Below are 288,358 nucleotides of genomic sequence, written 5' to 3'. Positions count from 1 at the left end.
GTGTTTGAACACAATATTATCATTTACATAGGGTTTGTTGTACTTACCACCTTCGCCTTGGGTCCCGGCTCATGCCTCTGTCGTCCCAACCCCCTTAAAGCCCTCCATGTGCAGGATGGAAATGCATATCTCTTCCAAGGGCATGAGGTGGAGGGGTGCATGTGAGGAATTTGACCATCCACAGAGTGGGTTTGTGCTCGCATGGGATTAAAAATGTTTAAATTAAATTGAATGATGGTAGATCAATCTCTGGAAAATGCGTGGAGCTTATCCACATGCATTTTCCTATGCTTACTGCACAACATATGCATAACCCTGTTGTTGGAATTGAAATGATATTATGCCTCCTATCGCAGTATTTGAATGTTTATTGGCCTACGCCAAGTTGTCTAAAATATCATGTAAATAGACTCCGCGGCAAGGTCTTGACCTTAACGAAAAGTTATGTAAGTCGCCATCTTGGATTTAGCCGCCATTTTAGGTTCTCTTGTAAAGTGGAAGTCACCCTGAACATCAAAATGGAGGCCGAATAACATTCTGAGTGAGATCCTGGCCGTTGTGACCTCCGCACACACGATAACATGCCTGCAGGCCACTTGTCGGGGTCGCGAACTGAGACCTTGTCCTATCCCTGACCTATGTGTAAATGAACAACTGTATCAGCGGAACTGATCAAAATGCATACATTATAGGATTGACCTGGCAAGGAACCCTAGGCCTGGTCCCAAGAATGGTTAACCCGTGAGGGGGTTGGCCAAGGGCTGGATAAAGGTTATAAAAGCCCAAGTATTCCAATGTACGGTCTCTCTGCTAATGCATCGAACCCTCGTTGAAGTTCGTTACGTTACTCTGAGAGCCGAATAGCTATCCGTTTGTCAATTGACTTTTGGTAACTGTTGTAGCTTTTAAATAAAGCACTTGTATGTCCTTTGTAACCTGTGTTGGTGTGTTTCCTTTGGGCTCCCAGCCTCATATGAATTTTTATGTTTTCACACTATGTACCCTTTATGTACACAGCCTACAGGTGAAGTGCCCCCTGTCATATTTAGTTTGGATATGCCAGGATGAGTATACAATTCATCTCCAGAAGGGGGTGGGCAAAACCTTCCCCCTGCCATGGCAAGCCTAATTAACTAACAAAGGCTCCATTGATCGGGCATGTCCTTTTTTTGGGCTGGTTGAAGCAATTTGCATACTAATCAGAAAACAATTCAAGCAAGCCCACATGGGGCCTGGCTACAGGGGCTAACAAAGGAGACAGAAAACCCCAACAACATTTCAAATGCAACTGTGTCAACCTGATGCCAACTCCCGCTCTCAGTATCGATTGACAGTGAAATGTCACATATGGGACTGCGTGTTTACAGTAGTCATCCCCACAGGTGGACCCCATTCAGAAGGTACGAGCATGTGATTTGACGGAGTCAGACATTCGGGTCTCGCCGCAGTTTCAAGGGGGACCTGCCACTTTAATCAGGAACCACAGAGAGCTCAAGGAAGATGGGTGGGACATAGTATTATGTGTTTTCACCCTTTACCTTTTCTGTTGCAAAACACTCTGGTTATGACCTCATGCATACAGGAGATTGTTGGTGGGGACCCAGGATTGGTTCATTAAGGTAGGCTTAGCCTACAGCAATCCCTGTGGTTCATTGGGCTTTAAAAGAGGGCAGAGCCCCTCTTTTTCGCACATAATCTGAAGGCTTCACCAGAAGCAGAAGGAAGACATCATCATTGGAGCCTGGCTGATGGTGTAGTCTGCCTTACATTTTCTGATATTGAAGGAAGGCCATGATCTCCAAGAGGGAAGCAAGATACTTCACCTAAACATCTCCAAGGGAACAGAGGGAGATACCAAATCCAGAGGACCCTCCATCACCTCCAGAATTGGTACCCAACCAGCAGCCAGAGTGCCCTGCTAGATTCTGCAGCAAGCTTCCTATGTGGGTAGTGCCAGAGAGTCTCTGAACCAAACCAAGGACAAGGCAGCTGCCTTCATCACTCTCCTCAGCATTGGGACATCCACCTGAATGGATGACACGTTCCCAGTGAAGAAGCTAGGAGAGGTGCCTCGACGAGCATCTACCAACATCCTCCTTAAAAGACATTTTCGAGCAAGTCAAGCCCCTCGAGCTACAATCAACTGTACCACTAACTTTTGTTATGCTGCAGTCACTAAGCCATCCGAGACACTTCGACCAGTGTTTCAGAAATGCTGACCAGCACTGAAAAAAACGATTCCTGACCCAGAGGAATTTAGTAGTGATTTTGTCGAATTGAAAATAACTAATTGAATTTTTAACGAACCCAAAATGTCTAAAAAAATAAATTACTAATTTGTTAAACCTATATATGTATTTATTTATATATTTATTTATTGTTAGCTTGTTAAGGCGCTTATGCAGCAAGAAAATTCTATTTCAAAGCACCCGCAGGGCAACAGTAAGTGGACATCCGGATAAAAAACATTAAAATACATTACAGTGGGGGGAAAAGAGGGAGGACACTACTATACCTTGTGAATGTTCAAAACGTGCAAGTGCAGAAGGGAGGGGGAATGGAGCAGGTGCTGGGGTGCTCATGGGTGAGCAACAGGTGAAGTGCATTGTCTGGTAAGTGCGAGCCTCCAGGATGGAGGGTGTGCCAAGGCAAGTGCTGAGGATAGAGAGAAGCTGGGGGCGATGTGGTGTGGGAGGTCAGGGCCCGAAGAATGCATAAGGGCGGTGGAAACTGAACAAGCAACTGTGAGATTAGCAGAGGAGAGAAGGGGGAAGGAGGAGGTAAACAGGAAAGTCTTGAGGAGCTTCTAGAATTTAAGAAAGTTCTGTTCAAGACCAAGAGGGAGGGAGAGGCTGTTCCAAAGAACTGTGTCAGTTGAGGAAAGCGATTGACCTCCTGCCCTCTGTTTAGAGAAACGCTTTACACACAAAGAGTTGGTGCCAGAGGATCGCAGAGGTCTAGAGGGGGAATATTTAGTGAGAGAGAGTTACAGATAGTGTGGTCCCTGGCCCAGACAGCTTGTGGAGTATACAGATGGATTTGAATTTAATCCGTGAAGCAACCGGGAGACAGTGAACACATTTGAGGGCAGGAGAGATACAGTCCCTGGGCTTGAGGACAAGGAAAAGTCTCACTGTGCTATTTTGGATTATCTGGAGTTTGCGAATGGGAATAATAGTTTTGGGGTGGTGGAAAAGTATTAATACATTTTTAAAAAACACGAGGCTTGGGGGGACATTGCCCCCAAAAACAACAGAAAAAAAATCATTTTTTTATAGATATTTTGGGTTAAAAATTCATTTGTTGTTTTGTGATTTGTTAAAATCACATGTAATTGACCCAGAGTCGCAGTGTAGGCCAGCCTGCAGCTGACCATCCAGCTTTGCTCACCAAACTGCCTGCCTCCTAATACCCACAGCTGTTTCCCGTCATGAACTCTGTCGCAGAAGCTGCAAAGCACCCTGAAACCGACTCCACCCCGTCGGGCACCAAGAATTTCTACAGCACAAGGTACATTGTGGTTCTATCCCCCGGTCCTTCTCCGAAGGCCCATAGTGACATTGTATGACCTATTGCTCCCTTCGTGTTGAAAATAAGTATCTTGAACTATTGTGATTCATTTCTTTACCGACTACCCTCCTGTCAGCATCCAGAGTGCATCCATTTTCCTTCTTTGAAATGGTCTTTCCTCTCCATTCCCTTAAAGGGTGGGTTGTATTCCATAGGCTACTCGAACTTTCTGTTGTGATAATAATAAAGTAGATATTTGTATACAACCTTAACTGGACAGTCCCTTTTATCTTTGGGTAATAATTATATTTTCTGCTGTGTTTCAACTAAACTACAATCTTTCGGAGATAGGTCTGCTGTTATGTCCACATTACTAAAGTTGGACAAGGAGGTTTATAATTTGCTTGCATTTCCAATCTGTTTCGGATCCCTTATGATGTACTAGAGGTGTGGGGATGATTGATGATGTAGAAACCGATATTCATCCCTGTACCACTGATGCCCCGGAAGTTGATTTGTCACAGTGCCACTGTCCCTCCTCCTGTGGCAGCCATTTCGTACTGGGAAATGAGGTTCAGCAGATCATCCCAGCACTTCCGGCAGTCTCTCTCTGCTTGCTGGGTACAGTCCCTGCAGCCGTCACCCTCTCACCTACCTCCTGCCACATGGCAGTCTTTCTTTGCTGGCTGGCCTTTCTGTGGCCAGCCCCAAAGAGTGCCTCTGAGTGCTGCACCACAGTGTCAACCAGTGCAGTCAGCTCGGCCTCAGTGAATTTGGGTTAGCGCAGGCAGAAGTCATGGACTCGTGTCTTTCGGCTTCCCTACTTCCTTGGTACATCATGCAGCAGTGGATTGCAGTTGGAAGTCAGAAATTCAAAGTGGATTACGTTTTAAAGATGGTCACCAATGAGCTTCCGTTCCAGCGTTGATGCTAATTCCTGTGCTGTTAATTCCGGTGCCAGTAATTCCGGCACCAGTAATACTGGCAGTTTGGGTACCAATATCAGTATTACTGGCACATTTCTGCTGGCAGTTCTGGTGGATTGATGCTAACACGGGTAATACCATCATGCCGGTATTACCGTTTCTGGCAGGGTGAAGTGCGCGTGCCCGAGTACTTGTAATGTGCCGGTATTTCCGGTGGGCACTCTGCTGTTGACGGTAATACTGGCACACCGGAATTAACAATGTTTTACCAGCAAACTTGTAATGAGCCCCGTTGTCTCTCTGCTGGGCCTCAAGCATCTAACAGCAACGTTTCTCCTAAAATCCACTCATCTCTAGCTGGTGAACGGGCTGGTCATTAAACTGCACCTTAGGTTAATGTAGCAGCTCAATAAAGAGTTACGTTTGTAAATTACACCGCCAAAGACTGCCCGAGAATCATATTGTTTCAATCAAACGCCTTCTCTCTCCTCACCCATCAGTTTGGCATGAACTAACTTTTTATGTTAGAAAGTTTTTTCAGCTTCCGTGTTTTAATGGGTATGGTTTTGGAATGATTTTAAATGAAAGAAGCACTTCTGCTTTTCCCCAGATCCAGGGTTTGCAACCTTTGGCTCTCCAGATGTTTTGCATTGCAATTCTTATCAGCCCCAGCAAGCAAAGCCAATGATGAGGGACCAGAGGAATTGTAGTCCCAAAACAATAGTGAGCTGCAGGTTGCAGACCACAGCCCTATAGTAACACAAATACACATGTTCTTGCTTGTTCTTGATAAGGCGCCAGCTCACCTGGAGGCCTCAGGGTACACACAAAACAGACAAGACAGTATACAGGAGATCAGGGACAGGTGCAATGGAAACTAGATAGGGAGCGCATTGAAGAGAAAGGTTTTCAACTTCTTCTTGAATTCAGCAAGAGAAGGGATCTTTTCCAATTCAAGCAGGATGGCGTTCCAAGTGGCAGGGACCAAGGCATTAAAGTTTGTCTTCCCGTATTTGGATAGACGGAATCTAGGTTGGGTAAGTTTGGCCTGGTCTAGTGACCTAAAGGAGTGTGAGAGCCCATTGCGCTTCAGACGCTCAGTGAGATAAACAGGAGGAATGAAGGCCAGGCACTTAAAGGTAAGGGTCAGAATCTTAATTGAGACACAGTGTCTCATGGGCAACCAGTGCAAATTTCTTCTAGCTAGCTTAAGTGAAGGATTGCCATCTGGGAATGCCTAGAACAGCTATCACGGCACCATTCTGTGTGACCTGGATGGCAGCGAAGTTGGACTGGGCAGTGCTGGCCAAAAGACTATTGCAACAGTGGAGCCAGGAGTTGGCCAAGGTGGACGCTAGGATGGACATATTTTTTGTAGACAAAAAGGGCCACATGTGGCAAGGAAGTTTGTTAATCAGGCCACTTGATGCACAGATCTTAGCTACATGCTGCCTCACAGAAAGTTCGGTGTCAAGGTTGACACCCAGCGTTATGACGCTCTTGGCCACAGGAATGGTGGTATTAGCGATGGTAAAGTTGGCATACTCAGGCGCCTGGTTTTTCAGCATGTGGCTGGAGGCAGCAAAGAGAATCTCTTCTCAATGTTGAGGGCCATAGAATTTGCTACCATTCAGGAATTGTATGTAATGATTGGTTATTTATAATGCGCTTAATACCTAGAGGTTTCTTAGCGTGGACCCGGGATCGAACCTGTGTTGCTCCATGCCGTCTTGCCTCCAAGGCAAGCATGCTGTCCCTGAGCTATCCTCTCGAGACTCCTGGTGGAACAGATAGAAGTAATGGCCTGAGAGTCCTGCGCATAGGAGCCTGACAGTTCAAGGGTGTTGTCAGCGTAATTAGTATACGAGACACCCAGGTCATTGAGAATCTGCAGAAGGAGAATAATATAAATGTTAAACAGAGTGGGCAAGAGTGAAGAGCCCTGAGGAATACCATGAGTAAGTGAGGTCGGGGAGGAGCAGGCGTCATTAATGATGACCTTAGCGTTGGGAGGACCCAGGAAAGAGGCAAGTCATTGTGTGGCTCTGCTAGAACAACCCACCAATGATTGCGACCTGGTCGCCAGTAGTTCGATGTCGACCAGGTTGAAGGCGGCCAACAAGTCGAGCAATAGAAGGAGAGCTGGGTGACCTTAATCGATAATGGCAGACAGATTGGACTTCCGATCGAGCATAGCAGTCTCTGTGCCATGTCAAGCACAGAAGCCGGATTGACACCAACCTAGATTGGCATTTTTCTGTATGAATCTCTGTAGCTGTAGGTATGCAAACCGATCCATAACCTTGAGGAAGAATGGAACGTTGGTTAAAGGACGGTAGTTTTTTGGCTGAAGAGGGTCGAGGTTGTCTTTTTTTACAGAAGGGGTGATCCAGGCCTCTTTGAGATCCATGGGAACCTGACCCTCAAGAAATGACTTGGCTGGTAAGTTTGGTGACCCAAGGCAGACGTTATCAAGGCAGCTAACCAGGAACTTAGAGGGACAAGAATCACCCATGCAAGTGGTGGGTTTAATGTTGACAATGATCTGGGTAATTTCCGCCAAAGTACATGGGGTGAAAGTGAATATGGGTTTGGACATGGCAAGAAGGTTAGTGGGGGCTGTGCATAATGGAGAAGACTTGGGTGTGGGTGTGGGGGTGAGAACATTGCTAGAGATACTGGGCCTCATCACAACCCAGGCGTTAAGGGGTTAACGGCGCCGTAAAAGGTGTTGGCGCCAATAAACCCTTAATGCCTGATTACGAGGTCCCTTTGCGGGTTGCACTTTAACGCCTGCTTTAAAAAACCAACCCGCAAAGGGACCTAGGAGCTAATTACGGCACCGTAATTTACGGTGCCGTGATTAGCGCCTTCCCCATTCCCATTGAGCCCGATGGGCCAAAAATGGGAATGGGGAAGGGGCCATGGTGAATGGGGAATTACCGCCCCGCCAACCTTGGAATGGGGTGGTAATTCCGCCATTCACTATGGCGGAGTTGGTAATTTACCGGCGTCAACCATGGCGCTAATAGCGTCATGGTTAACGCCAGGGTCATAATGAGGCCCACTGTAATGCAGATGGGAGGCAACTTTGGCTGTGAAAGTGTCATGAATTGTTTGGCACCACGCCGGATCCTGGGGTGGGCCGATTTTAGTGTGGGATTTCTTGTTAAAGTCCCTTAAAATAGCAAAACTTCCTTGGTACTTGACTTGGCCTATAGAATTCTATTGTTATAAAAGGCGGATTTGGGTTGAATTACGGCAGCCTGGAGCTTTTTCACTGCCAGTTTGTATAGGGATAAAGTAACTGGTTTCGGCTGTTTCCACCATGCACATTCTGTTGCGCTCCTGCGATGCCTGGGGGCGAGAATGTCATAATTGAGTCAGTGGTGGGACAGAGGTTTTGAGCTTAACACACCTGGTGGTAATTGGGGGCAAGGTCATCCTTGACTGAATCCATGGTGTTTGTGATATGAGCAGTGAAGTCAAGCAACCTATTGTAGTCTTCTTTGTGACCCAATTTACGATTCAATTCCTGGGAAAGTTTTTCGGGGGTGAGATTTTTAAAGCTTCTGGTCTTAATGAACTGTCTTGGAATGAAATCCACTCTACGGGGAGATATGGGTGGATTAACGGAGAGAGTGAGAAGAAAATGATCTGACCAGGGACACAAAGAAATAGATGGAGTAGAGGCCGGGACTTGGTGTAGTAAGATTCCGTCAATGATATGGCCCCCTACATGGGTGGGCTCACTAACTTGTTGGGTGAAACCGATGGAGGCAAGTGCATCTAACAGTGACCGGGCGGCTTTATAAATTGGCACATTGGCCCAGGGATTGAAGTCGCCCAGGAGAGCAACTGGTTTATTTATGTTAGCGGTCTTATTAAGGAGATGTAACAGTTGTTGGATAGTGGCAAGTGCAGCTAGCAGTGACTGGGCGGCTTTATAAATTGACACATTGGCTCAGAGATTGAAGTCACCTAGGAGAACAACTGGTGTGTTTATATTAGCGGTCTTACTAAGGAGATGTAACAGTTGTTGGATAGTGGCAACTGCAGCTAACAGTGACTGGGCGGCTTTATAAATTGACACATTGGCTCAGAGATTGAAGTCGACTAGGAGAAAAACGGGTGTGTTTATGTTAGCGGTCTTACTAAGGAGATGCAACAGTTGTTCCTCAAACAATGGAAGGGGTCTAGGCGGCTGGTAGATGGCGATGATAGTGAGTGTAGTATTTTCATCGAGTTTTAGTTTGGCCACTAGTGATTTGCAGTCGTCGGGGGGTCATGGGGTGAGAGATGGCACTGTAATGTGTCCTTAAAGAGCAAAGCAACACCCCTCCCCTGGCATCTTCACGGTCACCCCGTAGGATCTTGCAGTCAGGGGGAGCAGCTAATGTGGCTTCAGTTGGAATGGCGTCACTGAGCCAAGACTCAGCGATGGCTAAAAAGTCACAACAAGACTGTGCGAGGAGATCTTCCACCTCCACTGCATGGGACATCAGAGAACATGTGTTGAGAAGGGAGAAAACAAGTGGGGGATCAGGAGGGCCGTTTTTAACTGGTGAAAACCGTGTGGAGGTGGTTTTAGCAACATTGTGGGTGTTCAGAGAGCCGGTTTTGGTTCTGGTGCACATGTCAGGACATACAATGAAAGCAGCGTTTGAATGTACCTGAGAGGAAAAAAAACAGAAGGGCTGCCCTGGACCTACCCACGTGCAAAGTAGAAAGTGGAGGGCGCACATGAGGCAAGCCGGACACAAACCGGTTACAACCAGCCTCAGCAAATGTGCCAGCGCTGATGCACCACCGGCAGGAATTTGAGGTCTGGGAGAGCTGGGGAATGTAGTTCAGTAGAACTACAATTCAGTCCTGCATGCCATGTGGAGAAGTTCCATCGTGCACTAGATGAAGTGCTAAGGGAGATAAAGTAAATTAACTGAATGACTAACGGCAGTCCTTACTGCCTGGAAGCTGAGAAAATCACAACAATTCACTATCAAATGCAATGCGGACAGACAGCACACACAAAGCCAGACAGCTGTGACACACACAGACAAGCTGAGGCAATGCTGCTGAGGAAAGTAAGGCAAAGAATGTATATTCATACACAGGGTGTCGGGCACACTGGGAGACACTTATACCTGGTGATAACCGGCCTCAGCAAATGCCCTGGCGCTGACATGCCGCAGGTGGGATTTTAAGGTCCGGGAGAACTGGGGAATGTAGTTCAGTAGAACTACAATTCAGTCCTGCACGCCGCATTGGTGACCTAACTTTGTGACTGTGTTATGGATACACACTGTTTGCCATAGTCTTATTGTAAAAAAAATTAAAAAAAATGATTGCAATCAATAGCCTTATTTGCAGAGATAAGCAGTCAATTTGAGCTCTGTGCACTTTTTCACTAGTGAAGGAAGTGTTCAATGGAATATTGTAGTTGGGTGTAGCCCTTACTATGTTTTCAGCGTGGCTAATTTAAAAATGGGAATTGTCACTGTGATGTTTTCAACGTGGCCAATTTGACGATTTTTTTTTAAATTTTATGATATCTGTGTTGAGAGTTTGGAGTAGGGAATTGGGACGGTTGGTGGCACAGTGAGGTGTGAATGTGTGTTAAATGGGAGAGATTGAGTGGGGAACCCCCCATTAAAAAAATGGCCACAGTGAACATTCAAATGTTTAAATAGCTGTGGTGAAAACACATGAACGAAATGATTGCCAGAACCATTTTTCAAATTTTAGGATGGACTTTTAGTTGTTTTACTTATTTTTTTAGGTATTGATTTTAGGACATGTAGAAGTTTGATCGAAATCTTCTGAGTAATTTTGAGTGATGATGATAAGAATTTAAAAATAAGAAAACAAATGTTTTAACTAATGACTTCAAAAGACACCACACACACCCATCTAATAAACTCAATGAAAGTCTCAATTTATATAAAACATTTCCATTAGTCCCTGGTGGGGGCGTGGCTTAGGCCTCTACCCAATTAGAAGGCTCAGAACGGGGGCTTTACCAGACGGTATAGCCCTCACCCCAATCCTCCTCAGAGGGGTAAGCCTCCATCTTCCACCACCGGATCACTGGTAAGTGCGTGGTCCTCTGTGTCCCCTTCCCCTGCCCTTACCGCCAGCCCCCATTTCCACACCTCCTCTCTCCCCACCCCCAGCCCACTTACCTGTGCTTCTCTGTCCTTGTCCTGCACTGGGAAAACTAATGCTCAAGTGTCACGACCCTCGCCCAAAACCCCCTCTGGCAAAATCATTGGCCAGGTGGAGTCAGGACTCGGGCCTCTAAAGACTGGCATCCTCTTCAAAAGCCCTCATGGGGCCAGTCCTGGCGCCTATGGCACCAGGCTCATACCCCATGAACAACAATGTGCTTGGGAACTACTTTATTGTATTGTCAGCCAACATGGAGGCATCCACATAGCTTGGTTCTTAAGAATCAAGTTATGCGGTCTAGTGTTTTGGGTGTGGCAGGCCTGGCACTACTTTCCGTGGTACTACTTTACCTGGGCTATATAAACCACACCCTGACTGCAGAACATGCTTGGTGTTACTTTGCAGCTTGCAAAGTGACGCTCACCGTGTCCAGCTATTCTCTTGAACCTCGGAGTAGCAGAACCTGCAAGGAGACAAAAGGAACATCATTAGCAGCAGCATCTTACCTGCAGTCTTCATCTTTAAACACTTGCAGCTACTGAGAACAGCTTCCTCGAATCTGCACGCCTCCCTGACAGAAGGACCTGAAAGAGGAAGATAGTGGCAACATAAAAGAAAGCTGTAGAGACACTTACAAATTACGAACTGCTCAAAAGGCTTACCTGGCTGGTCGCCTCTCGGCTGGCACCACTCCGGCCATTCCACTCTCGCTGAAGAACACCGCGACCTACAAGGAAGGAAAACACAGGTTAGCAAAGGCAAGATTTTGCAGCGCTGCGCTTAGCACTTACTTACCGCATCATAGCGCTCTTAATGCACCATCATTTACCAGTGCGGCTCAACCAAGCCTGTTCGCCGCGCTGAAGCTCTGCATACCTAAGGGAGAAAAAAAGAGACATTTTAAACAAAGAAAGGCATGCAGGATAGCAACAAAACTAAAGAACAGCAATGAGACCTACCTGAACAATATCAAACAGGCCGGCGTCAGTGAAGTAACTGGACTGCACTCGCCCATGAAAGACAACGCGCCCCTGCAAAGAAGCTAGGACTGAGAGCACGCCTAATTCTACCACAAGGCATAACCTTCCCCGCAGACCACATCAGGGCAAAGCTGAGAAGCATACCAGCGAGTAACCCAGCTGGGTGGCGTCCCTGTGGATACCAGGTGAGCGTAACATCACGCCAGTCACTAGCATTGGTCGCCATGGAAAGAGAGAAGGGGTCACATGCATCCTCCGCCATCGGCATCCCCCAAATAGCGGTACCAATATTAACACAGTGGGATTAAGGGGTCCGTTATTACCGGCACCGGAAGCAACGTCATCGCGCCGGAACGGGAAATGCTCCAGCGGCCATCTTCAAAAACACAATCATTGCCATCCTCTACAGACTGGACCTGTGCAGGCAAAATCCCTAACAAACCTTGGAGAAGATGTCGGAAACAACCCAGAAATGCACAGCCCGCTTGCGCAAACCCAGATTCAGTGATGAGTAGCTCAACATGTTAGCTGACACGCTAGTGGAGCATGCAGACGTGGTCTTCTGTGCTGACCTGAGGTGTCCAGCACAGCTGAGGATGAAGCAGATATGGGAGAATTTAGAGAGGAAGGTGAGTGTGTTTGGCACCACTGCACACACCGTGAAGGACTGTAAAAAGTGGTGGGATGGCCTGCGCCTGCGAGTATGCAACATTCTCTTGGCCAATTGCAGCCAGAGGCTGGCAACAGGTGGCAGTCGCCACTCACACATAAAATTGGCAAGGTGGGAAGAGACCTGCAGCACAATAATTGATGTGGTGTCCATTGAAGCAGTTGGTGGAGCGGAGTTCGGAATCCCATCATCGGCAGATGAAGGTGAGTGTCCCCACAAACACCTGACATACAATGATCATAGTTGTCCAACAAATGTGATTGTGATGCGAGCCAATACATGGCCCATCATACACAAGTTCACACTTCACTGTCCATATGCTGGCCCCACAACTGTCACATGAAAATGCATGCTGCATGGTGCTCCCATACCCACATTTACCTCCGATAGACAGATGAACGGCACTTGTCACACAGCACGCAAGACACAACACACCCATAGGCCCCACAGCAGACACCATGGTGAACATGTCAACACCTGAGGAATGCCAATACCCCCCCCCCAATTCTTGCACGCACCCTCTCCGCCACAACAACAAGCATGCAACGATCCACATGGCACTAACGGCACAAAGACCAATGCAAGCATGATGCAAGTACTACCATCACTCATGTCCTGCCTCTCTCTCAGTCCCCCACAGGCACTGATAAAGACAGCGATGAACACGATGCAAGCGCACAGGCCAGGACACCTGCCAAAAGGCCCAGGGGTCGGGATGATGGCACCATGCCATACACGTCGAGGGGAACAAGGATGGTCCAAGTGCCACACATGGCACTCACCAGTGCCCAACCAGCTCCGCAGCCACCAACACAGGACCAGCAGTCACCTGCCCCTGCACCCCTGGAGACACAATCCACACAGGGTGTGGCCACATCTGTGGAAATGAGCATGACAGCAACAGTCCGCCGCCACAAGCTTGGTAGGGGAGGCAGCTGAATCCACACCTCATAGTTGCGATGAGGAAGAGGGCCATGATGACTACACCCATGTAGGAGGCATCTTGTCTGAGGATGTTGGACAAACCCCAAGCCCCCAGGACACCCCACAGGTCACCCTACAGGACACCCCACAGGGCACCCCTCATCATGATTCTGAAGGACAGGGCAGACATGGAGAGTGGTCTCCAATAGAGGACAGCCCCGTTTTGGCCACAGCCACACCAGCAAACCAACTGTCCACCTCCACCACCGCAATACTGGACGTCGAGGGACGTCTGTCAAGGATGTAGGGCTGGCAAGAGCGGATGCACGGATTAGTTAAATAATATGTTGCAGATGGTGAGGCATCACGCCGTGCAATGCGGGAGGACACTGTAGCCATCATCAAGGCCATCAACAGGAATTCTAAGCAGGTCCATGATGGATTTGCAGCTGTGGCCCAGATCCTCACGAGAATAGCCAACACTATGGAGCAGCGGCATACAGCGGCATCCAAGACACAACCATCGACATCATCATCTACCACGCCTGCCAGTTCTACTCAGACCAGCCCTGTGCGCAGGTCTCTGAGATGCAACCCCTTCCTCCAAAGGGGTGGCGCAGTAGCAGGGGCACCCTTCATATGTTGACTGGCAGTGCATCCGGACACCTGTTGTGCCATTGATGTTTTGGTGTGTTGGGGGTGAGGTGGGAGGAGTGTGTGTGGGTGTTGGGGGTGAGTGGGGGTGGGAGCAGTGTGCGGGAGTCTTGGTTGGGAAGGGGAGGGGTGTGTGGGGGTGTTGGGGTGGAGGGACAGAGGGACGTGTGGGGGTGTTGAGGGGAAGAGGTGTGTGAGGGTGTTGTGGGGGAAGGGGAGGTGTTGAGGGTGTGTGTGGGGTGGAGGGTTCATTCACGTTGTGAATACCATCTGTGCAATACAACCGTTGTGTAAAAAAAAACACATGACTGGACATTGCTTCTTCGGTGTATGTCAATTTATTGCATGACAGTGCACAGTGCCCATGTACCCTCACACCCAGTGCCCAGAGTCCCACATTCATAGCACCCTTTGCATCCCAGTGCATCAGAAAGAATGGTCTATGACTGTTTGGTGCACAGCACGTCCCTCGTGTGTATCGCGACCTGGCCGATGTGCAACATCTACTCCTTCCTCATTTTCAACTTCACCTGGTAGTGGGTGGTCCATCTCAGGTGGCAGAGGTACGTTTCGCCGGATGCACATGTTGTGCAGCATGGCACATACCATGATGATCTTGCCCACCTTCTCAGGCCCGTAAATGAGGGTGCCACCCGACCTGCTGAGGCAGCAAAACCGTGCCTTCAACGGCCAAAGGTCTGCTCTATGACCACACGAGTGCGTGTATGGGCATGATTGAAGTCCTCTTCATGCCTGTTCTGCAGATTCCTGATGTGTGAGGGTATTTCTCAATTTCCATTTGTGCTCGGCTGTACATTGTTCATACTCAGATGCAGTATTTTGTCAATGGCAGCTATTGACTTCACATCTGCACAACTATCTGCCCTGTACACAACTTGGCAATCCATGGTGCTGGTCTTGGGTGATGTACACGACTTAGGGGCCTTCACATTGGAATCACCAGCCACCCAGATGGAGTGACAAGGTCCATGATCTACACACATGTGAGGGTTGTGTGGCAGGGTATGAGACCAAATGCATGTTGGGCATTGTTTGATGCATTAGGCTGATGGACTACATGATACTGCTTGTTTAGACAATCATGCATATGGATTATTGTAGACGGCATGCACGTGTCCCTCGACATCTTCACATTAGTCACAATGGCACAATGTGATTGTTGGTAGTGTCCGCCAGTGTAGGGAAGAGTACCTTAGATGATGCAGGGTGTCGACTTGCATGCTGGAACTCATGTGCTGTGGCAGATTCCTGCAACAATCGCACCCATGAAGGTGTTGCTCACTACTTGATGATGTGTTCAATTTGAAGCACCCTTGTCCCATGTGTTCTCACATTTGTATTCATCTGCACATGTTGACATGGTGTTATGTAGTGTTACTGTCGGGGAGAGGCAGTGACAGCGGAATTGCCTGAGGTGGAATTCATACTGCGCACCCATGGATGCGAGTTGCTTCGATGCAGTCATGTGTATTCAGCTTTATGACCATCTGATGTTGCATTGTGGTGCTGAGGGTATGGTCAGGGGATGTACAGTGGACATGTTCAAGGGTGTGCACTGATAGTGAGTCTGACATTTACACATTGGTGTGCGGCCAGAGTGTGTCAGCCTCCATTGTCTGTGTCATGCATCATATTTGGTTGATTATGGACATGGTGTTTGGCAGCATGGACAGTGTCCAGACACCCCATTGAGGACACTCCCAGCCCCAGATAGCAGACTGCTTGTGTATGCATGTACACCCCCCGAAACACTCTGCCATGGCCCAGTGTGCAGACTGCTTACGTATGCATGTACGCCCCCCAAAACACTCTCCCATGGCCCAGAGAGCAGACTGCTTGTGTATGCATGTACACCCCCACCCCTAAAACACTCTCCCAATGGCCCAGAGAGCAGACTCACCCAGCAGCCAGCCACGTCGTACAGCATCTCCTTCCATATAGCGGGGTAGCAAGGAGTTCCATAGCACCAATGCATCATGCATGGATCCTGGGTATCAGGCACAGCAATGTGTTATCATCTCGCTGGCATCACACACCATCTGCATATTGATGGAGTGGTATAGCTTTTGATTGCGTAACACCACCTCCACGGCATGTGGGACTACCATCTCCACGTGGATGCAGTTGAGGGCACCAATGACATTGGGCATGCCTGCCAGTGCATGAAATGCTATTTTGGTGTCATTCGCCTCCTGTACTGTCCGTGGTAGGGATATGTAGGCCCTTGCATGCTTTAGGAATGCATCCAGCTCTTGGTTTAGCACACCGGAGAAACATGGTTGCGAGATGCCATGCAGCTGGCCCACTGTGTGCTGGTAGGTGCCTGTGGCGAGGAAGTGGAGCACAGATGCCACCTTCAGCAGAGGGGGATGGCGGTGCAGATGTTGATCAGGCTGACCAACTCTTCATGTATTAGTTCCACTATGGTGGCGATGGTATCCCTGTCGAGGCGGTACAGGGTGTGGATCTGTGCTGGGGTTAAGTTGAATGGATTGGCCCTTATACGAAAGATTGGTGGCTGCCTGTGGAGAACCACTGCCTGCACTTGTGGAATTTGCTGGGCCAGTCTCGCCCTCCTTCTCCTCCTGTGTCTCCTCTGTGTTGCCTGTTGTACTGCCTGCTCAAAGAGTAGCAGTGCAGGTATGTCCTCCAGCTCCAGTTTGGCGACTGCAAGCGGTATCATTTTGCTCTTGGAAGGGGCGTGGGGGGTGCTCCTTTTGTGCAGGGCCAGGCTCCATTGCCTCCACCTGTGCTGATTGTGTGCACCTGTGGCAGGTGGGAACACAGCAGTTTCCTATTAACGGGAGATCCGCGATGCCGGTTTTGCCAGCATCATGGTGGCCCTTCTTACCGCATCTGGATGCCGGTATGTGCATGTCCGTGTGACTCGTAATGTCCTCTTTCTAGCAGCATGCCAGAATTATGGGCATGGCACCCACACGCATGCCGGTACGGTGGTGCATGGCCACAGCGGGTCCCTGTCGATGGCGGAAGGAGGACCAGCATTGCAGGTTGTGATGGGCAGGTCCTGTAAACGATGCCGGTAATGCCTTACCGGTATCGCTATTACCGGACCGCCAACCTTGTAATGAGGCCCTATGTGTAGTCCCATCTCCCTATTCCATGTCGGCCATCTTCTTTGTTTATTTTTTTTCCACTTTTGAATGGCAGTCATGGAAAGGGATAAGGTCCCTTCTCCAGATCCATTTTTCTTAAAGGTTTTTTTTTTCTTCTTAAAGTTTAGAAATTACTGCATCCTTGTGCCGGATTCTCATAGCAATATTACCCTCACAGGGGTGAGGGTGGGGGGGGGGCATTACCGGAACTGCTAAAATGTTTGGATTCATTACTGAATCCAAGGTTCCTCTTGACATGTGAACACCTTGGCTTAAAATTGTTCTTTTCGCGATTCCTTCTCTAATCATAAATAACCTTACATTACAAACCACTTATACCCATTGCCATTCTTCCTTTAACCCATTACAATGAATAACTGTAATTTCATCTGTCATCCCTGAAATCAATACCATGAGTTCTAAACTCAAGAATAAAAACAGTAGTTTTTCAAATGTCTTGATTGGTATTTTTATTGCATGGTCATTTTCTTATATCAGTTAAAATAAAAGTGCTCTCAGACAGTTAGTAAAGTGAGTAGTGCAGCGTTCACAATGTTAACTGTCTTAATTTACAATAAATAAACTATTAATGTGTGAGAAGATACACCAGTAGTTCAGAACACCTAATCACCTTTGAGTTCCGCTAGCTTACACTGGTTACTTCTAGAGCACTTTCCACCACTCTTAAGGCCAAGCCAAAACACCAACTGTGAGGAGAAGAACAGAAAGTAGGGAAAGAGAGGGAGTGAAGTAGTAGCGAGAAGGCAGTAGGTGCCTTCCACAGATGATCATGGCACCGACTGAGCAGACTTTGGATTTTAAAGTACTGTTTCCAGATGGCAGCAGAGGGTAGCAGGATGTGACTACTGTCGTTCCAACATCAAAATATACCCGAGATGTGACAACAAGATGAGACTGTAAACGTATTGGGGTGGCGACATAGGTATCGATAGTTGTGTTATGGACCCAATCTGCTGTTGGTCCATCATCATAATGTGTTGGCTTGTTCTGGCAGGCCCTGGGTGCAGTACATTTCGGGTGAGGCACGCAATTGTCAAGGTGTGGGAATGAGATGTGCCCAAAAGAACAAGTATATGAAGTTGTGGATCATGATAGTCCATGACTTGCCTAGGATTGTGTTGCGGTGTAGTGTCAGGCATGTGTAGGAGAGCGAAATGTCAGTTGCAGTAACATCTCTAGTCATGTGTGTCAGGTGCAAATGTGGTTGCAACCAGTAGTATTTAGTGGCCGGTAATCCCAGGACAACCGCCTTAGGCATCCCTAAAAATCCTAATATTGCAGACTCAAGGCACAGTGTTGTGGGGCAGGTAGTCAATTATGCTTGGAAGGAAAAACAGCTTGTCTAGGTTCCTCCTATTATGTGTGCTTTTTAGAAAGCCTGTGGCTTTCAGTGTTCACTGCAAGGTTGAGGGAAAAGGACGAGACAGCTTTTCAGGGCTTTCCTAAATGTGAGACGTGCTTTAAACAAATGACTGCATCCTGCAGTCTTTCTGTGTCAGAGCGCACACAAATTATTTGAAGACACAAAATACATTTCAATACCTTTATTGATTAGTTTTTATCAGTTTGGCTTCATGTCTATCTCTATCATCTTCCCACTTTGCTTACGATCTCAAATTCTAGATGTTCCTTAGAATTCTCAGTTCCCCATTCAGGTTCTAGGCACTTTTGTGATCCTCAGCAGCCTTCTCAGTTACTATGCAATTTTCACGAATCAGCCTGCTGCTGTTACCATTTGTTGAATGGAGGTTTCACTGTAGCAGACATTGTCTCAGTTTGGCCTGTTTGAACTCTGGAGCCATATCAAACAAAACTAGGTGGAATCTGGCAAGTGCCTTGAAGATGAGGTGTTGGAAGTATCAACGCAAATCAAAAGGACTCTGTAGTCTTCTTGGAAATTGACAAAGCAAGATGCCCTTTATTACTGGTTTGCAAACCATATAAATAGACAGCACCCCACTAACCCATCACCCGAACTAATCTAACCTGACTCTTGTCATCACGTGATCCTGTGCTTCTGGGTCGGTCTCTTTGTTCTGACAATATCCAGTGTCCACCTTCTCAGGTGAGAGGCATCCACCACCCCCTGTTGCACTTCCGGGCGGAAATAAGGTTCCATTATCCTGTTATATGCTGGTGAAATCAGAAAATGTTGGCTAGGCTTCCTTCACGCAGTTATCCCGAGGGCTCCCGAAAGCACTGTCCCAGCATTCCCATTGCTCTAGAGAGCCCTTGGGACAAACATTGCCACAAGTCAATAAAGGGAAATTTCCAGTAGGATTTAAAGAACAATAATAAACACTCAGGTGTATATATAAAGAGAGTGACACTTCAGGCATTCAAATATATTCGCAAAACTCATCCCATATCATTGTTTACCTTCATTTGTAATCACTGTCATAAAATGCCTTTATGGCGTCATTACAACATACGTCTTGTCCCCCAGCTCTCCCCCACTTGGGGGCATTATCAATGCTCACAGGAGTCAGGTAACCTGTAGGGAACAGAGTGCATCAGGTGGTTGTTGCCTTGTGGGTCTAGGTGGAGCTGAATCATGCTTCTTCATTCTGGACATGCTTGAATCCACCGATCCAGCATGCAGGGGCTGCAACACACATTCCAGTCTCATGGTAGAATCGGGTGAGTACTAGTACCATAGTACCTTAGACTCATCATGGGAAAGTGAGGCAAGAAAAGCTTCATGAAGTAGAATAAACAAAGACACCCAGATTGTCTTACAAACTTGATGGGAGTGAAGGAGAACCATACTCTGATTGCCATTGGAGTTGAACTATTAGGGATATGTGTGACTAGTGGGGACATGTGTGACTAGTGCAGGGTCCTCGAGAGACGTCATACATTTAATCTAGTTTCAGGGTTGCAATTTGTCTTGGCCATCTCTTATCAAGAGTGTGGGCAGCAAGAGTGTGGGCACAAGGCCAAGAAAGAATGTTACCCTGGAACGAAAACAAGACCAGAGGTGTGGCCCAGCATAGGTGGGAGCTCTGCAGAAACCTTAGTGCTGTGACCCTTCAAAGCATTCATCGAAACTAGTGAGGATAAAAATCCCCCTGCTAATCAGGACTTCCTCTCACTCAAAGGCAGTGGCTGTTTATAATGCATTTGGATGGTATACTAATTTCTACTATTGTGTGGACTGGGCTTCAGCCGCACCATATGCTCTTACTGAAAGTTGACTTTAAACACTGTATTCTAGAACTGTCTGCCAGAAACCTCACTCCACCCCCTTTGTTCCAAACTTTCAGTTCACCAAACTCAATATGGGTCTATCATGTCCCACCCAACTTTATGGTCAACATTATCCCTCACTATCCTCTATCTGGTCTATAATGAACCATGCTGGCTTCAGCTGAACACCAGGAGACACTGTATAGGCACTTGTATGGCCCAGAGATGGAAGTGTAATATAAATCACTGATCATTTTTGTTATTTGTTAAGTGTGCACCATTAGTTCAAAGGCTTTCGAAAGACTTCCTGGACCGATTTTAATTCTCTGCAGCCAAATATAGAATCAGCACCGCTCAAAGAACAAGCACTGCCCATTTCCCAAGTTACGACCAGGCTGAGACACACAGTCTATGGCTTTGCAGCCAACACCTTAAAGAGCTCAGGTAACACATTCCTTTGTTATCAGCAGGTGAGCCTTCCTTTTGTGCCAAGGGTAATTTCCAACTGAAGACCCGCACAAAGCACCAGTTACCTCACGGATCTGGACAGTTAAGTAAGATACGCAATACGCTCCCGTTTTAAGATTCATTTATATCCATGTATACAGGCTTGAAATGCAAAAAAAGAAGTTTGATTTTATGTCCATATTCAGATGTTCTTAGCATTGTGCATACAAACGAGCTGGAAGTTTGTGAGTTTGTGACAAGTAATCGTATTGTTTTTTGTGTCTTAAAGCACTGAAAGTACACCAGTATTAATAGGAGATTTTTCAGGCGTCCTTTATTTTGCATTCTGGATCTTGTAGTTTTCCATTCAGGGTGTGGTCAGTAAAGCAACAATGATAATCATTTGTCTCAACACGTTTCTATAAGGATTTACATATTGTCATGTCGTTTGACCATGCCGTAAGTCAATTTTACAAGTAAACACTTTAAGCCTGGATAATTGCAGTCCTTGAAATCCAAGACTTGTACCAACAAAATCTCAGAATAAATGTGGTCAGGTGCCTAAATTGCAGAATTGGTTACAATCCCTTCTTTGCTGTTTAGCCAAAGTTTGTGATGTTGAGCAAATAATGTATGCTCACTCTGATTTAAACTGCACACATTGGAGTCCTTCATTCATAAGTGATTAAGTTCACACTATTTGAAAAAGACATCCTTACAATGGTGCAGATGTAATAGTTTTATGGACAAAATGGGGTACACTTCTACTCCTATGTTAGCCTCCAAGCCCACCATCTAGAATTGCATTATTGCTGCACTGACTCTCCCTCTTGCTCTGATAAAGAGATATACAGTCTCATCATTCATTCAGGGAACCAACATTAAATGAAATTATTCTGCTGTTGCTTCCAGTTACCGAAGTTGCTTGAGCCAACCTAAATGTTGCCCCATAGGAGAATGAGTGAAATTCTTTGCATTGCCCTCGTATGCTATGTTATTGTGTTTTAGAGCACGTTTTAGATATTTTGTGAAAAGATGAAAAGATAGGGCTTCCAGTGCAGTGAACGTTTGAGCTACTTAGTTAAAAGATAGTGCTCTTGGTGCAGAGTACAATTTTGATATTTCGTGAAAAGATAAAAAGATAGGCCCCTGGTGCAGTGTATATTTTGGTATTTTGTGAAAGGATAAAAAGATAGGGCTCCCAGTGCAGTGTACGTTTTTGATATTTTGTGAAAAGATAAAAAGATAGGGCTCCTGGTGCAGTGTACGTTTTACATATTTTGTGAAAATATAAAAAGATAGAGCTCCCTGTTGAGTTTACTTTTTTCGATATTTTGTGAAAAGATAGGTCTCCCCGTGCAGTGTACGTCTGAGCTATTTAGTGAAAAAATAGGGCTCCTGGTGCAGTGTGCGTTTCATATATTGTTTTGAAAAGAAAAAAAGGTGGGGCTCCCAGTGCAGTGTACGTTTGAGCTATTTAGTGAAAAGATAAAAAGATAGAGCTCCCAGTGCAGTGTACGTTTGGGCTATTTGGTGAAAAGATAGGGCTCCTTGTTAGGAAAGATTTCGTAATTGTAGGTAATTTTCCTTCCATGTGGCAACCCCTAAACTTTTTGCTGTTGTTTTTCACCTTGTTCTTGACTTTGCCAGAGAAGTGCAGCCTTCTGCCGCACTCCTCTGGGCTTTCGCTCCTTTCTTACGGGGAAACTGACATGCCCTTAAGACAGTCAGTACCGGGGAACGCTGTTTCCCGTAGTTTCTTCCATCATGTTGCGGCTTTCGCGCAACATGACACAAGAGGGCACTGTAAGCTAAGTTACAGCTCTCTTGGGTCTCTAGCCTTCTACAGGCCCTAGATACTCTTTTAGGATGGTATTTTGATCGGTGCAAGTCATTCAGGGACTGGAATGGTGGCAGCGATCGTTTTGTTTATTTTGAGCTCCTTTTGGCGTTCTGAGCACGTTTTTCGCACTGAACCCAAAATGGTGGCCTGGCTCCCAAAATGGCCAGACCACAAGGTTCCTTTGTCCTGTCCACTGACCGTCTTGCTCCCTTCACCTTCCCCAGGTCGAGCGACCCGGGGCCTTCCTTATTTGGGCATGTACTTTCCCGCGAAACGTGGTTGCTTTCGCGGGCTTCTACATGTCGTTTGTGTGCCTCCAGGGTGTGGGCTGGGATATCTGGTCCCAATACACATCCTGGGTGCCAGAGAGTCTAGGGTGGTGTGAATGCCTGGGACCACCGTGGTCCGTGATTGGTCCACGTATGGTATGTGTGTTGATGAGCGGATCTCCCATTGGCTCCCCTCCGTTTTGGCGCGAAGGGAACCGTGGATAAGAGGGGGCTGGAAACACCACTACCATGTCGATCTCCTGAGTTCTCACGAACGAAGGAATACAGGAGCCAAGTATCCTGCAACCACGAGGCTGGACCGAGGAATCGCTGGTGACCCGCTGAAGGAATCCTCCTTTGCACTGCTGTCGTCCTGTGAAACCCTTTCCTCCTTTGATCGAACCAGAAGGCCTGTACTGGTGCTTCGACCTTTGGAATAGCAGGAACAGCTATTCCCGGCGACTTCATCATCTCCTGCCAAGTAAGCCTTCGGAAGTGTCTCTGGGCCATCCAGTTGACTGACCAGCTTACAAGGGAGTCCTGCTCTGTAACCGCCGCCAGGTTGTGTTGTATTCCGAGTCCTTGTCACTCTCCCATGCTTCGTACACTTGGCGTTCCCAAGTCTGAAGGGAGGAGTGTACATTTGGCTCGAATACACACGGCCGCTCCGTTGCCCTGCGGTGGTGACAAAACTGTGAAGGTTTCTTCGATTGGGACGTCTTTTTGCTCTACACGACGACGAGGCATTTCCCGACTCTTCTGAACCTGCCAGCTGCTGAAACTAACGTGGAGAAGCCTGGGTCTGCTTGCTTCGGGGACCGGTGAGTAGTATAGCTAGGATCTGGTCGCCCTCCTGCAGTAGCCCATTGCTTTTCCCCGCTGTGTAAAAACAGCACCCTTTTGTCCGTACTCGCGCTCTGCTTCTGCTCGCTGTGGAGGCTGCGCTTGAGTCGTGGAACCTGTTCTCCTTCTGTTGTGCACTAACCCGAACTGCCTGACCTCCTCCGAAGAGCTTCTCCTTTTGGCCGTTGGCACCGGCGTGGCAGGTACTTTGAGCCCAAGGCTCCACTCTTCGCAGGGCTCGGACTTCCATCTAGTTAGGTGCCTCTGAAGGCGAACTGAGTCTAAAGCGTTATCGCACTGCCTGTTTTCCTTCCCTTTCAGGTGGACTACACATTTCGTGCTTATAACGCTAGCGACTGTTGTATTTGTATATATATTGTGTTGATATGGTATGTGTTGGTTTAGTATTGTGATATTGTGATTTTCTCGCTACGGTCATTGTTTTAAAGGCCTTAAAATAAATGTGTATCTATTTTTGATATAACAACTGTTTGGAGTAGTTTGTAAGCGCTCTTGCTTTGTGTGCTCATTGCGGGCTTTCAGTCACCCTCACCCCTCTTGAGACCTAGTCTTGACCGCCGCGATCGCTACCTTGATTGGTCTGGCTTGTCCAGAGGTTACCCTGTTCCAAGTAATTAGGTTGGCCTTCTGAACTTCTGCGCCACCAGGACAGAGTTCAGAAATCCGTCTTAACAAATTGGTGTACAGCGGTGGGATACGACTGAAGGTATCCAGTGTTGCGCTCGAACTAAGGCATTTCAGGTTATTCCAACCAGTACACGTAGTGAATTGTTGTAGTATAAATTTAAAAAGGCCATAGTCCTATCAAACAGTATGGAAACAAATACCTTGTTAACTTTAAATGCTTCCAAATCAGAAACGCTGAAAAAGATGTGTGCGGAGAGAGGTGTTTCCTCTCAAGGCACGAAATTGGAAATGATCCAAAGAATCGTGGCGTGGCAAGAAGCGCAGCTTGACGCTATAACCTCTGAGGACAGTGCGGAAGGTGGTGGGGCTGCTCTCACTGGTAGAACCGACGGTTCTGCCGCTGCACTGATCCATCGCGACCACAAGGACAGGGAGGATGTGATGTCTAATGTTTCCTCTGCCAGTGCTGATGGGGAGGCTATGCTTGAATTCAAGAAGCAAGAGCTGCGGTTTAGGCAGCAGGAGCTTGAATTCAGCATAGCCAAACTAAAAATCGAACAGGCAGAAAAACAAAAAGACAGGGATCACCAGTTGGAACTGGCCAAGCTTCAGGTTGCAAATGGGTCCAAGGGTCCTGAACATGGGTCTGGGGCTTCCTCTCATCCACGGTTTCCGAAAGATCTGCTCAGTGTGTATGAAGAAAGGAATGACATTATGGACTGGCTGAATGCGTTTGAGTATGCATGCGAAGTTCAAGAAGTTGACAATGCTGATAAGATTGCGTGGTTGCTCAGTAGACTGCCCCATTCTGGCTGTAGTGCCATCATGGAAATGTCGAAGGCTGAGCGAGCTGATTTCGCAATGTTAAAGCAAACTCTCATTTTAAAGTTTGGGAAGACTCCGGCCCAATATTTAAAGCGTTTTCGAGAGTATAAGAAAAAGGAAGGTGGTACTTGGGTATCTTATGTCGCTGAATCTTTGAAAAACTTAACTGGCTGGGTCGAAGGTTATAAGGTTTCTACCTTCGAAGGCATGATAAATCTTGTCATGCTGGAACATATTTTTGCTTCTTCTTCCCCGGAGCTTAAGCAGCATTTGGCCGATTCGAAGGAGATAGATCCTAAGAAGCTGGCTGAGCGAGCAGATTTCGCAATGTTAAAGCAAACTCTCATTTTAAAGTTTGGGAAGACTCCGGCCCAATATTAAAAGCGTTTTCGAGAGTATAAGAAAAAGGAAGGTGGTACTTGGGTATCTTATGTCGCTGAATCTTTGAAAAACTTAACTGGCTGGGTCGAAGGTTATAAGGTTTCTACCTTCGAAGGCATGATAAATCTTGTCATGCTGGAACATATTTTTGCTTCTTCTTCCCCGGAGCTTAAGCAGCATTTGGCCGATTCGAAGGAGATAGATCCTAAGAAGCTGGCCATTGCAGCAGACTTATGGGTGTCACATCGAGTGTCCCATAAGGACAAAACTCATCCTGGTAAGCAGGAGGAAGGGAAAAAGTCCAAAGATAGGGAGGGTGGGGAATCTGCTAAATCTTCTTCCCATAAGGGCCACAAAAAGAAAAACAAGGGTAAGACACAAGAGAACTCACAGGGCAGTGGAGGTCCGCCTCCGAAACAGAACTCTGGTTACAATAAGCCTCCCTACATAAACAGACCCACTGGGGCTTGTTTTTCTTGTGGAGCAACTGACCACGTGAAGGGGGATCCCCGTTGTAAGGTTAGACCTTTGGGGGTCCACTCCGCTAATCTGGCCTTTTCCTCCTACGAGGAAGAAGAGATTACAGGAGCATCCTTCTCCTCAGACTCATTTCCCAGCGGGATAGAGGCTGAGGTAGTTTTAGTGTCCCTGGGTTCCTGGGAGCCTAAAGTCGCAGAGGCTTATGCTAGGATTCCGGATAATACCAAGCACTACTTTAAAGACAGTGTGCTGATCAATGGAGTGGATACTCCAGCTCTTAGGGATAGTGGGTGCAGTCGCACTGTAGTGGATTCTACCTTGGTAGACTCAGAGGAAGTTGCCAGAGCTACTCTGATGCCCCCTAAGTTGGCTGACGGCCCCCTCCGTATGTTTCCCGTAATACCTGTAAATCTTACTTTAAATGGTACAGCAGTCAGGATTCCAGTGAGCATTCAGAGAAACGTCCCGGGAAAGGTCTTGTTAGGTAATGATCTCAGAGCTTTAGGGCTTGTAGGAGACACTGCCGAAAGACCCTACACACGGTCTCAAGCACGGGCAGCATTGGCCAAGTCCAATACGCCGCCCCAGCCAAAGGGGAAACCCAAGGCGAAAGGAGTCTACAAGTCAAAACGAGGGAAAGAGAATATTCCCCCGAGCTCGCCTACCACTGCGGTGGAGGAAGTTGGTCAATCGCCCGGGCCTGACGAGGAGGTGTCGATGCCTGAAGTATTCGACCCCAACGATCATCCTGAACTAAAAGACTTGTTAGTTGAAGAAGGTCCTGATAGGGACGAATTCAGTAAAGGCCAACGTGAGTGCCCATCTCTGGAAGGCCTAAGGAGACAGGCCTGCTCCCAGCTTGAGGGTGAACCTCCTGGGAAGCATAGGATTTATTGGGAAGGTGGACTCCTGTATAGTGAGCCCACAGAGTCTACAGAAGGAGACCATAGGAGGTTGGTGGTTCCCCTTGCTGTTAGGCCCTTCCTCCTGCAGTTGGCGCATGAAGTTCCCCTTGCTGGTCACCTTGGTATGAAGAGGACCAAGCAAAGGTTATCCATGCACTTCTACTGGCCCAAGATGGGGGTGCAAGTAGAAAGTCACTGCAGGAGTTGTGCCTCCTGCCAGTTGTCTGGTAAGGTTGGCGCGACAATCCAAGCTCCGTTGGTACCGCTCCCAGTTGTGGGGGTACCATTTGAAAGGGTAGGGATCGACATCATTGGTCCCCTTGACCCGCAAACATCCTCGGGCAATAGGTTTATCCTGGTGCTGGTCGACCATGCAACCAGGTATCCTGAGGCCATCCCATTGAAAACTGTAACTGCCAAGTCAGTTGCAAAAGCTTTACTCGGCATATTTACTAGGGTTGGCTTCCCTAAAGAAGTTGTGTCGGATCGTGGCAGCAACTTTATGTCGAAGTATATGCAGGCTATGTGGAAAGAATGTGGGGTCACCTACAAGTTCTTTTCTGCATACCACCCCCAGACCAATGGTCTGGTGGAACGTTTCAACAGAACGTTAAAGAGCATGATTGGGGCTCTGGAGGAGCCTCAGAGAAGAAAATGGGATCTTCTGTTACCATGCTTACTGTTTGCCTACCGAGAGGTACCACAGGAGGGTGTTGGCTTCAGCCCCTTCGAACTTCTGTTCGGTCATCCCGTACGGGGACCCTTAGCCATCGTCAAAGAGGGATGGGAGATGCCCACTCCCCCTGTTACTACCAATGTAGTTGATTATGTGCTAGGGCTCAGAAAACGGATGGTACTTCTGATGGGCTTGGCTAGTGATAAATTGAAGGCAGGGCAAGCGCTGGTGAAACATTGGTACGACCAGAAAGCTTCCCTCATCAACTTTACACCTGGTCAGCAAGTCCTGATCATGAATCCAATAAGGCCTCGCGCTTTACAGGACAAATGGTCAGGCCCTTACACAGTGGTGGAGCCCCTGGGTGAGGTTAACTATTTAGTGGACCTTGGAAGGCCTGGACAGGCTCCAAAAGTGTTTCACGTGAATAGGCTGAAGGCTTTCGTCCCAAGAGTCGAAATCGCAGCACTGCTACTGGCTTCAGACGTTGAGGAAGAGGAGTCTGAACCTCTTCCCGACCTGTTCCAAAGCGGTACTTCAGATAGCTCCTTTGAGGGTGTCCGAGTGGCCCCTCACCTGACTTCTGATCAGCAGGCTGAGGTGAAAAGTTTGCTTAGGCAGTTTTCCCCCCTGTTTTCACAGTCCCCTGGTTTGACACCTTGGTGCAAACATAACATTGACACAGGAGACAGTGTACCTACCAAAAGTAGGGGATACAGGATGTCAGACAAAGTACGGTCTTATATTAAGACTGAGGTCAACAAGATGTTAGATCTTGGGGTGATTGAACCCTCTAGTAGTCCTTGGTCCAGCCCAGTGGTGTTGGTTCCAAAAGCAGGCACTTCTGAATTGAGGTTCTGCGTGGATTACAGGGCTCTGAATGCTGTCACCAAGACAGATGCACACCCCTTGCCTCGAACAGATGAGCTGGTGGATACTTTGGGTGCCTCCAAGTACCTCAGCACGTTTGACCTCACTGCTGGCTATTGGCAAATAGCTTTAGCAGAACATGCCAAGGAGAAGACAGCATTTTCTACTCCAGACGGCCTTTACCAATTCCGGGTAATGCCGTTCGGGTTGAAGAATGCACCTGCCACTTTCCAGAGGCTTGTGAATCATGTGTTGAATGGGTTGGACGAATTCTGTCTTGCATATCTGGATGATATAGCAGTTTTCAGTGCCACCTGGGAAGACCATGTGAAACACCTCGGGATTGTGCTCCAGGCTCTTCAGAAAGCCCACTTGACCATAAAGGCTAGTAAATGCCAGATTGGACAAGGCTCAGTGGTTTACCTTGGACATGAAGTAGGTGGAGGGAGGATACAGCCTCTACCCAGTAAAGTACAAGCAGTACGAGACTGGCCTACCCCCACTACGCAAACCCAAGTGAGAGCCTTCTTAGGACTCACGGGGTATTACCGCAATTTTGTGGCAGACTATGGCACCATAGCTGCTCCTCTGACTGCCCTCACAACTCCAAAGAAACCCAAGAAGGTAACTTGGACCGACGAGTGTGAGAAGGTCTTCAATGGCTTAAAAGACTCCTTGTGCCAGGCCCCTGTCCTCAGGGCCCCGGATTATCAAAGACCTTTTATCGTGCAGACGGACGCCTCTGACACTGGGATAGGAGCTGTACTATCACAAGTAGATGAGAAGGGTAAGGAACACCCTATCGGTTTTATTAGTCGCCAGCTTAAGGACAGAGAGCTTAGATGGTCCACAGTAGAGAAAGAATGTTTCTCTGTTGTGTGGGCCCTAAGGAAGCTGAGGCCCTACCTCTATGGGACCCACTTCACTGTGCAAACGGACCATAAGCCGTTAAAGTGGCTAATGAACATGAAGGGGGAGAATCCAAAGTTGCTTAGGTGGTCCATAAGTCTACAAGGCTTCGACTTCACTATTGAGCATAGGCCAGGTGTCCAACATAGCAATGCTGATGGGTTGTCCAGAATGTTTAACCGACCTGAACAAGAGACTCATCCAGGGGTGGATTAGTTCCCCCTGTCCATAGTCTGGGAGGGGCGAGTGTTAGGAAAGATTTCGTAATTGTAGGTAATTTTCCTTCCATGTGGCAACCCCTAAACTTTTTGCTGTTGTTTTTCAACTTGTTCTTGACTTTGCCAGAGAAGTGCAGCCTTCTGCCGCACTCCTCTGGGCTTTCGCTCCTTTCTTACGGGGAAACTGACATGCCCTTAAGACAGTCAGTACCGGGGAACGCTGTTTCCCGTAATTTCTTCTATCATGTTGCGGCTTTCGCGCAACATGACACAAGAGGGCACTGTAAGCTAAGTTACAGCTCTCTTGGGTCTCTAGCCTTCTACAGGCCCTAGATACTCTTTTAGGATGGTATTTTGATCGGTGCAAGTCATTCAGGGACTGGAATGGTGGCAGCGATCGTTTTGTTTATTTTGAGCTCCTTTTGGCGTTCTGAGCACGTTTTTCGCACTGAACCCAAAATGGTGGCCTGGCTCCCAAAATGGCCAGACCACGAGGCTCCTTTGTCCTGTCCACTGACCGTCTTGCTCCCTTCACCTTCCCCAGGTCGAGCGACCCGGGGCCTTCCTTATTTGGGCATGTACTTTCCCGCGAAACATGGTTGCTTTCGCGGGCTTCTACATGTCGTTTATGTGCCTCCAGGGTGTGGGCTGGGATGTCTGGTCCCAATACACATCCTGGGTGCCAGAGAGTCTAGGGTGGTGTGAATGCCTGGGACCACCGTGGTCCGTGATTGGTCCACGTATGGTATGTGTGTTGATGAGCGGATCTCCCATTGGTTCCCCTCCGTTTTGGCGCGAAGGGAACCGTGGATAAGAGGGGGCTGGAAACACCACTACCATGTCGATCTCCTGAGTTCTCACGAACGAAGGAATACAGGAGCCAAGTATCCTGCAACCACGAGGCTGGACCGAGGAATCGCTGGTGACCCGCTGAAGGAATCCTCCTTTGCACTGCTGTCGTCCTGTGAAACCCTTTCCTCCTTTGATCGAACCAGAAGGCCTGTACTGGTGCTTCGACCTTTGGAATAGCAGGAACAGCTATTCCCGGCGACTTCATCATCTCCTGTCAAGTAAGCCTTCGGAAGTGTCTCTGGGCCATCCAGTTGACTGACCAGCTTACAAGGGAGTCCTGCTCTGTAACCGCCGCCAGGTTGTGTTGTATTCCGAGTCCTTGTCACTCTCCCACGCTTCGTACACTTGGCGTTCCCAAGTCTGAAGGGAGGAGTGTACATTTGGCTCGAATACACACGGCCGCTCCGTTGCCCTGCGGTGGTGACAAAACTGTGCAGGTTTCTTCGATTGGGACGTCTTTTTGCTCTACACAACGACGAGGCATTTCCCGACTCTTCTGAACCTGCCAGCTGCTGAAACTAACGTGGAGAAGCCTGGGTCTGCTTGCTTCGGGGACTGGTGAGTAGTATAGCTAGGATCTGGTCGCCCTCCTGCAGTAGCCCATTGCTTTTCCCCGCTGTGTAAAAACAGCACCCTTTTGTCCGTACTCGCGCTCTGCTTCTGCTCGCTGTGGAGGCTGCGCTTGAGTCGCGGAACCTGTTCTCCTTCTGTTGTGCACTAACCCGAACTGCCTGACCTCCTCCGAAGAGCTTCTCCTTTTGCCCGTTGGCACCGGCGTGGCAGGAACTTTGAGCACAAGGCTCCACTCTTCGCAGGGCTCGGACTTCCATCTAGTTAGGTGCCTCTGAAGGCGAACTGAGTCTAAAGCGTTATCGCACTGCCTGTTTTCCTTCCCTTTCAGGTGGACTACACATTTCGTGCTTATAACGCTAGCGACTGTTGTATTTGTATATATATTGTGTTGATATGGTATGTGTTGGTTTAGTATTGTGATATTGTGATTTTCTCGCTACGGTCATTGTTTTAAAGGCCTTAAAATAAATGTGTATCTATTTTTGATATAACAACTGTTTGGAGTAGTTTGTAAGCGCTCTTGCTTTGTGTGCTCATTGCGGGCTTTCAGTCACCCTCACCCCTCTTGAGACCTAGTCTTGACCGCCGCGATCGCTACCTTGATTGGTCTGGCTTGTCCAGAGGTTACCCTGTTCCAAGTAATTAGGTTGGCCTTCTGAACTTCTGCGCCACCAGGACAGAGTTCAGAAATCCGTCTTAACACTCCTGGTGCAGTGTATGTGTGAGCTATTTAGTGAAAAGATAAAAAAGTGCATGTTTTAGCTATTGTGTGAAAAGATAGGCCTCGTCGTTCAGTGTACATTTTAGATGTGTTGTACGCTGTCAGTACTATTGGCTCATGTGTGCTCCAGGTTGCTAAGGTCATTTTGGGATTGTCTGTGGTTGTGTCAGAAGAATAGTGCCTAAGGAGTGTCAAGAGTTGTGTTGGTGTATCTTTGGTGGGTTACTTTGTTGTTTGGTCAAATGTTTGCAAACATGTACCTTCGATGGTGCATGCTCCCTTGTGTAAATTGTTCTGTTTTGATGGACGAGTTGTGTGTCACCATGTAGTTTCATTAAGCGTAGCATATCTTTCTCCAAATAGTGCTGGTTTTGGGTGTTTGTACACACCATGCAAGCATTGTAATTTGGGGATTTTAAAATGCACTTTGTGCAGCAACAGCACACAGAAAAAGGAAGTGTTTTCCTTCTGTTTTTGTCAGTGACTCACCAGGAAGCCAAGAACCAAAGTAGCTAAGGGCCAGAGGAGCAACTCACAAGGGATCCAAGGACCACAGGAGAGTGGGTCATCAGTGCAGGCAAATATCAGATGGGCAATAGACTAGCCCAGCAAAGGACCAGTGTGGCATTTGGCCAGGGAACTTTGCTTGTACCTTAGTTTTAATTCAGTCCATTTTTAGTTGTGTCTATTAGGTGGTGATTAAGTGCTTTCTATGAGCCAACATTAATAAACTGGAGTACGTCTACAAAGAAGCTGACATGTATGAGGAGGAAACCACAGCTTGAGGGTGTTGTTTGGTTATTTACCCACCCACAGACCTCCATGGCCATGTTACTACCTATGGCCATTCACACCCATTACTTGACCCTCCACACCCAAACCACATCCTTCTGGGATCTCTGTGAGCCCGTTATACCAAGCAGGCATATCAAACCATGGTCTCACAGTGTCATTTCTAAGTCGTCTGTTGAGATTTAATGGCCTAATTGCTGGTGAAAATGAGTTATTGGTGTATTCATGTGCCTTCCTCCACATGTGTTATCTTTTCCTTGCACTGAGGTCCTGTTTAAACAAGCATTTCAATGTCTTTATTTTAATTTATTGTTTAAACTGTGGACCTAGCTCCAGAGTAGTGGAGCGTTGCACATCGAGTGGGTAGCCAGAGTATTGGCTGGCATCTTTTAATAGTACTGCAATACTGTGAGTTATGGTCTGTGCCCTTGTCTGTACATCCATTGGGATTAGTCTTCAGTCAGGTGTTGTTGAAACACCCACTTTTTGAGAGATTTGCAAAATTGGAGAATTGTGGCGGCATTCCTTGCCCATACGGAGATCGAGTTCCAAAGGGTGGGTGCGTGACAAGAGCATTGACAAAGTTTGGGAAATGATTTGCGTCTGGAAGTATCTCAAGATCAAACTTAACGCGGTGAAGACTCGACAAGTTATGGGGGCCTGGCAAACAATCCCTTGAATAGAGAGAGTATGGCCGCTATGTGGTGGCCCTACCATGAGACAGCGAAACATCTCCTGACAGAGTGTGCACATCTTGAGAGGCACAGACACCAAGCACTTAGATCTGCTTGCACTGATGGGAATTCCACTGCAGAAGAATTGTGGTCCAGATTCATGAGTGGAAATCATGCTGCTTGTATCTTATATATCATTGTCTTCTGGAAACGGATTCTACCAATGTAACTGAATTCAGGGCCTTACATTTTTCTTACTTTGGGGGATTGTCCAATGAATTCACAGATGTTGTATGCTATTTAGGAATTTTTGAATGCATGAATTGTTATTTTCTCTTTCTTTTTTTAGTGTTATGTGGCATGTATTAAAAATTGTATCACCAACTGATCAATACGACATTTCTGGCTCATGTATAGGCATTAGATAAGCATGCTTCAGGCCCTCCTATCAAATGTCTAGATAACAAGACCATGTTCCAGCCGTTGTCATTTTATGGGTAGTTGGTTTTATTCTGGAAGAGCCTGGCAAATGTCTACACCATACCATCACACAATACCAAAACTGTTGTCTTTCCAAATAGTTGTATGAAAAGTGACTGCAGCAAGATGATGATTGGCAACTACAAAGTGCATTGCGTTTAACGTACAGGTATGAGTTTTCCATAATTATTGAATTTCTGTTTTGCTCACTTACTGTTATTTATAAAATCATGTATTAAGAATAATACAGTCATAAAATAAAAGAACAAGAAAGCATAACTTCGCATGGCTGGATTGACTTCCTTTACTGTGCATGTAGGAAAATAACATGTTTTCATCAGGGGTGGACTGGCCTATAGGGAATTCTGAAGGTTTCCCGTTAGGCCTCTGAACCCTGGGCCTCTTTTATGTTGTATTTCCAAATTTTCCCATAGGATAAGGGTTGGGTTTGCTGAAAATGTGTAATATGATGCCACTTTGAAAAGTATTTCTGGGGCCTCTTTTGGCTCCCAGTCCATCCCTGTTTTTAATTATCCCTACTGCCGCTGTTTAGAGCCCTAGGCAGTTTTAATTAAATGCCAATCACAATATGTTTAAGCTGTGTATGCATTTGTGTTTTTTAGTGGAAATGATGACTCACACATGACACTAATAAACATGCTCCAAAGAGATAAGTGTTGCTACCTTATTTAATTTGCATGCACAATTGAATCAAAGATTTCTATTTAAGCAATATGCCCCTAGCGGCGGGGGCATTACCGAGTCAGGTAATGCCCCGGGGGCCCATAGTTATAGGCCCGAGCGAAGCGGCCCACAAAATCTGTGTGACCGGGGCACTAAAGCATTTTTTTCTGTCCTGAAACGCTGCAGTGCAGAAAAAAAAGCAAGAAAATGGCCGCCGGGAAAGGGAAAACTGAGTCCGTTTTCCCTTTCCATGGTAGCCATCGGGAGCGGACGCGCTGGGAACAAAAGTGTTCCCAGCGCGTCCACTCCCGGAAAAAAAAGAAAAGAAGGTAAGTGGGGTTGGGAGGGCCGAAGGGAGAGCAGGGGAAAAAAAAAGAACGTACCTGGGTCCCTGGCGGGGGACGAAGGAAGCCTCCAGCCGTGTGGAGGCTCAGCGCGTGGATGGTCCCGCTCTGAGTCTCCACACGGCTGGAGGCTGCCATCGTCCCCCACCAGGGACAAAGCAGGCTGAAGGTAAGTGGATATGGGAGGGTGAGGAGGGCGAGGGAGGACAAAAAAAAAAAACATACCTGAATCACTGCAGAGGGACGAAGGTGGCCTCCAGCCAGCCGTGTAGAGGTTCGGAGCGGGGATGGCCCCACTTCGAGCCTCCTCATTGGCTGAGGGGCTGCCACGCCCCCGCCGGGGACAAAGGTGTGGAATCCGAGGAATTCCCATCCGGGTAATGCCCGGCGAGGGCCAATCAGAATGATTCTTTCATTCTGATTCTCCCTCGCCGGGTACTAATTATTAATATATTGTTTGATGTTTCCGTCAGGGAGGTAAATATCTGTTCTACTCACAATGCAACAAGAGTCAAAGAAGACTGCACACCAAAGGTCAAACCCCGCCCTACCCCTCCCATGGATGCAGCCAGAGTACCCAGAGTTCCACTTCTCTATTTCCATCACTAGTTTGGCTCGATGCCAGGACTGGGCTTCAAGCCCTCAACAATAACAACCCAAACCTTCATGTGTGAGGGCTGGAAGATGCGCAGCGCGTGCAATGCCCACCCTCCTTTCCCCTCTTGGAGTAATTACACCACCCGAGATGTAACGGGAACATTAATGGAACTCAAGTAGCAGTTAAAGCTTATCTATTGGCAATTACAGGAGAAGTGCGGAGGGAAGAGCAGAAGACACGAAATAAAGGGGGCGTTCAGAAGATATTTATAGACCAGAGACAGAACAGAGGAGCCAGGTCAAGTGAGAACACTATAGCCACAGTAGAAGCAAACTAGTACAGTGAGAGCTGTAGGAGAAGAATGCTAATTGAAGCAGTTAAAGCCTAACGAACGTCATATAATGAGATGATGGAGAATGTAAAGTCAATGCATTAAAACAGGGCTTACAAAATGGTGCTTTGATAGAGTGGCAGCTTGCAAACAGTGCCTTGATGCAGACCATTATAACAGCACTGTGCAGTTACACTTCAACAACACATATACACAGATCCCTGTGAAGAAGCATCCCTTTACCATATGTAGCAGATGGATGTTCCTGGATTGGGAACCCAGGACTAGCCTTTACCCAAAAGCTTTCTGGCTGAAACAATATGTGGCGCCCTCGCACCCCCCCATAGGACAACACATCTTCGCATCCGTATCTGTAAGCTACACTATATGTCAGCATTGCAAACCATGGCTTGCCTTAATTGTTATGCTGCATGTTATACAAACAAAACTGCGAAACTCAACTTAAAGACTGTAAGTCAAAAACATGTATTAAACAAGCATTGGCAATGCCAACAGTTTGGGCTTTTGTGGATGCATGGGAAAGACACTTTCCAGACACGACCATTGTGCTAATTACTGAACATTGATGGTAGCAGGTGCAACATGGTGCAAGTACGTTGGCATCCAAGAGCAGTGCCTGTCAAATGCCCAATACCTATACACAAAGCCAAAATTGTTGTCTTTGCCAATGTTTTTTTTTAAAAAAATGTTTTTAACAGGACTTCAGAGAAGGGCACTCATAGTGATTATAAATCGAAGGCAGCCCTGGTTGAGACATTTTTATTACACCGTGCTCCAGTTAGGTCATTAACTCTGAGAAGACTGCTCTGAAAAACACTGGCACGCCCTTAAATTGCAAAGTATGACGGCAAGGTTTGAGTAAACACAGCTGTAAAAGTTTCCAAGAGGGGGTATTTTGGGTGGGGAGGGGCAGGAAGTGGGTGGGAATGATGTCAATAAAGATTGGCATGGCCATGGGTAGTCAATAGGTGGACAAATACCCAAGCAACACCTACAAGCCGTGTTTCCCTCCTCATGTGCCATGTCTCCATATCTGTGCTCAAGTGCAATAGTTTCGCTTATAGGTCAAAGTACCACCAAATAGCCCAAACAAAATCGGAACTGTAAGACAGAATGATATGCAGTACCCTTTGGGAACACCACACACAATTAGGACTACAAGTGACAGTACAAATTCACCTTTGGTACAAGCCTGTACTACAAAGTAAAGTGGTAGCGATGGCTGAGCAACCAGACTTATCTCAAGAGTAAAGTGAGCAGTATCAATAGTTACACATAGGACAGCAATTACTATGATTCAAACAAACACTGACTCAAGGTTTCTGAGTAAAACAATATACATTTATTTACACATCAGTTATTAAACAGTTCAATATTATCAAGCAGTTGAAAAATCACGATCCTAATACACTACACATTACCCAAGTTAGACAAGTTAGGCTCAAAATGAAGTGTGAGCAAAATGGCACTCCAGTAATAAAAAGGGAGGGAAAGTCAAAGTTAGACAAAAGTTGAGCAGAACCAACAAATAAGTAAGCAGGGCAATCTAGAAAAAGGAACTACAGTGAGAAAATCAAATCAAGAGGCCAGGGCCAAAGTCAATGGACCAAGGTCTTTGCAGAGGATCACACAGTTCAGGGTAGTTTGCGGTTAAGTCTTTGCCAAGAGTTTAGAGCAGAAGAATGCTGTAGCTGAGGCAGACGTTCCTTGCAGGTCTCCAAGCTCAGGTTTCCTGAAGCGACTATTGGACTGACAGGAAGGAGGAAGACTGGAGGGTCCCGCACTGCCCAAGCAAGAAACCAGCAGCGGAGCAAAGCAACAAATAAAAGGTGCACTCCTTAAAACCCAAGCAGGGTCCGTTCCTCCTGGCTATCCGGTTCACTGTAACGGTGCATAGCAAATTCGTCCAGAGGAGGGAGGTCTGGCTTGCAGTTTAGCAAACTGGTTGTTCCCACCAGCTCAAGGGGAGAAGATTCCTTGCAGATCTTCCCTGTCGTCGAAGTTTGGCGATTCGGACCCGCAGCAGGGCTTCACCGGGAGGTTCAGTCGTGGTAGAGGTCCTCTTCTGTCAGCTTCTCATTGGTTCTCTTGACCCAGTGGCGACCCTGCCTTTCCAGTCCCTGAGACCTGCTTTTTATGCAGTTTTCCCCCATTCACACAGCCTGGCTGTCAATCACACAGCAGGGCGGCTGTACCGCCGTGACAGTCACCACAGCCAATCATACCAGAGTGCGACATGGGTCTCCAAGGAGACCCTGTGCAGGGAGTCTCAAACCCCTCCCTCACATCCTGTCCCACTCGGAAATTCAGGTGCCTAAGGAGGGATTCAGGGCAGAAGCCCACCAAAAGTCGGCGAACAAAGGAATCAAGATAGTTGGTACTGGGTCTGTGAGTTTAAAAAAACAAATAAAGTTAATGACAACTTTACATGTTCTAGGAGACAGTAGTCAGCCCCAGAAAATGGAGTCTGAGTTGGGAAGTCTGAAAAAGACAACCCTTTGTCACTGCACTGAAGGTGCTGTGTAACACACAGTAAAAAGATGATGCCTATGGAGTAGGTGAGGCTCCACAGTCTATGAACACACAAATGTTAAACACACACAGGAAAACACATGTAAGAGTGGGAAAAAAGTCTAACACTCTTACCATGTGAAAGAAAATAATCCCAGAAATCCTGCAAAGCTGCTGAGGGACTCAGTAGGTAAGGGAAATTAGCTATTTTGGCGAATTCTCCCTAACACTCGCCCACCTCCCCCCAGACTAATTGACAGGAGGATTTAATCCACTCCTGGATGAATCTCTTCACTCTAGTCGGTTAAAAACATCCTAGAGAGACCATCAGCATTTTGGTGATGACATCCTGTTCTGTGCTCAATGGTGAAATCAAACCCTTGCAGGCAGATTGACCATCTTACAAGTTGTAGGTTCTTCCCTTTCATTTGCATGAACCATCTCAAGTGTTGGTGGTCAGTTTGAATCACAAAAGTAGATCCATATAGGTATGGTCTAAACGTCTTCAAAGACCACACAATGGCAACGCATTCATGCACTGTGGTTGCCCACCTTGTTTCTGGTTCCTTCTGTTTCCTACTGATGAAGCAAATGGGGTGCTCCCTACCTTTCTCATCCAGTTGACTAAGGACTGCACCTACACCTGTATGGGATGCATCTGTCTGCACAATGAAGTGTTGGTGATAATCAGGAGCTCTTAGGACTGGCCCTTGGCAAAGGGCTTTCTTCAGATTTTCAAAGGCTTGAGTGCAATCCTCATTCCATCTAACCTTTTTAAGGAATTTTGGAGAGGAGATCACATTCAAGGGAGAAGCTATGGTCCCATAGTTCTCTATGAAATGTCTGTAGTAACCAGTGAGCAATATAAACGAAGGTCAGGCCAGCGGAACAAATTATAGACACTCAAAAGGTCGCAATCAGACCACCAAAACGGGAAAGGACCCCCAAGGGTGACAACGCAGATCAATCCACTAATAACAAAACAGTCATTAAAAATACTGTATTTATTAGAATTTGTACTTGTTAAAATAAGTATTAAATCATCTGAAATTCTATACAAAATGTGCAAGATAACAACATTAATATATCAATATTAAAGTGCATCGTGTAAAGTGACTAAATACTAATTTCACTGTTGGCTGTTAAATTGAGGATTTCAGAGCACAGGTCCCGCATTAGAATGCATAACTTGTCTTCGGCCTTAGTGGGTCATTTTATTGAGTACCAACACAGTTGCAAGGACTTACAATGGTGGTGCCTAGAACGTGTCTCAGAGCCTGACCTATATGCTGAGGCCAATAGACTTGCCTCACGTGAACACTGGTGGATATATAATACTCAAAGTCATATATCCGGATTAAACGCTCAGGAGGAATGGCAATCAGTGTTTAACAGGACTCCCAGATACTAATGTTGACAGGGGAATTTGTCTCGGTTGGGAGATTATGAACAGCGATCACGTATACTTATTCAGAAGGTAATTCTATTTGTCTAGATATAATGAGCCTTTTATGAAGCGAGATAGGGTTTCCTTGTATCATTATGTCTACTGTCAACTTGCTTGGTTTGGTTGCCATCACGCTTAGTCTTGAGTCTTTCTGGGAACGTCCTATTAGTTGACAGCCTGCACCCCTGGGTCGTTACCTCATTCTGTTTTGTATCGGTTTTGAAAATGGGAATTCATCCCATTCCTCAAATGGTACACTTTACAATGGCTTTTGCTGTTGCCACGGAATGTTGTTTTTCATAAGCACATGACGTTTAGTGCCGTGAGCAGTCTAGTTCCATTTTTTCTTACGGAACGCTTGACTGGATACGCCCTACACGCTTGACGTGCTTTTAAATGCTAGAATGGGCGTCACACGGCAGCTTGTCATTTCCGGGCCTGTTTCCGCTTGTGTACGTTGGAATTTTTTTCAAGGTAAGGCTGAGGACATTTGTAGATGTATGCTTTGAGTTAGCCTCTGCTTCAAGTACGGTTAATTCATTTTACTATCTTCCTCCATTCCGCGTTGCAGTCTTGACTTGTCGGCGTTAATGAGGTCACTTATGCCATTCATTCTTTCCACCGCAGTCTGTACTAAAAGCCGCCGCGTCCCACGCCGACTTTTTACACGCCGTTTTCAGGTCAGGGCTCTCAGCGGAGCAGATTTTTGTTCCGCTTCGATTTCTCGTTTGTTCTGGGGATCTGTGTTAGCAATTAAGATTCCGTGTGTGCACGTTCAAGTTCTTTTTGGAACGTTTTATCCGGTAGACACTTCGACCGTATGCTATGGGCAACTGGAGGCGGCTATTTGCTTTTAATGCATTATTGTCAACTTTACAATTAATTAGTGCATTTTAACTACAGCACCGTGTGAACATTTGCTTCACAGCCCTCCAATGGACTTATCCCTACACAGCTGGAATATTGAGGCCTAACTAAGTTGGCCTCCACTGTAACAGCAGAAACAGCTACATTGGTGGCACTTCTTCGGATGCTACTCAAACCACACTATTTCTTCTGATCCATAGAAAATCGTTCATTTTGGAACCAACTTGACTCTATGGACTTTATCCAGCGGTACATTGGTGAGTTTAATATTCGGATTAATATGCATTTTTTAAATATGGCATTCTAATTGGGAGGGGCCTCTCTTCCCACTGTGCCTTTAGGACAAAAATGGTTCTACACAAAATCCCTTCCCTCTTTCTCTTTTTTCCTTTTCTCTTCTTTTTTGCTTCTTTGAATCCATTTTTCTTATATATCCATTTTTATATGTAGCTGAACTTACCATTTTGGATACTTCTGCTTCCTTGTATAATAACCATTGGAGATATACTCATGTGTGATTTTACACCCTTGCTTCTAGGTCTAATTTACAGAGATCTAGGGCCTCATTACACGGAAGGCGGTAATGGTTAACGGCCACCGTTAATGGTAACGGTGACCGTTAACCATTACCGCCTTACTACGAGGTCCCTTAGCGGGTTGGTGCTTTAACGCCTGCTTTTTGCAGGCGTTAAAAACCAACCCACTAAGGGACCTCAGAGCTAATTACAGCACCACAAAATTGCGGTGCCGTAATTAGCGCCTTCCCCATTCCCATAGAGCCCTATGGGGCAGAAATGGGAATGGGGAAGGGCAATGGCGGAAGGGGGATTTACCGCCCCTCCAACCTTGTAATGGGGCGGTAAATCCCCTTTCCGCCAAGGCGGTGCCGGTCTTTTACCGGCATGAGCCATGGCGCTAATAGCGCCATGGCTCACCGCCTTCCGTGTAATGAGGCCCTTAGTCTTTGGCACGGCCCGATTAATACTTCCTGGACTTATCGACAGGATCCCGGGACCAGCCTAACTGGTTGAGACTATGGTAAATACATTTTCTCCCATATTATTTTTTAGACCTCATGACGCATTTGAGCTATGGGGAACGGGTTAGGCCCTTTCGGTTTCATTCACAGATCATCCACTTTTATATGCTTACTTCCTATATTGTTGATGCAACTGTTCGAATTTTCTGACTTTTTTCTTTTTTCCTTTTGTGTTTATATTTTAGGTGTATTTTATATATTGCTAAGTGTTTAGTCTTGTTTCTTAGATATATTGTGTAAATAAAGACACAGATGAAGTTCAAAGAATTATGACGCCTATGGGAATGCCACGTCCTGATGAAGATGGATATCATCTGCTTTCTAGTTAGATGTGTTTTCTCCATCGAAACTACCACCTAATTGTGCCAGGTCTATTTTACTGTATGTTACATTGTTCTTGTCCTGACACAAGAGTAGTCGACGCACAGCATCCCTTGGCTAATTTTAGCGTTTTTTTCAATGATGATGTGTTCATTATATTGTGCAGTGGTGTAACTAATTATTACGGTTGGCTGCATGATCTATTAGTGACCAGATTGCCCTCTGCTGATTTACTGTTTGGCCCTTTTGCCTTTAAATCTGAACAGGCAATTGTGGTTTCCCTTATTGAGTGATTTTCCTCGCTCGTACGGGAAACCCCCTTTTTGGGATCAACTTAGTAGCATCTAGGTCTACTGTGATTTATTTCGCTGACTTTTTCACTTACAGCCAACAGTGAAATTAGTACTTAGTCACTTTACACAATGCACTTTAATATTGATATATTAATGTTGTTATCTTGCACATTTTGTATAGAATTTCAGATGATTTAATACTTATTTTAACAAGTACAAATTCTAATAAATACAGTATTGTTAATTACTGTTTTGTTCTTAGTGGATTGATCTGCGTTGTCACCCTTGGGGGTCCTTCCCTGTTTTGGTGGTCTGATTGCGAGCTTTTGAGTGTCTATAATTTGTTCCACTGGCCTGACCTTTGTTTATATTGATTGCTGCTTCCCCTCTGCCAGCGAAGTAGGGGAAACCCACCCTTTTGTTTTGTAGTAACCAGTGAGACCTAGGAAGGCTCTCACCTGAGTTTGAGTAGTAGGGGTGTCCCAGTTTTGTACAGCTTGTACTTTGCTAGGCAATGGCCTTATTTCACCTCCACCTACCTCATGAGCAAGGTAGACCACTTGGCTCTGACCAATTTGACATTTGCTTGCCTTTTTGGTCAGATGGGCCTGCTCAAGAGCCTGCAAAACATATCCTAGGTGATCAACATGTTCTTTCCAGGTAGCGCTGAACACTGCAATGCCATTCAAGTATGCCATGCAGAAATCCTCCATCACATTCAGAACTTGATTGACCATTCTTCTGAATGAAGCAGGTGCATTCCTTAATCCAAAAGGCATAACCTTAAACTGGTAGAGGCCTGCTGGGTTTGAGAATGCAGTTTTTTCCTTGGCATGGTCTGTCAGGGCTATTTGCCAATAGCCTGACGCCAGATCAAATGTACTGAGGTACTTGGCTGCACCAAGTCTATCCACCAGTTCATCTGTCCTTGGCAAAGTATGGGCATCATTCTTAGTGACTGCATTTAGAGCTCTATAGTCCACAAAGAATCTCAACTCCTTGGATCCTGCCTTTGATACTAGAACAACAGGACTAGACCATGGACTTGTAGATGGCTCTATAACCCCGAGATCAAGTATCTTGTTGACCTCTCCTTTGATGGGGGATCTAACATGTTCTGACATTCTGTAACCTTTGCTTTTCACAGGTAAACAGTCACCAGTGAGAATATCATGCTGGCCCCAAGGAGTCAAGCCTGGTGAAAGTGAAAACAGGGAGGCAAACTAGTTCAACAGAACTATGCACTCCTCCTGTTGTTCAGATGTCAGTTAAGAAGGGAGATTGACTCATTCTATGTTCCCATCTAAAGGTTGGCCTCTAAGAAGGTCAGGTAGAGGTTCACTCTCCTCCTCCTCCTCAGCTGAAGCTAGAAGCATAGCTCACACTTCGGGTCTCGAGACATATGCCTTTAAACGGTTGGTTTGAAAGTCTCTGGAAGCCTCCTTAGGTCTGCCTAAGTCCACCAAATAGTTCACCTCTCCAAGTTTGCCCACAACCTTGAAGTGTCCTATCCACTTGTCCTGCAAGGCCCTCTGCCTTGTTGGCACCATTACTAATACATGCTGGTCTTGAGTAAACTCAACCATGCTGGCCTTCTGGTCATGCCAATGTTTGACCAGAGCCTGACCTGCTTTACAGTCACTCTGACTGGCTTGGGGGAAGGAGCATTTTCCAACCCCTCCTTAATCAGGGCCAGGGGCTTCTGACTGGATGGCCTTTGAGAAGTTCAAAGGGAGTGTAGCCAACACCCTCCTGAGGGACTTCTCTATAAGCAAAGAGAAGGCATGGCAGTAGAAGGTCCCACTTTCTTTTAAGGGGTTCCTCTAAAGCTCCTATAATGCTCTTCATAGTATGATTACACCTCTCTACCAGTCCATTTTTCTGTGGATGGTAGGCTGTAGAGAACTTGTAAGTGACACCACAGTTTTTCCTCATGGCTTGCATGTACTGGGACATAAAATTGGATCCCCTGTCGGATCCCCTGTCAGAGATCACTTCCTTAGGAAACCCTACTCCTGGTCGTGGCCTCGACCACTCAACTCCACCTTCTCAGAGGTTTCAATATCCACCTGGATGCCTCCTGTCCTTCCTCTGTACTCTTTCGTGACCTCTGCAACTCTCTCTCACTCACCATTCTCCCCTCTGGCCCAACTCACTCTGCAGGGCACACTCTTAATGTTCTGATCTCCTCAGACCTTCCCCTCACTCATCATCTCTCCACTCCTCTCTCCTGGAGTGATCACTATCTCCTCTCCTCCCACCTCACCCTCCCTACCCCTCAGGCAAAGCCAACTCCATCACTGCCACCTACCTTCACGGTTATCCGAACCATGAACATCATGTCAGCAGAGGGGTTTGCCACCACCTTCTCACCCTCCCTCCCCCTTTGGCTGACTCTCACCCTAACACAGCCATCTCCAAGCTCCACTCTGCTATCTCCAATACTCTTGATATCCTTGCCCCTGTCATGAGAATCTGCCTGAAACCCAAAGCCAAGTGCAACTCCTGGTATGACTCAGATCTTGTCACCCTATAACGTAAGTGCAGGGTGGCCAAGAGGAAATGGCGTGCTTCATGTACATCCTCTGACAAACTGGTCTGCCATCTGCTGCAAAGGCAATACCGGCTCTCAGCCTTAACCAAGAAGAGAGCTCATATCCAAGCCCGCGTCTCTGCGGCATCTAACAACTTGGCTGAACTCTTTAAAATCTGCAAGGAACTGGCCAATCCTTCTGCAGTCTCTACCTCTCCTGTCCCTTCCCAGGCCCTCTGCGCGGCATTGGCCTCTCATTTTGTCTCAAAAACTCAGGACATCCTGTCCTCACTCTCCTACTATCCCCTCCCTCCCCCTACTCCCTGCTCCTCCTCTGGTCACTCTGCAGCCACCCCTCCTACCTCCTTCTCTTCCTTTCCCCTTTTCTCCGCAGACAAGGCTTCTAGACAAGTCCGATATATGAAAGTCTTGTCGAAACAGGTTCACCCCTGTTCCTCCAAAACTATCAAGGACCTCATTGACTCCATGGCTCCTGCCCTGGCTGATTTCTGCAATCATTCCTTCATCACTGGAATCTTCCCATTCCCCCTGAAGCACTCTCTTGTGCACCCCCTCCTTAAGAAACCCTCTGCCGACCCCACATGCCTGGCTAACTATCACCCAATCTCTATCACTCCCTTCCTGGGTAAGCCCCTGGAGAAACTGCCCGTCTCCCAGCTGAATCTCCACACTGAATCTGTTGGTTGTCTTCATGACCATCAGTCGGGCTTCAGAGCTGCCAGAAGCATGGAAACTGCTCTCCTGAACATCCATGAAGACCTGCTCTCCAACCTCAATTCTAACACCCCTTCCGTCCTCATTCTGCTTGATCGCTCTTCTGCCTTTGATACTGTCAACCATGCCATCCTGCTCAACCGTCTCAGTGATAACCTGGGTATCACTGATCAGGCTCTGGTGTGGCTGACCTCTTTCCTCTCTGACCGACCCTCCCAGGTCCAACTTGGGTCCTTCCTCTCCACTGTCTTTTACTCTATCTGTGGTGTCCCCGAGGGATCTAACCTCTCTCCCTGGGTTTTCAACCAATACCTGGCACTCCTTGCCCACTGCATCGCCACTCTCTGCCCCTACTTCCAGTGCTAAGCGGATGAAACACAGCTCATTTTCAGGCTACCCTCTGCTCCTCCTCCCCGTCCCTCATCTCTGACTGTCTGTCTGCTATCCAGAAGTGGTGTGCCACCAATGACCTCTGCCTTAATGCCAGCAATACTGAGATTCTCCTCATCGGCACACCCGCTCCCTCCTTTCCTGTAGCTATCTGGCGGGCCTCTCTTGGCCCTCCTCCTGCTCCCACCTTTGAGGCTAAAAACCTTGGGGTCATCTTCGACTTCACACTCTCCTTCTCTCCTCACATCTCTGACGTCTGTAAGAAGCCACACTACCAACTGCACCTCCTCAGAGGTATTCTTCCTTTCCTCTCCTTCCCCAGAAGCTCACTGTCTCCAGAGCTCTGGTTCTCTCTAGGACTATTGCAACAGCCTCTTTCTAAATCTGCCTGCTTCTACTCTCCGCCCTCTGCAACTTATCCAGAACAGGACTGCAAGACTTGTCCTTGGTCTCAAGCCCAGGGATCGTTTCTCTCCAGGACTGAAATCTCTGCACTGGCTCCCAGTGCTGTGAGGATTAAGTTCAAAACCCTCTGCATCATCCACAAGGCCTTCTGGGGCCTGGGGCCTCAATACCTTTAACTCTCTCTTCCTAAATATCTTCCTTCTCGAGTTCTCCGCTCATCCACCTCCAACTCGTTCAGGGTCAGTCGCTTCTCCAAGCAATCAGTTGGGGGTAGATCTCTTTCTTCGGATGGGGCCTCCCTCTGGAACAGCCTCCCTGCCTCCCTCAAACTCGAGGAGAACCAACTCTGATTCCAGAAGAACCTCAATACCTTTCGCTTCGCTTCCGCCTTTTCTCCATCTCTCCTCTGCTGACCTCCTGGCTGTTGCCTGAACTTCACTGGCGATCTGGAAACCATCTGATCTCGGACCCTGGTTCCCCCCCGCCAGTGTCACACACATGCACTGCCCACCTGGCAACCCCCACACTAGGGGACTGTTTCTGTATCCCTATAGTGCCCCTTACAGACTTGACACCTGATTTATGCACTTACCATTGACACTTGTTGGCCGTATTTTGTATTGTTATCATCTTCTCATGTGCTGCACTGTCCCTGCCCATTCCCACGCACTTGCACGATCTGAATGACACCTGCCCTAGTAGGATCGTTGTCTGTCCTCCCTTTGTTCCCCTCCCTTGCCTCTTCGCGCCTTGAAACACTTGTGTATAGGCACGTTATAAATGCCATACCATATCATATCATATCATACTCTTTTAAAAATACCAAGTAGAGCCTTAGCCACAGCCTGAGCCGTAACAGTCCTCATAGGTATTGCTTCAGGATATCTAGTAGCATGGTCTACTACAACCAGGAGAAACCTGTTTTCTGAAGATGTGGGAGGGTCAAGGGAACCAACAATGTAGATGCCCCCCCTCTCAAAAGAAACTCTCACCACTGGGATAGGCACCATGGGTGCAACATTCTTGGCTCCACTATTGCCAGAAGTTTGGCAAGTGTGACAGCTCCTACAGAATTTGTCAACTTCTGAGCCCATCTTAGGCCAGAAGAAGTATAGGGAGAGACTTTCCTTGGTCTTTTTGAAACTCAAATGACCAGCCAAAGGTTTCTCATGGGCCAACTGTAGGAACTGGAGTCTGTTTGCAAGGGGCACTACAATTCTTTTGCAGTCCCCAGGGATAGACTCAGTCGGTTCATTGTAGAAGAGGCCATCTTCCCAGCTCAACCTATGCTTTCCAACTTCTTGCCCATCAAGTTGAGAAGCAGCTGTTGTCGAAGACCTTCGAGAGTTGGACACTCTCTTTGTCCTTTGCTGAAGTCTGCCCTGTTGGGTCCACCTTCTGCCAGTAAAGACTTGTAAGTGACTTCAATCCGGCACTTCACCTAAGTCAACGCCTAGCGTGTAATGCACAAGTGAAATCTTTATTTATTTATTTGTGTCTAAAAGTTCTTTTATTCCGAACGATGTACCACTTATATCACCCCCCTCTCTTGGAACCCCCCCCGGTCACACTGAACCAGGAATCAGGCTGGTTGGCAAAGTTAAATTATGTATTTATATGTTCACAATATAATCACACTTTTTTAATGGGGATACAATAATCACCAATGTTGTGTTGTCACACTAAGCAATCTCTTTAATCACAGGGAGTAATGATGAGCAAAAACAATGCAGCACAGCAATAATACTTTTGTGGCTGTGGCTTAAAATCAAATAGCAATTTGGTTACTCTTTCCCCCTGCACGCCCCTCAACCCCGCAATATGCAATGTAGAGAGATAGAATGAGAGAGAACATGTTTCAGGAATGCAGAATTCAAATACAAGGTCGATCCCAATTTCCCCCCAGCAAAAACAAGAGAGAAACAGAGTTGATTGACAAACTGTCAAACTGGTTTTTAAAGTTGTCTGAGAATAGATTGGGTAAAACACTAAATATGGCTTAAATCACTGAAATTGCTTAAATTCTAATGGGAGCCACTTTATATGGTTGCAGACAACCACTAGCAATGATTTGACACCAATAAGCAATGTGCAAACTGAAATTTGAGGTCGGTTGCAATGAAAAGCTAATTTACACATGTAATATTTTGCCAAAACGAAAATTCGCGGCAAACATTTCTGTGCGTGGTAATCGCGATTGCGGGAAGAATATAGGGATTTGAGATGCGTTTTATTTTTTCGGAAAGCTGAGGATGTTAGCTACAAGCAGACATTTAAATTTTGTTTCTAGCATAACATTTGAAGAAGTTATGGACGTTTTCGTTGACGTCGTTTTTCTGAGATATGTGCAACAATGAGAAACAGGGATGCGCTTTTAAAAGACAAACAGGATTTCTTTACACTAGGGAATGACTAGGAAGAAGCAAATACTACACGGGAGCACAGCCACTAGACCAGGACGCCTCTGGATTAAGTTTTTGCCTGCCGAGGAGCTTGCCTTCTTCAGATGAAATATATCAGCGCAAAGATATGTTTAACAATACTATTACAGAAGGAAGGTAGTAGGGATAAGATAAAGAGTTCAGGCAATTCAAAAACATTTCTAACAATATCAGGTTCTAAATACAAGAGAGGATGGGTTTGAGATAGGGATTACTATGGACAGTACATAGGCTAGTGACAGTCCTATACTATGGATACTCACTATATACGGTTGAAAAGAACCATCAGGAATTCTGGTCAGTCAAGATTTCTGGATAGGAATTCTGCTGGGCACACTGGACTGGGAAAGGCTGCTGGGCACAGCGGACTGGACCACAAGGCGCTCTGGTCTGCACGGCACAGCTCGACTGGACTGGATCTGCAATGGCTCTCTGGTCACAGCACAGGACGGCACAGGAGTGGGTTTAATCTGCCCTGGTACTGCAGATAATTATTTGGCAGGCAAGCAGTTGCTGCACAGCCCGGCTGTTTTCTTTGATGTTCCCCTTTGGTGGTGGGATTCTAGTTCTGGAGACTTTGGCTAGTTGAAAATTGGTTCAACTAATGGAATGGGCCTTTCTGCTTTGCCAAGTTTCTGGAGTCTGGAGCAAGGAATATGGGTGGATCTCCTTCAGGTGCTTCACCAGGATCAGGATAGTGGGTGGATCAGTATGTGTTTCTAAGCCCTCAGCTTTCTCTATTTATGCATTTGGTAAAGGGGTGTGTATGCTGGATTATCCTAAGCGCGCCCCCTTGGCTGGCTATAGGCTAGAGTCTCCCCTCTCCCTTGATTGGAAGAGAAAACAGGGTGTCAAAACAGGGTGTCACCATGATGATGTGGGTTTATGAGTCAGGGGCATCTCCCCTTGGCTTTTGAACATGAAATCTACTTTTAGTATACTACATATTTACAATTTTACAAACTTTATAACAATAACATATCTAGATCATATATTTTGTGGAGCAATGCTCTTCCATGCCCCGTCATTGTAGGATCTTGTGTCGGCTTTTGACAGAATTCTGCCCTTTTTTGGGCTGGAACACAATATCTAGGTAATCCAAAAATGTGTACAACTGTGCGCATTGCATATGGGCATAAGCGTGTGAAGTTTCATGCTTTTGACATAAATACATTTGGTATAAAACCACAATTTCTACAGTTACTTCCCAGAACATGGTACAGAGTTGTGGCTTCTCTTAAAATGTGCATCCAAAAATTAGGTTCAGAAGTCCGGGGTTTACATATTTTTTACAATTGTACACAGTAAATTATCAGTCTTTTTAGAAATATGCTTTTTGTCCATTGTGAATCAACAAAAGGCTGTCTGTCCCCGCCTCCTTCTCCTTCTTGAAGCTCAGAAGCAATCTCTGCCCCCTTCCATCTGGCAGAGGCCATTTACAATCCTTCCTGATTAGCATCTCCTTGCCTTGGGGGAAGTCCATTGTGCTCTTCCTACAGCAGCCAAAGTTACCCTCCCTTATTAGTCAACACAAGGGTGTGAGTTCCTGGTCTAGAGATCAGAAGGGAGGTGCTTGACCCAGTGGGGGAAGTTGTTTGTGCTTTGGTTTGGAGTCAGGCTTAAATTTAAATGTCATTTTGTTGCAATTTTCTTTATTTAAATAAACTTGTAATTGTAAAGCAAGCAGCTAGAACACTGATTCCAGACTCTAAACCATGAAGTTTAAATAGTTACAACCTAGGTTACACTTGATAACAGGTCACTTAGATTTCAGACATTAGATCTTAATGGTACAAGTTTACAGTTTTAATGCAGGCTTTTGAAAACAGTCATTCAGGCGGCTGCTGGTACTGCACCCAAATTTTGACAGATCCCACAGGCAGGCCCTCTTGTGCTGTGGGTGTTCTGCTGACCAATTCAGCTTTCCAGGATATTTCAATTTCACAATGATTTCTTAAATTCAGTAACATGTGACACTCAGCAAGAAGATTGGATGTGTGTGGGTGTTTTGGACCAGCATTCTATATTTTCAGCAACCAAGAAAAGATTTAAAATGCAAGATTTTGGATTTCTTTCAGCAAGCACTGATTTTCATGCAGGCTCCATTTTTACTTGTCGGGCAGCCCACTGACATGTTTCAGGAGTGCGATCTCCGTTCCACCACTGACAACATGCATTGTGGATTTGGCAGCCATCTTTCTGTACTTTGTAGAGTGCAGATTCCATAGGTTTTGGCACGCATAGGGGTTTTGCGGCCATTTTGATGATTCTGGTTCCATCTGGACACAGTGATGCCGCAGGGCAGGGCATAAGTGGGTTAATACATCCCGCAAGGCCCTACCTCGCGACTTGACTTTTGACCGCCCATCAAGGGGAAGTCGGGAGATTGGGATGTTCAATTTTTCTTTTTGGTCCAAGTGGAAAAATTCACCCGCTTCTCCCATCAGTGCTGGATTGACAGGTTCTACTCGCCGGTTCCGAATGAGAGTATGAAGCGATACCCCGGGCCCCTTGGGTCTTTCCTTCCGGTCCCCGAGTGGTCCTCTTTGGTGCTTAGCATCCCTGGTTTCAGTCCTATGATGACAAAACAGAGCATATTTGTGGACATTTCCCCACCTCTATTCATGTAGTGGGGCAGACGCGTACATTAGACATATAAATGACAATCTTTCCTGCTTATATTTATTATGGATTATAACAGATGGAATGATTTTTACAGTCTGAATTTTCTAGGGAGCTGGAATGTCCCCCTCTGGGTTTCCAGATGAAACCTCTATTTGCTGAAGAGTATGCCTAGGATGGCAACACTTCAGCTGGTTGATGTGGACCCACTTATCTTCCCTTTCTGCCAAACTGCCTTTGGGGATACGGTTTTTGTAGGTGACTGGTGAGATTCTGTCTACAATTTCAAAAGGACCCCGCCAGCTAGGAAGAAACTTGCACTGTTTGGCCTGGTTCATTTGGAAATTGTACAAGTAGTCCCGGTCTCGTACTTGGCATTCTTTTCTAGTTGTCTTAAGGTCATAGTGGGTCTTCATACTGTCTGCAGATCTTTCTAGATTCCGCTGACCATAGGTAAAAGCATGTTGAAGGTGTTTTCTCAGATTCTCAACTAACTCATGAGTTGTGGAGGCATTTATCAAGGTCTGCTCTTGTGTTCTGTAGAGCAGATGCTGGGGAAGCACCATCCTTCATCCAGTAATCAGCTCAAATGGCGACATTTTTGTTGCAGAAGAAGGGGTAAATCTGATGGCCATCAGGACAGAGGTAATCAAATGTCCCAACTTGGCACAGAATCTACCACAAACTTTTTTAATATGCTCACAATTGTCTTTTTGTATCTCCCAACTCCACCACTAGAGGATTACCGGTAGGCAATGTGTAGTTTCCTTTTGACCCCACCTCGGTCTGACTCGATCCTTTGGGGGAGTCCAAAACGTGACAACATGTGGTTGATCATCAGGAAAGCTGCTGTTTTTGCCTTGCAATTTGGGGCCGGGAGACATTCCACCCATTTAGTGAACAAGCATGTGACTGTCAACATGTACCTGTTCCCCCTAGAAGAGTGAATCTCAGGCCTGATAAAATCGACTTATAAATCTGACCAAGGCAGTGTCATCCCCCCTCTTTTCAAGAGGTGCACGGTGTGTGAGTGATGTTGGCTGAAATTGTGCACACACAAGACACCCCTTCAAGTATTGGTTGAGGTCCTGCCCCATGTGTGGCCAGTATGCAACCTCTCTTAAAATTTCTAGTGTTGTATGAAACCCCCGATGACCGGCTGTGGCCGCATCATGGGCGTGATTTAGCATGAGGCTTCGGAATGAGGTAGGGACAACCCACTGGTCATGGCCAGCTATGAATCTCTTTACCAACAAACCGTCTTGGATTCTGAACATTTTTGGACATTTCATCAACACTCTGAGGTCCTCTTTCCCTGTGTAATCAGTATCCATCAGGGGAAAGTTCTCAGGGTCCTCAATGTGTTGATAAAACGTACCACTTATTGGATCCCCTTTTTGAGCCATAATCATATCAGCATCTGGGGTCTCCTTACTCCATTGTGCAGTTCAGAGTTCATTGTGAGCATTTGTCTGGGACCTAGTGATAGCAGTGACCTGGATTTCCCCCAATGGGTACTTGATCTCAAGTAGATCCCATTGATTGGCTCCGGTTTTGGCCAGCTGATCAGCTAGGTCATGTCCAGTTTTGTCTGGTCCCTCTACTTTAGAATGACCCTTTATCTTTTTCCAGTAGATGGTCATCCCATTCTAGGTGACCAGATCATCAATATTTTGGATACATTTTCCATGTTTCAGTGGTTTGTTACTAGCGCATAGCATGCCTCTTGTTTTCCAGTTAACCAGGTGCTCCACGAACACGTTCCGTACATAATGCGAATCTGTGATTAAGACCAGTTCGTGGAGTTGGTGTTGGACAGCAGTGAGGATGGCTTGATGCACAGCCATCAACTCTGCCACTTGACTACTTCGGGGACTGATTTCGTACCCAGCGGAGGGTTCTGGGGCATCATTCACCCATGCTTTCCCTAGGCCGGCCACAAGTTCTTTTTCCCCGTTGTTGTCAACATGGTAGGAGCACCCATCCACATAGACAGTGGGCATTCCGTCACACTGGTCTTCTTCATAGACTTTGTGTGGGGAATTAAGGTATGCCTCCATTTTGGCCTTGATTTTAAGACTTTCGTCCTCGAGACAGTTTTCTCTAGCACAATCAATCAAGTCAGCCAGACCTTGCGCGAGGGCACTCTTCTTGTTTTGGCTATATCTGACCTCCACAGGAAAGCCTTAGATAGACAGAATCCAGGAAGTAATTCAGGAATTAATCACATTTCTGGACCGGATTCTTTCACTTTGGAGATATTGCAGAGGCTTGTGTGGAGTCTCCTCTATGATGTGTTCCCCCTGGATAAACAGGCGAAAATTCTTCAATGCCCACACCTTTGCCAGGAGCGCCTTCTCACAATCGTTGAACTTTTTCTCCACAGAGGATAAAGTTTTAGTCGCATAGGAGATTACTTTATTGACCTTGTCATGCTGTTGATATAATACTGCAGTCAAGCATGTATTTGAGAACCCTGTCTCCAAGAAGAACTCCTTATTTTTGACAGAGTAAGCAAGGCAAGGCGCTTGTGAGAGGCTCCTTTTGAGTTGTCTTACTGTGTGAAAACAAAAAGAAGATATCGATGCTGAGTACCCCAAAAGGAAATACACCAAACACGGGTTACAAAGGAACATACAAAGATCTTTATTTTATACTGAACAGTTTCAAAGGACAAAGCAACAGATAGCTATCGACCCTCAGTACAACACAGTAAACTCCAGCGTGGTTCGGTGCGCTCAGTGAGTGGGACTGTACATTAGAATAGTCGCACTCAATATACCCTCGATATCACGATGTTCAACCCATTTCCCAGTTAATATTGGTTATCTAGGGTTCGTGTCGAGTTAATACATCTGTACATTTAGGGTTTACCTTTAATGTATTCACTAAGAAGCCTTAATGGCAACAGTATATCTTAGGATTTCATGTTAAACCTTCTTAGACAATTTTATACAATGTAGTCAAGCAAGTGTTCACATTTCAGTATTTGAATACATTGTGTTTAACATATGCTCGTGGATTAGCTTTGTTGGTGCAAGTTATCCTCTCCATACAGGTCAGCGAAGGACAAGTTCTCAGTTCTTGACCGCAACATGTAGCCTGCAGGCAAGTTATACATTAGTTTGTACACAGAGGTCAAGACGGCCATGTTGCATTCAGAACGACATTGTCCACCATTTTAGAACACAGGGTGACTTCAGAGGGAGAGCCTAAAATGGCAGATAGATCTAAAATGGTGGCTTACACTGATCTAAGATCAAGACCTTGCAACGCGGATTTCCTCGCAAGTGGCTTATAAACAGCTTGGCGTAGACCAATATACATATATTCATTCAGTATAGGAGGCACGATATAATTTTCCGTTCGACAAACCCTCCTTTTGGCCTATGCCAAGCGCTAACTACTTCTGGTCACTTTACAAACAACTCCACATTTCAACATCCATAGACCCTGAATCACTGTCAGAAATATCTATTGCTATTAGATCGTCTATCGAAATCTCTTCCAGCACATACTGTTTGGAACTCTTATCTGGGACGTATACCTTGTGTCCTATTGTACCTATCGCTTGTGTGCAACATCCCCCTAGCATCGAACATATGCTAGGTAAACACTGTATACAGCAACAAAGAAACAACAGAATTCCCAAAAAGATCAGCAAGACCAAAAGCACCTTCCAACCCCAAGATCGCAAGAAGTCCCAGAACTAAGCGCTAAGATCCCAGTTTCCCTCGGGAACATGCACTTCTGAACTAAGGATGTGCAGATTCTGTATTGCCTTGAAGATAGTTGGGGAGGAATCTGGCATGAAAACACAGCAAGCGGACCCCACTAATTTATACACTCCACCACGTTCAGCCAGAATGACATCTAATGCCATCCGGTTCTGAAGTGCTACTAATCTTATTGCTTTCTGTACTAATGTCATATTATAGAGTATGTCCGTGGTCCGGTTGATGGTTCTCTCCAGTACTCTCGCTAGTCTCCTGATGTCTTCAGAGTTCGCAATTTGTCCCCAAAATGACACAAGGGATTTCGCTACTTCTCCCAGAACCTGTACTGGAGTGTCACCATTCGCGTCCCGCCGTAGACGAGCCGTTGAAACCTCTACAGTACTGGATATGAATACCCCGGGTAACAAGATGCCTAAATAACAAGTTCCCTACCAATCCCTGGGTAACCATGGAAATGCTATATCACCACAAACAAAGTAGACAGGTTTGCCTACATACAAAGGTATGTCTTCCCCAGTCAAATTTGCTAGTCTCCTGATGTCTTCAGAGTTCGCAATTTGTCCCCAAAATGACACAAGGGATTTCGCTACGTCTCCCAGAACCAGTACTGGAGTGTCACCATTCTCGTCCCGCCGTGGACGAGCCTTTGAAACCTCTACAGTACTGGCTATGAATAGCCCGGGTAACAAGATGCCTAAATAACAAGTTCCCATCCAATCCCTGGGTAACCATGGAAATGCTATATTACCGCAAACAAAGTAGACAGGTTTGCCTACATACAAAGGTCTGTCTTCCCCAGTCAAATTTGCAACATTGGCACAACCTTTAACATTTCCCATTAACTGAGTACCATTCCTCAGTATGCAGAAAGAAACTGAATTGGGGCTATGGTTAACAGTGTACGAAGGAGGCATGGCATCCTTATTGCCTATAGAGAAATAAAAGATTGAAAAGGACGAGACAGTCTATCAAAAGGCCTAATAGAAGCAACGTTGAGCTTGCTCCTATTTGCGAAAAGCGAGCTTCCCAAAGACGTAAGAACACGTTTCTCAAAATTATTCCAATTAGTACCATCAAAGTTCCCTGAGATGCTATTGTTCCATCGGCCAAAGAATAGTGCTCTAAGAGAAGCATAACAAGCAGTTGTCAAAGGTAAATGATGAATATTCCAACCTAGCCACTTATCTCTGTGTTGCGGTAAATGTGAACAGACCCAACAGTTGGAACTATTAAAAATGGCATGTTTAGCATTCATGATAAATAACAAGGTATTTTTTAATATCTTTGTCTATGCTGGGAGTCACTAGGAGACAGAGTATGCAAATGCACAAAAGGAGTAGGGACAGTGGGTACATTTTCAGTCGATAACAAGGTTTCAAATGGATGCACTTCTTCCAGGTACCAAAAACTTAGCACAGTTACTATTATAAAACCAATTGACATTATAAAAAGACAGCAGTACGTTTTTGGGGCCAACACAATTTGTCCATTCTCACTGCTGGTTACACGATCATTTATCAGTCCTGTACGAGATGTAGCGGTTGCAGGCATTGCAGTCTTCAAACGAAAAACCCCAATGTTATTTGCTGGCGACCTCCCGGCCGAGCGACTTCTTAGTCCTTCCACAACCCTAGCCAACAGAATCTCCTTTTCCCAAACAATTACTTGGGCAAAAAGCAAGCTCTTGGTGATTTTCCTTTCTTCTTCAAATGCACAGCCAAACCGTGCCATTAGTCTATTTTCTTGGACGCAAATTGTACCTCTTTCCCCCCGGTACTGATTGATCCGAGAGCAATGTGTCATCACTTCCCGTTGGAAGCGACGTATCAAGAGCAAATTAAGATGCAAGATCCGCAACAACAGTTTTCAGAAACAAAACTTTTGGAGAGTGTGGAGAAAAAATAGCTAATTCCCCAGGCCTCACAGGCTCAAAGAAAGACTCTGATGCACTCTTGTTGCTGTTTACTGCTTCAGGATCGTTGGTTGCAGTATTGGTGAGGGGTTCTGTTTCTCCTGTATCGTGTGGCACCGGGTGTGGAAGTCTCTTGACATGCGTTGCGTGGATCCAATGTTTTCTGCCTGCGACACGCACCGCAGTCTCTGTGACCAGCAGGACCTGGAAGGGCCCCGCCACCCAAGTGCAAGACAAGAAGATCGTTCAAATGCCTTTGTTAATACCCAATCTCCAGGCCGTATGCTATGCCCTGGCCCTCGTATCGTACAGGTAAGGCCTCTCGTGATAAATCAAATACAGGTTTTTAGTCAACTGGCTACAATAATCGGAAAGAAGTACATTTTCAACATTCTTTAAAGATCGACATTTCGGAAGGTTCCAGATATTCGCAGGTCTCCCCATTACCACCTCAAAGGGAGACAGCCCAGTCTTAGTTTGAGGGGTTGTACGCATAGCTAGTAACACGATCGGTAAGGCGTCCGGCCATTTTAGTTTGGTGCCGGCACACGTCTTAGGGAGCTTGTTCTTGATGATGCTGTTGTGTCTTTCTACAAGTCCGGCACTCTGAGCGTGTCTGGCCGAATGGAACCGTTTGTTGATTTGTAATGCCGCACATATCTTCAGAATTACAGCAGTGACAAAATGTGGACCATTGTCCGACCAGATGACTCTTGGTAGCCCAAACCTAGGAAAATACTCTTTTAACATGGTCTTTGCAGTAGTCATAGCTGTAGCGTCTTTAACAGGAAAAGCCTCAACCCATTTGCTAAAAGCACAGATGACAACTAACACATATTTCAAGTTATTACACCGTTCCATTTCGATAAAGTCAAAGTGGATAACCTCAAAGGGGACAGAAGGTGGACCAAAACTTCCCCTGGGAGTTGATGTTCCCTTTCCCATATTGAAGATCGCTTCTCCACGGGACACGGACTCATCCGCCGAATCGGCACCAAAACTGGCTATCCAGCCATACTGGCACCCTGACTCGGGAAGACCAGCCATCAGCTCTATCCAGAGCCACATACTACACGATTAGACCTTAAAAAGACTTAGGTCGAAACGCGCGTCGGCTGTGTGCACTCACCTATGTTGAAAAACTGGCATCTTTGGCCACGTCAATGTTTATCAATTGCTCTGGTATTCTTGTTGAAAACAATAATAAAGCAACAGTTTACAAACACCAACATGACTCTTCTGACCTGATGATGAACCGAAACTATAAGCATATCAGCAAAATTCTTGGATTATTGAATCCCCCCAGCGCCCAACATCATCCACAGGTATGCCATCCCACCTACCATTTCCCACATTATGCTGTAAACAGATCATGCAGTTTTGAACATAGCGCTGAGCTATTTTAGAGATTTTGTCATTTGCCCAAACTTTCTCCAACATTTTTGTAAGCTTCTGGGCACATATATGGGTAGGGCCATGAGCCATGATGACCATCATCATCACGTATACATCAGGAAGTAGCCATTTCCCTTTGACTATGTCTACCCAACACCCATCATCATCAAGTTTCCCCAAGCCTTCAGCCCATTTATTGGACTCTTCTAATGTGGCATTGGCTTGGATATCCCTTACGGAATCAACACCCTCATCCATTGCATAGGGATTTACAGCCTCCCTTATAACATACATATCCATAAACAGATTGGTGGCAGTCTGTTTAGCTATTTGATCAGTGAAAGCATTCCCTTTTCCTATCTCATCTACAATCTTTCGATGTGCTGCACATTTCACAACAGCTAACTGAGTAGGGAGCGCAAGCGCTGAGAGCTGTTGTACTATTAGGGTGCCATGCTGAATCTTTGTACCGTGTGAAGTTAAGAACCCTCTTTCTGACCACAGTCTACCAAAGTTGTGAACCACCCCAAAGGCATACTGACTATCAGTATATATGTTTACTGTAAGCCCTTTGGAAAGTTCACAAGCTCGGGTCAATGCTACAATCTCTGCGCCCACGCAGAGTTATGCGTAATTCTCTTGGTTTCCACGACCGTGCTTAATGTGGTGATTGCATAAGCAGCTGTGGACGTACCATCTGGAAGTTTGAAGCAGGAGACATTGCAAAACAGCTCCCCTTGTGGATTATTCAAAGGAGTGTCCTTTAGATCAATTCTACCCTTTGTCTCTTGTTCGGTAGTGTACAGACAGTTATGTGACTCTTCGTCACTGCAAGCAGTATCTTGCGGGAAAGGTAAGAGTTCAGCCGGATTAAGAACACAACACCTGCTAATTTGTATGTGGGGAGCAAACAAGATCAATTCATATCTCGTCAACCGTGCGGAAGTGAGGTGTTGTGTTTGAGCTCTGTTCAATAGAACATTTACAGAGTGAGGCACCATCAGGGTTAGAGGATGGCCTAGGACCATTCCCTCACTCTGTTTTACAGACGCAGCAGCAGCAGCGACAGCTCGCAAACATCTTGGCAAAGCGCATGCTACAGGATCAAGGGCAGAAGAAAAGTAACCGCATGGCCTATTCTTCCCTCCATGTTCCTGCGTTAATACAGCCAAAGCACATCCATCACATTCATGCACAAACAACACAAAGGCCTTTTCATAATTTGGTGTGCCCAAAACCGGTGCCGAGCACAATGCAGTCTTGAGCAGATCAAATGCTTGCTAGTGCTCCATGTTCCACGGCAATGGCGAAGAAATGCCCTTCTTCATCAAAGCCAACATCGGCTTAATCACTAGTAAGAAGTTCGGGATCCATAACCTACAGTAAGAAGTCATACCTATCAAGGCTCTAACTTCTTTCTGCGTATTTGGGACAGACATGCCAGAAATGTGTTTTATTCGTTCAGGTGTCAATCTTCTTCCCTCCTTTGACAGGAGATAGCCTAAATAGATGACCTCCTGACAACAATATTGAAACTTTTTAAGCAAAGCTTTGTGTCCATATTTAGCCAGATGTATAAGTAATAACACAGTGCCCTCTTTATACGCGCTCTCAGAGTCTGCAGCTAAAAGCAAGTCATCAACATACTGAAGCAATGTACAAGTAGAGGGCAATTCAAGGGTATCAAGCTGTTCTTTCAAAGCCCTACTATAAATGCTAGGACTTTCCGTGTAACCTTGCGGTGCATGGGTAAAGGTGAACGAGCGCCCCCCTAAGGTGAACGCGAACAAGTATCTACTGTCCTTGTGTATAGGAATACTAAAGAAAGCATTCTTCAGATCCACAACACTAAAGTAAGTAGCTGAAGCCGGAATCATAGTTAATATCATCGTCACATCAGGCACAATTGGAAATTGTGGAGCGACAACCTTATTGATGGCATGTAGATCAATTATGAAACGAAATGGAATTGCATTATCGCCTTTTTTGTACGCGGGCAAAATTGGACTATTGCACAAACTACCTGCTGTTTCCTCAATCACCCCTCGATGCACAAAATCGGAAACAATGCATTTCAATGCTTGCTCACCCTCAACTGAAATCTTATATTGTGGAATACGTGGCAGCTTTATTCCATGTTTCAAGACTATTTTAACAGGCTCGATCTGTAAAACACCGACATCATTGTCGTCAATTGCCCATAAACTCTCTGGTACATCACTGAATTCTGGCGGTAAAGGTCTGGTTAAGAATTGATAGGCAGAAAGTTGCTGTGGTGAAATCGTCAAACGCATTCCATCAGAAGAACAATGAATTACTGCATTTAATTCCTTCAACAGATTCAACCCCAGCAAATTCTCTCCCTAATTCGAAGTCAAAAGGAATGGACAGTGGTCCGCAAAGGGACTCAAAGATATAGGTGCCGGCGAAGAAACTGGACAAACAACTGGTGTGCCAGAAAACCCTACAGAAACATTGGTTTGCCCTGACAGTGGAATGTTTGGAACCCGAGAATGATCAATGGAACACTTCTGTGCCCCTGTATCTACCAAGAATAGATGTTTCCTATTTCCCACTATCATCTCAACGTACGGACCTTTCTGATTAACGGGAATAGGTGTCGGTTCCAAACCCTGCTTTGGGCAATCCTAACGAAACATAATGTCATCAAAAGGAAGTTCTTCAGAGAGGTAAGCAGCAGAAGGATGGTCGAATATGTTTCTAGTATCCACACTTGGTACCTGATTATCCTGCGAAAAAGGTTGCTCTGGATCCTGTGCAAACTGGCTTCTACCAGGGCCCTCTACACCCGGGCAACCTCTGGATCATTTACCCATGTTTCCGAATGCATTATTCGACCTTTGTCGGAGGATCGGGCATTGTGCACGCCAATGACCCTCTTGCCTACAATAGGCACACTGGTTAATGGTTACAGGACCCAAGGGCATACTTCCTTGCGGAACATACTGACCTCTAACTTCCTTGCGGAACATACTGATCCTGCGTCTCCCCGACCCTGTACAATATTTTCACGAAGCCCCTTTTCGATGATCTAGATGGTCTGGGTATCACCTACACTAACTATGCCGATGATACCCAGATCCTCATCCCGTTGACGGGGGATTATGACAAGGATTTGGCCTTCGTCAATAAAGTCTACCTCATCATCCAGGCATGGATGGCCTTACATGGTCTATGCCTGAATGATGACAAAACAGAACTCCTCATTCTAGGGTCATCAGACAACCTCAACAAACTAGACCCAAGCTACTCCTCTCTCGTAATTGATAATAATAAGATCACAGTAGCCAAGGAAGTCAAAACCCTTGTCTTTTACCTAGATTCCGCTCTCACCTTCAAAAAGCAAGTCAATGCTATGGCCTCCGCCACATCTTACACTTGCAAACTTATCAGAGCAGCCAAACCATGCCTCTCACCATCTAACTGTATCACCCTAGCCAGGGCTTTGATCCTGTCCAAACTGGACTATTGCAATGCGTTATATGTAGGTTGCAACAAATATATCACAAACAAAATCCAAATCCTACACAATAATGCCCTAAGAGCAGCCCTTAGCACACCTAAGAAAGCCCACATTTCCGAGACCAGAAGATCTGTCAATTGGTTATCTACGAAAGATAAAATCTTCCTCAAATCTGTCTCTTTGACCCACAAATGCCTCCACCAAGCAGCCCCTCAATACCTCATAACTAAATTCAACAGACCAGCTCCTTCCCGCCCCACTAGATTGATTAACTCCAATCTCCTCCATGTGCCCAGATTTAAACGTACAATGTCGGGTGGGAATAGCTTTCCTGTAAAAGCAGCACAATTTTGGAATTCCCTACCACCTACCTGCAGGGAGGACCTCCCTTACCACCAATTCAGATCGAAGACCATTCAGTGGCTCAAGGATCATGATATATAACGCCTGCCTGTTGCACCACACTACTATGGGCCTCATTACGACCCTGGCGGAAGACCATGGTGCTACTAGCACCATGGTCCATGCCGGTAAGTTACCGACTCCGCCATGGAGAAAGGGGGAATTACCACCCCATTACAAGGTTGGCCGGGCGGTAATTCCCCCTTCCTCCATGGCCCTTCCCCATTCCCATTTTTGCCCCATAGGGCTCAATGGGAATGGGGAAGGCGCTAAGTACGGTGCCGCAAATTGCGGCACCGTAATTAGCACCAAGGTCCCTTTGCGGGTCCCTACTTTAACGGCTGGTCTACACCAGCCATTAAGGTCGGGTTCCGCAAAGGGACCTCGTAATTAGGCGCTAATAGGTTAATGGTACCGCAGCCTTTTACGGCGCTGTTAACCCATTAGCGCCTGGGTAGTAATGAGGCCCAATGACTGTAAACTTGTACACATTGGTGTTCAACTGACCTGTGTAGTTACAATTCATGATATAACCTGCATTTTGTATCTGTATATTTATCTGTAACTTATGCCTCTCTGGCTTCAATTGTCTATGATGCTCCAGCAATGTAACCTCAGCTGGATTTCATCCCTCTGTATGTAACAAGCTTCGCAATCCTCGTAATGTCTCTGTGCCTTGCTACCCCCGGGTTAGGTGCGCACTATAAATAAATAAATACTAAATACTAAATACTAATCTGCGAACTACCACCTCTCGGGCCCCCAACAATTTGCTGCAATAATACTTTTGTCTTCAAATCACCTTTCCTTTTTTTGACTCTTTCTTTTTCATTATTGACCTGATTCTCATAGTACTGAGCCATGTGCAGTACTTCTGATTGAGACCTCGCTTGCCAAGCGCTCTCAGAAGACATCATTTGCGACTGGATTTCAGGCAACAATCCATGAACAAATTTGTCTACAAATTATCTTTTCCCAGACTCTGTGCCTAAGTCTTGTCCACTGAAATCCAAGAATAGCTGTCCGAACCGATTAATGAACTCGGTAGCACCCTCAGACTTCCCTTGGACACAGGCCGTAAGCTTGTCCCAAATAATTCTCTTTTCGGGAATTATGGTTTTCAATTTAGCAATAATTCTATCAGGTAAAGTTAGTATCACCTGAGGCGGTCTCTCGCCAGCTGGCCTTTCTCCATCGACTCTAATTATGTTAGCCCATGTATCTCCTAACCCTGCTACATCATCTATAGTCCTAACTTGCTTCCACAAATCTACGGGCAGGAGTACAGGAAATAACAGATCAATATCACCTAAGGTGAATACTGAGGACTGCAAGACAGACTCTATTTTTTTATAGAATCCTGTCGGATTTTTCCTAATGTCGGGAATAGTTTGTCGAATGATATTCACTTCCTGCCTTGAGAACGGGACGTGAACAAACTGCGACACATAATGTGCAGGAATTTCTCGAGCAGGTGTACCTGCTACAGCATCAGCCGCAATCACAGCTCTCGGAAAATATGTTGCAGGGATCTCTCTCATAGGCAACTGAGAAGTAGGCAACTCCGAACGCTTACTAAGCAACAGAGCCGAATCGAGCGCTAAAGCAGTCGAAGAAGTGTCAAGTGAAAAAGCTCTCTTATAAATACTCAATAACTCTGTGGGACAACAAATCTTTCTTTTCACACAATCATCCTGCAGGTACTCTCCCATTACCTGTATCACCTTTCTCTGCATTTCTACCGTATACTGACTATACGCGTCATATACTTCAACTGGAGTTATCGATATGTCTGAAATCCATCTAATCGCATATTTCGTACAAATTCGTGTTTCTTCGGACATCGATTTGCGACAAGGAAGGAACCGTTTCTGTACATACATACTATCCTCATCATCATCCTCATTCTGTAACCTTTCCAACTCCTTTCTATACTCAAATATCCTCTCAACATGCTCTTGTACTTTCTCCACAGTGTCTCTAGAAAGCGCTAAGGTGTTCAGATCCCTCAACCCTTGTGGGAGATCTGTATTGTTTAGTCTGCCCCACATTACACATAAGTGTATCCCTAATCCCTCAATAAAAACATGTTTTTCAGGAAAATTGTCCATATTCGAAAGTGTGGCAAAAACATTAGCTCAATCATCTCTCTCCATACAATGCTTAGCCCATGCAATCTAGTTCCGTTTTGTCTCTGGAGGTACAGTATTACGAGTAACAATCCTCGATTCCACTCCCTGATCGACTACAAGCGGTGCAGGACCACTTGGAAGAGGGAGAGCAGGTACATTCAATGGAGGTACTGCCATTGGTGCAATAGGAAGAGGCGGAGGAACAGGAGGAGGAACAACGACTGGAGGAAGAGGAACAACAGGAAGAGCAGAGACAACAGGCACAACAGCAGGAAGAGCAGGAATAACAGCAGGAAGAGGCAAAGCAGCAGGAAGAACAACATATGGAGGTGGCACAGAGACACCAGGCCTTTGTTCATTTAACAATTTGTTGATAAATTCGTCAGAAACATGAACGTTTTTAGAAAGATAGATTTTCTGGATGCCAAGTGAGAAAGCCCTATCCATATTCCTAGCCGATTCAGACTGTTTATCTTGGTCATATAACAACGTCTTTTTGGCGTTCGTCTTATGACGGCGAGCATGTTTTTCTCTACTCTTAAGCTGTGACAAATCTTTTTTCTTCCAATTCTGTAAAACATCGAATGCTGCAGGTCTAGCCTATTTCTTTAATAAAATGGATTCTAAATACTCAATGCGAGGTATTTCAAAACTACCATTGATCGGACACTGAAGTTCGGAAGCATGTCTGGATTGTCTGTGCCAAATATCATTAAACACTATACTACCAATTCCATGCTTACAGTACATAGTACAAGCCGGCGACCCCTCCTGTGGTGCCGGAAGGCTAAATTCCAAAGATTGCCTATCACTGCGGAATAACGCCCTGAAGCAGGTACACAATTTCCTAGGCATATCAAAATATTGGTGTTACCTGGTCAATAATTGTATTTGCAGATACAATGCGCCCAAACAAATTATCAGGATACTTAAGAATCGGGTCATGACTCACCTGATCAATCCTAAGGAGGTCCGATCGGATTACAAAGATTCTTTTCCAACTAATCTTACCTCGTGTTTGGTGATTTCGGCAAATCTGCCCGCCTCGATAAGTGGACTTTCGTCAAGATGCCGTCTCAGACCACAAGCTAATCGTCCAGGGATCGGGTCGTGCAGCGCTGCTGAGGTGTCACATCTGTTTCAGAAAGGGGCCCCTTTATTTTGTCACACCGTCCGATCCCGGTCCGATAGCGTGTGTCAACCTTCGACAATCCGGCATCAATCTTGAGGGTCCCTATTCGGGCGCCAACTGTGAAAACAAAAAGAAGATATCAAGGCTGAGTTTCCCAAAAGGAAATACACCAAACACGGGTTACAAAGGAACATACAAAGATCTTTATTTTATACTGAACAGTTTCAAATGACAAAGCAACAGATAGCTATCGACCCTCAGTACAACACAACAAACTCCAGTGTGTTTGGGTGTGCTCAGTGAATGGGACTGTACATGAGAATAGTCGCACTCTTTATACCCTCGAAATCACGATGTTCAACCCATTTCCCAGTTAATATTGGTTAATACATTACGGATCTAGGGTTTGTGCTGAGTTCGTACATCTGTACATTTAGGGTTTACCTTTAATGTATTCACTAACAAGCCTTAATGGCAACGGTATATCTTAGGATTTCATGTTAAACCTTCTTAGACAGTTTTATACAATGTAGTCAAGCAAGTGTTCACATTTCAGTATTTGAATACATTGTGCCTCATTACGACCCTGGCGGTACGGAGTGAACAGCGCTGTAAAAGGTGCCGGCGCCGTTCACTCCGTACCACCGTATTGCGAGTTCCCCTCGCCTGACACGGTAAGCACGCCTGGGAAAACCAGGCGTGCTTACCGGGTCCCGCGAGGGGAAGAGGGAGCAAACAACGGCTATCTCGTAATGGCCCGTTGTTTGCTCCCTCTCCCATTCCCATTCAGCCCTATTGGGGCTGAAATGGGAATGGGGAAGGACCATGTCCGGGTCTTCGGAGGGAGGAATTACCGGGCCTTCCGAACTCGGAATGGCCCGGTAAGTCCTCATTCCGAGGACCCGGACCCGATGCGATTTCGGCGGCAGCCATGCCGCCAATAGATTCATGGTTACCGCCGAACTCGTAATGAGGGCCATTGTGTTTAACATATGCGTGTGGATTAGCTTAGTTGGTGCAAGTAATCCTCGACATACAGGTCAGCGAAGGACAAGGTCTCAGTTCATGACCCCAACATGTAGCCTGCAGGCAAGTTATACATTAGTTTATACACAGAGGTCAAGACGGCCATGTTGCATTCAGAATGACATTGTCCACCATCTTAGAACACAGGGTGACTTTAGAGGGAGAGCCTAAAATGGCAGATAGATCTAAAATGGCGGCTTACACTGATCTAAGGTCAAGAACTTGTGGGTTATAAACAGCTTGGCATAGGCCAATCTACATCAATTCATTCAGTATAGAAGGCACGATATAATTTTCCGTTTGACAACTGCCTCGGCTTGTTCTGGACTCCACTTCCACTTGACCTCCTCTTCAAAAGATGGATCGGGGGTCTTGTGATCTCTGCGTAGTCCTCAATGAACTTTCGACCGTAATTAGTTAGTCCAAGGAGGCTCCTTAGTTCCATCAGAGTTGTGGGTTCTTTTAATTTCTGGAGTGCTTCCACTTTCTTTTCCTGGAGACAGAGACCCTGAGGAGTAATCTCATGCCCCAAGAAATTGACACAGGTTCTACACTACTGTGCCTTTTGAAAGGAGAGTTTTGCTCCGGCAGCCCTCAACTGTGTCACAACATAACAGATCTCTGCTATGTGTTCCTCCACAGTTGAGCTTTTGACTAGAACATCATCTACATAGGACAGTTTACCACTTTCACCCAGGTCGGGCATGGCCTTATGTATAAAAATGTTAAATTAATTGCCAGAGTTGATGTATCCGAAGGGGGTCCGGGTCCATTTGTACTGCTGCCCCCCAAAGGTGAAAGCCAGCTTGTATTGGTCTTCCCTACTGACAAGTACTGTCCAGTACCCATTGGTCAGGTCAATGGCAGTGAATACCTTTGACCCCTGGATCTGGGCCAGCTCTTGGTCAATGTAGCGAAGAGGCCATCGGGAAGTATGGGCCTGTTTTTTGAGCTCCCTAAGGTCAGCACAGAGTCTCCACTGGCCGTTTGTTTTCAAAATCCCCAGCACCGGATTATTGAAGGTGTTGTGGACTGGACGAATTATCCCACGGGACTCAAGGTTTTTAATTATTTCAGTAAGGGACTCCATTGATGCGAGAGGCAAGCAATATTGCTTCACAAACACTGGAGTCATGCCAGGGTCCGTGGGAATTGTTGTGTGGATGTCGTTGCGACCACAGCATTATGAGTCCACCGCAAAGAGATCTTGAAAATCTAAGAAAACTTGTTTCAATTTTTGCTTTTGCTCCAGAGTCTCACAGGCATCAGCTAGAAATGATTCTCTCTTCAAACATCTGCCTGAAGCCTGGAAATACTTCCGGTTTTGCTATCTCAGTGGCCTCCTCCAGCTGGGTGGAGAAGTCCCTGGTCAAAGTGCTGATTTGGACTGGTGGCTTCAGGTGGGAAAGACAGTCCTTGCAGACCTGGAAGATCCCCTCATCCCTCCTGAAGTCACAGGTCACATCTTCCTTACCATAAGGGCAGAAAGTATACACCAGGAAATTCCCCCCATGCCGGGTGAAGATCCTGTCTGGTGTTGCATCATCATCACTATCACTGTCAAAACAGTCCTTGGGGATGGGTCCTAACAGTTCATTACCTAAATCTATGGAAAAATGTCGGTCATCAACCACTATTCCAATAATGGTGCCTGCGGCCACAGTGATACCCTTTAGGTTGCTGTTATCCACCTCTATTGGAATTCTGTCATGTTCTTTGTTGACTAGTGGTGTTGGGTTTACCTCCAACCCTTGCTGTTGGAAGTGAGCATTAAGATGAATATAGGCATCAGCGTTTTTCAGTTTCTGTCCTCTTTGAATTTTTACTTCCAGTGAGGATTGTCCGGTCCATTCTGGGATGGTGACTTCCTCTCCAATCTGAATTTCAACTGCTTAAGGCAGCAATTGAGCTGACCTAAATGCTTTCTCTGGCTCATCAAAGTCCATGGGATTACCCGCTAATCGGGACCAAGCTTTGAAGTTTATTAGGTCCAAACTAATGGCAAAGCGATTGAGAAGGTCACTGTCTAAGTAAAATGTAGCAGGGACATCTCGCACGACCCAACAATTATGGACTATGCTCTTGTTGCCTATAGAATTTTTGAGCATACACATGCTAGGCAGGAGATGTTTGCAATGGGGTGTTTCAAGTTCCATTTCCCATTTGTCTATCAGTTTAAATGTGGGAATGGCTGGATCTTTTGGGAGTTTGCAGAACATGGCTTCGCTGATGAAGCTCTTAGCGTTGCTCACATACACTCGGGCGAGAACAGAGTCCTTTCCTTCATTTAACTGAATAGGGATGAACAACTGCTATCCAATTTTCTGAATATCAGCCAAGCTTTGAGCTGATTTCTCATCTTTCTGGACTATAGGAGTGGGATTTTATGATTGTGAATTTGTAAAGAGTTTCTGAGTGGAAGGAAGGTTGATTTTCAGGAATAAACAGGACTCCCCATCACCAGTTTGTTGTCCTACTGTAATTACTGTCACGTCTGGAATTTGATTATTCTGGAAGTGAAATTCTATTTGGTCAGGTTTTTTGTTCAACCATGTGGCATGTGCTGTTTAAACTAACATGGTTGACACTATGTTTCAATTTTATTGGTCGGTTAGTCTGGGTCCAGGGGACCTTGTTTACACAATCTATGAGGGGTGACAACTTAGGCAGGATGTAATTCCCTAGTAAACAAGGGGTGCCCTCTGGAGTCACAACTATGACCGGGTGCTTCACCTTTTGTCGCCCAAATTTAATGTCCAAATCCGGAGTCCCCTCGATGTGAATTTCCTTCCCGTTGAAGTTCTGAAGTTGTCCAGGAAGAGGGGTGAGAGGAATTTGGTATTTCTCCCCGCTCCCCGAACTTCAGTTGATCAAAGGCCCTTTTTGACAGAAGGGTAGCTTGGGATCCAGTGTCCACCAGTGCCAAAATTGTTCATTGCCCCTGTATTTGGACCGAGGCATAGAAGCTTCCCTCCTCCTCAAGGGGGCAAAGACAATGTACATTTCTGGACAACTAGTGGGTTAGTTTCTTGGTTTTGGATACTGACAGAAAAATTATTTGGGCAGGATTCTGTTTCGTGTCTTGGGAATCTGAAAGAAAAAGGTGACAACTAGATATGGGGGAAGTTTTGTGTTCCCCTCGTTCTGATTCTGCCCCCCCCTTTTGGAGGCAGCCACCAGCATGGGTTTGAGCCCAGGGATTTTCGTGTTGGTGATTCTGGGGTTTGATGATGGGCGGTGCTAACTCAGTCCCCACATCTACCCAGTCTGGATTTGGATCCCTTTGGACCCATTTTTCTTTGGGAGGACTTCCCCCATCTCCGAAGGAGAAGATCCTTTCCCCAGGATCCTCTGAGGATCCCTCCCCTTCAAAGTGGAAGACTTGTACCTCCTCCTCAAAATGGGTCTTTTTGAGGTCTTTAATTCTCCTACCCACTCTCTGCTCCTTGGGTTGCAGACTTTCGGGGGCAGGAGATGTTGGTTCTGGTTCCTGGGTTTGTAGGGGCTTTTTTACAAGTGGGGAAGGAAGCTTCCTCCAAGGCTTTTCACCCCCCATCCCTTTGTGCCTCCTCCCTGGGAACCGGTGGGTTGTCGGGGTTCTTTCCCCGTCATTGCTCTGGAGCAGAAGGTCCTGGATTTGAGGCATTCTGCCCTGCCATGCTCATCTGAGGGTTCTGTTGAGCCCTCGGCATGCAACCCAGATCCTGTGCCATGTTCTGGACCTGGCTCTCTAGTTGGGACACCTGCTCTTGTTGGTACGGGGTCCTCATGTCTCCGCTGGGCTGATCCCAGGAAGGGTAGCTATCCCTTCTCCCAAAATACCCCTGGGTTTGGAAAGTTTGGGTACCCCTCCACCCTTGGCCTCCCCTCTCCCAGATTGGGCTGTCTCGGCTCAGGAAAGTAGGGAAAGAAGGATGGATTGTTTTAGGGGTTAAAGTTTGGCTGGTACCTAGCAAAGAAATACTGTCCGGTATTTGGGTGATTACGGCCCTCCTGGGGAAGTGAGGAGGGAAGTTCCCTGGGTTAGCTGCTGTCTGATTGGATCCCCCCCCTTGGGCTGGAGGAGTCTACACATAACCCAGGATGCCCTTGTAGCATGGGCTCATGTAGTCAGGGGAGTTAGTGGTCCCATTTGTGGGATTACCTCTTTGACTCCCTGTTTGTGATTGGCCCAAGGGCCTTCTGGGCTTGGGGTTGTTTTGATTCTGTGTGGGCAGGTTTTCAGGCCCTCCTAACTCTAAGCCTAAAATGGGGGCAACCTTCACCTCCGCCACTTTAGCAGCAGCAGGGGTGTTGGTTGTTTTGGGGCTTTTGCTATTGTTTTTATTTTCCACTGGCTTTTGCACCTCATAAATGCACGTTGCTTGTTCAATGACCCAGTCTAGTGATATTTTCTCGTGAAAGTCCCTCACTAGCTGGGTCATGATATACTTAGGGAGAGCATGAAAGAAAGTGTTTACAAATTCTTTGCTGTCAGTGCGCACCCTTCTAGTGGTCTCCTCAAAGGCACGATTTAACTCTTGAACAAATTCTTGTGGGGCCTGATCTTCCCCACATTGTAAGTTGTAGGCTGCCTTGCGAGCCTCCTGAGGATTCCTGTGAATAGAAAAATGTTTCAGGATGGCCGCCCTATAGGTGGACCATCTGGCATGATTCTGATCCTCCAGCCCCGCAAAGAAGCTGGAGTACTCGGGAGAAAATGTCTTCTTTACATATTGAATACAGCTTTGGCTGTCCTTCAAATGGAAAGTTTCCATCATTTGTTCAAATAACTTAAGGTGCTCCCAAACTGAATATTTTGCATTCTTATGATAGGGCGTGATGACTCTCCTAATGGCTTTCATTTGTTTTAGGGGATCCTTGAGCAAGGCCCTCCTGACCTTGTTGGATTTCTTAGTTCGGGTGACCCTGGTCCACTCATCCTCTGACTCAGAGGCACTGCTACCAGAGGTGCCTGTCTGGTCTTCTAAGCTCTCACAGAATCTGCAAGCTTTGGAATGGCTGGCAGAATGGGGGGGCTTAGTTTCTTGAGTCCTGTGGCGCTCAGAAGATTCCTCTGATTCTTCCTTGCTCCCTGGATTGGCTGAGTACCCCTCCCCCCACTGTCCTAGCTGGGAAGAGGTTTTCAGGATGCCCTTAGTGGGCCTACTCTCATGGAGTTCCCCACCAAATTTTACCATCTGATCTCTGGGTTAGTTATACTTTTGAGGATCCATTTCTCTGATCCTCCCCTCATTGGAGTCTCCCTGATCAGAGAAGATGGCCCTAGCACTTGGGATCCCATACACAGATGCCCGCCCATCCATTCCTGGGAGGTGGTGATCTATGAGCCCCATATTCCCCATTGGCTTGAAGTCTGCCATCCCCGTGGCCCTTGGCTCATGTGCGCCAGTGGACATGAGGGTGGCAGAGTCCATGGAATTGAAGAGATGAAAGTCTCTGGTACCTGGGTTCCTATATGCTCAGGTCTTTCCCTCTCCCAGTGGACCTCATCTCTCTGAGCCCCTGCTCCCTGTTGATATGCAAGAACTTGACCCTTTTGTTCTTCTATCAAGGCCTTACTAGTCTCTATTAGTCGTTCCTGCATATCTACCTGTCTGTGGAGCCTGTCATTTCTCTCACAGAGACCTCATTGTCTCTCGGTGCTTCCTGTGTAATTTTGGAGTATTGGGCCAATTTTTTCTGCCGGAGGGTTACCTCCTGAGTCCTGTCCTTACTGGCCTGGTCATTCTTTGCCAGAGCATCTTCCTTCCTCCTGGCGTGCACCAACAGTTTTTCATAGTCTTTCTGGAGCTCACCCAGTCCCTGAAGGGCCAGGTGATTTTCTTCTATTTTAGTTTTTAAATAACTGACCTCCTGGCCTAAGGTGTCCCTTTCCTGAATTAGAGTACCCCTCTGTGCAGCCAGGTCGTCCCTTTGTTTTTTGAGTACACCAGCTTTCTGGCGCTCTTCATCAAATTCAGTTTGGGAGTCAAGGTCTTTCAGGATTAATTTATTATTTTCTTCTTTTGCTTGGTCTAGGCGGTTTTGCAGGGTGACTACCTTCTCTGCGCAGGCTCTATTAAAATGTAATTGCTGTTTCAGCTTTTGTTGGCTCTGTCGTAGAGAGTCCAAACTTTCTTGTCACTCTTTTTGCAGCGCCAGTACTTTGGTATCTTGCTCTATCTTCTCCTGCTGCAGGATAACCAGATCTCCTTTTACTTTTATCAGGTACTGCCTGGTTTCATTCTCTGATTCTTTGCTCTTGTGTAGCCTTTGCTCTGCAGAGTCCAGATCAGTTTGGGCTTTTTCTAGTGATTGTATTCGCCAGATCTAGGTTTTTGGCATATTTCTACTGTATTGGTCCAATGTGGAGGTACAGATATGCCGCTATTTTGGCAATTTTACTTTGCTCTTCGTTTACCTTAGGGGCCATGTACAATTCAATAAGTGCCATGTGAAATGGACCCTGATCCTGTCATATATCCAATCCTGTGGCAGTGGCTTGTTCTTTGATTTCCTGAAACCAAACATTCTGATCCTGCTCTGTCCATTCACCCCTGACAAATAATGTGTGCAGTTGGTGTTCTTTTGCCATATTAATTTCCACTAGGATCGCCATTCCGGAAATATTAATTTCCTTTCTGACTTACAGGAGTTATTTTACTTTTGCAAAAAAGACCAAATTCCTTAGAGAGTTTCTATTGAAGGGTGCTTTTTACAGTGTAACGCAGTGTGGTAGCCCAAAAGGGTTTATGTACCCTGCCAGTTAGCACGCTGTATTAGACTGTCACAAGTGGTTGTCTAATTCAGAAATCTCGTGATGAGCCCCCAATCCTGTTAGTGATTTCAATCCGGCACTTCACCTAAGTCAATGCCTAGCGTGTAATGCACAACTGAAATCCTTATTTATTTATTTGCGTCTAAAAGTTATTTTATTCCAAACGATGTACCACTTATATCACGCCCCTCTCTTGGAACCTCCCCCCCCGGTCACACTGAACCAGGAATCAGGCTGATTTGCAAAGTTCAAATATTTATTTATATATTCACAATATAATCACACTATTTTTGATGGGGATACAATAATCACCAATGGGGTTATGTCACACTTAGCAATCTCTTTAATCACAGGGAGTAATGATGAGCAAAAACAATGCAGCACAGCAATAATACTTTTGTGGGTGTGGGCTCAAATCAAATATCAATGTGGTTACTCTTTCCCCTGAACGCCCCTCAACCCCCCATTATGCAATGTAGAGAGATAGGAGGAGAGAGAACAGCTTTCAGGAATGCAGAATTCAAATACAAGGTCAATCACAATTTCCCCCCAGCAACACAAGAGAGAAACAGAGTTGATTGACAAACTGTCAAACTGGTTTTTAAAGTTGTCTGAGAATGGATTGGGTAAAACACTAAAAATGGCTTAAATCACTGAAATTGTTAAAATTCTAATGGGAGCCACTTTATATGATTGCAGACAAACACTAGCAATGATTTGACACCAATAAGCAATGTGCAAACTGAAATTTGAGGTGGTTGCAATGAAAAGCTAATTTACACGAGTAATATTTTGCCAAAACGAACATTTGCGGCAAACATTTGCGATTGTGGGAAAACTATAGGGATTTCAGATGATCGAAAGCTGTCGATGTTAGCTTCAAGCAGACATTTAAATTTTGTTTCTAGCATAACATTTCAAGAAGTTATGGACGTTTTTGTGGAGGTCATTTTTTCTGAGTTATGTGCAACAATGAGAACAAGGGATGCGCTTTTAAAAGACAAACAGGATTTCTTACACTAAGGAATGACTAGGAAGAAGCAAATACTACACAGGAGCACAGGCGCACAGCCACTAGACCAGAACGCCTCTGGATCTGCCGAGGAGCTTGCCGTCTTCAGATGAAATATATCAGCGCAAAGATATGTTTAACAATACTATTACAGAAGAAAGGAAGTAGGGATAAGATAAAGAGTTCAGGCAATTCAAAAATATTTCTAACAATATCAGGTTCTAAATACAAGAGAGGATGGGTTTGAGATAGGGATTACTATGGACGGTACATAGGCTAGTGATAGTCCTATACTATAGATACTCACTATATATGTTTGAACAGAATCATCAGGAATTCGGGTCAGTCAAGATTTTGGACAGGAATTCTGCTGGGCACACCAGACTGGGACAGGCTGCTGGGCACACCGGACTGGACCGCAAGGCGCTCTGGTCTGCACGGCACAGCACAACTGGACTGCATCTGCAATGGCTCTATGGTCACAGCACGGCACAGGATTGGGTTTAATCTGCCCTGATTCTGCAGATAATTATTTGGCAGGCAAGCAGTTACAGCACAGCCCGGCTGTTTTCTTTGATGTTCCCCTTTGGTGGTGGGATTCTAGTTCTGGAGATTCAAGGCCTAGTTGAAAATGTTTCAACTAATGGAATGGGCCTTTCTGCTTTGCCAAGTTTCTGGAGTCTGGAGCAAGGAATATGGTGGATCTCCTTTAGTCATTAGATCTTAATGGTACAAGTTTACATTTTTAATGCAGGCTTTTGTAAACAGTCATTGAGGCGGCCGCTGGTACTGCACCCAGATTTTGATAGATACCACAGGCAGGCAAACTTGTGCTGTGGGTGTTCTGCTGACCAATTCAGCTTTCCAGGATATTGCAATTTCACAATGATTTCTTGAATTCAGTAAAATGTGACACTCAGCAAGAAGATTGGATGTGCGTTGGTGTTTTGGACCAGCATTCTGTATTTTCAGCAACCAAGAAAAGATTTAAAATGCAAGATTTCAGAATTCTTTCAGCAAACACTGCTTTTCATGCAGGCTCCACTTTTACTTGTCGGGCAGCCCAGTGACATGTTTCAGGAGTGCTTTCTCCGTTCCATCACTGACAACATGCATTGTGGATTTGGCAGCCATCTTTCTGTACTTTGTAGAGCGCAAAGTCCATAGGTTTTGGCGTGTATAGGGATTATGCGGCCATTTTGGTGATTTTGTTACCACCAGGACAAAGTGATGCTGCAGGGCAGAGCATGAGTGGGTTAATACATCCCACAGACTGCAGCTCAGGATGTTAAACAGGGTCAAGATCTCCAATCAAAACAGTGTCTTCCTCCAGATCTGATTCTTCAGAAACTGGATCAACAACACAGGGTTGTAGCTCACACTCTGCCTCAGCAGGTAGAGGAGTCACAGGTGTGACCTTGGACAGTCTTGGGGATGTCCTTGTGAGTAGCACAGGGGTTCCATCTGTCTTCTTCTTGGAGGTATTGGGGTTCCCCTTTGCCACTTTCTTTCCAGAAAAAGCAGTGAGCAACTCCTGTGGAGTGGGAGTGATAGTTCCCTCTATCAACTCCTCTGGAGAGCCTCTCAAGGTCCTCTCCCTTGCAGGCCTAGTGAGCTCCTGTCTCCTCTTACTGGGAGTCCTGGGGGTACTGGACAGAACTCCAAGAGTTTTCAGGTCATTACCCAACAGGACTCTCCCAGGCACTTCACTCTGCACACTAACGGGTATTTTGACAGTCATATCATTGCAATGAATGAGAGCTGGTAACTGGGAAGCATTTTCACACGGCCTCCAGCTAACTTGGTGAGGTGTTTGGATGCCTTAACAACATCCTCCACCTTGAAAAATGATTCATCCACCACAGTTATGCTGGCTCCAGTGTCTCTGATGGCAGGGGTCTCCTGGCCATTCACAAGAACACTATCTTTATAATACACTTTAGTATTATCTGGGATGGAATCATAGACATCTAGGTTTTGTGTTCCCACAAGCCCAGGGACACTAAAAAAAACACTAGCTGAGACTCTCATGGGTTCATTAGCCAGTAGGTGAAAGTTTCCACTTGCCATAGGTACTTGTTCCTCTGGGGAGAAGGCTAAGGAGACAGTGTGGACCCCTGAAGGTTTACCCTTACATCTGGGATCCCCTTTCACATGGCCAGTTGACCCACAAACATAACATTTCCCAAATGTCTTGATGAATGGAGTTTTTTTCTGACCTCCATCTGATTTTGGTTCAGATGGTGCACTAGCCTGATTCGGTTTCCCTTGTGATCTACCCTTATTTTGCTGTTTGTGGCCCTTTTTTAGATTGGAGATAATTGAATTCTCCTTGTTGTCTTTCTTTGGTTGTTTTCCCTCATCCTTCTTCTGAGTTGCCCCAGAATCCTTGTGAGTAGCCCTGTTGGCAACCCACAAGTCAGCAGCCTTAGCTAACTTCTTTGGATCTATCTCCTTAGAATCAGCCAAGTGCTGTCTGAGCTCAGGAGAGCAGGCATCATAATTTTACTCCAAAATAACAAGATTTCTCATAGCTTCATAAGTGTTCACTCTGTAATCCTTAACACAACCATCTAAGTTTTTCAAACAGTCACACACCCAGGTAGCACAAGGGGTACTATCATGCTTTTTGAGGGTCCAAAACCTCTTAAGGTACTATGGAGGCGTCTTCCCAAATCTAGCAATTAAAGCTAGCTTCACCCAATCATAATCCATCCTATCCACCTCCCCCAACTCCATCACAATATCAGATGCAACAGTGGGTAGCCTAGAGAAGATCCAAGGAAGCAACTGATTCCCTGTAATGTCTTGAATCCCATGGTTATATTCAAACATTGCCAACCAATCCAGAATATCAAGCTTAAACTTATACATACCCACAATTTCTTTAGGCATACAGGGTCTCTTAGGAATGGAAGACCTAGAAGATTCTGGGAGAGAAGCATTTGCAATAGACAACTGTTTCGTTTCTAAGGTATGGTTCATCTCCCTTTCTCTGAGCTTAATTTCTTGATGCTTTTATTCAGTTTGAGCATCTAAACATTTAAATTCCAATTCAAGCCTCATCTTTTCTAGAGCAATGAATTCAGGACTGAGTGTAGGACCTGTAGGGGTCCCAGTGGACAAAGGTTGAGGTTGCTGAGCAGGTAAAGGAGCAGTGAGGCCTACATTGTGTGACACATCTGTTTAATCTAACTCATCAATAATAGACACATTATCATCCTCATCATTTTCCACATTTGCTGAGAGGTTAGGTGTTTCAGAGCCACCCTCCAGACTTTGTTTCTCTAGCAACCTTTCAATCAATTCAGACTGTTTGCCTTTAACAGAGAGATTCCTTTCTCTACACAGATTATTAAAATAATCCACAGTGTAACTAAGGAGGGTCTCCTGACTGTAGCTTTCTATATCACACATGATTAATATTGCTTTTTAGTGATGTTTAGCCTTGTGGTTAGTTGATCCAAGGTAATAGCAGCATTCTAAGTGTAATCATTATAATTGATCTGACCACTGCCACCAGTGTTAGGCAGAATTATATGCAGTACCCTTTAGGAACACCACACACAATAAGGACTACAAGTGACAGTACACATTCACCTTTGGTACAAGCCTGTACTACACGGTAAAGTGGTAGTGATGGCTGAGCAGCCAGACTTATCTCAAGAGTAAAGTGAGCAGTATCAATATTTACACAAATGACAGCAATTACTATGATCCAAACAAAGAATATACATTTACATTTATTTACACATCAGTTATTAAACATTTCACTATTATCAAGCAGTTGAAAAATAACGATTCTAATACACTACACCACACCCAATAGATTCTGGACAAGTTAGGCTCAAAATTAAGTGTGAGCAAAATAGCACCCCAGCAATAAAAAAGGAGGGAAAGACAAAGTTAGACAAAGGTTGAGCAGCACCAACAAGTAAGTAAGCAGGGAAATCTAGAAAATGGTACTACAGTGAGGAAATCAAATCAAGAGGCTAGGGCCAAAGTCAATGTACCAAAGTCTTTGCAGAGGATCACACGGTTCAGGGTAGTTTACGGTTAAGTCTTTGCCAAGAGTTCAGAGCGAAGTTGGTCGGATGAAAAGTTACTTTAAAGAATAGAGAAGGATAAGCCCTCGGATTGGCAAAATATTTCACACACTTTCACTGCGGCTGGACGAAATGAACAACCGGGTTAGCACAGTACCTTTAGAGCAGAAGAATACTGTAGCTGAGGCAGACGTTACTGGCAGGTCCTGCAGGCTCACGGTTCCTGAAACAACTGTCGGACTGACAAGAAGGAGGAAGACTGGAGGGTCCTGCACTGCCCAGGGAAGAAACCAGCAGCGGAGCAAAGCGACGAATAAACGGTGCACTCCTTAAAACCCAAGCAGTGTCCACTCCTTCTGGCTATCCAGTTTGTTGTAACGGTGCACAGCAAATTCGACCAGAGGAGGAAGGCCTGGCTTGCAGTTTGGCAAACTGGTTGTTCCCACCGGCTCAAGGGGAGAAGATTCCTTGCAGATCTTCCCTGTCGTCGAAGTTTGGAGATTCGGACCCGCAGCAGGGTTTCACTTGGAGGTTTAGTTGTGGTAGAGGTCCTCTTCTGTCAGCTTCTCATCGGTTCTCTTGATCCAGTGGCGACCCTGCCTTTCCAGTCCCTGAGACCTGCTTTTTATGCAGTTTTCCCCCATTCACACAGCCTGGCTGTCAATCACACAGCAGGGCGGCTGTCCCTCTGGGACAGTCTCCACAGCCAATCATACCAGAGTGCGACAACGGTCTCCAAGGAGACCCTGTGCAGGGAGTCTCAAACCCCTCCCTCGCATCCTGTCCCACTCAGAAATTCAGGCACCTAAGGAGGGCTTCTGGGCAGAAGCCCACCAAAGGTCGGCAAACAAAGGAATGAAACCTGGTTTTGCGCGCAGAGTAAAACACGAGAAATACATTTACAAAAAGAAATGGCGAATAAACCTAGCCAGAACCGTATAAAAACGTATATGGTCAGCGGGTTTAAAATTCGAGGCTACTAAGATAGCCTAAAACAATACCAAGGCTATTTAAAATAACCATGGTAGGAAAAATAGGGTAGTTACCACTGCCACCAGCCATATCTTAATGAAAAGGGAATCAAACAATGTTCCATGAGAAACAGACAAAAAGGGATAAGTATTAACCCTTTCCAGAACTCTATGTAAGATAGTTTGTACTGGGTCTGTGAGTTTAAAAAACTAATAAAGTTAATGGCAACTTTACATGTTCTGGGAGACAGTAGTCAGCCCCAGAAAATGGAGTCTGAGTTGGGAAGTCTAAAAAAGACAACCCTGTGTGACTAGACTGAAGGTGTTGTGTAACACACTGTAAAAAGATGATGCCTATCGAGTAGGTGAAGCTCCACAGTCTATGAACACAAACATGTTTAACACACACAGCAACACACATGTAAGAGTGGTAAAAAAGGCTCACACTTTTACCAGGTGAAAAAAATAAATCCCAGAAATCCAGCAAAGCTGCTGAGGGACTCACTAGGTAAGGGAAATTAGCCATTTTGGAGAATTCTCCCTAACAAGAACACATCTTGAAACATGTTCACAAAGTACACATAGGCAACATACACTATATTTTATCAAATACATTTTGAAGGTACATGGAAAGAAAACGTATTTATATTTAGGAAATAAACAGAATAGTGTTTGTATGAAAGTGCGTTAACAAATATGACCATGTTTGTGATTCTCGTTAATTGAACAAGGTGGGAATGTAACGTATTGCATAACATTCTGTTGTGAAGGTGCATGAAAGAGATTTTCTCTCATTCCAATGGGATACCGGATTGTCAAAAATAGTGTATGTCAGCACCTGGTTCCTGTTGACCCCAGCTGAGATTTCCCACCCTTGCTTTAATTAGCCTCAGCTGTCTCATGCTTTTCACCTGTAGGCAGGCTGCGTGTGAATAAATGCCAGCGGACTATTTCCAAATGGTCTCTACTGGATCCAATTGCTCACAGACAGATTTCTGTGCCTCTCCTGAATTCATATCAAGAATGGTCCAGAGGGGATTTTATGTTATTGGTTGTATTAAAACCTATATGTTACACTGGATCCAGTAACAACATGTCTTAGTTGTCAATTGGCAGTTTTACTTGAATGAGCTAGTCAAAGCTGGCATGCAATCACTTGTGATCTTCCACCCCTGCTGTGACCAGACTTTGCTATAATATAAACTGTATTTGTTTCACCCTTGTAGTAATTACTACAGCAAGCTCATAAGTTCACATTTGTATTGAGATGTTTTGGATGTTTCATGTTCATGGCAATCATATTTTATGGATGTAGATTCTTCACAATTTCTTAGGTGGCAGGACATATTGACAATGCATTTCGGACCCAGTGTCCTTCATCAGGGTAGACTCTGCAATCAGATGACACTATTGTGATGATCACCTCTCCTTGTCCTTTGATATCACATCAGATTTAGAGAAAGGCGTGTATTTTGAAGAAACAAAATCTTCAACAAACAGTGTTTCCCTCAAGAAAGGCTAAGTGCTTGCTAGCATTTTTTGGGGTAAACACTGCTTACTTGGCTATAGATGTTTTTATTGGCCATAGGTTCTGTGTTAAGAGTAAACAAGGGTGACCCAAATCTGACTCTTGTCGAACTCCATACTGGTTAACTTAGAAGAAGAACATTACCATCTCATCATAGAAACAAATAATCATTAAAAGTACAATCCAGAATTGGGGTGCACTTCAGATACTGATTCTAAATACACTTCCAAAAAGATGAGGTGGGGGAAGGGGACTAGCTGCAAAATCTGGTGAACATAGGTATTGCCCTAACCCATTCCATAATAATTATTTTACAAATTGATCATACCAGAAAAATTGCGCTTATCCAATAATTTAACATCTATTTTCAGATACTAATTCTGTAAACTGGCTTCAATATAAGCCACTATTACATATGCACAATGGTTGATGTATTTGAGACAACTGTCATTAGATTTGAACAAATCAAAGAGGGATTTCTCACAAGCCGCCGTGGCTGGTCCCCCTTTATCTACGGGGTATGATCATTTCTCCCTGGGCATCCATCTGCAGCGTGTAATGAAACATTAAAGTAAATATATCACTGCATTCTATCATAGGAGACCATCATTACTGTTTGCTTTTTAATTTTGCGACGTGTCACATGTATTATAGTGATATGCTGTAGGGAAATAACTGCATTATAGCACAGTCGAGATTGTGCTCATACTGTTTTGCAGTGTAATCCAATGGTTGAAAACATATGTACACAATTATACAAAAGTGGTTAGGTCTCCTACTGTACATAATCAATTTCCCACCTCAAAATAAGGACAGAAATGGTTCAAATACTTTTTTGATAATGGATGCAGATTTAGTGAATTACTGACAGCAGTAAATCTGTACCTGTTTCTTCCGTACAGGCAGTATTCTTATAATTAGGAGTAACCAACCACACGTGTAATCGCCAGTGTTAACCTTTATTACGCCAGTATCAATTGAGACAAAAAAAACAATATAATGCGGTCGAAAGTAAACAGTCTTCAACTGCACCATACACATGCAATGTCAGTGCGTGCATGTGGCTATAGAGCACACCAAATCCGTCACTCCATTTAAAACTAGTTGAAGTAAATTGCACGTTATTGCAAAATTGTTAGTAATGAAACTGCATGACATATGGCTGATATGAAACAAGGTTCTGGATTAGTTACACTACAAAGCAGCAAAGTCTCAATTTATAGAACTTCCCAAAATGTCAATCAATTATAGTAATATTTTAAAAGTACATCCCCATGCCTCACACCTTATTGTGTACAACAAATAGCGTAATTTGGTATTGCATTCAACCCAGATGCTATCAGAGTGTGTGGGCTGTTTTGATTTGTAGCCAGCAGTGCCTTGTAATTCTGGACAGATCATATGTTCAGACCATGTGCCAAGGAACGGTAGGCAATCATCATCGGGAGATAGAGGGATTCATAGCTTAGTAGTCTTGTGATCCTGGGCAACCAGCCCAGACACTTACCTCTTGTGCTCCATGAGTAAAAAAGGAGAGCAATCAGTACCAGAAGATAGGGAAGCTTATTACAGTGCCATGAGGAGGCGAGAAAAGAAAGCAGCGCATGCAGCTGAAGGGATTCGATGTAGTGCCACCTGTGTATTCTGAGCACTCTTGTTCCAGTTATGAGCAAGAAAGTTATTAGCATAGCAGTGTGTACTGCGGTTGGGGGCATTCATTCAGGTACACCCTTGCAATCACAGGCCAACAGTGGCAGAGCATCCTACGGATGTTAGGGAAACAGTATATCCATTGATCCTGTGTGACAGACTAGGGGAGGAATTGAAGTAATGAGCACTTGGAAGTGAATTAATTATCTCAGAGCAGCTTTGTAATGTTGGGGAAACAGTACACTCAGAAATCATGAGGTCCATTAAGAAACATGCAACACTGAAGCCTTTCTTCATGTGACGTGAGTCCTCCCTAACCTCACCCACAGTTGCACCGAGTCAGGTGCTGTCATTTGATCTACCCCTGCTGCCTAGTCAGATTGTAACTTCAAATGTCCCAGCATGCACCTCCTAGCCCTCTGTGGCCTGTGCACCCTTTGCATACTTGCAGACTTTGAATTTGCAATTACTTGCCAGTGGTTAATTGTTGGCTTGGGAGTTGTGTCAGTAGGATTTATTTCTGTCGACTATAGGAATTTAATAATCTTGTGTACAATACTGTCAATTAGCTTCATGTTTCAAGGAAACATTTGTGTATGACATAATTTGTGAGCACCCATTTGGACGGAAGAAGTGATTATGGACAGCGGTTGGCAAGGAACGTGATGTAAACGGAGTCACCTTCTTACACAAAGCCATGAACCACAATGTACGTTTACATGCACGTTTATTCTCTAGTTACAAAGTAGAGAAGAGCACTGGGACATCCACCCAGCCCAGCTAATCAGGTTCAACTGCCATCAGTGAAACCTGGCTCACAGCTCATACATCAACATTCCACCCTCAGTACAATACTCCACACTTCAAACGACATCACCAGCCAACCTACAGATCCAATTACAACACACCTCCCTCCCTTCAACACCTTAACAAGAGCAACCTCAAAAGGAAGGAACCTTAAAAAACACAAGATGGAACACCCTAAGAACCAATTACAACACACCTCCCTGCCTTCAATACCTTAACAACAGCAACCTAAACGCCTCAAGTTCTAACAACCCAGCCACCCCAAAGATAAACCCGCAACGCACCAGCTCAAGAGAAAATGGGAACACGAACCAACGCACCATAGATATACCCCAAAAAAGCACTATAAATAACCAAACCCACACCAGCTAGCAAATATCCCTAAAACCCCAAGCTAAGTAGCACCCAACAAAATCTAGACAGCCTAAAGTAACTAGACAGCACCTCACTGCCCCCTCAAACAACTAGACAGCACCTAACTGCTCACAAAACACAATCTAGACAGCACCTCAGTGCCCCCAAACAACTAGACAGCAGCCCACTGCCCCCAAACAACTAGACAACACCTCACTGCCCCCAAATAACTAGACAGCACCTAACTGTTCCAAATGTAACTGGACAGCATCCAACTGCCCACAACAGAATCTAGACAGCACCTCACTGCCCCCAAATAACTGTACAGCACCCCACTGCTTCAGATAACTAGACAGCACCCCACTGCCCCAAAACGACTAGACCGCACCTCACAACACAAAAGTGCAGCAGCACACCCTGCCACAACCTACCACAGCATCTAACTGCACACCACCCCAAAACACGCCAAACACACCCCAGATCCTCCCCAATGCCCACTCACCCACTCGCCCACTCTGGAAAACTAGGGGAAGGACCCCTAAAAACACAAAGAAACAACACACAATACAACAGGTAAGTAACTGTTGAACACTATTCTTACGATATGGCGGTAAAGTCCCTGCGCCACACCCACATGTCCATAAGATGCAAGTAGAAATCACATGACGCTAATGTCCCTGTGTCAACCCGCACCCCATGACTATGCAACCCGTCCTACAAAAACATAGTCAATACATTACATACAACCCATGGACCCCGCACACACCAGCCCAAGAAAAAAAAAAATACATAATATTGCAAGCACCAAAAGTGAAAGCACCCCAAAGAATACGCACCCGCCCCCTGCGTCCAAAGCCCAAACAAACATAATGGATAAGTGCCCTAAACATAAATGGCCACAACATGAACACAACAACCTTCCTGCACCATAATACGGGCCATAACAGCTAACATCAACCCGGGGACCCAACCCCATGACACGCACTATAGATAGAATGCGACTTTCATCTCCACCAACGTCATCACAAAGATCACTGACACCGAAGGGTAAACACAGCCTGCCACCCGCCATGCAATAGCCAAAGCACTGTGCGATAACCAAAGACATGCAAAAGTCACCTGCACACTGGCCGCTCCTCCCCTGCCAGCACCGCCCGGCCTCCAGAACCCAGACGGCACTTTGCAGCTTAGTCAGCCCGGAGCGTAATCCACAAACGCTGCCACCGACAATGAGGTAGATGCCGCCGTTTGGACAGTGAGCCACTTCAGCCCCTTGTCACACCTTGTATCTGTTTGGCACCACAGACATGAACAGCACTCCAGCTGCTGCAACAATTCGGACCACACAATCTTGTGACGCTTCCGTATTCCACAGTGCCGCTGCCTCGAACAATGCGCCACCTCAACCCTTGTCACACCCTATGTCCACTTGACACCACAGAGCCTGACAGCACCACCTGCTGTTCCTTCTGACAGCACCACCCGCTGTTCCTCTATTCCTTCTTCCCCGGACCCTAGTCCTGCGGTCCACCAGAATCCTCAGGGTCCCCGTCCTAGACCTTGACACAGACCTCCGATATTCCTGAGCCGCTCGGCCTGCAGGATCACCCTGGCCACACCCACTGGCCGCCTGGGAACTGGACAGCTGGGTGAACATCACCTAAGGAAGGCAGTGCTACTCTCCACTGCTCCTTCCCAGCAGGATCCCATCCTCCTCGTCAGTCATGTAAACTGAGTCACCTTCTTACACAAAGCCATGAACCAGAAGTTTACATGTACGTTTATTCTCTAGTTACAAAGTAGAGAAGAGCACTGGGACATCCACCCAGACCAGCTAATCAGGTCCAACTGCCATCCGTGGAACCTGGCTCACAGCACATACATCAACATTCCACCCTCAGTGACAACACTCCAAACTCCAAATGACATCACAAGCCAACCCACAGATCCAATTACAACAGAACACCAGCAACTGTGTTTGTTCTGTGACGCCCTAAGTGGCAGAACCTCACAGGTCTGTGATTCGGTGCCCCAAAGGGGTGCTAAATCCCATGAACCTTTACGCTCAGAAAAGTGACAAGTCCTGGGAATGAGTTTTCACCTTATAAAGTGCGAGAAAGGCGTCAGCATTCGTCACACATGGTATGTGGGAAGCCAGACTGAGGTGTTACCGTGTGACCTGGTAGTCAAGGAGACGGAGGGATGACGTTGGGTGGATAGACCCAGCAGTATGAGCTTGAAATGGGATACTCATGAGCTTGCTGTACTTCCAAGGTCACACATACTATGAGCCCTGCAGAATAAGCATTGCCTAATGGAAAAACCCTCTAGTGAACCATTGTCTGGAAACCTATAACGGATCTGTGCTAGAAGGGGCCTGTGGGGTCTTGTCTCAGGTGTTGATACTCTTGCCGATGTGTCCCGTGCGCTGCAATGAAATGAAGCAGCTGCTAAACCTGTTGCGTCCTCAGTTTGAGCCCAGCGTGCTTTCTCCTGCACACAGTTCCCATTTTCCTTACAGAATGGTGCAATATTAATTAGCTGTAATACAAATATACATTTTCCTTAGAAAGCAATAAGGTCAATACATATACTGAATTACATTCCAGGGCAGAAGGTCTGGCAGCTCCTCTTCGGCCAGTCCAGCCCATCAGAGGGGGTCCGCCAGGGAAATCATAAACACTTGTGCACCCCTGGTGCACCTGTTTCCATGAGGTTTCACATACCTGCTGCAGAGATAATTTACTTTTGTTGAAACAGCTGGTGCCATTTCGTGTCCGTGTACTGTACTCAGCAAGGTAGCACACTGGTATACAGAGCACTGTTTCTGAAGTATGGGTGATCATGTTTATACTCACAATGCCGCCTATCCACCCAACCCTCCCTACTCAACCCTTTGTGGTCCATCCTGTGGGAAAATCTAGCAAGATGAACTGTAAAAAAGCAGTAGCTTTTCATCTAAAAAGCATGGAGTCGAGAAATCAAAACACAATTAAGGCTACTGAGCAAATCGGGCTCTTTGCAAGGTTACAGGTATCATTAAGTGAAAACATTGGGACATTTCTATACTAATAAACACTGGCAAAACCAGTAGCTATGGATTTACGAGTGTAGAAATGTAACATGTGTTTATCCTGTGCGGTTCCGACATTCACGTTTAGAAATCTAGTCCAATTGGCTTTGCCAATGCTCGTGTACCTTCTCTCTCCCTCACATCCTCCCTTGTCTCCTCGCTGCCTGTTACTGGGCACACTCTGTCCTCCTCTGTTCCAGGCTAGCACCGGCAGAGCCCCTCCTGTCCACTTCTCCAGCAACAAAGCGAACAATTTCCCCACGTAACTTGCGAGACTTGCAATAATTTGAAAAATGCTTTTTGTGACCTGCTATTCCATGTAGTGGTTACTGTAAATTGGTTTTTGTTCACTTTATATGAAAGCAAATCAACAGACAAAGGCGCCGTCTGATGGAAAGACAGGGGCAGGTTTTATTGGATTTGCTGCTTCCTCCTTCTCAGCTTCTTGCATTATGTGCTCCAATGTCCTCGCGCAAAGGCGGGAAAGAGATGCACACAGGCTCCCGGTGCACCATGGCACTGCATCTTCCTCAGCGCTGGGCCAGCTTCCTGGGGCCCGGGGACCCAAGGTCCACTATGACGTGGTGCCTAGACGAGAGGTCCACGGAAAGGTGCACTGCGAGATCTGTTCGCCCCCAGAGCTAGATGACTAGTGAGGTGCACGGATGGACGAGGTGCATCCTGGGATATAGAACAGGAGTGTTGGACAACATATCCGTTGGCTTTGTTTAACCTTCGCGATAAACCAGCTGTGGGACCTCCTGAGTCAGCTGCTTAGTGAGATGCATGGAGACGTCATGCGCAGTAGCAAGTGCACCCTGACATATCTTCTACACGAAAGTCAGACACCTTCTTATGTCCTATTGCAAGACATGTCTACCTTAGTGATAGACCGGCTGTCAGGTGACCAAGGGTGAGAGACTCCAAATGCACTCTGTGATATGCTTGCCCCCAGAGCAACAGGTCTAGTGGGGTGCAGGGAGACACCACACACACACACACACCAGGAGATATCTTCTACACAAATGTTAGACACCTTCTTATCTCCAATGTTACCTGTTCTACATCAGTGTTATACCAGATGTATGGTGCAGAAGTGTTGGAGACTGCAGGGACACTGCAAGATATGTTTGCTCTCAGAGAACCATGCCTAGTACGATGGAGGCAGCTTGTGAACCATGAGATATCTTCTACATGAATGTTAGGCAGCGTTTTATGAGCAATTTCACATATGTTCTACCTCAATGTTACACCAGATGTTAGGGGCTCGAGTGTCGGTGACTCCAGGTGCACTGTGAAATACCTTTGTCTTCAGAGTTAGATGCTTTTTGAAGTGCCTGGTTACACCAGGTGCATCATGGGATATACTCACCCCCGGAGTTACCTTCCTAGCGAGGTGACATCATGTTCACCAGGAGATATCTTCTGCATGAATCTTAATCACCTTGTTCTGTTATGTCATATAAAAGTATAGAGAGGGCAGAGACCGTTGGCAACTTGGCGCTAAAGGTGCAAACACAGCAGAGACACCAGAAAAAGGACTAGAAAAAATGCCTACGCTGGAGATGTTTTACTATGGCCCTGAGTGTGGGTGGTGGAGAATTCTGCCTCCAAAGCTGGGCAAATGGAACCGGGGGACGAAAGCAACCAGGAGTTCTGGGAGCACAGGGCACGAGTGCCCAATCCATAGAATGCCCGGTGTACAATACAAAGCAACTTTAAAGATATACACTTGGATACTGTTGGCCAATGAAGTTTACACAGCACAGGCAAACTATGGGACCCATGGGAGCCTGCACGGAGCTGCCCTGGCTGCCATGTTCTGCAGGAGCTGGAGATGCTCTTTAAGGTAAAGAGGTTTAGCTAAGTAACAAGAATTGCAGTTGTTGATGAGGCTCAGGACAAGAGAGTACCTTCTTATGTCCAATGCTGGATACTTAATACCTCAGTGCTAGACCAGCTGTGCGATGCACAAAAGTCTGAGGCTCCACATTCTCTGTGAAATATGTTCGTCCGAGAGTTGGACACCTATTGAGTGATATGGAGACACCATGTACACGGTGGGACATCTTCTACATGAATGTTAGACACTTTCGTTTGTCCAGTCTTGGATATGTTCTACTGTGGTATTAGACCAAAAGTGAGGCGTGTGAGAGTCAGAGAATCCAGGTGCACTGTTATATATGTTTGCCCCCAGAGTTAGATGCCTTGCATGAGCACACACATGCACCATGATATATCTTCTATACAAATGTTATATACCTTTTTATGTCCAATGTTAGATATGTTCGGCCTGAGACAGTGTTAGACCAGCTATGGGGTGAAAAGGGGTATCAGTCCAGTGCACTGTGAGATGTGCTATTTTCTGCATGTGAGTAATACATCGGATGAGATCCACTGTGTGATATGTTGTAACTCAGGTTTGGACCAGCTCTGAGGAGCAAAGACAGTCTGAGCCTCCAGGTTCACTGAAAGATGTATGTATTTATTTATTTATTTATCAGTTGTATAGCGCAACCGCTGACGCAGAGGCTTAAGAGACGAGACATAGACAACAGAAAACAATCAACCGAATAAGAGTGGGAAGTCAGAGAGGTGGGGAAACCAGATAAGAGCATTTATTTAAATAAAAGGGTCTTTAAACCTTTTCTAAATACTCTGATTGAGGTCTCTTCTCTGAGGAAAGTAGGCAGGCCACTCCACATGGTTGGAGCGGTGGAGAAAAAGCTAAACTAAACTTTTTGCTTGTGTTAACTTGCAGAGAGGTGTTTTTAACTGAGAGCAATTGATAGACCTCTGGCTTTTGGAATCAAAACGTCCTTAATATGGGATGGGCCCGAATTATTCAGACTGTTCAATGTGATTACCATTAGCTGAAAGTGGATTCTTTCCTTAATAGGAAGCCATTGGAGGTCTTTTCTGGCATCTGCAATATGGTCTCTTTTCTTGCGGTCAATAATGACTCTCACAGCATTATTCTGCACAACTTGCAGTCTGTTGGTTTCGTTTTTGGGAACACCCGTCAGCAGGCTGCTGAAGTAGTCCAATCTGGAGCTTATTGAAGCTCGAGCCAGAGTCTCATGACTTATTCTTGAAAGAAAGGGTCGGGCATGAGACAAGAGTTTTATGTAATATGCTGAGGAAGCAGCAAGGCTGCTGACTTGAGCCTTCATATTCAGATTGCAATCCAGAGCAACCCCTTGTGTTTTTACCTTCTTTTTAACTTCGATGGTGCAATCCCCAATGCATACCTGTCTGTATTCACCTTCTAGTTTGCAAATTCTAGGTATTGTTCCAAGTAGCATTAGCTCCTTTTACTTGTGTTCAATCATAGGCCATTTGCCTACATCCACCTATGAATAAGATTTTAAATGCTATTGATATTAGTTTCGTCTTCGGAAAAGACACCAGTAAGAGGGATGACACACTGGGTATCATTGGCATAATTTGTAAATTAAATGCCATTGCAGTCCAGAAAATTCAGGAACGGAACAGTGAACATGTTGTAGAATATGGAGGAAATACAAGATCCCTGTGGAACTCCTTGTGCTATTTCTTTTGGAGTAGCATCAGCTATATCACTGCTGACTCTCCAGAGACTTCCTCCTAAGAGATGATTTGAACCACTGAGCTGCCGAGGGGGTGAATCCTGCTACCTCCTCCAACCTGGCAACGAAAACAGTGATACGCTCTTCACCGGTGCTAGGCACCTTGTGACATGCATAGGGACACCATGTGCACCATGCCCTTTGTTCAAACTCATTGATGATGTCGTGTGAGGTGAAGCAGGACTCCAGGTACGCTGTGGGAGGCTCTAGTCAGCATTAGATGCTGAGTGACGCGCATGGTGTGATCTAATGCTGACTTCGGCAGACTGTTCTTCTCTTGCTCTGCTGGGGGTGCTGCAGCTCCTGCAGATCTTGTTAATAGACCACAGTAGAGGAATGGGCAATAACCAAGCATCTGTAGTGTTTTCCACCTGCAATAAGGTTAAAGTTCATGGAATAAAACTTGCTGCTAATCTCTTCAGCTTTCAGTTTATTTATCTGACAAAAAATTTAGAAGGTTCTTTAATTTAAATGTATTCACACTTTTGCCGAGGCTTTTTCGAGGTTTCCAAACACACACAGACATCACAATCACTGATGAAACCACACAAGTGGGTTTCTTTCACAACGTGTGTGCATTTGGACCTCCCTTTCAGCCCACTTGCCTAGGTGCATGTGATCTTAGTTTGCAATACTTGATGCAACCAACACTGAAATGTACCTTACGTACTGGGTCGGGAATGTCAGGTGGACAGTGACTCTAGATATCTCATGGGCTGAGTCCTACCACTCACACTGAATAAGGCACACTGTGAGAATGGATTCCCGGTGCTTTGTGGGGTACAGGTTCCCGTAGAGTTCGGATAGTTTTGTGGCGCCTGCTGACTCCGGGTGCAGTATGGGAAACATCTTACCTCGGTGACAGTCAGAGGGACTCCAGAGACCGCAATGTGAGGTCAGAAATGTCATGCAAGGTGTCTATGTACACTATGGAATATGTTTTATCTTCAAAACTGAAGCAAGCCTATCCATGCCCCATATGCAAAATGGATATGTTTCCTATGTAACTTGCTGGAGGATCATTAATTACAGAAAGGTTGTTATCCACTTTTCCATGTACGGTTTAAATTTGCATGGTTTGCGTTCTGTTTATATAGCAGTAAAACAAATAAGAAATGTGGTTAAACTGATAAAAGGAACAGTATATACCTCCATTGAATTGGTGATCTCACTCAGTCAGGGAAGAAATCCACTGAGCATCTGGGTGAGTAGCACTCGGTCTATTGTCCATCTGAAAAGTCTTCAAACCCACTCCTGGAATAAGAAGAAAGGTCTTCCATTAAAGCCAACAAAATTTGTTTATTTCTCAAAATCTAAACCTTTGCAAGGTCAAGCTGCAGCCAATAAACTGGTGGACCTTTATGCTTTGATCTTTAGAAATGTATGCCCATCGATAGTGAGTTCTGCGACAAGATGCAGACAATTCACCAATGGCGGAAACGTGGAAAGCCATTGGAAGGGGGCCTGCTTAAGGATCCTGTTAAATCCTTTGGTCCTGGTGCAGAGAGTCTTGCAAGTCCCTACGTAGCAGTATCAATACCTTAGCAAAAGACATTGGAGTTATTAAAACATAAATGTCTTACAAACAATATCACAACAGAATCTTAAAAATTATTTAGCATAATCTGTGCTAAAACAATTAAACTGGCTAAAAGAGGAAACACCTGTCATCACAAGCTCCCCAGTAATCCACAGAGATTTATACCAGGCAGTAATAGATAAAGCCAAGAAAATGTTCTATTTTGGAACAGATTGGTACCCAGTTACTCTCCATTTCGCATTTATCAAGATCTTAAATTCATGGACTAGCCCCATTTGAGACAAACCTTTATCAGCTTCAAAAGATTGGTGTGAAAAGCCCCACAATTGGTTTCCGACTAAAGATCCCAAACTTCACCGTGAACATTATGATGAGTGTTGTATTAAGTCGTTGCAAAATGCAAATTTTGTAGCATGTGGACTGGTATTGGAGGGCAAGAATAATATTCTGTGTTATTTATGTAATATTTATTTGAGGTGTTTTCTATCTTAAGTTGTACAATGTATATTTATTTTCTTAGTTATGTGCTTTTGAAAGGTTGTATTTGATTGTGAAAGAATATACAAAGCCATTTTACATTAAAATAATAATAATAATAATAATAATAATAATAATAATAATAATTATTATAATAACATTCTATGAGTAATGGATGCAACGTTTAGCTTGAAAACTATCTCATTTAGGCGGAAGATGGCCATTGTGAGAAACTTAAATCCTACAGCACATCCATCAGATCCTTGCCTTGCCATGATAAACTATGTTACAGAATGGATGCCCACTCACCACTCAACAAGGTCATGCACCCTTACAGTCATCCTAAATGGTTCTACATGGTTTCACGTTGATTGTGACATGTTCGACTATTTTCTCCCTACACCCTCTCCCCCTTGCCCCACCATGCACACTGCATACCCGTGCCCCAATATATACATATAGATGCGCAAACGCATGCATATGTATGGATGTGTGTGCGCATATATGGCTGACTCGACTAAATTGACTCAAAAAACCTACCACTTTAAAAATGAATGTGTGAAATCACTGCCCCCATTTAAACCCACCACTGGCTACCAATGAAGACAGAGAGACTTTTTAAAGCACTATGCATCGCACACAGAGCACTGCACAGTCAGAGAGTGGAATTCCTACAAACCACTCTATGAACCATGGAGGATCATCAGATCAATCAGGAACATGCTAATGAAACCCAAAAGCTACAAGAAAAACAAATATGGAGGTGGAGCTTTCTCCACTATCATAGCAAAATGTTGGCACTCCATCACTAACAAATACAGACAACTCAACCGAGCATTCAGGAAAATATTGTGTTGTAATATCGCAGTGGGAAGTAAATCTACAACTCAGCGAGAGGAAAATAACGACACCACATTGCTAAAAGTGTCACCCTCGGGCTCCCAGATTCCTGCCTAGCAAGCATTCCAACCAGGGTGAACATTAAAAATAAAAACACTCAAAAAGGAATCAACCTACAAAATCTGTGGAGTATGATCTCTAATTCCTGTAGGCTAGCATGCCATACAGGAACAGCCCACCAAGCTCATTGCCAACCAATATTTCAGGAAGGGGCAGAACACTGGGTTTTGTGGAAAACGTGGCCCCAAAAAAGGTTTGTGGGTGCGCACCACTAAGGTAGCAAGAGCTTACGTTAATATTAGCAGCATAAGAGCGGCTGCAGCCGTGTGGTTAGGCTGGTGATTTTCCAGTGTCACCTATATAGAAACTGAACTTAAAAGGATGCTAACCTCACAGGCTGCGCTCATTCATACATATTCTACAACAGTGTTGTATTAGTTGATAAAGTTTTTGAATTTGAAAAATGAGTAAATAAATGTGAGAAACACCTTGTAAGTGTATAGAGTAAGGTTCCTGTATTTTAGATCCAGCAATAGGCAAGTGTATTAATTTCATACATTGTTGTCTCAAAAAAAAGGAAAGTGGTACTTGACAATTAGTCATTCATGAAAGGAACTTTGTCACACTTTGTTATTTTTACACATGCTAAATATACATTTAGAAAAAGAACTCGGTCACTGCCCGACGGTGCCAGACAACAGTCGCAGCATTACAACTCAGCCGAATACGGCATGAATATATAACGGAGACCAATGTTGGTGAACCGTCATTAACTGCAATTGAAATACTGACCATTCAGGAAACTGATTTCTAGCAAATATTAATTCTGAACTGCCAATGAGCCTTATATATCCTCGTCAGAAGAGAGCATATGCTTCAAGGTCGCTACTAGTAATTACACATAAGAGTTTCTCTGCAAAGTAGGATTATCCATTGATTATGTTTACTGCACCAATTATTAGTAGCTTTACGCCCTGAAGACGGCCTAGTCAGGTTGAAACAGGTGTTGGTGTGACCAAGTTCTTTTTCTAAATGTTTATTTAGTATGAGTAAAAATAACAAAGTGTGACAAAGTTCCTTTCATGAATGACTAATTGTTTGTCAAGTACGACTTTCCTTTTTTTTGAGACAACAATGTATTAAATTAATACACTTGTCTATTGCTGGATCTAAAATACAGGAACCTTACTCTATACACTTACAAGGTGTTTCTCACATTTATTTACTAATTTTTCAAATTCAAAAACTAATACAACACTGTTGTGGAATATGCATGAATGAGCGCAGTCTGTGAGGTTAGCATCCTTTTAAGTTCAATATTTAGGAACGTAACCGACAACAAAAATGAAAGGTAAAGACTCGCCCCTCTACCCCCATCCCCCTCCTGTGAAAACATATCCCCAGCCAAAACCAGTGAGAAAGATCATGACACTTCAGATTACATCTTACAAAGAAAGGACGCACCCCACTAATGCCTCACACCCTAACGCCCTCACTCAGCAGATGCAGACAATTCACGCCAACATAAAACGGCTAGACAAAAACTACACCAGAAAGTTTACAACTACGCTCCCTCAATTCAACTTTCATTTTTTTGAAGTGGATTTTTGTTGGAGTAGGTTACAAAAGCATGCCCTTAAGAACAGTAGTCTGATCACGTTTTAATGTGTTGTAGAGTCCCACCGCCTGTAGTTTTTTGTATTGTGCAAATCAAACTTGTCCATGTTCTTCTGGTAGCTGATGGATGGTGGTTCCATTGTCATACAGAGCACACAGATAATCATCACAGTATCTGAGGGCCAGAGCTTCATGCACCGAGGATCTAGGGCTGCTCAAGAATATTCAGGTTTCGATTTACTGCAATAGAATGAGTCAGGACCATGCTAAACCTATTATTATTTATTTATAGCAGCACGTGACACACAAGGGTACCTTAAAGTGCTATCCTTACGTCGCCATTGCTAGCAGGCACGGCGGTTAACAGTAAAAAAGAAAAGTAGTGGAACTTTGTTCCTGATAGTTCACACCCACTTCCACGTCTGCTTACAGGACGCAATGTTGGCATGCAATTAATAGCAAAGACCATGGCGCTCTTGGAAATAGGTGACTTATTTCAAGCACGCCTGAAACATGACTGCTGTAGTTCAAAGAATTCAACTGCATCTTATGCCCTCCAGCCCTAGATGATACCGATACATGCACAATGGCAGGAATGACCGCATTTGGCAGACAGCATGTCATATTACAGATGATGGAAAGAGTTATCTTTCGATTATGGCGTGTAGGAAGAGCATCACTTCAGTAGCAACGTACTTGATAGAAGTAGCAAGTAACACAGCTGGCATTTGGGATACATAGCATCCACGAGAATGCAACAGTTCCTCTGGCACTGCTTTGAGCGTGCACGCGGGGGGACGGAGTCCACCCACTTTATTCAGAGGGTGGACTCAGCCCCCCCCAGCTAAAATGAAAAACATTGAATGCCCTCCTTGAATGTATGTATTAAAGCAGACCTCAGTCAGCAGATTTGTGGCTGCAGACCTCACCACTGCGCTATACAACCTGATGAAGAACAACTAAAGGTGAAATGCCCCATTTTGATACTGCAAGTCCCAGGGAAAACATTTGTATTGATTCTTGGAGTTTAAAACATGCATACCTTTCAATGTTTTCAAAAACACTATTAGAAGGAAATATTCGTTCCCTGTTTTGTCTGTGTGTTGATTTTCTGAAAGGCAAATGCCATTCGTCCTGTTCAATTTGGGTGGTTATGCAAAGCCAATTTAATTAAATGTGCATATTTAACCTTGATATGCTAATTTCTGGTGGCGTCATATCCCATTGCATTTGTTGAGGAGTCCCCCCACTTTAGTTTTTAGGACTTGATGTGATCTAGTCTTGAGATGGCAACTGCAATGGTTCTGTGTGAGAAAGTGAGGTAGAGGATCACGTTTCAAATCACTCAAAATGGGGAAAAAGCAACTCCTTGTGTTGATTTTAACCTGTTGTTCCAGTGTAAGTTCACTGTCCATCAGGAGTCTGTGGTTTCTGATAGTTATTATAGACCAAGGCCAAGTTCCCATTTATTTGACCCACAGGGTAGGATTTGGTGGTGTGGTCCTACGTTGTGCATGGATAATGGTTATCCTGTTATGGATATTGTTAAGTAGGTCTCAGGGTTGTTTTTTGGATTTAGATTGTGGACTGGAGATTTAAGGCTACAAGCTTTTCCAGGTGAATATTCGGATGAATCCCTTCTCAGTGTCTGATTGTGATTTTGGGAAACATTGGTTGATTTTCAAAGAGATGATGCTTTGGTAAAGATGCTGAATGGGCCACAGAATGTCCAGGCTAAGATGACTTGGGAGGAGATGGTGGTGAAATTCCTATCACCATGTGTGTGTCCATTTACATTGATCAGTGCTGTATCCAGTTGTTTTGGGTTTAAAGCCCCAAGGTTTCTGCAGAGCGACTTTGCAGCTGCCTTGTCCTCCTTTTCTAGGTAGGGATAAGCGTCCCCCAGTATGGTGAGTATGGCAGTCTATCAAAAGGTGAGAGCTGGGTTGTATAAAGACGGTCTGTCGATGAGAAGGAAGGTTAGAGTGGATTTGTATCACGTGGCGCTGACTAGAAGGAGTGATTTGTGGTTGAAAATATAGTCAGAGAGGGACATTTTAACATTGATTGATTCTTTATTAACAAGTGCAATTCTCAGTGCCATTCTGTTGGCAAATATGATCATCTGATCATGTGGGCATGGCTTGTGCATAATGCTGGGCATTCCTCTGAGAGCATGTTTCTGTCATGATCAGTAGATCTAATAAGTCCCGAAAGAGGAGATCATATATAATTGATGAATGTTTGGTTATGGAAAGCTATGGCCAAACCTTCATCAGATATCTATGATCTCCTCTTCGGCTTCCATGAATGATGAGGAGACAACTGGTTCTGATATTTTTGTGACACTCCTTAATGTTGAGAGAAATTGTCCACAGTTTTCCTTCCAAGGTAGATGCACTTCTGAGTGGGCTGATGGCATTGTATTTAAAAAATAAAATAGGTATTTATGGGGATCTGGTAGGACTTTTGAGTTCAGTGAGGATTAGTGATTGGGCTATGTTTCATGAAGAAAGATATAACCTGTGTTGACTTTTGAAGTGAGATGATTCCAGTTATTTGCTGGTTGGGTGGTGGATTTGCAGTGCTTGTGTATGCAGGCCTTGGATGATCAGGGTTGGTTTTGTCTTGCAGCAGTCCTCTGTGAGTTGAGGCAATGACTTGCTATGAGGCTAGCCCTCCAGTTACCAGCTTTGGAAGTTCTTTGATGAGTTATATTGAAAAGAAGGATGCCAGAGATCTTTTTGGAAGGTTTTTTGGAATACCACTACTGTTTTTTTATCAATGTATTTATTGGTATCTTGAAAAGGGTCCTTAGATCTCCTGCTTTTCCTTTTTATCGGAATCCTGCTTTATTGCATACCTTGGTCATGATGTTTTTCTTTATATGTGATCGCCAGATATTAACAGAGCTCTTATGTACATCCAGCTGTTGTAATGGTTCAGGGTATAGGGCTGGTTTACTTTACTTTAGTGGTCAGTGTAGTCATGTTCGGGTCTGTAAGGATATTTGGCGTGTTACAGTACACAGTACAGCAATACTGCACAAGTAGCACAAAGTTTTTGCAGCACCACCACCACAAGGGTGCGGTGCATTGCTATATGGGTTAGCAGATTAACAAGGAAAGACAGACTATTCAGTCAAAAACGATTTTAACATATAAGATGCAAAGCTATTTTTACAGTTAAAAGCACACGTGTTCATTTAAAAATGCACACTATTTTTCACCTGAAATGCCTATATTGCTAGAGACACATTTGAAAATTAACAGCTAACCTATTAACCATTAACCTGACTAATAAAACCTTATTTTAATATAACCCACTAATAAAATGTGTTCTCTACTGCAGAATTAGGCATACTCTGAAAACCAGTTAAATGAGTGTGCAGATTTTTTTTTCTTCTCTTCTCTGCCTGATTATCCGTGTTGTTGTGCACAGTAACGGCAGGAAGGAGGAAGTCAGATTTGCAACAATTGCAAATGTATAAGCGAAGCTATTGTTGAAGAGTAGGAGGATGAGAGATGATGGATTTCATTGGGACACGTCATAAAGAGGGCTGAGAGGAAAGTTTTAGTGGGCAGTAGCAGGGAAAAAGACAAGGGACATCTTTCTGCACTACTGGGGAGAAGACCTGGCTGTGGGGTCTTGACTGAATGCAGATTCCTGTGTCCTGCTGCAGTCGACATTGGGGAGAGCTGGAAGAAAAACCTTTCCACTGGCTGAGGCAGTCCTATCTGAAAAAGCTGAGAATTCCAGGCAATGACCCCGGCTTGAGAAGGCAAGCGTTCCTTTTTGCTGGAGTTAAGCCAAGAGAGCCACATTCACAGAGAGAAGCCTCTGAACAGATAAGGTAATTACCTAACTGGGGGAGCTGTGTGTGTGCACGGAAATATGCAGTCAGTGTAGAAAAATGAAAGTCCCGTGCGTGTCTTAATCAAGTGCTAATGTTGCAATTTAAGTTCTGTTCTCCGCCACTATAATTGCAGTGTGTCATAGAAAATGCTTTTACTGTACCATTTTATTTATTTCTGTAAAGAATGAGATCATGTCTAAATGCAACTTTTATAATACAGAAAATATTTGAAAACAGACGGGTGGTTTATTTTCTATTTACCATTACAATGCCAATGATGTGGGGAGATTTTTAAACAGTGCAATGGTCATTTTAAGACAGATGTGTGTATGTCAGAATCAGTATGAATAATTGTGAGTAACTGTAGCATAACTTGTTGGAGGTACATGAGCCAACGGGAAGAGAGACTCTCTGAACATAGCTCCCTACCGTATATAAGGTAGTGGAAATTACCACAAGACTACCACATATAGCTCTCTGTCGTAAGTAAGTCAGTGAGTTTGCCCATGGTGGCGCACCAACACTATCACTGGAAATTGTGGTATCCCTAGAATGCAGGTCTGAGGTCTCTCTAGTGATCACACGAAAAATCTAAGCGAAGATAAGGGGTTCTGGACATTGGGGCCACAAATAAAACAAGGGAATTATGCTCACCAAAATACCACCAACCACGTATACCAAATATGCAGGTCTGGGTGCTGAAATAATGCATGTCCATTGTATTATTGTTGCACATGGCCAAATCTGAATACAAAGAGTGATTATTGCTAAGTTATTTTTCGGCGGTAATAAAATACCGTCAGGCCCCAAATCTCCACAAAATACCCTACATATTTATGGTGCGTTGCAGGCCGGGAAAGTGATCACAGAGTACCTACTGGGCGTGGCAAGCGTGTCTCACACTGCCATTTGCACATTAAAGGGAACCCATTTTATAATAGCAGTGTGCCACTAAAAACGAATTTCAGAATGTCACAAAGGGAAACCACATTCTCAGATCTAGTGCAATATTTAGAGGCAAAGTTATTTGCACATGGGAATTGGTCTTCGAACAGTACCTTAGAATGGAGTAACCGCATTCAGGGTGAGGTGCAGAAAGAAAAACTAGACAATATTTTTGCAGAAGGCAGCATAATTCAGGTTTGCCTTACAAGATTATTGAATGCAGCCGATAAAAGTGCAGAGAAAGACTGTTTAATACGGCTATGCGGCAAAATATGGTTTATGTTAAACAAGTCCCTGCGAATGCAAGAGAATGATACTCAGCTAATTAACAGGTTAAAGACTGAATTAGACGGGGCAAGTAAAAATCAGGAAATGTTGAGAGCAGAATTGGATGTATGCCAAAAAGACATGCAATTAAAATGCAGAGACTTTGATACTCAGTTATCCAAAAGCAAGAAACAATTTGAAGATAGTGAGCAAGAATTGACACACTTAAAAGCCTTAGTGGATCACATTAGGCAGGATAAAGATGAGGTTGTTTCAGAAATGCAGATTTTACAAAAAGAACATTGCGAAAAAGAAGGTGATCTCCAGAGTGCAGAACAAGAAATGATTAAAATGATCCAAGAAAGAGACAAGAGAAATAAAGAGTTCAATGAATGCCAAATGCAAATGTGCGATATGCAGGAGGCAATTAATAAAATGAGTGATGAAAATAATTATTTGCATGATGAAGCCAACAGACTCCTTAAAAAGTGTAGGGACTTAGAACAGCAAATGTGCATTCCCAGGTCCCAGGAGAGGCGGCAGGGTACCACATTCAATGGAGTGGAGGTGAATTCTAGCTCTGCCCAAAGAGCTAGTGCCCCAGTGACTGGGCCGGTGACTGAACTTGGTTGCAGCGCCCTTGGGGGATTTGATACTCCCATTGGGGGCAGCCACCAATCTCATACACCTGAAAACAGGATTGAATCACAAAATAGTGCAATTCCATGCATTGCAACAAGTAGCCCCATAAAAATAATGAAATCCATTAAAGCCCTGATCAAACCATTTAAAAAGGGAGGTGAATGCTGCATTGAGGATCACTTAGAAGCGGTGCATGACATTTTTAAAGCGCTCCAGATACCTAAGGAACAGTACAGACAATATTTTCATTTAACTTTAGATGCCCCGACGGCCAGCATCATAAGGGGATTAAATGAACAGCAGAATATGACATGGCTGGAGTTTGAAAAAGAAATTAGGCGTCATTTTTCTCCTTTTCAGTCATTGCAGGAGGCAAAGAAAGTCGCGTACACTATTACTGCTGGACCTAATACATCACCTCGCCAATTTTTACAAGACTTAAAAAGAGCATTCTCTCGCTTTGATGTATCTTTTGACTCAAATTCCAATGAGTTTAAAACCGCATACTTCTATGGGCTACAGAAAGACATCATATCCCAATTGGTCCGTGAATTTGACCGTGACAAGTCCCTTGAATGGATTGTACATCAAAGCACCAAGCTATATGAGGTACTCTATTGTCAGGGTAGAGAAAGTGATAAAATGAAAGATACTAGGCCTAAATCTAAAGAACCCTCAGCCACAGTAATGGAAATCAGGTCAGCCAAAATGTCCCTTGAGTCTGCTCAAAGCCAAGGTAAAAATAATGTGACACCTGAACAAAGGGGTAATCAACAAAGATCGCCATTTCCTGTACCAATGTTCCAATCACATGATCCTAGTAATAGAGAGAGCTACATCAGCCCTAGATATTTAGGAGATAGACCCCGGGTAAGATACCGGTCTGATATGGCAGGTATGAACAATAACCAGAGACAAAATCAAGATCAAAGAAATGATGGTCCCTACCAGTCATTGGGGACACAGAGCAGATTTGATCCCAGCACCATGATATATGGTAATCAGGATAGGCCCCGATATGTGGATCGATTTACTGATAATGGAAATCAATATAGGGGCCAGTACCCACAATCTGAGAGACAGGACATGAGGCAAAACGTGAACTACAGTCCACGCCAGTACAATGATTCCCCACCAGGGGACTATAATCAAAGGATGGGTGCAACCCGCTCCCCTCCACAAATGAATCAAGAGTTCAGAAACCATCCCAACCGGTATCAATCACCTGAGAGGTATCAGAATAGATCCAATCAGGGGGAAAACAACCAATATCGACCTAGGCCACAGAAAGAGGATCCTAGAGAGATGGAAAGGTTCCAGTGCCTTGAGGCCCAAGTGAAAATGTTAGCTGAGCAAATAGGAAAGCTCTATACAGCGCAAAAACAACCTTCCAACGAGGGGGCTGATGGCCATAGCAATGACCGGGGGGCTTCCGAAAAGTGACTAAGTACTCATGATAACTGCAGTGCCAAAATGACAGATTGCTCTGATATAATTTTGCATAACGACTCTGAGATGACTAAAGGATTAAAAATGAAAGTACCAGTAAATGAAATTGTGATAGAAAGTGCAAATACTTCTAAAAAAGAGGTACGGTTTAACTTAGAGCTAAATAAAACAGTAAAGATTTGCACAAATGAAAAAGAAACATTAGGAATTCCAAAAGAACAAAGGGACAGATTTAAGAAAAATGACTCATGCATGGGGAATACCAGTGAACAGGGAGTAAGTGGGGATGCCATAGCTCCTTCCCTGGGCAAGCAAAACAATGACCAAACACAGACAGAAAAAGGAAATACTCACAAGGAGGGTACAAGTCAATCACCTGAAAAATTCTTTGAGCCACATATTTTTGAAGAGGCTGAAAGGGCTGGTATTACACTAAATGATCACAAATGCACAGAATTAAAAAATGACAAATTGCTGAATGATGTTGTTACACATGTTCAGTTGGAAGGTTGTAATGTGGTCTCTGATGTTACCCAGATGGATGGGCGAACGGTGGCCACACTCCAAAAAACCTCTGAACATGGAGAAATGAATAAAATACCTCGCACAGAAATGGGTAAAAAGGAGGGAAAAATGTCTTTTCATTTACCAATGTGCTTAGCCAAAAGTGAAAAAGACCTGAGAAAGGTGAGCCCTGAAATCAGTAAGAATTCACATTTCTTATGTGTATTAGAGGAAGTTGAGGACAGATATTATGCACCCATCACTGTAGAAGAAAAATGCCACACCTTTGCTATGATTGACACTGGCGCACAGGCCACAATTATGTCCAAGGAGCTGGTAAAGAGTATCAATGAAGGGAGGCCTCCACAGAGTCAGATCACAGTGAAGGCAAATCAAGGCCCAGTGCATAACTTTAATGGGGAGGAGGTGCCCATCATAGGTGTAACTGAGGTTGACATAAAAATAGGAAAGCACAGAATGAAACAAGAGGTATTGATCACATCTATTTGTGAAATTCCATTTCTGATGGGGACAGATTGCCTGAAAAGATTGTCTCCTCTCATAGATGGGGTGAATGGAGTGCTGTGGTCCTTAACCAAAAAACCATTGAGGCCTAAGAAACTAAAATCACAAAACAGCAATATAAAAGAATGTCACACCGTTGCCAAAACAAATGATGCTGTGGAGGTATATCTCCAGAATAGCTGCATACCTAGTGTCACTGTTATATTAATGTGTCAAGACAAAGATCAGAGCGACAATGAAAAACTACCTGTACAAATCTACTTGGACCCAAGGAAAGATTGGCAGACTGCTATAGATGAGCACACATTACGTTTTTACTTAAAAGAGAATACATGCAAACAGAATATTGTTCCTAAAACAGATTCAGAAAAACACATTACCACTCTGGCAGAGATACACATGGAAGATGAGCAACCATGGGTTCACGTTGGTATAAATGATTATCTTAAAACAATAAAAGCCACTTTAGCGCTTGAACATGAAAGGAGTTTCATTAATGAGAAATTGTTGCAAAAAATTATGGAGAGGGAAGAAATCCCGAAATTTAGGATTAAAAACCAATATGTTTCTGGGTTGGACAGTCCAGACTTTGAAAACCGAATTACAGGCAGATGCATGCTTAAAATTAGCATTGGGCAGAAAACAATTTACCATAATGTATGGATAGTGAGTGGAGCACAAAATGAATTTTACATGGGCAATGACATCATGCACAGAATGTGTATGGTGTTAGATTTCCTTAATCAAAAAATATGGTCACGCCTAGGTGGGCCGGCGCCTGAATTTGAAGACAAAAGAAGGGCTTATCATTGTGCACAACTAGTTCCTTATGCAGTCGAATTACAAATGAGGAAAAATACTATTGTTCCTGCATTTACAAAACAGTTTGCAATAACACTGAAATGCAAAAATGGACAGCAGATGAAAGGCTCTGATGCATTTGTATGCCTGAATGAATCCATAAAACAGCAAGGCCTGGATTATGAATACATTCCATTGGTAGACATTGGTGAAGGATCTGTAAAAATCATGGTAAATAATAAAGGTTGTCAGGACATTCATTTAGAGGAAAACTCCCCATTAGGAATGGCCATACAAAAATCACATTATACGGCAGATTTAAATAACATGGTGATTGGGAATATTCCTGAAAAATATGTAGATGCCAAGGGCGAGTTGCCAGAACACCTGGACTCTCAGCCCAAAGGAATATTTAAAATTCATTCTGTGTATCCTTATGATTCAAATGAGACAGTGTGCTGCCATCAAGAGGATTGCATAATATTTAATTTAAATGAAAATGAAACAGGAAATCAGCCCATTGAAGTGGAAGCTGATCTGCCAAAATATTTGAAAGTGGCAGCTCTACAAAAAGACACAGCCACACAGTTAGAGGAAAGCGCTGAGATTCCTTTACCAGAAGAGTTTCCAGAATTTTCCAGAATGGTAGAAGAGCAGATCTCCTTAGCGGATGCATGTGACAGCGATGAGGATCGACGCAATCTGAGGGAAATATTTATGGAGTTTAAGGATGTATTTGCAAAAGATGCTTATGATTGTGGTTTAACTGATTTACATGTGGCCACACTACCAGAAGGTTGTAGCAGAAATCCAGTGTTTGTACGCCAGTATAGACTACCGCTGGCATGTTTAGAATCATTGGCAGAGATTATTAAAAATTTGGAATCACGGGGAATAATTAGGCCCATTCATAGCACATCCAATACGCCTATTTTAGGTGTGTTAAAGCCAAATGGTCAATGGCGGCTGTGTGCAGACTTAAGAGAGTTAAATAAAAGAGTACCAGTATCTAGATGGCCACTACCATTCATTGATCAGGGCCTAGCTCAGATACATGGTTCAAATGTATTTACCACGTTAGATCTCACATCTGGATATTGGTGTGTGCCATTGGCAGAGGAGATACAACACCTATTTTCCTTTACATTTGACAGGACTCAATATGCCTGGCTTAGAGCTCCGTTCGGGTACATCAATAGTGGGAGTGAATTTGGCATATTTTTGAGAAAGGCCATGCCGGATGCAGCGGAAAGAGGGACAATAGTTTATGTGGATGATGTCTTGATAAAAAATGAAAACCTTAAAAGCCATTTTGATGAAATAAGACATGTGCTTGGCCAATTGCAGAAAGCAGGCGCCAAAGTATCTTTGCAAAAAGCACAATGGTGCAAGAAAAAAGTGAACTTTCTAGGGCATGAAGTGACTGAACATGGGCTAAATCCACAAAGGAAGAAAATAGAGGCCATACAAAGATTAAAAGATCCTAAAAATGAGAAAGGAGTAAAAAGTTTATTAGGGATGACAGGCTATAACAGAAAGTTCATTGAGAATTATGCAGAAATCACTCAACCATTGACTAAACTGCTTAAACTAAATACTCCCTGGAGATGGGAAAGAGAGCAGTCTGATGCAGTGGCTAGATTGAAGGAATGTCTTGTAAAGGCACCATGTTTAGCATACCCCATAAAGGACAGGGATTTCTTTATAGAAATAGGCTTTTCTGAACATTGAATGTCAGCAGTGTTATCACAGAAACACGATTTGAATCACAAAACCATTGCATATGCAAGTAAGGCATTTTCCCAAGTTGAAATGAAATTTAATGAATGCGAAAAGGCCCTATTAACCACTGTGTGGGCGCTACAACATTTCCGCCCCATTGTTCAGGGAGAAAAGGTGATTATTGAAACAAATCATCAACCTTTGCAATTTTTAGAGAGTAAAAGAATTAGATCAGGCAATCTAGCGCAATCCAGAATCACTTCATGGACGCTGGCATTACAAGGTTTTCCCGTAGAAGTAAGATATGGACAAAATAAAAAGAGCCCAATTGCTCAAGGGTTAGCTGACTTACATGACTGTGCAGCTGAACAAATAACAAATGAAATGGATGTGGAAGCTAGTTTACAGGAATTTGAACAATCACCACACAAAGCTTTTGATGAAAAAACATGCAAGGATTTGCCAACTGTATATGTGGATGGTTGTGCTTTTCACATTGAAAATGACAGTAATAAACAATTAGTGGCAGGAATAGGAAATGTCTGGTTGAAATGTGAAGGCGTTCCTAGTATAGGGATGAGGATTGGAGATAGGAGCAGTCAGGTGGCGAAATTGGCAGCCATCTATAAAGCAATTGCTACTGCAGTTGATAAAAAGTTCAGTGAAATTGTCCTGGTGACTGATTCTGACTATGCACGGAATAGCTTTGTGGAGTATTTGCCTGGTTGGAAAGCAAGAGGCATGGTTACATACAACAAAAAGCCACTTAAACATGGAAAAATGATACAAGCCATAGACAAATTGGTGTCAGAAAATAATTTAACAATATACTGGAGAAAAATTCGTGGGCATTTAAAAACACCAGGAGAGGATAAGGAGGGAAATGATAAGGCAGACCATCTGGCTAAGATTGGGGCTGTGATGGGAGAATTGCTACCTATTGATTATTTAATGGGTGAAATACAAATTGATGCAGTCACACGTTCTAAAGCACCAAAGGAGGTAGATCAACCGGTGGTGCAGTGGAGTCATGACACGCCAGACCAAGATTTGATTGAGGCACAAAAGAATGATCAAATTTTGGGAATCTATTATAATCATTTGATAGATCCTGAACAAAATCCTTTAACAGAAAATGATTGCATGGGAAAAGAAGAATTGAGGGTGTTATTAAAGAACAAAACACGAATTAGATTACAGGATGGGCTCATGATTAGAGAGTCCATAACAGGGCAAATACAGTGGGTAGTACCCCTTTCATTCAGAGGACTAATGCTACACCATGCACACGATGCCATAACTGCAGGCCATAGAGGTTCACAAAAGACATTAGAAATACTAAAAGATTATGCTTACTGGCCACATATGTCCCAAGATGTGGAATTATATACTAGAGGATGTCTAGTATGCGCCCAATTTAAACCTGCTTCACCAATGCATAGAGCACCATTGATGAAAAGAGGCCTAACTCTCCCATGGTCAGATTTGCAAATAGACTATGTAGGTCCTTTAAAAAGGTCGAGCAGGGGACACCGCTATATTTTGAGTGTGGTATGTTTGATGTCAAAGTGGATTGAGTGCATTCCCGCACCAGATTGTAGTGCGCAAACAGCAGCCACATTGCTGGTGAACCATGTGTTCTCAAGGTTTGGGTTGCCACAAAGAATTGAGTCAGACAGAGGAAGTCATTTCACAAGTACTCTAATGAGTAAGGTATGGCAAATACTAGGTGTGAAAAGGAAACTACATATCGCATATCGGGCGGCGTCTTCAGGTACAGTTGAAAGAAGCAATAGGTCTGTTGTGGATATTTTAAAGAAATTTGTGGCAGAAGCAGGTTCCAGCTGGGATTTGCGTTTACCATTGGTTTTGATGGCAATCAGGTCGACTCCTGCCAAAGCAACAGGTGTTAGCCCCATGAGGTCTTAACAGGTAGGAAAATGGTGTTACCACAACACCTACTATACAGAACACATGAGCAAACTCTAGTGAGTGCATCCACAGTTCATGAATATATTGATGAACTGAGGAGGCATTTGCAACATGCATTTGCTTTTGTGCAGAGAAATCTGGAAAGAGCTGCTGACAGTGCTAAGTCATATTATGACAAAAAGACATCAGTAAAGGAATACAATGTAGGGGATCAGGTGTACAAGTTTCATTTTGGAAAAAGTAAACAGAAAAATTCTAAATTTCTGGCAGCCTGGCAGGGGCCATTTCGAATTATAGATAAAGTCTCTCCTGTAGTGTATAAAATTTTGAAAAATGAAGGTGAAACAGCAATGGAGCAGTTTGTCCATGTATATCAAATCAAACCATGCCATCCCAGACATGAGATCAGGCAGCTTGAGCATGTGGAAACGGATAGAGTCCCTTGAGAAAATAAATGGGTGTAATCAGGAGGCAGTGACAAAGAAGTTAAAAAAAAGTTGATTGTTATGATGGCACATAAACACTGTAATATATGTAAAAATATATAATATAAATAAATAAATAAATAAATAAATAAATAAATAAATAAATAAATGCACATATAACGGAAGCTCGTGGTTGGTGTGCAGAGAGAAAGTGTATTAAATATTGAATGCTGTTTTATATGTGTTTGTTTTCTTTTAACTTGTGTTTAATTTCAGAAAAAAAAAAAAAAAAACGAAGTATTTTTACCAAGCATGTTTTATTTTTGGCAAAAGGATGAAGTTAGTATTGTGCTATGTACTTAATCTGTTTATTTTCTATTTTGATTTAGACAATTAACATTATTTGGTCGGAGGTTCCGGGATCAGAGGCCACGGGAGACGATGGAGTCCTGGAGTCCCCTGGATGAAGACCAAAAGATGCCTGCCTCCAGGTGGAGGTGAAGACAAAATAACCGGAATGCCAAAAGAGATGACTACTGTGGATTCAAGATTGCCAAGATGAAAGAGTACTCGAATGAACCGAATAACATCGCTGGTCGGGACATACCAAAAGAGACAAAGCAAAAGTTCCGGCATATGAAGTTCCACGTATTTATTATTTTAATTATTTATTTTAACTTGTTATATTACTTATTTGTTTTAGTTAGTTGTTTTATTTCATTGTTTTTAATTGACTTGGAAAATTTAAACTTAAAGTAATGCCACTTCCACTGAGAAGGCAAATGTGGAACATTTTATGAACTGATGGACTCAGATGAAATGTTGATTGCAAATTTTCATTTTGTTGGATTGCTATATTGTAAAAAAATAGAACAAGTTGTTTTTAGGAATTGGCTTGGATTATAGCCAAGTTCTAAAAACAAAAGGAGGGTATATGTAAGGATATTTGGCGTGTTACAGTACACAGTACAGCAATACTGCACAAGTAGCACAAAATTTTTGCAGCACCACCACCACAAGGGTGCGGTGCATTGCTATATGGGTTAGCAGATTAACAAGGAAAGACAGACTATTCAGTCAAAAACGATTTTAACATATAAGATGCAAAGCTATTTTTACAGTTAAAAGCACACGTGTTCATTTAAAAATGCACACTATTTTTCACCTGAAATGCCTATATTGCTAGAGACACATTTGAAAATTAACAGCTAACCTATTAACCATTAACCTGACTAATAAAACCTTATTTTAATATAACCCACTAATAAAATGTGTTCTCTACTGCAGAATTAGGCATACTCTGAAAACCAGTTAAATGAGTGTGCAGATTTTTTTTTCTTCTCTTCTCTGCCTGATTATCCGTGTTGTTGTGCACAGTAACGGCAGGAAGGAGGAAGTCAGATTTGCAACAATTGCAAATGTATAAGCGAAGCTATTGTTGAAGAGTAGGAGGATGAGAGATGATGGATTTCATTGGGACACGTCATAAAGAGGGCTGAGAGGAAAGTTTTAGTGGGCAGTAGCAGGGAAAAAGACAAGGGACATCTTTCTGCACTACTGGGGAGAAGACCTGGCTGTGGGGTCTTGACTGAATGCAGATTCCTGTGTCCTGCTGCAGTCGACATTGGGGAGAGCTGGAAGAAAAACCTTTCCACTGGCTGAGGCAGTCCTATCTGAAAAAGCTGAGAATTCCAGGCAATGACCCCGGCTTGAGAAGGCAAGCGTTCCTTTTTGCTGGAGTTAAGCCAAGAGAGCCACATTCACAGAGAGAAGCCTCTGAACAGATAAGGTAATTACCTAACTGGGGGAGCTGTGTGTGTGCACGGAAATATGCAGTCAGTGTAGAAAAATGAAAGTCCCGTGCGTGTCTTAATCAAGTGCTAATGTTGCAATTTAAGTTCTGTTCTCCGCCACTATAATTGCAGTGTGTCATAGAAAATGCTTTTACTGTACCATTTTATTTATTTCTGTAAAGAATGAGATCATGTCTAAATGCAACTTTTATAATACAGAAAATATTTGAAAACAGACGGGTGGTTTATTTTCTATTTACCATTACAATGCCAATGATGTGGGGAGATTTTTAAACAGTGCAATGGTCATTTTAAGACAGATGTGTGTATGTCAGAATCAGTATGAATAATTGTGAGTAACTGTAGCATAACTTGTTGGAGGTACATGAGCCAACGGGAAGAGAGACTCTCTGAACATAGCTCCCTACCGTATATAAGGTAGTGGAAATTACCACAAGACTACCACATATAGCTCTCTGTCGTAAATAAGTCAGTGAGTTTGCCCATGGTGGCGCACCAACACTATCACTGGAAATTGTGGTATCCCTAGAATGCAGGTCTGAGGTCTCTCTAGTGATCACACGAAAAATCTAAGCGAAGATAAGGGGTTCTGGACATTGGGGCCACAAATAAAACAAGGGAATTATGCTCACCAAAATACCACCAACCACGTATACCAAATATGCAGGTCTGGGTGCTGAAATAATGCATGTCCATTGTATTATTGTTGCACATGGCCAAATCTGAATACAAAGAGTGATTATTGCTAAGTTATTTTTCGGCGGTAATAAAATACCGTCAGGCCCCAAATCTCCACAAAATACCCTACAGGTCTGTGCTCATGGTAGATAACAGGGTGCAAAATACAGTGGGGAAGTAATGTATCTAGTAGTGCATCAACTATTAATCTTGGCTGATACAACAATTCATTTGGTTACATTACAAAATAATCTAGTGACGTGAGAATAATCTAGTGATGCAACAATTAATTTGTGAATACCAAGGAGGGGAGTGCAGTTGGACAATAGTTAATATATTAGTGCAACAATTAATCTAGTGATACATCTAATAACTGACTTAACTGTAAAAGTTAATCTAGCTCTATCACTATTTATTGAGTGATGTGTGAGTCGATACATTGGTGCAATAGGTAGTGTGGGACAGCCAAGCAGGGAAATACAACTGGACAAGATATAATCGAGCTGTGCAATAATGAATGTAGCTGTGTGAAAAGTAATCAATTTGTGCAACAATCTAGTGATAGAAATAAACCAAGGAACAGAGTACTGTTGGACAACATGTTATCGAGTGCTGTTGTACAATGATATATCTAGCAATGCAGCACATTATTTTATCTTTTATTCAATTGATGTAGCAAAGTGAGAATTAGTTTAGAAGTGAAGCACATAATCTGAGGCAGCTAAGGAGCAAAGTACAATTAATCTAGCAGTGTAACAATTAACGTAGATGTGCAATGATGTATTCACATATGCAAAATTGCATCTAGCTATGTTAAAATGAATCCATTGGTGTGATAAATGAATCTGCCTGTGCAATACATGAGTCTGACCATGCAACAATCTAGGGTGCAAGAAAATAATCTGGCAATGCAAAGATAACGTGGATATGGAACAATTAATCTAGCTATGGCTGTGACTTCAGTGGGTTTGAGAAAATATTCTACCTATGGAAAATGTAATACATCCATGGTAGAATTAATCTAGCTGTGCAACAATTCATCTGGCTACGCAACAATTGATGGCTGGGGAAGCCTATTTAAGTGGAGTGCAGCAAGTATTGAGATGAAGCAGAAGACGGAAGAGACACAGGAGGCATGGGGAACAGTCAATTTGCAGAGACGAGAGATGCGCAGAGTCTAATAGAGTGCGTATTGGGAGATGCATTTTGCAAGGTAATGGGGAGAGCATGGCCATTGATAGATGTGAAGAAAAACAGTAGGAACTTGAAGCGAGAATGATTTAGCATGGAGACCCATCCAGCGTGGTGATGATAGGTTGAGGTGGGTGAGGGTGTGGGTACATTGAACAAGAGAAGATGCAAATAGGAAGGGTGAGGACTTTGTAGAGAACATCATGGAAGGGGTAGTAGGGTACAGATGAGAGTATCTACAGAGTGGTGCTGAAGTGTGGACAGGGTTTCCTTATATTGAGGAACTTGAGCCAGGCAGCAGTGGCAGTGGCCTGGATGAACTAACATGATTTAATGACCCTATCGAAGAGGCTCTGAAATGTCTGAGCTATGGATGAAGGAGTAAGGATGTCAGGGGGATGGAGATGGGAGAAGAGTGAGTGATGTTTGCGTGGTGAAATATGACTTCTTCTTGGCAGAGTTTGGTGTAAGGCAGTGGAGAGGTGCCCAGTGGCAGCTGGTGGTTAGACTGTTGTAATGTGTTGTGAGATAGCCGGGATGAAGAAGAGCAAGAGGAGAAAAGATGTATATGTCATCAGTGTAGCGGTGCAAGCAAAACCTAAAGGAAGGCATTCATTTACAATGGGAGAAGGTGTAGATGCTGAAAAGCAGTGGACTGAGGGCTCATCCTTGTAGGATGCCCAGGAAAAGGAGTGTGTGGGAGGTGATATGAGAGTCCCATGAGATGAAGACGGTGCGTGCAGAGTGATGTGAGGCCACCAAGTCAAGTATGATGTCCTTGAAACTAAGGGAGGAAAGAGTTACGAGGATGAAGAGATGATCCACAGTGACAAAGACTGCAGAGAGATCAAGTAACATCAGGATGGATAAGAGGTGTGTTTTCGAACAGTGGTTAAACATTTGGAGATGTGGGTGAGAGCAGTCTCACTGGAGTGTTTGTAAGGAAATCCAGATCAGATTGCAGAGTGTCACAGAGTGCAAAAACCTTGCGGTAGCTGGTGATTCAGTGAAAGACTAATCTCTTGAGGACTTTGAAGTGAGGGGGAGGAGTGATCTAGGATAAGGGATTATTGGAGTCAGCAGTGGATTTACTTGGAATGTGAATGACTGTGGCTATTTTGTAAAAGGCCAGTGTGCAAGCAGTTTACCTCCAATGCATTAAGCAAAGCACAGTTCAAATGCATGGCAGTTATGGGTAAATGCCAGTATGGGGTGTGGGTTTAGGAGCCCATGTGGTTAAGAGATAGCTCGCTCAAATTGTCACTAACAACATGTAGCAAGCATACCAGAAATGCCCAACCGGGGCTAGTAGTGGCCCCACTCTGTCTATTGCGGCCGTCTGGGTTAATATCTCAATAAATAAGCTGTTGACAGGTGAGCTTTGTATTTTTAGTACCACATTTTGCATGAGGGTGTGATGCCTGCTTATAAAATTATTTTGACGCGGCAGGAGATGTGTGAGGAGGTGACAAGCATAAGCTCTATGATCATTTGGGGTACAGAGAGATGAGAAGGAGTACAGGACAGTTTGGCAGAGTGCAGTTAAGGTATGAGTTTTGGTAGGGGCTGGTAGGGTAGTGGAATAGTGAAAAACAGTTGATGATAGGAGAGATGCAGGGGCTTTTGGAGAACTTTATCTGGAGGTTTAAGAAAACTGCACTATATAAGTCTCCCTATGGTAAACATGAGGGTACGGAGGCCTATGTTTCAGTGTATGATAGGTCCCAGGTTCAGGCACCTTTGTTATTTTTTCATTGCCCAATTTACATCCATTGGCATTGGACTTTAATGACAACTCGAAATGACGCATATTACTTAACCATAACAGAACACTCTCCATCCAGACATTAGCTGAGAATACACTTAATTCCCTAGGCTTCCAAGGCAGTCATTTTTTAGAGGGATGGTAAATCAGAGAGTATGTGCACTACGTGGTTCCCCATCTGTACCTCCACTCTTGCTCCGAACTTTCATATTGCATTAATTAGTGAAAGGGTGAAGAGGTTTTCTGGCAATCCTATTTTTTAATTTTTAATTTATTTGCATTTTTAAAGCACTCACACAGCCCGGGGGCATTGAGGCACTGTTACCAGAATATGTCTCTTGGTTGCGTATTTATAACGCGATTAATACAGAGACGTATTTATGGGAGGGCAAAAGGGGCACTTGCCCAGGGTCCCCACCTTGGAGGGGGCCCCCAAAAAGGCTGCCTGATCTGAAGAAGTAAGATTACATTGTTAACCGGTCTTAAATAGCACACATCAGGATATTTTATGGGGTGCTGCTGAGTCCTTAAACCCATTGGCTTTCTGTTTTGACAAGTACATTCTGCCTTGCTCAATTCATCATGTATAGCTTTCTGTGTTCACTGTGGTATACATAGTTTGTGTGTTCCTTACGGCACAACTCTGCAGCATTATTTCCTTCCTGTGGGAATTATGTTGATCATGTGCAATAGGCAACAGTGAAATGCATATTGATAAATTGAGTGCGACAATGGTTGAGAAGTTAGCTCAGTGTGTGAAGCACCCATTGCAGAGATATGTGTTCATATGCAAAATTAAAATATCATATTCCAGCAAGGCTGGCTGAGCCTTTCCTATGTCTGAAGTTTATAAAACTGCCTGCATATGTACTTGGGTTTGCAGAACAACATCTACTGGTATCAGCAATGTACCTGTACCAGATAGGGAATGCTATAAAAAACTAACATGGCATCTGTATGGTGAAGGTCTAGAAATTGGTTTGTTCAGATGAAGTGTTGTAAAACCTAGGCTATCACCTCCAACGATGGCATAAACTGTTAGTCCAAGAGGTGAATAAGTATCCAAATTCAAGACTTTAGAACAAAAGCGTTCAGGCTTGCATCCTGGCTTTGCCAGCAGACGATGCAGTGATCCTGGTCAAATCATCTAATATATTTTACATTACTTTGCTGTCTTCTGTGAGGTTTGCCTTCTTGCATGCTTCTGGCATCGTTTAGCCCATTACTTGATATTTCCTCTTATGTAGACCATTTCAGTGGAAGGGGTGGTAGACAGAAGAGAGCGGACCAGATGTTGCAGGCCTTAGGCAAGCATATTTCAAGGTCTGCTTGTTTGACACAAAAAACGGTTAGCTTTTTGGTAAAAGTCAAAGGTTTTTATGCACATTTATAAAGGAAAATGTCACAAGCCATTGTTTTGGAAGTATTTAAAGATTTAAAATACAAAAGACAAACCCGGATTACATTTGTTAAATCACATCGAATGGTATGCTGGTACTTATATACTTCCCTTGATGATGGAGAGAATGATGCTAGAACCATTCCTGTTCTGTATAGAACCCTTCTTTAATATTTTGTTAAAAATGGTCATGTTTGGTAATGTGATTTGTGTACATTCCAAGTTCATTTTTTATAAAATGAGATTGTTTTAGTTAATGGTAAGAACTGGAAAAGAGGTATTGAAATGCAGAAATTGCAGTGTTGGCACAAATCCTGCTTCACCCCTTCAGCCTTAACCAGTGTGTGATCCTCAGCATCTCATTTAATCTTATATTTCCAGTCCCTAAACCCTTCAAAATTGTCAGCCCTTCAGAGTGATTTCCTTCTCATGGTATGATCTTCATAAAATACTTATTCGTGGTTTCACTGGCTATAGGGTTGCTTCCATTTTAATAGTGAGTATATTCATATTACACACCACAGGCATTTGTTCCTTTGATATCTAATGGCAACACTATTTGAAAACCATATCCCACTTCTAATCTCAATCTGTCTGGATAAAGACACCTTTCTGGTAGCTTCTAATCTGCATCCACTATCCATGCTACGGTATGTGTAGCATTCTCCTTCCTTCCAATTGGTCTCCTCCTTCCACGCATGAGCACTTTTGCATTCTGTGAGGCAGCTAATGTGAGTTCTCTGTCTATTATGGGTGACATGTACCTTTTACATATCATCCTGCATTAATACTACAGGCTGCATACCTTCCTGGATGTTATTGATAACAATTATCCTGAATGCACTAGAGCAGTAACCTATTCGTAGACTGCTAATGTTGGTCTTCAAATGGAACTTGTTCATCATTCTGATTAGAGCAAGAATGAAGAAGGTAAGGGGACTTAAAGGGAGTAAACGTGCTTATTATGCTGCGAGACAGCATATCAACCTATAGGTTGTGAGCACAACGGGTGGGGGTGGGGTGTGACCATTATTCTTGATCCCTTAATTCGTTTAGTTTGCTGGAGTGGGGCCCCAAAGATGTCCATGCCCAGTGCCCCAAAAGTGCTTAAGATGGCCCTGGGTTAATACATGGAGGTTTCTAAGCGTGGACCCGGGGATCGAACCTGTATTGCTTCGTGTCGTCTTGTTTCCAAGGGGAGCACGCTGCCGCTGAGCAATCCTCGCTATGTGAGAAGGAGTGGAGGAGAAAGCACTAAGCTTGCGCAAACACTTCCCTCCACCTCCTCCCAATATTCTGTTGTGTAGTGCAGTGATAAAATATGGCCCTGAAACACATGTTTATTTATTTATTTAATTGTATTTATATATTTATTATCACGCTGAAGCCCGCGGGTATCAGGGTGCGTACACATAAATAATGAACATACACAAATATAACTGCATTGCAGATAAATTGTCATCTCATAGCTCTGGGCCTATTTAAAAATGTTAATTTTTAGTATTTTCCTAAATGTTGTGTAGTTTTTCTCACGTCTTTGCGAAGATGTAAGCCCATTCGAGGCCTGGGCCTATTTTACAGGAAACGATCGTCCAAGTCCATTTTCTCTTTTGGCTGCGATCTATACAATCTGTCCATGCGCCTTTAATCTTAAAGATTGACCTGGGGTGTAGAGGGTGATCTGATCTTTCAAGTAGACAGGTGCTTTTTCAAACAGGCAGCTATGTACCATAGTCAGGATTTTAAACGTAATCATGTCCTCCATTGATAGCCAGTGAAGGCCTTTCCTGTAAGCTAGGATGTTATTTCCTTGTTGTCTTTTGTTTGACAATTTGTACTGCATTGTTGTGGATGATTTGACAATGTGCTATACATTCCTTGCTTGCTCCAGCCAGTAGGGCATTCCCATATTCCAGCCTGGAGAGGATTGTGCCCCTTGCAATAGTTGCAATGTTCTTTTCACTCAGGTATGGTTTAATGAGTTTTAACAGTCTCAGATGGTATTGACAATTTTTGTTCAGCTAGGTGACATGCGCTCCAGAGCTCCGGGACGCATCCAGGTATATCCATAGTGTTTTAACTTTTTCTGAGACCTGGATGAGGGAGACTTTGATCTTAAAAGAGGAGTATTCCTGGCTTCATTTAGCTTGTGCTTGATGGGAACCAAAGATCATCAGCTCAGTTTTGCCATGGTTCAAAACACATCCAGTTTGCTTTCATTCAAGCCTCCATGATATTATATATATTTGCCATCTTGCTGTTGTCAGTGTCAAAACAACCACTCAGCTCAACCACCAGCTGAGTATCATGTGCATAGTTGGTAAAATAGGCTCCTATGTTGTTAGGCACAGTGCAGAGACACCTCAGGCATACATTGAAATGCAGGGGGGACAAAATAGCCCATTGAGGAACGGCACAGTTGATAAATATTGAACCGGAAGACTGTTCCCCCCAGTGTATTTTAGATTTTCGATCTGATAGGGAGGACATCATCCATCCTGGTGCTTCTTTAGTGCAATTACCCATGTTTTCTAGTGCCCACTGGAGCTGCTGGTGGTCCAGAAAATCAAAAGCGGTGGATAGGTCCAGCAATATCAGCATGCCAGTTTTTCTTTTCTTCAAAATACCAAGCATGTGGGTTTGAAGGTCTAACAGGGGGTTCTTGGTGCTGTGTGACCCTCTAAAACCTAATTGCTGCTTGTGAAGGAGATTGCTACTTTCCACAAATGTTTGGAATTGGGAGGTTGCTGCCTTGTCCATGATTTTCAGCATGAAGTTGCAGTTAGTAATAGGATGAAAGTTGCTTGGATCCTTCTCGTCCAGACCTGTTTTTTTTCACCAAAGTGATTGTGACTGTTTTAATAGACTCAGGAATCTTGCCATCTCTAAAGGACACGTTAACCATTCCTGTAAGCAACGGTGTGAAGATATTCTTATTTTCTAAGACTAATTTGGGTGACAGTAAATTTTCTGCACAAGCAGTCTGTCTAATGGTTTTCAGTAAATTGTTCATGTCCTCAAAAGTGAGCAGACTGAAATTAAATTTGTCAGTTACTTTCTGCGTGTATTGGGTTGTTGTAGAGTTTAGTTGATCATTCAGGGTCATCTGTGTGGTACTTATTGCTTCTCTTGCTTTCCGAATTTTTTTGCTGAAAGCCTCCTGAGCCTTTTCACAGTCTTCTTTTGATGGTTGAAAGGCTGGAGATATGGATTTGGGATTTTCTATTGATTTTAAAATCTGAAACAATTGGCGGGTTGAATTAGTGTCTGCTGAGATCTGGTCATTATACAAGTTTTCCTTTGTCTCTTTGATCTTTTCTTTGTATTGTTTCTCCATGTCCTTCCACATATTCTTATTAACGTCCGAGCTGTGTTTGAACCACCTGTTTTCAAAACTTCTCTTTTCCCTCTTTAGGATAGTTATCAGGCTATTTCAACCACTTTTTATGATTCGAGTTAGATCTAACTAATTTGAGTTTCATTCGGGCTGCCCGTTCTACCAGTTCATGAAATTGTGAATTGTAGGCGTCTACAATTTTATTACATGTGTCAATCTCAGACGTACATGACATTATGTTCTCTATGCACTGCTCTAATAAGGTTGGAGTGACTTTTTTAAAAGTTTCTTCAGTATATCATTTTGTGATTGTGCTTTCCTTTTATGGGTAGTTTTTTTGAGGTCATTACAAATTCCACATTTTAATGGTCAGACCATATACAAGCTGTGGTCTTGTGCATTGTGACATCTAAATTGTACATAGTTACCCAGTCCAGCTGGTTACCTTTCGCTGTGGTGGGGACATTGTTGACAATAGTAAAGTAAATAGCACTTAGTCCTTCTTCCAGTACCAGCGCTTCTTTATCTTTGACATTTCCCCTCCATCTGTTAAAATCCCCTACTAGTAGGGTTCCTGAGTTAGGTCCCTTAAAGTTATTTAACAGTTGGATAATGTCATGTTGAAGTCTGATAGCAACAAGGGGGTCTGTAAACCACAATGATGTTAATGCAGCTATTATTGGTCGGGGTATGTTTGAGGATGAGGAATTCACAACCCTGACATTGAATGGGCGTTGGAAACAAGTGTATATTATTTCTTGCTATGATGGCTACCCCTCGGCCTAGCCCTTTGTCACACAAGTCATCTGTTAGTGTGACCCTAGTTGTTTCTTTGTTCGTTTTTGGGATCCCTTGAGTGTTAGGTGTGTTTATTCCTTATTCCAGGGTATTGATGTTTTTGGCCTTCTCTGTCTTGGTCTGTTCTAATTTTGAGCTGAATAAGGTGTTTGTTCATTAGTATGATGTATTGTGTTTAATGTATTTTTGTCAGTTAATAAAACACTCTTATCTTTCAGTACTGTTTGGACATACTGTTGCACCGCGTCCAGGTGTTGCAATCTCTCTATTTCTAGTAAGAGTTTCAGGTTTTTTAGGTATCCCATGGCTTACTTGTTATGAGCTACTCCGACCATGACAGGAGAGGCAGAGTCCCTGGGCCTCAACGCCGATGGCGGCGAGGACCGGCGCAGACCGGCTGGACACTGAAGCGCTGGCGCTGAAGTGCCTGACATTTCGGTAAATGCAGTTTAAGTGCTTCTGGGAAATGTAGTTTCCTGTGCTTTATCTAAGAGTGCGGGGTGGGTGGTAGGGTTTTAGCTTGTCTTACAGGTACAGGGGGCCAGTCTTGTGCACAGCTCAGTGGGTGATGCATAGGGTTTTGAAGTGGCCCTTCGTCCAACTGGGAGCCAGTGGAGAGTTCTGAGAGTTGGAGAGGTACAGTCTCTTGGGTCCAATGCTAGTATCATTTTGGCGGGTGCATTTTGTGCTCTTTGTAGTTTATAGAGGTGGCATGCCCGGACTCTGAGATAGTGGGTGTTAGCGTATTCCAGTCTCAACATTACAATAGACTGAACAGCGGCAAGTCTGTTAGGAAAGGAGAGGTAGGGAAAATGTGTCTATGAATTTTGAGGTGGTAATGACAAGACTTAGATACATTGCTGATTTGGCGAGAGCGGGTTAGGTCAGAGTGGAGAGTGCATCCAATGTTTTTTACTGTGGCCGAAGGGGTGGGTGGATTGCCCATGAATGTGGGCCTAGGTAACGGGTGAGGGAGAAGCTTGGTGTTGCCACACACCATGATTTTGGTTTTAGTGGGGTTTAGGAGGAGGTGGTTTGTAGACATCCAACGATCAATGTCGAGGAGGCAGGCTGCGAGGTTGGGCTGAGAGTTGGAGTCAGAGTTGAAGAGTTTTAGGATTATTTGAGTGCCATTGGCATAGTTATAGCACAGGATATTGTGCGGGCGGAGTATTCCGGGGAGGGTGGACATATAGAGGTTGAACAGGAGGGCTGATAGGCATGCTCCTTGTGGTATTCCAGTATTGACTGGTCGAGCGGCTGGTCATCCTCTGGCACCTGGCAGTTATCCATCACTGGAACAGCCATTAGCACTTTCACAACCACAGAGCCACTTTCACAGCCTAGAGACTCCTAGGGCAAATCCAGCTCTGGTTATGCTGTCTGTGCCTGATCAGCATTCAGCACTTCTGTTGCCTCTGTCCCAGTGCTACCCTCCCTAGTACCTGGTATTGCCCTCTGAAATTATTCATTAGCAGCTGAAGCAGTTTACCTGAAGGTGCTGTTTGTAGATTAATTGTGATTGGCCTAGCCAAGGAGGCTGAATAACAAGAGGAATTGGCCATTCTCACCTCCAAATGCCCCCGGGAACCAGACTGATATGTTTAGGTGAAGATAAAAGCCGGCATCACCTTCTTCCAGTCTACCACTTCTACAACACTTTATGAATGTGCTTGCCAAGGACTCAAAAAAAATTTCGTTTCTTTTTTCACATGTTCCTTACTCAGCCTTGTTAAGTTGCCAGTAGACTCTGTTTTTACACATAAGGCATTGGAAGAAGATCAGTCCCAAGATAGAGTGGAAAGAACATTGAAGTCTCCTTGGAAAGAGCATGTGCATTGCCCAACTTTGCCATCAGGGTGTCTACCAATTCTCCTAACACATCTGAAGCATTAACGAAAACTTGTACCCTATATGGGTAGCTGTGCAATGGGGTTCTTTCTCCATGCATCTTCTTCACATGGTGTATATGTTTACTCAGTAGCTATCAGACTTAAAATCTTCTTCTTCGCTTTCTCCTCCATCATTGGCATAATAATATTTGGTGTTTATATAGGGCTACATATGAGGATTTTCAGTTCCAGTTTCAGAGCATTTGGTAACAAGTTTTACTAATTACCATCATTACTGCCTACATGTATGGTATTTAACATGCAGTGTCCGGAGGCTGATGGAATGAGTCATCACAGGAGAGTACTGAAGCCTGGCCCAGTTGCAGCATAAAATTCCTCTGTGCTTAAGCAGCCCTTCCCGGGTCAACAATTATTTAGTTCTAATCTGGGTGAAGTGTTAAACCAGGCCACAAAATACCCCAACTCAGGTGTCCAGTTTCAACGACATCCTCTGTCAGACATGGTGCATATCCTAGGATCAAACAGTCATGGCTGCTTCTTGTCTTGTCATCCAGACCACCTAGCTGAGGAATATGGCATGGACTGGATTTGATTTTGGGTCGTGGTTAATAATAATAATAATAATTTAGCATTTATATAGCGCTACGAACCCTCAGGCATCTGAGCGCTGCTTATTATTACCCACAGTGTGTGGTGCTCATTTATCGACCTCGGAAGGATGAAGGGATGTGTTTGGCCCTGCCAGGATTTGAACTTGCGTCGGCAGGATCTGTATGGATGTCAAAGCAAGAGCTCTACTCGAAAGCAAGAGCTCTACTCGCTGTGCTATCTGACCGGCTTTTTAGACTCCTCAATAATGTCAACACTAGTGCCAGCTGCTTATGGCACCAGAAATCCCTCATGATGATGTATGAAATAAATGGCTGTGGTTGGATCCCTGGCAGTAAATGGATTGGACTGTTGTCTCATGATGTAGTGATGCCAGAGTGTATATACAAGTAGTCACTGCTGGAAACAATTATTTGTGCATGTTGTTGTTTTTTATTGGTTGTTAAGGGGAAATTGTTTGCCCGGGTCTTGCAGGTGAGTATTGGTACATTTGTATGACGAAAAAAAGCCAAAACGTGTTTCGACCCGGGGTCTTTTTCAAGGCAGAGGAGAAGGAGATCGGTGGGTCGTTGTATGAGTGGCAAATGTACTAATGCTCGCCTGCAAAACCTAGGCAAACAGTTGCCCGTTAACAACCAATAAAAATCAACAACATGCACAATTAATTGATTCCAGCAGTAATTCCATGTATATACACCCTGGCATCACTACAATATGTGACAATGGTCAAATCCAGTGCCATTACCACCAGCTATCCAACCACAGCCATTTCTCTCATACAAACTGCGGAACGTCAGGAACTCTGTCCCACCAGGAAAACTGGAATGGCTGCAAGAAGTTTAACAGATACTTGACTCACCACGCAGATCAGAGCAGGGATCCTACTTGTATCCTATAAGCTCCCACCTCCCCTGGACTCATGAGAGTGTAGAACTTTCCTGGATCACAAGAAGATCATCTCTATATTAGAAAAATTGCATTCAAGATGGTCTCAATCCCGTCCATGTTCCAGCTACTCTGAACAACTTTATGGTGTTCCTAGTTTAAAAGAAGGCCTACTTCCACATCCTAACCTAGGGACAGCAGCGGGAATGCCTGAGGTGTGCTGTGCTAGATCTTTATTTACAATGTCAAACCCCTCTCTTATGCTTCAGTTCAAACAATCAAGTCTGTTCAAATGCGTTTTCACTTTTTGTGAGTACCCTCCATGCTGAGGGGATCCTTCGGCATCCTTACCTGGATGATTGCTTACTTTGTGGTTTGTCTCAAGATCTCCTGTGTTCAGTATTGTATGAGGCAATCGAGGTGGGGCTCTACAAAGTAGCCTGTCCTAAAGGGGGCGGGGCACAACAGGCAGCAGGTAAGTGCCACCTCTCTCCCACCAGGCATCCCTTTAGAGCGATCATCACGCTCTCAACCCGGGTGCGGGTGAGATGATTCTTGCATCTCTTACATAAAGGGTTCCCTGCGGGACTAAGCGATGCAGTAATAACCCTCCTAGTTAAAGGGATGCCTGGCAGGTGATGATGCCAACATTATGGACAAAAAGCCTTTTTTCCATAAGCCTGAATGCTAAATACATGAGAGAAAAAAATGTCCCTGGTCTCTAGCTGCCACATCGGCTGGGGCTGCCAAGGGACTTTAGGGAGCCTCTGAGGAACCCTGTCTCAGAACCATTTTCCAGAGACTTCCAGGACTCTGTCGTGGCTTTCCCGGCACACGTAAAGTCCTGTGTGCTGTCCCAGAATCTTGTGGTTCTTCAGTTTCCCACTTTTCTTGAGTGGATAGCAAACTCACGTAAATCACACAATGTCCCTTCCCATGGGTTCAAGTTCCTCAGGGCTCTCTAATAATATGCAGTCAAAGGTGTTGCTTCTCCTCTCCTCCTTGTTTGCTCCTTCAATGGACTATCAAGCTCCAAACTCGAGAATGCTCTTACAATCTCAGTGTCCTTCAGATTGTCAATGATTGCAAGTTCAGCTGGAAATGTGTATATACTGCCTTTGGCTTGGTTAAACCTCTAATCAAACCTCTGTTGCAAAATGTACTAAAGGGCTGGTCCTTGACCTCACAGGATTATTCAATGTGAACACTCATGGCTCTCTGGCTCTGGAACTCTATTCAATGCTGTATCAATCAAGGGGGGACTTTCAGAGCAGTAGGTCTGTGCACTCGTACAGCTCTAGAACGCACACAAGGTGCCAAAAGTTTGGTTGGGTGTAATCCTTCAACCTTTAGCCAATCCAGGGTACCTGGCATCAGGCATCTGTTGGATAAGGACACATCATTTTAATGGAGAAGACCCCAACAATAGCTGTTACTCGTAAAAGAATATTTCTTGTGTTAAGAAACAAAGATGTCCATTCACAGTTGGACAACCAGGTCGCCAAAGCTTATGTGAACTGCCAGGGTGGAGGGTCACTTAGTGTGCTTTGCTGGCAGACGTGGCTCATTGTCTGTGCCCGTGGGTAAAGGCACTCTTCTTCCTTCAACAGTGGCTTACATCACAGGGCAAAAACGTCTTTGCAGACGCCCTAACAGGATATTTTCCTAATCCCTCTTCGTCACAGCATCGCTTTTTTCACTGGCTAATCTGTGAACTTGGTTGGACCTCTTCCTGTCTCATCTAGATGTGCAGATTGGTGATCAGCGGTCTCCTAGAAAATGCCACAGATTAACTTGTTTGTTTATTTGTTTGTTTGTTTATTCATTTGTATTGCGCTCCAGACCCGTAGGTATCAGGGCACAGGGGTTACAAGGAGATTCACAGCTTAGTTACAAAGTAGAGCAGCATATATACATTACATTCTATACATTGCATAGTTACACAGTCACTGATATACATTACAGACATATACCTGAGAGGGGCAGAGAAGAGCAGTTATCAACAGGTGTTATTCAGGGGTCAAGTCCTAAAAATTAAAGTGGGGAGACTCATCAACAAACGCAATGGGATGTGACATCGCCAGCAATTAGCATATCAAGGTGAAATATGCACATTTCATTAAATTGGCTTTGCATAACCACCAATATGGAACAGGACAAATGGCATTTGCCTTTCATGAAATCAACACACACACACAAAACCAAGAGAGGATATTTTCTTCTAATAGAAAACGTTAAAAGGTGTGCATATTTTAAATTCCAAGAACAAATACAAATATTTCCCTGGGACTTGCAGTACCGAAATAGGATATTTCACCTTTAGTTGTTTGTTATTTTTCATCAAGTTATATAGTTTAGTGGTAGAGTGTCCGGCCTACAAATCTGCAGACTGCGGCTTGATCCCTGAGGTCTGCTTTAATTCATAAATTCAAAGAGGACATTCAATGTTTCTCATTTTAGCTGGGGGGACTGAGTCCCCCCTCTGAATAAAGTGGGTGGACTCCGTCCCCCCGCGTATACCCTCGACTTGAGCCCTGCTGTTATTGCAGATTATTAGTTATAGAGCTTTTACATGTGATGGATAATTTTAGGGGTCAGTACATTTAAGCCAGTTGATGCAGTTAGATCTGAAGTTCTGATATGATTGGTCTTCACGGATAGAAGGTGGCAGGGAATGCCAAAGCAGGGCTGCTTTAATCGGAAAGCTGCTACCTCCTACCTTGGAGAGTTTGATACTGGGGATGTGAAGGCAGTTGGTGTGGGCTAGTCTGGATGGTCTGGTGGAAGTCGTTCTATGGAATCTCTCTATTAGATGACTAGGTCCAGCATTATTCGGGGATTTATAGGTAAGTGAAGCAATTTTCAGTTTGATTTTGTCATTAGTAGAGAGCCCATTATTTTTTCGTCTGGTTTCAGAGATATGTTCTCTCTTGGCCACTCCAAGGGCCGCTCTGAGGGCGTTGTTTTGAAGTATTTGGATTTTTCAGATGATTGATTTGTTGGGGTCAAAGTAAATGGCGTTACAGTAGTCAAGCCTGGACAGAATGAGAGCTCTGGCCAGGATAATACAACTATTGTTAGGTAGGAAGGGTTTGCCAGATCTTATAAGTTTGCAGGTATAAGCAGTAGTAGAAGCCAAGATGTTGGCTTGTTTGGTGAAGGAGAGGGTTGAATTGAGGTAAAATCCAAGGATTTTTACCTCATTGGCCACTTTAATGAGGTTGCCATCAATTATAAAGGATACATATTCAGGTCCTTATTTTCTTAAGGTTGTTTGGGGGTGCCCAGGATGATGGTCTCTGTTTTGTCATCATTCAGGCATAGACCATGTGTAGCCCTCCATGGCAGGATGATGAGATACACCCTATTTACCAAGGCCAAATCCTCATTGTGATCCCCGCAAAGTGTGAGGAGAATCTGTGTATCATCTGCATAGTTAGTGTAGGTGATACAGAGATTATGCAGATCATCAAAGAGGGGCATAGTGAATATGTTGTATAGCATCGGGGATACGCATGATCCATGAGGAACACCGCAAGTTATGGGGATGGGGTCATCAGCTGCTGAGGGAGAGAATACCCTCATGGTTCTCACATTCAAAAATGATTCGATCCAGGTTCTGGCCTCTCTGGAGAAATTAGCTGCTGAGTCCAGATGACTGCATAAGACCTTGTGATCCACAAGGTCGAATGCAGCCGAGAGGTCGAGGAGGAGAAGGATGGCTGATTTCCCCTTCTCTCTTAGTTCATCGACTTGAGTCTTCAAATCGATGAGGGCTGTCTCTGTTCTGTGTTGTGGCCGGAAACCAGAGTGGCGTGCGCCGAGGAGGTGGTGTAGTTCCAAGAACTTATGGATTTGTGTATAGGCAACCTCATCGAGAATTTTTAAGAGAAACTGTACGGTCTTGATGGGCCGGTAATTAGTGGGCATCAATGGATCCAGTGTTTTTTTGTTTAGCAGGGGGAGTACCAAGGAATCTTTGAAGTTGGTGGGGATGGTGCCAGATGTAAATGAAGCATTGATTGAAGCTTTGGAGACAAAGGAAGCTAAATCCCTTGCACCATCTTTGATAAACTGGGCTAGGCAGAGGTCTCCCTGGCAATTGGAAGGTTTTAGTGAGAGTATGATTTTTTCAACCTCCAAGATTGAGGTTTTAGAGAAGTTGAAGCGAGTGAGTGAGGAGTTGATTAGAGTCTTGGGAGGAGAAAGTGGGGCGTTAATAGTAGAAATGTTAGGAGGCGGTGAATTCACAGCTGAGTTCAGGGATGATTTTGTTTTGGCTATTTTGTTTTGGAGAGTAGCTACTTTATTAGAGAATGCATGTTGGATGCCTGAGCACCAGCTTTTGTCTTTGGTGCAGATATCTGGAATGGTGATGGGGGATTCTAGCTCTTTAAGGATTGTAAACAGCTCCTTCATGCTGGAGTTAGCTTGAGAGATCCGATTGTTGTAGGATTCTTTTTTGGCCAGGCAAATTTCTTTTTTACAGATGGTAGAAATCTCAGTGAGTTTGGATTTATTATCTACTGACAGGAGTAGTCGCCGCGTAGCATTTTTTGTTTTAAATCTTTTAGGTATGGGGTAAACCATTTATTCAGATGAGTTTTAGGCTTACTTGGTCTTAGTTTAAGCGGGGCAATTAGGTCTAGTGTGGTTGTCATGATTAAGTTGTACTCATCAACCAAGGTTCCTGGATCAGTGCTGTCTGGAAGAGAGTTGAGGGTGGGGAGGATGGCTGGGATGCGTCTGTCCACGGTTATGTTTATTTCTGGTTATGCTGGGCGGGGCGATGGGGATCATGGTGGGGAGAGGTCTGATAGTGTTGAGCGAAAAAAACACAAGGGAATGGTCTGTCCAAGTTAGTGGGGAGATGGAGGTGACGTTGGCATGGCAATTGAAGTCTTCCGCCCAATGTAGTATTCTTCCTTTATTGAGATTAGGTGAGGAGACGTTTTGCATTAGGCCAAGTTCAGTCAGGATAGTGGCAATATTAGTAGCTGGTTTGTCAAGCATGTCATTGAAACCTAAGTTAAAATAATCACCTAGGAGTAGGATTGGTGATTTATTTTTGAGATTATTTGAAAGTATATAGTGGATATATCCTCCTCAAATGTACCAATGGGACCAGGTGGTCTGTAAATCAAATGAAGGGTTAAAGTTTGTGATTTGACCAACAGGAGTTTGACTGTGAGCGTTTCACATGACTACATGTTTTGGGATGGGACAAGTCTCAAGGCTAGGCTGGATTTGAAAATGAAGGTGATACCTCCACATCTGGCCTCATGTCTGCCTTGTCTGAGAATGGAGTAGCCATCGGGTACTGCTAGCATGAGTATAGGGCATGCTGCAGCATGTAGCCAGGTCTCAGTTATGGCAAGAAATTCAAGGTTATTTGCTGAGATTAGAACTGCAAATTCAGTGGCATGACCCACCAAGGACCTGGTGTTTAGTAGGGCCCCCTTTAGTGGAGGGGGTCTTTATCAGCAGAGTGGCAGGGGGGTTGGAGATTTTAGGTTGATGATTGCAGTGTTTAACAGTGGCTATACAGTGGGCCATACAGTGTTTAGTATTGGTGATAGTTTGTCTTGGGGAGTGATTGTTATGTATGTTAAGTGTGGGTGTGCATCTAGCAAGGGGTTTGAATATTTTAACTAATCTGCATCTGAGTCTCGTGTTCCTGAGATTAATGTTACATGGGTTACAAGTGGTTGAGCTCTGTGTCAATAGTCTTGCTTGAGTTGCATGGGTTGCTTGCCATGTGTCTGCCGTCATATTGATATTAGGCAAGCTTACGGGATCTCTATGGTAGGGGGGAGACAGTCTAACAGAACACCATAGGATATATCCTTGAATAGAGCACCTAGGGCGCTAAGGTTATGAACTGTGATAAACATGCTAGGATAAAGAACTTAGACGTTACTGGGATAGCATGGCTAGTCCAGTCAATGAGAGGGCCTGGTATGATGTAATTGTTGAGACAATGGCTAATATAGATTCAAATAGTAGGATGGGCAGGCCTAAGATCAACAGCGTAGAACACTATAGGGTGGTTGGCCTAGACAGGAACATTTGACAGGTATAGGCTAGCTTCATATTAGCATAAATGGTACATCACAGTAGGTTAGTCCCGCATTGGAATAGATGAGTACAATTGGCTGGAATAGGCTAGTTCTATTTGTTCTTAATGGCATAGACGGGTATGGGCTAATTTGATAGCAGCTAGTCAGGCAAAACGCATAGGCAATAGGCTAGTTCAAAGGCAGCTAGACAGGCAAAATGCATGTAGCAATAGGCTGGTTCAGAGGCAGCTAGACAGGCAAAATGCATGTGGCAATAGGCTAGTTCAGAGGCAGCTAGACAAGCAAAAATGCATGTGGCAATTGGCTAGTTCAGAGGCAGCTAGACAGGCATAAATGCATGTGGCAGTAGGCTAGTTCAAAGGCAGCTAGACAGGCAAAATGCATGTGGCAATAGGCTAGTTCGAAGGCAGCTAGACAGGCAAAATGCATGTGGCAATAGGCTAGTTCAAAGGCAGCTAGACAGGCAAAATGCATGTGGCAATAGGCTAGTTCAGAGGCAGCTAGACAGGCAAAAATGCATGTGGCAATAGGCTAGTTCAGAGGCAGCTAGACAGGCAAAATTGCATGTGGCAATAGGCTAGTTCAAAGGCGATGTGGCATCCGAGGAGGTAGTGCATGACCAAATGGCAATATGTATGTAAGAATCTGGCATGATAACACTATTGTTGATACATGGGGTTGAGATGGTATGGCTGCTAGGTGCCGTTTAGTATGCTACAGAATATAATGTTATGGCAATATGTCACAATACAATGCAGTCTCAACATAGGACACAGTAGACACGTTAGTTGCAATGCGAGCTACTTATTGCTGTAGGGATACTAGGGGCCAAAAAGGAGAGATAGGCAGAATGGAACATGAGTAAGTAGGACTAATGCAGGGTAAGTCCGGCAGATGGTATACGATATAACAGGAGATGCAATGGCAACAACTATAATAAGGGTGTTCCGCTAGAGCATGATAAATCAAACAAGAGATACAGTGCTGAAAGATATAATAGTAAAAGCAAGGCGAACTGTAAGTTAGAAACAAGTAGGCTCACGACAACATGGACGGTTACATAGTAAACAATTCAAGATAATGAATAGCAAGTAGGAGGCAAGATCTAATCACTTAGGGAAGCTAAAGGAAGGAGTGCTAACGGAAGGAGTGCTCTGTAGGCTAACAGATAACAGAAATCTGGAAAAGTTCGGGATTGTCTCAGAGTTACAGATAGAGTTGCACTTAGTTTATTTAGAGTGTGTTAGCCAGCGATATTGAGAAGCTCCTGAATAGCACAAGGGCGGGTATTTGCAGGTGCTTACCAAGTGTGCGTTGAGCAGAGTACCGTGTCTTGCGGCATCAACGCGGCAAGACAGGAGAAGACAAGCCCTTTTACTCGGCCCTTTGACTTTCGGTCCATCCTCCTTTCTTCTCTGGCTGCCGCCTATCGGTGGCAGGCTGAGGCAGAAATAGGGCTGCTCGGCAAATCCCAGGCTAGGGCTGTGGTATCAGGCCTTGTAATGGAGGAGGCCTGTGAGGACCTTGGCAGCCATTACCTCATTGTGTAAAAATGGCAGTAGATAGCAGGGATTGTGGAGTGTGTCTAAGGGCTTCCATGCCTTCCCTCCACTCCCCTGATCTTTTAAGGCCTACACAAGCTCAAGAGGCGTAGATAGATGGTGCTTCTATGAGTGGCATAATGACCTGAATAGCTATGTTAATCTAGATGTGTAGGGCCCAGGTTTTGATATCTCCCAAGTGTCCTCAAATACCCTACAGTAGCCATTCATCCCCCCGCAATCTATGCTACTTTCCCGCCTCTAGACCGTTTATTGAAAAGAGGAATTTGATTGTCAAGGGTATATTAGACAAAGTAGCCCAGGTTGTTTAACTGCCTAGGCAGGAAGAGATTCTTAATGTGTACATCCATCACTGTACTTCTTTTACTGCATGGTGTTTGGCTACTGGTCACCTTCCCTTGTCCTGTGAACACTGAAGGCAAGTCCCCTTTTATGCACATTCCAGAATAAAGACAACCCTCTAGGGAAATAGGCCAGGAGATAGCGTTGCAAGGATAACAAAGGTTTAATGGTACAGAATACAATTACCAGCAAAGGACTCTGCTGTTTGAGAGCGCTCTGGTTATTCTAAAGCAAAGCAGAAACTTAAAAGACCATGTGACGTCATCATATACAGTATGAGCTAATACTACTGATTGGTTAGGCAGTATAGAGGGGCCTGCTCCATAGAGGACGTCAGGCTACAATTGGCTAGTTCTGTTGCCGTCGATTAGAATCCACATTGTTCCACCAGGCTCATCTCGGTCTTGGGTGAAGGTCAGGTTGCTCGTATAATACATTGTTTCATCTACACTAACATGCTAAGCTCCCTTTTCCATCACTGTGGCATGCACCTGGGCGGCAGGGGAAATGGTGCTAGGTGGGAGGGAGGAAAGAATACAGTCACGCTGACCTACACATTCAGGGCTTTGTTGATACCTCAGTTCATGCACGCAAGGTCTCCACCTAGGGTTTGATCTTTAATGTATCCCTCCCTGTACCTCGTGTTATAAGGGATATGTTTTTATGCTTGAAGAAATATAGCCGCGCATGTTTAGATCTTTTGATGACACTTGATTTGTGTTGGGCGAGGGGGCACTTGCTTACCAGGGAATGTAAAGGTGTGGGGGTCAGGTCAGTGTTGTGGAGCTGGCTTTGGACTGGCTGGGTGGGGGTAAGAGGTCTATTGGCAGTTTAGTGAAGATGGACAGGCATACTACGGCACCAGGGGTTGTCTCGCACGCTTTCAGGTGCATTCCTCCGAACGATACTAAATATTTGTAACAGTGGAGGGACAAGAGGGGGTGAAGTTCTGTGAGAACTGACCGCACTGATTCATTCGGTCTTAATGAGTTTGGGTCTAGTGACCTGGGTTTGTGGAGTTTTGTGGGTGCAGCATGATCATGCAGGCCTGTGCTTATTTTTGGCCTAATGGAAAATGGAGTCTCATTCTATGTGTGTTCTAGTGACGCGCAGCTACTATTGACGCTATATTGCTTCTACATTGTGTTTGATAGTGCGGTTTTCTACCCCCTTATATACTACATCACTTCATATGGAGTTCGCCTCACCTGAAAGCGCCTAGGGGGGCTGCGATATACTCATTTCCATCCCAACAACACCTCACAGTTTTGGACTTGCTCTGAGAGGGTTTGCGTCTGCGATGCTCTGTTTCATTCCTTTAGGCTTTGTAGGCAGTGGCCAGGACATTTAGATCATCTTTGGGTGGCATAGGTAAAACAGAGCCATATTCCTGCTGGCTGTTCTATAGTTTCTGTCTGCCTCGTACCCCTCTCCATCCTATGGTACTAGCCTGGTATCTCCCTCTGTCTCCAAAGCACACTCCATTTAAACCCTTTTCTGAAGTAGATATCAAGTTTCTTTCTTGTAAAGTGTTGTTTGACTGTCCGACGCCTCAGGGAGTCGGAGATGCTTCTATTTTCAGAAGCCTAGGGCCAGCCTGAGGCATGGGAAGTCTGTGCTGTTGCCCAGGGCACCACACCCACGGGGGCCAACAGGCACCAGCTGGACACTGGAATACCAAGTAATACATAAAGTTTTCAAAAGCAGCTGCTCTGCTTCCTGGCAACCGGCTCTCTGGTCTGCCTCTCCCAGTGAGGCCATTCAGGCACGTTGCACCCTCTGAGACAAATACCCCCTCCCCAGTGGCCATCATACAATGTGGGCCTCACATTTACTGCTTATCGCTTTCTTTGTTTTACCGGAACATTTTAAGTGGGACCAATTTATAAGTGATGGTTCATTTAATTAACCATTGTTTTGAACAAGATGTTCGCAGCGTTTCGGCAATAAGATCTGCATAACGGACCTTTTCATTCTGAAAGCAGACTCCAAGCGTTAGTTTGACGCCTACATCCATGCCCTCTTCCGAGATAATTAAAATATATCACACACTAAAGTCTCCAACTAAAGTCTCCAACTAGCTCCTTTGTTCTTATTTAACGCACCAAAACATGTTTCTTTTTTACATAATGCCACATTCACATCACATTGCATCAGGAGCATGCCTTCCTCAAACAATGAACATTTTATTTTGCTGAGAGTCTTTAAGTCTTGCAAGTGCATTTACAAAACCCACAAGCCATTGTTTAGCCATCTGCTGCATTGCATTTTTGTATTTGTAGTCTTCCATTCAAGATGGGGAAAATGATGCCACGATTGCCCGCTATTTACCTAAACATATATTTTAGCAAGGTTGTATATATTTGTGCAAGCACGTTATTATGGTGGTGTGCTTTGCAAGTCATCTTTCTAAAGGAAGAGTGTTGTTAAAAGCCACAATTGACGGTTATGAGGGGAAAGCATGAAAGGGCATGTAAGTCATGAAGATGTGCCTTGAATGTCGGAAGAGAGGTTGCAGTCCTGGAGCCTGGAGAAGTTATTTTCCCTGAGCATATCCCTGTGCTGATTTTCCGGACTCAAGTCGAGGATACATGTGGATGGATAGCATCAACCAAGGGAGGACACCTTACTCCTCTGGTATTTTTGAGGCTGGCATTAAAGAAAAAGTGTGTTTGCTCAAGTGTTCGGCCACCAGGATGTGAACCCAGTTAGTCATCTTCGAGTGCATGCACTTACAATAAGGCCACATCAAACTGTCAATAAAAGCAAATGGCTCATATTGGAATTATGCATTTCAGGTAATATTTGACCGCAGATTGTTATGTTTTGAAGCCGAGCACCTTTTTTATTACTTTGCCAGAATAACTATTTTAAAAAAAATATCCTCTCTCTGATAAATATGTTTTTGAAAGCCCAATGCACACTTGTCTTGTGCATTTTACTCTATTGTGGAATGCCTACTGAATGAAATGAGCATGTTTCACTTTAAAGTATGTTCACTTGCTGTATTTGTTTCATTGAGCATCCAGGTTTTTGTTGGCCTTGAGCCCTGTTGATTTTGTTAACATTTGAAGACCGGTGAAATTGCCTACTCTGACTGCTAAAAGACCTCCCGGGTAAATGGGCTCAGCGCCAATCGCACTATGAATCAATTCTGCAGTCAACAGCCCTCGCTCTCTCCGCCACGGCCAAATCCCGGCTCAGATGCACTTGCAACTGGCCTTCACGGGGGGAGACATTTTGTTAAAACATTGCTTCAAGATTCATTTCTTTTGACAGTGAAATTAATTCTCATATAGACCTTCTGAAATAAAAGCAAATTGCTAGTTTGGACAATTATTGCCAAATATATAAAGAATACAAAAAAAATCAATTGTGAAACTGTTGCCAAAGCACATTTACTTTAGTTGGTAAAACACAATTGCCATTGTTTTTAGCACTGCATTCCACACATACAGGCCGATTCATGGAATAATTAGCGCGGCGCAAGTGGGCATAAACGTGCGAATCGCAGTGGAATAGCGAAAATCGCAGTGAACGTGCGAAAATCGCACGAAAAGCAGCGCACGTCGATTCATGGAAGGCCGTGCGCGAGAAAACCAGCGGATGTGCGATAAAAAGTGCGCGGCGCACGTTAGCGCACAGGCCATCTAACAGCGTGCGCCAGGTCACAGCGAAAATCGCACAGGCCACAGCGAAAATCGCACATAGCGCGGCGCACGCAATAAAAGTAGGCGGAACACGGGCGTAACACTCGGAATGGGGAACAACTTGCCAAAACGTGGGCGTCACGGGGGAAGTACAGGGCACAAGTGCGCGGAACGCCCACACGCTCGCCTACAACACGTATTTATGGAATAGAATAGGGGAAAAAAGCGCACGCTCAAACCAGCGCACAGGCACAAACACGACCGCCACAAGAAAGGAGGCGGTAGCGTCTCTGCGGCTGTAAGAAATGTGCGCCAAAAGGTGCGCCAACAAATAGCACCTATATACTGCCATGATGAATGTCCCATACTGTGGCCCTCCAGGAAAAATGACGTGCAAAGGGGTACCCACAAACACGGACACCCGCTGACAAAAAATACGTGTGCATGTATACCGGGGTGCGCGGGAAGTGTCACACGCGATTTGCAGGGTACGTGCATCACAGGGGTTCGCGTGAAGTTATTCACGCGATCGGGCCTGGGGGAGCGGGCTACGTGTATTACAGGGGTTCGCGTGAAGTTCCACACGCGATCGGGCCTGGGGGAGCGGGCTTCGTGTATTACAGGGGTTCGCGTGAAGTTCCTCACACGATCGGGCCTGGGGGAGCGGGCTACGTGTATAACAGGGGTTCGCGTGAAGTTCCTCACGCGATCGGGCCTGGGGGAGCGGGCTACGTGTATTACAGGGGTTCGCGTGAAGTTCCTCACGCGATCGGGCCTGGGGGAGCGGGCTTTGTGTATTACAGGGGTTCGCGTGAAGTTCCACACGCGATCGGGCCTGGGGGAGCGTGCTACGTATATTTCAGGGGTTCACGTGAAGTTTCACACGCGAATAGCCTGGGCGCGTGAATTTGAGGGGTGCGCGGGAAGTTCCTCACGCGATCGGGCCTGGGGGAGCGGGCTACGTGTATTACAGGGGTTCGCGGGAAGTTCCACACACGAATAGCCTGGGCGCGTGTATTTCAGGGGTGCGCGGGAAGTTCCACACGCGAACAGCCTGGGCGCGTGAATTTGAGGGGTGCGCGGGAAGTTCCACACGCGAATAGCCTGGGCGCGTGTATTTCAGGGGTTCGCGGGAAGTTCCACACGCGAATAGCCTGGGCGCGTGTATTTCAGGGGTTCGCGGGAAGTTCCACACGCGAATAGCCTGGGCGCGTGTATTTCAGGGGTGCGCGGGAAGTTCCACACGCGAATAGCCTGGGCGCGTGAATTTGAGGGGTGCGCGGGAAGTTCCTCACGCGATCGGGCCTGGGGGAGCGGGCTACGTGTATTACAGGGGTTCGCGGGAAGTTCCACACGCGAATAGCCTGGGCGCGTGTATTTCAGGGGTGCGCGGGAAGTTCCACACGCGAACAGCCTGGGCGCGTGAATTTGAGGGGTGCGCGGGAAGTTCCACACGCGAACAGCCTGGGCGCGTGTATTTCAGGGGTTCGCGGGAAGTTCCACACGCGAATAGCCTGGGCGCGTGTATTTCAGGGGTTCGCGGGAAGTTCCACACGCGAATAGCCTGGCCGCGTGTATTTCAGGGGTGCGCGGGAAGTTCCACACGCGAATAGCCTGGGCGCGTGTATTTCAGGGGTGCGCGGGAAGTTCCACACGCGAATAGCCTGGGCGCGTGTATTTCAGGGGTGCACGGGAAGTTCCACACGCGAATAGCCTGGGCGCGTGAATTTGAGGGGTGCGCGGGAAGTTCCACACGCGAATAGCCTGGGCGCGTGTATTTCAGGGGTTCGCGGGAAATTCCACACGCGAATAGCCTGGGCGCGTGTATTTCAGGGGTGCGCGGGAAGTTCCACACGCGAATAGCCTGGGCGCGTGTATTTCAGGGGTGCGCGGGAAGTTCCACACGCGAATAGCCTGGGCGCGTGTATTTCAGGGGTGCGCGGGAAGTTCCACACGCGAATAGCCTGGGCGCGTGAATTTGAGGGGTGCGCGGGAAGTTCCACACGCGAATAGCCTGGGCGCGTGTATTTCAGGGGTTCGCGGGAAGTTCCACACGCGAATAGCCTGGGCGCGTGTATTTCAGGGGTTCGCGGGAAGTTCCACACGCGAATAGCCTGGGCGCGTGTATTTCAGGGGTGCGCGGGAAGTTCCACACGCGAATAGCCTGGGCGCGTGAATTTGAGGGGTGCGCGGGAAGTTCCTCACGCGATCGGGCCTGGGGGAGCGGGCTTCGTGTATTACAGGGGTTCGCGTGAAGTTCCACACGCGATCGGGCCTGGGGGAGCGTGCTACGTATATTTCAGGGGTTCGCGTGAAGTTTCACACGCGAATAGCCTGGGCGCGTGAATTTGAGGGGTGCGCGGGAAGTTCCTCACGCGATCGGGCCTGGGGGAGCGGGCTACGTGTATTACAGGGGTTCGCGGGAAGTTCCACACGCGAATAGCCTGGGCGCGTGTATTTCAGGGGTGCGCGGGAAGTTCCACACGCGAACAGCCTGGGCGCGTGAATTTGAGGGGTGCGCGGGAAGTTCCACACGCGAATAGCCTGGGCGCGTGTATTTCAGGGGTTCGCGGGAAGTTCCACACGCGAATAGCCTGGGCGCGTGTATTTCAGGGGTTCGCGGGAAGTTCCACACGCGAATAGCCTGGGCGCGTGTATTTCAGGGGTGCGCGGGAAGTTCCACACGCGAATAGCCTGGGCGCGTGAATTTGAGGGGTGCGCGGGAAGTTCCTCACGCGATCGGGCCTGGGGGAGCGGGCTTCGTGTATTACAGGGGTTCGCGTGAAGTTCCACACGCGATCGGGCCTGGGGGAGCGTGCTACGTATATTTCAGGGGTTCGCGTGAAGTTTCACACGCGAATAGCCTGGGCGCGTGAATTTGAGGGGTGCGCGGGAAGTTCCTCACGCGATCGGGCCTGGGGGAGCGGGCTACGTGTATTACAGGGGTTCGCGGGAAGTTCCACACGCGAATAGCCTGGGCGCGTATATTTCAGGGGTGCGCGGGAAGTTCCACACGCGAACAGCCTGGGCGCGTGAATTTGAGGGGTGCGCGGGAAGTTCCACACGCGAATAGCCTGGGCGCGTGTATTTCAGGGGTTCGCGGGAAGTTCCACACGCGAATAGCCTGGGCGCGTGTATTTCAGGGGTTCGCGGGAAGTTCCACACGCGAATAGCCTGGGCGCGTGTATTTCAGGGGTGCGCGGGAAGTTCCACACGCGAATAGCCTGGGCGCGTGAATTTGAGGGGTGCGCGGGAAGTTCCTCACGCGATCGGGCCTGGGGGAGCGGGCTACGTGTATTACAGGGGTTCGCGGGAAGTTCCACACGCGAATAGCCTGGGCGCGTGTATTTCAGGGGTGCGCGGGAAGTTCCACACGCGAACAGCCTGGGCGCGTGAATTTGAGGGGTGCGCGGGAAGTTCCACACGCGAACAGCCTGGGCGCGTGTATTTCAGGGGTTCGCGGGAAGTTCCACACGCGAATAGCCTGGGCGCGTGTATTTCAGGGGTTCGCGGGAAGTTCCACACGCGAATAGCCTGGCCGCGTGTATTTCAGGGGTGCGCGGGAAGTTCCACACGCGAATAGCCTGGGCGCGTGTATTTCAGGGTGCGCGGGAAGTTCCACACGCGAATAGCCTGGGCGCGTGTATTTCAGGGGTGCGCGGGAAGTTCCACACGCGAATAGCCTGGGCGCGTGAATTTGAGGGGTGCGCGGGAAGTTCCACACGCGAATAGCCTGGGCGCGTGTATTTCAGGGGTTCGCGGGAAGTTCCACACGCGAATAGCCTGGGCGCGTGTATTTCAGGGGTTCGCGGGAAGTTCCACACGCGAATAGCCTGGGCGCGTGTATTTCAGGGGTGCGCGGGAAGTTCCACACGCGAATAGCCTGGGCGCGTGTATTTCAGGGGTGCGCGGGAAGTTCCACACGCGAATAGCCTGGGCGCGTGTATTTCAGGGGTGCGCGGGAAGTTCCACACGCGAATAGCCTGGGCGCGTGAATTTGAGGGGTGCGCGGGAAGTTCCACACGCGAATAGCCTGGGCGCGTGTATTTCAGGGGTGCGCGGGAAGTTCCACACGCGAATAGCCTGGGCGCGTGAATTTGAGGGGTGCGCGGGAAGTTCCACACGCGAATAGCCTGGGCGCGTGTATTTCAGGGGTGCGCGGGAAGTTCCACATGTGATTTGACAGTGTGGCTCCTCCCAGGTGTACCCTGTACACCCTCCACGGCCCCTGCAGGCAGCCCACACCACAGGGGACTACCCTGCATCCCTGGTCATGTCCCGCAGGCAGCCCACCCAACATGGGCATGCCCCCCAGCAAAGGCACATGTCTCCTTGAACTAATGAACACCAACACATGTCCCCTTGCACCCCCACCCCCCAGCACTGTGGGGCACCTGCCAGCAGGCCCCCACCCATGTCCAACTCATGTCTCCCACCACCCCCAAACCCCAGCCACCAGGGTCACCCTCCACCAGGGCCCCACTCATGTCTCCCACCACCCCCACCCCCCAGCACTGTGGGGCACCTGCCAGCAGGCCCCCACCCATGTCCAACTCATGTCTCCCACCACCCCCAAACCCCAGCCACCAGGGTCACCCTCCACCAGGGCCCCACTCATGTCTCCCACCACCCCCACCCCCCAGCACTGTGGGGCACCTGCCAGCAGGCCCCCACCCATGTCCAACTCATGTCTCCCACCACCCCCAAACCCCAGCCACCAGGGTCACCCTCCACCAGGGCCCCACTCATGTCTCCCACCACCCCCACCCCCTAGCACTGTGGGGCACCTGCCAGCAGGCCCCCACCCATGTCCAACTCATGTTCCCCACCCCCCCACCCCCCAGCAGTGCAGGGGCACCCTCCACCAGGCCCCCACCCATGTCTCCCACCCCACAGCAGTGCAGGGGCACCCTCCACCAGGCCCCCACCCATGTCTGCCACCCTCCCACCCCCCAGCAGTGCAGGGGCACCCTCCACCAGGCCCCACCCATGTCTCCCACCACCCCCACCCCCCAGCAGTGCAGGGGCACCTGCCAGCAGGCCCCCACCCATGTTCCCCACCCCCCCACCCCCCAGCACTGTGGGGCACCCACCACCAGGCCCCCACCCATGTCCAACTCATGTTCCCCACCCCTCCCACCCCCCAGCACTGTGGGGCACCTGCCAGCAGGCCCCCACCCATGTCTCCCACCCCCCCACCCCCCAGCAGTGCAGGGGCACCCACCACCAGGCCCCCACCCATGTCCAACTCATGTTCCTCACCCCCCCACCCCCCAGCACTGTGGGGCACCTGCCAGCAGGCCCCCACCCATGTCCAACTCATGTTCCCCACCCCCCACACCCCCCAGCACTGTGGGGCACCTGCCAGCAGGCCCCCACCCATGTCTCCCACCCCCCGACCCCCCAGCACTCTGGGGCACCTGCCAGCAGGCCCCCACCCATGTTTCCCACCCCCCCACCCCCCAGCAGTGCAGGGGCACCCTCCCCCAGGCCCCCATCCATGTCTCCCACCCCCCAACCCCCCAGCAGTGCAGGGGCACCCTCCACCAGGCTCCCACCCATGTCTCCCACCCCCCCTCACCCCTCAGCACTGTGGGGCACCTGCCAGCAGGCCCCCACCCATGTCCAACTCATGTTCCCCACCCCCCCACCCCCCAGCAGTGCAGGGGCACCCTCCACCAGGCCCCCACCCATGTCTCCCACCCCACAGCAGTGCAGGGGCACCCTCCACCAGGCCCCCACCCATGTCTGCCACCCTCCCACCCCCCAGCAGTGCAGGGGCACCCTCCACCAGGCCCCACCCATGTCTCCCACCACCCCCACCCCCCAGCAGTGCAGGGGCACCTGCCAGCAGGCCCCCACCCATGTTCCCCACCCCCCCACCCCCCAGCACTGTGGGGCACCTGCTAGCAGGCCCCCACCCATGTCTCCCACCCCCCACCCCCCAGCACTGTGGGGCACCTGCCAGCAGGCCCCCACCCATGTCCAATCCATGCCCCCCTGCACCTGGGTCCCAACATTCCCCAATCATGTCCGTAATGCCCATCCTCCCCTGCCAAAAGGCCCAACCAACTATCACACCCACCCACATATCAAAGCCAATTACATGTTACACCCCCAATGTAAATAATGCAATTTAACACATGTCTGTCACACACAATGGCTGCAAGTGAATGACAAAACACCCAACATGACATGCCTGAAAGCAATGAGATGATACGACACATTGAAGATTAAAAAAATAATATGTATTGAACAGCAAATAAGAAAAAACACAAAGCAAATCAAACAAAACAAGATGAATGTCCAAGAAAAAATTATGAAAAATTAAAATAAGCCAATCAAGAAGATAATCCTGGGTCCATGAGCCCTACCAAATTAAACCTAACTGACTACTAACTAAAAAGGGAACTATATACAAAAAAGTGGTGCATTGTCCAATTGCAACCCAAAAAAAATTCAAAAAAACAAAGGAAACCTAACCCTAACTATACAACTATATACAAAGGCAGCGGGCTATTCGGACGGCTCACTGGTTGTCGTCATGGGCCAGGGCATCCTCGAACTCCTGGTCAATGGCTTGGAGGCGGGCATGTTCCCTGGCCCCGAGGTCCCGCAGGGATAACGCAGTGTCAAGCTCAAACTCCCTGCGAAGACCCTCGAGGCACTCAGCCCGCCTCAGCGCCCTCCGCATGGAGTCCTCCGCCCTGACCATCGTGAGCCGTTCCTCCTCTGCCCGCTGCCGCTCCGCACCTATCCGCTGGCACAACCTCTCCCACACGGAAGCCACTCCCATTCCAGGGTTCTCCTGCCCTCCGGCCGATGCCTGCACCCCTGATGTTGATGGCCCCGAGCCATGATGCCTCCCACGTTGAGCCTGCTGCTGCCTCCGACGCAACTGCCTGTGCCAGCACGACGGCATCCAGGCTGATGGAAACCACCGACGCCGTCGTGCACGTGCCCTGCCCGATGATGCCGTCACATCCTCCATCTGCTGGGGTCCAGTTGCTCTGGTGTCCACCCCTGCTGGATCTCTGACTCCCGACTGTGGCAGGGATGGGATCCCCACCGAGCTGGCTGCATTGGTCGGGGCAGGTCCACAGGGGGCCCTGGTGGCATCTGGGCTGGAAGACGGCAAGGAGAACGACTGGTGGATAGCCTGCACAGAGGAGGAGAGGGCCGCCACATTGGCCAACACATGCAGGAAACCCCCGAACATGGCCGATCCCAATTGGGCCACGTCGGCACGGTGCACTTCGTGATGACGTGCGTGCTCCTCCCGGGAAGCACGCACGGCATCACGAATCGCAGCCGTGCGCAACGCGACCCCAATCAGGACCTTCTCCGCACGGCCAGGGGTTCCCACGTCCGCAGGTGGAGGGGAGTCAGGTGACATGGACATCCCCTCTACCTGCGGACAGGCCTGGGACGGGGCATCCCTGCTGGTGCATGGTGGTGCACTCACAGGGTCAGGGACAGCGACATGCACAGGCCCCTCCACGGTGACCTGTGCTGCCTCCTGCCCCTGGCCCTGGACTGCACCACTTGCACCAGCAGGGATGCCCCCACCAGGCCCCATGTGTGCCCCAGTGGCGGCCTCCTCCTCCTCTGTGCAAACCACCAACCTGGATGGCTCCTCACCGTCTCCCACCGTAGCAGGCCCCTGTGGGGGCTCACCCACCCCTTCCGCTGCAGCCGTGGGGGCATCCCCGCCGCCTTGCTCCACAGCGCCGTCTCCGCCCTCTTCTTCACTAGCCGCTGCGTAGAGGGAGACAAAGAACACAAGCATCAGGGCACTGTACAATGGTCCCCTAGACAGGAAGCAATAGCAGATGAGCACCACTGTCAAAGTACACTTCCATCATGTCCCTCCACAACACATGGGCCAGTCCAGGCAAAACACACACAGTAACAGGCATGGTGCATGCCATGGACATTTCCATGCATGTCCAATGGACTCTTGAAACATTCAATGATATGTAACTCACATGCATCATGCCTCATGCCCATCACATGCACACACATCACCTCAGTCACATCCATCTGGCCCCAAACACACCAAACACAGCGGATACAAGGGTAATTTTGCTGCTTTACTGAATCTCTGCATTGTCACACACATGTGTCATGCATCCATGGCATGCACAAGTCACAGACACGCAGGTCAGGCACACAGACATGGCTACCATATATGTACCTGGCATCAGCACCCATCCCTCACCCCCACCCATGTTCAGGTACAGAGACTGGCATGCTCTCATGTTCATAATCTGATTAGGGCTCCCCATGCGGCATATCAACACATGCAACAACCATGTGCATCACACATCACTGGTCGCACATGCATTACCATGATGTCCCTGCACACATACATGCATACATGGGCTATGGCACACATACAGGCAAGTATCATAGAACCAGCACACCGCAACATGCCCTGTCTCACACAGTAATGCATGGACACTTACCGCTCAACTCCAGACGGGCCTCCCTCTCAAGGATCTGGGCGTGGAGCGCTGGGCGTACGCGTTCCAGGACCCTCATCTGGATGGTACTCATGCGGCCCCGGCCCCCCTCCACGAGGCGCCAGGCCTTCACAAGGGTCCTGGACCTCAAGTCCTCCCAGCGCTTCTTGATCTTCAGGACGTCGCGGGTTGCCACCCCCTCCGCGTTGATGGCAACCACACAGTCGGCCCAGATCCTCTGCCGTCCTTCCTTGCTGGCGCGGGACGATCCAAAGAGGGCATCATACTGCCCCAGGACATGCTCCAGCAGGACACCAACTTCGGTGACAGTGAAGCTGGTGCCCCTCTGCCCCTCTGGCCTGGGGTTGCCACTGGTGCCAGATGTGGAAGTGCCCGACATGGCAACCCCAGAGGCAGGTGTGGGTGGGCAACTGGGTCCTGGGGCTGGGCTGTGGAGCGATGTAATACCAGTCGGGAGTCTTCAGTTCCAGCAGGGGTGGACACAGCAACTGGACCCCTGCAGATGGCTGATGTGCAGGCACCAAATGGCAGGGCACGGTGGCAGCAGGCAGGCAGGCAGGCAGCAGCAGATGGCACGTGGGAGGCTGCTCGGGGCACTGGGGGGCAGTAACTCGGCCTTCTGGGCAGGAGCGTGGGCTTCCGTGTGTTTTCGCGTGGCCAGCTTGATACGGAGTGATTTGGCACGTGAAAATCCTGCACGTCAGCGTGAAATCCGAGGAAAGGCCCTTAGCGCGTAAGCGCGTCAGCACGCATACGCGATTCTATTGGACCAGAGTCCCTCAGCGCGTAAGCGCGTCTGTGACGTGACCCGCACGGGTGTTCCCCACTCAGGACGTGATGACGGGGCACACGTGGAGATACTGCACGTCAGAGTGTCATCGCGTGTAATTGGACAAAAGTGCGCGTACACGCGATTGGCCTATGTACGTGTATTTAATGGGTGCGCGGCCACTTACACACGCAAGTACGTCAGCGAACCTGTATCCCGTGGTGCGTGTGAATTTCCACACGCTATTGGACTGGGAACAGGATTCCAGGGCTGCGCGGGTCACACGCTGTATCCCGTGGTGCGTGTGAATTTCCACACGCTATTGGACTGGGAACAGGATTCCAGGGCTGCGCGGGTCACACGCTGTATCCCGTGGTGCGTGTGAATTTCCACACGCTATTGGACTGGGAACAGGATTCCAGGGCTGCGCGGGTCACACGCTGTATCCCGTGGTGCGTGTGAATTTCCACACGCTATTGGACTGGGAACAGGATTCCAGGGCTGCGCGGGTCACACGCTCGCCTAGAACACGCGCTAAGCATAAATTGCGGACTTTAACAATAACAAGCTCAGACGCCAGGATGAACATACCGTTCCTAGCAGCAGTGGCAGTGGGCTACCAAAGGAGGAGGAGGAGGATAGTCAGGGCCAGAATATTCACACCCAGAACCAGCCTTTTCGGGATGCCTGATGACCAGGTGTATGGGAGGTACAGGTTTCCACCACACATCATACTGGACCTGGTGACTGAGTGGGAGGATGACCTCACATCACCCACCCTGTGCTCCCAAGCACTCAGCCCCCTGGAGAAGGTCCTCAATGTACTGCACTTCTTAGCCACTGGATCATTTCAGCGGACAAGTGCCATAGTGGGTGGGGTGTCACAGGCCACCCAGTCACGCTGCCTACACCAGGTCTTGAACATCATGACTGCACGCCCATCAGTCCGCAGGCACATATACCTGCCCAGAACACCTGCAGAAAGGCATGCTGCCGCCCTGGATTTTTACGCAGTGGCACGATTCCCCAAAGTGCTAGGTGCCATCGACTGCACCCATGTGGCTCTACGTCCCCCCAGGGCATCTGAGCACATCTATAGGAACCGCAAGCACTGGCATTCCATCAACGTGCAGGTAGCATGTAATGCCAAGGGAATCATCACCTCAGTATATGCCAACTATCCCGGCTCCACCCACGACAGCTTCATTTACCGAATGTCCACCCTAAGCCGGGACCTAGAAGCTGGGCGGCATGGCGATACATGGCTGCTTGGTGAGTATGTATGCCACTGCACATGCATGCATGTTGGATACTGAGCAAGGTCACAACCTCACCAATGATACCAATCCCCACCTCCACAGGGGACAGTGCCTACCCTCTCAGCCCCCACATGATGACGCCAATTCGGAACCCCACCACGCCACCCCAGGTAAGATTTAACACAGCCCACATTACAACCAGGGGCATAGTGGAGCGCACATTCGGAGTGCTGAAGTCACGCTTTCGCTCCCTTGACCGTTCTGGCGGGCAGCTGTTATACGCTCCCCCAGTAGTGTGCAGGATCATAGTGGCAGCATGTGTCCTGCACAACGTTGCAACACGCCGGGGCCTGGCCGTGGACATGGTGGTGGCCCCACATCCCCAACCACATGCACAGCCGCTGCGCATGGGAGGGGAAAGGGCACGGGGGGAGGCAGCCCGTACACAGCTAGTGGCTAATTACTTCACATAGAAATCACACCCCTGTGGAGTGCACACTGCCCTGGCACATTCCATCTGACAATCAATGATGACTCAACCTGACACTGATCCTGAATGTGTGGAGAATGAACCGGGAATTCCATGTCAGCCTGAGATTGTTCACCTGGAAGTGTCACAATGTGTGCATCCCTACCCACACAGACACCACCAATGCAGTTTTGTGAAGTTACACATTGAAGCAGCTAAAATGAATACCCACTTGCAAAATGCAACAAGAGGACAGTGCCATGTCAGCCAACCCAACCCCAGCACTGCCACACGACACACCGTGCCATGTCATGCTAATTGCAGGTAAACAAAGTAATCCCCACAACATGACATCACTCTCACTATGTACAGTGGCACTATTAGAAACCTGCAACACCTGAAATGCTCACAGCAATGCCGGACCAACAACATACTTGAGCACGTAGTACCATTAACATGACATCAAAAATGTAACATATTAGTAGTCTCACCACCTGGAAATGCCTGCACTCCCACCACTACCAACTGTGCAGTGTTGGCGCCATGTAGAGTTGTAGGTGCACTGCTGCCAACATGGTCCCCATCGCCAGACTAGAGGTCCTTGTGTGGACTTGAGGAAGGGACCTGCAAATTGGGAGGTAGACACAGAAGAAGAGTTACACATCAATGCAACATGCAGTGTACAACACAACAGCAATATGCACTAGGAATGTATACACAGTATTGACTACAGACTGGCCACACAGCTCATGGGAGTCCAACGTCACTGTGTAATTCACTGTCACTTGGGCACACCCTTTGCAAGCCCATGGAAACGGGAAGCAGGAGGGGTGTGTGTGACTCAAACCCAAGCATCTGAACCAAATACATTACAAGCCTGCATGTGCCCAGCCACAATGCAGCGTATGCCCACAGGAACCACGGAAGCCAACAGATCGGAGCCAACAGATCGGAGCCAACAGATCGGAGCCAACAGATCGGAGCCAACAGATCGGAGCCAACAGATCGGAGCCAACAGATCGGAGCGAACAGATCGGAGCCAACAGATCGGAGCCAACAGATCGGAGCCAACAGATCGGAGCCAACAGATCGGAGCCAACAGATCCTCCCAAAAAAATTGGGAATAAAAGAAATCAAAATCAAAATAAAAATAAGAAACAATCAAAAATGGCCATTGATGGGCCCGGGGGGGTTGGGGAGGCCACCCAGGAGGTCCGAGGACAGGATGCACACCAGAACCCACCTGCGTGGATCCTGGGAAAATAAAACACCTCCATGGGCTCATGGCCCACACGGCTACCCTATTGTGGGAGTGTCACTGCTGTCGCTATTATCACCCTGTGCAGCTGCATCCGGAGGTGGTTGCACTATGGGAGGCAGCCCACGCAAGGCCCTAGTCTGCTCCTCCATGGCTGCAAGCATGCGGGTGTGGTAGGTCTGGTTCTGGAGGATGAGTGTGCGGAGGTCCCCATGCAACAACTCACGGGATGCCCGGACCTCCGCCCTCGTTGCCTGCATCTCAGCTGAGAGCGTACGGGTGAGACGCTCCAGCTGCTGTTCTGTCCTTTGGTGTGTTGAAGCCTCAAGCTCAACAAGAGTCGTCCTGAGGTGTAGGAGCTCCTGCCTCAGGGCTTCCCTGTGGCCCTGGGACTCAATGGAGATGGCCTCCTGCAGAGTCGCCAGTGCCGCCCGCCTGTCCCTGTTGGACCCCAACATGTCCTCCCTGTGTGACTGGCAGATGGAGTCAGTTGCCTGCTCTAGTCGCTCCATCAGCCTTTCTGGGGGGACAATGGAAGTGGCCACCCTATCCATGGCCTGAGCCATCATCTCGGATGATGCAGCCTGTTGGGTAGCCATACCGTAAATGGATTGCTCCCATGCGGTATTGCCAGGTGGCGTACGGCCACCACGTCGGCGGGCACCACACCTGTCTGGGGCAAGGCGAACTGCGCCTTGCTGTGCCGGCACTGCCTGAGGCTGCAGGACTGCATTCCCCCTCTGATCTGCTGGCCCAGGAACAGGATCAGATGTCGCGGAGTGTGACCCTGCATCCGTAACCACCGAAGGCGTAGCTGCCAACACTGACATCCCCATGGAGGGTACTGACCCTGGTGCAGGTGGGTGAGACAGAACAGAATCCCTCCCTGGAACACTCACCTGCGACGGCACGTAGGTCTCATCCGAATCAACACCTGAGTACAGCTCGGGGGAGGTGCAGCCAGAGACACCCCTTGAGAGCACGACCTGCAGCACTTGTGGGTTCTCCCCCACCACCACACCACGTCCCTCACTGGTGGTTGGTCGGCCCTGGGACACCTCCTGGGTCTGCACCATCTCCACAACCCCAGCAGTATCAGGTGCGTCTTCCCCTGCAAAGACATGAAAACAAAGTAATGGAAACAGGCATTAGCACCATGGCACACATTGAGGGCTGAGAAGCAAGAGAACCAGTACTTGATTGACATGTCCCACATGACTAAAACCCTCCCATGCATGCACCCACACTGCGTATGAAGTGCAGGCAAACGGCACACACTGATGACACCAAGATGGAAGATGAACAAATTTTCTGCATGCTGCCTGGCAGTGGCATCACACATTGGCCTGTGATTGGCAGGTGAAACACACATGCCATCACACAGATGGCATGTACCATTGCTATTGAGTGAAGATGGAGAGGAGGGCAGCACCTATTCATTCAGTCCAGTTCCCGCATGTAATAGCTTTTCTGATTCTAACAGGTCAGATTTTTCACCTGGAGCTGCCAGTCTGTAATGGTCAAATTGCACAGGGACATGTGTGTACAAATGATATCCAGGTAACAAAGTCACTCCCCTTTACCATACCCATGTCAGACATGTGACTAGTGGACAGCGACATGCCTAGTGAAAGTGGTGGAATGCAAACAAACTGACTGAATGAACAGTGAAAAATAAGCAAATCTGTTGTGTCAAGGTGACACTTCAAGGGCAACTGGCGTGCAGTTGTGCTAGATGTCTACTGTTGGCAGAAGGGATACTGCTATGGCCAAATGCAGCTGCGCAGGAAGTATTGCATGAAGCACATGGCTGACCCATACGACTGAGGCGCACACACTCTCTCCTGCCACCCAAACAGAAGCCCTCACACACACACCATGCACATGTATGACACACACATGCATGTGCACTCACCGGACAATGCCTCGTAATCAGCCAGATCTCCCACGCCTTGGATCTGTTCCTCCGTGACGTAGGTCCCAGCGACTGACTCATGTGGAGTGAGTTCCATGTCTACTACTGGAGACCCACCTCCAGTCACTAGAGTTGCGGCATGACTTGAGGCCAGCTTACTCTTTGCCCTGCGCTTTAGGTCATTCCAGCGCTTATAGCAATCATTGGCTGTGCGCCTCACGATTCCAAGGGCACTTACGATGTCCGCAACGGTCTGCCAGTGTGCCTGGCGTTGTGCAGGTGTGGTCTTGGATCCTGCAACAATGACCATCTCGTTGTCATGTCCGGACACATACTCGACAAGTGCATTCAGTTCGTCATCCGTGAAGCTGGGCTTCCTGGACGGGCCGGACTGTGTAGCCGTGTCTGGGGCATCAGCCTGTGCCGGACGAGCACTCTTCCTCTTCCGCTTGGAAGGTGGTGGTGATCCTGAGTGTCCTGCGCCGCTCTGGACACTAGGGGCAGGAGCCTTGGTGGACTCTGTATCAGGAGTGTGGGATTGCACACTCAGCATGGGAGTTGGTGCAGGCATTGGCTCTAGTGTGATGGTGTCAGGGGGAATGTCAGCAGCATGGACTAGGACCGACACTGTCCTGGCTGGGTGTGTGAGGGCTGGGGTGGATGGAGCCGCAGCTGCCCCTGCAGCCACTCCGCCCTGCCTCCTTGGTGCAGCAGATGACCTTGCTGCCCCAGATCCACGTGGCATGATGGCATCAACGTGCACCAGCGCACGTGTCGTAGCCCTGCTGACCTCGAAGTCAGCCATGGAGTCAGCCAGGTCTGGTGCCACAATGGGCTGGTCCAACAAGGGCTGAGCATGGATGGTGTCAGCCACTTCAGCCTCAACGGGAGGGGGGGAGGGGGGGAGGGGGGGGATGATGGGTGCCCTTGACTGGTCCTCCACACATGGGGGGACAGGCTCACCCTGCAAGTTACGACCACGTCCCCTACCGGATCCACCACGGCCACCACTTGTGGCTCTTCCACCTTTGCCACCCTTACGGAATCCTCGCCTCCCAGCCATGGCACTGATATTAATGTGCGTATGGGAGTGGCTGTAGACAATTGTCCTGGGCAATTGGGGGTCAAAGGGGTTGGGTACCAGATGGTAATTGTACCCTAGTGCTCTAGCACGGCTGATTGTAACCCCTGGGGAAAGATGACGGGTCACGCAACGCACAGGAGGCCCAAAAAAGGGAGATGACGTGCACGCAACCCCTCCTAGACCACGTGTGCAGAAAGAAAAACCTGCACTACGCTGTGGCACCCAGTAACACAAGAATGAACGTATGCGTGTCACACGCAGCCTAGAATGACCTCTGAAGGGGTAGGCAACACACGGGGCAAGCACAGAAGTTGGATACGTGCGTGACTCACCGTCTGCCAGGTAAAAGAGCGTGAAGAATGAGCGCGTTTGGCTGGCTAAACCCCCGCCAAAAGAAGATGTGTACGCTGTCTGAGAAGACAGGACAACAGTAGAAGGGGACACTGTTTGAGGGAACAGGCCCAGGTAAACCAGTAAAAGAGAAAAAAGAGAAAAAGCTGTCAGAGGTAACAGGGAATACGAACTGGAAACGCCGTGAAGTAAATCGCGTGTGAAACGACAAGAAGTACAGATTTCACCCACTCGCTCTCCACGAAAAGCACGTACAAGGAAATGGTGTTCTACATGTACCTTATATACAGGCCCACATGTACAGCGTCACTTACGCGGCGTGTACGTTCACCAATCACACGCTTTGTCACTCCTGCGTGTAGATCCATTTTCACCAATCACACGCTTTGTCACTTCTACGTGTACATCCATTTTCACCAATCACACGCTTTGACACTGGGACGTGTCACGCAACAATTTCCTGCACGTGCAGGTGACTATAGGCGCGCATATGCTGTTGACGGGTTTACGCGCTAAGGGCCTTTGCTGACGTGTGGGATTTCACTACCTATCAGGCTGTCCACGCGTTCACACACGAGAGACCACGCTCCTGGCCAGGAGGCGAAATTACTGCCCCCCCAGAGCCCTGAGCACGCTCCCACCTGCCATCTGCTGCTGCCTGACTGCCTGCTGGCCACGTGCCCCACAGTGCTGGTGGGTGGGGGTGTTGGGAGACATGGGTGGGGGCCTGGTGGAGGGTGCCCCTGCACTGGTGGGGGTGGTGGGAGACATGGGTGGGGGCTTGGTGGAGAGTGCCCCTGGTGGCGGGGGGTGGTGGGAGACATGGGTGGGGGCCTGGTGGAGGCTGCCCCTGGTGGCGGGAGGGTGGTGGTGGTGGGAGACATGAGTGGGGGCCTGGTGGAGGCTGCCCCTGCACTGCTGGGGGGGTGGGGGTGCAGGGGGACATGAGCAGGTGTGCAGGGTAGTCCCCTGTTTTGTAGGCTGCCTGCAGGGGCCGTGGAGGGTGTACAGGGAACACCTGTGAGGACCCACCCAGCCTAATCGCGTGTTAAACTTCCCGCGTACCCCTGTAATACACGTACCCTGGCTAATCGCGTGTATAACTTCCCGCGTACCCCTGTAATACACGTACCCTGGCCAATCGCGTGTTAAACTTCCCGCGTACCCCTGTAATACACGTACCCTGGCTAATCGCGTGTATAACTTCCCGCGTACCCCTGTAATACACGTACCCTGGCCAATCGCGTGTTAAACTTCCCGCGTACCCCTGTAATACACGTACCCTGGCCAATCGCGTGTTAAACTTCCCGCGTACCCCTGTAATACACGTACCCTGGCTAATTGCGTGTTGAACTTCCCGCGTACCCCTGTAATACACTTACCCTGGCTAATCGCGTGTTAAACTTCCCGCGTACCCCTGTAATACACGTACCCTGGCTAATTGCGTGTTGAACTTCCCGCGTACCCCTGTAATACACTTACCCTGGCTAATCGCGTGTTAAACTTCCCGCGTACCCCTGTAATACACGTACCCTGGCCAATCGCGTGTTAAACTTCCCGCGTACCCATGTAATACACGTACCCTGGCTAATCGCGTGTATGACTTCACGTGTACCCCTGTAATACACTTACCCTGGCTAATCGCGTGTTAAACTTCCCGCGTACCCCTGTAATACACGTACCCTGGCTAATCGCGTGTATAACTTCCCGCGTACCCCTGTAATACACGTACCCTGGCCAATCGCGTGTTAAACTTCCCGCGTACCCCTGTAATACACGTACCCTGGCCAATGGCGTGTTAAACTTCCCGCGTACCCCTGTAATACACGTACCCTGGCTAATTGCGTGTTGAACTTCCCGCGTACCCCTGTAATACACTTACCCTGGCTAATCGCGTGTTAAACTTCCCGCGTACCCCTGTAATACACATACCCTGGCCAATCGCGTGTTAAACTTCCCGCGTACCCATGTAATACACGTACCCTGGCTAATCGCGTGTATGACTTCACGTGTACCCCTGTAATACACTTACCCTGGCTAATCGCGTGTTAAACTTCCCGCGTACCCCTGTAATACACGTACCCTGGCCAATCGCGTGTTAAACTTCCCGCGTACCCCTGTAATACACGTACCCTGGCTAATCGCGTGTATGACTTCACGTGTACCCCTGATATGCACGTTACCCGCTTTGCGTTCCTTGTTTGGCTGCCCTGTAAACTGGTCCAGAGTTAGCGCAGCCCTTTGCGATGATTTAGCGATTTTGCTGGCTTTTCCTTGCGCGAGGGCGTTCTTGGGGGCGTTACTGGCGCTGCTGCAGGGTCGCTGCGATACTCTGCGCCACGGCTGGTTTGGGAGCATGAAATCCATGAATACGCTGTGCGCGGAAATCGGTTTTATCGCACGTGCCTGGCGCAGTCAATCGCACGCGGACACTCTGCGCCAGCCGCTTGCGACACTTTTCTGCGTAATTCTATGAATTACCCTCATAGTTGTTTTCTTAGCAACATTGCAAAAGTACCTTTCACAAACAATAATTCTATCTACTACATCTGGGAAGAGAAGTATTCACATGGCTGAATCGAAGACTGGATTCTAATCCTGACATCACCACTTACCCAAATTCTGCGCTCCTGGGCAAATCCTTTTATCTCGCTTCGTCTTATTTGCCCAAATTCGGGAGATCACAGTTAATTTGTCTCTTGCCTTTCACGTTGCAACTTGTTTATATGCAACTTCACATGATTCCTTTGCTTATTAAAACCTTGTGACATCATTTTTTGGGATAGCACTGATGTCACTCTATATGCAGATAAGGATGGTCCCCGCACATGGTTTGCAACCCAGGGCATCTCACACCCTAGGACTAGCCCTATAGAGCCCTAGTTGTGTTTTCTTACGAATAATTCTGCTTATATTAGTCCCAGGAGCTGGTACTCCTTTCTTTGGATCAGGACTTGTAAAAAAAAATCAGAGCTACCTGTTAGCTGGTGGTTAGTATTTACCTACAAAAAAACTCAACAACATGGTCCTCTCTATCCTGGTCTTGCTAGTGACTTTAGCTTAGTCACAAAGATAAAACATCTTCCTCTGCAGCCCTCAGGGGGAGAGTAAAGAAGACATTGAGAGTCATTACAGTTTTCTGGTATCCCGCCGGTAAATCCGTTTCCGCCACTTGGAATTCTTGGAATTACCGACACATTCCAAGTGGAGGACACACCGGTAAATCCCCATTCCGTGGAGAGGATTACTGAAATTACCGGCACTGGAATTACTGTACCGGTAATTCTGGCATTTCTTTTCCATGGCGGGGGCAAGACTTACCTCCAGCACTTGGCTGGAGGTAAATCAGCACCCCCACCGGCAAACTTGTGTTTTGTCGGTGCAGTAAACGTGCCCGGTGCTGGAATTACCCGCAGTGTTCCCAGCACTTTTATCACACTGGCAAAACTGTAATGAGGCCCATACTCTTAAACCTATGACCAGCAACAGGGCCCATTGCCCAAGGTTATCCAGTGCCATTCTAACATGGGTCCGCTGCTCAATGAGCTTGCTTGAAAATGGGCTTTAATGATGGAGATATGTCGAGCCACCATTTGGTCATCCTCATCCAGAATTGCCCCTAGTGTGTTACATTTTGGCTCAGCTGTTTTGAGCACTGCTGATTGAGGCTTTGTTTGATTCTTTGTTAAATGGAGTGGTGGCACAATTCCTATGTTCATTCTTTTTTTGGGCACAGTCTGGTGATTCATTTATCCTCATATAGCAGGACTGAGAAGAGGAAGAGGGATGATCAGCAGTGAACTTCATCAAACTGAGCTCTATTGTTCGTGACCATAACCCTCTTCCCTCCCTCGATCCCATTCGTTCATCAGCCTTTACAATCTTGTCTGAACTCGCTATACGGGAGTGTAGGAGTTGGTTGGGGCTGTTGATTCCATCCCGTGGTGAGAGGAGTCCTTCACAAATGAAAATGATGTATTAAGCTAATAAACAGGCACTTTCTTGGGTGGAATCACCTCAAATGACAGGACTGTGATGAGGACGAGTAGGACTCACTGCAATGGCGATTGCTGTGAAGTGATCCGGGCATTACCTGATCGGTAACGCATGCCTGGTAAGGGATTTGGTCAGTCATCAGGCAATAGGAAGTTTGGTATGCGCTTAGGTGTGCACACGGCTTAAACCCTTCCTAACTTAGACCCTGTCAAGACAAGCGACTGGGAGGCACAGTAAGATCAGCAACACATTGCAATTCAATGCAGAAAGGAAAATAAACATTGTAGAGACCGTTAAAGGCAATAACAAAAGATCCAATGGAGCTCAAATATAAAAAGCAGAAATCAATTTTAAAAAAGCAGAAATAAACCAACTGGTGTCGACTGAAAGCTAAGCGCTTGCGTGATAGACGTATCCCACCGTCGTAATAAAGGTAATTGAAACATTCCAGTGATGGAGCTTAAGACAAGCTGAGGCGATAAATGGGCTGGCCACAAATAGTCAGGAAAGGAACTTAGTAAAAAAAATGGGACATCTGAGAGTGACTGTGAGCATTGATCGCAGCTGGCAGTACGTGCATTGGATTAGAAAGGCCGAGCAATCGGGCAGGGAAATGAATCAATGTCTCTTCCTGAGGCACTCTGGCAGAGATAGCCCCTGCCATGGGAGGGGTTAAGTCCTCCTTCATTCAGGAAGATGCAGGCAGGAGGCAGCACTCTGCCATGAGGCGCAGCCAGCGGCTCCGATCGGAGAGGGGTGCTACTGTAAGGACCTGTCAAATGTCTCACGTGAGAGAACAGAGTTATTAACATTTAAACAATCTTTAATGTGGCAGTAGCAGAAAACATACAGAGGCAGAGGACAAAAGCCTGACCGGGCAATATAATAAAGGCCCTCTATGATGAAGCCAAAGGCTTCTCTGCTGGGCTCTGCTTTTAGATGAACCACACCTCCAATGATTACCATTGCTTTGGAAAACTAATTGTCCTCTGATATGGGATGAACTATGCATCTAATAGTTAGGGTACTTTGGCGGGCCCAGTAATTCCCATTCTCGGGACCTGGACACGGTCCATCCAAATTGCCATTTGAGAACCCCATAGGGCTCAATGGGAATGGGGAGGATGCTAACAACGGACCTATTAATTACGGGCCATTGTTAGCATCTGGTCTGCTAGCGGGTCCCGCTAAGGACGCCTGGTCTGACCAGGTGTTCCAGAGCGGGACCCGCTGCAGACCTCGTAATAGGGTGACCCGGAATGAACGTTGCCGGTCACATACCGGCACTGTTCATTCTGCGGCCCCCTAATGTGTAATGAGTCCCAGTGTCATGCTTCAGCCCGACCATATGATCCGCCCCTGCTCATTTCTTCCAATCTAAAAAAAAAAATTATTACTTGGCCCACAGTTTGAATACCGCTAATCTAATGGACGAAGGAAGTGGGAATAGCTATCCAGCCACCTGGGATAAGAGGAAAGAGGGCAGAGGTTCAGAGCCCAATGGGTAAATGACCCTGCTCATGGCCAGATTTCAAACTTATAATTCAGCCACCCCAAAATGTTAAGACTGGCTCTGCGCCGGAACCGACACTACTGCTTTTCTTTTTGACTGAAGCTCTCATTTGAAGAACCCTTTCTCAGACGCTTCCCTGAAGATAACTTCTTGCATGCTTTCCAGGAACACTGACAGGCATCAGCCTAAAGAGAACTCTAAGATTAGCCCAGAGAGTTAAGCACTTGCCTCCGACATGTATGCGCAGCCTCCAGAACAGAGGTTTAAAACCCAGTCGGTCCTCGCAGTCCTTCATCTGACATCATTACAGTGGGAAGCATCCAAATGTGCAGGGATAGAAAGAAGCAGGAGCAATCTGTCATGAATAACTATACACAAAGGTGATATTGTTAATCAACAGAATGCTCTAAGCGTTTTTTGCAGACATATGGGTCCCCCCGCAGTCAGAGGAGAGATGAAGAGGGAAAGATGTAACAGCAATGAATTAAACATAAACACTAGCAATTGCCCTGTGCAGCTTTCCATCCCATTGTTTTTTTGTTCACTCTACTGTACCATTATGTAAGGAGGAAAAACTGTAAATAAGACTTGGTATCACACAGCATCACCCAGTGCTGCTAGATTAACCTCCCATCCATTATGTTTTGGTTCCAGTTTTTCTCCAAAAATGAGAGAGAGCATGCCCAGACACAGGTCAGTTGCTTGCACCGCCATATATACTACCAGGCTGCACCTAATAGATGATGCTCAATAAGGGCAAAACATGTCTGGTGTTGCTTATGCTCTCCTGCAGGGGGGTGTGCCCTGGCGGTCCAGAATGGACTGCCCGCATTTGTGGCAGGAGCAGTGCTGGTTTGTAAATGTATGCATGTATTTATTTATTTATTGTTCACTTGTTAGACGCCTATACAGCAAGTAAATACCGTTTCAAAGTGCCCACAGTGCAAAGGGAGGCAACAAGGGAGTGAAAAATAGTAGAAAACACAACATATTCTTAAAAAAACAGTGGGGAAAAGAAAAAAGGGGAAGAAGGAGAAACGTACTATGCCTTGTGAGTATTCAGAAAGTGCAGGTGCAGCAAGGAATAGGGGAGGGGCTCTTTGGGCTGAAGTAGCTCTCTCCTGTAATGGCATAGACAGGATCAAAACAGTGGCATGGAAAGTTCCCGTGAGTGGTCATAATTCATAAAAACCTTATATTGGTCACTTTGTAGTTTCAGTTTGTATGCAGAAACGTCACTTGATAATATATTTTCTGCATTCGTGGCATGAAATGTGTTACTGTTGGGTATTTTGTGTAGATTTGGGGCCGAGCAGTATTTTCTTACCACCAAAAACAAAAATAGTTTAGTAATAACCACTCCTTGTATTCAGATTGGGTTTGGTATTATAGTGGTATAGAAGCTATGCATTATTTCAGTACACAGATACATTCAGTTGGTATACATTTCATTGTGGTATAGCAATGAGCATAACTTCTTTGTTTTGTTTGTGGCCCCAACATACAAAACCCCTTTCTTTTGTTTAAACTGTTCTTGTGATCTCTAGAGGCCTCAGGCTTCTACATTATTCAATAACAGCACATTTTCATATGGAGTGCCATTTATGGCTGTTATCACTGATTTATCTACACCAGCAAGCTATGCTATGCTTCCATAAAGTATTCACAATAACATGTGGTATTATCACTAATTTATTTACATTAGTGAAACTATTTCCAGGGGCCTCTCTCTCTGCTGATGTACTCCCAGCAGACTATCGGATTGGGTTCCACTCAGAAGCCACACACACATATACACTGAGTGAAACCACGCACACAGCTATTTATAATTACTCATAACATAACTTTTTCCACATAGGATGCTTGGCATATATTACCTAATAACCTCCCCTTTTATCATGTGATATGGGCTAACTGCACCAGAGAAAAACAGAAGCAAAAAGAAGCCTTTACACAGGTTGTGATTTACATCAGTTTCATTTAAAACATCATACATTACCAGCTTTGCGAGGCAGTCTTTTCTAAAATAAACATAAGAGAAACAATTGCAACATACATGGGATTTCATTAGATTCTTTGCAACAATAAAGAAAACAATGCATCAGTGGACTTGCATTTAGATGGCAACATTACAGTGTAGCATTTAAATACAGTGATTCTTCAATAGAAGCTATCGCTACGCTGCCTGTCTGAAATAGATTTCATTCACACCGCACTCTCATTTTGTATAAGATAATTACCAGCAATTTGTAGCTGTTCAGCACGCGAAATCTCTGGGCTGGTCGCTTTCTTTAAATGGCTCAGGGCTTTCTTTTAGAGCACCCCAGCGAGAACATGTAGTTCCGATCTGCAATCTTCTATTCTCAAGCCGGTGCTAATCGTCTAGAATCCCCAGCCTGTGAAGGTCAACAGTGCACTGGAATAATGCCTCTCAGCCAGGCAACCCCACAGCCACTTCAGCCAAGTCCTCACCGAAGCTATGCAAAATGGACACTGCCTTTCTTCCTCCCCGAGGTGCACCAAGAAACCTCTGTTACAGCCCCTAACGTGACGCCTGTCCAATAAAAATCCATCATGTCATACCCACCTTCTTCAAACTATAGCTCACTTTTACACTAAGCAACTGTAACAAAATTGATTTCCAGCTTATTCGAGTTTTGTTTCCTGAGCAAGGACCGTGAAAAGCACAGAGAAAAAGAGAGAAAAAAATCTGAATGCGCTTTTAAAGTGAGCCTCAGCCTGCCTCATTTTGCACATGGAGAACACATTATAATATTAAGAAGTTAAAACTGTGTTAGTACTTGTTAATTATATTAGTTCATTAATTATCTAATGTGTCTCCTGCAATAGAGGCATTTCAGGTGAGAAAAGAAAAAAATGGTGTGCTTTTAAATGAGAAAATTGTTTGTTTTTGACCTGTGTAGCCTGTCTTCATTTACATGTCCATATGTTACACCATTAAAATGATGTGCTTTTTCAATGTGTAACCTGTCTTCATTTGCATGTCCATATGTTACACTGGCAACACATGGCTTGCTGTACCGCATTATAGCAATACATTGATCCCATGCAGTGGCGCTGCACTCCAAAAATACGCTATACACTGATCCCGTGCAGTGTCGCTGCACTCCAAAAACACACTATATAATCCTACATATCCCCTCCTTTTTCTGAGAATTTGGCCATGGTCCAAGCCACAATTGGAAGAAATCCAACTTGCCCCCTTTCTTCTTTTAAAATGTGGTAATCCAACAAAATGAATATTCACATGTGAAAAATGAAAATTGAAAAATCACTGTTCAATCATCATAATATCAAAATTCATCTCTGAGTCCATCAGTTCTTATCAAATATTTTACATATTTCTTCCCAATGGAAGTGTCCATAGTCCAGTGTTGTAATTTTAAACTTGAAGTTAATCACAAAACAATAAAACAAAACAAATAGTTAAAATAAATAGTTAACATAACAGATTAAAATAATTATTTAAAGTAATAAATACGTGGAACTCCATACTCCAGGATACTTGTCTGCCTCTGATATGTCCCGACCGGCGATGTCACATCATTTGGTTCATTCGGGTGCTTTTTCATCTTGGCACTTTTGGATCCTTTTTTCATAGAAGTCATCTCTTCTTTGGCATTCCGGTTATTTTGTCTTCACCTCCACCCGGAGGCAGGCATCATTTGATCTTCATCCGGGGGACTCTAGGACTCCATCGACTCCGGTGGCCTCCGGACCTGGAACCTCCGACTAAATGTATGTTAATATTCTAAATCAAATAGAAAATAAACAAATTAAGTACATAGCACAATACTAATACCAATACTTTTGCCAAAAATAAAACATGCTTTGTAAAACATTCTGCCCTTTTTCTCCCGCCTTCTGAAATTAAGCACAGGTTAAAGAGAAAACAAACATACATAAAACAGCATTCAATATTTAATACATTTTCATTTTGCAAACCATTTCCATTAATTTCAGCATCCATTTTTTTTAAAATATATATATATATATATATACATATATCACAGAGTTTATGTTCCATTTTAATCAACCATCTTTATTTAACTTCTCTGCCGCTGCTTCCTGACTAGACCCATTTACCTTACCTTTTTATGTTCAAGGGATTTTATCTGTTTCTACACGCTCAAGTTGTTTAATCTCATGTCTGGGGTGGCATGTTTTAATTTGATTCACATGAACAAACTGTTCTATTGCAGTTTCATCTTCAGTCTTCAAAATTGTATAAACCACAGGAGAGACCTTATCTATAATTCGAAATGGCCCCTGCCAGGCTGCTAGAAATTTAGAATTTTTCTGTTTACCTTTTCCAAAATGAAATTTATACACCTGATCGCCCACACAATATTCCTTTACTGATGTCTTTTTATCGTAATATGACTTTGCACTGTCAGCAGCTCTTTCTAGATTTCTCCTTACAAAAGCAAATGCATGTTGTAAATGCTTCCTCAGTTCATCAATGTATTCATGAACTGTGGATGCACTCACAAGTGTCTGCTCATGTGTTCTGTATAGCAGGTGTTGTGGTAAGACCATTTTCCTACCTGTTAAAACCTCATGGGGACTAATACCTGTTGCTTTGGCAGGAGTTGATCTGATTGCTATCAAAACCAAAGGTAAATGTAAATCCCAGCAGGAACCTGCTTCTGCCACAAATTTCTTTAATATGTCGACAACAGACATATTACTGCGTTCAACTCCACCCGAAGAAGCCGCCCGATATGCAATATGTAGTTTTCTTTTCACACCCAGTATTTGCCAAACCTTACTCATTAGAGCACTTGTGAAATGACTTCCTCTGTCTGATTCTATTCTTTGTGGCAATCCAAACCTTGAAAACACATGATTCACTAGTAACGTGGCTGCCGTTTGCGCACTACAATCTGGTGCATGAATACACTCAATCCATTTCGACATCAAACACACCACACTTAAAATATAACGGTTCCCCCTGCTCGACCTCTTTACAGGCCCTACATAGTCTATTTGCAAATCTGACCATGGAAGAGTTAGGCCTCTTTTCATTAATGGAGCTCTGTGCATTGGTGAAGCAGGTTTAAATTGGGCGCATACTAGACATCCTCTAGTATATAATTCCACATCTTGGAACATATGTGGCCAGTAAGCATAATACTTTAGTATTTCCAATGTTTTTTGTGAACCTCTGCGGCCTGAAGTTATTGCATCATGTGCATGGTGTAGCATTAGCCCTCTGAATGAAAGGGGTACCACCCACTGTATCTGCCCTGTTATGGACTCTCTAATCATGAGTCCATCCTGTAATCTAATTCGTTTTATATTCTTTAATAACACCCTCAACTCTTATTTTCCTATACAATCATTTTCTGTTAAAGGGTTTTGTTCAGGGTTTATCAAATGATTATAATATATTCCCAAAATTAGATCATCCTTTTGTGCCTCAATCAGATTGTGGTCTGGTGTATCATAACTCAATTTGGCTACTGGTTGATCTACCCCCTTTGGTGTTTTAGAACGTGTTACTGCATCAATTTGTATTTCACCAAGTAAATGTTCAATAGGTAGCAATTCTCCCATCACAGCCCAATTTAAGCCAGGTGATCTGCCTTATCATTCCCCTCCTTATCCTCTCCTGGTGTTTTTAAATGCCCACAAATTTTTCTCCAGTATATTGTTAAATCATTTTCTGACACCAATTTGTCTGTGGCTTGTATCATTTTTCCATGTTTAAGTGGTTTCTTGTTGTATTTAGTCATGCCTCTCGCTTTCCAGCCAGGTAAATATTCCACAAAGCTATTTCGTGCATAGTCAGAATCAGTCACCAGGACAATTTCACTGAATTTATTATCAACTGCAGTAGCAGTTGCCTTATAAATGGCTGCCAGTTCTGCTACTTGACTGCTCCTAGCTCCAATTCTCATCCCTAGACTAGGGACGCCTTCACATTTCAACCAGACATTTCCTATTCCTGACACTAATTGTTTATTACTGTCATTTTCAATGTGAAAAGCACAACCATCAACATATACAGTTGGCAAGTCCTTACATGTTTTTTCATCAAAACTTTGTGTGGTGATTGTTCAAATTCCTGTAAATTAGGTTCCACTTCCATTTCGTTTGATACTTGTTCAGCTGCACAGTCATGTAAATCTGCTAAACCTTGAGCAATTGGGCTTCTTTTATTTTGGCCATATCTCACTTCTACAGGAAAGCCTTGTAATGCCAGCTTCCATGAAGTGATTCTGGATTGTGCTAGATTACCCGACCTAATTCTTTTACTCTCTAAAAACTGCAAAGGTTCATGATTTGTCTCAATAATCACCTTTTCTCCCTGAACAATGGGGCGGAAATGTTGTAGCGCCCACACAGTGGTTAATAGGGCCTTTTCACATTCATTGAATTTCATCTCAACTTGGGAAAACGCCTTACTTGCCTAGGCAATGGTTTTGTGATTCAAATCATGTTTTTGTGATAACACTGCTGACATACAATGTTCAGAGAAACCTATTTCTATAAAGAAATCCCTGTCCTTTATGGGATATGCTAAACATGGTGCCTTTACAAGACATTCCTTTAATTTAGCCACTGCCTCAGACTGCTCTTTTTCCCATTTCCAGGGTGTATTCAGTTTAAGCAGTTTAGTCAATGGTTGAGTGATTTCAGCATAATTTTCAATAAACTTTCTGTAATAGCCTGTCATTCCTAATAAACGTTTTACCCCTTTCACATATTTAGGGTCTTTTAGTTTTTGTATATCCTCTATTTTTTTCTTTTGTGGATTTAGTCCATGTTCAGTCACTTCATGGCCTAGAAAGTTCACTTTTTTCTTGCACCATTGTGCTTTTTGTAAAGACACTTTGGCGTCTGCTTTCTGCAATTGGCCAAGCACATGTCTTATTTCATCAAAATGGCTTTTCAAGCTTTCATTTTTTATCAGCACATCATCCACATAAACTATGGTTCCTCTTTCTGCTGCATCAGGCATAGCTTTTCTCAAAAATATGCCAAATTCACTCCCACTATTGACGTACCCGAATGGAGTTCTAACCCATGCGTATTGAGTCTTATCAAATGAAAAGGAAAATAAATTCTGTATCTCTTCTGCCAATGGCACGCACCAATACCCAGAGGTGAGATCTAATGTGGTAAATACTTTTGAACCATGTATCTGAGCTAATCCCTGATCAATGAATGGCAGTGGCCATCTGGATACTGGCACTCTTTTATTTAACTCCCTCAAATCTGCACACAGTCGCCATTGACCATTTGGCTTTAACACACCTAAAATAGGTGTATTAGATGTGCTATGAATGGGCCTGATGATTTCCCGTGACTCCAAATTTTTAATAATCTCTGCCAATGACTCTAAACACGCCAATGGTAGTCTATACTGGCGCGCAAATATTGGACTTCTGATACACCCTTCCGGTAGCGAGGCCACATGTAATTCAGTTAGACCGCAATCATAAGCATCTTTTGCAAATAGATCTTTAAACTCCATAAATATCTTCCTCAGTTCATTTCTATCCTCATCGTTGTCACATGCATCCGCTGATAAAATCTGCTCCTCTACCATTTTGGAGAATTCTGGAAAATGTTCTAGCATGGGAATCTCGGCGCTTTACTCTAATTGTGTGGCTGTGTCTCTTTGTAAAGCTGCCGCTTTTAAATGTTTTGGCATATCAGCTTCCACTTCAATGGGCTGATTTTCTATTTCATTTTCATTTAAGTTAAATGTTATGCAATCCTCTTGATGACAGCACACTGTCTCGCTTGAATCATAAGGGTACACAGAATGAATTTTAAATATCCCTTCGGGCTGAGAGTCCAGGTATTCTGGCAGTTCACCCTTAGCATCTACATACTTTTCAGGGATATTTCCAATCACCATGTTATTTAGATCTGCTGTGTAATTTGATTTTTGTATGGCCATTCCTACTGGGGAGTTTTCCTCTAAATGAATATCCTGACAACCTTTATTATTCACCATCATTTTTACAGACCCTTCACCCACATCTACCAATGGAATGTATTCATAATCCAGGCCTTGCTGTTTTATGGATTCAATCAGACACACAAATGCATCTGAATCTTTCATCTCCTGTCCATTTTTGCATTTTGGTGTTATTGCAAACTGCTTTGTGAATGCAGGGATAATAGTATCTTTCCTCATTTGTAATTCAATTGCATAAGGGACCAGCTGTGCGCAATGATAAGCCCTTCTTTTGTCTTCAAATTCAGGTGCCGGCCCACCTATGCGTGACCATATCTTTTGATTAAGGAAATCTAACACCATACACATTTTGTGCATGATGTCATTGCCCATGTAAAAGTCATTTTGTTTTCCACTCACTATCCAAACATTATGATAAATTGTTTTTTGTCCAATTCTAATTTTCAGCATGCATCTACCTGTAATTCGGTTTTCAAAGTCTGGACCGTCCAAAACAGAGACATACTGGTTTTTAATCCTAAATTTCGGGATCTCCTCCCTTTCCATTATTTTTTGCAACAATTTGACATTAATGAAGCTCCTTTCCTGTTCAAGCGCTAAAGTGGCTTTTATTGTTTTAGAATAGTCATTTATCCCAACATGAACCCATGGTTGTTCATCTTCCATGTGTATTTCAGCAAGAGTGGTAATGTGTTTTTCTGAACCTGCTCTAGGAGCAGTATTCTGTTTGCATGTCTTCTCTTTTAAATAAAAACATAAGGTGTGCTCATCTATGGCAGTTTGCCATTCTTTCCTTGGGTCTAAGTATATTTATACAGGTAATTTTTCATTTTCACTCTGCTTTTTGTCTTGACACATTAATATAACAGTGACGGTAGGTATGCAACTATTCTGGAGATACACCTCCACTGCATCATTTGTTTTTGCAACGGTGTGACATTCATTTATATTGCTGTTTTGTGATTTTAGTTTCTTAGGTCTCAATGGTTTTTTAGTTAAGGACCACAGTACTCCATTCACCCCATCTATTAGAGGAGATAATCTTTTTAGGCAATCTGTTCCCATCAGAAATGGTATTTCACAAATGGATGTGACCAATACCTCCTGTTTCATTCTGTGTTTACCTATCTTTATGTCAACCTCAGTAACGCCTATAATAGGCACCTCCTCCCTGTTAAAACGATGCACTTGACCTTGATTTTTCTTCACTGTGATCTGATTCTGCGGGGATCTCTCTTCATTGATACTCTTTACTAATTGTAACGCTCACCTGATTCCCGCAGAGGCGCCGGTCTTGACTGGGTGAATGCCGTATCTTCAAAGGTGATGTGTAACACACGGTTGGCTCTTTGGGCTGGACCTCTGTGCACTGTATGTCTGACTCGAAGAGTAAGATGTCTGCAGATAGAAAATATGGGATTAATGAACTGGGGTTATTGGGTGCCTCTCTCCTCTTCCCTTTCTCTTCTCCTGTATAACCCCAAAAGTTAACGCCCTCACCTTAGGTAAGTGAACGCTGAGCTCTCCATCTGCCTCGGGGCAGGGTGCCGTAACCAGTTTCTTCACTGGATAAGGTTGCAAGCCTCTTGACCTCAGAGGACTGCTGTCCGTCGTTAACTGCACGAACGGTAAGTTCTGGGCACTTCAAATGTCTTAAAAGTCTTTTGTAATGATATCTCTTGTTTTGCAGGGTTCCGGCGATGGCGGATGGCGGGCTGATGAGAGTTGAGGATCGAACCAGCGTGAGGAATAGAAGCGCCTGGAAGCACGTAAGTAAGCGCTTGTAGCCTGCTTCACGATGCGCACTAACTGTCCCTTTTATCTTGCAGGTACAAGTTCGGAGCTTTAGAGAAGCTGAAGGGTGCTGGAATACCCACTGGATTCGGCGTGGGAAGGAGTAACGGCACGTGAGTAATAAAGTTGCCCAATGTCTTTAAACGCACCTTCTTTTGTCTTTCAGATGCGGGATGCAGCGTCGAAGGCCTCCGGAGCGTGCGAAGAGCTGGTAAGCTTTTGTCTTTCAGATGCCGGAATGCAGTGCGAAGACCTCCGGAGCATGCGAAGAGTAGGTAAGCCTTTGTCTTTCAGATGCCGGAATGCAGCACGAGGCGTTGGTGACAGCCGATGGACCAGGTAAGAGATGCGCTGCCACTGAAGACCGTAGTGCTAACCTGTTCTTTCTTTGTCTTTACAGGTGCTGCTGAAGACTGGATTCCAGGATGGTAAGCCTTTGTTCCCTTAGGCCCAGGATCAGAAGCAGAAGACACGATGAGCGTTCTGCTGCAGAGAATGCAGAATAACGCAAAGCAAGATTCATCCATCGGGTGTGGTTTAAATAGCCTCCTGTAGTGCTTAGGTGTCTCCTTCCACAGCCACGCCTAGGTAAGAAAAGAGTTCCTGCTTTCCAGAAGAGTTCCAGTGTTCTGAACCTAGGGAGTGGCAGGTAAGTAAGCAGCATGGTCTGCTGCAGGTAAGTCCACCCAAGCATTATGAGCCCGGCGCTTCCAGCGCTGGGACTGGGCATCTTTATGAGCCTGGTGCCACTGGCGCCAGGACAGGGTCCAAAAGGTCCCAATTGGGACTGGCTGGCACTCGGAACCGGGGTTATGGGTCTGCTTCCAAGGGAGTCGGGCAAGTCCTGATCTTTTGGAAGCAGAGATCATGACACTAATTCTTTAGACATAATTGTGGCCTGTGCGCCAGTGTCAATCATTGCAAATGTATGGCATTTTTCTTCCACAATGATGGGAGCATAATACCTGTCTTCAACTTCCTCTAACACACATAAGAAATGCGAATTCTTACTGATTTCAGGACTCACCTTTCTCAGGCCTTTTTCACTTTTGGCTAAGCACATTGGTAAATGGAAAGACATTTTTCCCTCCTTTTTGCTCATTCCTGTGTGAGAGACTTTATTCATTTCCCCATGTTCAGAGGATTTTTGGAGTGTGGCCACCGTTCACCCATCCATCCAGGTATCATCAGAGGTCACACTACAACTCTCCAACTGAACATGTGTAACAACATCACTTGGCAATTTGTTATTGTCTAATTCTGTGCATTTGTGATTATTCAGTATGATACCAGAAATTTTAACCTCTTAGAAAATATGTGGTTCAAAGAATTCTTCAGGTGATTGACCTGTACCCTCCTTTTGAACATTTCTTTTTCCTGCCTGTGTTTGGTCATTGTTTTGATTCCCCAAGGAAGGAGTTATAGCATCGTCACTTACTCCCGGTTCACCGGTATTCCCCATGCATGAGTCATTTTTCTTAAACCTGTCTCTGTGTTCTTTTGGATTTTCAGGTTTTCCTATTTCATTTGTACATATTGCCAATGTTTGATTTAGTTCTAGGTTAAACCGTAACTCTCTTTTAGAAGTATTTGCATTTTCTGTTACATGTTCATGTACTGGTATTTTCACTTTTAAATCATTAGGCATCTCAGAGCCATTATGCAAAATTACATCAGAGCAAACTGTTTTTTTGGCTCTGCAGGTATCATAAGTACTTAGTCACCTTTCAGAAGCCCCACGGTCATTGCTATGGCCTACTGCCCCCTCATTTGATGACTGTTTTTGTGCTGTACAGAGCTTTCCTATTTGCTCAGCTAACATTTTCACTTGGGCCTCGAGGCACTGGAATCTTTCCATCTCTCTAGAATCCTCTCTCTGTGGCCTAGATCGATATTGGTTGTTTTCTCCCTGATTGGATCTATTCTAATACCTCTCAGGAGAATGATTTCTATTGGGATGGTTCCTGAACTCTTGATTCATTTGCGGAGGGGAGCAGGGTGCACCCATCCTTTGGTTGTAGTCCCCTGGCTGGGAATCATTGTACTGACGTGAAGTGTAGTTCATGTTCTGCCTCATGTCCTGTCTCTCAGGTTGTGGGTACTGGCCCCTATGTTGATTCCGATTATCAGCAAATCAATCCACATATCGGGGTCTATCCTGATTACCATATATCATGGTATTGGGATCAAATCTGCTTTCTGTCCCCAATGTCTGATAAGGATCATCACTTCTTTGATCCTGATTTTGATTTTGACTGAGTTATTGTTCATACGGTATCAGGTAATAATATCGCCACATATATGGTCGCCGTAAATAATATCGCCGGGATATTATTTGGGTGACCATATATATGGGGACAAGGACAAAAAAAAAATTTAAAAAAAAAAAGAAAAATAAAGAAAAAAAAAAAGTTGGGGGATTGCGGGGGTGTCCCCCGGATGTTCCATGCAATAATGTCACCACAGAAACCGGCCATTTTTCGGCGATATTTTTGCATGGCAAGATTTTTGTGGCGACATTATTACATGGAACCGTTCATACCTGACATATCAGGTCGATGGCCTGCCCGGGGCCTATCTCCTAAGTACCTGGGGCTGATGTAGCTCTCCCTATTACTAGGATCATGTAATTGAAACATTGGTGCAGGGTGTGATGACCTTTGTTGATTACCCCTCTGTTCAGGTGCCAAATTATTTTTACTTGGACTTTGAGCCGACTCAAGGGACATTTTGGCTGGCCTGATTTCCATCACTGTTGCTGAGGGTTCTTTAGATTTAGGTCTAGTATCTTTCATTTTATCACTCTACCCTGACAATAGAGTACCTCATATAGTTTTGTGCTTTGGTGCACAATCCATTCCAGGGACTTGTCACGGTCAAATTCACGGGCCAATTAGGATATGATGTATTTCTGTAGCCCATAGAAGTAGGCAGTTTTAAACTCATTGGAATTGGGGTCAAAAGATACATCAAAGCGAGAAAATGCTCTTTTTAAGTCTTGTAAAAACTGGCGAGGGGATGTATTAGGCCCAGCAGTGATTGTGTAAGTGACTTTCTTTGCCTCCTGCAATGACTGGAAAGGAGAAAAATGTCGCCTAATCTCTTTTTCGAACTCCACCCATGTCATATTCTGCTGTTCAGTCAATCCTCTTATAATACTGGCCGTCGGGGCACCTAAAGTTAAATGAAAATACTGCCTGTACTGTTCCTTAGGTATCTAGAGGGCTTTAAAAATGTCATGAACCGCTTCTAAGTGATCCTCTATACAGCATTCCCCTCCTTTTCTAAATGGTTTGATCAGGGCTTTAATAGACTTCATTATCTTTATGGAGCTACTTGTTGCAATGCATGGAATTGCGCTACTTGGTGACTCAACCCTGGTCCCAGGTGTATGGGATTGGTGGCGGCCCCCAATGGGAGTAACAAATCCCCCAAGGGCGCTGCAACCAAGTTCAGTCACAGGCCCAGTCACTGGGGCACTAGTACTTTGGGTAGAAATAGAATTCACCTCAACTCCATTGAATGTGGTACCTTGCCGCCTCTCCTGGGACCTGGGTATGCACATTTGCTGTTCTAAGTCCTTACACTTTTTAAGGAGCCTGTCTGCTTCGTTTTGAAAATAGTTGTTTTCATCACTCATTTTATTAATTACCTCCTGCATGTCACACATTTGCATTTGGCATTCATTAAATTCTTTATTTTTTTATTTATTTTTTTTATTTTTATTGGTTTGTTACAAACCTTTAAAAAATTATGTACAAAAGTCATGAAAAATCACAGAGTTCACAAAAGAAATCGTTCTTGAGGAGAGATCCACAGATGGAGCTTCAAGAAACGGAATGGAAAATGGGAATCAAGCAGCACATACAGAAAGCATAAGGAAGGGCCACAACACGATGTATGGAATGATTGCAGTTTAGATAAAATTGCCTTTCCAAAGTTCAAGCAGAACTCTTGACGACTTCAATATCATTTTCATATTTTTCTAGCTTTAGAACCATTTTTTCTAAAAGGAAAGTCAATTCAATTGTTAAACTGCGCTCGACGTCTTGATGCATCACAGCCCACCAGTCCTCAACGGACATTGTTGGTCTTGCCACAATGAACTTTCCCAAGTGAGTAGTACGTTCCTGTCGCAGTTGCGTGCAGTGAAGTGCGAGGTGTTTCAAAGTTTCATTTTCTTCTCCACATAGGCGACAGATCTCCGTTGGAGCTCCATCCTTTTGCTGAATCGCTAACGTCTCTCTTGTTGGAAATTGGTTCAAGCGAAATTTCATATAAAGGAGTCTACGAGCAGGGTCTGGGAATTTGAGCAGGTAAGCTTGTGGATCGTTTATTTTTCTTGCTTCACTTGGACATGTTCTCATAATTGTGTGAGTCCCTCGTGTGTCACATGTGTCAATCCAATCCTGATGCCATAATAACGATTTTACTTTGGTGGGATTCACATGGAGTAACTCTCTATTGGTGCTTAAGTCACTTAAGATGTTTTCACAACGTCTTGTCCATTGAAACATAACGCTATCTGTGGTACCTGTGTGTGCATTAGTTCAGATGTGATATTGAGGAGCGGTTGGTTCAATGGTTATCTTTCTGTACTCATTTAGCATAGTCCACATTATTATTGCATTGATGGACAAGAGACTTAGCTCATACCTTAAGCATGCAGTTGGTACACCCATTGGAAGATGCAAAACTTTGGACCAGAACTGATGTTCTAATGATGACCATAGGGTGTCTGGACATCCCAGGGCACAGTTTGCTCCGTGTGTTATCGCCGGAATGAATTTCATTTTATAGATATCCATAACAGGTTTTAGCGAGTGTTTGCCAAATTTCCTGTTGAGTATGCAGGCTTGGGCTGTTAGTTGTTTGCATTTATCTTTTGCTTTCGCGACCCAAGGAAAGTCGTTTATGCTCGAGCTAATACACATGCCAAGGTACAGTGTCTGGTCGACGCCTTTTATTGACTCTTTCCCAATTTTCCATTCAAACTTTTTCATTCCGACGCTCTTTTTATTTTTTTGAAGATTTTGCAGCGTCAAGATTTCTGATTTTCTGGAATTCACGGTCAGACCGTTTTGAGCAACATATTGCTTGAGTATGAACAGTTTCCGTTGTAGTCCTATGGGTGTTAAATCTGATAGGACTAGATCATCTGCATACAAGAGCCAGTTTAATTCATTTCCGTTAATTTTTGGGGCAAAGGCATTTATATTCATGTATGCATCCCCCAGGTCTGAGATGAACAAATTAAATATTATAGATGCAAGTGGGCAGCCCTGTTTGACTCCTCTACAGGTTTTCATTGGGTCAGGGAGAAGACCCTGTTGATTCAGCCTCACCCTTATTACTGTATCAGTGTGTCGTGCTTTGATAGCCAGAAGTAGACTGAGAGGACAATTCCAGTCCGCCATTTTTTTCCATAATAATTCCCTGTCAATGCTATCAAACGCTTGGGATAAATCCACAAATGCGAGATAGATTTTCTTGTTTGTTCTTATAGCATCCATTTTCAATATATTCAATATTAGCAGATTTAGGCCACAACCAATGCCACGGACAAAACAAGTTTGTCGGAAGTCCAGGTGTTTTGTTGATTCAATCCATTCCATTAGTTGTTTTTGTAACGGATAGTGAATATTTTGCCGAGGACATCTAATAATGCTATGGGCCTGGAGTTCTTAGGATCTGCTCTATGCCCCTTCTTGAAAATGGGAATTACAATTGCCGATTTCCAGCTAGATGGTATGCTGGCTTCCTCCGCAATCCTTGTGAACAATAGCATAAGGAATTCAGACCATGCTTCTGGATTTTGTTTTATTAAAAAGTTGGTTAGTCCATCGGGACCGGGGGCTCTTGAGGATGATGCTCGCTGGATACTCTGAGCTATGCTCTCCTTGTCGAACTTTAGATCCCATTCAGTGAGCTGCGGTAGATTGGGTTCAATAGTTGTACTGCTTTTTCTGTAGACCGAATCAAAATGTGTGAGCCATTCAGCTTGAGGCACCATATTTGTTTGGATTGCACTTTGTTGACAGTTCATGCTGTTTATTAGTTTCCAAAAGTCAGCTGAGTTCTTGTTGCTTAGCAACGCTAGCATGGCTTCGCTGTCCTGTTGATATTGAATGGATTTATGCAAAATTAGTCAATTTCTATATTGTTGCTTTGATGCTTTTTTTGCGTGCTGTCGCTGTTCGGCTTCAAGTTGTGCATGTTGTCTTAGTTCTTTACGTAGTTGCCTCTTTCTTATTGCGATTTCGTGATTATAACAGTGTTTAGGTTTGAAGTCCGGTCTTTTTGATCGATTTTGAACAGTCTTAAACTGTTTTTAGAACGGCGGTGTATTCAAGGCTGGAATCCGTTGAGTTGATTATGAGATTGTGATATGATTCAGTGACCAACTTTACCTCATATGGCCTTATTTTCAGGCGAGTTCTATTAGGCTCAACTTCAACTTGAATCCTCCAACTGTTTGCTTTCTCTATAGTCGGCGAGAGCAAAGTAAGTATTAGCTTACTGTGGTCACTGTTTGAGTCTTCTGATATTGTCAATGCCACCGCTCGTTGACTTAAGTTTTCTGAGATGAAAAAATAGTCTATGATAGATGTTGAGTTTTTGTTTTTCCAGGTCTTTTGTGCAGGAATATCTCCGCACATGTTACCATTAGCCATTGTTATGTTTCTTTCTTGCATAGCCAGGCACCATTTCGCTGCCAATTTTTGCGTTGTAGCCGATGTAGCAGAATCTTTCACATCCATTATGCACGACAAATTCAAATCACCACAGCAAATTATGTTGGGGACATGTTGCTCACTGTTGATGGCATCAATTAGGTCCAATACTGTGTTCATGAATTTATATGTGGCAGCTTCTTTATGGTGCCAGTATAGATTGAGTATGTTAAGCTGAATTTTTATTGCGTAGACCATAGCTGTTGCTTCAACAATTGTATGTTGAATGTATGGTGTATGATTAGTGGCGCTTTTTACTTTCCATCCCGAGTTTTTTTCCACCATCGTTATTAGGCCAGCAGATGGACGACCCTTTTTTCTCACTATGGCTGGATTCATGACTATGTCATAGTCATCAGACATTGGGCATTGAGTCAACCATGTTTCCTGAAGGCATATCACTGTTTAATTCAGTGGGCTTTTTTTAGATTCATTAAACAAATGGGTAAATCGTCAAGTGTTCCATGATAGGACATTCATATGTGGGCTAGAACGCCCATGGTGGCATTAGCTAGAGCGATTTGGGCTGGTAGCGCTTCCAATGATGACCTTGGCCCTCATTACGACCCTGGCGGAAAGTGACTGACCGGACCGCCACAGCGTAAATAGCGTTTCCGCCATTGCACGATGGAGCAAAGTGCGGCCCATTCCGACCCATCGGGCACGAGCACCATGCCATTGGAGGAAGTGCAAAGTCCGCGATGGCGGAAATGACCCCAAAACGGCCCACACCGCCGCCGTACGGCGACCTAGGTGCAATACCGCCACCCATCATAGCGGACACCGCAGTGAGCGCCAACCGGAAAGTACGGTGACCGTAAATATACGGAAACGGAAGTAAAAACATGGGCCCGGAACGGGAAACAACACCCCGTACACCTATAAAACCACAAAATACACACAACCACTAAAAACACCACCCTGAGACACATCCCAACCCGTCATCTACCCTAGTGAAACCAAGAAAAATGGGAAAAGTAGCGAAGAAAGCGTGCGACCGCAAGCGGCAGGTCCACTTCTCCCGTGAGGAACTCACCGTGCTTACAGAGACCCTCCAGGAGAATGCCGCCGCCGTCTTCTCCACGCAAATGACCAGGACGGCACTTGCGAACAAGAAGGCCATATGGGCCCTGGTGGCACAGCGGGTAAGTGCGGTCCCCACCAATGCAGGAAGCGGTGGGACGACCTGCGGATACGCGTCCGTAGCATACTTTCTGCCAACCGCAACATTGCCACAGCCACCGGGGGAGGATCGGAATCACCCATCAAGTTGACCCCCTGGGAAGAAATCTGTGCCTCCACCATTGGAATGGAGAGCATAGAGGGAGTCGGAGGGATGGAGAAAGGAGTGCAGACATCCGGAGAATCAGGTAGGTGGCCCAAATAAAACCATGCCAAATCCACAATGTCCAATCATGTGACTCACATGTGTCCACATAGCGCAACAGCAACACATGGCCAGGAGAACGTCCACACACATTGGCCTGATAGCGCACTTTAAAACTCACAATAAATACATAAATAAGTAAAAACCCCAAAAACACCCACTACACGTGCAGCAGGCACACCCTAACTGCAGGCTGCCAAACAACTGCACCCTCACTCCACACACAAATGAAAGCACCTCCAAGGCCCCGACCCAAATCACCCTCAGGTACCGCCCCAATGCATGTGATACATTGCCATTCCAATTCCCACAGACCCATTAATAACGCTCGCCCTCCTTTACTCCACCACAGGGTCCGATCCAAACGACGAGCTCCAGGACACCCCTACCAGCACACCTGCAAAGAGGGCCAAGACCGACGGCCAAAGACCCTCCACCTCAGCTGCACGCATCAAGACACGGCAGCAGCACATATCAAGTGGCAGCACACAGGAGGGAACATCAACAGGCACCCCAGCAGCCAGCATGCCCACAACAGCACCACCACAGGTCCCCCCAATGGATGCCACAGAAGGTGCTGCCTCTGGTGGCAGCAGCACCATAGGTGACACCCCATTAATGGCAGCATGCTCCGACACAGAAGACGGGGATGTCGAAGTCAGATCCATCCATGACCTGTCCCAATCCCCCTGTCTGTTCCATCCCGTACACCATGAGGATACCACGCAGGGGCACCCACAAGACGACGACTGGCCATCCCCCACAAGCCCTGTGGCAGGGCAACATGAGGCGAACAGCCCCTCTGTGACACCACCGCAAATGGCCATGGCCCAGCAGAGGCAACAGTCCCTCGACCAGTTAATCGTGCAACAGCAGCAACTGGCCACGCTCCTCAAGGACCATGCCGATGGATGTGGGGGCACTAAGGCAGACATAGAAACATCAACTGAGACACTTAGGGCACAAATGGAGAGTAGCACCGAGAGCCTGAGAGTCCAAATGGAGAGTAGCACCGAGAGCCTGAGAGTCCAAATGGAGAGAAGCACCGAGAGCCTGAGGGGGGAACTGCATGCGACGTCCAAAGACGTATGTGCCGAACTTGCCGCAGTGCGCCGTGTGCTCACTGAGCTCTCACAAACCCTTAGGGACATGCATGGACGTGAGCAGGCAGAGACATCATCCGTTGCAAGTTCCGTCCAGGGCAGCCCCCAACGTAGATCTGGGAGGAACCTGCGCTCCACAGGCAGGGGTGCCCCTGATACCCGCAGAGGGGGCTTGCAATAGCGACTGCCCACTGACAATGAGCATCTTTGGACACTGGTGTTCGGGGGGGAGGTAGGAGGGTGGAGGGGGTGTGTTGGGCTCACTTGGGTGGCGGGTCGATAGGGTGTTCAACATGATATCACATATGCCATAAACAATGCACGATCAAACAATGAGATGTGTGGACAATGATCTTTGTGTACTAGGCCTTCATAGGCGTACAGTCCATATCGTGCATGTACCAGACACACACAGTGCCACGAGTCCCGTGTCCATGTATCAGCCACCAGGCGTGAGTGCTAGAAGCATGCATCTATGAGATGCTGACGAATTTCACGGCCCTCCTGTGCCTCGCAGACTCCTTGAGGTGCTGCCACATCCCCACCCTCATCATGACCATCTTCAGGTGCTTGCAGTTCTGCGTCAGGGGGCATGGGCACATTTCTACGTACGCACATGTTGTGTAGCATGACACATGCCATCACCATCTTTGCAACCTTCTCATGGCGGTACAGGAGTGCCCCGCCAGACCTGCTGAGGCACCAGAAACGGGTCTTCAGTAGGCCGAATGCCTGTTCAATGACTACACGGGTACGTGAGTGGGCATGGTTGTAGTCCTCCTCATGCTGGTCCCGTGGGTTCCGGACTGGTGTGAGGAGCCATCTCTTCAGTGGATATCCGGCATCACCTGTATGTGGACGATAAACAAATTATGTGGAATGCCATTGCTACGTACGCACCCCACCCCCCCCCTTCCTACCAGGTCATTGCCGCATCACATACCCCACATCATCATGCATGAAATGAGACTCACCGAGTAGCCAGGATCTGTTCCCTGCGTGTCGCTCCATGTAGCGTGGTATTGTAGAGTTCCTCAAGACCATAGAATCATGGGTTGATCCAGGGAATCGGGCACAACAATGTGTAATGATCCTGTTGGAGTCACACACCATTTGTACATTCAGTGAATGAAATTGTTTTTGGTTGCGGTACTGGGCCTCCATGGCATGTGGGACGACCAATTCCACATGGGTGCAGTCGATGGCACCAATGCAACCCGGTATGCCGGCAAGTGCATGGAATCCCACTTTTATGTTGGTTATTTCCTGCTCCGAGCGTGGTAGAGAGATGTAGTCGTCTGCGTGCTGCAGGAGGGCATCGAGCACTTGCAATAGTGTCCGTGAGAACAGTGGCTGAGAAATGCCATGCAACTGTCTGACTGTGTGCTGGTAGGTGCCTGTGGCCAGGAAGTGGAGTACAGACACCACCTTCAGTAGGGGTGGGATGGCGGTTGGGCTATCTATCATGCTGACAAGGTCAGCCTGTGTCATGTCCACAATGGCGGCTATGGTGTCCCGGTCCAAACGGTAGAGGGTGTGGATCTGCTCATCAGTGAGGTTGAACGGATGTGCTCGGAGGCGTGGGATTGCGGGCTGCCTGCGTGGTGGTAGTGGCTGTGCTGGCAGCCCTTGCTGGCCCTGCCTTGCCCTCCTCCTCCTCCTGCGTCTCCTCCGTGCGGCCGGTTGTAGTTGGTGTTCGTCTTCTTCTTGGAGTTGGAGTACTTGCAGTGCTATCAGGTCCCCCAGGGCCAACATCGCGAGTGCCTGCCGGTAGCATTTCGGAGTGGGTGTGGTTGTGGGAGGAGACTGGGTGTGCAATTTATGTGTTTTCAGGCTGTATGGCCTCCACCTGTGGTGATTCATTCCACCTGTGCAAGCTGCTCTCCCCTTTGGGCGAGCACGTCCCGCACACAACGCTGCAATTCGAGGAATGGCATCTTGCTATTACAATCATGTATTAGTACCCGATGGCCGTGTAACATTGGTTGATATGTTCATTCGGCTATGGTCCCATTGTTTCACATGCATTCTTTGCAGTCGCAAACAGACTTGTGAAGGGTCAGTGGAACGTAGTACTCGAGTAACGGTGGACCCTCATGCATCACTGTACCGAGGTTCACCGACGGGCGGGGCCTCCCATTTGTGAGTGAAGGCAGTTGCCATTTTCACACACAGCCGCACTAGATGGATTAATTTGTGATTTCAAGCGGCCACAGATGCCTTTTCGACGTGATGTTGCAAATGAGGAATTCGAATGGCGGCGCTTTCGGTCTTCAGCTAGCGGCGAGGAGATGCCCACAGGTCTGACTGCAAATATAACGTTCTATTGTTCAGTGTCCTTGGGACAGGGGCCATGGCGAGGATGCAATGATTGATATGAATAGTTTGGGATGCGCAATAGCGAAGTGGATGATGAGGCCGGACATTCCCAAAAACATGTTACTTCACAACACTGGAATTACGGGCTGGGGCACAGTGGATTTTGCAGGCTGCATAACGCACAGACTCAATGGAATTCTCACATGTTATGTGAGTATGGAAACAGGCGTTATCATTACGGGATGAGGGAATGATGAATGGATGCATGGACAGATGATTTGATACGGTGTTTGCCATGTACAGGGCTTCTTGGAATCTGTCCGCCTCCCCTGCGCTATGTGATGCAGGGCTGCCATAGTGGGACCATCGTCTATCTGGCCTTGTTGAGCCCTCCCTGTCTCGACGCGCCTTCAGACACTTGTGTCCATGCACGTTACCAATCCCATCTGATGGATTCTGTTTTCACAGACGCATGCACAGGTACACTCGTTTGTGATGGTGTTTTCACCTCGATATGGATAGTTATGAGTCGCAAGTGGTTTTGGGGTGGTGATGATCCTTTGGAGTGGGCTAGCATGCATATGGCTGTGGATCTAGTGTGATCATTGAAGTGAGTTGTTCGAATGTAGTTCTGATGGCCATTCTATTCTTTTTCTTTTCTTTTGGTTGACAGGTATCTCCTCCCCTTTTGCCACTGCCATCTGTATGCCACTCCTGCAGATGGGTTTTACTCCCGACACCTGCTGCTTCGTGTTAATCAGTGGAGCAGCATTACGATCTTATGGGACGATCGCCAATGGGCCACATGCCCTTACGCAGTACTAGTGGCTCGGAGCAACATTTCGGCCTTTCAGCTGGACTAGTGCCTCCCTATTGGGATGGCCCTGCGGTTCTAGGCGCTTCCATGTTGCCTTTTCGTACGAGAATGTAGCCCCTGTGTACCATGAAGGAACAGGGCGTCACACAAGAAGTAGCTGGTCATTTATTGCGGATGCAGCCCACAATGGTGAAATGTGTTTTGGAGTTCATGGCCTAATGGCTGTATGGGCTTGGTGAATTTGTTGTGCATTAAATTTCTATTCTGATATGGGCCGTGTGGCGTTCTTCTTTGCAAGTGATGTGGCATATTCCTATTTGGGGAGCGATGTATTGTGAGGAGATCTGCATTGGGTTCCAGCTTCGGAGTATAGTTGCGTGGTACTGTGCTGGGCGCGTTTGCCTACGAAGCCCAGTGAGGTCAGGGGTGAGGGTTGCCAATATGACTGTTTGAATGATGTCATGCTCAGGGGCGGGGGATTAGGTTTTGTGTAACAGATGCCGGTCAGCCAGGTGGATTGGTGGAATGATGTGATTATCGGAATATTGCTGGTCACAGGTGCCTGTGTTTGCGTGCGTTTCTTGGTGGGAGACTGAGGTCATGTCCATTGGTATAGCTTCTGTATTCGTGCCATCTGTGCCCTGCAGCTTCCATTGGCCCCTCTTGTGATTCTTTTGTTCGTTGGCATGCATGGGTGACTTGTACATTTCACTGGTTGCATTGTGACTTTGTTGCACCTACGGGGAGTTGTACTATGTGGCCAGGGAGCGGTGTACAGGCACTCAGTGGGGCCGTTTACGGTTGATTCGCGATGCCGTACTTCTCACCATGGCGGAATGGTACTTTCCGCCGTGCTTGATGGCGTTAAGTACATGTCCGCTAGGGTCGGAATTCGCGTACCCTTGCGCCATGGTGCTAATTACGGTTTGGCATGGCGCGCACGCGCGTACTTGGTGCAGTTAGCGTTGTCGTTCACTACGGTGTCGCTAATGGCATCGTACTTTACGGTGACGGGTCATATTCGCACCGAGCGCTATTCGATGGCGGTATTGCATTTCCGCCATCGTTTTTCGATTTCCGCCACGGTCGTAATGAGGGCCCTTGTGTGTTAGAGGTGAATTGTTATCCCTTATTTCCACCAACTTTGTAGGACACAGTACAGCGTCTTTATTTGCATTTTCCTCATGGATATCAAAACCCAAGGACAACAAGAAAGGGACTGCATTTAAGAGTAAGTCGCAGACTAGCCTGGAGTTAATATGTAGTCGGACTTTATCATTCTGGTGATCATTGAGGAAATCCACTGTTTGAATGTCATTGGACTCTATTAACCTTAGTCCTGGGACATGATGTAGAAGTCTAAGGACATTATTTCGATTCAGAGTTAAGCCATCTTTTGTGTCCAAAATTATTTCCAAGATTAACTTATACTTCCCAGGTTTTCCCAATTTGTCTTTATTTGCGAAGAAGTTCTGTGCCTTCCTCAGTTTTTGCTTTCTTGGTTTGTTGTTCCATCATGTCATACCCTCCTTCTTCAAACAATAGCTCACTTTTACAGTAAGCAACTGTAACAAAATAGATTTCCTGCTTATTTGAGTTTTGTTTTCTGAGCAAGGACCGTGAAAAACACAGAGAAAAAGAGAGAAAATAATCTGAATGCACGTTTAAAGTGAGCCTCAGCCTGCCTCATTTTGCACATGGAGAACACATCACAATATTAAGAAGTTAAAATTGTGTTAGTACTTGTTAATTATATTAGTTCATTAATTATTTAATGTGTCTCCTGCAATAGAGGCATTTCAGGTGAGAAAAGAAAAAAATGGTGTGCTTTTAAATGAGAAAATGGTTTGTTTTTGACCTGTGTAGCCTGTCTTCATTTACATGTCCATATGTTAAACCATTAAAAATGATGTGCTTTTACAATGTGTAACCTGTCTTCATTTGCATGTCCATATGTTACACTGGCAACACATGGCTTGCTGTACCGCATTATGGCAACACATTGATCCCATGCAGTGGCGCTGCACTCCAAAAATACGCTATACATTGATCCCGTGCAGTGGCGCTGCATTCCAAAAACACACTAAATAATCCTACAGTACTTATTAAATACTTATTAAATAGTTTCCTTTTGTATATATTGATGTTCCTTATTACTTTATGCTTTTATTTCTAGTATTCCACAAATCCTAGGGTGTATCTAAAACTTGCTTATAAATAGTGTATCTCTAATAGTTCAACCCAAAAAATAGCTCAACCAATGACGCCCAATGGTGGACCAAGCAGCCACTGGCGTAACAGGTGCCCCCGCTGCTCCCGCGGTGTAGGGGGCCCTGCCAGCACATGTCCTGGGAGGGGGCCCCACTTGAAAAAAAAAAGAATGTTTCTTTTCAACAACAAAAAAGTTTTGTTTTGAATTCACTCTGCATTAATAAAAATATATATATTTCTGCGACAGAAATCATTTCTTTATGAAGGCAGAATGACTAGAAAAAGAAACTTACTTTTTGAAGGCTGAGGGCTCCCCCAAACCCATGACACGGAAGACCCTAGGCTGGAGGGCTCCATGTCATGGCGTGGGAGGGAGCCCTATGACTTCAAAAATAAATAGTTTATTTTTGAAGTCACTCTGCCTTCATAAAGAAATTATTATCGTTATGGTTCTGTCCTTAACTGGATAATTGTTTTATGAAGTTAGAGTGACTTCAAAAAAAAACAATGCGGCTCATTCTGACCATGCCGGCCCATAAACAACGGTGCTGGTAATCTTACCGGCACCGTTGTTTCCGGACTGGCATATTACATGCCTACCTGCTGGGGCTGCTGTGCCCGACAGGTCTGACCCTGCCAGGCACAGCAGCCATGGGGGGCAGATCCATCACGGAAGCACCGGCACTGTTTACAACAGTGCCGGTGCTTCTGTGTCCCCAATCCCATGGTGTCCTATGGGACTCCACGGGAATTGGGATTACCGAAAATTACCGGCGCCTGACTTCCCGGCCGCTGGACTTGGAAGAGCCCGTTGATACCGGGAAGTCAGGCGCCAGTAATTTTTTACGGGTCTGGCAGTAACCCGCCGGTAGCACTGGCACGGTTACCGCCGGACCCGTAATGAGCCCCAATTTCTTTTTGAAGTAATAGAGCTCCCCTCAACCCCATGACATGTGCGTGTGTGAGTGTACGGTGAAAGGGTGCACACTTAAATGTATAGGGTGGCCGCCTGTGTGAGTGTATGGTGAAAGGGTGCACACAAATGTATGGGTCGCTGGGTGTGCATGTGTGCGTGTACGGTGAAAGGGTGCACACTTAAAGGTATCGGTGGCTGCCTGGGTGTGCCTGTATGGAGAAAGGGTGCACACTTAAATGTATGGATGGCTGCCTGGGTGAGCCTGTATGGTGAAAGAGTGCACACTTAAATGTATGGATGGCTGGGTGTGTATATGGTGAATGGCGGTGTGCTTGTGTACAGGGGCACAGCAAAACATACATTTTCGGGGGCTAACACTTCAAATGTTGGGAGAGTCACTAACTTCACAGGTGGTGTGGAGGGGCAAATTTATTTGTGTGGGGGCATCTAACTTCTTTACGCAATTTAATAGGACTATTCCAGTGCAGCTTCAATGTTACAAACAGTTAACTCTCTCCTTTAAGTCTCCTAGTCCCTCTCTACCCTTCCAGTCACTCCCCTGGAATGCAAGTAATAGACCCACATCGCGATTTCAATTGCCAAAAACATGTGGCATTTGAATGCAGGTACTAGCAGTGAAATGCGTTACGTTGGTAATTGCTGGGCCCTTATTAACAGCAAAACCCATGTGCCGTTTAACATCTGTGTGCTGTTCTGTCCGGCAACTGCTCTGAAGGTCAGCCAGGTCGAGTCAACATGGCTCAAAATGTCAGTGGGAGGGGAGTGCTGAAGCCCAGTCAACTCAATGGTGCTGCGCCTCTACTATCTTGATTACTCCTAGCCCTATTCTTCCTCGTCCCAGTACTTATGTATTAGGCAGTACTTGTGTACTCTGCCTCATGCACAAGTACTGGGATGAGGTATAGGTAGATGGACGTAATGTCTGACATAGCTACCTGCAATCTTCATTACTCCTAGTCCCACTCTTCCTAATCCCAGTACTTAACTATGAGGCAATTCAGATGGTCCGGCTCAAGTTTGAAGGGGCATTGAGGCCATTCCAGAGGGAGGCACCAGCAGAGGAGAGAGATCTACCCCCCACTCTCTGCCTGGAGAAGCGTCTAACCTTTAGAGAATTGGAGGTAGCAGAGTGAAGGGCTCGAGAGGGAAGGTATTTTGGAAGAGGGTGTTGGATGTAGTGTGGACCCCGGCCCCAGAAAGCCTTGTGGACAATGCAAAAGGTCTTGAACTTGATCCTTGCAGCTACCGGGCGCCAGTGGAGAGATTTCAGGGCTGGAGAGATATGATCCCTGGGCTTGATGTCAATGATAAGTCTTGCATTACTGTTCTGCATTAGTTGGATTACTCTCTGACGGAGAGTAGAGGAAGGCAGAATGAAAAAGAGGCTGTTGCAGTAGTCCCGCCTAGAGAGAACCAGGGCTCTGGAGATAGTGAGCTTCTGGTGGAAAGTGAGAAAGGGAAGAGTCCCTTTGAGGAGGAGTAGCTAGTAGTGGAACATCTTGATGACATCCGAGATGTGAGGAGAGAAAGGAGGCACAGAGTTTGACACCAAGGCGCACCAATCCTGAATCTCAGATAGACAGTCTGGAATGAGCGAGAGAGTAGAGGAGGCTGAGGTGGGCCAAAGGGGCTAAGTAGAGGTTGAAAAACCAGGGTGAGAGTAGCCCTGGGGAACGCCACAGGTAGAGAGAGGTGGCAGAGAGATTGGGACCAGATTGGACCTTGGAGGGGTGGGCGGTCCAAGAGGAAGGAGGTCAGTCACTCCAGGGCCTGATCAGTGATGCCCAGGTTCTCACAGAGTCAATTGATCAGGAAGGCGTTGTTGACTGTGTTGAAAAAGCAGAGGAAAGAAACAGGGTGAGAACAGAAGCAATGCTAGAATCAAGGTTAGAGAGCAGATCTTCATGGGTGTTCAGGAGAGCAGTTTCAATATCTCTGGCATCTCTGAAGCCAGACTGATGGTCATGGAGACAACCAACAGATTTAATGTGGAGAGTAATCTCAGAGATGGCAATTTTTTCCAAGAGTTTGCCCAAGAAAGGGTTGATGGAGATTGGGCAATAGTTTGCCGGGCAGGTAGGATCAGCAGATGGCTTCTTGAGGAGTGGGTACACAAGGGAGTGCTTAAGGGGAGGGGGGAACTTTCCAGTGGCTAAAGAGTGATTACAAAAATAGGCCAAGGCTGGAGCAAGGGTGTCAATATGGTCCTTGATGGTTCTGGAGGAGCAGGGGAGCACCTATTTGGACAACACTTTCATAGATCAGACTTGTCTAGAAACCTTGTCAGGTGTTGTCAGAGAGAAGGAGGAAAAAGGAGGGGGAGAGGTAGAGATGGCCAAAGGGGGCCGAGAGAGGAAGAGGAAGAGGAGATAGAGGACAGGATATCCTGAGATTTAGCTGAGAAGTGAGAGGCCAGAGCCATAGAGGGGCCTTGGAGGGACAGGGGAGGTAGAGACCGCAACAGGATTGACCAGTTCCTTGCAGATTTTAAAGAGTTTGGCCGTGTTGGTTTAGGCCGCGGAAGACGCAGGCTTTAATGCGTGTTCTCTTCTTAATGAGTGTTATTGCTTTGACTGGCATTTTGGTGCAACCAGTCTAGGTATGTCTAAATGTGGCCTGGCATACTTTAGTGTAGTGTTATTACGTGTGTACACTGGTCTACATTGTGCAGCCAGTTGGACATGTTTTCATTGTGGCATGGCATTTTTAATAGCAAAGCATTAATGTTCCTGTGCACTGTTGGCAACTACTTACATGTATTGGATTGGTGTTACCATACAAAACAATTGCAAACACTGTTGCTTTATTGCCAATTTTTCACAGAAAGTGTGCTGTATATTGCATTAAAATAGATAGTCATATCTTTCTCCTAGTGCAGTGTGCGGCATACCCATTAGCAGCACGTTTCTGTATATTGTGCAAGCGTGACAATCTAGGCCGGCACAGAGTGTGGCGCGACCAGTGATTTGTTGCCAAGTTGGAGGTGGCCCCCTCAGCACAGCTCGCAGGGGAGCCCCCACATTTTGTGTTACGCCACTGTAAGGAGCCCTTGATTTGCAGGTCCCTTGTCATGCATCTTTCTAGTGGATGCTAAATACTTCAATCCACAATACTGCCACCAGAGGAAGGGAATTTCTAAATGTGCACGTTCACAGAAGGGAACCCCTATAGCAACGGTCCGGAGACCTTGGGGGGAAGGGGCGGACGGTACATCGAGATACTCCCTTCAGTGCATCCTTAGCTCTTCTATGAAAGAGCCCTGGCTCCCAACTTGCACTGTCTCCACTTCTAATCAAGGAGAAGCAATATATCTCCTTCCCACCATCTGGTACAGCTGTAACCCTCCTCTGTGACCCTGTGTATCCTACCCCCACTGTATATCTGAGTCTGTTGTTACCTCTGTAAAATGCTCCATTATGTAGGAGGTGGCCCCCTCAGCACAGCTCGCAGGGGAGCCCCCACATTTTGTGTTACGCCACTGTAAGGAGCCCTTGATTTGCAGGTCCCTTGTCATGCATCTTTCTAGTGGATGCTAAATACTTCAATCCACAATACTGCCACCAGAGGAAGGGAATTTCTAAATGTGCACGTTCACAGAAGGGAACCCCTATAGCAACGGTCCGGAGACCTTGGGGGGAAGGGGCGGACGGTACATCGAGATACTCCCTTCAGTGCATCCTTAGCTCTTCTATGAAAGAGCCCTGGCTCCCAACTTGCACTGTCTCCACTTCTAATCAAGGAGAAGCAATATATCTCCTTCCCACCATCTGGTACAGCTGTAACCCTCCTCTGTGACCCTGTGTATCCTACCCCCACTGTATATCTGAGTCTGTTGTTACCTCTGTAAAATGCTCCATTATGTATCGGTATTAGTGTGTGCCTCTGTTAAATGCTCTGTTGCTTCTCGAAGCTAGGTCAGCGCTCAATACAATAATAATAATAATAGTTGCTGAGGCTTACACATCTATTATTTCCGCTATCCCTGTGCTAATCAGTCTTCCTCAAGAACACGCTAGGCATAGGAGGATAGCATACATATGTATACACTAGGGAATTTTAAACTCCCACTGATTCTGAAAAAAACATATCCCTACTTTATAAAAAGCAGATTGGCGGTCCTAGAAGAAGGAGGGTCATAGCTGGGCACATTTTCCCTAACTTCCCTAAACAACTTGTTTCTGCACTCTCACCTTGGCCCCCAGTTGCAGACAGGGGCATGGGAGAAAAATAGATGTGTCTTGCGACACCCGGAGACTAGCTTCTAAGGGTTGCAAGGCAGAGCAATGGGACAAGAGGTGAAAGGATGGAGAGTGCCTATCCTGTCTTGAGGCTGCTTCTGAGGGCTGTGAGGGAACAGGAGTCTGAAGAAGGAGACAAGAAAAGAGGGAAACATAGAGGGGAGGTCTATGGATGAATGTTATGTCATGTGTTTCCACGTAAACTGTGATTACAGTCCAAAGGCTCCTCCAAATGCTGCAGTCAATTTAAGGCCCCAGTAATCATCTGCTGTGTTCCCCGATAATTTGTATCTACGTGTAATTGTTAGGAAAGCTTGAAATGCCTACACAGTAAGACTGCACACGTCCACGTAACTGCATTGTGCATGTGTTCATTTTCTCTGCACTTCAGAGATGTACCTCATGGGCAAGATTACAGAAACTTTGCACTGGTGCAAGTGCAAAGTTTCCACAGTATTAGCACTAGGGCAAAGTTTGCCCTATTTTTAAAAACACTGAGACTGGTACACATTACAAAACAATTGCACCTTGGCAAGTGCAGTTTGGCATATTAAAAACACCAGGGCTAAAATTGCCCTAGTGCTAAAAAGATGAATTTTGCCTACATGTTAGCACCAGGGCAAAGTTTGCCCCCCCCACCCGTTAGTCGTGGAAAACACTACCCACAGCATTTACCTACTATATACACATTGTATATGCTACCTAGGTCACTTCCTTTGAGTGGTCTGTCCTAATTGCTAGCCATTGATTAGGTAGTCACGATGCATGCAGACAGCCAAATAGAGGCTGACCTACCTTTGTGTGCGACCATTGCGACCAGTGCTTAAAGCCCCTAGGCAAAGATTTTCTACTGCCTGCTGGCTGCGGAGTGATATAGGGGCTGGGAGGCTGAGGTCTATTTGACCAGTTATCCTAGTGCAGTGATTCCAACACTGTGCAGGTGAATAGGCTCCTTACTGGTTAGACGCTTATCGAGCACCTAGAGACTGTGCTGCGTTGCACCCTGTGATCTAGGCACTGTTGAGCTTGTACAACTAGCTGTTTGTTGCGCAGTGTATCTGCAGTTTTTGTAGAAGATCCTTGCAAAAGTTTCCTCCCCCAGTTTATTCCTAGCCAGAAGTTAACCATTCCTCGATAGGCCCCATATAAACAGCGGGTCTATAACTTGCACAAATCTAAAAACAAGCAAACCAACAATCCTTATTGGAATAAAAGAACGGGCATGCCAAGCTCACCTGCACCATTTGACTGCCTGCAAAGTAATGCCGATGATATGAGAAGAAGGGACTTTGTTGCCCGTTAATGGCCCAGTGAATATGTATTTCCCTTCAAAAAGAGCCAAAACCACCATGTTAAACCATATTCACATAAATACTGCCTGATTAAAAACATTGGCTTAAAAGCCATTTCGCATTTGTATTAAAAACATATGCTTAACTAGATCTAGACAGAATGGACATTGCCGTTATTTTGGAAAACATCTGCCATTTTGATTCTGACTCTTGCAATCTGTTCAGAAATGATTAACCATCTTTTCAGCTGACAGAGCAGACTGACCTTCGAGCCTATGTCAACATTGGAGCTGCCAAGAGCAGAATGTTTGTTCTGTGCAAAGAGACCTTGTAGTCCGAATGAACTCTCATTCAAAGTGTTATCTATGTCTACAGACTCATCCTCCCTCAAACAGTGATAAACAATGCAAAGTAACTAATGCTGTGAGTTTTGGAAGAAATACTTTTTGCAATTCTTGGAACAGGGCTTATCCTAAAGCTCAAGAAACAAGGAAAGATCTACACAGCTGAATACAACACAGTTTGCCAGTATGTTTAAGGAACCTTGGAGCCACAGTGAACTTCAATTCAAAGTGTTGTCTGCATCAATAGCATCAGCCATATACAAACATCGGAACTGAATGGTAGACAAACTAAAACTATGTGCCTCAGCAATAAGCTATTGAATTAGTTTTTTGAAACTAGGATCAAACTAAGCTGGAGAACCAACAACACCATTGAAACTTCAAGGATAGGACAACATGTCAAAAGTGTATACTAATATTGTTATATTTGTAATGTGAATCGGGCACAAACCCAAATGTGTAACTTATTAGTTTGGAGAAGGGCTGGGCTATGACCAGGACTGTGTATAAATACTGCATGCTTTGTGATGACCAGTACTCACTCCCCTCACAGTGTCTGCTGGTACACACTGTGAGGTGCTTGGGAGCCAGATAGCCATCTGCTTTGATATTTGAATCTGTACAGAATAAAGTTATATCATAACTTTGAATTTGTGACTGGCGTATTCCATTTTTGGTGGTATTAAGCCTTGATATTCCTTGCTGATCTATTAGATGGTGCCCAAATAGGTGCCCTCAAGATTGATGCCACCTCACTAATCAAGGACGTGGCTATTGGACCGGGATCAGCACGTGAGAAAGGGGCCCCTTTTTGTATGAGACGCGACAGCTCGACAGTACTGCACGATCTGATCCCTGAACGGTGAGCAAGCAGTCGAGAGGACATCTTGACGAGGGTCCCCATATCGAGGCGGGTATTTTTGCTGGGATCGCCAGCCACGTCGATCCTTTGTAATCCAATCAGACCTCCTTAGACATTGTAATCAGGTGAGTCGTGCCCCGATTCCTAAGAATCCTGATATTTGGTTGCAGTTTTGTTCTTGCAAGTACAAATGACGCCCAGAAACACCAGTGATCTGATATGCCTGGGAAATTGTCTGCCTGTTTAAGTGGTTTATTGCACAGAGACAGACAATCTTTGGACTAGGCCGACCGGCGCCACCTGAGGGGTCGCCGGCATGTACTATGTACTGTAAGTACGGCATTGGTAGTATAGTATTCAACGATATTCGGCACAGACAAACTAGACATGCTTCCGAATTTCAGTGGCTAGTTCAATGTAGTTTTGAAATTGCCCGTATAGAGTATTTAGAGTCTATAATGTTAAAGAAAAAATCCAGGCTTGCAGCACTTGATGTAATTAAGAATTGGAGAAAGGAAGCTATGCAGAAACTGAAGAGTAAAGAGAAACATGCACGTAGACATATGTCTAACTCAGAGAAGGCATTCTTGTATGACCAACAGAAACAGTCAGAATCTATTAGAAGTATGGATAGGGCATTTCAACTTGGGGTACAGAAAATATATCGTCTCATGCCTCAGACAAACTAATCAATAAGCTTTTAAATGAGCGTAGGACTGTTGCTACTGCACCACCTCCATATGTGACTCTCCTGTTGTTTTACCTCTTGCCGCTGTTGCACCTCCTCCAGTTATTATTACTGTTATTCCTGTTCCACCCTTACCGATAGTTATCGTTCCCTTAATTCCATCTCCATCGCCAGCAGTAGTGTCTCCACAACCTATTGAACAGGTTTTGACTTAATTACCCTTTTCAAGTGGTTCTGCTCCACTTGCACTGATTGAAGGAGCGGTGCTGATTCAAGAATAGTGACTCATAGTGCAGTATTCAAAGCTAGAAAAAGAGAATTGTATGCATGGGCTAGGAAACATATAGAAGAAGGTGAAGAATCAGCTGTTTTACTTGTAATTTCTGTTCAAGAAAGTATTCCCAAACAGGCTATTTTGATAGAGGGGATGGGAATGCATTTAGATGATATTTGGAGTGATTTGACAGACATGAATGTCCCACAGGGGTTGCAGGATTTGAATGTCCTTGCCCACTCAAGAGACACTGCGGAGAAGTACATGAGCATGTTGAGAAGGTATTTCAGTTTAAAAGGGAGCTAGATCGGTTACAGAAAGATCAATTGGATAGTAATAGATTGGATGCCTCATATGTGCAGAAGCAGTTTCTTCCTTCATTGAAACCAGTGAGTGAAGAAATGCACATTTGCACAAGAGACGCTCTTAGATGGATTTCGGATGTTTCAATTTCTCCCATTAAAGTGCATGATACGTTTAGTCAGTATGCTTCAGCTATGCGAAAGGAAAGTATTACAGGTGATGGTACAGTATCTACAAGCTGAGTTTATGAAGAGAAAGTTTTGTTGTCCCGCAGATTTGATGGTCATTTATAAGAGAGCATTTTGCCCGATACTGCTTTGACTACTTTGTCGCTAGATTTAGCTTTGTTGCTTAATAAACGTTCAGAATTGCCTACTTTACAATTGCCGATGAGGAAGGTTCCTCCAACATTTCTTCCAAAAATAAAAATTCCTGCTGATGGCGTGGCAGGCACACCAGCCACTACTATTGAAGCACACTATGTCTCACAGTTTGTGCATGTACCATTTTCTAGACAGGAAGTGAATACCATTAGACAAACAATTCCAGATATTAGGAAGAATCCAACAGGATTTTTATAAAGAAATTGAATCTTTCTTGCATTCATCAGTTTTCACAGTGGGTGATATAGATTTGATGTTCCCTGTGATCCTACCTGCTGATTTATGGAAACAGATTAGAAATGTAGATGATCAGGCAAGGATGGGTCATACATGGGTTAACTTGGTATGGGTAGATGGAGAAAGGAAGGCTGGTGAGAAACCGCCACAGGTGATATTGACACTGCCAGACAGAATAGTAACTAAATTGAAAACTTTGGTTCAAGAGAAAAGAATAGTTTGGGACAAGCTTACAGCTTGCAACCAGGGGATATCTGAGGGCTCTACCAATTTTTTAAATCAATTTGAACAAGTGTTTTCAGATTTTAGCGGTCAGGACTTAAGTACTGATACAAGGAAAAAGGCTCTTTGTAGACACATTTGTGCGTGGATTTTTGCCTGATATCCAATCATAAATTATGACTTCTGACAAGCTAAATCGCAGTCCAAAGTATTGCACATGGCTCAGTATTATGAAAATAGAGTTAATGCTGAAAAAGAGAGGATAGAACAGAAGAAGGGAGACTTGAAAAATAAAGTACTACTGCAACAGATTTGTAGAGGGGCCAGAGGTGGGAATACACAGTTTAGAGGTCAATTTACACCACAGAGTAATGTGCAACTGGATCCTGTTCACATGAACCAATGTGCATATTGTAGACAGGAAGGTAATTGGCAAGCACAATGCCCGATCCTTCAGCAGAGGTCAAATAGCATGTATGGTGCCATGGGTAGACGATCCAGGGGCTGTCTTGGGATAGGGGGTCCTGGCAGAAGTCAGTTCACTCAGAACCAACAGTCATCTTCACAGGATATTCAGCAACATGGTGTCAATAGTGGGAACATTTTTGATAATCCTCTGACTGTTTATTTCTCTGAGGGGCTCGCATTTGATGACATACTGTTCCGTTAGGACAGGCCGAAGCAGAGTCTGGAACCAGTAACTATTCCCGTCAATCAGAAAGGGCCCTACATTGAGATGCAGGTGGGGAATAGGAAGCATCTATTTTTGATAGATACAGAAGCACAGAAGTGTTCCATAGATCATTCATGGGTTCCAGATATTCCTCTGCCAAGGCAGAACAGCATTTCTGTAGGGTTTTCTGGTACACAAGTGGTTAGTCCGGTCTCTCAGCTGGTACCTATTGCACTGTGGCCATTTACTGTTTCGTGTCCATTTCTTTTGACAACAAATTGTGGCGAAAATGTGTTGGGGTTGAATCTGTTGAAATAATTAAATGTGGTAATTCATTGTTCTCCGGATGGAGAACATTTGACGATTTCACCTCAGCGAACATCCGTTCACAATTTCTGACTAGGTGTTTACCGACCGAATTAGATAAGGTTCCAACATGTTTATGGGCAGTTAATGGCAATGACGTTGGCATTTTGCAAATTGAACCAGTTAAAATTTTGTTGAAACCAGGTGTTAAACTACCACGTATTCCGCAATGTAAGATTTCGGTTGAAGGTGAGCAGGCTTTAAAGAGTATTGTCTCTGATCTTGTACACATTGTTGTGAGTGAAGAAATTGCAGGGAGTGTGTGTAATAGTCTGATTTTGCCTGTGTATAAGAAAGAGGATAATGTGATTCCTTTTAGTTTTATTATTGACTTGCGCGCCATCAACAAGGTTGTTGCCCCACGGTTTCCGATTGTACCTGTTGTGACTACAATATTGACAATGATTCCAGCTTCTGCTGCTCATTTTAGTGTTGTGGATTTAAATAATGCATTTTTTCTGTATTCCTGCACATGTTGACAGTAGATATTTGTTTGCGTTCACCTTAGGAGGACGCTTGTTTACATTTACTCATGTGCCACAAGCGTACACTGAGATTCCAAGCATCTATAGTAGAGCATTGATGGAACAGCTTGATATACTTAAGTTACCTTCTAATTGCATGTTGTTACAGTATGTGGATGATCTACTTTTAGCTGTGGATTCTTAAGTTGCTTGCAAGGAGGGCAACGTTCTGTTGCTTACTCATCTACCAGAACATGGGCATATAGGCTCACTAAAAAAGTATCAATATTGTCAACAGGATGTCACCTATTTAGGCTACCTCCTGTCGGAGGAGGGAAGAAGACTGACACCTGAACTGATACAAAGCATCTCTAGCATGTCTGTCCCAAATACACAGAAGGAAGTCAGAGCTTGGATAGGCATGACTTCGTACTGAAGACATTGGATCCCTAATTTCTCATTAATGACAAAATCAATGTTGGCATTGACAAAGAAGGGCATTTCTTTGCCTTTGCCGTGGAACTTGGATTGCCAGAAAGCTTTTGATCTGCTCAAGACTGTGTTGTGTTCAGCACCGGTTTTGGGCACACCAAATTATGAAAAGGCCTTTGTGTTGTATGTGCATGAATGTGATGGATGTGCTTTGGCTGTGTTGACACAGGAGCAGGGAGGAAAGAATAGACTGTGCGGTTATTTTTCCTCCATGCTTGACCCTTTTGCATGCGCTTTGCCGAGATGTTTGAGAGCTGTTGCTGCTGCCGCTGCATCTGTAAAACAAAGTGAGGGTATGGTTCTGGGTCACCCTAACCGTGATGGTACCTCACTCTGTAGACGTTCAATTAAACAGAACGCAAACGCAACATCTCACATCAGCATGATTAACAAGATACAAGCTGATTCAATTTGCACCGCATATCCAAATTAAGAGATGGTGTGCATTAAATCCGGCTGAACTATTGCCTCTGCTGCAAGAAATTGCATGCGATGACAAGATGTCACATGACTGCCTCCATACCACAAAACAAGAGACTAAAGGCAGAATTGATTTAAATGATAAACCATTAAAAGATCCACAAGGGGAGCTGTTTTGCGATGGCTCCTGCTTCAAACCTCCGGATGGTACATCCACTGCTGCTTATGCCATCACTACATTAAGCACTATTGTGGAAACCAAAAGAATTCCGCATAACTCTGCGCAGGCCGCAGAGATTATAGCATTGACTCGAGCTTGTGAACCTTCCGAAAGGGCTTAGTGTGAATATATTTACAGACAGTCAGTATGCCTTTGGGCTGGTTCACAACTTCGGTAGATTATGGGCAGAAAGAGGTTTCTTGACCTCACATGGAACTAAGATACAACATTGCACTTTGATAGTTCGGCTACTCTCAGCACTTGCGCTTCCTACTCAACTAGCAATAATGAAATGTGCAGAACACCAGAACGTAACAGATGATGTGGGTAGAGGAAACACTTTTTCTGAAAGGATAGCCAGACTAACTGTCATTGATGTACATTCTAAAATGTATGTTCTGGACCATACAAAAAGGGGTCACTAACACGTGTGTGATAGATAAAGGGATTGGTTGCATAAAAGAAATTCAGTCTGACGCTACTCCAGATGAAATTAAACAGTGGGCTGAGGGTCCAGCAAGTTTAGATGATGAGGGTTGTTGGGTAGACACTGAACAAAATAAATGATGGATGTTGCCCAATGCTTATGTGACCGCTATGGTGACAATGGCTCATGGTCCAACTCATATATGTCAATTTTTTTATTTGTATTGTTAGAACCTGTCTGGGTTAATGTAAATATTCCAAAGACTGCTGAGCATCTTGTTCAAAGTTGCATAGTATGCCTACAGCACAATAGTGGCAGAGGAAAACCGACACCAAGGGGTAGTTTAGGCCTCCCTTCTGTGCCTTTTTAGGATACCAGAGCCCAAGTTTCTAAAAGATATTGAGAATGTGCTCCTTTCTGAGTACTGTGACCTGTTAACTCAAAACTTGTATTTGATTTACCAACATGTGCGAGAAGCCCTCCCAGTAAAATACAAGGGGCCAGGTCACCGACTTCGACCCGGCAACTTGGTGCTCGTGAAGGCCTTTGAAAGAGCATCCTGTCTCGAACCGCGCTGGTAAGGACTGTTTCAAGTCCTATTGGCCACACAGACAGCTGTACGAGTAGATGGAAAGAGACATTGGATTCATGCAATGCACATCAAGAAGATACCTTTTCCCCTGCCTCGTGACAAAGGAGAAGATAAGTTCACCATCTTCCGCATCACAAATCTGTTCTAACTGACACCAAAGGTGTCCTGGAAATCCTTCCTGAGCCCGTGGGGCCTGGGGAGACTGCTGCTTTGCCTTCAAGTTCTTCTGTGGATCCTTCTGCACCGGTGAGTAATCTTGCTTCTGCTTCATCACTTCCTTATGAAAGCGACAACACTCTGTTCGCAGATCACGCCGTACCTGGAGTCTTGAGGTATGATCTGCGTCCAAGGCACCAGACTTACAGCACAGCATCGTATGTGCCCACAAGAAATCATCATAGAGCCAGTCTCTTGTCTCTTTTCTGCTGTAACATAAGTAAGAAACAGGGACCGGCAAAGCTTCCTTCAAGCAAGATAGGCCACATGGTCAGGGACCACCGATGAATGAACTAAAAGTGCCTGATGGAGTGGCTTCTAAATGTACTCTGAGAAACAATGTCCTTTCCTAAATCTACTCGTGCGGAACAAGCTACCGGTCTTGCGGCTGACAGAGAATCTGTTCATCAGAGATCATGGTTCCTGAGGACCAATTGTTTTTTGATCACGGTACTAGTCCAAGGGGTGCGTCCACTTGAGACTTTGTTACCTACTACAATTATTTCCACTGTGTCTCCACCTTTCGTGCATCTGCCCACTCTTCCTCCCAGAGACTCCCAACATAGACAAGGTTATCATAATAATACTCTTTTATTGATTATGAATGCGACCCATGTGATTCTAAAAAAAACAAATTGCTGGGTGTGTTCACATTTGCCACTACACTGGGAAAAGTGGTTGGGATGGTATATTCATCCTCTTCCTTTAACTATTGCTTGCTACACCTCACTAAGGTTTGGTCATTGGAATGACAGTATTTCTGGGAACTTTGATGGGACTAATCTGAATGAGTTCGAGAAACGAGTCCTAACACCTTAAGGATGTTCCCTCTTTGCAAATAGGAGCAAACGCTATGTTGCTTCTATTAGACCTTCTGATAGACTCTATAGACGTTTACAATCACTAATTATTTTCAAGATGGCTCCCGAAGACAACCGGGATGCCATGCCTCCTTCCTATACTATTAATCATAGCCCCAACTCTTTTTCCTTCTGCATACAAAGGGATAGTACTCAGCCAACAGGTACATTCAAGGGTTGTACCAACATTGCAAATCTAACTATTGAGACAGACCTTTGTACGTAGGAGACCCTGTTTACTTTGTCTGTGGCGATGAAGCTTATCCTTGGTTACCTAGAGATTAGCAGGGTACTTGCTATTTGGGTATCTTGTTACCAGGGGTATATGTGGCTAGCACCTCTGAAGTCTCTAGAGATCATCCAAGGTGGGATGAGAATGGAGATACTCCTTCACAAGTCTTGGGTGATGTAGCAAAATTATTTGTTCCATTTTGGGGACAAATAATGAATTCCAAGGACATAAGAAGACTAGCAAGGGTACTGGAGAAAACCATCAATAGGACCACCGATATTTTGTACAAAATGACGCTAGAGCAAAAGGCAATTAGGTTAGTAGCCCTTCAAAATAGAATGGTGTTAGACGTCATTCTAGCTGAGCGTGGTGGGGCATGCAAAATGTTAGGATCCGCATGCTGTTTTTTTGTACCCGACTCCTCCCCTACCATATTCAAGGCAATTCAAAATCTACATACCTTGAGTACTGAAGTACATGTCCCATAGGGAAACTGGAATCTTAGTACTTGCTTCTGGGACTTGTTACGATCACGGGGATGTAATATCTTTGCAGTCTTAATGATGATTCTTGGTATTCTCCTGTTCTGTTGTTGTTGTGTACAATGCCTCCCTGTCATATGTTCCATGATAGGAGGATGTTGTGCACAAGCAGTAGGTACTGCCAAGAGCAGACTATTTGTTCTGTGCAAAGAGACCTTGTAGTCCGAATGAACTCTCATTCAAAGTGTTATCTATGTCTACAGACTCATCCTCCCTCAAACAGTGACATACAATGCAAAGTAACTAATGCTGTGAGTTTTGGAAGACATTCTTTGTGCATTTCATGGAACAGGGCTAATCCTAAAGCTCAAGAAAGAAGGAAAGATCTACAAAGCTAAATACAACAAAGTTTGCCAGTATGTTTAAGGAACCTTGGAGCCACAGTGAATCTCAATTCAAAGTGTTGTCTGCATCAATAGCATGCTAAATATTAGAATAATTGTAACTGCAAATTGTAACGATTCACTCAGGTTCTCTTCATCTCAACATAACAAATTGGAACATTCCTGCCTTGTCTTCAATTATGGAATGAGGCTAGCAGGAATTCACCTGTGACACACTCCAACCGCCTCTAACTCGGCGAATAGAGGATGTCTCAGGGAAATCCTTTAGAAAAGGAAAAAAGCCTGTGTGGCTTGAGAGCGCTGGATATACGGAACGAGACATGACCTCCTTAGCCGCCGTAAAGTGAAAGCAATCTTCGGGCTGATTTCCTCCTGAAGTTTCCCTGCTGCTCACGGTCTGTGAAGATGGTTCCCGGAAGCGGGGTTGTGGATTGGTTCGGAACCGGAAGCGGCTTTGAGGAGAGGCAGAGAAACAAGTCCGTAATGTGACAGTAATAAGGTGGGTGGAAGGAAATTGTTTAGCGGTCTGATTCCACCTACCCGGTATGAAAGAAGGAAGGTGGAGTAGAGAGCGGTATTCCAGAGATGACTGATGGGAGATGTAGTTCGATATTTCCTAGTGGATTGATAGGGGTTAAAATATGAGAGGTAAGTGTGGGAACTGTGTATCTCTTGTATTGATATGTGAATCTACCTGGGATAAAAAAGGGAACCTATGGCATGAAAACAGGTCTGGCGTCGATTTCTATGACTAATAAGTCTGGACCCTATGGGGTAAGGGTGATTGACAACAGCACGGCTACAAAGAGGGAAAGAAGGCAAGAGATACAGTATTAAGCAGAGTATGAAGAAGAAAGCTGAGAGTCTATCCAAATACAAAATCCAAGAATTATGCTATGCGAGGATTTACGGAGAGTGACCACCGAGAACAGTAGCAACGCGCTGAGTCTCCCTTTCTGGCGGTTTAAGTACCACGATCCAATCACAAGTCGTAGCTTCCTCTGTAGACAGAAAGGGACCTATACTTTACATTTGATCCTGCGACGCCGTCTTGGGGGAAATAGTGTGAATGGACGGCATGAAGCGCCACCGGCGCAGGAAAGACCATCTTTGCAAACGGCCCGTAACAGTATGCCCCCTGCCAAAGGAAGCAGCACCCAGTTTACCCAGATGCCGACGATAGAAGGCGCAAATCAAACTAAGGAACATGTACTGCAGAAGCAGACTCCCAAGACCTCTCAGCTTGTGAATAGCCCTTCCAATCAATTAGAAATTGTAGAATCCACCTGTGAAAACGTGCATCACAAATATCGGCCATCTCATATTCGGGCCCGGAATTTCATAGTATCGGAGGGGGGGGTCCCAGTGGGGACACGATGAAAATGGTTTCGAACATCCAGCTTGAGCTGAGATATATGGGATGTAGGATGGATCCTGCTGCATGATCTAGGGAGCTCCAGTTTAAAGGCCGAATTCCCCCTCCGTGCAAGCACCTTGAAAGGTCCATAGTACTTCGGGGACAATTACGAAGGAACAAGTCTCTTGGGTAGAAACTTACTAGCCAACAATACCCGATCCCCTATGGTAAGAGGAGGATCGGGAGATCTGTGTTTGTCTGCTTGCATCTTGCTCCTGTCCTGTGCCAATGCTCTTTCATGTCCTTGTTTGATGGAGTCTGAAAGCTTCTCTAGGCTTGGGAATATGGTTGAGGAGGGAAGAACAGCCGAAAAAACAGAAGGATGAAACCCATAAGTACAGTAGAAGGGGCTGACTTTTGTGGCAGAATGCACAGCATTGTTATAAGCGAATTCTGCCAGCGGTAGTAAGTCTTTCCAATTATCCTGTGCTGCTGAAATATAGCATTGGAGGTACCCTTCTAGAGTCTGATTCAGGTGTTACGTTTGTCTGTTAGATTTAGGATGGAATCCCGAACTCAGAGCTCAAGAGATACCGAAGGTGTTACACATATGTTTCCAGAACCGGGAGGTAAATTGAGGACCTCGATCAGAAATGATCGTATTTGGGAGACCATGTAAGGAAAGATACAATCTAAAAAGATCTGGCCATGTGTACCGCAGAAGGTACTGCTGGAAGAGGGATGAAATGAGCCATTTTATTTAGTGAATCCACAGTGACCATAATGGAGGAGCAATGGTCCTGAGGTGGAAGGTCCAAAATAAAGTCAGTGGAAATAATTTGCCAGAGTCTATTGGGTAAAGGCATTTGTATAAGTTTTCCTACAGGTGGTCTGTGGGGTGTTTTAGTCTGTAGGCAAATTGCACAGGAGGCTATGTATTCCTGTACATCCTTCTTTACTGTGGCCCACCAAAAATGTCTGAGAATCAACTCTTCGGTGTTAGTGATACCTCTATGCCCAGATGTTTGTGCGTCATGGCAAAGTCGCAGCACTTCTCTACGAAGGGATTTGTTAGGAATGAAGAGCCTCTCTCCTTTAAAAAGGAGTCCCTTGTCGTTCGATAATTCTTGCTGGGTGATGATGTTCGGATTGGCTCTTGTCATCTTTTGAGTATGTTCGCGTATCTTCTGAAGAAAGTGATGTATTACTGGAACAAACTTCGCTTGTGGGAACATTGGCTCCAGTTTAAACCTCTGGTGGTCCCTGCCATCCCGTCGAGATAGAGCATCAGCTTTCAGATTAACTCGACCGGGAATAAAGGTGAAAGTGATTCGGAAGGGTGAAAAAAAATGTGCCCATTGGGCTTGGCGACTATTGCATGTTTAAGCATACTGAAGGGTTCGTAAATTCTGATGATCCGTTCTTACTTCAATGGGATGTGGAGCCCCCAAGAGGAGATGTTGCCATTCTTCAAAAGCCCTTTTTATAGCAAGAAGCTCCTTCTCTAAGACTGTGTAGTTGAGCTCTGCCGGTGTAAGAGTCTTTGACGGATAAGCTACCGGTCTTTCCACGTTCTGAGCAGCCGGCTGTAATAGGACCGCTCTGAGTGCAGACTGAGATGCATCGGATTCCACTATAAAGGGTCGATGTTGATCCGGGACAGCCAAAATGGGTGCTTTCGTGAATATAGATTTTAGTTAATTGAAGGAGGTCTGCATATCCATGTTCCAAATGAAGGGGACCCCCTTTTTGAGTAAATGCGTGAGTGGTTGGGACAAAGAAGAAAAGTGCGGAATAAACCGCCTATAAAAATTGGTGAACCCCAAAAATCTTTGTATGTCTTTGACGGACTTGGGTGATGGCCAGTCCCTAATGGCTGAGATCTTTGATGGGTCCATAGAAATGCCTTGTGGGGAAAGGATATATCCCAAGTAAGTGACTGAAGATTGGTGAAATTCACACTTTCCTAATTTGCAAAATAAATGGTTGTCCTGAAGGCGAGCAAGGACACTATGAACATGTTGGATGTGTGTAGTTTCATTAGGGGAAAAGACCAAGATGTCGTCCAAATAGATGATAACATAGTGTAGCAGAATATCTGTGAAAAAGTGGTCCATAAACCTTTGGAATACCGCGGGAGCGTTGTAAAGGCCAAAGGGCATGACTTGGTACTGGAGATGTCCAAAAGGGGTGCGATAGGCGGTTTTCCACTCATCCCTGGATCTTATGCGTATCAAGTGGTAGGCTCCCCTGAGATCGAGTTTGGTGTAGATTTGCGCACCTCTGATGGCCTCTAAAATATCTGGTATTAAGGGCATGGGGTACCTGTCTGGGATGGTCATTTTGTTCAACCCTCGGTAATCAATACATGGGCGAAGTTCAGAAGAGTCTTTTTTCAGGATAAAGAACAGGGAAGCAACTGCCGGAGAATTAGACTTGGTAATCAATCCCATTTTGTAGATGCGTGTGTAAGTATGCCTTCAGCACCTCTTTTTCTTTCGCAGAGAGTACATACATCCTCCCAAAGGGGAGAGGGCTATCTGGAATCAGTTCAATTGCACAGTCATCCCTGCGGTGCGGTGGAAGAGTGGAGTATTTCGTCTGCGCAAAGACTCCTTGATATTGTTGATAGACAAGGGGAAGGACCGCCACCTGGTGAAGCCCCTGGGGATGAGTAGATTTGGTCACGGAAAGGGAGTTGGCTCCTATACATTGCTGTACACAGTGTTCGGAGCCTAGGAATAAAGTGCCTGCGGGCCAATTTATGTAAGGATTGTGCTTCCTTAACCAGGGTAATCCTAATATTGATGGGTAATGGGCTGTTTTGATGATGTCTAGGACCAGCGTTTCCTGGTGATTGGAGATGCTCAAAATTAAAGGGCAGGTATGGTCGTTGATGGGTCCTGAGGTTAAGGGGCTGCCATCAACGCTTTCAACTAGTATTGCCATGGGTTTTGCTCTTCTCGGGATGCCATGACGTGCGGCCCATGAGTCGTCTATAAAGTTTCCTACAGCTCCACTATCTATGAGAGCAGATACTCTGTGGAGCTGTATGTTGTTCCAGGTGAGGTAAACTTCCAGTACAATCATGGCACCTTCAGGAATAGGTTTGGGATCAGAGTGTGTAGCGAATAGGGAACCGGTAACTGTTGAGGAGCCATGGACCATTGTTCCCTTCACGGCCGGGCGCTGGCGTTTCCCGATTTCTTTTTTGGAGTAAGTGGACACTCTTTGACTGTATGTGTGTTAGCCCCACAATACATACACAAACCTAGTGACTTCCATCTGAACCTTTCTTCAGGTGACAGAGGGCCTCGAGTGGCTCCTAATTTTATAGGTTCTTCAGTCGAGGAGGTCTTGGGCAAAGGGACTGCTTCTTCGGTAAAAGGTTTTTCGGAACGCCCCTTACGCCGCTCCCGCTATCTCTCCTGTAGGCGATAATCTAGTTGCATCGCCAATGCTATCAATTCCGTTAGATTTTGTGGACGCGGGACTCGTGAGACCTCATCCTTGAGTTCTTCAGAAAGTCCTCATCTAAAAATAGTGATAAGAGCATTGTCTGCCCAGGAGGTACCGGCCGACATTTGTTTAAACCTAGTGATGTAGGTCAAAAGGTCCTGATTTCCCTGTTTGAGGTCCAATAATCTCTCTTGTGAGGCTATTGTGATTTCTTGCCTGCCAAACATACTCTTGACGCTGTTGCAAAAGGCGGGGTATGAGTCCAGAATTGGGTTGTTACTAGTTACTAGGGGGGGGGGTAGCCCAAGCTAACGCAGCGCCTGTCATTTGGGCAATCATATGACCCACCTTGTCGCGATCAGTAGGGAAAAAGTCTGCACTGTACAGGCTTCTAGGTATTCTTTGACTGCGTGTGGGTTTCCATCGATTTCCCGAATGGGAGTGGACCCGGGGGAACCTCTGAGCTATGAGCTGAGCGACCTACTTGTTGCCTCAATTATTGGTTTTCTTGTTTAAGCTGTTGGACCTCCCCAGAGAGGGTTTGTACAGCTGCCATCAGCTGTTGGATCTGCTGATCCATGTCAATTTGCGATGTGGCGATGAAGGGTGAACCAAGAGAGCTGAAAGCTGCTCTATATATTTTGGGCATTGCTATCTGTTAAATATTAGACTAATTGTAACTGCAAATTGTAACGATTCACTCAGGTTCTCTTCATCTCAACATAAAACAATTGGAACATTCCTACCTTGTCTTCAATTATGTAATGAGGCTAGCAGGAATTCACCTGTGACACACTCCAACCGCCTCTAACTCAGCGAATAGAGGATGTCTCAGGGAAACCCTTTAGAAAGGGAAAAAACCCTGTGTGGCTTGAGAGCGCTGGATATACGGAACGGACACAACATCCTTAGCCGCCGTAAAGTGAAAGCAATCTGCGGGCGGATTTCCTCCTGAAGTTTCCCTGCTGCTCATGGTCTGTGAAGATGATTCCCGGAAGCGGGGTTGTGGATTGGTTCAGAACCGGAAGCGGCTTTGAGGAGAAGCAGAGAAACAAGTCAGTAATGTGACAGTAATAAGGTGGGTAGAAGGACATTGTTTAGCGGTCTGATTCCACCTACCCGGTATGAAAGAAGGAAGGTGGAGTAGAGAGCGGGATTCCAGAGATGACTGATGGGAGATGTAGTTCGATATTTCCTAGTGGATTGAGAGGGGTGAAAATACGAGAGGTAAGTGTGGGAACTGTGTATCTCTTGTATTGATATGTGAATCTACCTGGGATAAAAAAGGGAACCTACGGCATGAAAACAGGTCTGGCGTCGATTTCTATGACTAATAAGTCTGGACCCTATGGGGTAAGGGTGATTGATAACAGCACGGCTACAAAGAGGGAAAGAAGGCAAGAGATACAGTATTAAGCAGAGTATGAAGAAGAAAGCTGAGAATCAATACAAATACAAAATCCAAGAATTACGCTATGCGAGGACTTACGGAGCATGACCACCGAGAACAGTAGCAACGCAGTGAGTCTCCCTTTCTGGCAGTTTAAGTACCGTGATCCAATCACAAGGCAGAGCTTCCTCCGTAGACGGAAAGGGATCTAGACTTTCCATTTGATCCTGCGACGCCATCTTGGGGGAAATAGTGTGAATAGACGGCATGAAGCACCACCGGCGCAGGAAAGACCATCTTCGCGAACGGCCCGTAACATAGCATCAGCCATATACAAACATAAGAACTGAATCGTAGACAAACTAAAACTATGTGCCTTAGCAATAAGCTATTGAATTTGTTTCTTCAAACTAGGATCAACCTAAGCTGGAGAACCAACATCACCATTGAATCTTCAAGGATAGGACAAAATGTCAAAAGTGTATACTAATATTGTTATATTTGTTATGTGAACTGGGCATGAACCCAAATGTGTAACTTATTAGTTTGGAGAAGGGCTGGGCTATGACCAGGACTGTGTATAAATACTGCATGCTTTGTGATGACCAGTACTCACTCCCCTCACAGTATCTGCTGGTACACACTGCGAGGCGCTTGGGAGCCAGATAGCTATCTGCTTTGATATTTGAATCTGTACAAAATAAAGTTATATTCATAACTTTGACTTTGTGACTGGCAGATTCAATTTTTGGTGATACTAAGCCTCGATATTCCTTGCTGATCTATCAACCAGATAAATCGACAGAATTCCGTAAAGATGCTGTCCGACCTAACAAATCAGCTGGAGCTGGCCCCTTGGGAGACACGATTGACTTCACTTTTGGAGAGATAGATAACAATTCTCTACTGAGACTATGTGATCAGATGTGCTCTGATAGGATGGCAGGTGGCTCTGGTGAAACTGTACCTGAGAAGGTCCTCAATTTTTTTGGTAATGATGATCCATACACTATTCCATCCTCTCCCCTTACCCCTGTGGCCTTAACACCAAGGGTTCAGTTGAAGCTGCCTGGGCCCCACTCCAAGATTGTTAGTTCCTCGTTGATAGTTCCAGCAGATGATGCAGGGCAAATTTGCTGTGAAATGCTATCTACTACCCCAATTCTGTTCAAGTCCCCTAACCCGAACATTTTGTAAAATGCAGGCGAGTATGGGGCTGCTGATCTACTCCCTCAGGATTCTGGGGTCTGGGGAAATTTGAGTGTGGACTCAAGAGTGTGGATAACCCAGCTCGAAATGTGAGTTTCTTGGGATGTTTTAAAATTTGCAGTGAAAATCCTGCTTAAACTTTGTGGTAGCACCCACAATGAAGTCCTTAAGCAGTCAGAACAAATGCAGTTGCTACAGGAAGCGTTGGCTAAATGCATAGTGGTGATTTTGAGATCGGAGGAACCCAATGTGACTAATCCCCATAAGGAGAGGGAAGGGGTGCTGACCAGTAATGACCTGATATCAATCCCTTCCTAGAGCCTGTATCAGGAGGGAGTATCTTTGGAGTCCCCTGGTCAATCTCCTGAGAATTATCCTACCCACAAGCAGCATCGCTGTTTAAACAAGAAATGGAGAAAAAAAGAAAGTGAAGGATGTGGCGAACTGGATATCACCTCCAAGTGACCTTCTAGTGGTAGACTTTCAATCCCCCTCTACGTTAATCCCAAGGAATGAACCGAAAAACCTGACTAAGCGCCAACGTAAATATGCAGCACAACGCCTGAAGCGCACCTCAGTGGGTGATGGCACTCAGTCTAGTTGGCTCATTAAAGAACAGGCGAAAGTGGATCTGCTTTCATAATCAGTGGCCTCTTTGGAGCAACAAGACGGTATGTGCAATGATGAGTTACCCCAGCCTACTACTCCCCCTCCTGACAGAAGGGCTAGTGTCCCATCAGGGAGGGAAAGGGGGTTGCAGCAGGGAGATCATGAGCATGAGTCAGACTTACCAAGGACCCCAACGCCTTTGACAACTCCACTGGACCTACATAATTGCGAGAAGCAGGGGTGCACAGAAACGACTCCACATTAATAGAAGTGATCTTCTAACAATATGTGGTAACATTCCAGTCCTGCAGATTCTTAGCTCGACAGACTTTGTGGTATCTTGGAAGGGGGGGTGCATGGTGACTCTCTAATTCACTGCTGCCTACTAGTGACCGCCTTACTATTGTGTGCTCATGCTGACTCTCTGGTATTCTTAGGTTACTTTTGGAAAAACCTATAATCCAGGCTACAATTGCCAAAGAGTGCTCTTGTAATAAGGTCACGAAAGCCCCCTCCAAGATTAGTACAGTAAATGTAAAGGACATTGGAGACCCAAAGTTCGATAACGCCCAGGGGTTGAGGTGGTTGAAGGCACCGAAGATCAACCTCAATGATCTTTGGCTTTGGTAGTTTGGAATACCAGAGGCCATTCCCACTTTCTGAAACTGGGCCCTTCGTTGGAGGTCTTGAAATATCATGAGGTGTTCATGCTCCAGGAAACCTGGCTAGTCGATCAATTCCTGCTTGATGGGTATTCAATACATCAAATTAAGACAGAGAAGGAGCCTGTGGGGCACCCCCATCAGGGTTTGATGATTGGGGTAAAGACTGCCCTGTCCTCTAGACAATTACCCCGGTGAAGTAAGGTGGACATGTGTTGATGGTTGAGGTGTCTATGGGAGGGCATGCTGAGTAGGCGAAGGTGCTTTTTGTTAATGTGTATGACCCACCTAGAGGGCTGCTTATTGAAGCAATTTTTGTGTATATTGACGAGGTGTTAACTGAGTGGGTGACAGGTAATGTGAATGAAGGTATAATTCTGGGAGGAGATCTGAATGCGAAGGTCGGCAAACACTTGATAGAGAGGCACGGAGAGGGGGGAACTTCAGTCAACTGCATGGAATTCAAAACTGTGAATGCAAAAGGTAAATAATGGTTGAAGTTCCTATGCGATTGGGACCTGGTAGTCCTTACTGGTATATTTAAGAGAGACACACCAGGAAACCAACTTGGCAGATGGGCTGTAAGCGTGCCACATTGGACTGTGTTGTATGTAATAGCACGTTGATGGAGAAAGTGCTGTTAATGTCTGTGTACCTGCGAGTGACCAGTGACCAAGCAACTCTAATAGTCGAATGGGGGTGAGCTTATAGTTGCCCAATCACAAAAGAGCCTGAAAATTAGGGGGGTCTCGCTATCGGGACATCGACTCCAATGGATGGATAGGAATGTCAATAAGGCCTCTGAAAAGCTAAGAAAGGGGTTTAGTGAATATAGGTGAAATCTCTACACTTGGACCCCTAACAACATTGAAATGTAGCTTATATTTGTATCTAACTGCACAGGAAAATGTAAGTGCAAGACCATGACTTTAACAGGGAAGGTACATAAAAATGGGTATGGGTATGCAACTACTATGAAGAAAACTATGTGCTGGGCCTGATCACGACTTTGGCGGTAATGCCGGCGGTATTACGGTTGGCGGTTTTAGCCCTACTGCCAAGCTCCCTAGCGCTAATAGTGCCGGATCACGAGTTTGGCGGTAATGTAATTCCCCATTCCCCATTGAGCCCATTCGGGAATGCCCCATTCCCCATTGGGCTCAATGAGGAAAATTCGTGCTCTTGCCGCCAGCGGATTTCCCGCCGGCGGTAATAGCACAAATTTTCGGCAGATTTTCCCCGCAGCCAAGAGCTGGGGCGAAATCCGCCGAAGTCCTGATTTGGCAGACCCTTAAATCCGGCGGTTATAGCACGACCGCCGGATTTAAGGGCAGCCGCCAAAGTCGTGATGAGGCCAATAGTCTCAAATGCTTCCCCAGTACAGGAAGTTACGATCTCGCTTGTAGACCCAATTTCATAATTGGGTTAGAAGAAGAACTTGGGAAGGGAAGCTGGGCATTGGGAGCATCTGATTCAGACCTTACTGACCTGTAATGCAGGGTCTATGTGGAGGATTCTGTCGAGTGCTCGGAAACCGACAGGCTCCCTGACACAGAACCCGATCATGGAGGGAGATTGGATTACCCGCATAGAGAACAAAATGTTTACAGCTATGGAAACTAACCCCCTGATTGAGCAGATTGAGTGCAGCTGGCCCATCAATTTCACCCGACACAACATAGGTTGCCACATGCGCACCCTCAAGAATTCTAGAGCTCCAGGGGCCGAATGGCCTTTCCTCAGCTGTATTGAAGAACAATCGCAGTTTATGGGCTGATGTTTTACACCTTTTGTTTATTAGGGTATGCCAGGAAAAACTATCCCTGACTCCTTGATGAAGGCAATTCTGCTCTTGGTTTTTAAGACTGGGAATCACTTGGTACCTGATAACTATAGGCTCCTGTTGTTACTCGATGTAACTGGTAAAGTGTTTGCTACCTACCTGCTGGAACATCTTCAATCCTGGGTTAGTCAACCCAACATTCTTCATCCCTGCCAAACTGGGTTTAAACCTGGATCAGGTACGGTCCATAATCTGAGAGTTTTGGAGACTTTAATTCTTGAGGCTAGAACCCCGGCCTGGCCCCTCTTTGTACGTTGCATTTGTCACTTTTTGATCGGCTTTCAATCAAGTTGACTGTGGTTTCTTGTGGGGAAAGATACGTCAATGGGGGTGTCCCAGCTGGCTTTTGGAGGTCATTAGGGCACTCCATGAGGACAACAGTGTCAGGATCAGATTGAGTGACCAGGGGATTCTGTCAGATGCAATATGCATTAACATGGGGGTGAGGCAGGGGTGCATGTTGGCCCCACTACTTTTTAATATGTATGTGGCAGTCTTATTGGCCAGACTATTGACCAGATCCGGCTGTTCACCAAAGATCGGAAACATCAGCATTGGTGGCATGTTATATGCCGATGACCTGGTCTTTTTCGATCTTATGATTACGGGTCTGAAGGCAATGTTGGAGGAATTGGCCACCTATGCTGCTGAATTTAAACTCTCAATCAACCTGAATAAGAGCAAGAGGATGTTTGTAACCTCTAAGAAAATCAGTAGGGTGAAGCTGCCGACCTCCCTGGGTTCCATTGAGTACGTCGATGGTACAAGTATCTGGGGCTGGAGATTTCTGGGATGCATGTTTATGCAGATATCATAGCGACTAAGGTCAGTAGGGCTAGGCAAATAACTGAATGTGCAGGAAATTCACCAAGGAGCATTCAGGTTTCACATTAATGGGGGTTATAACACTTTACAAGCAGTGGTTGTGCCCACTGTATTGTACGGGTTTGAGGCCTTAGCTATGAAAGACCTGAAATGGCTGAATGTGGTGGAAGCTACATTTTGGAGATCTGTACGAAGCCTACTGACATCAACTTCTGTTTAATATATCCGCTTGGAACTGGGACTTGTATCTCTTAGAGCCCAGTTGTTAATTAGAAGAGGTCTGATGTTGAAATCAAGAATGTTTACCGCCTGTCCTGTCTTGAGCATTTTGGGTGCGAGTTACAAGCCCAAACGGGTTGAAGGTAATAATTTCACCCACCTTGTATTGTCAAAAGAGAAATTATATCGTGCCTCCTATTGCAATTAATATATGTATATTGGCCTACGCCAAGCTGCTTGTAAATCGCTTGTGAAGGAATCCGTGTTGCAAGGTCCTGACCTTAGAATCAATGTAAGCCGCCATTTTAGGTCAATCCGCCATTTTAGGCTCGCTTTGTAAAGTCATCCTGTGAATTAGAATGGTGGACGATGTCATTCCAAAATACAACATGGCCGTCTTGACCTCTGTACGTAGCTAATATGTAACTTGCCTCCAGGCCACTTGTTGAGGTCGTGAACTGAGACCTTGTCCTTCATTGACCTGTGTGTTAAGGATTACTCATGCAATGAAACTAATCCACGAGCATACATTAAAATCAATGTATTCAAATACTGAACGTAGAACACTTGTTTAACTACATTGTATTAATGTTTGAGAAGACCAACATGGAAAATCCCAGAATACACAGTTGCTGTGTAGGCTTGTTGATATCTGTATTAAAAGCAAACCAGTTATATGCGGATGTGCGAGACTTGGCATGAACCCTAGATCGGTGATGTATTAGTGGGATATTAACCCGAAGTGGGGCTGGACATTGTGCTCAATAAAAAGTATAAAAACCAATGCATTCTAATCTACAGCGTCTCTCACTGAACACACTGAACCACCCTGGAGTTTGTTGTGTTTCACTGAGGGCCGATAGCTATCTGATTTTTGCTCTATTCTTAGTAACTGGATTCAGTATAAAATAAAGTACTTTGTAAGTTCCTTTGTAACCCGTGTTCGGTGTATTTCCTTTTGGGGTACTCAGCCTCGATATTTTGATTTTGTTTTCACAGTTGGAGCCCGAATAGGGACCCTCAAGATTGATGCCGGACTGTTGAAGGTTGACTCAGGCTATCGGACCGGGATTGGACGGTGTGACAAAAGGGGGGCCCCACTGAACGAGACGCGACACCTCAGCAGCACTGCACGACCCAGACCTGGATGATTAGCTTGTGGTCCGAGTCAGCATCTTGACGAGGGTCCACTTATCGAGGCAGGCAGATTTGCCAAAATCACCCTACACGAGGCAAGATTATTTGGGTAATATTCTTTGAAATCCGATCGGACCTCCTTAGTTTTTGCAGGTGAGTCGTGACCCGACTCTTAATTCAACCCTGATAATTTGAATTTGGCGCATTGTATCTGCAGACACAATTATTGACCAGGTAACACCAATAACTTGATATGCCTGGGAAATTGTCTACCTGCTTCAGGGCGTTGTTCCGCAGCGATAGACAATCTTTGGAATTTAGCCATCCCGCACCACAGGAGGGGTCACCGGTATGTGCTATGTACTGTAAGCATGGCATTGGAAGTATAGTATTTAATGACATTTGGCACAGACAAACCAGACATGCCTCCGAACTTCAGTGGCCAATCAATGGTAGTTTTGAAATCCCTCGTATTGAGTATTTAGAATCAATTCTATTAAGGAAAAAGGCTAGATCTGCAGCATTTGATGTTTTGCAGAATTGGAAAAAAAGAAGCGTTGCAGCAATTTAAAAGTAGAGAAAAACATGTGCACCGCCATAAGACGAACGCCGAAAAAGCATTATTGTATGACCAAGATAAAGATTCTGAATCGACTAAGAATATGGATAGGGATTTCTCACTTGGAATTCAAAAAATCTATCCTTCCAAAGACCTCCATACTTCCGATGAATTTATAGACAAATTGTTAAATGAACGAAGGCCTGGTGCCTCTGCGCCACCTCCGTATGTTCCTCTTCCTGCTGCTATGCCTCTTCCTCCTGTTATTCCTGCTCTACCTGCTTTTGTTCCCGTTGCCCCTGCTCCTCATAATGTTCCCCTTCCTCCGGCTCCTCCACCTCTCCTTATCGCACCTGTAACAGCACCTCCATTGAATTTGCCTGCTCCCTCTCTTCCAAGTGGTCCTGAGCCGCTTGTAGTCGATCGAGGTGCAAGGTCAAAGGTTGTCACTCGCAATACTATACCATCAGAGAAGAAATGCGATATGATTGCATGGGCTAAGTATTATATGGAGAAGGATGATCAAGCTAATGTTTTTGCCACACTTTGTAATATGAATAATTTTCCTGAGAAAAATGTTTTTATTGAAGGTTTAGGGATTCATTTATGTGTAATGTGGGGAACATTAAATAATACAGATCTCCCGCAAGGGTTAAGGGATCTAAACAATTTAGCGTTTTCTAGAGACACTGTGGAGAAAGTAAATGAGCATGTTGAGAGGTTATTTGGGTATAGAAAGGAGTTAGAAAAGTTGCAGAATGAGGATGACGAGGAGGAAAGTATGTATTTACAGAAACGGTTCCTTCCTTGTCGTAAATTGGTATCTGAGGAAGCACGAATTTGTACGAAGGACGTACTTAGATGGATTTCGGATATGTCGATAACTCCAGTTGAAGTATATGACACATATAGTCAGTATACGCCAGAAATGCAGAGGAAAGTGATACAGGTAATGATAGAGTACCTACAGGATGATTGTGTAAAAAGAAACATTAGTTGTCCCACAGAGTTATTGAGTATTTATAAGAGAGCTTTTTCACTTGACACTTCTTTGACTGCTTTTGCGCTCGACTTGGCTCTGTTGCAGAGTAAGCGTTCGGAGTTACCTACTTCTCAGTTGCCTATGAGAGAGGTTCCTCCGACATTTGTCCCGAAGGTTGAGATTGCGGCTGATCCTGCAGCAAATATAGTCGCTGTGAACATTCCTGCACATTATGTATCACAGTTTGTTCATGTCCCGTTCTCAAGACAGGAAGTGAATACTATTAGACAATCTATTCCTGATATTAGAAAAAATCAGACAGGATTCTATAAAGAAATAGAGTCCGTCTTGCAATCCTCAGTGTTCACCTTAGGCGATATTGATTTGTTATTCCCTGTACTCCTGCCCGTAGATTTGTGGAAACAAGTTAGAACTATAGACGATGTGCCAGGGTTGGGAGATACATGGGTGAATATCACTAGACTCGATGGAGAAAGGCCAGCTGGTGAAAGACCGCCTCAGGTGATATTAACTTTGCCTGAAAGAATCATTGCAAAATTGAAAACCATAATTCCAGAGAAAATAATTATTTGGGACAAGCTTACGGCCTGTGTCCAAGGAAAGTCTGAGGGTTCTACCGAGTTCTTTAATCGGTTCAAACAGGTATTCTTGGATTTCAGTGGACAAGACCTAGGCACAGAGTCTGGGAAAAGGTTACTTGTGGACAAATTTGTGTGTGGATTGCTGCCTGACATCCAGTCACAGATTATGTTTTCTGAGAGCGCTTGGCAGGTGACATCCCAATCAGAAGTATTGCACATGGCTCAGTACAACGAGAATCGTGTCAATAATGAAAAAGATAGAGTTGAAAAACGAAAAGGTGATTTGAAGACTAAAGTGCTATTACAGATAATTGCTAGAGGCCCCAGAGGGGGTTGTTCTCAGACTAGAAGTCAGTATGTCCCGCAAGGGAATGTGCCCTTGGGTCCTGTGAACATTAACCAGTGCGCCTATTGTCGTCAAGAGGGTCATTGTTGTGCACAATGCCCCGTCCTTCGACAAAGGTCGAATAACACATTCGGGAATATGGGTAGACGATCCAGAGGTCGCCAGGGTGTAGGGGGCCTTGGTAGAGGTCAGTTTGCACAGGATCCTCAGCAACCTTTTTCACAGGACAATCAGATTTCGAGTGTGGACACCAAGAACATATTTGATCATCCTTCCACTGCATATTTATCTGAAGAGCTTCCTTTTGATGACATTATGTTTCGTTAGGATCGCCCGAAGCAGAGTTTGGAACCTACACCTATTCCCGTCAATCAGAAAGGTCCCTACGTTGAAATGGTGGTGGGAAATAGGAAACATCCGTTTTTGATAGACACTGGAGCACAGAAGTGTTCCATTGATCATTCACAGGTTCCAAACCTTCCACTGTCAGGGCAAACAAATGTTTCTGTAGGGTATTCTGGCACACCAGTTGTTTGTCTGGTTTCTTTGCCGGTACCTATTTCTTTGGGTCCCTTTACAGACCACTGTCCATTTCTGTTGACTTCGAATTGTGGAGAGAAGTTGCTGGGGTTGGATCTGTTAAAATAATTAAATGCAGTGATTTATTGTTCTTCTGAAGGAGTGCGCTTGACGATTTCACCACAGCAATTTTCTGTCTCGCAATTCTTGACTAGACCTTTGCCGCCAGAATTCATTGATGTACCAGAGAGCTTATGGGCTGTTGACGACAATGATGTCGGTGTTTTACAGATTGAACCTGTTAAGATAGTTTTGAAACATGGATTTGAGCTGCCACACATTACCCAGTATAAGATTTCAGTTGAGGGTGAGCGAGCTTTGAAATGCAATGTTTCCGATTTTGTGCATCGGTGATTGAAGACATTTCAGGAATTTTGTGTAATAGTCTGATTTTACCTGTGTACAAGAAAGGCGATAATGCAATTCCATTCCGTTTCATAATTGATTTACGTGCCATTAATAAAGTCATCGATCCACAATTTCCAATTGTGCCTGATGTGACGACAATCTTAACCATGATTCCAGCTACAGCTACTTACTTTAGTGTGGTGGATCTAAAGAATGCTTTCTTTAGTATTCCTATACACAAGAATAGTAGATACTTGTTCGTGTTCACCTTAGGGGGGCGCTCGTTCACATTTACTTGTGCACCTCAAGGGTACACTGAGACTCCTAGCATCTATAGTAGGGCTTTGAAAGAACAGCTTGATACCCTTGAATTGCCCTCTACTTGTACATTGCTTCAGTATGTTGATTACTTGCTTTTGGCTGCTGACTCTGAAAGTGCCTGTAAGGAGGGCACTGTGTTATTGCTTTTCCATCTAGCTAAGCATGGTCACAAAGCTTCGCTTAAAAAATGTCAATATTGTTGCCAGAAGGTCGCCTATTTAGGCTATCTCCTGTCAAAGGAGGGAAGAAGATTGACACCTGAAAGAATAAAACACATTTCTGGCATGTCTGTCCCAAATACACAGAAGGAAGTTAGAGCCTTGATAGGTATGGCTTCTTACTGTAGGTTGTGGATCCCAAATTTTTCACTAGTGATCAAACCGATGTTGGCTTTGACAAAGAAGGGCATTTCTTCGCCATTGCCATGGAACGCGGAACACCGGCAATCAATTGACTTGCTTAAGACTGCGTTATGCTCTGCACCAGTTTTGGGCACACCAAACTATTCAAAGGCCTTTGTGTTGTTGTGCATGAATGTGATGGATGTGCTTTGGCTGTATTAACGCAGGAACATGGAGGGAAGAATAGGTCGTGCGGTTACTTTTCTTCTGCCCTTGATCCTGTAGCATGTGCTTTGCCAAGATGTTTGCGAGCTGTCGCTGCTGCTGCTGCGTCTGTAAAACAGAGTGGGGGAATGGTCCTAGGCCATGATCTAATACTGATGGTGCCTCACTCTGTAGATGTTCTACTGAACCGAACCCAAATGCAACACCTCACTTCTGCACAGTTGACAAGATTTGAATTGATCTTGTTTGCTCCTCACATTCAAATTAAGAGGTGTTGGGTTCTTAATCCGGCTGAACTCCTACCTTTCCCGCAAGATACTACTTGCGGTGATGAAGAGTCAGTATACTACCGAACAAGAAACAAAGAGCAGAATTGATTTGAAAGACAATCCTTTGGATAATCCGCAAGGAGAGCTGTTCTGTGATGGCTCTTGCTTCAAACTTCCGGATTGTACATCCATAGCTGCTTATGCAATCACCACATTAACCACGGTTGTGGAAACTAAGAGAATCATGCATAATTCTGCGCAGGCCGCCAGGATTATAGCATTGACCCGAGCTTGTGAACTTTCCGAAGGTCTTGCAGTGAATATATATACTGACAGTCAGTATGCCTTTGGGGTGGTTCACAACTTTGGGAGACTTTGGTCGGAGAGAGGGTTCCTAACTTCACACGGCACTAAAATCCAACATGGCTCCCTAATAGTACAACTACTCTCAGCACTTGCGCTCCCTACACAGTTAGCCGTTATGAAATGTGCAGCACATCGAAAGATTACAGATGACATAGGGAAAGGGAATGCTTTCACTGATCAGATAGCTAGACAAACTGCTACCGATCCCCTTACGGAGATGTATGTTTCAAGGGAGACTGTAAATGCGTATGCAAAAAGATGAGGGTGTTGGGTCTGTACGGGATATCCAAGCTGATGCCACGTTAGAAGAATCCAAGAGGTGGGCTGGAGGCTTGGGGAAACTTGATGATGACGGGTGTCGGGTGGATATAGTGGAAGGGAAATGGCTACTCCCTGACGCGTATATAATGATGATGGTCATCATGGCCCATGGTCCTACGCATGTATGTGTCCAGAAGATGGCAAAAATGTTAGAGAAAGTTTGGTCAAATGACAAAATTTCGAAAATTGCCCAGCGCTACATCCAGGATTGCATGATTTGCCTACAACACAATGTGGGAAAGGGGACAGTAACTCCAAGGGGAAGTTTTGGGCCACCCTCTGTCCCCTTTGAAGTTATCCACTTTGACTTTATTGAAATGGAATGATGTGACATTAAGAAATATGTGCTGATGGTCATCTGTGCTTTTAGTAAATGGGTTGAGGCTATCCCTGTTAAGGATGCTACAGCCATGACTACTGCAAAAACCATGTTAAGGAAATACTTCCTACCAAGAGTTATCTGGTTGGACAATGGTCCACATTTTGTCGCTGCTGTAATTCTGCAGATATGTGCGGCATTATAAATTGACAAACGGTTCCATTCGGGCAGACATGCTCAGAGCGCCGGATTAGTAGAAAGACACAACGGTATCATCAAGAACAAGCCGGCACCAAACTAAAATGGCCGGATGCCTTACAGATCGTGTTATTCTCCATGCGTGCAAACCCTCAAACTAAGACTGGGCTCTCTCCATTTGAGGTGGTAATGGGGAGACCTGCCAATATTTGGAACCTTCCTAAATACAATTCATTGAGAAATGCTGAAAATGTATTACTTTCAGATTATTGCAGCCAGTTGACTAAAAACCTGTATTTTATTTATCACCAGGTATGAGAAGCTTTACCTGTGCGATACAAGGTTCCGGGCCACAGCATACGGCCTGGGAGTTGGGTGCTCATCAAGGCATTTGAGCGCTCTTCCTGCCTTGCGCCTCGTTGGCGTGGGCCGTTCCATGTCCTGTTGGTCACCCAAACAGCGGTGTGGGTCTCTGGAAGAAAGAACTGGGTCCAAGCATCCCACGTCAAGAAACTTCCTCACCCAGTGCCACACGTTACAGAAGAAACAAAACCCCTCGCTAATGTTGCAACCAATGATCCCAAAGCAGTAAATAGCGCCAAGAGTGTGTCGGAGAATCTCTCTGAGCCCGTGAGGCTTGGGGAAGCCACCATTTTGTCTCCACACACTCCAAAGGTTTTGCATCCGGAAACTGCTGTTTCAAATTCGGCATCTTCGCTTGTCTCTGAAACGTTGCTTCTAACAGGAATTGACGACATATTGTTTCCGGATCAATCAGTACTGGGAAAAGTAAGGTACAATTTGCGTCCAAGAAAATAGATTTACGGCATGGTTTTGCTGTGCATCTGATAGATTTACGGCACAGTTTTGCTGTGCATCTGATAGACTTAGGCACGGTTCGGCTGTGCATTCGAAGAAGAAAAGGATAATCGAGGGCTTGTTTTTGCCCAAATTTGAGAAAGGGATTCTGTTGGCTAGGGTTGTGGAAGGACTAAGAAGTCGTGTGGCCGGGAGGTCGTCAGCAACGAACATTGGGGGTATCCGTTTGAAGACTACTATGCCTGCCATCGCTACCGCTCGTATGGGACTTGTAAATGAGTGGGTGACCAACCGGGACAATGGGCAAAATGCCTGGGCCCCACGAAAACGTATTGCTGTGTTTTTATAATGATATTTGGGTTTTTAATAGTCGCTGCCATAGGGTTGTGGTACCTTGAGGAAACTCATTCTTTGAATTTTTGTTACCTACTGAAAGTATACCTACTGTTCCTACTCCCTTTGTACATTTGCATACTCCGTCCCCTAGGGACTCTCAGCATAGACAAAGGTACCACAATAATACTCTACTACTTATCATGAATGCTACGCATGCCATGTTTAATAAGTCTAACGGTTGGGTCTGCTCACATTTACTGCAACATGGGGATAAGGGGCTAGGTTGGTATACTCATCCATTACCTTTGACAACTGCTTGCTATGCTTCTCTTAGAGCACTGTTCTTTGGCCGTTGTAACAATAGCATCTCAGGGAATTTTGATGGCACCAATTTGAATAGTTTTGAGAAACGTGTTTTCACTCCCCTGGGATGCTCGCTTTTTGCAAACAGGAGTAAACCTAACATTGCTTCTTTTAGGCCTTCTGATAGACTGTCTCGTCCTTTCCAATCTTTGATTTCCTTTAAAATGGCTCCTTTAGGCAATAAGGATGCCATGCCTCCTTCTTACACTGTTAACCATAGCCCCGATTCAGTTTCTTTTTGCATACAGAGGAATGGAACTTAGTCAATGGGAGATTTTCTAGGTTGTGCCAACATTGCAAATTTGACTGATGGAAAGAGACCTTTGTATGTAGGCGAACCTGTCTACTTCGTCTGCGGTAATGTAGCATTCCCATGGTTGCCCAGGGATTGGCAGGGAACCTGTTATTTTGGGATCCTGTTACCTGGGGTATTTATAGCTAGTGCAAAAGAAGTTTCAAAGGCTCGTCCACGGTGGGACGAGAATGGTGACACCCCAGCACAAATCTTGGGAGATATAGCAAAATCAGTTGTGCCATTTTGGGGGCAGATAGCGAATTCAGAAGATATCAGAAAACTAGCGAGAGTACTCGAGAGAACCATCAACCGGACCACGGACATACTCTATAATATGACGTTAGAACAAAAGGCGATAAGACTAGTAGCACATCAAAACCGGATGGCATTAGATGTCATTCTGGCTGAACGTGGTGGAGTGTGTAAATTAGTGGGGTCCGTTTGCTGTGTTTTCGTCCCAGATTCCTCCCGAACCATCTTCAAGGCAATACAGAATCTGCACGTCTTTAGTTCAGAAGTGCACTTTCCTGAGGGAAACTGGGATCTTAGCACTTGGTTCTGGGACTTCTTGCGATCTTGCGGTTGGAAGGTACTTTCGGTCTTGCTGATTATTTTGGGAATCATGTTGTTTCTTTGTTGCTGTATTCAGTGTCTGCCTAGTATATGTTCGATGCTAGGGGGATGTTGCGCACAAGCGATAGGTACGATAGGACATAAAGTGTATGCCCCAGATAAAACTTCCAAAGAATATGTGTTGAAAGAAATTTTAGCAAATGACCTAATGCCAATAGATATTTTCGACAGCGATTCAGGGTGCATGGACAATGATGCATGGAGTTATTTGCAAAGAGATCCAAAGTAGTTTTAGCACTTGGCATAGGCCAAAATGAGGGTTTGTCAAAAGAGAAATTATATCGTGCCTCCTATTGCAATAAATATATGTATATTGGCCTACGCCAAGCTGCTTGTAAATCGCTTGCGAAGGAATCCGTGTTGCAAGGTCCTTAACTTAGAATCAATGTAAGCTGCCATTTTAGGTCAACCCGCCATTTTAGGTTCAGTTTGTAAAGTCACACTGTGAGTTAGAATGGTGGACGATGTCATTCCAAAATACAACATGGCCCTCTTGACCTCTGTACGTAGCTAATATGTAACTTGCCTCCAGGCCACTTGTTGAGGTTGTGAACTGAGACCTTGTCCTTCATTGACCTGTGTGTAAAGGATTACTCGTGCAATGAAACTAATCCACGAGCATATGTTAAAAACAATGTATTCAAATACTGAACGTAGAACACTTGTTTAACTACATTGAATTAATGTTTGAGAAGACCTGCATGGAAAATCCCAGAATACACAGTTGCCGTATAGTCTTGTTGATATATGTTTTAAAAGCAAACCAGTTATATGCGGATGTGCGTGACTTGGCATGAACCCTAGATCGGTGATGTATTAGTGGGATATTAACCCGAAGTGGGGCTGGACATCGTGCTCACAAAAAAGTATAAAAACCAATGCATACTAATGTACAGCGTCTCTCACTGAACACACTGAACCATGCTGGAGTTTGTTGTATTGCACTGAGGGCCGATAGCTATCTGACTTTTGCGCTGTTCTTAGTAACTGGATTCAGGAAAAAAAAATAAAAGTACTTTCTATGTTCCTTTGTAACCCGTGTTCGGTGTATTTCCTTTTGGGGTACTCAGCCTCGATATTTTGATTTTGTTTTCACAGTATTATTCCATGAGCTCTGTGAGGAGGTGGGATGGCAACCCGCCTATGACCGCTGCACCAATTTTGTATCCTTAAAAGGTGGTCTTAAGCGGAGAATACAGAAATATGACTGGGTCTGTAATTATAACCATCTTAAGACCATGAAAAGCCATACAAGCGTTGTGGCTGTTATACACCAATATATGAGGCCTGAGCGTTACCTTAAACTTTGTCCTGACCCGCAGGTCCGTGATTTTTATTTGCTGCTGCACATGAACCAACTGCTGGTGCTGTTAGTCTATGGGGCATGGAAAAAGATCCCCCATGAGGCCAGATATTGCAGGATCTGTAAAATTGTTACCAACTCTGAGACAGCAAAGCATGTGATGACGGAATGCCCAAGACTTGGTTCACTGTATATGGTGGCTTTGAGACATCTGGTACATAACTTAGACACCATTCAAAGTTACGATTTTTGGGTGTTCTATATAAACACCACATCAATTTCAGCAGTGCTGGCCCCTTTTAGGGTCTGGCAGACTGTGATGTTATTGCTGGTTTAGTTAATCCAATGTAAAGGACCCACATCATAAACATTTTGGCCAGTGGTTCGCCAGTGTACAATTAAAAAGTAGGGCCTTCACGTGGGCTAATGGGCAACTTCTGAATAATTATTTTGCTCTCCCTTCCCTTTCCCTTTCTTTTAATGTGATGTGTTTTACTATTTTAAGTTGTATATCTACTCTTTTAATTGCCCCAAATGTATTATTTGAGATACTTGAGTTTATATATGTGATTTTCATTTTAGTATTTGTAAATATTGTAAAAGTTTATTTTGAACTATTATACAATACAATGTTGTAATTATGCCTTAAGATATTTGCAATTGATTGTTTTTGTTGCTAAGTAAAAAGAAAAACCAATATGCTGTTTAATCAATTTCTTAAAAGAGAGATCACGGTGACCTCGTGCTAACAAAAAGATCCCAGTTTAAGACTTCTTTGAGCTCGAATTTTTCTTTGCTTTGAACAGCTTGGGAAATCATAACTTTTGTCAAAGTAGTGCTGTTCTTAACCTAAGGAACGAAAGGACAGGAATGCCTGCGGTTCCTGAAGGAGAAAGGACACTCACTGCTGAGGGAAGTGTTGAGGTGGAAAATCCCAGCAGCAGGTGCAAATATTCTTTATTGTGTATAACGTAATTAAGAATACATATTGTCCTACTTACCAATAGAAAACACCTGCTCTCACACTGTGTTTGAGAGCGTTCAGCTTGAAACTTCCTCCAATGAAGGCCACCAGGGGGTGTGCTTATGGAAGCTGCCTGAGCGTTTCAGCCCTGGTGCAGCTGGCAAATAAGTGGTTTGAGCCCCCACTTGGGACCCCTGCCGGGCGTTTGACTCCGGACCCATCCTGACCATAAGGACCCTGGGCACACCCACTCCAAAAATCAAATCGGGATAATTGGAGCCACAGGAAAGTGAAAGTTTGTTAGCCCGATGCAGCGAGACTGCTGGTGAGACGCGGATTCAGAGCCAGGGTGAGTCCGTGGACTAAGCAGCATGTAGGGAGCCAAAAGGGATCCTAACTGTGGCGTTTGGAGGAGGAGGACCCCCCCATCCTGCTGCCCCCTTGCCGACCTGCCTAAGTTGAAGCTAGAGTGTCCAGGGACACGACAGAACAGTGCATGGTGACACTGACCCTTGGGAGCAAGCACATGGTGGGAGGAGGTGAGGGGAGCCAACTTTGAGGCCCTGCGGACTGTGGCGGGGTGTGAATCCCCCTCCCACCAAGGACTGGTGGGAGTGAGGCGGTTGGGGGGAACTATGAAGAGTTGCAGTTGGAGCTGGTGGTGGGGTGACACCCCCCCCCCCGGGTGCCCCAAACGGAGTGCATTTGAAAGACCAGCAGGAGGTGGGTAAACTGAGCCCAGCAACTGTGAGACTAGATGTGGGCCCCCTGGCCAGGTCTGGGGGTGTGTGCCCACTTTGCGAGGAATACATTCAAAGAAAAGCCTAAAGCCTAGAGTGGACTGAGTCCCCTCCCCCGGCTGGACAGCGATTGGTGAGTGTTAATTGTCAGGAACCCGGGCACAACAGGTGAATATCTGAAGTAAATTGTCCACCAGGCTGCCCAACCAGCATTGAGCAAGGAGCTTCTCTGGAGGAGCGTGGGCCCCCCCACTATCTCTGGGACATGGGGGCTGAGTGAGGTTATAGAGGAGGCCCACTCGAGTTGGCCCGATGGACCCACAGTGAGGCAGGATTGTTTGAAGGCAGGAGGGACTGCACTGCTCACATAGAGACTTTTGAAGTGGCTGGGGGACTCTCAGTGGGGTGTGGGCCTCCTGACACATGGTAGGGGTGTGTGCCCGACTCACCAGGCTGCATCTGGGGAGAGCATTGTGACCAGACAGGGGTGCCCAGCCCCCCCTCAGGAGCAGCAGACCTTTTTCATCTGTGCCCCAGACCAGAGAGGGGAGAGCTAAGGGGAATACCTGCAGGAGAAAAGTCTGACAAACTGATCCCTGTGACAGAGCCCGATCCTGTTGGAGGTGAGTCAGAGATCCGGAGGAGCCCAGCAGATGTCTGGGGCATGGAAGGTCCTGGATTGTGAAGGTTTGCCCAGGGAGATAAGGAGACCGGTGCACCACGCTCTTTGGTGATCCACTGGCCCCCTCCAAGGCCACGACCCCAGAGGTAGGTGAGGAAAATCCTGAGAATCCTGGGTGTGTCCCCACCAGGGGAGAGGCACTCGGATATCGCTGTGGGGCTCCCCCCTATACAGGTGGTGGCTCGAGTGCTCCTTATAAACTGGAAGTCGAAATTGGAGCGATTTGAGTACACACAGGATCCATGGTGGAGGATTGCTACCCCTGACCCAAACATGCTAGAAGGGGGAAAAGACCCCGTCTCTACGAAGAGAGACATTGCCTCACTCATGGAAGAGATTCGGGGAATGAGGGTGGACATTTGGGGAAAGCTGGACAAAATCTACCTCCGAATCGACAAAATGGATGAGAGACTGCAGGCGGTGAAACAAAACCAGTCATCACTGGACATCCTGTAGACGCAGATTGATATGAGGATGGCGGAGTCGGAGAGGAGATAGAAGGCAAACACCCTCAAAATGGATGATTTTGAGAACTGTGAAAGAGGGAAAAACCTGAGATTTTTTGGGGTGCAGGAGAGGGAGGGCGAGACGGACAGAGATCTGAGGAGAGTCATACATGATGTTGCGAAAGTCTTATTCGGATACGATGCAATTGACGAGTCAATGATTGACAGGGTGCATAGGGCAGGCAGAGTGGGTAGAGACCCAAGGTCAGTCTTGGCTCACTTTCACAATTACCCGAACAAACAGAAGATCCTGGAAAAAGCAAGAAGTGCGGGTGCAGTGACGTTGGGCAATGGGAGAATTACGATTTTTCATGATCTGTCTTCCTTCACGTTGGGAAAGAGGCGCCTATGCGTGCCTCTCACAAAATGGTTGAATGAAAAGGCGATCATTTACAGGTGGGGGTTCCCGTTCTCTGTCTCCTTTGAAGTGAATGGATATGATTATAAATTCACCACAGAAGGTGGTATATGGCATGTCTCAGAAGAGCTCATGGGAGGTGCGGGGTCCACGCCAGAGAGGGAATCAAGGGTCCCTGAGAACAGGCAGTGGTGTATCAAGGGGCCTGGCACAAGAAGCTTTAGGAAATTGACCCCCCCCCTAGTGGGCCCTACTTGACTTTGGAGAATCTGTGCCATGGCATAGTTCTCTGGGTCTGTGGTGCAAGTACCTTAGGCCCTCAGGTGCTCTGTTTGGGTTTGGGGGATGAGTTTACTCATTTCCCTAAAAGGGGTCACCGATGTTGTGAGAAGGGGCGATAGGGGGAAGCACTACCGTGATTGGGTCAGTATCAGAGTTCAGTAATGTTTTCTGAGCAGGGGGCTTGGGAGCTCGGGGGAATCACGGGGGATAACAGGCAGTTGTGAAGTTGGGGGCTCATGTAACTGAAAAGTTTTTGAGGAGATGGCCTGTTGGACCGGTTCCTAATGGTGGTCGGGCATTTGTCCAGTGATGCTAACCAAAGGGAGCCTTGCGCTGCTGGAGGGATGTGGGAGGTGTTATGGGCAGAGGGAGAGGGGTACGGTTGGGAACAGTTGGGGAAGGGGACTGTTAGGTTCAGGCTTTTATGACCCAGTTGGAAAGAGTCCGGTATTGGGGGTGGTCTGTCCTGGTGGAGATGTTTGATTTGAGACAACAGTGGACCTGAATAAAGGGAATAGGGGGGGGGTGCCGTCTTCGGGTTTGCACACTCAATGTGAAAGGCTTAAATTCACTGAACAAACAGTCATTAGTGTCCAGGGACATCCGTTGCATGGATATGGTTGTTCTTTTCCTTCTGGAAACTAGGTTCACAAGGGGAGATGAAAGAAAAATTCCTTGTGGACTTTCGGGCCAGGTGTACTGGAGATCGGAAACGGCAAGTAAAAGGGGCGTGGGTATCTTGATACACAAGAGGTTGAAAATGGAAGTGGTGATGGTCTGGAGGTGTGAAGAAGTAAGGGCAATTCTACTGTCAGGTCAACTGAACGGGGTCCAGCTGAAACAGGGCTAGCTGAACTTTCTGGAATCCACACTGGCAAAAGTATTAAATGAAGGGGCAGGTCATCTTATTGTAGGTGGGGACAAAAATATGTGGGCAAAACGGCATTTGGACAGCATGGCAATGGGGCCGGCCCGAACGGGGTACCCCTCCTGAAGCGGGGAGGGGCTTCAGGATTGTTTGGAACTATATAGCCTGTGTGATGCATGGCACTTCTTTCACCAACAGAAAAGGGGATACACATCTTCTCAGTGTCCCATGGATCTTTTACCCGCATAGACTACCTTTGCGCCTCCAGTCAGTTTATGGAGGGGGCCCTAAAAGCAGAGATTCACCAGACTTCATTGTCTGATCACAACATGGTGTCCCTAGACTTCTCTTGGGTAGGTCTGGCAAGCAATACTTCAAAGTAGAGATGTAATTAATCCCTTTGGAAGGACCTGGTCTTTCGTGAGGAACTGGAGGGGGCAATTGGAGAATCCTTCGCTCACAACGACATAGGGGAGGTGGATCAGGGCAGGGTGTGGACGCAGGGAAGGCAACATGGAGCGGACTGCTGATTAGAGAGGGGGCGCGCAGGAAGAGAGAAAGGAACCTGTTGGAGGATAAATTGCGGAAGGAAAGGCGGATAAAGGGTATGGAGGGGGATACAGGGGACTGGATCGAGGAAGCCAGGGGTAAGAGGGAGGAACTCAGGTTGTTGAAGGAAGGTAAGTTAATTCTGAAGCTCCAGTTCCTGAAACAGCAATATTACAAAAAAGGGGATAAGGCAGATGTCCGGTTGACAGTGCAGCTTGGCGGTCAGCGGGCTGACCGTTGGATTGGATGGAACAGGGGTTTCGAGACATCAACAAAGGGGTGGTTGATTCCTTTGCAGACTTTTAAGAGGAACTAAACAAGGGTGACGACCTAATGGAGAGGGATGTGATAGGGGCCTATTTTGGAGCTATGTCTTTACTGACGTTGTCCATGGAGGAGGCCGAGGAGATGGATGCCCCTATTACAGGAGAGCAAGTCTTGCTGGCAATTCAGATTTACAAGCAGGGATGGCACCCAGGGAAGACGGACGGGTATACAGCTGCATTTTACAAAATGTGTGCGGCCATACTGGCCCCTTACCTGATCAAATTATTTAACACCATCTTGAAAACTGGCAAGGCTCTGAAGTTCTTTGTGCAGGCCCTTATTTCGGTGATACACAAAGAAGGTAGAGACCCTTGGTTCTGTGTGTAATACTGCCTGATCTCGCTCCTTACTGTTGATGCAACGTTGTTGCCAAGGTTTTAGCATTAAGACTGGATCCACATATGCCGCACCCTGTGCATTCCGATCAGGTTGGTTTCATAGGGGGCAAAGAGGAGGCAGACACGATGTGTAAGGCCCTACACTTAATCAAGGGGGGCAGGAGAGGGAAGTGCGATCCCACACTCCTATCGGTAGATGCCGAAAAGACCTTCAACAGTGTTGATTGGGCATTCTTGAAGGCAACACTCATCAACTTTGATTTTGGGGCGTAGTTCCTGTAGGGCTTTCAGGCACTGCACTCAGATCTGGCAGCCTGTGTGTCGGCCAATGGGAATTTCTCATGCTGGTTCGGGTTGGGTGGGGGGATGAGACAGGGTTGTCCCCTCTCCCTGATTGTATTTGCGCTTTCCCTGGAACCCCTTGCCCAGATGCTACGGGACGACCCCCAGGTGGAAGGGATCCCTTTGGGTGGTGCAAAATATAAACTGGGTTCATACATGGATGACCTACTGCTCCATCTTCGAAACCCGATTTCCTCAATCCCAGCGGTGGTTGAGATATTACGACGGTATGGGGCCCTCTCAGTTTTTAAAATCAACACGGGGAAGTCCATCCTGTTTCCACTGTCTCATTTCGGGATAGAGGATAGATGGACCCTGGACACAATGGGGATGAGAATTGAAGAGAACCGTTTGCGTTATTTGGGCATAGAGGTAATGAGTGATATAGGCATTCTGTATGAAGCAAACTTCCCACCCTTACTAGTGAGGCTGAAATGGGGAAAACTGACAATGTCCTGGTTGGGGCGATTGAACTCAATTAAGATTAAAAAAAAATTCCCTAGACTCCTGTATTTATTCCAGATGCTACCAATTCACATCCCAGACTCCATGTCAAGATAGGAAGCGAGGGTGGTGTACAAGGTCTTGGTGCTCCCGAAGGGGAGTGGTGGAGTGGGCTTCCCTGGTATCTATCTGTATTATAAGGCATCTCAACTTTGAGTTCTCATACCGCATTTGAGGGAGCGAGGGGGCTTGCAATGGGTGGGTTTGGACAACTTCCATATGAGGCCGGCAACAGTCAGAGAATGGATTTGGGTACCCAGAGACCGGCACCCATCGAAGGATCAGGGAGCACCCAATATTGGGCGTCATATGGAATATATGGAAGGCGGGTCCAAAAATTAGGGGTATGACGACATGGCCATCCCTGCTTAGTCATCTGTGGGCCCTGGGTGTCAGGGATCAGATCCCGAACTTGGATAGATTCCAGGCCTGGTTTGAGATGGGACTGTCGCAGGTTGTTCAGTTGTGGAAGGGTGGTCACTTCATTTCATTGGTGGATTTGGAGGGTGCACTGGGAATAGGGAATGCATCAGTGTTCTCTTATTTGCAATTGAAAAGGGCACTCACGGCGGAGTCTTGGGGGGAAATGGTTTGGCGAAAGCTCACCACCTGGAGAAGTTCTTGGACTTAAGTACGGACATGAAGGGCCTGGGTTTTTGATTAGGGGTAGCATGGAAAAGCTCTGATGTAAGTGGCAGGCAGACCTGTGCCTTGAATTGGTCAATGCATTGTGGCATAGAATGTGTTGTAGGGCATACAGGGTCTCGATAGCATGTCAGTATAAGCTCCATGCAATCATGTTATTCCACAGGTGGCAGTATGACTCAGTCTGGCTCTCTAAGATGTTCCCAGAGGTGATCCCCCTGTGCTGGCATGAATGTGGTGAGCATGCTGACTACTGCCGTATGTGGTGGGGATGCGAGAGGGTCCAAATTTACTGGGACAAGGTGCTGGGGTGGATCAAGGAATTGGAAGGGGTCCCCAGAACAATGATGCTGCTGTTGATTATTTTTGGTCTGGAAGATACTAAGGGTCATTATACTGGTCTACCACACCTGCCCCATTTCTTGTTGCTGGCAGGGATGGCATGTATAGCCATGCACTGGAAAAGGGTGTGGCTTCCACGTAAGAAGGAATGGATAAATGTGAGTAAACGCATAAGTGTGTTGGAATGGAACGCAGCAGCGATAAATGGGAGAGACCTTAACCTAGAAATGGAATAGGCAGAATTTCGATCTAGATATATGTCCATGTAGTTGAAAATACAGTGGTTGGGGGTGTTTCAAGGGACTCGGGGAGGTGTGAAGATAGCAATGTTGGGTATTGCTTGTCATGCTGTGCATAGGGGAGGACAGTCTACTGTTCAAAGGTCTGTTTGGCAGTCCATGGTGGAGGGATGAGACGAACCATAACATTTTGGAATATGCCCGGGTCGAGTGATTGCGTTAGCACATTTTGAGGGAGTGTGGAGGGGGGGTGGGTTACACATGAGAGAAGTTATGCGGAACCAATGTTATGTAGTAGTTTTACATTTGCTTATGTTTTTACATGGTTGTATGGTGTTTGTTAATACTTTAGAAATGATAATAAACTTGAAATTAAAAAGAATAAGTCCTCCAATATGTCACGATTGTTCTCGCTTCTCAGTGGAATCCTGAGGAATGTCTGAATGAAAGATAATACATTTTATGTAGCAGGGTTTCCTCCCCAAAGGAACATCTCCTGTATGGTGCAGTACCGTCAGTTGGATTTACTGGAAAAGTAATTAAATATCTGTATGTGTGATGTTCCCTTTTGCTACATTTAACAGCGACTTCTAACTTGAAATGGTCAAATCGAAGTAGAAGGAGCTGCTTCACTTGCTTCACGAGAAGTGGGGAATGGCTCATCTTCAAGTACTGATCTGCCAACACCCTTACTGTAGAGACAGGTCCAACTCTATGCTCATGGACTCTGACTCTAAGAATCATTTATTTCCCAGAGTCCAGCCTCACCTATAAATAGATTCTTCCTTGCTTACCAGAGCCCTTTTCACCCAGATGCATATGGCGTGCCTGATTTCATCAACAATTATAAAATGCCAGTCTCATGGTACCCCTTTGAAGTATCATCCCATACAACCTATTTTCAAGAATGTTGAGTCTGCAAACTCTCTCTCTCCCCTCTCTCTCCCTCTCTCTTTCTCTCTTTCTCTCTCTCTTGCTTTCCCTTTTTCTCTCTCCCTCTCTCTCTCTTCCCCTCCCTCGCTTTAGTTCTCTCGCTCTCTTTGTCACCACTCACACTATTTTTTTTTGAGTGCACATAAGAAGAAATATCATTCCTAAAGTCTGTTACTTTTAAGGGTTCTATGTGTCTTCAGATGCTCGGGGTTTAAGGAATAGCACTGCCCAGTTTGCTGAAGCACACATCTGGTGCTCTCCCTTCTTCAGATTCTGAGCTCAGGCTGGCATAAACCTGAGCAAAACCAAATGTTGTTGGCTGGAAGTTTTTGAATAAATCATAACCACACAGCTCTGGGCAACCCTCCAGACCAAAGTTTTTTCCGCCTGCCAAGCCATTAAAGAAGGGGAAGGATCTTATGCAAATCAGGCTTGGTCCCACCCCAAAAGGGGCAGTCCAGCCCAAACTGAGATTTACAGAATGCTTGAGAAACCTATTTCTCAGTCCCAGCCTTTTTTTGCTCCACATGGTGAGGACTGTAACCGGGTTCGGCTTGCGTTCTCAAACAAAATTAATATTGGTTGCACTAAAATGGTTAGCAGTATGAACAATGGGACTTTGCTGAAGACTCAAATGTTGGAAGAAAGAGAAGGCTCTGGTTTTCGTTTCATACCAATAACTGAGGAGGAGATGGAGGTTTTTCTTAAGGACATGTGTCCCACGTCCTGTCCAAGTGACATAATTCCTTCCAAACTTGTCCTATGTAATCCTGAAATGTTTAGTCCTTTCTTGGTTCTCTTTGTAAATGGATCTTTCACCTCTGGCTGTGTGCCGAATTCCAATAAGCAGGTTGTAGTAACACCCCTGGTTAAACAAAAACTGGGTTGAGTGCGAATGAGCCGAGCAACTTGACGCCCATCACTAATGCTTTATTTATTTTGAAGATTGTAGATAAGGCAGCAACTGTTCAGCTTCAACAACACATGGAACACTCAAACATTTTTCACCCGAAACAATCTGGCTTCAGAGCAAATCATGGGACAGAAAGTGCCTTAGTGGACCTCCAGATACATATGTTGGATGTTCTGGAGAGAAGCGGGTCAGGGTGGCGGATACTCTTAAGCCTATCAGCCGCCTCCGACTTGCTGGATCATAAGTGCCTTCTGGACACACTGGGCCTCATTACGACCCTGGCTGCACGGGGTAAACGGCGCCGTAAAAGGTGCCGGCGCCCTTTACCCCGTACCGCCTCATTACGAGGTCCCCTCGCGGGACCCAGGAAGCAACGCCTGGTCAAACCAGGTGTGCTTACCGGGTCCCGCGAGGGGAAGAGGGAGCAAACAATGGGCCAACTCGTAATGGCCCATTGTTTGCTCCCTCTCCCATTCCCATTCAGCCCTACGGGGGCTGAAATGGGAATGAGGAAGGACTGGGTCCGGGTCCTTGGAGGGAGGAATTACTGGGCCTTCCGAGCTCGGAATGGCCCGGTAATTCTTCATTCTGAGGACCCGGACCCGGATGCGATTTCGGCAGCAGCCATGCCGCCAATAGCGGCATGGCAACCACTGAGGTCGTAATGAGGCCCACTGTCTACTACCAGAGATTGCTCCCAGGATGTTCTAAACTGGATACGCTCCTTCCTAAGTAATAGATCTTCATGAGTATGCTGGGGAAAGGCTAGATCAGAATCTGAGTTGATACATTGTGGAGTTCCGCAGGAAGCATGTTTGTTGCCAATATTGTTTAATCTGTGGGCCTCATTACGAGCATGGAGGCAAAAACGGAGTCATTACCGGCATGGTGGTAATAGCATGTCCGTGCAGCCTTGACGCTGCTAATAGCGGCTGATTATGAGTGCGCGAGCACACACAAACCCCCATGCCTGTAATGGCTGCACCGCCATGCCGCTAAAGGCCCTCCGACCCCTCGATAGCGCCATCACGGCACCCGCCGATACCATCTCCGCCAAGGAGCAACCCCTTTATAATGACCCGGTAATAACATCATGCAAATACCAGGCTCATAATACCGGACCCGGAAGTAACGTCATCGCGTCGGAATGGGAAATACGCCGGTGGCCATCTTTAAAAACACAATCCATTGCAATCCTCTGAATCCAGCAGTGCTACAGAGTTGAGAGCAGGACCATACCATCCAGTATGTCCAAGGTAACCCGCAAGACCACCCCCCGCGTGTGCAAGAAGCGCTTCTCCGACGAGGAGCTCAACATGCTTGCTGATACTCTTGCAGCCCATGCAGTTGAGGTGTTCGCCAACAACCTCAAATGGGAAGTTCAACTCAAAAAAAAGAAATATGGGAGGAGATTGCGCGTAAGGTGACAGTGGTTGGCAACACCCCCAGCATGGTTAAAGACTGTATGAAGTGATGGTATGACCTACGTCTCCGGGTGCGTAACATCCTGGCATCAAATCGCAAGGAGGCCATGGCCACAGGTGGGGGTGCCCACTCACCCGTAAAAACGATGCAATGGGAAGAGACCTGCAGCACCACAATAAATATGGAGTCCATTGAGGGCTTTGGTGAAATGGAGACGGGTGAGGCGACATCGGGAGATGGAGGTGAGTGACCCCACAAACCCCAGTAGGCCAAAACATGACGTAGTACAACAGATGTGAAAGTGAGCCAATGCATGGTCCATCATACACACATATACAGATCCATGTCCGGATGGAGGCCCAAACCCTGGTACAATGAAATGCATGCTGCGTGCCAATCCCATTACCAACAGACACCCAACACACAGGGATCATTCACATGTCAACCATCACCCAAACAGCAATTCAATGGTATGCCACCTGGTACACATCAGTACCAAATGGAGAGGCCACGGCCTATGCCAATATGCCCCCCCTTTAAAGTACCCTGTGTGACACACCTATAAGAATTCAATGCATAAGAAATGAAATACTGTACAACACCAACTCATGCATCTTGCATGTAACACCATCACTGATGCCCTGCATCTCTTGATCCCTGACAGGCACTGATGCTTAAAGTGAAGGGCAGGACCCTGCCCCAAGGGCTCCAAAACACTCCAAGTCATCCAGGGCCAGACCAGAGGGCACTGGGCCTTTCACTTCCAGGGCAGCACCGCGGGCCAGAGTGCAACCCAGGGCACCAGTACAGGCCAGGCTGGATGAGGAGGAGATTACAGCCGCCGAGGAGATTGCAAATACAGAGTGAGAGCAATTGCAGAGGGAGAGGCTGATGGTACGCAGTCCGCTGTCACCAGTTCTGTGGGTGAGGCAGCAGCCACAGTCCCCCTCAGCGATGTGGATGTGCACGTGGAGGAATACGAGGACATTGACGGCACCATCCATGTCGAATGTCCCCATACACCAAGCCCCCAGTCCACCCCCCCACCACTCCACACAGGGCACACCAGCAAGCCCCATGCAGGAATCAGCGGATCTACTGCAGAGTCTGCATCTGTACACCACCTCAGAGGCCAGCCCTGCAATGGTCCACCCAGCAACAGCACCACTGACATGGAGGCACGCCTGTCGAGGGTAGTGGCCCGCCAGGACTCAATAATTGAACTGGTGCACCAGTATGTGACCGAGGGTGAACAAATACGCCGTGAAATACGGGAGGTGAATGCTGCAACAATTACGGCCATCAATTTAAGTGCCATACTCATTCGTTACAGTTTAGGGGCGGTGACACAGGTCCTTAGCAGGATGCTGGAACTCATGCAGCAGCAACAACCTGCACCAGCGGTGCCAAATCCATCCACCTCCACCCCATCAACCACACCTGCAAGCTCCACTCCCTCAAGCCCTGTGCAGATGATGAGGCACAGTGCAAGGCCCACAGAAATGCTGCCTCCTGACATGAAAAGAGGCCGGAAATAGCCGGTCGAACCACATCATGTGTGGGATGACAATGGGTGAGGGGGGAGGTGTTGTTGGTGGTGTTGAGGGTGTTATGGGGGTGTTTATTGGGGTATGGGTGTTTGGGGCTGGGTATGGGGCGTTTGGGGGTGGGTATGGGGTGTTTGGTGGTGGGTATGGGGTGTTTGTGGAGGTATGGGGTGTTTGGGTGTTTTGGGGGAAGGAGGAGGGCATGTGAGTGGTGGAGGGAGGAAGCACTATATTGTTATTTTTCTTAATACACACGTTGTGTTCAAAATCATTTCATGACTGGACATTGTTCATTTCGTGTGTGTTCATTCTATTCATGACAGTGCACAGTGCCCAACTCCCCACACACCCTGTGTCCATGTCCACACGGTTCCAGTGCTCAGTGTAATACTGACACATAACCATTAACGTCCCTGTGGTTCAGAAGTAATCGTCAATCAGTGATTGGCGTACAGCACGGCCATCTTGTGCATCACGAACTGCCAGGGGTGCTGCTTCTCCTCCATCGTCATCCTCATCATCCTCACCCAGTGCATGCATGTCAATGTCAGGTGGCAGTGGTACGTTTCTCAGGATGCACAAGTTGTGCAGCATGACACAGACCATGGTGATCTTTGCCACCTTCTCAGGCCCAAAAAGGTGTGCTCCACCAGACCTGCTTAGGCAGGGAACCGTGCTTTCAACAGGCCAAAAATCTGCTCAATCAGAACACGGGTGTGGCTATGAACCCGATTGTACTCCTCTTTGTGCCTGTTATGCGGGTTTCGTACAAGAGTAAGTAGCCATGGCTTCAAGGGATAGCCACCATCACCTGCATGGGAGCACAAAGAGGTATGTGTGAGTCAATATCTAAGCTGACACCTTTAGGATAAACGGCCATGGCTGCAGCTATTTGGTGTTGACATGCACATGTCCCTGGATGTATGCACACAGGTTAATTTGATGCATTATGTACTGCACTATGGTCTGCTGGTGTGGATTGCGTTGTACAGATGATGCAGGGTGTTCACTTGCATGCTGATGCGGATGTACTGTGGATGCAGAACGATGTCTTGCCACCCATATTTGCAGTGTATGCTACTCTGTACGTTTCACACTAGCGGCAGGTGTAATCATGTTTAGTCATCCATCGCTTGACATACCCATGGTTTGTTTGTTTGTTTGTTTGTTTGTTTATTTGTTTGGTGATGCGCACCAAGCCCTTAGGTAGACGGGCGCAACAGAAACAAGAAATCTTGAAACTTAGTTACAGTACAAGGTAGCAATACATAGAGCAGTTATTGCAGTAGGAGCAAAAATACAGGTACAAGATACATTAAATGCAAAGCAATGGTCTTGGTAAGTCAAGGAGGCATTATCGTGAGTAACAATATATGCACACGTACATATACAGATATGTATATACAACCTTACATGTCTACGTTAAAGTGTATCCATGGTGCATGCAAATATGACAGAACAGACGACCATGCATGTATAGTTAACCAATCTATAGTGTAGTTTGAGGGAACAAAAGGCTGTGTAGGGGCTTGAGAGGTAGAAGTGTAGTTTGGCAGTTAGGTGCCGTTAGTGTGTAGCCAATTGAGTATCTTATGTCTGAAAATAGGGTAGGGTTGTTCTAGTCTTAGGTCAACTGGTAATTTGTTCCAACATTGTGCAGCTTTAACAGGGAAACTGGTTCCTCCTGTTGTCGAGCGTTTGAACCTAGGAATCTCTAACATAAATGAGTTAGCAGATCTTGTAGGGCGGGTAGCTGTTCTCCTGGCAATTTTATCCATAAGGTATGTGGGTGCTAGGTGCCTGAATGAGAGTGTATATTTTGTTCACCAAGGCTAAGTCAGTTTCGAAGTTGCCCGAAAGGGGTATGAGGATCTGTGTGTCATCTGCATAATTAGTGTAGGTGACACCCAGTCTATCCAACTTGTCAAACAGAGGCTTGGTGAAGATATTATACATGGTGGCCTGTGTGCATCTGGCATGTTGTCATTGATGTGCGGCATTGGTCTTATGTATGGCATTGATGTGTCATGTTCAGGTTGGGATGTTCAGAACAACAGTGTTTCGCTGTGAGTGCATTGTCCACTCACCGCCCAATCCCACCCAGGTGGAGTATGCACCCCCAATCACACCCAGGTAGAGTATGCAGCCCCCCCAATCCTACCCAGGTGGAGTATGCATCCCTCCCACAACCTCACCCAGGTGGATTATGTATCCCCCTACCTCACAACCCCAATGCACTGCAACGGCCCAGTCAGGCAATTTACCAAGCAGCCAGGCACGTCGTCCAGCATGTCGCTCCATGTAGCAGGGTAGCGCAGAGTTACGCAGCACCATGGCATCATGTGTAGATCTGGGATATTGGGCACAACAATGTGTGATGGGCTTGCTAGAGTCACATTCCATCTGCACATTGATGGAGTGGTATTGCTTGCGATTGCGGTACACCGCCTCATTGCCATGAGGGGCCACCAATTCTACATGGGTGCAGTAAAAGGAACCAATGCAATTGGGCATGCCTGCCAGTGCATGGAAGCCTACTTTGGTGTCAGCGAGCTCCTGGTCAGTCCGTGATAGGGAAATGTGGATGCTTGCATGCTTCAGGAGGGCATCAAGCACTTGGGTCAGCATGCGAGAAACGAGTGGTTGTGATATGTCATGCAGCTGCCCCACTGTGTGCTGGTAGGTGCCTGTGGCCAGGAAGATGGAGCACAGACACCACCCTTATTAGAGGGGGGATGATAGTGTGGATTTCTATCAGGCTGACAATGTCGTCATGTATCATGTCACTTATGGTGGTGATGGTGTCCCGGTCCAACTGGTACAGAGTGTGGATCTGCTCAGGGGTTAGATTGAATGGACTGGGTCTGATGTGAAGGATTGGTGGCTGCCTAAGTGGTACCACTGGCTGCACTGGTGGGACTTGCTGGGCCTGTCTCACCCTCCTTCTCCTCCTTCGTCTCCTCTGTGCTGCCTGTTGTTGTAGTTGTAGATGTTGTTGTTGCTGTTGTAGCAGTAAAGGCATGTCCTCCAGCCCCATGATTGCAACAGCTTTTGGGATCATTTTGGTGTAGGAAGAGAGTGTGGTGTGTGGGTGTGCTCCTTTTGTACTGGGACAGGCTCCATTGAATCCACCTGTGGTGATTGTGTGCACATGTGGCAGTTGCCTACACTGCAGGTTGCTATTTATGTGTGGTCCGCGATGCCTGTATTGCCGCTGTCATGCTGGCACTAATTGCCGCATTCGGGATGCCGGTAAGTGCATGCCCGCGTAACTTGTGATGTCCTCCTGTTAGCGGCATCCCTGTATTTCCAACGCGAAGGGGCACGTGTACGTGTGCATGCCGGTAAGAAGGGGCACGTTATGGGTGGTGGCGGTATTGCCGAGTTGTCAGCTCGTAATGGCCCAGACCCGTTAACGATGCCGGTAATACCATACCGCCTTCCTTTTTTCATTACCTCCATGCTCGTAATGAGGTCCTGTATATTAGACCCCTTTGTGATCAGCTAACAACTACGGGAATCCATTTTACTAACTACGCGGACGACACTCAACATTTGATGGAACTGCATGGATATTATATTATCGATTAAGCTAGGCTTGAATGCATCATTAGCACTGTAAAACAATGAATGTCCAAAAATTGGATGTGCTTAAATAGCAGTAAGACTGAAATGATGATTTTTGTTTCCATACAAGCTAAAGCCAAGTTGGTTTTGGAATATAACTATATAATCATCAAAAGGAATTGTATTAAAATCATGGATAAGGTTAAGACCCTGGGGATCTACCGGGAGACTTCACTTGGATCAGATGCACAGGTGGACAGAGTGATCAGCAACTCACAGTACCATCTGAGGGTACTAAGAAATGGTCAACCATTTTTGTCACCTAAACATTGGGATGCATTGGTTAGGGCTTTTTCTTTTTGAAAAAAACACCCTTTGTGGGATGCGCTTCATTACCTCCATGCTCGTAATGAGGCCCTGTATATTAGACCCCTTTGTGATCAGCTATCAACTACGGGAATCCATTTTACTAACTACGCGGACGACACTCAACGTTTAATAGAACTGAACAGATGTTATATTACTGATTAAGCTAGGCTTGAATGCATCAGTAGCACTGTAAAACATTGAATGTCCAAAAATTGGATGTGCTTAAATAGCAGTAAGACTGAACTGATGATTTTCGGTTCCATACAAACTAAAGCCAAGTTGGTTTTGGAATATAACTATATAACCATAAAATGGAATTGTATTACAATCATGGATAAGGTTAAGACCCTGGGGATCTACCGGGAGACTTCACTTGGATCAGATGCACAGGTGGACAGAGTGATCAGCAACTCACAGTACCATCTGATGGTACTAAGGAATGGTCAACCATTTTGTCACCTAAAAATCCAGATGCATTGGTTAGGGCTTTTATTATGCCATACCAAGACTATTGGAATGCTCTATTAATTGGAGCCAATAAAAACGATTTAAATATGAGTCAAGTGCTTCAAAATGAGGTGGTCCCAATCATTTGTGATATTCCCAAGAGGGACCATGTCAAAAGTGCAAGGCGGAAGCTTCACTGATTAGCAGTGTCAGCTAAAATCAAATATAAGGTTCTTTCTTTGGTCCATAAGTGCATCAATGGGGATGCACCCACCTACCTTAAAGATTGTATGAAATGGTACACTCCCTCCAGATGTCATCTTTCTAGTTCCAGTGGTCTGTTGGCCATTCCAAGATAAAGAAGAAGGAACGTTTATGGACGTTCTTTTCCGGTTCTTGCACCCAAAGCATGGAACTCTCTACCAACAGAGCTGCAGATAGAGTCCACTTCCTGACTCAGAGGACTACATCGAAAATTCCAGTTGTAGGTGGCAGAAAAACAAGATGCTTGCAGGTGCCAAAGAGCATGGCTCAACCAACACACATTCTGATGCCGAACATACCCACTCACACACATCAAAATACACCAGCGCAACTCCTATCCATAGCCTTACCGAGTGCCTGTTGGATCTCCTGGGTTCCCATTCTCCCAGACTGGCAAGGAGCGAGTTTGCATACTGCAAGCTTGCCCCAAACCAGAGACGCATGCTGGACAGAGATGTCGGGAATCAGAGGTGTTCTTAGGGCTCTAGGATAAAGGATGGGCTTGACCTCTGTACAGCCAAACAGGGCCCTGTTTGCTTCAGTTTGCTCATCTATTGGTAGGTGTGGCCAATGAATGGAGGCCAATTTCTTAGGAGTGCAATGTGGTAGATAATCATAGAGAATAATACATTTTAAATATGGAATAAATGGCTCTCAAGGCAGAGGTACACCCGGTGTATCTTGCATCTCTTCAATGCACATAGAATTTTAGGATACATGGAAAAACCTATGGAAATATATGCTTTCTAGTCCAATGTGACCAAAAAACCTAACCATTAGGTTTAGGGTAAACTGTGAAGTTGCATCTGTCTCAGAATTCTCCAGGACTAAAACATTTCTATATGCCACTCTGGTGCGATCTCAACGACCATAGGAATTATTTTGCAACCTAGCAGTAAAAGGCCTTTGAGTAATGTTAGTTGCATTCAGTTGGGCAGCCTTCTCTGATGCAAGAGTCTGTTTCACATATTACGTCCAAACTAATACACGTGCTCCCATGTTAGGGGTTCCAATGGAGCTATGAACCATCCGATCTCATGGCAATGGGGTAAAGATGCACCCGGAACATAAGGGAAGTGGCATCAGCTCCCTTATGTAATCTTGAGTTGTGGCGGATGAGAGTGTGCCTTGCCATGTTTCTTTGCAGGCTCGATCCTGATTTCAATTGAGAGATGACAGGGTGGCACTGGATGGCACTGGCTGTTGGATGATGTGAGCCATCTATCATCTTCTGCTGACCGCTGGCCGTCGTTGCAGTTCCTCTATCAAATACTGTCAGTTGTTCCTGTTTTATTTTGTATACTGTAGAATACTTGTATATTCACCACTTGTTCTGTTAATAGATTGTATACTGTATATGCTTTATTCACATACCACTCACACAGGTTTTCAAATGTTTGACACGGTTTTCCATGAATTGTTCTAAGACGAAATGTCTGAAGGGGAAGAAAACGGAAGTTATTTGAACGAAAAAAACTTTCGGCTTTGTCTTACGCAGACATTACGGACAACCAGCTCCTCCACCCCCTTACTTAGCTTCGGGCGGCACACATTGCAGTGTGCTGCCACCTCCGCCATCCCTCTGCAACGCTGGTTCACTAAATTTACGTGCTTGTGGACTGGCGCCTCAGGGTCCTTTTATTTATGTATTTATTTATTCATTCATGTTTGTAACTTTATTATGTAGGTCGCAGTGGAGATCCCCACAATCCCCTATACGAATACAGTGAACAAGGGTGGAGGGGACAAACCCACAATCCCTGCACCCCTTGCTCACTGTAATCGCATCGAATGGTAGTTGTGTTCAAAATGTAGAAAAAGAAGGTCAGGCGCGCACTCTGGTTCCAAGTCATTTAATCCTGATGCAAGTAATAACAGGGTTGAATCCCAACACAGTTCAAAAAATAATAACAGGGCTGAATCCCAGATGCAAATAGTCCCAACAATGTTCAAAAATTACCAGGGTTAAATCCCAACTGCTACAGTTCCAAAGCACAATAGTTAGTTCTACTCCTCCAAGTACTTTCAAGTCTCAAACTCTCATTAGGGAGGCTGTGATAGCTGTGTTCCTTTTCAGGTGTTGATAATTACTTTTTTCAATTTCATTCAATTTCAGTCTCAAAGGATTCTGGTTATTGTAGTGATGGCACAAGTGTTTCATTCAGGAGACCAGGAACCAACTCCCCTCCAAACACAAATCTTACCCACAATTGGGGGAGGGGGAAAACCATGAATATGGCTCTCCAAAGTGGGGGCATAATAGCCCTGGTGCTGCTGCCTCTGGAGCCCGGGTCTCCTGTAAAATTATGTAGAAACAGAAGGTCAGGCGCGCACTCTGGTTCCAAGTCATTTAATCCTGATGTAAGTAATAACAGGGTTGAACCCCAACACAGTTCAAAAAATAATAACAGGGCTGAATCCCAGATGCAAATAGTCCCAGCAATGTTCAAAAATTACCAGGGTTAAATCCCAACTGCTAAAGTTCCAAAGCACAATAGTTAGTTCTACTCCTCCAAGTACTTTCAAGTCTCAAACTCTCATCAGGGAGGCTGTGATAGCTGTGTTCCTTTTCAGGTGTTGCTAATTACTTTTTTCAATTTCATTCAATTTCAGTCTCAAAGGATTCTGGTTATTGTAGTGATGGCACAAGTGTTTCATTCAGGAGACCAGGAACCAACGCCCCTCCAAACACAAATCTTACCCACAATTGGGGGAGGGGGGAAAACCATGAATATGGCTCTCCAAAGTTGGGGCATAATAGCCCCGGTGCTGCTGCCTGAGACAAGGATAGTGTTGGTAAAAAGGTAGCCGTGCATTTGATAGCTTAGAGGTGATATGTATGGAAGAAATACTTCTCTGGGGATCTAACCTCAGTGCTCCACAGCTGGGACCTATTACGTGCTGAGGTATCCTGGCCACAAGTAGCTGCCTAGCTAATTACTTGTTTACCAAATTAGGCTTCTTTGGAACAGATGTTGACGTCTTAGTCCAATTATTCATGAAGGGTCCATTGAGAAATAAATAACCAAAGGCAAGTCACGCCAGAACCACAATTTAGCTTAAAAGCACAACCACACGCCAACTCATTGACTTCCGTGAAAACGTTACTTTACCAAATAGCTTCCGCCTGCTCAACCAAACATCCCAGCACTTGGATGGATTCTGAAAAACTGAGCTCCCCAAGCACCATGATCAGACAAATAAGATTTAGATGGACTTTGGGAGTGATTCTATAATCACATATGGGCATCCCCGTGAGCACCAGAGCCACAGGTGGCCATGATCAACCCTAGTCCTAGCATGTTTTTACATTGAGAGTTAGTGCTTTGACCGATGAGCATTTCCTTTCCGTATGTGATGTATGTATGTGCATTGTAAGGAGATAGATTATTTCAGCCACACCCCTACTTGGGAAATCTTTTTTTTTTAATTAAAGTGATAAAGAAACTCTGTACCTTGAACCACCCCACTCTGATGAACGTGGCTTAGATTCTATAGCATGGCATGGAGGCTCCTATTATGACATCATATTTTCTTTTAACAACAGCAAGATAATAATGATGTGAAAAAGAACAAACTATTCCCATCATCCTTTCTCTTAATGGTCCTCTCCTTTTTGCGTGTTCACCAATATATATCACTCTGTTGCATATACATCCAAACAAAAACTGTGTGTCTCTTTTTTCATGTGCTGTGTTTTTGTCCATATTTAAGCATTTCATTGATGATAGGTGCTTTAATGGTAAAGGGGGCCTGGGAATTTGGTCTGCTTTTCACCCTCTTTGGAAGAAAAAGGGGTTGCTGCTTTTAATGAGAGTCATAACCGTGTGGTGTGAACCCTGTAGTGATTCCTTACCTACTTCAATGCAGGCAGGTCTGAAAACTAAAAGTTAAAAACAACAAAGTGCATAGTTTGTTTTCTGTCCTCTGGAAATGCAAGTTTGATTCTCTTCAACCAGCTGTGAAGCCCAGCCTCAGTAGATCTTCACAGCGGAAAAGTGTGGTTTGCTCTTTGGCTTTTGGTACGGCTGAGGTAGAGTTTGAATAACATTGGATCTATCTTCTGGGTCTACACAGCTAGAGCGTTCATTAGATATAAGGGCCTTGCACTGGCCTACAGAGCCAATGGGTTCTGAACAGCAGGAGCAAGCTGTGAAGCTCTGAACCCAGTATTGCTTGGGGCTACTCTCAGCTACACTGCAGTACAAGCAAAGGGAGTTCTCATCCTCACCCATTGAAATCTAGGATGAAGGAAAGGATTTATTTTATTATTTTATTGTTTAAAGCACAGATCTAGCTCGAGAGCAGCAGGGTGCTGTGCAGGGCGTGGGCGCCAGCGTTTGGGCTGGCATGTTTTATCAGTAGCATAGTTCTGTGAGTTGCAGTCTTTGCGGAAGTCTGTGGGCCTCATTACGACCCAGGCGCTAATGGGTTAACGGCGCCGTAAAAGGCTGCTGCGCCGTTAACCTATTAGCGCCTAATTACGAGGTCCCTTTGCGGGACCCGACCTTAACGGCTGGTTTTACCAGCCATTAAAGTAGGGACCCGCAAAGGGACCTTGGTGCTAAGTACGGTGCCGCAATTTGCGGCACCGTAATTAGCGCCTCCCCCATTCCCATAGAGCCCTATGGGGCAAAAATGGGAATGGAGAAGGGCAATGGGGGAAGGGGGAATTACCGCCCCGCCAACCTTGGAATAGGGCGGTAATTCCCCTTTCCACCAAGGCGGTGCAGGTATTTTACCGGCATGGACCAAGGTGCTAATAGCACCATGGTCCTCTGCCTACCGTGTAATGAGGCCCATAGTTTCTTCAGACTGTAAAACTGCAGTTATTGATGATCCAAAACAATCCAAAAATGCTGATATGTCTTTCAGTTCTTGGGAATCTGTAGCAGTGGGTTTCTGATGTTCTAGACAGGCTAATACTAATTTGGTAGGTTCTGATTACGTGGCCTTTCCATCTTAATTCAAGAGGTTTGCTATGAACAAAAAATTAATGTGGGAACAATTCAGGAATCTAGCTTTCCTTTGGACATACAGCTCAGCTATCACAGGATTTAGCTTTACATGGAGCGCCGATAACAGCTGACACCGGTTCTATGTGTCACCCCCCGCCCCCCGGTAGAGGGGACGGTTCTATGTGTCACCCCCCGCCCTCCGGTAGAGGGGGCGTACAATCTGTGCACATAAGGCTCCCAGTTTGGTGGTCCTGGATGCATAGTCAGGTATGACTGGAGGAAACTGTCTTGCTCAGTTGTCCATACCAACTGTCCAACCTTAGTTACTATTCCGGACACAGTCCCTGTTGATGAATTTATAGATTTGACAGATCCCACACACCCTAATTCCCCAGATTCTCCCACATGTAGAAAAGTTTCCCAATGTTTCCTGATTAACAAATTGGATAGCAATGTAAGAGAAAATGCCGAGGGCAGGCTGTCGCTACCTCAACACGAGTGGAAGCACAACACTTGACCTGTAGTCCACCCCAAACAGTATGTTTTTCTTTCCCCTGCTATGATGGGGATATTGCTAAGTGTGTGGGAAAAGCCTTCCAAACCTTCCAGGCCTGTTTATTGAATGAACTGGCCTTATTTCAAAGATTATAGCTATTGCAGAGGAGGCCAGGGTTACAGATGAACCACTGCCTCCTCTGGGTGACAGGTGATATTGATGATTCCAATATTGCGGAAAGGGAGAAGGACTCCAGGAAGACCAGCCCCAAGCTCGAGTCCTACCTCATGCTCCTGCTATGGGCTAGCCTGCAGCAGTCTTCTTTAGAAATTCCTTCATTAACTAGACGGGGAAGTTTGCAACATGTTTAACAGACTGCACAGAGCACAGTCTTCACAAAAATACCTCTTTCAGAAACTGTACTCTAGCCGGGTCAGTGATTTCTGAGGCGGATCGACCAGCCAAGCCTAGTTTGCCAAAAGAGCTGAGACAGTAGGCCCTGATGACCAGAGAAATTAGATCTCCTAGGGACAACCCTAGCCAGAGCTACCTTATTCCTGCACTGGGGACAGAATCTGGGGAGAAGGGGCTCCAGAAGAGGGGACAGACCATTCACATGGATGTAAACCTCGTTCAGATTCTGTTCCCAGGAAGAGATGGGGACGCCAATTAAGATACATGGTGTCCCCAAAGCTGTCCATTAAAAAGTCGAGCAAATCAAGAGCTGAGCCAGCACCTGAACCCCATCCCTCTCTTATCACATGCATGGGCCATTAATTGGCTTTGATGTGCAGTGTCCCATAATGACTATTTGTTCACTTGGGGCAGAGCTAAGATTCTAGTTGACTGTTGCAGGCCACTCCTTAGTCACTACTCCTTCAACATAGGATAGTGCTTGGATGTTTGTTATGGCCGCTAGCTGCTAAAGCTCAACTTGTACATTTGATAACAAGATATTAATAATACAAATGTTATGTGTGGAGGTGCTGTCGCACAGCATGGCCAACTAGACATGTCTTCGTCCAGCTCTGCTCCGGTGCTGCGAATATTAGTGCAGAAACATCTAAAAAGGAAAAATACCATACAGTTTCGGGAACTGGCAAGTGGGACATAGAGCCGGGAGGTATCCGAGGTGAAGACCGACTAGATTGCCGGTCAGGATCATCCGGGAACTGTGATCTAGTGCAGGGAAGTGAGGGCCACCCACACTGGACACGATGATGGCTGGTGGCACATAAATCCACCGGACAAAGGAAGGAGGAGGTCGAGGGCACCAAAGCTGCACCGGCGTGCTGAGGAAACTCCGGAGTGGTTGAAAAGTGGAGCTGCATCAAGGGAAGAAATGGGAGATGGAACGTGACCGCAACCGTGAGCAGGAAGAACGGTGTGTGGAGCGGCATACTCCCAGGGAAGCAGCAGTGGAGGAGAGGGTGGAACAGAGCGTAGCATCGGCCAGGCGGTGAGTGGGCCGGGTGAGGGAACAAGGGGATCGGTGAACCCAGTGTTGGTGAAAGAGAGTGGACCTCTACCCTGGGACCCACCACTCCCCCCCCGCAGGAGGGTGCGAGGTGGTGTGGGGATGGAGGAGTGGAGAATACCAGGGAACAAAGAAAAAGCTAGTGAAATGGACTGGGTTTGGCAGAGCCCCCCCCACCTGCCAACATCCTCACCCCAGTCTTTAACAGACACAGAGGTGGCCTCCCACCCCCGATCCGGGAGCCCAAAAAGAGGAAAGCTGCATAGAAAGGCAGAAGTGTGGAACGGAGTGAGAAGTGGAGGCACCAGAGAAGTGGTGCAATGGCACTCCACGGTCACACAAGGGCAATGGCCCCTTCAAAGTACCTAACAGTACCTAAGAGCACATGAGTGGTGGACAGGAAGGGGGGACTACCTTGGTTAAGAGAACAGCATGAAGGGGAGACAAAAACACAGAGGGGGCCCCAATGACGCATCCGGAGGAGGCCACACAAAGGGTGGGCAAAGAGACACTAACTGGCAGCATGAAAACAAGGGGCTGAGACAATACAAAGAAAGGCCAAAGTCGAAGTAAGTGGCCCCCGCACGCAGAGATTACAGATGCAAAAGAAAAGTCTAAAAGAGGCACCCTAAAGGCTAAAATGGATGCCTTCACAGTTCAAACCAAGGAAATAACAGGAAGTGACAGAGGGGACGGGGGGAGGAAGGGCCTCCCCTGTCCCTGAGAGAGCTGATGCTGGCGATAGCTGATTCAAAAGCTACCATAGAGAGAAAGATTGAAACAGTGAGGCTGGATTTGAACAAGATATCGGCATGGAAGGGGGAAGTTGGAACAAAAGGTTTCAGATTTGGAAGATGTGTCTCAACCCATGAAAAAATACCTGTAGGAGCTGTAAGAAAGGACAAAAATACTGGAGATCAGGGCAGAGGATGCAGAGGGGAGGGCCCGGCATCACAACATCATTGTTCTGGGCCTACCCAAGAAGACAAAGGGCCCGTCAATGGAACTATATTAAGAAAAATTGTTACAGGAATGGATGGATCCGGCGTCCCTTTCAAAGTCCTTTTTGGTGGAGAGAGCACATACGATCCCTAATCCAGCAAGACCAGGGGCCCCACCAAGACCTGTGATTGCAAAGAAACTAAATTACAGGGACAGGGACGCAATACTGCAGGGAACCAGAAGGAAGGGCCCAGTTATGGTAAATGGAGCAAAAGTGGCCATATTTCCGGACTTCACAAGGGCTGTCCAGAAGGCAAGACACTTCTTTGAAGAATTGAAAAGGAGGCTGCCACAGTGCAGAGATAAAATACGCTATGCTCTTCCCAGCCACGTTGCGAGTGGTGGGGACGAAGGGGGTCCTATTTTTTGAAGTCTGGAAGAGGCATGGGACTTAGCAGATGGAGCAGGTCTGCAAAAAGACTACAATGGCGGCAAGAGAGGAAGTAGGAATGAGAAACACTAAGTGACTGATTGGGGGCAAGAATACATGTACAAGGACCGTCCTCACGCAGAGATTGAAATGGTACACCAGGAGGGATGCAGCAACCAAACTTTTCTTTAGCTACCATATACAACCGGAGCAGGGCTGGAGAGACGCCAGCATGGCGTTCCCCCAAGATCAATGACAATAGGGCCGGGATGATTAAAAGTTGACTAGTGTTATGGGTTTACAGATGCTTCATGTCGGGGGTGAGCGTAGGGTGTGTCAAGTAGGGCGGAAGTTGGGGTGGAGCAAAAGGGAATGTTATTTATCGGCACGTCAAGAGTTTATTGGGTAGTTGTGGCTGAGATTAGGGCTAAAGAAAGAGACAAAAGTAAGTCACCAACCGGGAATCATCCTGGAAAGATTCTTACATCAGGCAATGGTCCAGGGGACTAGGGCTGGGGAATCAACATTGTAATTTGTAACATGGAATGTGAACGGGTTGCTTGATTAAAAGGGGCCTTGTGGTCCAACAGTTAGTACGGCTACAAGGAAATATTGTAATGCTACAGGAAACGCTCTTGATTGGAAATGTCTGAAAATATCTGGGAATAAGACGGTATGGAGTGGTGTAAAACGCAGGGTATGCAAGGGGCACCAGGGGGGTTGTGATACTGGTGAAAAACGTGGTTCCCTTGGAAGTGATACAGGTGGTGAGAGAGCGGGGGGGGGTGGGGAGAATAATGGTTGTGGGACGGCTTCGAGGAGAAACAGTGTGTCTTATTTCAGTGTACGCTCCCCCCGGATTACAGGGAGACACATTTCATTTGGTTCAACATTGGTTAGTTCAACACGGCAGGGACATTACAGTGTTGGGCAGGGCTTTAATGATGCAGTTCTGCTCAGGGATGCCTGGAGAGATCCACATCCTGGGGAGTAGGGGTTCTATTTCTATTCACACACACACTCAGCACTGTCTTGAATTGTTCCTCCCAAAGAACCTGATGAATAAGGTGACTGCTGTGCAGCGTCTCCCAAAGGGGATATCTGGTCACTCCCCTCTAGAGCTAAATATTAGGGGATGGAGAAGACAATATGGAGGAGGGGGGTGTATCAATGCTTAACAAATAGGAATTTGTGGATTCCCTAAAAGTGGCAACAGAAGAGTATTTCAGGATCAACCAAGACTCGGTAGAGAAAAGCTCCACCTTATGGGAGACGAATAAGGCAGTGATTCTGGGGAGAGCAATGACCTTGGTCAGAGAATGTCTAGGAAAAAGAAGGGAGAAGATGACACATTTGGAAAGATAGGTGGAACGGGCAAAGAGGGAGCATTTACAACTCCAGACTGTAGAAAGTTGGAGAGTTCGCTAGGACCATGGGTCAGTTGGGGTCGCTAGCATGGGATGATGCGAACACTACACAATGGAAAACGAGGGTGAGAGTCTTTGACACAGGGGTAAATGTGGGAGGCTACTAATGTGGTTGTATAAGAGGGACAAGGAAGCATGCTGGACGAAAGAGATTAGAGTGCCAGTGGGCAGGGTCATGCTGGAAGAGGAAGGCATTCCCAAAGCCTTTGCAAATTACTACCTTAGGTTGTATGGGGAAGGCATTAAGAGGGACAAGTAAAGTACCTAACAATATGTAAGAGGTAACAGGTAAGCAACCTGTGCAAGTAAACACCAGGGCAGATGAGAAGGTTAGAGGAAGACCCCACAGTAGAGGACATCCAGGCAGCAGAGGTTCAACTACAGTCAGGCACCTAATTGTTTCCCCGTGGAATTCTGGAAAATAGTGGGGCGGGGAACCAATGGCGGTAATGAGTTCAATGTTTCAGGAAAGTCCGGAGGTGGGGAGGCTACCACTGGATCTACGTATCACCACAGTGGTGGTGATTCACAAGGCAGGGAGACAGAAGGATATCTGCAATGCTTTCCAACCTATCTCCCTATTAAATTGAGAGACTATGATCTTAGCAAAGGTTCTGGCTAATAAATTACTACTTTTGATGACTGACCTGATCCATCCCAATCAATGTGGATTCGTCCTAGGGAGAGTGGCAAGAATGAGCCTACGCAGACTACACACTGTACTAGAGGCAGCCTTAGATGGGGAGGGTCCGTTGGCGGTCATGTCCATTGATGCTGAAAAAGCATTTGATTTGGTGGGCTGGAAATACTTGTGGGCAGCAATAGAAGACTTTGGTTTTGGGCCGAGATATGTACCATGGCTGAAGCTTCTATACAGAGATCCAGAGGTGTGAATCAAGGTAAATGGGTTGATGTTCGGGAATTTCCCACTCCGGAGGGGGACGAGGCAGGGCTACCCTTGCGACTGTTGCTTTTTTTGTTGGTTATGGAACCACTAGCCGTACGCATCAGGGTGGATTGTGTATTCCAGGGTATTGGAAGGGCTGGTGGGGAGGGAGAAGAATGCATCTCTCTATATTCAGACGATGTAATGTTATATGTGGGAGACCCTAAGCAGACAGGAGTCAGGGCAATCGAGATATTCTCGGATTTTGTGGAAGTCAGCGGCCTCAAGATAAATTGGGACAAATCAACCCTGATGCTGATCAAGGGGGAGCAGACGCAATCTCTGAAAGATGCCCATTGAGGATAGCTCAGTCACATGTGAAATACTTAAGCATGAAAGTGGGCACGGATACATCAATATATTTGGAAAGACATTTAGATCCAGTCATAGATAGGCTGAAACAAGATGCAAAGTACTGGAAACCGCTACCACTAAACTTGGTGGGTAGGTCTAACCTGTTTAAAATGATGGCTCTGCCAAGGCTTTTAGACATAATACAAAATGCTCCGGTGAGAATGCCTAACGAGAAATATAAGACCATCGAGGGAATATAAGGGGAAATTATATGGGTTGGCAAGATATTAAGAATAGCAGTTTGGGAGGGTGGATTAGGCACCCCAAACATGCAACATTATTATTGGGCCACTCAATTGTTGATAATTAATAAATGAGTATTCGGAGGGACAAATAAACCAGGGGAAGTTGCCGATTTGAGGGGACCCCGCACTGCAGGTGATATATGGGAGCAGAACGAGACACAGTTTTCCCAGAACAAGGGAAAGTGTACTAGCAGTTAGGAAGGCTGCCCTGAAGGCCACGTGATGGGGAGGGAAGGTGACACTGGAGGCACCCCTATGGGGAAACATAGATTTACCCTAAATCAAGATGTTAGGGGCCCAGAAGAGATGGCAGGAAAAGGGCAGTAAAAGTTTTTCTGACATCATAGAACAGGAACAGTTGATATTGTTCCAAGGATTGAAGGACAAATACGGGTTATCAAACAGGGACAGATACACATATATCAGGCTGCAACATGCAGAGGCAAGGGAGGGGAGAGTTTATGGGAAAAGGGACCTCAAGGTTATATGGGATGCGTAATAGTTTTAGAGCCAAACCTATGGAGAGAATGAGGGCTGCCTGGGAAAGGGATTTGGAAAACAGAGAGGCGGAAGAGTGGGTGAAAGCTTTGGGATTACCACGGGAAGTGAGTATTGCAGCCAAATACAGGCTATTCCAGTTTAAAGTATTGCACAGTGCTAACAATAGCAGAGGTAGCTTATGTCGTATTGGGAAGGCAGAACATCAGCATTGCCTGAAATGTAGCGATGCAGAGGGGTCCTTCTACCACATGATATGGAACTGCCCGGTCCACTATTTTGGGGAAAAATCAAAAGAAAAATCGAAAGGATAATCAGAGAAGAGATCCCGGTATATCCAAAACAGCTGCTGCTTAATGTGTGTGGGGACCTGGGATAGGGGATAAAAGTGAAATGTATATTGAGAACAGCCTTTGTCTTAGGGAAAGAGAGACTAGCAATGGTATGGGGAACCGCTGGGAGCCCGGTTTTTCATCATTGGGTGGAAGAGATGGACAGATGTGCAGAGATGGAGAAAAAAATCTTGATAAGTGGTCCCCTCGGAAATTCCAAAAGATATGGAGAACGTGGTTGGAACTGGGCTAAGATGTACTCCCAGGGACCGACAGAAGGAATGACAAGGGAGGAAAAGGGTGGACGCAGAAAATGGGAGGACCTGCAGGATTAATGAAGGGAGGGTGGGAGATGGGTTTGGGGCAGGTGAGGAAGAAGGGTGCTGGGGGTTAGGACGTTTTAAGTTTTTTTAGGGGGATGTTCACATTGTTGACATTATTGTTGGAAAGCTTGTTACGAAATACACTGTTAAAGTTGGAAAACTAGTAAAATGTATACAAAATAAAAATGTTATGTGTGACTGGGCCCCTAGTGGCAAAGGGAGGCATCACCCCCCATTCCCCACCTTCTTGACTCTGACATGTCTCAGCACAGCCTCCAGAGAACATATTGACTCCTCACTCATAATCCCTCAGTAAAAATGCAGATTTGAATTTGCATACATGCATGAGGCCTTGAGTGACTACTCTGAGCAGAAGCCGAGAAGAGATATTGTGATTCCTGCATTTAACAGCAACTTTAGGAAGTTTGATCAAGTGCACCCCTCAAATGAAACAAAATGTGTCTCTCAAATAACATACAAATCTCAGAGCATTTATCCTATTTTGGCCTGTGCTATGTTCCTATGCAAGGTCCAACACTACCGTCTTTGACTAGCCTCCCTTTTCTGTGATAGTGTTTCTTTTAATCATATTCTGTCGAACGTGCTAATTAAAGATGCATATTTAAGTTCCAGAGCAGAAAAAAACAGAAACACGAAGCTTAAAAAGGTTACACCACTGTTTACACTTACCTTATGGGAGGGTCATTTTAACTTATTTTTGCAAGTGGAGGGAGAGCCAGATGAGAATATATATTTCTGCCTCCACTTCCTGTCATACTTGCTAAACTGTCTGACTTTAAGGAAGCATTAGACTAGTTTTATGGTAGCATGAGATTTCCATGTGCATAAAAAGAATGGATTCCTATGGAATCCATCTAAAAGCACGCAGATTCCATAGGAACTCATTATAAATTAAATCTATCAAGCGTAAAAGGCAAGCAGCATGTAACCCGTTTACAACAAGGAGCATAAAAGCAAATCATAGAAGTGATTTGCCGATTTTTATATTTTGATTTTACACTACGCTTTGCAAAGGATGAAAATGACATTGGGCCTCATTACGAGTTTGGAGGTAGCCATGCCGTTTTGACCGGCATGGCTACCCCCAAACTCAGGTCCGGGTCCAGAAAAATGTGAATTACCGGGCCATTCCGACCTTTCTGGGCCCGGTAATTCCCATTCGCGGGACCCGGACCTGGCACGTCCCCATTCCCATTTGAGCCCCTATAGGGCTCAAATGGGAATGGGAGGAAGGTAGCAACGATACAGATAATAACGGGACCGTTGCTACCATCCTGTTCTGCTAGCGGGTGCTGCTCTGCACGTCTGGTCTGACCAGGCGTACAGAGCGGCCCCAAAAGCAGAACTCGGAATGTTGCGGTCAGGTAACAACGGCGCTGTTAGCACTACCGGTGCCGTTGCTGCTTTACCGCAACACTCATAATGAGGCCCATTGGGTCGATCAAGCATCATGTAAGTCCTCTGTTTGCGCTATTACTTAATTGATTCCACTACTTGTCTTACCGTTTATCAATGATCTGCCGCAAGACATAACCTCACTGGCCGCTGATGCCCGTAAATGTGGTTGGCGTGAATTTGGAGATCTTGATGTTTGTGGAGGAATGTATACTAATATCAAATACCCCCATCTGCCTCCAGAAACAACTAGCTAGCTATATCGAGGTTTGTAAGAAGAAAGGACTTGGAGACTTGCCAGTCTTTTGAATCAATAAAGGATGATTTACAGTTGGCAGATGTGTGAGATGGCACTTTTGAGGCTTTTTTGATTATTTAGGGGTATGGTTTAAGAACAAGGGCCCTTGAACTAATCAGATAAGTAAAAATGATGAGCTGGTGCTAACTAAGCACAAGTCTGGCACCGTTGATTTTTCTAGGCATTATAGGGGAAAGGTGATTGACCCTACCCCAGCCGCATATAGCACCAAGCCTTTACCTGCTGTGATGTGACATATGAGGCAGAAAATTGGACTATTTGTTCCTGAAGACATTGTTGACTGCGCCTAAAGAACCTCTAATCTTTGCTTGAGCATGTAAACAGGACTGCTGGTTCGCTCGGATTAGGATTTCACCAAATCTAGTAATATGAAGGTCTGCTCTGTAGGATGTTTTGGCTTCAACTGTAGGTCAGTCTTCACGTGGTTAAACAGAATCAGAAATATGGCCAGAAACTTTGCTATGACCCGGATTATGCCTAAATCTGATACAGCAATGGAAGCTGCATTTAAACAATGGGTTCGGAGGGAAAGGATTGAGAACTGTCCTGCTAGCCCCACTACTCGGGTTTATTTGAGAAATGAGTCTCACCTAGTGTTCGAAAACTATCTTGGTGATAATCTGAAAACGTTGTTTTTAAAATTCTGTTTGGGCACTTTGCTCTTACTGAGTGTAAATAAATGTCCATATTACTTGTCCTAGGGGGAAGATTTTCAGCATTTTTTATATCTTTGCCCTGCATCTAGCAAATCCAGAGACCTTGGGTTTAAGCCTATATCACTGCAGTTTAGAGTAGGATTTGTTAAGGGATGGACCAGCACTTTGAAAATCCACCTAGGGTGGGTCATATTGTTTTTTCAGTAGTGAACTATCTGAAAAGAGCCTGGGTCATACGGACAAAACAACTGAAGGTTTACCTTAGGTATCACTAATGATTTGTATTGTAAGGCATTGTTTTTTCATTCGGATGTTAGCCGATGGATTTTGATTTTTACCATGATGAATTTAATGTATAGTTTTGAACACATCACAGTGTTTGGATAGTTTTATTTTTTATTTCTTAATGTATGTAGACGTATTATACATGTGTTGTAAGTTGCTAGTTCCCAAAATAAACCTGATTTGACTTTCACTTGCAATTACCGCTTATAGTAAACTTACCTCCTTATTGTGTTGTGCGAGTTATGATTTTCGCATATATACAGTCATAATTGTAGTACAATCATTACAAATGAACTAGATCAGTTTATTTATTTTTAGTTTTTACAATTGTGCATTTTCTTTATAGGACACCTATATTTTTTATTTTACATTGTTGCTGGCTATTGTTGCTGGCTATTGTTGCTGGCTATTGATAGTTTTGCATGACAACGTTTTATTTCACCCAAGATGCAATGGGCAGGTCTTTTGACAGATAGCTGGCAAAGTTGCAGGATAGCCCCTACTCCAGCCACGATAAAGAAATAGCTTCCATCACTAAAAGATGCGATGTGGGCCTGCAGACTAAAGCTCACAGTATAAGTACGTGCTAAGGTACAGTGAGACACTGACCCCAATCAGACTGTGGCATCTGCTGCACTAACCAACCTATGCCAGCGGAAACGTACGTATTAGTTTAAATCCACATAACACGGGTCTCATCCATCACGCTTGTGTCCACAGTTGACCTCCATAGTAACTCGAACAATTGATTCAAAAGCAATAGCCTGGAGACATATTTAGAGTATCAAAGAAAGAGCAAGCAGGGGAAAGTACATGTTAAATTGTTATCCCACCCTGAAGGTCACATGAGTGCTGTGCATGGGAATATGTCATTGGATCCTACAAATGAACAAAGGTCACTTGAGGGCTATGCATGGGTATACTGTCCAACAACCCCACACGTGAAGATCATTTGAGAGCTAGTCATGCATATACTGCCCAGTAACCTACAAACGAATACAAGTTACTTAAATAGCTATGCACGAGTACACTGCCCCAACCCTAAAAATTTATGTAATTAGTTAATGGGGCCCCCATTCCACATCAAGTACATTTTGACAGGTGGACATGCCCCCTTTGTGTCTTTAGTCCAACCCCCTTTTGATATGTCTATGATATCAATTCAATACACATTTTATATAAAAAAGATATCAATATTATTTGATATCGATTGCATGTAAAATATATATTTGATATCAAGTGGGTATAATTTGTATCACTTTTGATATAAACTGAATATACATTTTATATAAAAATGATGTCAACATGGGAGCAGCTGGCGATGGTGTTGCTTGGTCGACTATGGAGGGTGAAGTGAGCTCTAAAGACAGTGGGCCTCATTACAACCCTGGCGTTGGACCATGGTGCTATTTGCACCATGGTCCATGCCGGATTCCGCCATGGTGGATGACGGATTTACCGCCCCATTCCAAGGTTGGCGGGGCGGTAAATCCCCATTCACCATGGCCCCTTCCCCATTCCCATTTTTGGCCCATAGGGCTCAATGGGAATGGGGAAAGCGCTAATTACGGCACCGTAAATTACGGTGCCGTAATTAGTACCAAGGTCCCTTAGCGGCTTGGACTTTAACGCCTGCAAAAAGCAGGCGTTAAAGTGTGAATCTGGCGTTAAGGGTTTAACGGTACCGCAGCCTTTTACGGCGCCGTTAACCCCTTAACGCCAGGGTTCTAATGAGGCCCAATGACTGTGAACTTAGGGATTTTGTGTTGTGACATGGCAATGACGTTGCATAGGAGTTTGGCCTTTAATGTGATAGGAAGCTAAAAATGATATAAAACATGTTGATATCTTTTTTATATAACATGTATATACAAATGAATGTAAAATTTCATATTTTTTATACACAAATGTATATAAGATAAATATGTTTTTGATAAATATTATTAAACACTTTTTATATAAAGTTTGCCCCAATTCTTTTTTTGATATCAATAATTTGTTATATCAATTTTGATCTAAAATATATATCAACGTTATATGAACTGGACATAAAGTCTATAAGTAGTATAGATGAGGTCAAAGCATTCCAGAGTATCGACATGGTCTTGAAATAACACTCTAGAGTTTAGTTAGCTCCATCTACTTGTAACACTGGTGTAGATTTCATACAGACTCTAAATAGAGGCTAGCAGCCCAAAATACAAATGACAGAGTACAAAGTTGAGTGTATACAAAAGTCAAACTATTTAGTTTAACAATACGTGTTTCTTTTTAATAATGAAAGCTGTTTGTTTATAACTAAAGTGTCTTTACCAGAGTTATACAACAGCCCAAACTATTGCTACGGCAAAATATAAATGACAGAGCGCAGAGGGTCTCCACTAGAGTTACACACAAGTCTGATGATTTGGACAGTATGTGCACACAGCCCAGTTCTCCTAGAATTAATGTTTTCTTTGTTTTAAAAAAAGGGCTGCAGGGCCATGCAGAGAAAAATAACGATGCTGAATAGCTGTGAAATAGGGTTGGCTTGGGGAGGGAGTTTTATCTGCCAAACTCAAGACTTTAACATTTTTAACCAGTGCATAAGAAGAGACAGATGATGGGCCTGATAAGGCCTGATGAGCTGGACGCAGCATATGAGGAGGGTTCTGCAATACACAATATTGTTATCTATGACGGGTCAGAGTTGGCTTGGTAATTTTTGTTTTGTTATAAAGGTCTATTTTCACAAAGTAAACACAAACATTTGAATGTGTTCATGGATAGGGGATGTTGCACAGGAATGGGCCACACTTTTTAAAAAATACAGCAATCTGGGGGTGCTGATGACCAAGCAGCATGCAAATGAACGTAGTATTCAAGTAATAAGTAAAAAACAAGGACAATTTGAATGTATTGTATCAGATCTGCCGACACGTGTTTTGACCCACACCGGGTCTTTCTCAAGGCAAAACTGCATATTTGATATCCAAAAAACATATAACAAACATGTCCACGGGACAAATAAATCATTAATAGTTAGATCAGGGTTAGAACACATGTTCAAAAACATTGGTGACATGTAAAACAAAAATTGTCACAGCAAGCCCAAATCAAATGCATTAAGTACAGATACATTTAGACAAGAAGAAGAAAAAAGAGAGGAATCATTGATATTATAAAACGATCAGAAGAGGAGAAACAGGGGTAAAGGACCAGGCAGAAAAGGAGAAACACAATAAATCAAACTATTACATGGATGTCACATTCATTACCAATGTAGATGAATGATATCGTTGTTCCCGGAACAAGTTGTTGGAGAACCAGAAAATAAATAAAAAAAACAAACAAAGAGAGTTGCTGATTAACAATCTGGGACAATAATTGACAAAAAACAACTAAAAACTGCTGAGACCTTGCTATGACGATAACCTTACAGTGATCACGAAAAACTGTTCATGGGTTAATAGCCACCAACTTGGTAAAGAATACCCCTTTATCGCAGATCCTTGTCACACTGGTGAGCAGTGATTCAAAAAATATTGCAAATACTTGATGGCAAGCCGAACCCAAGTGGATGAATGTGCTGATAATAAATGGTTGGCGGGGTGTCCGTCAACTGCTTCCTGTCCAAAGGAAGAGGAAGAACATGATAAAATGGTGCAGAAACAAGTGACGAAAAAATAGGTGATGAAGAATAAGTGTTGAAAAATAGGTGAACCAGAGAGAACCCAGACTGTCGTGTACAGCGTGCGGCATGAGAGAAGTAGACTGTTGGCAGAGGCCCTGGTATAAATTACCCTAAAAGGTATAGAGATGATGAATAAAGGAGACCTTCAACTGCTTGGGTGCAAACAAGTATCCGTAATCGCTTATACGCGGTCATTCCTAAGAATAATGAGAAAGGATAATGAGCAAAACGAAGAGATCGTAGTGGCGTGATCTCTCTATATAAGTCCCTAAGCTGTATACCAGTGTTACCTCATATGTTAGCCAATTGAGTAGACAGATGTTGCTGCAGGACTGATAACCTCTTCCTAGGCGATTGTCATACGTTCATCCAATACAAACCCACATTGGGAAACCTGTAAAAATACAACGGGATTCTGTGCATGTAAAAACGTACCTGATAGAAAGTATGAAGCATAGAAATGGTGTCTGGCACAAAGATGTGCGACTCTTGGTTCCTGTGCTCAAAGAAAATCCATGTCTTACCTGTTTCCGGAGTTAAATACCTGTGGTAAGCTAATGCTTCTGTCCTTCTACGCGCTGTTCGCAAAAGCCAGTCAATCAGCGTGAGAAAGGCTACTTCCTGTTGTTACGTGTGGAAAAAGATCACATGATCCATGCCCAACACGTGATCCAGGAAAGAAAGGGACACCGAGAAATAATGCTGATCATTAATGCGCCATATGTGAGCATTAAGAACTGCTGAAAATAGCGATCTGTGTTACATGATTGTACTAAGTATATACCATGATTAATTAAGATGTGCCATTACATTACGGTAATTAATGTTGTAATTTGGTCCTTTGTCTATACATGGTTTCAACCTTGTCCTTACTTTAAACTTCTACACTAACAGCGCATCTCCTATGTGGAGTCACTTTTCCCTTAACATAATGTGGTAGTAGGGTTGAGGTACCTACTAGTCCATAAGGGTGCAGCAGTTAGTACACTTGACCCTATTTTGAGTCATTTAGGAGATTCCTCTTTTGCCCAAGCGTTTCCAATACCCGATTTACCTCGAATTTTTCCCGTGCAAGTGAATGTAGGCCTCTAATGTTTAAAAAGCAGAGTTTGGAAGGCAGTCAGCACAAATAGCACTTTGGTGTTGTAGGAGATCCCCAGGACCTGATTAATCCCTGTGGTGTGGATAGTAAGTTTGAACTGCTGGCAGCTTTTTATGGAAACCTGTTATCTGAGGGTCTGGAACAGAGGACCCCTTGGAAGACTTTTGACTGAAAACATGCCTAGTCTTTGTTAGGCGGATTACATCCAAAAAGAAAAAAGGTGAGTTGTATTTACTTTTAAATTAAACAACTGCAGGCATTTAATGACAAATTTGCAGTTTAAAAAAGTATTTGTAGAATTTGGTGATAATGTAGTTAGGCGTTTAAATACGTTTTAAGCAATGTTATGAGGGATGTTTCACACCCTAGAGATTGAGAACAGTTGATGCCTGTTTTGATTTATCAAGCAGCACAAAAATACAAAAGCTTTATTTGCAATTTATACTCAGGGGCTGGAGAAAGTGCTGCCATTGATAACATTTTGTTTTGAGCAAGCAAACACTTATGTGTGCTAGGGAAGGTTTAGAGTATTAGGTCTCAATTTTTGCATGTTAAAGCTGTAATGTGTGTTTTTTATTTACAAGTTATATATGTGATAGGATGTGCTAGAGATCTAAATGACAGTTTTTTAACTTTTTCTGTGTTTCAATGAATATTGACAGTGCTGGCAATCTGAATTTAGAGTTTGGCCGGCTGTGCGTGTCAGGGCTTGAGTATGTGTCAGAGATCACACATTTGGTGAAGTGTTGCAGCCACAATCTTTCCACACAAGCGGATTCAAATGTTGCTTTAAAAAATAAAAGTACAAGTACTAGGCTGCTGCCTTGGTATTAGGATACGATCAGGGTTTTTGCAACACGCGGTGTGTTGCTACAGTTGCAGTATTGTTGGTTAATGTTTTTAAAAGAGGTGTTTGGTGTAAAAGCTGGCTTCTTTTAAGTTTTTAGGACTGTGTCAGTTCATGTGTGTATTGTGCTGGGCTCACTACATATTTTAACTATGTACTACAATGTGCATTTTTGTTTGTGGGAGCAAAGAGGTATACATGACAGCTCTTATTTTGTGCATGCAAGCTGCACAATTTACATAGTTTTAGCTCTAGATGCAAAGCAGTAAAAAGCAAAATAAAAGTTGTGCCTATTCTCTGTGTGCTAGGGAAGATCAGCATGCTAGCACTCGATTTTTACATGTGCAAGCTGAAATGTGTGCTTTGTTAATTGTAAGTTGGATGGATGATATTGGGCACTAGCAATTTAAATGACATTTTTTTACTTTAGCATTGCTTTCTCCACAATATTGAAAATGCTGGCAATGCAAGGTGTTTGCTATCCTTGTCAAAGATCAGACAAGTGGTTGAAACACTGGCACTGTGATTTACTTTATACAAACTGCCAGCATGGCATATTTTTTAATGGTTACTGTAGTAAAAATATTGGGCGCTAACAATTTAAATTACAGTTTGTATCTTTCGCTGTGTTTTATAGAATATTGACAATGCTGACAATGTGAATGTATAATTGGGCCAGCTAGGCCTGACAGAGTTTGAGTATGTGGCAGAGATCACACATTTGATGACGTGCAATAGCCGCAATTATTACATACAAATGGATTAAAATTTCAATTTTCTTAGAGGTTCTGCCCTTGGTTGTGACACTGACATTGTAACACGCATTGTGTTGCTCGAGTGGTTATATTATTGGTGAATATTCTAAAGCACTGATGCTTATTGTGTAAAAGGTGTTCTATTCTGATTCTATATTTTTCTTATATTTTATAGTGACATTGTGTACCCCAATAGATGAATGGCATAGAGGGCCGAGTCTCTGAATGTGAATTGTGTCAGCCAACAACCGGCAGCCATTGAATTTATGGTGAGTTATTCATCTAACGCAACACGCCCATCTGGTTTAGGGGTCAGCAGGGGCTGATGGAATCTCTCGGTCCCAATGCAAAGGAGCGGTTTTTCTGATTCATTAATGGGCATTTTTTGATTATTGCCTTTATCAATCACCAATGGAATGTCTGAGGTGCCAACACCACAGAGTTGTTTTTCAAATTCATCAATGGTTATTTTGGGATTGCATCCTCCAGCACTCAATTGTTTTGGGATGTTAACATGCCCCATCTGCTTTCGGGCCTGCACGACCCAAGGATGATGGGGGTGTGCTGCAGTTTCAGAATGGATTTTGGGGTGCTTTAAGGTTGCCTCACATCCAACATAGTGGAAATACATCGGCAAGCAGCAGTGTTTTTTGGACACAGCCGCTATTTGCAAGTCCAAAAGCCTGCAACAGTCCCTATTGATTTGTCATTACCAGAGGACATGCCGATGGGGCTGTGCCACACCTATAAAGGTGCCAATCATGGAGTGCTGTAGGTAGTGGATTTTACCCCAACAACCGGCACTACAGAATGTAATGGTGGAGTGGCGTAGCCTCCTGTGAACCATGCTGAGGGCGCCCCCTGCCCCCAGCTGAAATACAAATAGAAGTTGCACCACACTCTGGGCCGGCCTAGATTATCACACTTGTGCAATACGCACAAACTTGATTCTGCAGGGGTATGCTGCACACTGCACTAGGACAGAGATATGCATATGTTTTGTAATGGATTATTCAGCAGACTTTCAGAGAAAAAATGTCCAGCGTGTTTGCAATTGTTTTGTTGAGTAGCACCAATCCAGAAATCCAATACATGTAAGTATCTAACAGTGCAGAAGAACATTAATGCTATAGTTAATGTAATGCTTTGCTATTAAACATTCCATACCACAATGAAAACTTGTCCAACTGACTGCACAATGTAGACCCGCTGTGTCTAGACATGTAATCATATATTAAAGTAAAGCATGCCAGGCCCATTTAGTCATACCTAAACTAGTTGCACCAAAATGCCAGTTGAAGCAATAACACTTTTCATGTTTTTTTTTATTTTTTTTTTTTTATCGCAGATGCCCAGAAAAACATACAATGCCAGAGTCAGAAACAGCTAGACTGACAGCACTGATTATACTTATCAGGACTGTTTTATCGGAGATGCTTAGTAAAAAAAGTTTCAAGCCAAACTAAGAAATTACTAGACTGGCTACACCAAAGTGCCTCTCTAGCCACTAGCACATATCATGCATGCTTAGCCTGGACATGGATGACCATTAGGATTTATAACACAATCAACACCCCCTAAACATCCCCTCTTCCTCCCACCCCATGCCCCAAGCCCTGAAATTAGATCCTCGGTCCAGAATTACCTCCACGTCCCTCATAGGGACGTACTGAGATGAGGAACAGTGGGACTAGGAGTAATGAAGATTACAGGTAACTGAAACAGGCATTACCTCCATGTCCCTCTACCTCATCCCAGTACTCATATATGAGGCAAAGTGACTCATACACAAGTACTGGGATGAGGAAGAATTGGGCTAGGAGTAATTAAGATTACCAATAAGTAATCAAGGCATTAAACAGAAGCAGTGGAGCAACACACTTGAGCTGACTGGGTTTAAGCCCCTCCACCTGACATTTTGGGTTATGTTGACTAGACCGGGCTGACCTACAGCACCGTCGCCAAACAGAACAGGACACAGATGTTAAACGGCACCTGCGTTTTGCTGTTTACAAAGGGCAGCCAATACTAACTTAATGCATTACACTGTTAGTACATGCATTCAAATGCTTATTTTTTTAAGCAATTAAAATTGTGATGTGGGCTTATTACTTGCATACCAGGGGAGTGATTTTAAGGAAAGATAGGGGACAGGAGTACGCTCATTTTCACAGCAGTCCATAATTGGGTGTCTTCAGAATTACAGGAGAAAGTTAACTGCTTGTAACATTGTAGCTGCACTAGAATAGTCTAATTGGAATGTGTAAATTAGTTAGAAGCCCCCCACAAATAAATGTGCCCCTCCTCCACCGACCATGAAGCAAACGCCTCCCCCAACATTTGAAGGGTTAGTCATCCCCCAAAATTTAGATTTAGTGTGCACCACTGAACACAAGCACACACACCATTAACCATACACACACATGCACACCTAGCCACCCATACATTTAAGTTATTACCCTTTCACCATAAGGCACCAAGCAGCCGCCCATACATTTAAGTGTCCACACTTTAACCATACAGGCACACCCAGGCAACTGCCCACACATTTAAGTGCACACTCTTTCACCATACAGGCACACCCATGCAGCCACCCATACATTTAAGTGGGCACCCGTTTGTAGAGGAGCAGTTGAATGCCTCTGCAGGAATTCCTGCCCCTATCCTTGCTATATGTTGGAAGCCAGAGATCGTGACATGCATGACTCCAGTGATGTTGGCTATTCCACGGAGAGCCTTTGAGAAAAGGTATCCATAGAGAAAACTCCATCTGATGTATCCCCGTAGAGATGACAATCTCTTGGAGGAGATCCCCGAAAGGAATATGAAGATGAAAGGAAAAGAAGTTGGTGACGTCACAAGAAGCAAGCGTGACGCACTGAGAAGAGTGGCTGAAGAAAATGATGTATATAACTTATAGAATCTGATGATGACTTAAGAAATTGAGTGAACTTTCAAATGCGGAATGAAGTTTGCATGTGTGAAGAGCACTGCAGAAAATGCAAGCCATTTTATAACTGTACAGATGAAGCAACAAAAGTAGACTAAGTGATCTTAAAGACTAGCTATACGTAGTGAATAGACCTCGGTCGGTGCTGCCATTATATAGAATTCTGGACATCGGTGTCACATATTTAGTAAGCTCAGACCCACGAAGAAAGAAGGATCGGAAAGCTGTATCACAGCAACATGAAGTTAAGAGCATGGAAAGGCCTGGAAGAGCTGTCTGGCCTGGTGCCAAAGGATGGAGCGGACAAGAACTGGTTGTCAATCCTCGAAGACCAGTGAACACGAAAAGCTGAATCAGCCCTTGTTAAGGTGCAAAGAAGGAACACCATGAGTGCAAAGTTCATTAATTCAAGACAATTAAATGCTGCAAAACAGGTCGAAATACGGTCTCTCGTCACGTGAGCCAAGGTTGGAAATAAGAGTTGGACGAGCAGACCAGAACTGTGATAAGAATGTGCCCATACTCCCTTATATTCCCAGGAGCAAGGATACTTTGCAAGGCCGAGTCTGAATGGTAGAAGACATGAGTGATCAGAGATTTGCTGCTTATGTGCTGGTAGTGAGCCGACAGTTCCAGAAGGGCATGAGCGTGCCATCCAATTGTAGAGGGCCATATAATGAAGGGCCTTATAGTTTGAGAGCCAATGATAGGCTGTGTACTTAATAACTGATGAAGATGACTTGCACTAGGGGTGGGCATAAGTTGTCCACCTGACTGCAGAGACCCACTCACAACCCGTCCCTATGTAGAAAGTATACCTAGATGTTCCCCTCAAGACAATCACAACCCCTCATAGGTTTTTCTTGTTTGCCACATAGCATTATGCAGTCTTCTGTACCTATAAGAGGGGTATAGGGGGTATAGGCATGACCCCCTATACCCCTCTTTTGTACAGGGGCTCACTGCCTTAGCCATGACCCACACAGCCAGCCATCCATGGAAGCATATTCTCTGTGTGAGACAGAGAGAAAAGGAAACAGCCATCTGGGAGTGAATTTGTTTAAAAGCTGCTTTACAGCTGAAAAAGGAACATCTCTGCTCTGTAATACATATACCATGGATTTTATACAATGACAACATATTGCACAACAATTTATGCTAATATGGACGTTATATCTTAACAAATTCTAATTGGTCCTCTTACTAAAGTTCAGAACACTGCTCATTCCTCATTGGTCACAAGCCCTCCTTATTGGGAAGACATGCTGTTCTCCATATTTCCTGTCTGACAAGCCATGTTGCAACTTTAAAAATGAGAAAATAGTAGTTCTGAGAGTGATGCATTCTCCAGGTTTATTAGCATATTCTGTTTAAGAACATAGATTAGATGCCACATTTTAATTGCCTCATTTCTCTACCTTATCTTTTGCCTGACTTTATGCCAGCTTTACTTGTAAACAGCACCACTGAAAATCATATATTCTACTATTAAATGCTGTCAAATTTGATTTATAGAGAAATGATATGATATGATATGATATGGTATTTGTAACGCGCCTATACACAAGTGTTTCAAGGCGCGACGAGGCAGGGAGGGGGGGACAAGGGGAGACAGACAACGATCCTACTAGGCCAGGTGTCATTCAGATCGCGCAAGTGCAGGGGTAGGGGAGGGGGAAAAAGTGCAAGGGGAAGGGGAGGGGGAAAAGTGCAGTACAAGGTAAGTGGCGTACGTAATAAATAAATAAATAGGGCCAGCTGGTGGCAAGTGTGAGGTAAGTGCAGAACAAGTGCTGGGGGAGGGGGGGCTGTTAGGATACAGAGACAGTCCCGCAGTGTAAAGGGGTTCCAGGGCATCAGTGCAAGTGGAGAGTGGCAGGGCCCAGGACCGAGGCCGTTTAGAGTGGTCCAGTTGCAGGATCAGTGCAGTTTCAGTGAAAATTAATTAGCAGTTCAGCAGGGGAGAGGGAGAGGGAAAGCAGAAGCAAAGAGGAAGGTTTTGAGGTGCTTCCGGAACCGGAGATGGTTCTCCTCAAGTTTCAGGGAGGCAGGAAGGCTGTTCCAGAGGGAGGCCCCTGCCGCGGAGAGAGATCTACCCCCAGCTCGTTGCTTCGAGAAGCGGCTAACCCTGAGGGAGTTGGAGGCGGATGAGCGAAGGGCTCGGGAAGGAAGATATTTGGGAAGAGAGAGTTGAAGGTATTTAGGACCCAGGCCCCAGAAGGCCTTGTGGACAATGCAGAGGGTTTTGAACTTTATCCTCGCAGCCACTGGGAGCCAGTGTAGAGATTTCAGTCCTGGAGAGATACGGTCCCCGGGCTTGAGGCCAAGGACAAGTCTCGCAGTTCTGTTCTGGATGAGTTGCAGAGGGCGGAGAGTGGAGGCAGGCAGATTAAGATAGAGGCTGTTACAGTAGTCCAGCTTTGAGAGAACCAGGGCTCGGGAGACAGTGAGCTTCTGGGGGAAGGAGAGGAAGGGAAGAATACCTCTGAGGAGGTGCAGCTGGTAGTGTGACCTCTTGGCGACGTCAGAAATATGAGGAGAGAAGGAGAGTGTGGAGTCGAAGATGACCCCAAGGTTTTTTGCCTTGCAGGTAGGAGCAGGGAGGGGGCCAAGGGAGGCAGGCCAGAGAGCTACAGGGAAGGAGGGAGTGGGAGTACCGATGAGTAGAATCTCAGTCTTACTGGCATTAAGGCAGAGGTCATTGGCGGCACACCATTCTTGGATAGTAGACAGACAGTCAGAGATGAGGGAAGGAGAGGGGGAGGCTGAGGGTAGCCTGAAAATGAGCTGGGTATCGTCCGCATAGCACTGGAAATTAGGGCAGAGAGCGGCGATGCGGTGGGCAAGGAGTGCCAGATACTGGTTGAACAGCCAGGGAGAGAGATTAGATCCCTGGGGGACACCACAGGTGGAGAAAAAGATGTCGGAGAGGAAGGACCCCAGTTGGACCTGGGAGGGTCGATTTGAAAGGAAAGAGGTCAACCATGCCAGAGCCTGACCAGTGATACCCAGGTTTTCCCGGAGACGGTTGAGCAGGATGGCATGGTTGACAGTGTCAAAGGCAGAGGAGAGATCGAGCAGAATGAGAACACACGGGGTGTTGGAATCAAGGTTCAAGAGCAGGTCTTCACGGATGTTCAGGAGAGCAGTTTCCGTGCTTCTGGCAGCTCTGAAGCCAGATTGATGGTCATGAAGACTACCAACAGATTCAGCATGGAGGTTAACCTTCAAACACCACTGTTAAACAATGCATATTCCTACCATGTGAACTACTGAATCACCTTATACTGACTTCTGTTCAAATGCACTCCCATGTCTGCACACAACACTTCATTTCTGTGTTCTCAGCATTATTTGAACACTTTAAAGATTCTGAGACCTACAGCCATGTATAATACACTGGCTTTCACTAACCTGTATTTTACATCAGAAACCATTATTTTCTGTTTAATGTTTGTATGTAATGTATGCATATGTTTTATGTCTGTTGCTACCCTAAGTAAGTGTGTGAAATGTTCCCTACTTCCATTGTACTTTGCCTTTGATAAGGGCAGCTTAAATACCTAAATAGACAATACTCCTTATTTGTACAATGTCGGAGAGTGGGGTATTGGCCCTAACTACCATATTTATTTGTATGCCACAAGAGGGCAGGGCGATAGCGCCTATACATTTCCCCCTCGGCTCGATATATTTGATTACTACCAACCTCACACCTAGCATTTAGCCTCCCCCGCATGCGGTGTACCTATTCATCCCTATCTCAATCACCCCCTTCAACATGGGAGGTATCATGAAAAGACACTTCTCAAGAACCAAAAGTGTCTCCAATCATATTGTATTATCCCAATCAAATCTATATGTACCCTTTTTTGTCAAAGGTGTGGCATGTAGTGCCCTATTTTATTATTTGTGTTTATGTATGTATCGCTAGTCAGTAACATTGTTTTCGGCAATCATGTTCCCACCCTTTTTACCCAATTAAATGTTAATTGTACATGCGCAGCGAGTGACATCTGCCACTACGAGAATCAGGAGATATTGTTAAATGGCATTTGTATTCCTTTAGGGCAGCCAGCAGCCTAATGTTTTACTGCCACTCCTCTTTCTTCTTCTCTTAATTAGTTCATTAAACATTTTCATGTGTATATATTTTATCTTTTTTTCATTTCCGCCCACCCCGTGATACTTCCTTTTGTCCTTGTCTAATTTGCCAGCCGCTTAAAGTTAATTTCCTGGACATCATCTTACTTATGTTCCACCCGATTCTTAATTTTCTTTATTCTAAGTTCACAGACGTTCCATTAATTCATTTATCTTTTATTTGTTCCTTTGGCTGCTTTGCAGCAAGTGCAAGGGCCCCTTAGTTCATAGGTCATGCTCAGATGCATTTTCCTCTTGAGTAAAATAGTCAGTCAAGGGGACATTTGATGTTCTGTGGAACACGAGGATGGGGGAGTTCATAAACAGGGTTGTTGCCTTTTTAGTTTTAGACAAACCTGGGCATCTGGCTGGGTCCCTCAAGCCCTTATGAAAATTTGCGCTGTTCTCCCTGCTCGCAAGTTTGGTTACTGAGGTGACTCGTAGTGCAGGTGCTCCTTGTCCATCTGAAATATAAAACTGGGTTTTTTTTAATAGTAAGTGCATTTTATCATCAGTACCTCCTCCTAAAATCTAAACATTACTACTTTAATACTGCTATTCCTATAAAATATTATTTATATCTCCTAAAATATTTGCTACTAAATGTCCTCTTCTTTGATGTAATTGAATGGCTGCTTTCCTCCCTTTCGTGTATACCTTAATGTCACTTGTGTTTATCTATACTTATACATGGGTGGGCCTATAATGTAAGACCAAAATGCACACAGATATGTTGTTTTACCCTTGTTTCCCCATCTTTTAATAGGTTTACACCTCATTTGTCCTTTTTAGTGTTGTCAAAACCTCATCTCAAAACCCCTCTTCTAATTGAAATAGGAAACATTTCTCCTCTATTCTTGATAGAGATCATGTATACCTTGTGATGTCCTAATTCACACTACTGGGGTTAAATTATTCCCTTCTTTATAACAAACAACAATAAAAGACAAAACAGACAACATAACACATCAAAAAATAACATAAAAGACATTTTCTCAGCCACTCTTCTTCTTTCTTCTTGGCACATCCATGGATACAATTTTCCTTTGTTTTTCTGCAGAAACCAAAATAGAGGCAAAAAGTCATGGTAAGCTAAAAAAAAGAACTGTACTTCCCTAAAATAGGCCTTTCTTTGTAATTTTTGCACAGAGGGCGCTGGCCTTGTTACTTGGGCATTTTCTTCATGTGATGGTTCTGGGGTCATCTCTTTGTGTTAATGACCAGGTAGAGTGTGTCTTTATCTTTTTATAGTAGAGAGTGGTGGTGCACTGGGCTTTGATACAACGTTGTTGGCAGGACTGCATTTAGCTTTATCCTGTGGAAAATCTTCTCTGTGCTTTTGTAGTTCTTCTTCCGATAGCGTGGGACTGTGGCCTGTACTTTCTTTGCTGAGTTTATTCTGTTGAGACACAATTAACACTTTTGTCACCCTCCCTACCCTAATCTACCTACCCATAATGCTGAAAATAAGCGCATGTCCTATTAAGTGCAGGCAAGTGTGGCATATATGCGATGTGTTCGCTGATTAGCTGGAATGAAGCGTGAGGTGCGTTGCAATGTTTTGATGTGCCCGCCATCTTGGATCCGCGGACATCCGCGGACAGCGCAGCAACGAATGGGGAATTAATACAAATTGGGGAGGGTAGGTGAGTAAGAGATGGGTCAAATGATGTATTTGTTGAGGTGGCAGGCAGCTCTGACGTGTTTGTCATGTCCGCAGTCACCACGGCTGTACGTGGACATAAAAAATGCAATGCAGTAGCCCATATAGGCAGTTAAAATGTTTGATTCAATGGGTGTGATCTATGGATGCAATATGCTGCGGTGGTTGTAGCCAGGGCATAGAGTCTTGGGTGCACATATCACACCCATAGATCATACCCATAGAATCAAAGATCTATCAAATATTTTCAAATCTACAGTTTGTGTACTGTTTGATTTGTATAGTTTGTATGTGAAGTGCTGGCTACGTCTGTAGGCCGTATGACCTTAAGGCCTTAAGGCCGTAGGCCATGCACCCAAGACTCTACGCCCTGGCCACAAACATGCCGTGGTTTGCATTTTGTACAAGTTGATGAAATGGAACGGATTCACAGTTAGGTATGGATATATACACAAAGCGTTCATTAGGGATTTGTTCCTGTGCCATTTTGTTGCACAGAGTGCATGTATGTTTCTACATGTATGAAATCTGGAAGATTTCATTTATAGGTATGTTTTTGTTTTCCAGTACTTGTAGTAAGTACATTTGAAATTCTTGTGGATCTTCTTGTGAGTTTATAATGAATCTCACCATTCCAGCACAGTAGTCCAATGTGTGTCTTATTCCATGAACACTGTATGTGTTGTCAGTTGCTTGCATTTCTATGAAGGACTAAAATTTGCAAACACAATTGGTCTGTATTGTGTAAGTAAATGTTGTCAAAAATTGGTGGCAATTGAAATAAAATATTTATTGCTACATTTGCATAACAATTTACATCAGTTATATTTGAAAATTTGAATGGACCAGATAGTTCTGTGTCCAAGTCATTTCTTCAGAGTGTGGGTTGCTTCTTGTAAGAAGTACCTGGGTTAGTTTGAGTAGTAGATTCTTCTTTGGTTGTAGTAATTGATGAAGTATTAGCTTCTTTTACTCTCTTTGGAGGATATGCAGTGAGATCCTGTTGCATTTCTGTTTGAAGCAGTTTTCTTTTACAACGTTTTGCTTTTTGTGGAACAGGATAGGTTTTTAGATGGAGGCGTATAGTGAACGTAGTCTATTGTATTCTAAAATGCAAGGAATATCAGTGTTTACTTTACTTGCATCAAAGTTGATTAGAAATAGACTGTCAAGTGCTACGTAGTTCATGCTTTCTTTAAAGACTGTGTTCCCAATATCTATCAATGCTTTATCTAGGGTAAGTCCTTGTGATTTGTGAATGGTGACTGTGTATGCTAGAGTTAGAGAAAGGTGTTCTCTGCGAACATACATGTCTTTGAAAAGAAGGCATCGAGCTGTTGAGAGTCCTATCCTTTTTACTTCTGATAGTTTGTCAAAGAGAATATTGACAAACTGAATGTTGTTGTCATGTGGGTATGTTTGAAAGCCAACAACTGTACCAAGTGCCTTCATTAACTAGTCCTTGCTCCACATCAAGGTTACTTTTAAGCATTGCTGTACAGTTTAAAGATAATTTTAATATTTTCTCCAAACCAGCTGTGTTGGATATAGAGTTTTCTAAGGTATTTAGTCGTGTTGTGGCTTGTTGACACATGGGTAGTGTCATACCATGTATGTCCAGTTTGTCTTTGGAGCAAATATCAATTATTGGTTGCATTTCTTTTTTCAACATTGTTTCATTGAATTTGGAACAGCTTGCAAGAGCTGCCATCAAGGACATACAATTGACTTTTTTGTGTACTAATTGTTCCATGACATCAGTAGCACATGAGTTATGGCCATAAAGTGCATGGATGTGCCGGGTTTTTAATGTTGCTTGTGCTTCTTGAGATAGTACACCGACTCTAATACTTTTTAAAATGTTGGCGTAGGTGAGATCTGCAGACTGGCGCATGTTTTCTGTTAATTCTCGGTATTGGAAATGTTGCCAAAGGTTATCATTTCCTATGCTGCCAACAGTTTTATAGGAGAGGTTTTAAAAATAGGTTCACCTTTCACTGGTGTCAATTGAAGAAGATCTCAGAAAACAATAATGTGTTTTCCTCCAAAGAGCTCTTCGTAGTTTGTTTTGAATACTTCTTGTAATCTGAGGTGAATCAAAGCCAACATTAGGGTGGAGACCATGCTCACTTCATCTATTAGTAGCATTTTCATTTGTTTTAACACTCTGCGTAGTTCCATTGCAGCTTCTGTAGAAAGTTTGTAATATTCTAATTTGTTTTGGTGTTCTATTGGAAGGAGTAGTAATCGGTGTAAAGTGACACTGCCTATGTTGTAGGCAGTTAAACCTGTGGGGGCAGTTACAAAAGATGACAGTTTGTTGTTTGTCAGTTGTTGAAGGAACTTGCTGATGATTTTCATTAAGAATGTTTTGCCTGAACCAGCTTGACCACTGACGTATAGTATAGGTTTGTAATTTTGACAGGTACATTCTTTATTTTCATGTTGTACACCATGTGCAATGTCTTTTGTTACTTCTTTAAAAATGCTATGCTGCTCATTGTTCAGTTGTGATTGCAGTACAGGTAAGTCTTCTGCATCTTCTTCATAGTGAGACATGGTGTTTTCTACTTCTGTCATTGCTAATTCTGCCTCATTTGCTATTAGTGGCTGTCCCAGTGGATCTTGGTTTCCTGTTACAGAAGGTGGATTACTGTTGGGAGTGTCCTTATCTAGTTGGACCTGGAATTCTTCTTCATGTTGCTGTTCATTGTGCAACATTGTTTTGTACTGTGTAAAGTTTACATCGGTTATAGTGCTTTAATTTCCTTTGAAAGCATCTTCATAGGAGTCATAGATATCTAGTAACTCTTCTTCTTTTCTGCATGGTTTAAAAAGTTGTAGCAGGGACATGTAATATAGTTATTTTTGTTGAGAAGTTTTTTATGACTATTTGGTATGATTAATTAAGCTTTGTTTGGTAAGTTTCACTAAGCTGCCTTCACAATTTGTCACTCTGTATCTTCCTTTATTTTCATCAGGTTTTATATTATTTTTGAATGTGAAGCTTTGGGCTATGTGGTATAGACAAATGGTTTCCAAAGTGGTACTCCTGTTTGGGTAGTATGTGTCCAGTAAATTATTTTTCAAAATGTTATGGCTGTTAGGATCATTTTTGGGTATTGTTTCTATGTTGTCGTTTGATTTGAGAACTCTTTTTCTAGATTTAGCAGGACCAAGACTTAGCCATACTATATTTTCAGATTGTCCATACAAAGCAGTACCGGTTAAACAATCTGCAGCTTCATAGCAGCCACATTCTCTATGAGAGAGTATTTTTATGCCTAAAATGTACAATTTCTGAGACAGTGTTTTGTCCGATGATAGGTCATCCCAGAGGTCTTGAAGCTCTGTTTTTTCTGCTTTGGTTAAGTAAGCTGTAACATATTGTGCAACTGCAGTGGAATTGTCTGCAATGTACTGCACATCTATGTTTGCATTCCATAAGAGGGAAATGATTGCATTGTAATCATTGATATATTTTGCTTCTTCTGTTCTTTGTATGTAATATGTGTTCTTAGGTGATTTACCTTTAACACTGTGTCTAACTGAAGACATGAAGTTATTCACTTCACCTGTTTCTGTAACTGGTGTAGTATTTCCCTTTGTTTTTGTATTTGCGACGACAATATTTCCCACATTTGTGTCTTTGAAATTGTGCAATTTGTGCATGAAGATCACTACTTGTTGCTTCTGATGGATTTCACAAGTGACATATTTTCGATAAACTGTAAAACAGAGGCAACACTGTCTTGACCAAATTTAGGAGCATCTTTAATCCATAAAAGCATGTGTATATGTGGTGCTCCTCTGGCATGGTATTCTTTTCTCCAAAAGAAGTGTTGCACTTCTCCGAGGGGAGGAACAGTTTTATTATGAATAAAGTGTAGCATAGCAATGAAGCGATGATGGAAATATCTTGAAACATTAACAGGATCTAGAGAGCAAAGTTCTCCAGGTGTTAGTATATCTTTGTTTGTTTTGTTTTTGTTTGATATGCATAGGAAATAATGTAAATCTTCCCATGCATATTCTGCACAACTTAATGTAACAAACCAAGTGGGCGGGCCAAGGTTTCTTATCACACAACGTACATCTCTGTGACGTCAGAACCAGTACTCTTAAGTAACACGCATGTTTGCTAACAGATTTGTAATGCCATCAATGACATTTGTGATGTCATCTTTGATGTCCTGGGTGTTAGTCTTAGCAATGCACGGTGGTGGCGCGAGTTATGGTTGCTTAGATTACCATAACTGGCGAATTTCAGGGGGTTTTCGGTTTTACTTGGAATCATAACTTAAACATGGATCTGATCACCTTTTAATTGTTTTGATTGCGATTGCTCAAATACAATTTCAAAACAGCTGACAGCGATCTCCATTCAGACATTTGGCTGATAAAGAATGTACAGTGCTGACCGCAGGTCATGGCTTTAGAGTCTTGAACAGGTAAAGTGGTATAACATAAATACTTTGCAATACTTTTCACATAGTCTATTTAAACGCCAGCCTATATAGGGTGTTGCAGGAGGTGAGCCAAACTGTCAAACACTGTTAGTACATCACCCTCCAACAATAAAGTAACCCAGTGTTCTGCGCCCTAGTCCTGCGGATCGGGGTTCACCAACAGGCTAAGTAGGTGATCCCTGGGAAGGCTCTTGGGGCATCTATCACTGGCAAACACACCGCAAAATGTTTTTCATTCCTATCTATGCTTACACAGAAATCCTTTTATCTGTAGAGTATCCACTACATATCAAAGAGTATTTGTCTCTGTGTCTTGATCTCAAGAACGCTAGTGAAAACATTCCACACTAGCAATGAGTGCTTGGTGGTTAGGTTTCTTTTCAATTTTATCTCAGCCCGTAGGCTTCTGCTTCTCTGGAGATTCAAATGCCCTGGATATGCATTGTTGGGTCTTAGATCGAAGGCCAACAGGGTGTAACCAAGGGCATACTCCTTTTGTGTGATTGAAAGTGGCGTATCATGCATGTGCTTTCCCGTGACAGCTACCAGGCCTATATATTCCCTGATTTTGTTCAGAACTCCAATATTATGCGTGTATGCTTTGGCAGAGATCATACAAAATCCTAATGCAGCGCAGCATAGTTCATGTTACAGTGTTTGAACTTGTAGGGTTTTTAATCAGATGCACCAGTAAGCAGCATTGTTTCTAGAATTTCCATGATGATTATTTTTGGGAGCTGCCCCAGAAATAGGTTGTCTTGGCTAGTGTTACGGCTACCAGTAGGATTGCTGATGCTCTCCATAGGGTACTTTACGGTAGATATTTGCAGCGCCTCTGCATGTGCCAGTCTAATAGTCGGAGAGACACTCTCACATTTAATGAATAAACTTACTGATGCGATGACTAGCTTGTATTGTTTGGCATCTCCGCTCATGAGACAGAAAGCATCTGTGTTCCTAGATAGTTTTATTTTAAGGTCAAAGCCGTTGATGAATAGTTTATCCTAAAAGAAAAGATCTGCATGTAGACGACCTAGTAAGTTGAATACTCGACATGTCCAGTAATGGCAGCCTATCTTCGTAAACCCTGGGTTTCCGCCATACAAAGCTGTGGAGTGGAAATGCCCAGCGTTGTTGTGATAAGCGTTTATAATGGGGTTTGCAGGCTTAGTTCAACTGTTGGCAAGTCCTAAAATGAATAGGGGAAAGTTCAGTTGTCTGCTAATAGGACATCCGGTTATTGATACTGCCCAATACTGGAAAAATTGCATATGTTGAAAAGTGGATAATACAAATTGCACCAACAAAAAAAGCTTGCAACATTGAAGTTGTTTTCAAGGTAAAGGGTTTTAATAACATTTCTTACACAATGTGTACTGAGTAATTAAATTGAAATCCTCATAAATTGCAGGACTTGCCAACGATTGATCTGAGACTGCAAACCCCAGTATACACTTGTTAACCATACCCAACCGAGGCTGAATCCTATTTTTCTTTATTTATTCACTTCAGAATAATAGAAATCCAACAATGGATACAAACTTTCAATCTACAGATGCAGAGGCAGAGTAACTTTTTTTAGGACTTGGCAAATCCACTCCAAAACACCACATCCACCAAGGTTTCTATTAAAAAACTATTTGAGCAATTAGAATCACTTTCTAAGAAAGAGCTTTCCAAATGGTGGGTGATCAAAACTCTAAAAATGTACTTTGAAGTATGAAGAATCCCAAGAGGTTTGAGAATAGGTATTTTCCCATCCTTTGAAGAGGAGGACCTTGAAGCTTTAAAAGAATGGGAGCAACTTCTCATTAAAACATCAAAGGAGATGATGAACAAAGTCATACACCAATCCAAATATTGCAATGATGGTAAGTCTCACTGAACCCTGCATTTCTGCATCAACCATCATGTTGTTTTCTACCCTTCTTTTCTATTATGTTGAAGGGATTAATTTAACACTAACACACAGTTGCCCTTCAATCTAAAGGACAACTGTGCATAATGAAAAGAATTTGATCTTTCCTTACATGACTCACAAGCCAGCTATAAACACACAGGAGAGATAGGCTTCAAGAAACACAATTCTTAAGTGATTACCTTACAGTTTTTACAAATGTGTCAATTGCACTTTAATATAACATCAATGTACACTATTCAGAACCTCTTACCATTTTCATTTTCATTTAGAAACAATTCATGTGATCCTCCTGATGAAACATTGCGTGATAAGAGGCCTGCGGAGAGCTGTTTATGTAGGGTATCGGTGCCATAATTTAAAAAGCTTTCTATGTAGGCCCTGTAGGCGTTCTTATTATCACTCTGCATTATCATTTGATCACACAATGTCATTTCCACCTGGTTAAACATGGTGGTTATGGAATGTGGGATTGGGGCAACAAATGTGGTCTTTGATATTTTACAAGTCAAATACAGCAGCGTGTCGTTCAAATCCAGATACATGTCGGTCAAGCCTGATACAAAGAATTCTATGGGTGCTAGTGGCGATAGAGCTGCCAGAGGCGAGACCACCATGAAGAAACTGTTATCGATGCTGGTCCGAGACGGGGTATGGTGAAAGGATTGAGCTCCTATTTCAACCATTATCTGGAGGCTCTATGTAGGAAGGCCATTGTTCTTTAAAAGATATCACCTCCTGTGTGTCTTCTAGGGATAACTCTCTTGTTCTTCTTCTTATTCTGTTATTCGCATCAGGTTTTTTATCTGTTCTTCTTGGTGGGTTTAGGGGGGACGTGCAACAGGGACACTGACCTCTTCCTGTTAACATTCCTACATGGTTTATGAGTCCTGAGCCATCCTGGCCCTCTTTTTCTGGTTGGTGAGCCGCTCTGCAACCACAGTTGTCACACTTCCCGTGATGTCTTTTGCAATACTGGTGGCTGCCATTTTCATGTGTGGTTCAGCTAATTCCTATCCGTGGTGTAGAAAGGGATTGCACATCTGAAAAGACTTCTAAAGATACCACCAAGCCCCGCAGCATACATTACAGGGGTTCCACTAAGATTTGGCTGATCGTCAAAACCGGATTGGATCCTGTAACACTGTTTTATTAGTCTTTCAGTCATTTTCTTCCCGATTTAAATGATAAAAACTGCCTCTTGTCATCTCATATCTGTATGTTTATGGTGACAAAATGATTTTTACACACAATTTGGTTTGTTGTATTGAATGTTCACAATGTTGTTGTTCTATTTAATCTCCACAGTTCTAAGTAGCAAGACGTAGCTATCCCCCAACCTTTAATACTCCAAATTATTGCTATAAAGCAGTAAGCTTATGGATCCTAGAGGATATGTTTACATGCTGATGAAAATGGATTTCATTGGTATTTAGGAAGTTTTTTAGATGCTTTACCGGGCTCAATAGAAAAATACATAGGAACTTTGTCAACTAGCTTTGTGCCATTTGGAAGCCTTGATAAGGCCAGAAGTTGAAACAATATAAATCACATAAATATTAAAACCTTGACTTGTAAGGAACGTAAACTGTTGCATATGCATATACCTGCATGGAATCAACTGCAATTAGAATGGAACGCTTTTCTAATCGTAGGTGATTCCATACAGGACACCCATTCAACAAATATTGCTAGATAGATATGTTTAGATTCAGGGACTAAAGAGTTATTGTAAAGAAGATGCACAGTTAATGGATGGATCCTAGAAGATATGTTTACACGCTGATGAAAATGGATTTCATTGGTATTTAGGACATTTCTTGAATGTTTTACTGGGCTAAATAGAGAAATACATACTAGCTTTGTGCATTTGTAAGCCTTGATAAAGACTAAAGACCAGGGTTCGAAAAATGTGTCAGCCGAAAGTTGGCTGAGAATCTTGCAAATTACTGTATTGACACGACTGTTAAAAAGTAGTTCTGTAAGGCTGGAGGTTGGCTGAGAACTTTTCATAATACTATATTGACACAAATATTAAAACCATGACTTGTAAGGAACATAAACTGTTGCACATGTGATTTTTTTATTATCGACCCACACAGTGTGAGAGGATAACAGAAATCACTTGGGTATAGGCCAACATTTTTTCATGGCTAAACATTAAGACACAACCAGATTTTATAAACAACAGATTTTTATTAACATTTAAAATGTGTATTTTTATTTCAAATGTATTTGCATTAAATCGTTTGGGGTTTGGCAGTTACTGCACAATAATCAGTCCTTGTACAGATTCTTTAATAAATGGGATTACTACACAGACACATTGTACATCGCCGCCTCGATAAGCAAACATGTCGACATTTCTTTAGGCATTTAGTTAGATATGCTTTATCCCTCTCCCACTTGGAAACAGTTTTCTCATTGATGTTTCTAACACCCATAGAACACATGTGTCTAGATTGCTTCATTTTCGAATGTGGTTGGGGAGCATGGATGCGCCGGCACCGTTAATAACAGTGGTGGCGGCATAACGAGGCGGGCTGTCAGGAACCCACGAGCAGAACTCGTAATGCAGCGGCATGGTATGAACGGTGCCGGTGCCTTAACGCCACCGTTCATACCGTGGCTGCCACCCTTATAATCAGGCCCATTGTATTTAACGCTCTCGGCCTCCATTAGGCCAACACAGTCCTTACTTACACAGGCTATTAGGACTATGTGCCGGGTTGTCAAGTTGATTTCAACAGCAACCACAGTCACTATTAATAGTCTGTGCTAAAGCTTGACACTCCTCACTCATGCACACAGTACCCTGTTTTTCATCCAGTCCCCTGGAGACAGGGTCAGTTTCCGGTGTCATCGCTGCATCTGCCTGCGGAGCCATAGGTTCAAGGTCCCTGTCATCGCAACCCACATCGCCCGCAAATGGTTGCTCCAAGACCATATTGTCATCCCAAAACTCTTCGGGCTCATAGCCAGCCATCAAATCCTGAGCATCTTCCATCCCATCATACACCCTAAAATAATCAGAAATATGACTATCCTCAAAAAAGTCGGGGCTTCCTGGGGTCATTTTTCCCTTGTCGTAACTGTAGCAGTTCATTATTGCTGTTTCCTGAATATCATGCCCAATAGCCCCTAGAAAGCTGAGATAGCCCCTAAAAAGCTGAAAAAGTGCTTGTGTTTTCCATCCTCACCACGAAAACTATATAACCAGGTTGTAAACCCCTCCCCGGCCTCGTCATAGCCTTAGAACCACCCATGACCTATTTATAATACATGTTTATTTACATTTTTAAATAACAAATATTAATTATTATATGAATTTGTATATACATTGTATATAAAAAAAATTATATAATTTTACTCTTTCTATCACATTAAAGGCCATACCCCTCTCCGACATTATCGCTGCGTCATGATGCAAAACTCTAAGTTCACAGTCCCTGTCTTCAGAGTTCACTTCGCCCTCCATAGACGACAAAGCAACACGCTGCTCTCATGTTTACATCATTTTTATACAAAATGTATATTCAGTTTATATCAAAACTGATATAAATTCTACCCACTTGATATCAAATATGCATTTTAAATAAAATGATATTAACATGTTTTGATATCTTTTTATATAAAAATGTATCAAAGGGGGCGGGATATAAGACACAAAAGGGACATGTTCACCTGTCGAAATGTACTTGATGTGGAAAGGGGGCCCGATTAAATACTAATGTGGATTAATTAAGAGCAATGCATGAATATACTGTCCCCAGAACCTGCAAATTAAGGCCAATTGAGAGCTATGCACAGGTATACTGCCCCAGTAACCTACACTTTAATCAGAACACTTGAGTGCTTTGCATGCGTATGCTGCCCCATAACCTTGCAAATTGAAAGCTTTGGTGTTGGCAGGAATGGCCCACAAATGAGGGTCGCCTGGCATTTATGCCACCTAAATATCTCCAAAAATGAGGATTAGATTAGCTCTGTGTGGTAGACAGATTCCAAAACCTCTCTTGAGGAATGTGGTGAAGGCTAGCGAAAGGGTCTGACTTCTCCCTTACAGAGTATCCCATAACGGTGCATGACTTCTCTGCTAATATGTAGCACACAGGGGGTTATTATGATAACAGGTTCTGGAGACGACAAGTACACTTGTGCCATTTTAATAGTTTCTATTTCATTAGTGCTACACAATTTTATATGATATCACTTCTGTGATTTACAAATAATCAGTTGTATGATAAACATGGCATTTCTTGTTGCTTGGCTCGTGTGTTGGCTCTTAGAGCCATATCAGGCTATTGTCTTGGCTCTGAGAATTTAAGGCACCCTTGGGTACTGGATACATTTTCAGGGAGGCACATTGAGTTTGTAGCAATTCTCAAGCACAAAGTGACCCCAGACCCTTTGTAAGTGACACATACACAGTGGGCCTCATTACGACCTGGGCGGTAAGGGAATACCGGTACCGGTAAGGGCACTGGTGCCGGTAATCCTTTACCGCCCTATTCCGAGGTCCCTTTGCGAGTCCTCCCTTAACGCCTGGTTTTACCAGGTGTTAAGGACAGGACCCGCAAAAGGACTTTGGAGCTAATAACGTTACCGCAATTAGCGGTACCGTTATTAGTGCCTTCCCCATTCCCATTGAGCCCTATGGGGGCTCAATGGGAATGGGGAAGGGCCATGGTGAATGGGGAATTACCGCCCCCGCCAACCTTGGAATGGGGCGGTAATTGCTCCATTCACCATGGCGGAATCGGTAAGGTTTTGGATGCAACCATGGTGCAAATAGCGCCATGGTTACCGCCTGGGACGTAATGAGTCCCAGTGTCTGTTAATATATGGCCAGACGTTCAGATTATTCAGACTGTGTTCTACTTTCAACAAGGTGCCAAAAGAGTTGGCAGGCTGACAAAAACACAGAGAACTTGAGAACGAAAAGCGATCTTCTGTTCACACCCACCTGTTCTCTTAAAATCAGATGATATGATATGGTATTTGTATCGCACCTATACACAAGTGTTTCATGGCGCGATGAGGAAAGGAAGATGGAACAGAGGGAGGACAGAGACAACCATCTTACTAGGCCAAGTGACATTGATATCGCGCAAGCGCAGAGGAAGAGGGCGGAGAAAATTGCTGGGGAAAGGGGAGTGGGGCAGTGCTGTACATGGGATTAAAACAATAACAAGAATTGCCGCCTGCAGGTTGCAGGTGCAAACGTAAGTGCAGACAGCAGGTATCCAAAAGTGAAGGTAGGGGGACTGTAGGGTTGCAGATACAGACCCAAGTGCAAAGGTTGCCGGGAGGAAGTGCAAGTGTGCAACTGGCATGCAGGGACCTGGGCCCGAAATCCGAGTGTAGCCAGATGATCAGTGCAGTATGAGACGGAAAAACTGCAGGGGAGAGAACGAGAGAAGGCAGAAGCAATTAGGAAGGTCTTGAGGTGCTTCCGGAACTGAAGATGGTTCTCCCCAGGTTTCAGAGAGGCAGGGAGGCTGTTTCAGAGGGAGGCCCAAGCAGAAGAAAAAGATCTACCACCAACTCGTTGCTTGGAGAATCGACTGACCCTGAGGGAGTTGGAGGTGGAGGAGGGAAGAGCTCGAGTAGGAAGGTATTTGCAAAGAGAGAGTTGGAGGTATTGAGGACCCAGGCCCCAGAAGGCCTTGTGGACAATGCAGATGCCAGGACCAATGGGTGGAGGAAGACTGGAGTGGGGTTTTCACTGGGGGAAAGTGGTCTGGAAGGAAGACCCAGTTGGACATAAACTATTTAGATATTCCCAATGGACTTTGCAGTTTGACATTTTGTAGAGAACATCTCAATGTACAATCAGATTGTGGATGAACAACCGCTGCAGAGTCTGCTGTTTTAACTAGCTCAGAGCTTCCAAGTCCAGAAAATTGGTGGACCTAGCTTGAATACTGAGTGAATTTTGCCTTCCCAGGCAGATAGAAATTTAGAAGGATTTGTTTACAAGGGTTTTCAAAAAGGTCAAAGAATGGTGTTTTCACGTTTGGGTTCATCAGGCAGACTGGTGTTTTCACAGACACTTGCTTCTGAAAGTGAAAAATGTGCAGACCCATCTCATCTTGACCTGTTTGCATCCAGATTCAATGCTTAGCTCACAGGATTCTTCAGGCGAAGGCTAGAAACAATGGCCCTAGGCACGTACACCTTCTCCAAGGAATGTTATCAGGAAATACTGCGATTTTTACACTTTTTCGGCTCTAATCCTGACATTCGGATCTGGTCCTTATGACCCCATATTGGCTGTCTCAGACCTGGTGCCCACTAACATTAGAGTTGGCCATAGATAACCAATCCTACTGCTATCCTTTTGCGAGAATCTCATGGGCCCAACAGGAGAGCTTCATCCATTGATACTGGAGAACAAGCTAGTTCTCATGGCTTGGCTGCTTTCAGGTGTTGATAATCTTCTCCAGGTATTCCACAGTGGCTTACCTTTGCATCCATAAATCCTGATCCATTAAAACCATATGCTCCTACAGGTCTGCATGGAATACTGGGGTTAGCTGGTGTGCACTGTGGGACTCTGATGCATATCAGGTGGCATAGTGGTGGTGGTGAACTCCATAGCTAGTTTGGGGAATAGATCATCTTACTGTACTGTTGATTTACTTTGCTCAGCTATTTCAACCCATCATGAGTTGGTGAGTGGCTTCACCACTACCTGGCACCCTTTGGTGTGTTGACTTTTTAAAGTTATTTACATATCTGCTCAACCACTCTGAAATATTCACACATGTAGGATGTTAATTTGATCCTTACTTTGTTCATGCAATGGCCCAGGAACAAATATCTTTCCTTGAAATCTGCATCAGCCAAGTTGGTCACTTTATTGTTCTTGGTGGCCTTTAGATGAGCATAGAATAAACGCGCACGGTACCTTAAAGGTGGAGTAGTTCCTCCATGGGGTCGTTGTTTTCATTTATCTTGCTGTACTAAAACTGCTTCTAAAGTCATGGATGTTCTTGATTTTCACAATAATACGGCCTCATCACGAGTTGGGCGGTAACGCCGGCGCTAATAGTGCTGACGCAATCTGCCCAACCGCCAAACCCCCCGGCGCTATTAGCGCCGGATCACGGGTTTGGTGGTATTGGAAGTCCCCATTCCCCACTGAGCCCATTCGGGAATGCCCCATTCCCCATTGGGCTCAATGGGGAAATTTCATGCTCATACCGCCGGCGGATTTCCCGCCGGCAGTATGAGCGCAAATTTTCGGCAGATTTCCCCCTACCTCAGAGCTGGGGAGAAATCCACTGAAGCCCTGATTTGGCAGACCCTTAAATCTGGCGGTAATAGCGCTATCGCCTGATTTAAGGGTTACCGCCAAACTCGTGATGAGGCCCACATGTTGTTCAATGTTTTGGGGAGTACGATTTGCTGACTGCAAGCTTTAGAACATTGGTCGGTGGTCTTTGTATTTTCTTTCAGCTCCTAAACCCCCAGCGCAGTTTCCTCTCCTACCTTGATCAGAAGTGGTAAAGGGGATATTAAAGAGGTGGGATTGATGTGCAGCCTTTCTATTTTGGGTGCAATGGCTTCTCAAGTCGGCTAATTGGTCCCCTGCCTTAACTTTCGAGCAATTTTAATTTCAGCCTATTGAGCGAGCTTCCGCGTTTGTTTGATCATGGCTACAAAGTGTGCCATAGTCCAAGTAAGCTATGACTTACACTCATGATTCCATAAAAGGTACTAAGCTGAGTACTATTAATACCTTGCTTACGCTTCGTAAATAAGCGTTCTGTTTTGGTCCTAGAATTCATTGAGGATCCAATGCAAACTTGGTTAGGATTGGGATGCTGGGTGTTCATTTTCTAAGCTGGTCAATATATATGTGCTTGACTGGTGCTGATGGATGTCAGAGATTGAAATGAGGAAGACCTTCACACATGGTGTGGACTTATGCTAAACCGAGTGTCATTCTTATGGACACAAGAAAGGAGTGAAGCATTAATAGGTGGGAATGTGGGAGTCAAAGGCTTTTCTTTCTTCACAATATAATTATCTTACTGCTGTTAAAATGCAAGAAGCGAGAAGTTCAAAGTTCTTGCTACCGTGCCTTTAACTGAATAACAACTTTCTGTCTTAACCTAGTAGTGCTAATCGGTATTCCGCCAGCACTTTTATAAGTAGCTGAACAAAGGAATGGTCTGAGGTCCCCGTTTATCGAGTTTAGGAACAGTGGTCCCCAGACATGACTAGAAGGCTTGGAAATTAAACCTGACAAGCCCTAGAATTACGAGACTTGCCCATGGACCTTGAGAGAGCATTAAATACCCACAGGTCTAGCATGTTTGCTTGTTTCACTCTGAATGCAGTCTCTGACCTTTCTCGGCATCCTGCAAGCCTTGCTTGTTAAAGACACACTGTCCCTAGTGTCTATGTCAGTGTTAAACCATGGTCCTGGTGTCAGGGAGAAGATCTGGAAGAACTGTTAGTAGAGAGTTGAACATTCTATGTTGCCTTGAGCCTTAATGACAGTGAGGATTAGAGGTTAACTCCCTCCACTGAGGGTTCTCTGGGAAATCCTTGAAACAGGGATGGTCCTATTTTCCATTTGTTCATGGCTTGAGGTTACAGGGAGCACATCCCAATACTCCTGTATTATGGCATTAAATACCGAAATCTACCACCCTATGTAAGAACCTAGGGCTTAAGGGAACCCTTAGTCTACCAACCAGTGGGCTTCACTGAATGGAAGCATAAGGCACAGTGTACATTTTTGTCCCAAACCACTCAGTTTTCCCTGGGACTTTTTTCACTTGCGACCTGACTCTATGAGGGCACGTCTCTTTCTCAGGCCAATTCTTTACAAGCCCCTGAGAAAGCCTGGAGGTGAAATGCACACTATTTTCGGACAAAAGTAGATAATATATGGGATTGTACCCCACATTCGGCATCCTCCTTGCTGACTAGTGAAAGATGACACTTTATCTTACAGGGTTAGTGTCAAGTTCTGGGGGCCCTGGTGCACTAGGCTATGACATGGTTAGGGTCATTCATTGTCCGCACAGTCACAGAGTAGGATAAACCATCCGTGGGGTCATTGGGGGAGCCTATGAGCCACCGGAGTGCTGGTGCAGGGGTGAGCTGAAGACCCTACCGTCCAACAGGGACATGGGCCCCCATGCCAGTGATGCTGAACGATGCACATATGGCTTCAGGTGATGGAGTCTTCGCTGCAAAAAAGTAATGCTAATAAACAGGCCCAAAGCTTATCCTGGAAAAGCTTATCCTGGATTGAATGATAATGTGCAGAGAAGTGAATCTTTCCATGTTATTTTCCGGATGGTCAGGTGGGGGTGAAATAAAACCCCTGCCATCACAAGCATAAATCAGCTTTGCCTGTTCCTTAAGGAAAGCGTCCATGCCCCCCATCTGCCATGGTTGAGGAAGTGCAAACTCCACGCGGCACGCGCAGCGGCATGCTGGCAGGAAAAGGGCTTTAATAGGCAGATGTTCCATCCTGAGTGCTACATTAGTCCTTTGCGCCTCCCACGGCAGCTCGAAGACCGGGGTTTTGGCAAAAAGAGCAGATTCTGTACAAGAGCCCAGGCCATGCCAAATGAGAGGAGATGCTCGGTGCCAGGAGGACGCAGGAGACCACAGTTGACAGGAGAGTCAGCAGATGCAGGGACAAGGTAACAATTCCCAAACACAAGAAATTGAAAATCTGTGGCTTCCCACCTTATGGGAACACATGCTCTGGCGGGTCACCGGGAGCTCAGCAAAATCACCGACCCGGAGACAGATCCTGGCGCTCAGAGAGATTGCAGAGAGAAGCAGCTGCAAATCACTGAGCGTCGCTGAAGCGATGGGTGCGCGCCGATCAGTGTTCACGCCATTGCTTCCCGCGAAATTCATGCGGCTGAAATGGCCTGAGCAGCGCTGCAAACACGAAGTAGGCCTTCGCAGCAGAGCAGTAGTTAGCCAGGCTGCAGGGCCGGGTGCAAACATGTTTTTGAGTGGCCGGGGTGTTGGTCTTCCTATGTGTGGTCAAAGTATGCAAAAACATCGGGGAGCCATGCGCCTCCTTCTTCCAACCAAGCCCCTGCACACCCTACACCTAGCCCAGTCTCCACCAGTAGAAAGCCCCTCTCTGGTGACCTGTCTGTTTTCCACTTCGAAGCCAACACTGTATTTTACAGTTGCACTATCAAGAATGAGAAAAACACAGTGAAAGAAAGTGTATCTTAAGATCAGCATTACTTATAGTGATAGTCCCCCACACTATGAGGCTTTATGCACCCCTCCCCTTTCTATGTACACCCCATGTGCATGGCAAATACCACAGCCTCCCTCATGTCCCCCACACAGCTATGCCTGCTGCAATCTAATCAAGTATCGTTCCAAAATAGCTGGTCAAAATTCGAAGGACGAAGATGCGAAATGGAGAAGGCTGCATTTCGCTGCATGTATATGTGGGGGTGGGTACGGCTAATAATAAATTAATAAATGTGGGGGTATGGTACGGGGCTGTGTGGGATCTCCCTCTGCGTATATATATATATATATATGGATATATATATATATATATATATATATATATGCACCGAATGCATTTTTTTTTAAAGCGACATTTTCGTTCTCTGATATGTTTTTCCCCCAAGGTCGTCACATAGATCCTGTTCATCATATCTAATTGCAGAACGCAAACACTGACCACCTGGTTGCCACTCTGTGTGATTTTTCGGAAACAGGGTTTAGGTCCTAAAAGGCAATCAAAATAAAGGGTAGGACCTAGCAAGATAGCTGGGCGAGCTATGGCTCCTGTTTTATTACCTATAGTGCACAGGTTTGAATCACTGTTGGGGGGATTTAACAAATAAAAGTGAACGTTTCCCACTGGCTAGGACGGCACTACATAGGCTTTAGTTAACAGCCACTTCAAACCCTGCAAAGAAGGGAGCGAGCCCTGGCTGAGCATTTTCCATTTAAAATTGCATTACAGTCTAGGACAGTGGCGGCTCGTGAATTCGTAAAGTGAAGGGTGTCCATGTCCAAGCAATCGCAAATCAATCTAGGGGTGGTTTTACATCATGTGGATTTTTCTGAAAGTTTGCATGGTGCATGTCACATTTCAGAAGAGTTGGGTGACAAGCCACGGAATTAACAAAAGACTTGGCACGAAATACACAACAGAGGGAAGGTTATACACTGCTGCGTTTTGCTGCACATTTTCGTGCTCATTCTGCACAAAGAAAACCATAAGGCTTTATAAAGAAAACATGCACCTTCCAAGCTGGTTGGGCCCAAATCACATCTTGAGGTTTATCAAAACAGTATGTCAGCACTGCCCCTGTTCATGCTGGTTTTGTGCCAAGAATATAACGACGATGTCTCACCAAAATATGCCAGCCTTACCACGGGCAAACACATGTCTTCATTGTGCCCGAAGCAGATCATGAGACCCCTTGACAGGTTGGATTATGTCATTAATGTTACTCGCATGTTGGCATAAAACTGCATGTTGCAACACTGAGGAGGTCATTTCAATGTCCCTGGAGCATAAATCGCCTCCGTTCAAGCTCTGGGGATTTTCATTGTTTTTGAAGGCGCAGGGTGGGCCGTAACGGGAGTTATGTTCCCTCCTCCTGTTTGCCCTTTGCCTTCAACTTAGTTTCATGCAAAACCAATGATTTACCATGGAAACCGCCTGCTTTTTGCACCAGCATGCGTACATGGCAGGCAGCGTTTACTTTATTTGCAATGTGGAGTGCTAAAAGAGAAAAGTAAAAAGGCTTCCTTCACCTCTTTACACTAACTGCCAAATATTGCCCAGAGAGAACCTGTTTGCATGTAAGTCCCTTCCAGAGCAATTTATGTTTTTAAGGAAACTCTGCTCCTGAAGGTGTGGTGACCCTCACAATGGTACCATTCTGCATGTTGCCCCACTGAATTTATGGTGACCGTCACATAGGTACAATGCTGCACGCTGCCCACCTCAATAGCTATAATATGGATCGCCTGCTGATTTTCTTCCCTAGTGTTCAGCTTCGCTTCATTGGCAGTTTGTACTGCTAAGCTGGAGGGAAACATGTTCACTGTCTGGCGCTCTACGTGGAGGCACTTGGTTGTCACTTTCATAACAGTTCGTAGCCGTGACACGCTTGCTACCGCTGATGCTTTTAGAGAGCGAAGAAAGAGCAACGCATGGTCAAAAAACATAGAAACGAGGGGAGGTGATTTCTTAGTGGGGATATACGGATCACAGGGGTCTCCCCTATATAATGTTCAAAGCATGTTCATGACAAAGGTTAACTGACGGCGATCGCTCTGCAAGGCACAGTGGTGGGCTATGCATAATCGAGGACCACCACCCTCAATGCCAATGACACAAAGGCTGCCACTAGTCTTGCAGCGCCCTATCACAAGGAGAGAACCTACATGCATCAATAACAGATGTTACTATTACCCCCAAAAGGGTGTTATGATAGAATGCTATCTGGGAATGAGGAACAGCCTGAGCTTGTTTGATGTTAGTGATATAATGATGCATGTAGCTTTGTCTCTGAAGGTGAGGTCTACTAGTCAGACTGTGATTTGTAATACTCCATGTTGCAAAGCATAATGCAAGCATGAAACTATACTGGATCTGTCTATTGGCCCTTCTTGGTATCTGCCATATAGTTTGGCAACATGGCAGTACAAGGTAACCTGTGCATTCCAACAGACTGATGGAAGCAAATTCCCCAGCAGCCCAGATCTGCCTTTAACCTGGGCAATTATGGTTCTAAAATAAATTAAAGAATTTTGGACCCCAAACATGATGGCAGATGACAAATTTGAAAATCTAAAAATAAGTCATATATGGTATTGTTCTCTGGTAATCCACAATTATACTGGTCAAAACCTCTTGGCGCCATTTTTTGTCAGCTTAGTTTAAAGTGACATTCCTGTCGTAGCCTCCTGTGCATCCACTGTCTGGACTTAGTTTCAACCACAAAAGAATATTTGGACTCAGCCCCAGAAAAACCTTTTATCTTCCCAAAGAAAGGGTTGTGACATTCCAGGAAGCCAGGAACACCCCCCCTGGGGGCAGATAGAGCTTCAGTGCTTTAAAGAGCAGGTTACCGGAGTTCACACCACGGTGGCAATTAACAAATATTCTTGTGTGTTGATAGGCAGGGCAAGGGGCAGAGTAGTGTACCTCAAGAGATGACTTTTCAGTAAAAGATAGACTCTACCATCTTGGGAATTCCTAAGGCTCTCAAACTTCCTGCACCCCTACGTCACATCCTGCAGACAAAACACTCTGGGTATAACATCAATATGATTGGTGAATTAAGAGATTGCTCAGAAAATATTGAATAACAAGGTAAAATGTATGTTTGTGTCTGATCCTTCATTGACATGCTGGAATAAAGGGTTAGCCTACAGTGTTTGCTACAGAATATTGATTAGCTTGCCACGCGTATTCATTGCAACAATAATTGCCAATTCTGTTTTTTTATTATTATTTATTTATTTATCAGCTTTATAGTTTACACAAAAACTTTTAGCCAGATCAGCCATCCACTAATTTGTTATAAATATATTCATCACATTTTCCCAGTCCTGGTCCCATTTCTGGCTTTCCTATTTCGCACCCATCTCTCCCAAAGTCTTCACTGGGAGTGCTGGTTCCAAGACTGCTCCATAGAAGCCACCAAGCATATGTTTGCACCAACTTTCAGCTGTCACTGTTGTATAGTCAGCTAAGAAATGACAGAAACATTTGAGACCTTTGCACCAATAATCGCAAATTAAATTGATGAACGCATATAAAATATATGACTGCAATACGACTCTTTCTAAGTGACAAGATGCATAAAATTCAGAGAACACAATAAGAGATATCAATGGGTAGTAACGGTGTCCAAAAACTATTTGCATGTTAGTTGAGTTTTGGAAAAGAACATTCTGACGCTAGAACTTCCTGACGCTAGTCACTGCACAACTGTAACCCAATGCATGCGAGCCTCCTTGTACCCAATAACCTATCTTACCTTTGCCATATGCGCCTCTCTAAACTCGTTCCCGCCCGGTGGACTGCAGCCTATAGCTCTCACAACTACTGTTATGGCCTATAGAACCCAACCCCACTGAGTCACCAAAACCTCTGTTATCTCGTTGCTTCCTAGCCAAAGTATGTCAAGCACCTGACTGACTATGCCTTAGTGTGTGTATATTACGCAGCAGCTCTATGCCACATGCCTTAGACTCCTCGGCAACGTTCCCTTTCACATCAGGTTGTTGCACTATTGTATCCAGCCCAATTGTGTAATCCCAAAGTTAGATATCATATTAGAGTACTCTAGTCAAACTGCAGTACTCAAAGGCAGGTATTATTCAGTGCACTCCAGACAAACTGCCTTATCTCAAATCGAGGTGTTATTCAACGCATTCTAGCCATATTGCCTTATTTCAAATCTAGATGTTATTCAATGTACTTTAGCCACTTTGCTCTATTTAATCTAGGTGTTATTCAATGCATTTTAGCCATATTGCCCTATTTCGAATCTAGGTGTTATTCAATGTATACTAGCCACATTGTTCTATTTATTCTAGGTGTTACTCAATGCATTTTAGCTATATTGCCTTACTTGAAACCTAGGTGTTATTCAATGCATCTTAGCCTTATCGTTTTACCTCAAATCTAGGTTTATACTAGCCACATTGTTCTACTTATTCTAGGTGTTACTCAATGCATTTTAGCCATACTGCCCTATCTCGAATCTAGGTGTTATTCAATGTACACTAGCCACATTCTTCTACTTATTCTAGGTGTTACTCAATGCATTTTAGCCATACTGCCCTATCTCAAATCTAGATGTTATTCAATGTACACTAGCCACATTTCTCTATTTATTCTAGGTGTTACTCAATGCATTTTAGCTATATTGCCTACTTCAAATCTAGGTGTTATTCAATGCATTTTAGCCATATTGCCTTACTTCAAATCTAGGTGGTACGCATTGCCTTTTAGCCACACTGTTTTACCTCTAATCTAGGTGTTACTTAATGCATTTTTAGCCACACTGCCTCCTTAGTTCAAATCTAGTTGTCTCTCTAGGCATTTTAGCCACAGTATTCCTTACCAAATCTAGGTATTACGTATTGCCTGTCAACCAATTCGTCCTACCTCAAATCTAGGCGCTACTTAGTGTATTTTAGCCACTTTGTGTTATTTAAACCTAGGTGTTACTTAGTGCTCCCCAGCCACACTGTGATAGCTCAAATGCAGGTGTCGCTCAGTGCTTTTAGCCAAATTATTCAGTTCTAATCTAGGCATAACCCTAGCGCATCTCAGCCTAACTGCGATATCTCTAACCCAGGTTTATTATATAAATGTACATCGGTCTAACTGGTGTAAACCAAGCCTATTCCCCGGCTTCCTAACACTCCTGCCATTACCACGTAGTATGTGTCCACTCTACCAACTTGCTTGCCTGCATCCTGACCCTCTTAAACATTGTAACACAGCTTACGATGGCACCACATCTCCCGAACTGCCTTCTCGAACCATGCTTAACAACCAGGCACTGTACTTAGACATAAACGACCCTCAGCCACTGCTACCCACCAGTCTCCCTCGTGCTACCCCAGATAGGAACCTAGGATGTAGAGCCAGAGTAGCCAAAATCTATGAGCCCTTTGCCCTCTCACTGCCCACCATACAGAACTCCAAAGCACTGCCGCCTCGACCTAGTTCTTCGACTAAAACATTCAATTCACCCCAAAACTTCATCCCTCATCCCTAGACCCCCTCACAACTCCTCCTTTCAGGGCACTCTCGAATCAACACAGGACAAGCGCCATACTACTACTTCTAAAAACACAGACAGCCCCAAAATTAAGGGAGCCTTGATCAACGCCAGATCGTTAGTAGCTTATGCTACAGAAATCGCTGACCTGATCCTTAAAGAAGACCTTGACTTCCTTGCCATTACTGAGACCTGGCTACACCCAGCAGCAGGCCCCATGCTCATGTTGGCAGTCCCAGATAATTATTCTATCTTGAGACAAGATCGCCCCAACTCCAGAGGAGGGGGTGTCGCTATTATCCATAAATGTAGTCTTACCATGAGTCTAGCAACATCTGCCAACGTCCTCTCATGCGAAACACTTTCAATCAAAGTCCCACTCCCCAATACCCAAACGGTCAACATCTATCTGATCTACCGCCCGCCAGGCCCCATTGGCACCTTTGATGAAGACCTCAACTCTATTCTATCCAGTAATCTTAAAAGCTCTACTCAAGTTCTCACCTTGGGGGACTTTAATATGGGGTACAATGACCCGGAAGACCATTTTGCCAGCACTATAGTTAACACTCTTACTGAATTTGGCTTCACGCAAAGAAGCACGACACCCACTCACTCGAAAGGTAGAATACTTGATTGGGTAACCGACTACATCTGTCTAGCGAACATCATAAATATCTCACCACTAGCCTGGACCGACCACCACCTGGTATCGTCCATGCTTTCTACTGATAGACCTCCACCTCCGCCCATCATCAGGGCCCCTCCTACTCTCACCAGAAACAAGAAGAATATGACAGCAGAAAGACTCATTCCGAACCTACTCCCCACACTCAACACACTCCCCGACAACCTGGACCCAGAGACCTTGGTTGAAGAATACAACAAGATCATGGCCACCTCGCTGGACCTAATCGCCCCCCTCAAACTCAGACCATGCAAACCGAAAACGCACCTAAACAAATGGTACACACCATTCCTCAAAAACCTAAGGCAGCAAAAAAGAAACTGTGAGGCCACTTGGAAAAAATCCCCCTCAGCCGCGAACAAACTCAAACTCTCCAAACTAGCCGCACTTTACAAAAAAGAAATTTACCTGGCTAAACGAACCTCCTTTGACTCTCGCATATCCCAAGCAAAATCTAATATGAAAGAACTCTTCTCCATCCTTAAAGAAGTAGAAACCCCCATAGTACCTCCTGACACCTGTACCAAAGATAAAAACTGGTGCTCAGAAATTCAGCGAATAAGATCGCGACCCTTCAAAGTAAAATCTCTAGCAAAAAAGCTTCCCTAAATAACACTCTCCCTTCAAAAACTCCGGATAAGCTCACGCCTACAGATCTCACTCGCTTCAATTTCTCCAAAGTCAATACACTTGAAGTAGAAAAAAATCATCCTGTCCTTGAAACCATCGAATTGCCAGGGAGATCTGTGCCCAGCACAGCTCATCAAAGACGCTGCCCGTGACCTCTCCTCTTCCATCACGAAATTGATTAATGCCTCCATCGCCACTGGCTCCATCCCCACCAATCTAAAACAATCCTGGGTACTTCCATCACTAAAAGAACCCACACTCGACCCAGCCACACCCAAAAATGACTGACCCATAACGACTGTTCCATTCCTACTAAAAGTCCTGGACAAGGTCGCCTATGTACAAATACAGAAGTACCTGGAAGAACACCACCTCTTAGGATCCAGACAATCAGGGTTCCGTCCTCAACACGGGACCGAAACCGCACTCATTGACCTGAA

Source organism: Ambystoma mexicanum, chromosome 3p (genome assembly GCF_040938575.1).
Source record: "Ambystoma mexicanum isolate Mex_15411 chromosome 3p, UKY_AmexF1_1, whole genome shotgun sequence".
NCBI lineage: Eukaryota > Metazoa > Chordata > Amphibia > Caudata > Ambystomatidae > Ambystoma > Ambystoma mexicanum.
The sequence above is the reverse complement of the archived record's forward strand: the minus strand, read 5'-3'. Positions refer to the sequence as shown.